This window comes from Perca fluviatilis, chromosome 11 (genome assembly GCF_010015445.1).
Source record: "Perca fluviatilis chromosome 11, GENO_Pfluv_1.0, whole genome shotgun sequence".
Taxonomy (NCBI): Eukaryota; Metazoa; Chordata; class Actinopteri; order Perciformes; family Percidae; genus Perca; species Perca fluviatilis.
In genome coordinates, this window is record NC_053122.1 from 36,135,845 (window position 1) to 36,424,202 (window position 288,358).

The following is a 288,358-nucleotide window of genomic DNA, read 5'->3' on the forward strand; positions in this document are numbered from 1 at the left end:
CTCATTTTCAATCTCACTGAAGTGAACATCTGACATCTTTTTTAATGCTTACATATGTATCCTCTTTATGCGACAGGTGGAAATGCTACACACAGTAATCATCTCAAAGCAGGATAGTGAGTTACACAAAGACATGTTTGTGCTCTCCAAAGTAAAGAGAATTTGCTGTGGACGGATTGTAAAAATAAAGGGTGATATTTGCATTTGAAGTGAAAGAAAAAGAAACCCATTTCAAACGATCATAATTGATTAATTCAAACACTGGCGCAGAGCTTTGGCTTTTGTTGGAATATCAACAAAAGCTCTACGCCAGTGTTGGAATTAATCATTCATTCTGTTCATTTCCCTTCCAACGAATATTAGAAAGCTGATCTTAATCTTTAAATTACTTTTTAAAGGGGAAATGTATGATACAGCACATTCATCAGAATTATTTCAGCACCAGCAGTAAATTGTGGCTATTTAAAATAGCTGCAGTGTCACTGTGCTGAGTTATTCTTCTATATTCACATATTTTCCTTCTAAATGAATATAATAACAGAGGAACTAAATCTTTAAAGTACCTTAATGTTGGGGATCCTGGCCCAGAGCATCAATAAGTGAAGGAGACTTTTTGCAACAGTAACTGACGCCAAGAGCTCCTTACCAAGCGTCAGTTGCCTATTTCAATCAGGAGAGACTTTGTTGCAAATATGCAAGGTTTATTTGTACATATGCATAATATGAAATGTACAGTCTTTGGAGATTAGACTCCATCGTTATAAAAATAATTTGAAAGGAGTAGAGAAGCCAAGGCATATCCCCCCGATGGAGTCTAGACACTGGTGGTGGTGGTGGTGAAGGAGCCCAAAGACCGGACCGAAGGAGCCGACCGAGCGGTCTGCTGGAGGAGGACCCAGGGTGCCGTGGGTGACGATGACTGGAGGAGGAAGGGGAGGAGGAGGGTTGCACGCTTGACTTGAAATGACAACTGACAGCAGCAGAGAGAAGAACAGAATTAAAGCAGGGATGCCATGCTGTGATTGGCTCGTGGAATTCATGGCCAATTCTGGTTGGTTTACGCCTATAAACAGCTGATCAGTTTTAGGAAGAGAGAGAGGTGGGTGAAGTTTAGAAGTCTTCCTGAAAGAATTTACGCTGAGCTTCATGTCTGGGAGTGAGACTGTTGGACGGTCCAATGGATTCCAAAGGTGACATACTTTCACAGCTGAAAACCACAACGTCCACAGGAACTTCCTGAATGGCTCTTCGTCCACTGTGCACGCATTTGCTTCCTAACTTTCTGCAACCGCTAAATAAAATATCTTGACCAAGACGCCATGCACCGCCCGTGTAATGACAACTAAACCATCTTTATGGTAATGGAGCAAACACCATCCATTATAGGCCATGCACTTGTGGCTAAAATCCCTGTAAGACATCCACGAGTGTGGACCTTGAGCTAAGAATGTTTTGTCAAAAACTACAAAACAAAAAGGCAGCAACGTGACATTACACACATGGCCATTCCATTCACTTGTGCGTTGAATATGTTGATCCTTATGATGTTTGGCATCATCGTTGACATCGAAGAATTGAAGGAAGCTCAGTTATCAGCTTTGCATCTTCGTCTCTGATCAAAACCAATATGAGGAGATTTAAACGAATTGAGCAGGGATCAGTGATCTGAGGCAGGTGAATAATCTGAATAATGTGTCATTACTGTTCTGAACAGGCTGACTGACTCTTCACAGATATCACTGTGATATTCTCTGCTGCTGGATACTTCACAGCTTTTCATATTTATTTCATCTGTGGCCTGCTGAATGTTAACAGTCATCAGAAATGCCATGTGCCCACACAAGTGACCGGCAGCAACAATAAAAAGTAAATTACACTCCTGTCGAGTGGTAAACCGAGTGCCAGTTTCTTGCAGAAACAAAATTGTTTGGTAATTTCAATTTTTTTTAAGATTTTCTTTCAAATAACAATTATTTTATTGAGCATTAAAACGTAAATGTGTTACCATATCGGTCAAATTTCTGCAGCAAACACGCTCTACCGTAGATGAGGCACATTTAGGTTGTATACAGTATTCTGGGGTTAAAATCCAGCAAATGAAATTAAAATCAGACTGTCTCTGAAAAACATTTTTATTTAGATCGAACAGGATTTTGTCTGTTATCAAACAACCAGCATCATGTTTCAAAGCTTCTTGATATATACTGTATATTTTTTTCTTTTTTTATGGCATGTCACTCAAACTCACTGACGTCACGTTATTCACCAATACTAAGTACCATTATATTATTATAGTTACACGGAGAACCACTCAGCTTAATTGCAAACCTTGCCAGAAAAGAATCCGAATCCACCATCAGCAAAATCGGACTGCTAAAATGTAATGTCAAACGTGATTTTAGGAGTACAGGTGGACATATGCAGGTCCAAATATATGCAGCTGTTTTGATACATGTATACTGATGGGTTGACAAAAAAAACTGGACCGAGGCTGAAAAATCACAACTAAAGATCTGTTTGCTGACTACTGAATGTTCCTCCTACTTTTTCCTATTAAGTGTCATGGTAAGATCTGGTTAAAGCTGCTGTGACGATCCAGGACTTAGCCAAAAAATTTGAACATCGACAACTTCTCAGTCCCTCCCCCATTTCCGCTAAAGCACAAAACGGACTCCTAAGCCCCTCCCCCCACAAGGGAGAATGAATGCGTGTGCATGAGCAGTGATTGACACGCAGTTAGACACCCCCCCATGGCCCTGATTGGTGCATCTGAACAGGGAGCTGTGGATTTTTGCAAATCGCACTCCAGGCTGTAGGTGGAGCCAGAGGAGCCGGATTTCTTTTTAAATGACCTGCTTCATGTAGTTCTACTGGAACATAGGGTCAGTTTCAGCAAATATGACAGAAAGTTAGTTTTATAAGTCTTACCTACTGCACGTTTAACTTTTGTACTCAATTTAACTTTGTACTCAACTTTATCACAAAATTGACATTGACATTTGACATGTTATTAAATTCCCGTCTGTGCAATGGAGTCCGGCAGAGAGACGGTTGTGTGTGTTTGATAAACAGCTGCTGTCGATCCTCTTTTTGCTTCTCATCCAGCGCTCTTTACATATGAGTGGATTTGCTTCATTTTCAAGTGTTAATGCCATTGCTGTTTTTTTATTAAATCCACCTCTGCTTGACAATGGTCTCGCATTGCCAGACCTTCCTCCACAGCGCTGCGGAGGAGGGTCTGGCTAGTCCACACAGCATTCTGGGATATGAGAAAAAAACGTGCTCTGGTTTATTGGCATTTCTTTAAACCAATCACAATCGTCTTGGGCGGTGCTAAGCACCGCGTGGAACCTCTGCAAAATAGCCTCGGGAAGGAACTTGTTTTGGTAGAACGTGTAAGTTCAAAAGTAGTTTTAGTCGTGCAACAGGAAACTCAGATTGGACAGATAGTCTAGCTAGCTGTCTGGATTTACCCTGCAGAGATCTGAGGAGCAGTTAACCATAGTCACAAATCCACCGGAGGTTAGAACGCCAACACAAGGAAAGAGGAAGGTGACGGACACCTGGCCGATAATGAGGGCCATCCGGCGGATCTTCCGCCTGCACCGGAACAATCCCCTAAATTAATTGTTGTCGATATAGACTATCTTGACAATGTCTCTCAGATAATGTCTCGGTCACATTCTGATCGTCTCTCTGCTTTCCATCGAGTCACAATCCACCTGTCAGACCGAAGCCGTTTAGCATTTCAAAAAACACGTCAACTGCCTCTGTGTGAAGTACACAAGGTGACAGACAGCCACAGTGTTACAGAGTATATGCTGCTGTCAGTGTTAAAAGCTTAACACTTCAGAGACATTTACAGAGCCGGGAGAGGAAGCTACCAGCAGGCGGCAAACAGCAGGGAGGATAAAACGTATAAGTAGGGGTAGAAAGAAAAAATGAAAAACTGAACTGGTTGTATGCGTTTGTCTAGAAATGATCAGAAGAGATGGTCACGTTTGTTGGATGGGATTGTTTCCTGCCAGTGCCACCTTGTTTAGAAAGAGGGAGAGAATACACTGAATGCCTGTGCCAGTCCACCACTACCCTGATCACGTCTCAGATATCTCAAACCTTCACTGCAACATTGACCCAGTCTTTCACATACAAAAGTTGGAATACATGAATCCAGAATTGTTTGAACCATGGGAAGGGAAGACTCTGGTGGTAGAGTTTCTGTGGGAGAAACAGCTTGACTTCTTTGTTTATTCCTTAAGATGTGTGATATCTTATGGATGGCATTTATTTTTCAGAAATAGCCTTTCAGTGTATTTACATTCTGTAATTACTTCCCATATAGTAGTTTCTATCGTTAGTGGTAGAGTAGGCCATTTTCACCCTATATTTAAATTTCCTCCCTACGCTTCCCTAAAGCGTTCGTTCTTTTCCCTACAACAACTTTGTTTGGCTGCGCTGTAAATGGATACTTCAGATGCACTGTTGAATTTCTGACAAAGTGCCTGCATGAGGTCATATTTCCTGCCACGCATTGGGGCCGCTAATTTATGAAACGCTTCTATTGGTTGTATTTGAGGGTAGGAATAAACGGGGACTGCCCATTTCTCCGACACTCCATTGTTCCAACCTCTCAATAACCCGAAAAATTCCCTTTGGTCCTACAGCCCACTAGTCCGACGTCCCTTTGTTTTGAAAAAAATAAACCCTCTGCTCCGACATCCCATTGTTCCGACCGTATAGGCTTTTGTGGATCACCTCCCATAATCTAAAATCTGAATCAATAATAACAAACAAAATTACTTTTCTCCAGTTTATTAACCCCTTTAAATGTTTATCTTTGAAAAACTGAAATAAAAATGTAGGCTAAGTCCATTTGAAAGGCAAGATTAATTCCTATGACTCTTGGACTGATAATTTTACTATTAGGGACAATTATTTATAATATTTTTTTTAGGATTTTTGCCTTGTTTAACATGTCGGGAATCCCGAAGTTCTCTGTTTGAAACAACCAAGAGGAGGCGTCTTCTCACTGATCAAGTTAGTTTCACATTGGTTATTTCAGGGATATGCCCCATTCCTGTTCATTATCATTGCAGGCTTATGGAAATATAAATACGTACATATCCAACCCCAAACTAACTTTAACCTGTTGGACTTCGGACTTAGCCTACATTTAAGGTTATATGTAGGTATATAACGTTGGACGTCGGACTAGTGGGCTGTAGGACCAAAAGGAATTTTTCGGGTTATTGAGAGGTCGGAACAATGGAACGTCGGAGAAATGACATGGCACCGGAATAAACAATCTAAATGTTCGTACAGTTTGGAGGACTTGTTGGCAGAGTTGGGTGAATCATTCTCCATAGGTTTGTCACTACAATTGCCTCCTTTCACATTATCACAATATTTTCACTTTGTCATTTGATACATTATTAGAAAAACACTGATTATATCCACTTTGAGGATTTAACTTTAAAGCTCAGTAGGTCCATGACTAAGCTCATACATTTGGAATCATTTTTTTTAATATGGTGAGAAAAAAATTCTTCCTCACTGAAGTTCATTTAAAAAAAAATATTTACTAGTTATTTACCCACCAAAGATCTTACACTGTGAGAGCTTAAACCTTCAAAGAGAGGGATTAAAAATTGAAAGGGGGGAGGGATGGTGCAATATCAATTGCTGGCGGTTGAAGGCATCATAAAATATTCCTGCACAATTAGTAGGTGACCTTGTAAAAAGTTGGCGAATCATCGCCACAATCATAATCACAACCAAAGGCATGATGACTTAAAGCTCCATTGTGTAATTGTTTGAGTTGATTCTCAGCAAAAACCCATTTGTTCTTTCACAAATATGTACTCATTCAAGTGTAATTACAACTAATCAAAGTCTTCTCCTAAGCGTAGAATCTGCCATTTCGAATCATTCAGAATACATACGAGCGAGTCCCTCGAATGGTGGCAGCCATGTAGCGCCTCCATCTTTAAAATACATTAGGCAAAGAAGGCCATACCTGGAAATTCAAGCTCTGCCTTTCGCACTTTTACACTCAGTGGCACCGTGATGAATGCCAGGGGGAGATTACTTGCGACTGCCGGCAGATTTGAAAGCCTGTTGAAGATGGAGGATCACACTTATTCTCGAGGACATGTAACGGAGTCGCCAAGGAAGCGAAAAAGAGAATTAAAATGACAACGCGACAAGCAAAGACCAAAGTTAATATTGGAGTGGCTTTTCCAAGATGGAAAGAGCTCATGAGGAGCAAGGATTTTGAAGGTCCCATGACATGGTGCTCTTTAGATGCTTTTATATAGACCTTAGTGGTCCCCTAATACTGTATCTGAAGTCTCTTTTATATAGACCTTAGTGGTCCCCTAATACTGTATCTGAAGTCTCTTTTATATAGACCTTAGTGGTCCCCTAATACTGTATCTGAAGTCTCTTTTATATAGGCCTTAGTGGTCCCCTAATACTGTATCTTTAGTCTCTTTTATATAGACCTTAGTGGTCCCCTAATACTGTATCTGAAGTCTCACAATGAGCTTTCCTGAGGATGTGCCACTTCTGTGTCTGTAGCAATTGACCCTTCGCTAAGCCCCGCCCTCCTTAGTTACTGTGGCTACGCCTGTCAAGCTTTCGGGCCTGGCACGTCTATTACTGTGATTACTGTATGTATGCACTGGTGTCAGACATTCCCAAGGAGATAATTAGTAATTTTTGGTGAAATATCTGAGAAAGCAAGACAAAAGGGACTGCAGTATGCGTTTGAGGGATATATCCACGACATAACATGCAACCGATTAGCGAATAATTTCATCAATATACACCTATCACCATTTCTAGCCACTGGGGGACCATAGGCAGGCTGGGGGAACTCATATTAATGTTAAAAAACCTCATAAAGTGACATTTTCATGCCATGGGACCTTTAAAAAGTATGCCAAAGTTGCCTGCTTTCTTCTCGACAGGTAATTCTGCCAATTTGTGTAAATTCGAAATTTTGTAGTTGCTTGGCTAACTATAGCATGGTTGTGCATAACGCTAGAACGACGTCTAGGATACTTTTCCTCGCGTCAATGATGAAAAAGGATTGTCTACCTTGTAACATAAATCTGTGCGCTGCGACGGATCACGGCCACCGTAGGAGTTAAAACGCGCTCGGAACGGGAGGGGCTAGAAAGTAAGATTCAGTTGGTTGTCATTTTCAATTCCACTGCTAGACGGGAGAAATTCTTACACAATGTAGCTTTAACTTCCAGCGCATAGAAAACATCCTGCCAATTTCAAGTGCTCTCAAGAACCCGTCTCTCTCTAAGGAAACCCCAACCACGAGAGGGCATAGCTTCACATTTTCACATTTCCTACCCACACACCATGAAAATACTTACACCTCCATGATTTTCAACATTTCAATATAACAAAGGGACGTTAGCCAGAGATTGTTACAAAGACATTAATTCAACATTTACATTTTTGAATACTTACACTTGAAACAAGGATATCAAACACCTCATAAGTCCAACGCTGTTGCCTGTTTGTATTAGTATATTCACAATTTACAGTAAAGCAACGGAAAGACAACACTGTGTGAACTGTTCATTTTTTTTGCCTCGACATGCTGTAGAGCCACTTCTGCCAGCAAAGTCTCTGAGTGCAGTGTGTAGTCCGGAGGCGTGGCAGGACTCCCCTGCCTGTTCATCAGCTCATCAGGCCTCCAAGTTAAATGAAATACTCTTTTGGGTTTTCGGTGGAGACGTTCTGGGAGTCAGTCTGGTTGTTGAAAGGGAAATCTGGACTGTCTTCCTGTTTGACTTCCTTCGCTTCCTGGTTTCGATACGTCTCTTTCCTCCGGTAGAGGAATCTGGCAGTTATCGCCAGGCCGGTCACGATCACAAAGATCACAACTGCTATGACACCTGCAAGGTAGAGGACATTTCAATATGTAGAAGGCCGAGATATCAGATAATTGTCTTTTTCAGTTTTCAATACGCATGAGTGATCCCTACACTACTGCAAATTCAGAACAAAATATCTATTTTTCTCCCATTGTAGTGACATTTAATTTCCTAATGGTTCAATTATCTTGCTAATCTAACTTTCAAGTACGTGAACACCATTTTAAATCTTTTGAATCTATCTGACTCTTCTGCTCTGCTGAGCACATTTGGGAATATGAGAGCAGGTTTCATTTAATTGGAATTTCAAAATACGTCTAAAATCAATTTAATACTACATTACATTATAAAGAGTCATTCCTACATAGGCTTAATTGGGTGAACTGCCCTTTGTGCACCGAGACAGTCAGGCCCATTTTAATGGACAGTTTTAAATGATTTTTCTCTGGGTCTCACCTGTTCTATCTACACGACTATAGATTTAACCTTTTCAGTCTTCTCTTTGAATCAATCTGTGCTGGCAGAGCAACAAAGTTTCAAATTAGTTTTCAATGGACTCGTACCTGGCACATCACTTTATTCTTTCTTGGAGCTCAACATCTGTCCACAACTTTGTTGGCTCTAGCAAAGGCGATGTGTAACCTTTAAACTTTATCTTTGTCCCTTTGTTGAAAAATGCACCAAATAAATCTAATGATTGTCAAAGGTTTACCAAAAATCAAAGATTCTGCTGTTGTACCAATAAAACAGGTTCCAGTTCCAGTGAAAAAGGGGTGAAAAGGTTCAGTACCTCCAATCAGAGCCGAGTCAGTCCTGATAGCATTGACTAAAGGTTGACCTGAACCAACTGAACCCGACTGATCTACAGCAGAGAAAGAAGACAGAGGGGTAGGGAAAAATATTAGAAACCGAAAATGAAAAACCAAAGGGCACCAACAAAACCAAAGAAATGTCAAAGAGCAAGAAAGAAATTGAAGGGACAAGAAAAGAAGTGCAATTAGAGCAAAAAGATGAGGGAATCATAGGAAATGAAAGGATGAATGGCAAAAAAAATAAACGGATCAGAAAGAGAGAAAGGGACAGAAGAAAAATCCAGAGACAAGATGAGAACATCATCATTCAGAGTATACGGGGAATACTAAATAATTTCTCCAAATGACTCTAACAAAGCATCACGAACTGGATGAGAACGAACCCAGAGGAAAGAAAATCCCACATTACTCTCGAAAAAAAACAAGCAGGATGCTGTGTTGGATTAATGAGCCCATTTATGAGCTGGAGAAGCCGCTTTCATGCAGGAAAGACAACAGGAGAGGCATGTTACTCTACAGTACATATATAGAAAGAGAGAGAGAGAAGAAGCCCCAAAACATATGCACAGAAAAAGGGTATATATATTGCTTTGACTAACTTCTAATGTTATGCTATTGGTTAAAATGTCATCAACGTCCTTATTGTATTAGAAAGTGCTGTAGTAGAGCCATTAACCACAGTGGCTATTGGTCTTAAGAAATACAGTATATACATTCTCGTTTTTACTAATTGTGGTCTCCAATGGCACCTATAAAAGCTGTAGGGTTAGCTGCAAACCAATCGCGTGGTCAGATGCACAGACTAACAGTGTGTTAGCAGAGGCAAATGCCATAGCGGTTCTGAACGAGTCGAGCAGTGTAGCTTGTCTTGCTACATAATAAAGGGCGTCAGGCCTGACAAATGAACCCCAAATACTTTTAATGAATCCCAATTTGGCAGACAACACTGCACCATTGTTGTCGCTGTCGGCTGCACTGACTCTCCCTTCCTCTTTAGTACTTGAAGGAAACAGCAGATGATATTCTACATTTTTGGTTGTCAACAAATCCCATGAAAAGACCAAATTTAGTCCGACTCTCGTGCCTGTCTGTGGCACTCAGTTCATTCATTCATACTAAAAACGTATATCTTTAAAACTGCTATCTATTTTTTTTTTTTTATCAAAGCAAATTAACGTCCTATAACAGCTGGGCACTGTGGTTTGAAAAATATATGTTACTCAAAATAATAAGCGTATTAAACATTTAGTGCGTATTTTTTGGCATCAGGACGGTGTACGTGGATTGAGTCAAAATAAACTACAGTGTATGTGTGTGTTCATGGTATGGATGCACCGAGTCCATGATTCGGGTTCGGATTCGGCCGAATATTGGGCTTTTTGACGGGATTCGGTTTCTGCCGTACCATCACATTTTTTTCCACCTAACCAAACGCTATGCTTGCACTATGCGGCGTAATGACGGCGCCGTTGTTGTTTGGCAGTACTTTCAGTCAGAAGAAGGCGATTCCAAGTCCAGCTACATGTTCAATCTGCAATGCCAATTTGTCTGGTGGTGGCGAGGACCCTAAACAACACACAACATCGCCGCTGTTAAAACATTTGCGTATGAAACCTCCGAAAGAATACGACGAGTTGTGCATGAAGGAATCTCCAGACAGCAGCCAAAATGCAGCAACTTCAGGTACGGCAAAGGAAGGAGAGTCACAGCTAACAACTGGTGTTAACCACACAGTGCCTCTGTCAGCCGTTCTCTCGGCAAATGAGCGGATTGACCGAACGGTCGGCCACTGCTCGTTAGCTAACCTTAGCTTTCTAATTTCACCCACCCAACATGCCTTCATTCACTGGTTAGCGAAAATTTGCCAAACTAAATTGTCACTCATCTGGCGATAGCGATGTGCTTTCCTACGATGTGAAAAGAGCATGTGAATTCAACATTAAGTTGACCAGTGGATTCGGTATTCGGCCGAACTCCAAAAATCTGGATTTGGTGCATCCCTAGTTCATGGTAATGAGGGCACATTTCACCCAGTGCAACACAGTGTTTTTAACTGTTTTTAGACAACTATGGAGCTTTATTGCACAGAGGAATAAGATATATCAGACTTTGGCTACATAAGCAATATTTAGTAGGATCAATTCGCTATTGATTTTGGTCTTTTCATGACATATGATGAAAAATGTAAGACAATTTGAAAATATCACCAGACTTGTCCTTTAGCTGTGTTTTTTATTTATATTATTTTATGTATTTTTTACATTTAGCCAGTCATCAAGTTTCTGAGCTTCTACATCCAGTACAGTTCTCTATCTCTAACTTTTTAAGGGAATGTGATTTGCCTTTATACATTTCATTTACCTTGTTTTGTGACTTCTAGGATAGACTAGAATGGGAAGTTTATACTCTATAAACCTAAATTAGTGTCCTAACCATTACATAATTAGTATAAAACTCCCCCTCTCCTACCTGACAGGTGGTGTGTGTTCTCTGCTGCGTAGGGATTGGCTGACGCCGAGGAGCCGCAGTTGGACTGGACTAAAGGTCCGGTGATGATGACAGGGCTGGTGTCCGGGTGGAGCAGAGCAGCTTTCAGAGGGCTGATGGAGTTAAAGTGGACCACCGAGAGACAACCGGTGAAACCGAGAGACGCCAACCTGGCCATGTCTGGCTCCAAATCATCAGACCCTGTGGATAGAAAGAGACGAGCGAGAGCTGAATATGTATCATTGTTGTAAACTGCACAAAAGAGCTACTGTTACAGAATCTACATTATAAAAATAGGATCCTCAACTTTTATCTCAGCATGCTACAGATATTAAACCATCGGTGATGTAACTGACTTTCAATCCTATTTATTCTCTCTGTCAAAAACAGTTTGGACCAAGACATACTCACTGCATTTCCACGGTACAAATGGTTCCCCACACACTGTACTGACATGCATTAGAAATACAGGCTCTTTTCCATTCAGACTGAGGGCATGACGAGGCACCATTACGTCATTTTTCAAGTCAGCTACAAGTTAACCCTCGTATTGTCTTCCTGTCGACCATGCACTTGTTCTCCGGTTTGGTTTGCCTGTTTATAAAGCATAAAGGAGCCTATAAATGATCACCCAATTCTGTTTTACATCTTTTTGGCCAACTGCATAAGTTATTACCACTAGTTTTACAATTCTTTATGGAATTGATGGTGAATAAATCTCATTTAAATGAAATTACGCCTAATTATTGAGTAAAATAAGCAGCAATTAGGTATTATCTTGACTAATAGTTAAGTTCAGAGAAACATATGTTTATGGATGATCCCAGACTTTCTCCCGGGTAGACCATAAAAGTAGTGATCATCAATTAGTGTATGGAACCATCCATGTTATTTTTAGGAAATTTGGTTGAAAAGAAAGCCATGTTTCTGACATAGAAACTTTGAAAACAACAGGAGGGTTTAATACATATGGGCCATTCATTAGAGCAAAAATACATGGTTGCTTTTAGAATAAAGCATATTTCTTCCTGGATACAGTTTTGGTTTTTCTTTTGGCCCGACTGTGTTGTGTGTCACATAAACAGAGGAGAATCCCCAACATGTAATATTACATAGCCAGTATATTGGTGCCATTATTATATGCACACTAATATTCCACTATCATTTCAAAAATGACAATTTCCAAATTTGATCCGGGTCATGTAAACAGCATATCCCAATTGGATATTCAGAATAAGGCCTTTTTCTGAATATAGCATTTTTGAAAAGGTCATTTGTGATATGCTGGTATTATAAGGGCTTCAGAAGGACTCTTTGGACATGTAACCTGTGCATTCCGAATCTGCTACTTAATCCGAGTTTTTTACCTCAGTTTGTGACAGTTTATGGCCTCTTGCCTGTTTATGGCTTACAATCAGCTCTGTGCGTTGCTATGGTTGTTGTAACAAAAACCAATCAGCCAACAGTTTGCAGGGATGCGGTAGAGATGCACGTCCAAAAGAAATGAAGGAGAAACACAGCTACTTGGATGTTAGCAGGTTTTTGGATATGCACAAATATCGCAACTCTGACGTTTTCAAGAAGGTGGTTGAAACAATGAAAGAGGGACGCTGTGTTTGCACGCTCCAACAAGTCCACCACCACTAGAAAACATGTTGGAAAGAATCCTATTTTGCACGGCTGCATGTAATCGGGAATATTAGTGGAATATTCACTTTCATTAACCATGTAAACAGCTTAGTCGGAATAGGAAAAGGAATCAAACAACGGAATATTATGTGCATGTAAATGCAAGTCAGTGACTTGAACTGATAAGGCACCTGTAAACATGCCATTCTTTCAATATGCTGAGTACATTACTTTTGTTTGTTTACTCCGCTGAGTGCAGCAGCAGCAGCACACAAAGTGGCGTCAAGTCAGGATCCATAATGCTCATCACCATCCGATCCGAAATACCAAGCACACAGACACTCACACCCTCATTTCAGCAGACAGTGATTCAGCTTCCAGTCTGCAGCTATCACTCCTTGAGACTGATGTGCGCTCTCCCCACTATCTGTTCATTTGATGGACTTCAATCTCTCCATCATTCACCTCCGCTCCTCCACAGCGGTATAAACAGCAGCTGTGAAAGGCGACATTTCCCGTCGTGAGCAGCTGCATCAGTGACGGAGAGGTGACTGTGTTTTTTTACCGGGACACATCTGCATGTTGATGAGAGCAGCAGGAAACATTCCTGCAGCCTCTACGCTTCTCTAAGCAGGAACCGCCCCCCCCTCCCCTCCTCACCCTCTCTGTGTTCCTTCTGGGTCCATTAGCTAGGCTGATGGATGACAAGGTTGGCAGGAAACGACAGAAAATCCACTTTCCTGATCCTGATCTGACTCTCGGCCTCCTCTGGTTTGACAGAGAGGAGGACCGGTCACATACTGACATGACGGGGTTAAAACACACTGAGCTGAGTTACAAGATATGGTGTGTGCGTGCATCACATAAAATGACATTTTTTTTAAATAATTTTATCATGGAATTTAGTTGCTTCAAACACCATGTTGAATTAAGTTTTGACAGAACCCCAAAACAATATGTTTTTAAATTAACCAATTGATGACAATTTTGCATGCAATATCTTTAATCATTCAATTTCATGCAAACATACAACAGTAATTACAATGTTCACGCACCGATACAGGAAAAACAAAAAGCCTCTGAAACATCAATTACAGCCTGAGCTGGTCAAAGTATCTTCTGAATGTTTTAAAAAGAAAATGAATGCTTGCTTGTGAGGGAGGTTCAAACTTAGAACAACGTAGTGACAATCTGCTGGAATGTTTCTGTCTAAAAATACATTATTTGTAGTGCCACATAACACCAAAACCCTAAAAGAAATACATGTTTTCTTAACCCTCCTGTTGTCTTCGGGTCAAATTTGACCCATTTTCAAAAAATGTCTATATCATAAATATGGGTTTCTTTCAACCAAATTGCCAAAAATTAACATGGATGGTTCCATTTAACGCTATTCTCAAGTAAAATGAAGGATCAGTACACTACTTTCATTGAATTTGGGGTGTTTTATTCAATTTTATAGCAAATTTCTGCTTTTTAAACTAAAAAATTAGTTTAGTGTCCACGAATTCCAAGAATAAGTGTAAAGTATTTTGTATGAGTTGGTAGTAGTGGGGAAAAAGCGTCAAATGTAAAAGTGACAAAAATGTCGAAAAAAGGGTCAAAAACGTAGAAACAAACGTTGAAAAAACACAATGTCAAAAAGCAAGAAAAACATTGAAAAAACAAATTTGGTGTTACTTGATAGTTTGATAAAAGTCTGATAAATCGCTGACTCATGTTTTACAACTAAATAGTGAGTGTGTTTGCTTTGAAATTGACAGCGTGTGGCTGGGTTAGCTCAGCTGGTAGAGCAGGCGCACATATATAGAGGTTTACTCCTCGACGCAGTGGCCGTGGGTTCGACTCTGACCTGCGGGCCTTTCATGTCTTCATCTGTCCTGTGGAAATAAAGGCCTAAAAATGCCCACAAAATAATCGACAGTTGTTGTGCAGGTGTTGTCTATCTCATAAGAGAGCTGTGTCTGCAGCCTCTCAGCCCCTAATGTTATATTAACAGCCTACATCTCAGTCCGTCTCTGATGGAGCCATGACGGAGCCATTTACTGTCTCACCCTGACTCTGTCACAGGTCCCTGTCCAGGACTACACAGCTAAATTGATAAAGCAGGGCACTAAAACAACCTGGGTTGGCCACACTTTGCAATAAAGCATCCGTTAAATGGACTTCCCTTCTGTAACGGGAGTGAGGAGGAGGCGGTATGTAAAGGCAGACGGACATTTGAGCAAACAGTCAGACTTAAATCTAATGTCTTAAATAACAAACATGATGCATCTCTTACAACCTAAACGTACCAGTGTTGTTAATTTCAAAATTGTCCAAATATAATAGATACCTCGGCAGAGGTTTAAAGAGTAACTAATCAGCAGGCAGGCAAACAGTGTGTCCTTGCCTTCTCTGGTTAAACACGTCAAGCTTGTTTTCACTTCTGACCACAGTCAGCATCACTGATGGATGTGGTCTAGAGGATGGATACCCGAACCGAGCCTGTCGGGACCCAACGATCAACGGTCAAACCCCGACGGGCTGGGCCGGGCCAGGTTCGGACAGATATTTATAAATGATGTTTGGGTTCGGGTCGGCTTCGGTCACATCAGCGCGATAAGGCATTGAACATTTAACATTTTTAAAAAGCTTATTACGTAGGTCTGCGCCTGTGTTAACGTGCGCTTGTTGCTGCTGTTGACATTTCCGAATGCCTTCCTACAGTTGCTTAATAAAAGCGGGCTTTCCACACAAACTAACGTACATGTGTCATTAGTATGAGAAAAAAATGAGATTTTAACTGTGTCGGGCTCGGGTCGGGCTCGGACAGAAATATCTTAATGCCTGTCGGGCTCGGGCAGGGTTCGGTTACTGCTCTGTCGGACGTGGGCCTGGCTCGGACAGAAAAATGCGGCGCGATCCGCACTCTAGTGTGGTCATGTGTGCTTAGCTGCAACTGTAACCACAGCCAACAGTGATGTCACAGAGTCCTGGACTACACCTGTACATCACTGCAGCAAGGGGAGAAGGTAATCAGTCTGTATGGGCTCAATGTTTATTTAGTAACCAGCTCTATTTCCACAGCGCTGTTGAGTAAGGTCTGGCTACACCACACGTACATTCTGGGATAGTAGAAAGAAACACTCTGGGTTGTTTGCATTTCTTTAAGCCAATCAGAATCGTCTTGGGCGGCGCTGAGCTCCGGACGCAGCCGATGCGTCTGCAGATTAGGCTGGATCGCACTTCCCTTAAATTGCATCCCTGTTTCCCCCACTCGCCTCCCTTCCTCGCCTCTTGGTCCATCCCACTGAAGACGAAGAAGCATTGGAGAGACGGAGGAAATCACGGGAGGAGAGAGGAAACGAGGAACTGTGTTTTCGTAGGGTTAAGACATCCTTTCCTCTGAAGCGTCACGTGACTTAGTCAACTGTATGGGCGGAGTTAAGGAACGGCTTTCAGCGGCTTCCAGGAAGGCTGCTCTTGTGTATCCTCGCTTATAGCTCCTCAGAAATCACGCAGCGATGCTCGCGCCTCAATCCTCGGGGGCAGGAATAAGAGCTTTGAGATGGCCTTCATGAAAGAGGGGCCAGAACAACCAGAGAAGTGAGGAGATATCAAATAAGGGAAGTGAGAATCAGCCGTAGTCTCGAGGAAGGAACTTGTTTTGGTGGAACATTTGGACCCCGCAAAAGAAAACGCCACATACAATATTAAATGAAGTTAACTGTTGACACAATACAGTAACGTGAGCTGTTTAAATTAGCTGATACATGGTTAAACCGTGTGTACTTTGTCCACAGCAATCCCACCTTTCGGTCCCTAAAGGTGCCAGTTAGAGAGGAAATGCCCTAAACATATTCTTTATAAATGTTTCCAATTATTTCCCGAAAGAACCGAGCAGGCCTGCCTTGTTGCACCGTCCAGATTTTCTTCAAACGTCTCCGTTTAAAGTGTAACACAAGAACTATGTGGCAAAATCCAACTTCACTATCTGCTGAAGTAGTTTTTTTTTGTTTACATCTTGACTAAGCACCTCTTAGCACGCCGCGTGATGAAGTGATTTAAAATGTCATGTTAGTACTAACAGGTATAGCTGCATTATTCCTGCAGCTTTTTATAAGAAAGCAAGTGCCGAGTGTAGGTGGAGGCCAAACATATCAGAGCTATTCAATTCAAATGAGTGTGAGTCAGAGTGCTCTTTAAAGAGGTCCTATGCAGTTTTGGCCATTTCTTCTCTGTTTTCTTGATTTTTGCTCGCATGTTTCTCTATAGAGCCCCACCTACAGCTTCAGAATAGATATTTGGGCAGCTCCTATGTTTACTTGTGTCTGACTCCTCTCTCGGTCAGTCTGCCGTTTCCTCTTTCTCTGTTCCTCCGACAATGCTTTCCTCGCTTTCTGCTTCTTTTTTTGCCGGCTCAGCCATGACGATAGTGTGAAAAACTCCATCGCTACCTTGTTGGCCGGTTCCTGAAGTAAAGGGGCGTATGTGTGCAGTGCCGTTTGTTTATTTATTTGATTAGGACAATGCACATTAATGAACATTTCTGTAAATGCGCCAGTGTTAGCCAGTCGGCTAATTTTCAACTGTAGTCCTAGTTGCCTAGCATGCACGTCTTTATGGGTGGGAAGAAACTGGGGCAACCGGAGGAAACCCACGCAAGCACGGGGAGAACATGCAAACTCCACACAGAAAGGCCTGAGACGACCTGGGTTCGAAGCCAGAACCTTCTTGCTGTGAGGTAGAAGGGCTAACCACCGTGCTCCCTGAAGCAATTCCTGACAATGAGGCCGCCGGCTCATCGGCCCAAAGTTGCGAGGGTGGTTTTTCCTCTCACAGGCGCTAGGGGGGGAGCAAGACGACCACCATTCAACTCGAAAAAAGTCATATAAACATTCCAATGACTCCAAAGCTGTTCAGTTAAGGTAAATTAAGCTAAAAACTTTAACTAGCAAGGCCTTGTCTCTACTTTTACTGCCTCCTCACTTACCGTGCACTCTGCCCAACACCAGCGACTTGATGGCGTTGAATTCTCCGTCAGATGTCAGGTTGAAGTCTTCTCTGGCGTTTTGGTCGATCTGAAACAAACAACAGACAGTATATCTCTTATTAACTGTGGGTTCAACTTTTTTGTTATTGCAACACCAGACTAACTAAAAGAAAGTTACTTTTTGATTTTTGTGCCATTATTTTCTCAGTGTAGAAGTCAAAACTTGTGGATATCTGAATTTGGAGGTTCATTTGTTTATAGTTGCATTTTTAGAACAGCTTTCCCTTTCTTTCATCTCACCAGCTCAGTGGGGGAAATGAGTGACAGAGTCCAGACTTTCAGGGAAAAACATTCAGTCATCCGTGGTGAAATTCTCCACTGGAGATTAATATAATGAGGGCTGCTCCACAGAGTCTGGCAATGTGGTCTTAGAGAGAAAAGCTAAAACAGAGCCAAACTTGTTTCAAACTCAACTTTAGCATTTAAAGGCCATTTGACACCAAAGCCAACAGAGATTCTTTTAAATATTTTACTTATAGAACCATTTTCATTTGTAAGTAGCAGTTTTAAATACGGATTACTTCAATGAGGTATCACTTGAATTCCTGGTTAAAATAAGAAGAGTTGGAGTCATACACTTAAACTTAAGAGTAAATGCGGGTTAGCTTCTAGTTGATGCAGATGACTGCAGACAGTATTTATCTGTTCTCTTTTCACTCAAGTTAAAACCAGACTAAGTGCCGTACATGTTCCTCCAAATCTAAACAGGACTAAGGGTCCTATTTTAACGATCTAAGCACTTGGCATGAAGCGCCTGGTGCAGGTGTGTTTAAGGGCGTGTCCAAATCCACTTTTGCTAGTTTGATGGCGGGAAAAACGGTCCGTTCGCCGGGTGCATGGTTCTAAAGGGTTGAACTTAGTGTCTTCATTAATCAGAGGTGTGTTTTGGGCGTAACATGCAATAAACCAATCAGAGATTATCTCCCATTCCCTTTAAAAGCCAGGCGCGTTTGGACCTTGGAGCATTGCTGTTATGATGGAGGATTTGCACCGTAATATTTGTATTTGTAATCTTCTGCATGTGTGTGTGCTGCTGTGAGTCCCTGTGTGTGTAACAAGCATAGTGTGCACGCGCTGTGCATAAGCCTAGGCGCATTTTACTAATGCTCTGTTAAAATAACAATGAAATGCTGCGTTATTGACTTTAGACCAGGTTTTTGTTGGTCAATGGCGCGATCGCTTCCCGCTGTCTCAAGATAGCAATACGCCAAGAATGCACCTGAACACACCTCCCTGTAAGATCAGCACGCCCATGGGTGCACAGATGGGTGCAGGTGCATTTGCTATTTAAACAATGTGGGCACTGGATGGGAAATTGACAATTGCGTCGGTAGACACTTGTGTCGGGCTTTGCGCTGCGCTGCGTGCGGGTGCAAGATAGGGCCCTAAGAGTCTGCAGTACGAACATGCCAGCAGCTCTGTGGGGCTGTACTTAAGCACAGTGATGACTTGAGCTAAAATGCTAACGTCAGGATGTTAACATGTTGATGTTAAGCAGCTATACTGTTTACCATGTTTACCATCTTAGTTCAGCATATCAGCATGCTGGTATTTGCTGATTAGCAAATATTACAAACAAAATGCAGCAAAACTACAGCTGAGGCTGATGGGAATGTCATTTTTGCAGGTAGTTGGTCATAAATCAACTTTTAGGACAAATAAAAATGGCTGGTTGCGAGTGGGTTGAATGCACATTTGTTAGAAACAAATACAGTGTTTCCCTTTTTAAACATAGATATCTACTATTTCAAAATAAAACCGGACACATACACATATAACTGGTCGCAAGTAAAATTGTTGCAGATAGCAACATGGCATCATGACTTTGCGCCAAATGGCGTGTTATCTCTGCGCATTTTGAGCTTTCCACGTGTATATCTACGCTGTATACAGCGGATGGAAGTCCTAGGTGAAATTCACACGTAATGTAGGTCAATGGCAGCCGAACGGTGTTGATAAACACGCTAAAAAGCGTTTATGCGTCTTGATAACACGCGAAAACGGCATACGAATCGGCGTGTCGTACATACGCCACTTTATAAGATCAGTCTGCAGATAGATAACATTGTGCTCATGAGTTAAAAAAAACCAACAAATCACACAAGGCTAGCGCCAGGTCAAGTTTTCTTCGATTTAAATTGATTTATTTCAGTTTATTTCACTTTCGACACGGTATAACCTGGAGTGTTGAACAGCTGTCCCAACAGAGTGGGACTAACTGGAGCGTGCTTTGAGATCAACAGGAAACCCTGGGAGGGAAAACAACGGGCACTGGCCTCTCTGAAAACGGAGGACACGGTGTATTGGGAGCCCCGAGGACATTTCGGCTTCACAGAGTCATTTTTCAGCAGGACATCTGCTCGGGGGACAGGATCTGATGCTGTTGTGAGAGCAGTGTGCAGACTGTAGGCTGCTGGCCATCAGGACACAGCACACTAAAGCGCCCGTGTAGGTTCACCTGATGTCCCTGGAGTATGTCGCTAACGATATAATGATTCAAGGGGATGGATACCGGCAAGATGAGATGCGGCTCATATTTCACTGGAGCCGAGCGAATCAGGAGGCTGCACCCATGCACGACCAGGTCACCTTGTATTTCCTCTCAGGGTGTTGATATTACGCAGACATCCAGCCAGGCTACGGGTTAGAGGAAGTTAACCTCGTATATCATCTGGGACTGTTGTTAACAAGATAAGAAGTTCAGTGGATCCAGATATGATAAAGACGCTTCATATTTCATCGGAAGCTCTTCTAATGTGTAGTTTGTCCCCGCTGCCCTGCCGTATCATGTCATCACTGGGGCTTTATTATCACTGATAGGAACAGCACAGCACTGTAGTTCCAGGATTCTAATATTTTAAAGCCATAGTGCGTAATTTCTGTCGTAATGAAAACAAAACTGTCAGCGCGTCCACATGATACAAGCCTTCCGTGACCACGCCAACCCAGTCTCACGTCAGTTCGTGATGGCATTACGAAATTAAATCTATTAGAATGTGATACTATCACGTTATTGTGAAGATTTACGTGTTGGGGTCACGTTTTTTAAACTAATGTATTTCAATGAGAAGCATCTTACGTGATCACAGCACGAATCTTTCTGCCAGTCAGGCTGCAGCAGAGAAGCTGGATACAGCTTTGCTATTATTGGTATTTTGGCCCCAATAACCGCTGTTTTAATCAACATTTATTCACCAGATCTTATCACGGTTTATATGTATTTCTTTTAATGTTATTATTTCGGTCTATTTCGGCCAGGGAAGCTGGATTGCTTTGTTGTTTATTGATATTTTTTAAACTATAACGCTACAATCTATCAACATTTATTAAGCTGTTATCATGGTATGCATTTCTTTATTTTAATAATATTATTTCGGTCTTATTACTGGTGAAATATTACAGTAAATAAGACAGAACAGTAGGCTACGATATGAGCCGAGCTGGCGCATTCAAAGCCGATGTCCCACGATGCAATGCGGGCATTCATTCACAGAATCAGACAGCGATCAGCGGGTCTTTAACGTCAGTATCGCTTCAATGTACGTAAGGGATCATGTAGAGCGTTGTTATAGCGAATACAACAACGGCAGGGTGATCAGGACCCCGACGCCAATCTTCTTCCAGCCGATTTATTGATAGCTCTCCTCCAGAGGGAACAGAACTGCGTCCATGGCAACGCTCTGCTATGCATGCTTTTTATGTTTCCCCAGGAGGAGAAGGCAGTAAATGGATGGAGACCATGTTCTTTACAGTGATGTAAATTTAATTGGCTGCAACAGCATTTTAGCACATGCCTTAAGGTACTGGTCATTGTAAAGTAAGTTAAAGTGTTTGCATGGAGATATACCAAATACACTGCTGAAAATACTGTAGGTAAACAGTTATGGCAAGTCAAAAGCCATAAGTTTTTTTTTAAATAATGCAGACAGTATTGCTCCTTGTCTTTTTCTGGTGCTTAAAGGTCCCATGACATGCTGCATTTTGGATGCTTTTATATAGGCCCCAGTGGTCTCCTAATACTGTATCTGAAGTCTCTTTCCCGAAATTCAACCTTGGTGCAGAATTACAGCCACTAGAGCCAGTCCCACAATGAGCTTTCCTTAGGATGTGCCATTTCTGTGTCTGTAGCTATTGAGGAGGAGAGAGGGGGGGCAAGGTGGAGGGTGGGGGTGTGGCCTTGACCAACTGCCACTTTGCTCGTTTGGAAGCCATGATGTCTCTCTCTTTCTCATGGGTGGGCCAAATTCTCTGGGCGGGCAAAGCAGAGAAAGGGGAGGTAACCTTGCTCCTTATGACATCATAAGGAGAAGATTCCAGATTGGTCCATCTGAGCTTTCATTTTCTCAAAGGCAGAGCAGGATACCCAGGGCTCGGTTTACACCTATCACCATTTCTAGCCACTGGGGGACCATAGGCAGGCTGGGGGAATGCATATTAATGTTAAAAAACCTCATAAAGTGAAATTTTTATGCTATGGGACCCTTACTAAAATATCACTCTAACATCTTTTATTTTGAATGTAGAAGGAGGAGTCTAACAGAACAAACCTTCAAACTGAAATTAAGCTCTGCTCAGTTCGAGACTGCCAAAAGTGATTAAAAAGCCCCATTGATCGCTAAAATGTAGATACACTATTCTTTTCGAAGTATTGTCAAACAAAACAGACGCTAGCTCGCCCCTCCCTCCTCCTCATCCCGTCCCCTCCCCCTCCCTTTCGCGCACTAATCCCAACCCCCACCCCCAAATCCTTCTTGTCGGTTGTTGGCCGGAACACTGTTTGTTATGTTTGGTGGTGCAGGTTGGCGCAGTTTGTTGTTGTTTCCATTTGTGGAGCCTGGGCTGTCTACAGTGTGTTCAGGGGACAGGCAGCTAGCAGATAGTGAGGAGATGTTTTTTACAGTGTGTTCAGGGAACAGGCAGCTAGCAGATAGTGATATGTTTGCTGTATGTGACAAAAAAATTTGTAGCCTAAAAAACGCGTGACATCGCTTAGAGCACCTTTAAGTAATATTTTGTCTCACAAAATACATTCTGGCAATCATTCTACCCTCTGTACCAACAGATACATGGTGTAAATAAGTACATGGTGTGTCTGTGTGTGCGTGTGTGCGCGCGCACGTGCGTGTGTGTGTGTGTGTGTGTGTGTGGTACCTGCACAGACACAGAGTCCGTCAGTCTCCTGATGGTAACAGTGTGCAGTTGTCCGTTGGCCAGGCTCTTCACTCTGCTCCTCAACACTTCAGCGTCCCGGCTGCTGTCCAGCTTGTATCTCACCTCCAGTTTATCTTCACACACACACACACACACACACACACACACACACACACACACACACACACACACACACACACACACACACACACAAAGTTTTTTCAAATTTAAACTTTGTCCCTTAATGAAAACATCCAGGTCTTCTTGTCTAATCTTTTCTAATCTTCTAATCTCTACGTGTCTTTTTCTTAAGTGTGTATTTTTCACTTCGATGATGAATCTGAATGATGAGTATCTGAGTCAATAAAGCTTTCCATATTAGGAGGATTAGAAGTTACTGTAATTCCCTACCAATAACGCAACTCCAAATCCAATTAATTTCTCTAATATTCGGAGGATTAAAAGCAGATTTAAAGAAAGCCCTGTGATGTCTTTGGGCTTTTAAGCTGAATAAGAAGTATAACAAATCATGCGTCGTACTTAAAATGCATGCATATTAAAATGTTTTACACTTTTCAAGTGTGGTAATTAATCCCATCATTGTGTTATTCTTTTTATTACAAAGTTGCATTTGCCAAGAAGGAATAACTGTTTGGTGTCATCGAGTTAGCTGTTGTGTCTGATAATAAATGTATGCATTCTTGAAAGCAGGCCTTAAGTGATTGACTTAAGTGACTGACAAGGAATTTCTGTGTTTGGGCAGAGAAGGTTTAACTGCAGCAGAGTGGGAAAAGAAAATAAGAATAAAATGAGCCGAGCAAGAGAAAGCTCTCAGGGATTTAATTGGACACTTCAGTTTAAGTGCATTTCACCGAAGACTCCACTGTCAGCATGAAAACCTTTAATGCCCTTGCTGTCCATCAGCTTTCTCTGAGTCATTAACACCAGAAAGAACCCATTTACATCTAATCTGGCAGCAAAGTGCCAATACTGTGACTCCTGGATGATGAAAATGTCATTTTAAATTCAAAGTGCCTCCTACTACTCCTAAAACTCACAACATAATTATTTTACACAAAAGTTAATAAAACAGAACACTGACCTGCCACCCATTAGCAGCCCACCAAACTTTTATTCCCTCCCCCCCCCAGCATCACTCATCAGGTCTCAGTGATGAGACCGGTTAACACATTTTTTTTCAGCCTGAGACAAAAAAACATAATAGCCGGCCCGGCTGGACAGATTAAAAGGCAGTAGAGGCTGACGGGGTGTGAATCCAGACAGAGGAAAGATCTGACACATCTTGATCTGGTAAAGCTGCAGAGCACAGCAGAGGAAGAGGAGGAGGAGGAGGAGAGAAGGTGGAAGAAGGACAGGAGGAGAGGTCGATATCAGGAGAAAATGATAGAAGTCTGAGGAGGAGGAGAGGTGAGATGAGATTCCCTCAGAGGATTTATTACTGTATTGTTTTATGGATCTATTAAATATATGTATGGTTTGTGATGATTGATGTTTGATCTGCTGCCACTTGCTCACACCCCCCCACCCCCTCTCCCCCAAGGGACCACAATGGAAATAAGCCTCAGGGCTTTATTGTGTTATCCTGACTTTGTTTTGTTTTTAATGTATGGTGCATAGTTGTATCGTATTTTATAATAAAATGGGCAAATAAAATCAATCAATCACTCATAGGGCTCTCTGAACTTTTCAGAACTCGTGGGTAACGTCAGAGAAGAGAAGTACTGCAGGCCATCCAACAACTAAACGTGGGTAAAAGTCCCGGTCCAGATGGTCTGCCCACCGGGCTCAGCGTAACTAACAGCGTAAATTTCCCTCTCTCTCTCTCTCTCTCTCTCTCTCTCTCTCTCTCTCCCAACCTAATCAGCTGCATTGTCATCAAGCTGAATGTGGGCGTTTACTTTTTCAGTTCAACCAACCAGATTTTGCCACAATCCCTGCGAGCTATCGCGTTGTTGCATCCAAACTTGAAATCTGTTCTACTCTTTGCTGCAGTCAGTTGTCATTTCAGGCCCCGTTCAGAAGCCCCGCTTCACATCACATCCATCCAGATCTTCAGGCTTCCTCACCAGTGTCTAGACCCCATCGGGGGGGAGGGGGGGGTATTCCTATATATCCACGGCGTCTATACCCCTTATAATTTAACCTTGCGTTGGACTCTACCATATCAACCTATAATGCACCATGTTCATTAAACTTACTTTCACTCTTAAATGAAGTCTCTCCTGATTGAAATATAGTGATGACATTTTAAACCTCCTTATCTTGGTGTGTAGTGAAGGTCTGAACAACGGTATGGGGGAATCTTTTTATCAGGGTGTCATGTGTTTATTGTATAAGAAAGGTGATGACAATGATATTGATAACTACAGACATCTGACCGTTATGAGTAGGCTTGTAACAATAATTAAATAATTGTCTAATCGCAATTTTTGACGTAAACGCCGTTTCTTTGTTTGATTATTGGCAAAGGTCCTAAGGGATATGACTGTTGATAGTAATTGTTGATTTTGTTTGGATATGCTAAATTGTAATCATATCAGTGATTATTGGTGCTTTGTTGTTGTTGTTGTAGTGGATACATGTTCTACTGTCAATTCAATGTTAAAGAGTTGTTTCTACATTAGCTGGGTCACATATATAGTGACATGCCCAAAAGATGCATCCTGGGATCCATTCAAAACTTGAATTTGTTTGAAAAGTAATACATGAATGAATCTTTTCAAAATGTGACTAAAAGAGACAATTCTATTCTAAATGACAATTATTTCTGAGACAAGTCATTGCACGGGAAAAATTTGGAAATGTTACAGCTCTAATTATGAATACTGATTATAAGATTCCAGACAAAGTAATTATGAATAGATTAAAAAAGTAATTACAAAAAGTTGAGGGAGGAAGATGAAGAGAGGCAGAAAGAAAATGTCTTGACAAGACTTTTCATTTTAGGTTTGAAAATGTGAGCGAAAACGTGGAGTAGGAATAAAAAAAAAAAGGTGTTAAGAGAAGACTGCAGGAGAGAAGGAGTCCAACAGATAGGGAAAAAAAGCTTATGAGAAGCTTCTCATAAATGATAGAGGGCATTCAACCTCAAGTCTGAAGGATCTGGAGGAGAGGGGGGAAAAAAGGATGTGAAAAAGGAATGAGAGAGGAAAGTGGATAGGAGGAGAGGTGTTTAAGAGGCTTATAAAAAGTGATACACCTGATCTTGTAGGAAAGGCAATTCAAGCTAGATAAGGCGATGTCAAAAGAAAATGAGACGCCCTACTTCAAGCTGCAGCCAAACAAACTCCTTCAAAATAAAAGCCTCCTCACCGTGCTTGTTGATGAGCAGGGCCAGGTACTCTCTGTAGTAGGAGCTGACGTAGAGCAGCAGAGCCGGACTCTGGTTGGTCCTGAAGCTCAGCGAGACGTTCTCTCCTCTCAGCATCATGTCGGAGTAGATGGAGGACGGCAGAGCGCTGCTGTTCCTGCTCAGCTCGTACGGCTCCTTGAAGGTGTAGCTGACGGACGTCTCCGACTTGAAGCTGGCCGACACCTCTGCGGGAAGAGAGACCGCCACAGAGATGTTACAGTACAGGCTTTTATCTGGCAATTAATAGAAATGGAAAGGAAAAAAGTGGATTTTGCAAGATGTATAAAAACACAGTGTTTGCCAGTGTGGCTACGTTGTTTTCAAAGAACACAACTCCAAGATATCCCAGGCAACAGCATTATAATGCTTTCATTATTGACTGCATTTTTGAAGAGAAATCCTGAACACTGCTGTTGCTGCAGCATCACCATTTATTAAAGAAAAGTAACGTTTCGGTGCCTCTGGTCCTTCGTCAAGAGTATTTCCAACCATGAACAAAACACAAGAATATTTCTGCAATGGATGTGAAAAACTTTTTTTGCAAAAATGTCACATGAGAGACACAAATGTCCCACACCTGGGGACACAGAATGGAAGGAGCAGAATGTATCATGGACTGTTGTTGTGTTCATGGTTGGAAATACTCTTGATAAAGGTCCAGAGGGATTTTATATTTGTTAGGGACCATGTACAATTTTTAACATATGTTGCCATTTGATGCATTGTACCAGAGTTAGCCTTAGGCTAATTTACATCTGCAGTCCCTAGTTCCAACAGTAAAAACTTGACAACATCAACAAAACAACAAGACAGATCACAAAACCTACATCAATATAATGCACAATGTGACACACACACACACACACACACACACACACACACACACACACACACACACACACACACACACACACACACACACACACACACCCCTGTAGGTCCATATGTGTTTGTGTTATGTTGTGAATTTGAAAATGAACTGCTAGCTCCTCTGTCAGCTCTAGCCACTGAACAGAAATAAGCTGAGAAATCAGACCAATCACAAAAGCTGGTCAGTCTGACATCATGCTGCCTGAGCTCATTACTATTCATGAGCTCGCCCAGTTTGGCTGGGTAAAGGATTCTGACAGCCAGGCTCTCATTGGCTAGCTGTTAGCCAATCAGAGTCAAGCAGCTTAGCTCGTTGAATATTAATGAGTACTGGCACAAATCGAGCTGAGTCTTCCTGCAGGCTTTCTATGCCACGCTAGAATGGCTTGAAACAAGGTAACCAAGGCATTGTTTCCACACAATGTTTTACAGAGTCCATGGTAGAACTTCAGACATTACCACAAAGTAATGAAATACGTGTGACAGGGCACCTTTAAAGAATGTTTTAGTTGAAATTTGAAGCTTCTGATGGAACTACAGGTATTTATGCTGTCTGGAATAGCATTCCATTGAGTGATAGCTTTAGCTGAAAATGCTCACTGTCCAGAGGTTGTATAACGGAAGGGTACAGTGCAGTTATGTATGGAGGCTGTTCTGGCAAACAAAATCATGTAAACAGGTGGGAGCCCAGCCATGTAGAATTTTGTACACTGTGCACAGATTTGAAAAAACTAAAAAAATTGTCAAAATTAAGGAAATTATGTTTCTCCAGAATCTTACAATAATGATGCCTGAATGGCTTGTTGTCAAATACTCTTATTCACAATGACTTAGGACCCTTTCACAGCCCAAACAAACACTACCAAAAACCAAATGGAACTTAACCACAGCTGCGTCCCACATGTATTCTTAACATGCTGTTTAGTAGCTAAAACAGTATGCAAGATTTTTTAGTATGTCCGTAACCTTAGTATAAAACCAACAGTACATGAATTGCATACTATTGCCAGTAAAATATTACAGTATGCAATACTGGACACTACGCCTGCATAAATATCCCACAATGCAATGCGGCAGTAACGTCCGTCCATCCATCCATCCATCCATCTTCGTCCGCTTATCCGGTGTCGGGTCGCGGGGGGAGCAGCTCCAGCAGGGGACCCCAAACTTCCCTTTCCCGAGCAACATTAACCAGCTCCGACTGGGGGATCCCGAGGCGTTCCCAGGCCAGGTTGGAGATATAATCCCTCCACCTAGTCCTGGGTCTTCCCCGAGGCCTCCTCCCAGCTGGACGTGCCTGGAACACCTCCCTAGGGAGGCGCCCAGGGGGCATCCTTACCAGATGCCCGAACCACCTCAACTGGCTCCTTTCGACGCAAAGGAGCAGCGGCTCTACTCCGAGCTCCTCACGGATGACTGAGCTTCTCACCCTATCTCTAAGGGAGATGCCAGCCACCCTCCTGAGGAAACCCATTTCGGCCGCTTGTACCCTGGATCTCGTTCTTTCGGTCATGACCCAGCCTTCATGACCATAGGTGAGGGTAGGAACGAAAACTGACCGGTAGATCGAGAGCTTTGCCTTCTGGCTCAGCTCTCTTTTCGTCACAACGGTGCGATAGATGGAATGTAATACCGCACCTCACCGATTCTCCGACCAATCTCCCGCTCCATTGTCCCCTCACTCGCGAACAAAACCCCAAGGTACTTGAACTCCTTCACTTGGGGTAAGGACTCATTTCCTACCTGGAGAAGGCATTCCATCGGTTTCCTGCTGAGAACCATGGCCTCTGATTTAGAGGTGCTGATCCTCATCCCAACCGCTTCACACTCGGCTGCGAACCGATCCAGTGAGTGCTGAAGGTCGCAGGCCGATGATGCCATCAGGACCACATCATCTGCAAAAAGCAGCGATGAGATCCCCAGCCCACCGAACTGCAACCCCTCCCCACCCCGACTACGCCTTGATATCCTGTCCATAAATATTACAAACAGGATTGGTGACAAAGCTGGCAGCCCTGGCGGAGGCCAACCCTCACCTGAAACGAGTCCGACTTACTGCCGGAACCCGGACACAGCTCTCACTTTGGTCGTATAGAGATTGGATGGCCCTGAGTAGAGACCCCCTCACCCCATACTCCCGCAGCACCTCCCACACGGTATCTCCCGGGGACCCGGTCATACACTTCTCCAAATCCACAAAACACATGTAGACCGGTTGGGCATACTCCCAGGCCCCCTCCAGGATCCTTGCGCGAGTGAAGAGCTGGTCCGTTGTTCCACGACCAGGACGGAATCCGCATTGTTCCTCCTCAACCTGAGGTTCGACTATCGGCCGAACCCTCCTTTCCAGCACCTTGGAGTAGATTTTACCAGGGAGGCTGAGAAGTGTGATACCCCTGTAATTGGCACACACCCTCTGGTCCCCCTTTTTAAAAAGGGGAACCACCACCCCAGTCTGCCACTCCTTTGGCACTGTTCCAGACTTCCACGCAATGTTGAAGAGACGTGTCAACCAGGACAGCCCCTCCACACCCAGAGCCTTGAGCATTTCTGGACGGATCTCATCAATCCCCCGGGGCTTTGCCACTGTGGAGTTGTTTGACTACATCAGTGACTTCCGCCTGGGAAATCGACGACAATCCCCGTCATCCTCCAGCTCTGCCTCTAACATAGAGGGCGTATTAGTCGGATTCAGGAGTTCCTCAAAATGCTCCTTCCACCGCCCTATTACCTCCTCAGTTGAGGTCAACAGTGTCCCATCCTTACTGTACACAGCTTGGATGGTTCCCCTTCCCCTCCTGAGGTGGCGAACAGTTTTCCAGAAGCACTTTGGTGCCGACCGAAAGTCCTTCTCCATGTCTTCTCCAAACTTCTCCCACACCCGCTGCTTTGCCTCTTTCACGGCAGAGGCTGCAGCCCTTCGGGCCCTTCGGTACCCTGCAACTGCCTCCGGAGTCCTCTGGGATAACATATCCCGGAAAGACTTCTTCTTCAGTCGGACGGCTTCCCTGACCACCGGTGTCCACCACGGTGTTCGTGGGTTACCACCCCTTGAGGCACCTAAGACCCTAAGACCACAGCTCCTCGCCGCAGCTTCAGCAATGGAAACTTTGAACATTGTCCACTCGGGTTCAATGCCCCCAGCCTCCACAGGGATGCACGAAAAGCTCCGCCGGAGGTGCGAGTTGAAAGTCCGTTGGACAGGGGCCTCCTCCAGACGTTCCCAATTTACCCGCACTACACGTTTGGGCTTACCAGGTCTGTCCAGAGTCTTCCCCCACCCCCTGACCCAACTCACCACCAGATGGTGATCGGTTGACAGCTCTGCCCCTCTCTTCACCCGAGTGTCCAAAACATATGGCCTCAGATCAGATGAAACGATTATAAAATCGATCATTGACCTTCGGCCTAGGGTGCTCTGGTACCAGGTACACTTATGAGCATCCCTATGTTCGAACATGGTGTTTGTTATAGACAATCCATGACTAGCACAGAAGTCCAACAACAAACAACCACTCTGGTTTAGATCAGGGAGGCCGTTCCTCCCAATACACGCTCTCCAGGTGTCTCCATCATTGCCCACGTTGCGTTGAAGTCCCCCAGCAGAACAATGGAGTCCCCACTGGCCCCATGCAGGACTCCACTCAAGGTCTCCAAGAAGGCCGAATACTCCAAACTCCTGTTTGGTGCATATGCACAAACAACAGTCAGAGTTTTCCCCCCCACAACTCGCAGGCGTAGGGAGGCGACCCTCTCGTCCACCGGGGTAAACTCCAACGTAGCGGCGCTCAGCCGGGGGCTTGTTAGTATCCCCACACCCGCCCGGCGCCGCACACCCTGAGCAACTCCGGAGAAGAAAAGAGTCCAACCCCTATCCAGGAGTACGGTTCCAGAACCGAGACTGTGCGTAGAGGTAAGCCCCACCAGATCTAACCGGTAGCGCTCCACCTCCCGCACCAGTTCCGGCTCCTTCCCCCACAGAGAGGTGACGTTCCACGTCCCCAGAGCCAGCGTCTGCTGCCCGGGTCTGGTCCGTCGAGGCCCCTGACCTTCACTGCCACCCATGTGGCAGCGCACCCGACCCCAGCGGTTCCTCCCACAGGTGGTGGGCCCATGGGCTGGAGAGATGGGCAGTAACGTCAACATTCATAATAAGCAACCGAGGAGCTCTATAAGGACAACAACGCTTTATTTTGCATTTTCTACATATTTTAACTACTGGTCTAGTTATTCACTTTTTTCAGCAATTGAAGTGTTTTCTGGCGAAACCGCTAGAGTGGAGGTCGGCAGTGGTTACCATGGTTACACGTCTTTAATGGCAAGGAGGCTCTCAGGAAGGGGCGTTGAAAATGATATTCTAGTGCGTCCTAAAAGATCCACGCTACTGCTTATTTACACAAGAGTATGTCGAACGATAGTATACATGTTGAGTATGTAGTGCAGAGAATGCGATTTCGGAAGCAAACCCAAGACCTTTCCAGGTGGTCGTGATTATCAGAGTTCATTTAAACCACACCAAAACGGTGAAGTATGAAAGCACAGAACATCAAGATAAGCAGAAAATCTTGCTCAAGGGTAACTGGACAGGGGGCTAAGCAGTGGATAAATGCAGCTGTTGGAGGGAAAAAACCTGTGAATCCCTGCTTACAGTCCAGATATTGCATACGTTGTATTAGTGCTCATAATATAGTGTTCAGCTCTTGTATCTCTACATTTTCAGAACAAGATCTGAAACCCAGCAAGATTTTGTTTTGTTTTTTGGGGAATTTTCTGCCTTTAATGGATAGGACAGCTAGATATACCAACTGAGCTAACCCGGCCATCTGAAACCCAGAAAGATTTAAAAGGCTGCTGTAATTCACAGCCCTAATGGCAGCAAAGTCTCATACCGCTGTTTATTACTTTAGTTTTATTGATAGATTTCCTGGAAGTGGAATCCATTTGACTTTTCATCCTGCATGAACACCACTTATTTCACTTTGCAGCATCTCTTTTGTTTTTCCTCCAGTAGAATAGTTGATCAATATTACCAGGAAGAGAATAACTGTTTCCCTGGTGAAGAACAATTCATAAATTTGCGGTAGCTTTTAACGTTTCAATATTATAATACAAAGTAAATTGCTCAGGGTTATTTTAGCTAATTAATTACAGAAAACAGTGTTTAGCGCCGTTTCCTGACAACTTTAAGCACAGCCATATCCATGCAGTATTTCACACAAATGCATCAAAGCAATAACCTGACTCCGTCAGATGGATTGCTTCGCATTTGCTCGGCATATCCATCTGAGAACTTTTGGGAAAGGGCGAAAATACTGGTTAGCTGATTGGATAAACCATCTGTCTATCACCACCTATGTTGGTGATAGGCGGGCCAAATCAACCAATCAGCTCAACGAAGCGTATGAAAATACAACCACAAGCCAGGCTACCCCTGCTGCTGCAGGCAAAGCATAGCTCGTTAGCTCAGCAAGCAAGCAACATGTCGGTAAAGGATATTTGCCGTTTGTGTAACAAGAATTTAGGAATAAAAGGCCCCATTTCAGGTTCCCGGTCCATATTCCAAAAGAAGGATCCAAGAGAAAAAAGCATTAGCGAGCGGCTAACAGAATTAGGGCTACCGCTGCCTGAAAATACTGCTGATTGGATAAACCATCTGTCTATCACCACCTATGTTGGTGATAGACGCTTCTTGTTGCGTCACACCTAAACCCGCCTCAAAACCAACGCTGATTGGTCGGTCGTTTGGCGAAAGGCTCAAAATTTTCTCTATCTCAAGATGCCAGACTGATCTGCGAGTGGAAAACTGGAACTTGCGAGATCAGGACGCTCTCACGAGGCTATCAAAGCAATTGAAACTTGCGCAAAATGAACCTAGGGGTTAATAACATGTGTACCGAGTCGACCGTTGTTTTCATGCTAATCGAATGTGACCAGTTTTAGCGCAAACGCTAGTCGTCGGGGCACGGGTAAAGTAAAAAGAAATCTCTATTTCTACACCACTAACAAGGCTCAAAATAGCACCACACTTCCACGGCCTACATGTAAACTGAAGCATTGAGAACTTTGTAAGTGTACAGACAGTTTATTAAAAAGATAGTTTAGAAAGACAGTACCGTTCACGTATACAGGCGGGCGCCATCTTGGGAAAACAGTCGACCGACGAACGACGTGTAACCAGTAACATAGCTCAAGCACAGCGTTCCCTGTGCCCCGACGATTAGCGTTGTAAGCTAATTAGCGGTTTGCGCTAAAACTGGTCACATTCGATTAGCATGAAAACCTATCCCAGAGAACGGTCGACTCGTTACACGTGTGTTATTAACCCCTAGGTTAATTTTGCGCCGGATTTGTCCTTTAAGTTTAGATCGTGGTTTGGATTAAAACATTCCCGGGGAACAAACACAAATTTCCTTGTTGAAAGTCTTTTGGTTTCCCCGGGAAGCAAACTCCGCCCCCCAGCTTGTAAGTGCTGTATTTTATGACCCACCGTTCCACCCCGACCCCCACCCTACACGGTCCATGGCGTTCGTATACAGCAGCAGTCAATGTGGTGCTGACAGAATATATATTTAAAAATATGTGGAATACATATACATTACAGTGCTTTGCCTTTTATGGCTATGTGCACGAATGGTTGATGAGAACAGCCTGTGTAGATGCAGATAAGTACAGATACCAGTATTTGTTTGGAAGAAGATAAAGGGAGTCTTAAAATCACTGAACTCACTTAAGTTCCTGAGCTCAACATAAAGTTCAATATGATGATGCAATATTAGTGCAATTTATTTAACATAAAACAAACGACAGAAATAGACTCCAACACAACATAAACAGTTTTTGCATGCAACCTTTGATATCACATGGTACCTTAGTCCTTCTCAAAGAGTGTTCAGTGCATTAAAAAGTTCACCGGAATGAAATATATTCTTAACCTTTAAACAGCTGCAGAAAACCCTTCACTTAAGTATCTTCCTCTTATCGTGTGTTTATCTTTAATTGCATTTCCATCCTCTGTGAGAGTACATTATGACAACGTATTCCTATTGGAGTCCTATAGAAATAACTATATGTATTAGTTGTCATCTTTTTGCAGGCACAGCCATTCAGGGCTCATATGCAGAGTGCATCTAAAGGAACGTCAGGCTGAAAAAACGGCCTTCGCCTTGGATGGTGAGATAAAAGGGGTCAGCTGCAGTACATGTTAAGCAAAGAGAAGGGGATGGAGGCATGCCATGACGCCGTGCAGCATGTTGTAAAGTGGTTAGATGGTCTCCTAAAGGGAGGTCAAGGCAGGGGGCGCCATTAATGTCGTGTGGGCTAAAGAGAAATATATGATAAAATAAACCCTTTTGAGAAATTATGGATGCAAACCATGACTAACAGCTTTACAGATGTTGGTTACACTTTACTTGAAGATATCTACATAAGAGTGACATGACACTGTCATGAACGTGTCATAAACATTATAAACAAGTCATGAATGTTCATGACATAACGCTTCTGTCATTGTCATTCGGTTTTTGTCATGACAAGTTAGGGTTAGGGTTCATGTGTCATGACAGTACCGTGTGTTCATGACAGTGTCATGTCACTCTTATGTAGAGTGTTACCCAAATGTTTTATAAGGAAGGAAATGCAACATTTGTAAGACCTCAAGGGCGCACTCGATGTATTTGTGTCACGCAACAATGAACGCAGAAATAACTTTTGTGTCTCTAGAAGAAAACTCAACAGAGCACTATATATCCTCCAGCGTGTATGGTCTCTTTTAACAGATGTGGCATGCTGCTCTGTGATAGGATCTGTGAAAAAAAGCCAAATAAGGTGATATTTTCATAAATGTTTTCCCTAAATAGAGCTCAACAGTTAGCGCCTTTTACTTTTTGAACAGCTCTTGTTCTGGAAATAATTTCCCCCGATTGATGTTTCATTAAATTATCAAAAGAGTTTTAAGCCTGGAACCAAGCTAACCAGCTACGAGATCAATCGTGACCATAAAACATTTGATTCGGCCCAAAAGAACATTTTGATAATGGCAAAAACGGCAAAGGTGCAAGATTGTGTAGAGAAACTTCAATGGTAGAAGCTCGCTCTAGCTGCTCGTGGGATCAACGGAGCGGTAAACATTTCCATGGTTTCAGCCTGCTTCGCCAATCAGAGATGTTGCTGTGGGTAGTATTCCTCTTTGACATTGTGAAAAAAACATGTTTTTCTTAACCCTTGTGTTGTCTTTGGGTCAAATTTGACCCGTTTTCAAAATCAGAAATATGAGTCCCTTTTTAAAGGTCCTGTGACATGCTGCTTTTTGGATGCTTTTATATAGGCCTTAGTGGTCCCCTAATACTGTATCTGAAGTCTCTTTTATATAGGCCTTAGTGGTCCCATAATACTGTATCTGAAGTCTCTTTTATATAGACCTTAGTGGTCCCCTAATACTGTATCTGAAGTCTCTTTTATATAGGCCTTAGTGGTCCCCTAATACTGTATCTGAAGTCTCTTTTATATAGGCCTTAGTGGTCCCATAATACTGTATCTGAAGTCTCTTTTATATAGACCTTAGTGGTCCCCTAATACTGTATCTGAAGTCTCTTTTATATAGGCCTTAGTGGTCCCATAATACTGTATCTAAAGTCTCTTTTATATAGACCTTAGTGGTCCCATAATACTGTATCTGAAGTCTCTTTTATATAGGCCTTAGTGGTCCCCTAATACTGTATCTGAAGGCTCTTTTATATAGGCCTTAGTGGTCCCCTAATAATGTGTATGAAGTATCTTTTATATAGACCTTAGTGGTCCCCTAATACTGTATCTGAAGTCTCTTTTATATAGACCTTAGTGGTCCCCTAATACTGTATCTGAAGTCTCTTTTATATAGGCCTTAGTGGTCCCATAATACTGTATCTGAAGTCTCTTTTATATAGACCTTAGTGGTCCCCTAATACTGTATCTGAAGTCTCTTTTATATAGGCCTTAGTGGTCCCCTAATACTGTATCTGAAGTCTCTTTTATATAGACCTTAGTGGTCCCCTAATACTGTATCTGAAGTCTCTTTTATATAGACCTTAGTGGTCCCCTAATACTGTATCTGAAGTCTCTTTTATATAGACCTTAGTGGTCCCCTAATACTGTATCTGAAGTCTCTTTTATATAGACCTTAGTGGTCCCCTAATACTGTATCTGAAGTCTCTTTTATATAGGCCTTAGTGGTCCCATAATACTGTATCTAAAGTCTCTTTTATATAGACCTTAGTGGTCCCCTAATACTGTATCTGAAGTCTCTTTTATATAGGCCTTAGTGGTCCCCTAATACTTTATCTGAAGTCTCTTTTATATAGGCCTTAGTGGTCCCCTAATACTGTATCTGAAGTCTCTTTTATATAGGCCATGTGTTCGTGGTGTCTATACATGGTAGTAAAAGAAACGTCAAAAAAAGTGCCAAAAACATTCAAATAAGCGCCAAAAGTGTAGAACAAAAGAGACAAAAACGTCAGAAAAAGTGTTGCTTTTCTGACAAGGGAGGACGACAAGTGCATGATCGAATGGAAGTCAACACAAGGGTTAAAACAAGGTTGATATCATACAGACTTGTGGCTTGAGCAGAAACTTTCGTTTCACAACTTTGTAGCTCCTGGTCAGTTAGGTTAGGACTAATAATCAAATTATTGTGATTTTTATTTTATTTAAATTATTGTGATTTTTATTTCTGGAACCACACTGTTGAGCTCTATAGATTTAATACTAGTACGAAAGTATGACTTCCCTGCACCTCTACAGTATGTGTGTGCGTGTACCTGTATGGCAGAAGACTCCGCTGTATGCTGACAGGCCGCAGTCACAGTGAAACCCGTTGGCCCTCTCCACACAGCGGCCCTGGTTCTGGCAGAGCGAGCCGTAGCTGCTGCAGTGACCCGGGCAGCCGGCTCGAACCCCGGGTGTGATCTTGGCCCTCTCCTCCAGGTCCAGGGTGACGCCGTTCAGCTGCAGGGAGCGAATACATCCCCGAAATCCCTTCTGCCTGGACGCTGTGCCTCCTGAAAACATACAAAACAGTTCATGACTTCTTTATTTCTTTTTTAAATGCTTTATTTTAAACTTCCTTCGTAGCTATAAAATCACAAGCGATCGGCATCACAGCATGTAGAAATCAAAGCTAGCCCTCCCAGAATAAAAGATCCCAGTGTCTGTCCTCCTTGTCCCAGCCCTTCTCTCTTTTCTCCGTGTGTTGACAAGTCTGTATTTTTTCTTTCTCTCTAGTTTTATATTTCTCCTCCTCCCGTCATGTACAGCAGATCCACATGTCTCCTCTGCTCCCCCACAAGCTCCAAACTGTCAACACTGTTCACATCAAATGACACAACGATGAAACGGCAATGAGGCAACAAGCTGTAGGTGGAAAACTGAACCGGGGACATAACTTTGAGCAGCTGTCTTTTCATCTGTTTGTACAGCATCGTTCTTAGAGTCTCGCTAAAGGACAAAACACGATGACATGTCACAAAACACCAAAAGATTTTCATGGTATTTTGTGAAATGTCATTGTGTTTTCTGAAATGCCGTTGTGGTTTCGAAAATGTTGTTGTGTTTTGCCCCTTCAGGGCCACCGTACATTCTAAGTCCTGACTGGCTAACTATATTGTAGGTGGTTGGCTGCTTTGCAGAAATACTGGGCGGGTGTGGAGCAGAAAGGCCGATTTTTTTTTTTACCCTTTCAACTACTTTTCCTCGCACCCTTTCATCATCTCCAGCACCTCACTTGCAATCTGTCAGATTCTTTTCGAATAGCTAAAAATCTGGGGAAAGTGTAACAATAAAAAAAAATTGCATACCTATGTGATGGCAGCAGCAAGAGTTCAAACCTGGCAACATGTCATTTCTGCAAAGATCATGGGTTGAATTTGTCCATACAGTTCAGACATGCCAGCACATTGCTCTCAGTGTTCACAGCTGACAACTTCCTATTGTGTAGCAGCAGCACAATGGGAAGAGTACTTTAATTAAGTCGGCTAAGAATAATTAGGTTGGACTCAAAAGTTAGCATTACAGAAAAGCTGCGTTGACACTTCTACACTAAAAATACTGACTAATGCTAATGTCAGCAGTGCCAGTGACTACAATCTTTGTAGTTGCGTCGTAATGAAACAACATTTTGACTGCATCACGCTAACTTATTTGATGAATTCAATAAAGAGTTCAATAAAGAGCAGGGAGATCAGAGACATTTTTATTGAACTGGATCGGTGATTCAGAAGTTTTGATTTACACCTATTTATACAACACTGTTAACAGGAAGTAAACATATAGGGATTTGAATAAAAGAATACAGAAATAGTTGTATCATCCAATATGAGTATATTATATATAAATATGTGTGTTATGTGGTACTTCCATGCTTTATTATTACAGATGTACACAAACTTTTAACAGCATCAGAAAATAACATGCATTGTTGTGTAATGTAGGTCTTTTGTTTGACTATTAAACTATTCAATTCAATTTTATTTATAGTATCAAATCATAACAACAGACACTTTACAGGCTTTAACTTCTGGATATTTGGCAGCGTTGCCACAACGGACCGAATGGCATCTTTCTCCGCCGCCATTATGGAGCTATAACTCAAACTAGCGCATGACCTCAACGTCATCGTTCTCAGACACTCCCTCTGTTCGCTGATTGGACCGGTAAAGATTTGGCCGGGAGAAAACCCGCGAATATACCGCAAAGCCAGACGGCGTACTGAAAGGAAAAAGAAAATTGAGCGGAAGTACGTAGCAGGCCAGCATGACGTAGCCGGGCGTAGCCGGGCATAGCAGGGCACTGCGGGGCGTAGCTGGACGTTGCAGGGCGTAGCAGGGCACTGCACGGCGTAGCAGGGCACTGCAGGGCATAGCAGGGTGTAGCAGGGCGCCTAGCAGGACCACTTGCAACTATGATTTAGGTGCCACCCTAATCCAGGGAAAACTGCTGGGCGAGAAAACATAAGGGGCCCTATTTTAACGATCTGAAACGCAAGTATGAAACGCAAAACGCAAGTAGCTTTGTGGGCGGATCTCGGCCGCTGTTGCTATTTTACCGGCGGGATAAATGACTCTTGCGCCCGACGCAAATCTAAAATGGGTTGGTCTGAAGTAGCTAGGTGTGGTTTGGGCGTAACGTGCAATAAACCAATCAGAGCGTCATCTCACATTCCCTTTAAGAGCAGGCGCTTGTTCCATGGCGGATTGCTATTATTACGACGGGCCAGTTACTTGCGCGCGCGCCGCGCCAGCGGGGCTGCCGATGCGAGATGCGGCAAAGTAATAAATGCCCGTCTTGATCGGGTGGCGATGTTGCTGCCGACACTTCGGGTGCATCTCCTCAAGTCTGGAGAGGATTGCTGCAGCCATGGAGCGTGGGCCTCCAAACGCACCACCTGCTCCTGCTGTGCCCCTTCCCCCTCCCCACTCCATCTCCGTCCACCCGGCTCACCAGGGAGCGCTGCGCATTACTCCCCGGACCAGATCCCGCCGGGTGTCCAATCCGCGGTAGTTCAACATCACGTCTCCTTAAGTCCTCTAATATTTCCTCATTTATGTCATCAACACATCCATGATTCATGGAAATGTGTAAAACACAACAAGCCACAAAGAATACTGCGACTTTTTGAGGACTGTAAGTGCCTCCTGATCTATCCAAACACATGAAGCGCATTTTCAGTAATGTTTTCCTTTGTAATTATGTATGTTTTTTTTAAAAATGGGAACTGCTGTAGATGAGAGAAGTGTATGCGCGTTGTGCACACGCTACATTATGGCCAAGCATGCGCCCTAAAATAGCATCTGAATAACGCGCTACTGACTTTAGACTAGCGCCACTGACTTTAGACCAGGTTTTTCCTGGTCAGTGGCGGAATTGTTTTCTGAAACTGCAGAATAGCACAAAGTAACGTTTGCGCCGGAACACGCCTCCTCTTTTCGCTGAACCGCCCCCAGGAGCGCAAATACATTCCCTAATTTACCGACGTGCGTCTGTGGAGGGAAAAGTCTGCTGTGCGTCGGGTGCAAAATAGGAATGATACATGCGTCAGTGTACAAAGGCAATTGCGCTGAGTGCAAGATAGGGCCCAAGGGCTCCGGGGAACTACAACAACAAAAACTACAACTCCACACTTCCCTACAACTTGTGAGTGACAGCAGTTTTACCATCTGGTTTACATCGATCAGACTGTAATTTAATTGTCTGAAAGTATTATTGGTGGGGAGTGAAAAGTAGACCCTTGCTGGCTACGTACAGGGTAATGCTTTGGCATAATGTGTAGCTGTGCAATGTTTCCACCTGCAAAAAGATATTGATATAAAACTTAAATGGGTTCCAAACTTTTGTAGGATGGGTTTAAAAAGCTGCGATATTAATCATGAACCCAAGGACACTTTACATACAGAAAACAAGCGAAAAGAAATGGAAATGTTAATGGATGTATACTGAGTGTAAATACACTGACTCTGCAGACAGCCATTGACAGTCAAACCTTCAAAGTCTGGAAACTTTGAACCGCTATACAAACTTAATATTTGTATCGTTTTTTTAGTATAAAAATACCATATACAGGGGTGCTCATAAGTTTATGAACCCATGCTAAAATTGACTAAAAAAGAGGAATACAAAAATCATCTTTTGGAAATTGATCTTCATGCCATAATTAAAAAAATGAAGAAAAATCCAAACTTTAAGGACACCAATTTTCTTTGTGAATGAATAATGTATCGTAAATAAATAAATGTTCTTCCTTAAAATACAGGGGGCATAAGTATACATACCCCTATGTTAAATTCCCATACAGGCAGGCAGACTTTTATTTTTAAAGACCAGTTATTTCATGGATCCAGGATACTATGCATCCTGATAAAGTTCCCTTGGCCTTTGGAATTAAAATACCCCCCCGACACACACACACACACACACACACACACACACACACACACACACACACACACACACACACACACACACACACACACACACACACACATCATCACATACCCTTCACCATACCTAGAGATTGGCATGGTTTTATTTCAGTTAGCCTGATAGCTGGTTTGATTTGCATTGAGAGATGATCTTATGGAAAGTACCCCATGCCAATCTCTAGGTATGGTGAAGGCTATGTTATGTAAAAATGTAAAAATAAAAATCTGCCTGCATCTATGGGAATTTAACATAGGGGTGTGTATACTTATGCCCCCTGTATTTTAAGGAAGAACATTTATTTATTTACGATACATTATTCATTCACAAAGAAAATTGGTGTCGTCAAAGGTTGGATTTTTTTGATTAAGGCATTAAGATCAATTTCCAAAAGATGATTTTTTTTATTCCTCTTTTTAGTCAACTTTAGCATGGGTTCATAAACTTATGAGCACCACTGTATGTTTAGTTGTACAGTTCTGCCTGCCTAGTGTAGCTTTCAAACATACTGTATATTCAGCAGCGAAAACATCATGGGAAGACAGCTTACAGGAACTACGTCTGGGAAGGTAGGATTTATTTCAGAAGTAAGATTTGTGGAGTAAAGATTAAAGCAAAGATCAAAGAGCCCGAAATGCAGATAAACTCAACATCTGACCAGATGACATTTTCAATATCAGCTCATATTTAACCTGGGCTCTAACAAGACGACTGCAGCCTCTTTACACGAGCTCACGCTGGGAGAGAACACTCTGTACATGCAGAATGAGAGCACATGAGAGTGAGGGGAATTAAATGGAAAATCAAAGCAAGCATCAAAGGCAAAGTGTGCGGCTCACAATACAAATAACCTCAACGGCCTAGAAAGCAACGTGTGAAAGGAGAGAATGAACTCTGGAGAAACTGGAGAGTTAGCAGATGTCGCTAATTTGCTTTTGTTTGGTGTATACAGATAAACATATTTAAACATTAATATGAAATAAAAAAAACAATAAATACAGAAACAAACTGTAGGAATCACCTATTTTAATTCCAGTGGTGGAAAGTAACTAAGTAAATTTACTCAAGTACTGTACTTAAAGGAATATGCCACCGTTTGTTGAAATAGGGTTATTCACAGTCTCCTCTATATTTATATAGGTGGGCAAACGCATTTTTGTCTCACTGCATGCATTGTCTTAGTCCGGCGCCGCCGCCGCTAGCTTAGTTTAGCGTAATGAATGGAATCCTTTGTTGCCGTATAGCATGTCGTGAGTAAAAGTGACCTAACAACAACAAAATCAAAACCTAATTACTTCTTGTGGCCTGCGCACTCACAATGAGTAAAAATAGCAATGCAGATTAAGACTAGACGATTTCCTAGGCAGATATTGATTTGGGACTATATTGGGTGGAAGTAGGCTACAGCCGAAGCACTGCTACTCGGGCACAGAGATATCGGCAGCCCCGCGGAGCTCCATGGCCGGCGCAAAGTCACAGTTTGTGGGTTAGTGGACTACCAAATGCCGCTGCCCTGACTAAGCTCTGCGGGGCTCCGCGGCAGGCAGCCTGCGGGGCTCTGTGGCCGGCGCAAAGTCACCGTTTCTGGGTTACTGGACGGGCAGCGGGGGGGCGTGCACGATCACGGAAGGCTTGTATCATGAGGACGCGCGAGCAGTGTTGTTGTCATAACTTAGAATTCCTCATGGGGGAAACAGAAACTATGCACTATGGCTTTAAGTAAGATTTGTAAAACAGAATTTTTAAGATATGATATTTTTAGGCTTTGTACTAGAACATGTTTACATGCTTTAATGTTCAAAAACACTTTATTTGTCTCATACTGTCTGTCTGAATATACCTGTATTCCCCCTCTGTCAGAAACGCTCTGTTTTTGCGCCTGTCTCTTTAAGCCCCCCTCCCAAAAAAGCCCAGTCTGCTCTGATTGGTCAGAGTGTTCGGGTCTTTAGCATCTGCGCTCTCAGCATCTCTGCACCATCATTGCAGCCGGGGAATCAGTGTAACGACACTGAAGCGACACTTTGTATATATATATATATAATATATTTTTTTTTTTCACTCTGTGGATTGAGCATTTTGATACTTTCACAGTATTTATATAGCACCTATAGGACCTTTTAAAAGTTATTTTTGATGCAGATTTGAACGTGTCTACTGGTTGGAGAGTGACTCATTAAAATAGTTTCTTTTATTTTTTATTATTCTGTTATTTCAAAGTTTGCCCTTGCTGATAAAATCACCTGACTCGCAGCTGACTGACAGAACAGACACAGATGTGGTTCTCAACACAAAGTCTAAGAAACAATTGTTTACCAAAAATACAAACAACTGTCTTTGTGCTGCATCGTTTGAATGAGCCTCCCATGTTTTTGTGCCTCCCCCCCCACACCTGCAAAAATCAAGGTCAGGAAAATAACCAGACAGAGTTGAAATCAACCATTGCCTCGAAAGCATTCATATTACAGCAGGTTTTCTTTTAATCTAAATGGGAATACTGTGTCTTATGACACCACTCGCAGGATGCAGAAAACCCATCTTAACACACCAGCCAACAGGGCAACAAAATACTGCTTATCTATCCAAAGCAGGCCATACAACAAGTTCTGTTAAATCCTGCTTGCAATGAAATTGCTGCGTGTGGATATTTTACACCCACAAATATCAGGCAATAAAGGAAGTGGAAAAGCAATCATATGGCTTATAAATCCATGCAAAGCAATAACTCGGGTTATTAATCGGAACAATGTAATTTACTGCCGTTTAAATCCGTACAAGGAATAATTAAGGCTCATTCATACAGTTTCATGAATTATGTAAGAGAACACTGTATCTTAATTTACAAAACCAAGCACTGCATGTGATAACATACAGTAGTTTGTTTATTCAAAATGCACAGAAGGATTAGAAATCCAAACAAAAATGAACATTCTTCCTTATGAATTTGTCGAAGGCAGGATTACGGCTCATGAATAACATGTACTTAATCAGTAATGTTGTGGTTTATGATTGCATACAAGCTGAGCTGATATGAATGCTTATTTTTATATATACAGCGCTCAGCATAAGTGAATACACCCATGCTAAAGTTGACTAAAAAGAGGAATACAAAAATCACCTTTTGTAAATTGATCTTAATGCCTTAATTAAAAAAAATGAGGACAAATCCAACCTTTAAGGACGCCAATTGTCTTTGTGAATGAATAATGTATCGTAAATAAATAAATGTTATTCTTTAAAATACAGGGGGCATAAGTATACACACCTCTATGGGGTACTTTCCATAAGATCATCTCTCAATACAAATCAAACCAGCTATTAGGCTAACTGAAATAAAACCATGCCAATCTGTAGGTATGGTGAAGGGTATGTGATGATGTGGGGGGTTTTAATTCCAAAGACCAAGGGATCCATGAAATAACTGGCCTTTAAAAATAAAAATCTGCCTGCCTCTATGGGAAATTAACATAGGGGTGTACTGACTTACGCCCCCTGTAGTTTAAGGAAGAACATTTATTTATTTACGATACATTATTCATTCACAAAGAAAATTGGTGTGCTTAAAGGTTGGATTTTTCCTCATTTTTCTTTAATTAAGGCTTTAAGATCAATTTCCAAAAGATGATTTTCTATTCCTCCTTTTAGTCAACTTTAGCATGGGTGTAATCACTTATGGTGCCCACTGTACTATATATATTGTATACTTTACATTATATGACATTACATCACATATTTGACATTTAAGGCATACAGTAGATGCTCTAAATAGCTTTCTTTTGGACATGTTTAACAGAAAATACATTACACTTGCTACTGTTTTTACACTCAATTTGAAGGCTGGAAATTCTTTATTCCTGCCCGTGGAATCAAGAACATCAAGTCCAATGTCTTAATACAAACATTCATTACCAAACCGTTCATTGCCAACACCAGCGCATTTTCATGCAAACACACATCTGTGAGACTTACTCCAGTGTACTGTACTGATAATTTCAGAGGTAAACACATGCAGGTTCAGGGTGATGGTGGTGACATCACACCGGATTATTCAACCAATCAATATTCACGTGGATTTCCCTGCTGCTGCCTTAAAAGTCCAATGTGTGGGAATTTCTCCCATCTAGCGTTGAGATCATATCTCGCAATCAACTCTCTCGCACCACGCAGTTCAAAGTAGGTATTACAGCTACGGTAGCCTTCACGCTTCAAAAAGCCGGTCGCTTGCTCTTTTCAATCTCCTTTTTCTTTTTCTGGGCGAAGAAGAAGAAGACTCCTGTTCCTGAAATTTTGGATTTTGAATATGTGTGGTCCTCCATGTTTCCTTCTTCAAATTTGCCGGGGCATGGAAGCTACGATACCCATTAGCAGCATTAGCAGCACCTGAGACTTTATCATGTGACAGCAAAAACGTGAAAGGCGGAGCAGTATGTCCTGTATGTCTCTTACCAGCTAACGTATTTCAAGATGGAGCATGAATATGGAGAGTCTACCCCAGTTCATGTGAACGCAAATGTAAAATTTCAAGCCAAAAGGAATACTTGGAATTGATGGTGGTGGTAAATATTCATGAGAAAGGACAAGTTGGTGAACGGGCAACACAGATTTTGATAATGGACAACTAAACACACTGGACCTTTAATCCAATCTCATCCCTGATTGATGGTTTGCTTCCCCTCCATGCTGTGTGTTTGTTTACTGATGTGAAATGACAAACAACATAATGTTTGCAGAATGATAACACCTTACAATAAGTGATGGATTTTCATTATTTTCCCCCTGTAGCTCTAAGGAGAGGTCACAGGGAGAACTCAAAGTGTGGTATTGAACAGATGTTGAGATCAACAGGGCTGCAGTATGGGTGGAGTTTGGTTCAGAGACTCTCGTCTCGCTGATGGTTGGTTCCATGACTGCCTAATGAACCACTTACACAGGTCCAGCTTCATTTACAGATTATTTAAAGACCCTCACTGCAAGAAATCACATCGCACACTACACTAGATGTTACTGCTCCCTGATGCATGCTTGATTTATTAAAAAATGGTTATTGTCCGTGGTCAGATCAGAAACCATTGACTCGGCACTTTCGCATTCAATAGTGCTGAGCAGCATTTAGCCAATAGCAGCTTAGCACTTTGAAACATAATATTTCTTTTCCTCTGCGAGCGAGTAGGACTCTGTAGGAGGTCAGAGCTGCTACGGTCTTAAGGTTTGTTGAATCTCAGTCTATGCAGAGTTAATTAGCCTGTTCTCATCAACCATTCGTTCAAAAAGCTACGAAAAGTTAAGCACTGTAATTCGTTAGCATTCCACTTTTTTTTTTTTTTTCTGTATTCACCACATTGACGGCCGCTGTATAAGAACGCGGCTGGCCGCGTAGGGAGGATGGGTGGGTGTTAACATACAGGACGTTCAAGCCGGAAAGCAGTGAAAACTATAGACTTTCAGTCAGGAAATGCGTGTTCCTTGGGAGTGTTTTAATCCAAACCAGGATCTTTTTCCTAATCTTAACTAGTAGTTTTGATGCCTAATCTTAACTGTCGTCGTGGGAAAACGCTCATATTTTGTGGACTAAATTTAACCGTGATGTCCGCCAAAACGACCGGCAGCTCGCCGTGCTCTGTACCCGGCTCACAGTCACCTGTTTTCGGGCAACTGAACCTCCAACTACTGCTGATACAACGGAGGTCTGTAGCCGGGGTCACGAGGCTCTGTAGCGGCTTAAACAACTAGCAAAGGCTGCTCGGCTTCATGGAGCATCAACCTTCATAGCCAGCCGGCGTCACATGACCACCCGGCGTCACATGACCACCCGGCGTCACGTGACCACCCAGTGTCACATGACCAGAGTCTGCAAAGCCAAATAACAGAGGCTGCACACATAATTAAACTGAATAAAACATTATTATTTTAGTTAATCTTTTGTCCAGGGACTGCAGATGGAAATTAGCCTGTATGGCTAAATCTGGCACATTTACATGTTGGACTCTGTACTCATGTTGATTAATGTGCGTTGTCCCTTTTAAATAAATAAATAAATCTAAATACTAACCAGAAATACTATAAATTTCAGAATTTTGATTAATGTCGTGGGTTGTATATTTTTTTGTGTGTTGTTTAACTCTGTAACGTGTCTTTCAGGATTGTGAACAGCACTGTATACTGTATGAAAATTAAATTTTAATTTAATTTTATCATTGTTATAAACCCCGTTAGCAGTCTTTACAGTTTTAATTATTATCAGTGGTAAATCTTAACCCGATTTTTGTCCTTTGATAAAAAACACAAATGATTGACTTCGTTCTAAGGTTTTTGCTCGTCTATTTTGCTGTTGTGCCTTTGGATACTGATAATTCCTTGCAATTCACATCTACTGTATGTGGTGATTGGGTGTTGATTACTTAGATCTCGAGCACTCAATTTGGTGTTTGGTGCTTTGAGCCCCCAACGTCGTCTTCCAGGCAACGCTGCCTGGAAGTCACTTAGGCAATGGTTAGGGTTAGGTGCCTTGAAATCGACGGTCGCAGCGCTGCCTTGAAGTCGAGGTGCCTTGAAATCGACAGTCGCTGCGCTGCCTTGAAGTCGGGGGCTTAAAACACCATTGAACACTCAATTTCTTGTGTGTTTTATTTGTTAAAGGTAGCACAATAATGTTTCTAAGAGTGAGTTCCCATTTAGTCAGTATCTCGTATACGCAGGTGACGTGTTACATAGTTCTGGTCTTTGTTTCCAAAAATCAAATAGACAGGGTACCTTGTATTGTTATGTCTGTCTCTGTAAAGTCTTCTGAGACGTCCCTGTATTATAAATAACGTTGACCGTGAATCTCTATACTCCCTGGCAAAGATGACAAAATGCAATGGCTTGCTGTGCGAATGACTTGTCATGTTTCACAGAGTACTGCCGGATGTGAACTTTTGACAAAAACTGTTTTTCTGCCTGCAGAGATTCCAAAAGTATTTGACTAAAAGTTCTGTTATCAAGCTGCAGACTTCAGGAGGAGCTGCAGAGACAGAAAGCGATGAAGTACTTACTGGCTTTGGAGAGCGAAACGCGAGAAACAAGAGAAACACGATAAGAGAATCCAGTATGTGTAGGAGCTTGCGCCTGAGAGATACGGAGAGACACAAAGAGACTCCAGTTCCAGAAGGCAAGAGAAAGGGCCTTGAAGCCTCCAACAGTGAAACTAATGAGGCCAAATTTCACACAGAAACTCACACACACACACACACACACACACACACACACACACACACACACACACACACACACACACACACACACACACATTTGTGCTACAATAATCTGTGTGATCATATATAAATATATATAAATAATCAGACTATGGAGAATAAGGCGAACGTCAGTCTCCTCACCTATGAACAGCTGGCTGTTGAGCTGGAGGTGGAGGTGTCCGTCAGCAGGAGCCTCCTGCGTGGCGACGGGAAGTTCATCCAATTGGAGCGACGCCTCCTTGACGTTCCGCTCGGCTCGCACTCGATGCCACCGGTTGTCGTTCAGCGGCACTTTGGACTCCATGCGAACCTCCAGCGGCCCGTTCCCCACATCGAAGGAGAAAAGCACCCGAGTGGAGGCTGACAGAGGGGAGGAGATGGGGGGGAAAAACAGGGAAGAACGAGGGATAACAAGGAGGGGGATTGACGTAGATAATGGAGATGAGAAAGGAAGGGGACATAGGGATGTATCAAAACATAATTAAAGTACTTGTGTGAGTGATATCTAAAGGCGTATTGGATTGTCATACCAACCAATTTCAACGCATATTGTTTGCCAAAAAAAGAAACGCTATAAAATCTGGTGAAGCAGATAGTCTAAGGATATTTTTAAATTCTTCTTCCACGACATCAAACTGTCACAACAAACCGCAGAACCAGACTTAATCAATGAGGTAAATTTAGGGCTGTCAATCAACCCAAATAATATTCTATACAAAGTTGTTTTTTTCTTGGATTAAGCAATGCCACATCTAAAAAGTAACGGCCGTATCTTTGTGGAATGTTAAACTTTACAAAAAGAAATGGAGATCCGATATCGATGAGTCCTGCTTTTGTTTTCGCCCGTCTCTTGAGACAAAGAAGAACACAGACACCCACGGAAGCATTTCACTTGCACAAACAGGACACGTCTGCAGCCTCTGAATTAGTGAGAATGACACACTACTGAAACCTCCCTTTGTGATTTAGGCTGAAGGAGGCAGGTGTATTTTATTTTTATTTTTTTACATAAAAAGCTGGCATGAATCTTTACTTTTAGTTGCATATTTTCACCGTTTTTAGAGTCCACAGACCTGCCAGTGCTAAAAATTAAAAATGAAGGCAGAGGCTTTAACAAGCAGCTAGGTTGGACTCAAGTGTATGGAGACCAAACAAGCAGACTGGGGGGAATGTAGGGCTCCCTGGAACGTAGTTTAATTACTCCTTCACAACAAAACAACAAACACAAAAAAAACAATAGAGCCTCTACCGAGACACACTGCGTACAGTTCTCAGGGGATAACAACAAACAAAAGACTACGGAGTCTGGCAAGAAGTTAGGTACTGATGAGGTGGAAGAACTAGACTGTGCCGTGCTTCTCTCCAGAATGCTAGACCGTTCTTTATTTCAGATCGCTAACCCTTGATGTGTGAAAGCAAAAATGACTCTCTTCTGGGCTTCCCGGCCTCAGCCAGTAACATAGTACACATTTCACTGATATTTTAAAAAGTGGATGATGATTTGAACTCAACTTCTCAGTGGAAAGTCATCCATGATATGTGTATTATAATGTAACTGTCGTGATGTACTGACCTCACACCTGCACAAAAAATACATTATACATGATAAAACATATATTAGGCTCATTTATTGTGACACATCGTTGCCATAAGTTACACTACCTAGCTGTACAGCACACAAAGTAGATATAGCGTTAGCATATAGCTTCAACACTACCGAGTTAAAATGCTTCTCAAACTTTAATGACCTGATACTAATGAAAGAGGCAATTGTGCACAACGAGGACTTAATCTATTTTCAAACACCTTATTCCTCCTTTATTGAGTTTTTTCAGACTTTTAATTTTGTGAAATTTTCGCTTATAACGGACTACTTTTTAGATGCATTTGTGCTTTATTTTGGAGTACTGAACTAAAAAAGTTCTGAATAATTCTTCCAGCACTGCCCTTATATTAGCCAAGTTTGCTCTCTGAGCCCCAGGATCAGGACCACGGCCAGTGCCTTGGCCCGGTTAGTGGTGCTGCTGCCCTGTTTCAGCACCACGGACAGCACCTCAGTGCTGCACTGTCTGGATTTACTTCCCTGCTGCTCAGCTGGCTCTGTTCTCTCAACACCATCCCCAGCAAAAGATTTAGGAGAGTGCAGGCGAAGCAAACCATCGTCCGTCATGTTGTGCTGGCGGAAGGTGAGGATGTATTACTATGGGAGTACAGAGTCAAACCAAACACTGTCCCGGCATCCCTCTGTAACTTTATTAAGAAATTGTTCTCAGCCACAGTGTTACAAAGCCATCTGAGGGAGCCGGCAAACCGAGCAGCAGTATTCCGAGCTGGAACAACCACGCTGACAACAATTTCCCCCGAGGAGAGAGGCTGCTGGTGCAGCAGTGTCCCTGTATTAGATTCTGTGTGTGTGTTATGGTTTTGGTGTCTTGTCTTATTTTGGTGGTCTGTTTTGTGCTCTGTTTCCTGTTTTATTTTGAAGTCTCTGGTTTTCTGTCTTGTCTTGTCCACTTTACTTCCTGTCTTGTGTTTCCCTCCTTTTGTTGATTGCTCTGCCCTGCCTAATGTGTTTCACCTGTTTCCCAGCCCTTGTGTCACCTGTCTTGTGTTATCTCTTTAGTCTGTGTATTTAGTCTTGGTGTTCCCCTTGTCCAGTGTCAGATCATTGTTTGTGTTTGTGTTTGTGTTCGTGAGTTTCATCATTAAATCCTCGTTTTCAACTTACTCCTGCCTGCCTGCCTGCCTGCTCTCTGCATTTTTGGGTCCGCCATTCCCTACTCCTCCCTGCTACAATCCTGAATCATAATTTTGAGACCCAGCAAAAAACCGCACCCTCCTCTCCTGGAGAAGCTCGCCATTCAGCGACAGTGGTTGGCAGAGAGGCCTTGGGTGAGTCACTTTGTTCCCCACCTGGAGGAAGTCAAGCTCGTGCTAGAGCGTTTTCTACAAGCCACCCCCAGTGACTCACCCACCACCAGCCTGCCTCCTCCCCAGTCGGCCAACACCGTAGCCGTCGGTGTGTGCTTTGTCAGCCCGCCTGCCACTTTGCCAGCTTCCCCAGAACTCTTGGGAGACTGCTCAGACGCTACCCGGTCAGCGTATGCCCCCAACCACAAGCAGTCCTATGACGGAACCCGCCTGGCCGTCTTCACGGGGACCCGTGGAGGCCGTGGACGGAGGAAGGGACATCGTGGCTCTCAGCGCCATGTCCCCAATCAGCCTCACAGTGGACCTGAGCCTGATCCGACCTGTGTGCCCTCAGCCACGCCGGCAGTCCAGTCGCCCGACCCCGCGCCTGCAGCCCGGTCGCCTGACGCCCAGTCGCCCGACGCCACGCCTGCAGCCACGCCTGCAGCCCAGTCGCTCGACGCCACTCCTGCAGCCCAGTTGCCGCTGCCGTGCAGCCCTCCTGACTCTGAGCTGACGTGCAGCTCTCCTGACTCTGGGCTGACGTGCAGCTCTCTTGACTCTGAGCTGACGTGCAGCTCTCCTGACTCTGAACTGACGTGCAGCTCCCCTGATCCTGAGCTGACGTGCAGCCCTCCTGTCCCTGGGCTGGCATGCAGCCCTCCTGCCTCTGGGCTGACGTACAGCCCCTTCCCAGCCTCTCGGCCTGCTAGCGGCCTCTCCCCTGTCTCCAGGTTAGCTAGCAGCCTCTCAGTACCCCGGCTAGCTAGCAACCTCCCTGGTTTCCCGCCAGCTAGCATCTCCCCTGACTCGCAGCTAGCTAGCATCTCCCCTGACTCGCAGCCAGCTAGCATCTCTGCTGACTCTTCGCCTGGCTCCAGCCCCGCTGACTCTTCGCCTGGCTCCAGCCCCGCTGACTCTTCGCCTGGCTCCAGCTCAGCTGACCCGTTGCTTGCCCGACCCTCGGAGGGTTTTAGCCTTCATTGGCCTGCCAAGTCTCCTGAGGGGTTCGGCCTTCACCGCCGGCCGCCAGAGGGGTTCGGCCTTCGCCGCCGGCCGCCTGAGGGGTATCGCCTTCGCCGCCGGCCGCCTGAGGGGTATCGCCTTCGCCGCCGGCCTCCTGAGGGGTATCGCCTTCGCCGCCGGCCTCCTGAGGGGTATCGCCTTCGCCGACGGCCTCCTGAGGGGTATCGCCTTCGCCGCCGGCCTCCAGAGGGATATCGCCTTCGCCGCCGGCCGCCAGAGGGGTATAGCATTCGACGGCGGCCGCCTGAGAGACTTCCCCGTCCTGTTCGTCCTCCTGAGGGGATTCGCCGTTGCAGACGGCCTCCTACGAACCCTCACCGTTCTGTTCGGCCGTCTGAGGGGTTCTGCCTCTCGCGCGCCCGTCCGCCTGAAGCATCCTGCCTTCGTCGCCTGGCGCCTGTGGGTTCTGCCTTTTCTGTGGCCCCGGTGCGCCCCAGTGCTCTGAGGCTTCCCGTGTTTCCCCGTGGACTCTCTGTTCCCTGTGCTCCTGGACTCCCTGTTCCCCGTGCCCCAGGACTCTCTTTTCCCTCTGGCCTCTCTCTGTTTCCCTTTCCCCGAGTGTCTCCGGTGCCTTCCCTGCGCCCTCTCCGGGTTGATTTAGTTTGACTTTTTGGGTCGTCCCTCCTCCGGGCCCCCTCCTCCCTCCCTGGTTTGTCTTTGCTCCTGCTCCTCTTGTTTTTTTGGACATCTGGGATCTGTCCCTTGGGGGGGGGTACTGTTATGGTTTTGGTGTCTTGTCTTATTTTGGTGGTCTGTTTTGTGCTCTGTTTCCTGTTTTATTTTGAAGTCTCTGGTTTTCTGTCTTGTCTTGTCCACTTTACTTCCTGTCTTGTGTTTCCCTCCTTTTGTTGATTGCTCTGCCCTGCCTAATGTGTTTCACCTGTTTCCCAGCCCTTGTGTCACCTGTCTTGTGTTATCTCTTTAGTCTGTGTATTTAGTCTTGGTGTTCCCCTTGTCCAGTGTCAGATCATTGTTTGTGTTTGTGTTTGTGTTCGTGAGTTTCATCATTAAATCCTCGTTTTCAACTTACTCCTGCCTGCCTGCCTGCCTGCTCTCTGCATTTTTGGGTCCGCCATTCCCTACTCCTCCCTGCTACACCTGACAGTGTGTCCCTTTCATCCAATTTCTAAAACAAATTCCTCTGAAATGCAATGCAAAACAAAAACCACAAACAGAACCAAACTAAGAAGGTAAAGTAAGGTGAAAAAGCTTCAAAAGGCAACTAGAAATGACTAGTAATAACTGATTCAAGGCACCTATACAAGCTGTTCTGATGGGCCACACCACTGCTGCCCATAAATGTGTAGCTCATACCATCCGCAATACTGCCGTAACCATATAACCACAAGGACACCTTGTTGGGTAATACAGCTATATTTCAAATGACAAAATTTATGGCAGGTTGTAAACAAACACCCCACACCCGGCCACATTTCCACGGCACCCATAAACTAAATAACACCCTGATGGTAATTACTGTCATAATGTAAATGAAACACTATGGGGCCCGTAAATGTGTGCATTAACACAAGAATCAATCAACAGGGATTAATGGAGGGTCGCTGCTGAAATGCCCCTGAGAGTTCATAAAACAAGTGTCAACATAAAACACACCCTGCAATGATTATGATGAGTTCCTTTTATATGGATTTCACCTTGGTTGCATTTTATTTAGTTGTGTTGCGAATGCAATGTTGTCCCATGTGATCCAGCCATACGTTATCCACAGAGGCGTATGCAATGCATTCAACTGTGTTCTGCGGGGGTATGGCGTTGTATACTGTACGTGCCTCATTCCTGAGCGAGTAACTGTACAGTATCTCACAAAAGTGAGTACACCCCTCACATTTTAGTAAATGTTTCATTATATCTTTTAATGGGACAACCCTGAAGAAATTACACTTTGCTACAATGTAAAGTATTAAGTGTATAGCTTGTATAACAATGATAAATGTGCTGTCCCCTCAAAATAACTCAACACACAGCCATTAATGTCTAAACTGCTGAAAACAAAAGTGAGTACACCCCTATGTTAAATTTCCATAGAGGCAGGCAGATGTTTATTTTTAAAGGCCAGTTATTTCATGGATCCAGGATACTATGCATCCTGATAAAGTTCCCTTGGTCTTTGGAATTAAAATAGCCCCCCCACATCATCACATATCCTTCACCATACCTAGAGATTGGCATGGTTTTATGTCGGTTAGCCTAATAGCTAGTTTGATTTGCATTGAGAGATGATTTTATGGAAAGTACCCCATGCCAGGATTGGTGACAAAGCGCAGCCCTGGCACCTATGGTCATGAAGGCTGGGTCATGACTGAAAGAACGAGATCCAGGGTACAAGCGGCCGAAATGGGTTTCCTCAAGAGGGTGGCTGGCGTCTCCCTTAGAGATAGGGTGAGAAGCTCAGTCATCCGTGAGGAGCTCGGAGTAGAGCCGCTGCTCTTTCGCGTCGAAAGGAGCCAGTTGAGGTGGTTCGGGCATCTGGTAAGGATGCCCCCTGGGCGCCTCCCTAGGGAGGTGTTCCAGGCACGTCCAGCTGGGAGGAGGCCTCGGGGAAGACCCAGGACTAGGTGGAGGGATTATATCTCCAACCTGGCCTGGGAACGCCTTGGGATCCCCCAGTCAGAGCTGGTTAATGTGACTCGGGAAAGGGAAGTTTGGGGTCCCCTGCTGGAGGTGCTCCCCCCGCGACCCGACACCGGATAATATAGTTATCTGTGCTCAAAACATACAGTTACTTGCTCAGGAATGAGGCATATATATATATAATGCCATACGGGAAGGAAACAACGGAAAACAACAAACAATGCAACCTAGAGCAGATCAAAATATTGGAAACACGCAAGCAGCACCAGAAGAAAACAAGCCCTACAAACTCCATACAAACCAGCCTGTCAATAACAAAAACTAGATTTAATCCAACCTCATAGAGTAAGGATATACGGATGGGTAAATATTACCAACCTCTACTGTAACAATTTTAATCCCAGCACTGGGAAACAAATCATAAGGATATGAGTGTATATGTGTTTTGTGAAGTATGAGTGTTCACAGTTCAATAAAAAAATCTATAAAAAAAAGCACCCAGTGAATCTAAAAATCAGATAAAGAGTGAAACAATTATATTCCGAAGTTTCCCTTTAGTGCATCTTCTAACTGCATCACTATTAGACTCATCATTAGAAATAAAAGAACATTCTTTTAGTTTTGCCATCACACTCTAAATCACACATAAACCATAAAGGGTTTCAAAGGAACACGCCGATTTATTGGGACTTTGTCTTATTCAGTGTATCCCCCAGAGTTAGATAAGTCCATACATACCCTTCTCATCTCCGTGTGTGTTGTAACTCTGTCTGATGCCCCCACCGCTAGCCTAGCTTAGCACAGATCCTGGAGGTAACCGGCTCCATCTAGCCTACTGCTTCCAATAAGTGACAAAATAACGCCAACATGTTCCTATTTACATGTTGTGATTTGTATAGTCACAGCGTGTACAAATAACAAGGTCACATGAGACACAGCCATCTTCTAACCGTATACATACTGGGAACTATATTCTCAGAAGGCGAAGCACTGCTACTTCTGCTACTTGGGCGGAGTGATTTGCCCGAAGCACCTGAGAAGCCACGTGGTGAGGAGCAGAGAGTAACGACTGGAGTTTGCTCAGAGTTGGAGTAATATCACTCCGCCCAAGTAGCAGTGCTTGGCCTTCTGAGAATATAGTTCCCAGTATGTATACGGTTAGAAGATGGCTGTGTGTCATGTGACCTCGTTATTTGTACACGCTGTGACATACAAATCACAACATGTAAATAAGGAATATGATAATTTATCATCTAATGAGCGGAGTAGGGCTAGATGAAGCGGTTACCCAGGATACTACGGAGATGAGAAGGGTATGTATGGACTTATCTAACTCTGGGGGATACAGTGAATGAGCTAAAGTCCCAATAAGTCGGTGTGTTCCTTTAAAGACACACACACAAATATCCCCTTTAACTGTGTTTTCTTTGGATTCAGTATCCCTCCTCCAGCTCCTACTCACAGCTCAATTCGATCCGGATGAAGTCTTTGATGCCCAGGTTTTCCAGGAACACGCCGGACGAGGCCGTGGTTTTGAACAGGAAGGAGATATCTGCGCTCAGCTCTCCGTGGAAGGTGGGGAAGTGGAGGTACGACGTCCCCTTGTCGAAAAACGCAGCGTTCCAGAAGTTCTCTGAGAAACAAAATGAAAACTTTCCTTAAATAGAAATCAAATCAGAAGCTAATTAGCTGAAAAAACAATGGTGTACAGTAATCTGACTATGTTTTGACTCGTGTCTGGAGCTTTAAGCAGGTAATTAAAAATGATAAGTACAAAACATTTGAAGAGAGAAAAAAACAGTTTTAATGATGTAATGTTGCCCAGTGACAGCTGTTATAAAAACATTAACAATGCCTAGGGTTTTATATTCTCTAGTTTTGATGTTATGCGGATTACACAAACAAGATAGAACTTGTTAACACGTTGGTGAGCTTTAAAAATGTCGGTAGGTGGACAGAGCCAGGCTCCTGCAGCTGTTTCCAGTCTTCATGCAATGCTAAGCTAACTGGCTGCTGGTTGCAGCTTCGTGTCAGACAGACACGAGAGTGGTATCAATCTTCTCATCTAACTCTCTACCAAAAAAAGCAATAAAAAGAGTATTTCCCAAAAGATGGGACTGTTGCTTTCAAAGCATCTCTGGGCCTGAAAAAAACTCTGTCTGTGTTGTATGAGGATTTGTTTTTCAAATAAAACCAGCATGTGTTTGTCTGTCAGTCATGCACTTGCATTTTTTTTTTTTCTTAAGATAAGATAATTTAAAAAGCCTTTATTTGTGACAGGACAGCTTATACATGAAAGGGGAGAGAGAGAGAGAGGGGGAATGACATGCAGCAAAGGGCTGCAGGTCGGAATTGAACCCGCGGACTGAGCCGCTGTATATGGACGTGTGCTCTACCAGGCGAGCTACCCAAGCGCTGCAGTCATGCAGTCTGACAGAATAAACATTTCCGTGAGAGGAAGGATCCTGTCGCCGTGTTGTAACTACCATCGGCAACTGGACTACTTTTTAGATGCATTTGTGCTTTATTTTGGAGTATCGCTGAACTAAAAAGGTTCTGAATAATTCTTCCAGCGCTGCCCTTATATTAGCCAAGTTTGCTCTCTGAGCCCCAGGATCAGCACCACGGCCAGTGCCTTGGCCCGGTTGGTGCTGCTGCCCTGTTTCAGCACCACAGCCAGCGTCTTGGCCCGGTTGGTGCTGCTGCCATGTTTCAGCACCACAGCCAGCGCCTTGGCCTGGTTGGTGCTGCTGCCCTGTTTCAGCACCACGGCTAGCACCTCAGTGCTGCACTGTCTGGATTTACTTCCCTTCTGCTCAGCTCGCTCTGTTCTCTCAACACCATCACCAGCAAAAGATTTAGGAGAGTGCAGGCGAAGCAAACCATCGTCCGTCAACTTGAGAACTGGGTTGGACTTACTGTCTCCATGACAACGGAGCGGGCCCACCCTGTATGCGGCATCTGACCCGGGCCTCTGGACGTCACCCAGCACCAGAGACCTGACAGGGAGGCTCTCCTTATGGGCGAGCAGGCCCGAGTCTTCAGCCCTGCAGGAAAAGAAAAGACAAAGGGGAAGAAGTAGTTTAACAAAAAGAAACAGGAGGAGGAGGAGAGGGGAAGAACAAAAGGAGATGAAGAGATAGGAGAAGATGGACAATTAACTTATATGTCTAAGACGAAAAAAATGTGGATGGGGAGAATCCACAAACACACTCTACTCACATAGCCAAAAAACATGATAATTTGCTCGCAAAGATGGGTGCTTGTTTTTAAAGTTACATCACTCTTGTGACAATGTTACACGCTGTAACTAGCTGATGTAAACGTTGCAGTGTGTAGGTGCAATCTCACGGGGACCTATTTATTCCAAAACCAAATTAAAGCCATCCTGACAGTCAACATCCATCGCTGGCAGTTTCTGGAACAGCTACTACTCAAAACAAGACACGTCCTGTCCATTTACACCCACACACAGCTTCACACACTTAAGATAATCCTGCTGTTAGCCTGGCTGCTGAGAGAAGTTTGGATAAAACTACATCCAGGATGGGAAGCGAGCAGGGTATACAGCACTTATATAGAGTGTGATGAAATATTGAAGAGCAGCACCTCCGGTCTGTAAAAATAGAGCTGGCATTGCACAAACAGTTTGTACTGGGAAATGAAAATTCAGGGAAAAGTACTGGCCCAAAGGCCAGAGGAAGATCTGACTCCAGTTATCTATGCACTCTCATGCAACGCACGTTGGTTAGTGAGACTAATGACACCAGAACTCAGGGATCAAAACTGAGACGATAGATTCAAGTCAAGAAAGTTTACTGAAGTCCAGCATTTAAGCTCACGAAACATAATCGTGAGCTCACAAAAATGACACTGAGGCTGTGTTTAGACGAAAATGATCTGAAGAGAAAGCGCGAAAGTGGCACTGCGTTCTAACTTTTTATTCCGCGTTTAGACGAGTGCTATGGGGGGGGGGGAATCCACCAAGCCCGCAAACCTGCGTAGAACCTTCCTTCTACTTGTCTTCCTCTCCTCTCCCTAGTAGCGCGATGCGAACAACAACAGCTGACAATTTAGTCTGGACAGACGAGGAGGTGGAGTTATTGCTCCAAACAATGCACACACACACACACACACACACACACACACACACACACACACACACACACACACACACACACACACACACACACACACACACACACACACACACACACACACACAGACATGCGGCACTGTCTAAATTGTTTCTACGATTGGAGGAGTGTATCAATGCTTCTGTCTCCAAAGCCAGACAATAAACTCATTACGTCTCTTTTTGAGTCTTCCTTTCCATAGTCAGTTAATGGGCCCCTACACACACACACACACACACACACACACACACACACACACACACACACACACAGCGTCACACGCACACACATGCGGCGCACACACATGCGGCGCACACACACGCGCGCGGCACACACACACGCTCGCACAGTGTGTTTTTTTGCCCTTTAGACGGGAACGCGACGTTGGAGCGTTTTTTAAGATTTCCACTCTGGAGGGTGGTTTCAAGTTTTTTGCGTTTTTAAGCCTCAAAAATGTTGTTTTCACCCGCGAGCGTTGTCTTGTAAACAGGGCCTCAGTTTCCCTGACCGCAGACAAAGTATACGGAGTTCAAGTCAGGAAAGTACACACACATACATTGACCCGAGAGCCCCCCCCTCCCGTTCCACTTCACCGTCTGGTACAGAAAAACACACACTCACATTCCTGGGCTATAAAGGTAATCAAAGCTTAAGCTAACTATCTGTGTGACCGACTCTATACATTATACAGGGAATACAACTTTAATACTGAGAATAACACATCTAGATTATAGAAGTATTTCTACATAAGGCAGAAAGTGAGGCTAAGGCAGGGACGCTTTTAACACGAGGAAAGGTAAAAATCTTTCCTCTACTCAAATTAGCTAAGTCCATTTGTTGTTTGCTGCACTGCCAAAGTTACAAGTCCATTTTCTAAAGGTTTCTGCAGGTAAACAGTCTTAACTCGTGTGAAAGATTACATTTTGGGCTTTTCCGCCTTCAATGACGACAGGACAGCTAGGTGAGAAAGTGGAGAGGGAGGGGGGAAGACATGCAGGAAACCGTCACAGGTCGGACCCGAACCCTGGACCTTTGCGCCGAGGCATAAACCCCTCAGCACATGCGCGCCTGCTCTACCACTAAGCCCACCCGGCCACCATCACGTACATTTTGCTGTGTATTCAGTAAAAGACGACCTCTGTTTACCATCAGGGTCATAATAATTTCAATAGAAAATTTCTTTCCTCACTTTTCTTTAAGTTAATCTCTCTTAATCAAAAATACTATCCTTTAACATGACTATATAATCCGTTTTAAAGTCTCTTATCTATCTTAGTTTTTTTATACAAAGACCTCAACAAGAGACAAAATATGTAATGATAGGCTAAATTTCACATTAAAGGTGCCCTGCCACACGTATTTCATTACTTTGTGGTGATGTCTGAAGTTCTACCATGGACTCTGTAACATTTTTTGTGGAAAAAATGCCTTGGTTACCTTGTTTCAAGCCATTCTAGCGTGGTATAGAAAGCCTGCAGGAAGACTCAGCTCGATTTCTGCCAGTTCTCATTAATATTCAACAAGCTAAGCTGTTTGAATCTGATTGGCTAACAGATAGCCAATGAGAGCCTGGCTGTCAGCATCCTTTACCCAGCCCAAGTGGGCGAGCTCATGAATAGTAATGAGCTCAGGCAACATGATGTCAGACTGACCAGCTGTTGTGATTGGTCTGATTTCTCTGCTTATTTCTGTTCAGTGGCTAGAGCTGACAGAGGAGCTAGCAGTTCATTTTCAAATTCACCACATAACACAAACACATATGGACCTACAGGTGTGTGTGTGTGTGTGTGTGTGTGTGTGTCAAGTAAAAACGGTTTTGTATGGCAGGGCACCTTTAAACTAAACTGATACTCTTGACAAGATTACTTTTGTCTAATTTGTAGAATTTTTAGTGCTGGAAAGCACAGCCTTTCCAGGCAATGGTCATCATGTTGTACCAGTTATTAAATAGAAATGCAAAGAAACAATACCACCACAGCATATACAGTATACAGATTACTGATTCAATTGTTCTCCATGTTGAAAATGATATACAACATTGTTCAACAGAACATTTTGTCTTACTACTACTTGCTTGTCTCCTGTTGTTTTTGTCATGGAACATGAAGCTTGAAGTAACAGGAAGCAAGTCACCCCGAAAAAGCCTTTATCTTGTGACTATGAATGTGGAGAAAGATGAAATATGCATAAAATATGACAAATATGTGTTAATTGATCATTTCAGTACCAGTCCATGCGGTCGGCGTCACAGTTGCAGTAGTGTTGTGGGTCCACGCAGTCGCCCTGCAGGCCGCAGACACACTGCTGGCTGCCTGGATGAGCTCCACCCCAATAAGTCTGCACCCGACCGGGACTGGGACCACCGAGCCACCAGCTGAACGGAGAGCCCTCTGAAACACACACACACACACACACACACACACACACACACACACACACACACACACACACACACACAGACACACAGCAACAACTGATACTTATGTCATGTATGAGAAAACAATTGGTTCACTTAGAGGCTTACTATTCTCAGTGGTGGAATGTAACTAAGTACATTTACTGTACTCAAGTACTTATGTACTCAAGCACAAATGTTGAGGTACTTGTACTTCACTTGAGTCTTTTCTTTTCATGCCACTTTCTACTTCTACTCCGCTACATTTCAGAGAGAAATATTGGACTTTTTACTCCACTACATTCATCTGTTACAGCTTTAGTTAATAGTTACTTTGATTCTAAAGTAAACTAGCCAACAATATAACGGCCTACAAGTCCAGCTGAGATGATGAGACCATTAAAAACACAGCTGGTTGGATCCTTTACTCTTTCTACAATGGGAGGAGAGTTCTGCATTGACTACTTTTACTTTTAATACTTTAAGTACATTTTCCTGATCATGCTTACAGACTTCTACTTAACCCTCTTGTTGTGCTTGGGTCAAAATATGACCCGTTTTCAAAATGTCTATATCAAAAATATGGGTTTATTTTTAACCAAATTACCCAAAAAGAACATGGATGGTTCCCTACAACGCGTCTTCGCTAGTACAATTAATGATTGAATTTTGAGTGTTTTATTCAATTTTATAGCATTTGAAAAAATAACTGACTAAACTTTAACATACACCAGTCACTGATTATATATCAACGTGCTCTCCTCTAATATTAGTCAAAATAATTCATAAATTCCGCTTTTTTAATTGAAAAATTTCAATTTCATAAACACAAGGCTTATTGACCACGTCAAACATTTAAAAAAGTTTAAAAAAAAGGGACAAAAACGTCACAAAAAGTGTTTTTCTATGTTGACCTGAGAGGACATGGCCGGCGAGAAGACAACACAAGGGTTAAGTAACATTTTCAATGCAGGACTTGTACTTGTAACAGAGTATTTTTTACAGTGTAGTATTAGTACTTTTACTGAAGTAAAAGATCTGAATGCTTCTTCCACCGCTGACTATTCTGTTCAATAGTGTTTGTACTCTTCTAAAACTCCAGGAAACAAAGAAACGTGTGCTGAGAGAAAATGGCTAACTGCTTTACTGTTTAAAAGCAAGGTGATAACCATATTTACTTCTTCCACACATTTCACCAAAAAAGATTTAATTTAGTGAATAAGCATTGGACCAGGTCTGCCTTGGTGACATGTAATACTTGGGTAACAGTGACATGACACTGTCATGAACACATGACACTGTCATGACACATGAACCCTAACCCTAACCCTTAACCCAAACCTAACCATAACTTGTGATGACAAAAACTGAATGACACTTACTAAAAGAAGCGTTATGTCATCAACATTTATGACTTGTTCATAATGTTTATGACACGTTTATGACAGTGTCATGTCACTCTTATGTAGATACTTTCAAGTGAAGTGTAACCTAGACTTCTATTTAAACACAGTAGCTTTTATGGGCATCATAGGATCTCATCCTGAAACATTACCGATACAATCTGAGCATTTGAAGATGATACACAGTGGGACTGTTGCTTTCTCTTCACTCCCGCTGGGAAAGCCGCAGAGTATCTTAAAGCGCCCATATTATGCTCATTTTCAGGTTCATAACTGTATTTTAAGGTCGTACCAGAATAGGTTTACAAAAAACACCATATTTTTGTTGTACTGCACAGCTCTCTCTCACTGCTGCAGATCCTCTTTTCACCTGGTTTCTGTTTTAGCTACAGAGTGAGACCTCTTTTCATCTTCTTCTTCACTACTATCTTTGATTGCACTCGCACATGCTCAGTAGCTCAGATGTAGAGCATGTCAGCTAGCTAACTCTAGAGACAGTAAAAGAGAGTCTGTTTCTCCAACTTTGGTCAGTTACAAGGCAGGATTAGCTGGGAGACTTCTAAATGAGGGCACACATGTAAGTAGTTCTTTTGTAGATTATGGTGAACTTGTGTGTGTTGTAGCAGTGCTTTGCTATTGAGAACGACGTAGAATGCTAGCGTTAGCATTAGCGTTAGCATTAGCGTTAGCATGCTAATGCTAACGCTACGAGCTAACGGTTGTGGTTAGCCAGCTCATTTCGGACTGTGACATCACAAATCCCAGAAAAAGTGTTTTTTTCATAATATGGGCACTTTAATATGATAAAACTGAAAGCTTTTTGAACAAAACATTGAGGCCATGAAATACAAAAAAATATCTGCTATTGTGTGTTGCTAGCATCATTGAGTGCGGGTTGTGAAAGGTCCATCCATACCTCATTCCAAAAAATCTGCGAAACCCCTACATTGCTTTTATTTTATTTATTTTACTGAAACCTTTTTCCACTAAATATGTCCATAAATACTGTCTGGACATTGTTGCCCTCAACATGTACTGCTTATTTCTTGTGATTGCAGACTGCAGTTTGCTAACTAATTAGCCTACACTTTATTGTAAGCTACTCTAAGGGCCCTATCTTGCACCCGGCACAGTGCTGCGTGAAGCAAGAGGCAAGTGTCTTTGCTAGTTTAAGACCGACGCAGTTGTCAATTTCCCGTCCAGCGCCCACGTCGTTTAAATAGCAAATGCACCTGCGCCCATCTGTGCACCCATGGGCGTGCTGGTCTTACGGGGAGGTGTGTTCAGGTGCATTCTTGGCATATTACTATCTTGAAGGAGCGGGAAGTGATCGTGCCATTGACCAACAAAAACCTGGTCTAAAGTCAATAACGCAGCATTTCATTGTTATTTTTAGAGCGCATTAGGGAAATGCGCGAGCACACTATGCCTGTTACACACACAGGGACGTGCAGCAGCACATAAACATGCAAAAGATTAAAAAATATTTAAGATTATTAAAAATATTAGAATACAATTAATTGGGAGACAGTTTGGGACAACATTTTCCCGCTGTTCCAAGAACCCAAATCACCAGCAGATCAACTTCAACATATACCATAGGACACGTGTCAAACTCATGGCCCGAGGGCCAAATCCGGCCCCTCGCACATTCTGATCCGGCCCACATATCAATTTAGGTTCACAATACATTTTGGCCCACCTGGCACAATTTGGCAAATTTGCCGACTTTGAGTCTCAGAAATTCCCACAGAAGCAGAAAGTTTGCATAGTCAGGCTGCGAAAGAGCTTGTTGTGAGTCAGCTGTGTGGTAGCCTACTTAGAAAAAGTAATCATTGTTTTGCTTGATTTGCTAAATTCTAGGATGGCTTTGGAACTTTTTTGCTCACTTTTTCAGAGCTTTATGTGGACCAAACTGTACGTGAGAAGACTTATGAGACATGCAATAATTGAGTCAAAGATATTTTACTTTTTCGATTAAATAAAAGCATGTCAATAAACTATACATGTCTGGCCCTTGATGTTTAATTCTCTTTTTCCAGTGTGGCCCTTAGTGAAATGGAGCTTGACACCCATGCCACAGGACATATTGGACTCCTCAGAAGAGATATGTCTCTAAAGCCATTCCTAATCCCTATTGCACATTCTGCCAACCTGAAGAAACTGGAACTTTCCAGCACATGGTCTGGGAGTGTGAACAGGTGCATGAGTTTTGGAAAAAAAACAACATCAATAATATCTGATGTGATTGGATGTCGAATTCCTACTGACCAGATTGTTTTGTTACTTAATGGTGCTCTAAGCGATGTTGGGTGACGCTACTTCTTGTGTCATGAATCCAGCATCCTGAGCCTGTTTTGCCTATGTTTTGTTTTGCTCTAACCTGAGGTTTGTTTTTCTGAGTTTCCCTGAACACATCCCGGCTGATTCACCAACTGCCTACACCTGCTGCTGTCTGCACACCTGGTCCTACTTACCATCCACTGCACCATTTAAGCTGGGACCAGACAATCATTCCCTGCTGGATCGTTAGCGTACACAGTATGTTGTTGCTCTCGTATCAAGCTCCTAGTTTTGCCAAGTTTTTTTGCTCCTTTTTGCCTGTCGCTAATCAGCTGCCTGTTCCTCTGCCTACAGTACCTCACCTGGATTGTCACTCTCACCTGCCTGGCTGTCGACTTCACTACAGTGCATTTGGATCAGCACAAAACCCTGCCACCTTCCAGCCCCACTCCCTGCCGACCAACTGGACCAAACCATTTCCACATTCTATTCCAAATAAATACTCACCTTGTCAAACTACTTACCTTGTCCTGGCCTGCGTTTGGGTTCCTGCACTGGACTAATCCTGACAGAACGATCCGGCCAAGATGAACCCAGCGGACCTGGACTCTGTACGGCATGCCATTTCCCAGCAAGGTCACATGATTGGACAACACAGTGTGGCACTACAGGAGGTAACGACTGCTATTCGAGATCTAACCACTAGTTTTACCTCGGTCCGGGCTCAGCTCAGTGCTCCTGCAGTTTCTTCACCACCTGTTTCTCTGCCCTCGCCTGCCATCTCAGAGGCTGTGTCGCTCCGAGAGCCCAAAGTTCCGACGCCGGATAAGTATGATGGGGATTTGGGAGGATGTCATTCCTTTCTCATGCAATGTGACTTGGTTTTTGACTTGCAGCCCTACTCCTATGCTTCTGATAAAGCTAAGATTGCCTTTGTAATCGAACTGCTCCGGAGATTGTCACGGATTGTCTGTAGAGGAGCGCCAGCATAGACGTGAGTCAGGAACCATTACATCTCCTCATGCCCACAGAAGCCGTTAAACTCCCAGGCTCGCTAAGAGTGGGAGGATTCTTAGTGAGCCAATCTCAGTTTTCCAACAGTTCTGTCAGACCTCCAGTTCATGTCAAACTCATGAACTCTAATCATTCTGTTGAGATTAATGCTTTGATAGATTCAGGGGCGGATGACAGCTTCATGGACGGAAATCTGGTGGAACAGCTGGGGCTCTCCAAGGAATGTCTCCCGGAGGCCATTGAAGCTACCACACTTAACGGCGACTTATTGGCACGGATAACTAAGAGAACCGGACCAGTTAACCTGCTGATTTCTGGAAATCATTCTGAGGTCATATCCTTTTTCATCCTGCACTCTCCTCGCGCTCCTCTGGTTTTGGGTTACCCCTGGCTCCAAGAACACAATCCCACTATTGATTGGGCCACTGGCAAGGTAACCAACTGGAGTATTAAGTGTCATGCAGACTGTCTGAAAACTGCCTGTGCCCCCTCTGCTTCTAACCAGGATCTGGACTCTCCACCCCCAGAGATGTCCATGGTACCCGATGTCTACCACGACCTTCAGGAGGTGTTCAGCAAACAGAAGTCCCTGTCTCTGCCCCCACACCGACCTTACGATTGTGCTATCAATCTCATACCTGGAGCAACCTACCCTAAGGGCCGCCTCTACAGTATATCTAAACCAGAACGTGAAGCCATGGAAAGCTACATCAAGGACATTCGTCCCTCCTCTTCACCCCTGGGAGCTGGGTTCTTCTTCGTAAGTAAGAAAGACGGCTCCCTGCGGCCTTGTATTGACTACCGTGGGCTTAATGACATTACTATTAAGAACAAGTACCCTCTGCCCTTGATGAACTCTGCTTTTGACTCCCTGCATGGCGCGACCATTTTTACTAAGCTGGACTTACGCAATGCTTACCACTTGGTCCGAATTAAAGAGGGTGACGAATGGCTGATGGGATTCAATACTCCTATGGGCCACTTTGAGTATCTGGTCATGCCGTTTGGACTCACTAATGCCCCGGCAGTTTTCCAGAGTATGGTTAACGATGTTCTGAGAGACGTGATCGGTCGTTTTGTGTTTGTGTACTTGGATGACATTCTTGTGTTTTCCGAAGATCTGCCTAACTGCGTCAAACAGTCTCAGCGGTTTGACGCGTTAAGCTGAAATGTATTTTCACGCACACCATCTTCTTGGTTACATCATCTCCGAGGTCAGTTGAAGATGGACCTTGAGAAGGTTGCGCGGTACTCGATTGGCCTCAGCCCGAGTCAGGTTGCAACTCCAGAGATTTCTGGGGTTTGCAAATTTCTACAGACGGTTCATCCACGATTACAGCCGGAGTGCGCCCGCTCCGACCAGCCCTGACTTCTAGTTCCAGATCTTTCTGTTGGAATCCAGCGGCTAACGAGGCTTTACTGACTCTGAAGAAGCGCTTCACTGATGCACCTATCCTTTCTCACCCAGATACTTCTCGTCAGTTCGTTGTGGAAGTGGATGCTTCTGATGTGGGAGTCGGTGCCATTCTCTCTCAGCGGAGCTCCAGTGACAATAAACTTCATCCTTGTGCCTTTTACTCTCGTCGCCTCTCTCCAGCTGAAGTAAACTATGATGTGGGGAACCGGGAATTGCTCGCTGTGAAACTCGTCTTGGAAGAGTGGCGCCACTGGCTTGAGGGGGCTGAACAGCCGTTTGTGGTTTGGACCGACCACAAAAACCTTGCATATGTGCAATCTGCCAGACGTCTGAACTCACGTCAAGCCAGGTGGGCCTTGTTTTTTGGACTCTTCAATTTTTCTCTCACCTTTTGACCAGGCTCACGGAATGGCAAGGCAGACTCTCTTTCCCGGATGTTTTCCAAGGCTGTTAAAGATGAGGCTACTCCGGAGACTATTCTGCCACAGAAGCTCATCGTGGGTTCTGTCCAGGGTTCTAAATTAACACCCGCCAACCCGCCAAATGCGGGTTAAAATTCATTTTGGCGGGTGTTAATAAAAACTTACTAGCCAATTTGGCCGGTGATGTATGAGGCATAACATGCATGACACATAAGGGTCTGTTATCGGTCATTTATCCCCCTGGCAGTACTTCCTACATTTCCCAAGAACACTGTGCCGTAATGCTACGTGATGACGTTTCATACGCCCATTGGCTGCGCGCAGTTTGCAGTGAAACCAGCGCGAGAAACCATGGAAACGAACGGAGTCAGGAGCAGGGAGTAGACTGAAAGAAGAGAGAGTTAGCTAGCTAGCTAGCTAGCTAGCTAGCTAGCTAGTAACTAAAGCATAAAGTTAAGATTAGCTCAACTAAATGCTGCGGTGGTTGGGACAGACTTCTGGGGGCGAGAAGAGGAACGAGGCAGGGGATGAGGATATCAATCGAGAAATGAAGAAAAGAGAATTTTATGCCAAATGGCTGACGGGTCGTGAATGGCTTGTGTTTGATCACGAAAATGTCGTCATGTTTTGTCAGGATTGCGCGATCTGCGACGAAAAAAACAAAAAACGAATCAATTTCGTCGTAGGAACTACTAATTTTAAAGTCGAGGCAGTAAAGGACCATGAGAGTTCCCGAAGTCATCAGGAGAGCCTAAGGATTAAAACTGCCAAGACAGGCCGTATGGAAGAGAGCCTTGCTGGGAGAAGCCTCGCTTTATTGAAGACGTCTGAGTTGGAGAAGATGCAGCTACTTTTTCGAAATGCCCACACCATCGGAAAAAAGGGCAGGCCTTTCACCGACTTTGCATGGATGTGTGAGTAAGTGAATTAATGTTACTATTTACATGTTTCAGAAACAGTGCATTTAATACGATTCAGAGTGCTTAGCTACATAGACACAGGTGAAACTTTACCTTTTGGGGGTTTCAAAAAAAAGAAAAAAAAATCTCACTGACATGTAGCTACTGTGTTGTAGGCGCTAACAGTGGCTTCATTTACACAACAATTAATTTCAGGGTGGACAGGAAGAAAGGCTTGAAGATAGGAGAGACATACACAAATGACTACCAGGCAAAAGAGTTCATACACTACATAGCAGAAGAAGAGAGAAGAAAGATGAGGGCAAGATTATCAGATGGCAAGTTCATCTCGGTCATGTCAGATGGATCTCTGGACAGTGCAGTGATGGAAGAAGAAATGGTCTACGTCAGGAGTGCCAGTGAGGGGAAGGTCAAAGTTGATTTTGTCGGGGTAAAAGCTGTCTCAAAGCCAGATGCTACAAATATAGCTGAAGCAGTGTGCAGTATAATGGAAAGTGGAGTCAGCACTGATTGGAAGAACAAGCTAGTGGCAATCACCACAGATGGAGCATCTGTAATGACAGGAGTAAACAATGGTGTAGTTACAAAACTGCGTGCAGACAGACCAAATGTGCTGGGGATCCACTGCATGGCCCATAAGCTAGAGCTTGCCTTTTCAGATGGAATAAGGAAAAATGTGATGGCCAGGAAAGTTGAGGACCTGTTGAGTGGACTCTACACCTTATATCATAAGAGTGGAGTGAACAGGGCCAGCTTAAAGCAACTTAACTAAGACTCCACATGAAGGCTTTGATGCCAACCAGAGTAGGTGGAACCCGGTGGCTACCACATCTCTTCAAAGCACTTGACCATTTTCTCAGGGGATATGCTGGCATTGTACGCCACTTGGAGAAGGTATGTTAATTTATAGCCTACTAAAACCAGCAGTGTAGATGGATTATTTAATGTTTGCTTTCTTTTTCTTTTAATCAGTTTTAAATGCTGTCTGATATAATGCAGTTGTTTTGTTTGTAGTCCCAGGAGGCCACGAACATCAATTTTGTTCTGAGGGCAAAAGCCAAGGGGTTCCTCAAAATAGGCAAGGATGGTGGAGTGCTCAGGTTTTGCTGCCTTCTCCATGACACCATCTTCCAACTGAGCAACCTCTCCAAGTCACTGCAGAGGTCAGTGTCAACCCTGGCTGAAGCTCAGAGCTGCCTTTCCTCTACTCAGGCTGTCATAGAAAAGTACAAGTCAAGGTATGTATCTTATACTGGATCCTATAATTTATGATTTGATTTTAGGTTGTGTTTGTGTGTTTTCACCTCAGTATAAATAAAAAGATGCCCATCCATCTATCTCTGCACAACTGTAGACCTGGGCCTAAGCTGAGAGCAGTGCTGTACACAGACTCCTATGAGGGAGTCCTCCTGAAGCTTACTGATGCCGACCAGCATGACAAGGCAAAGAATGAGCTGATCGATTCTCTTTGCCGGTGCATCACTGTTAGATTTAGTGATGTGAACAGTGGTGTCCTGCAGGCTATGCGGCTGACCAGCTTCCAGTGCTGGCCAGAGGCAGACACGAGTTCAGGTTAGCAATTCAAATGTAATGAACAAATCTTTATGCATTTTATGTTTTAAGATAACTGCTTAACTTTATATTAATTTTTTTCCCTTTTGTTCTCAGATTTTGGTGATGAAGAGGTTAACAAACTCATCAGTCACTTCCGACCTCTTTTACTGTCTGCTGGAGTGGATGTGGAGTTGATCCCTGATCAATGGACAATTCTCAAGACTGAACTGTACGCAGCAGGATTCAGCCAAGGTACTTGGACAACGTTTGAGAAAGAAAATCTCATACTCATGTACCTTATCAGTAGCATTTTTAAACAAGTGCTTGAAAAGTTCCCAAGCTCTATAGAAATGTCTAATATTGTGAGACAGTTTTGTTTATCAGGAATCAGAGTAAATGTCATTTGTTAAAGACACAATCCAAATTTGATGCCATCTTTTAATAACTAAAGTTGCATTTGAAAATGCATAATTGTTTGCAAGTGCATAATGCATATTGCCTGTCTCACCCTGCTACAGGAACCTTTGAGAAGACCTGGCCTACTGTGAACAGAATGCTGCGCCATCGGTGTCCTGATGTTCTTGATCTTTTTGATGCTCTCCTCACCATCCCTGCAACTACAGCTGACTGTGAAAGAGGGTTCAGTGTTATGAAGCAGGTAAAGAGTGACTGGCGCTCACGCCTAAAAGGTGAGACCCTCTCGGACCTCCTTAAAACCCAGTTGTGCCCACCTGACATCAAAGACTTTGATCCAACCAAAGCCATTGACATCTGGCATGCTGACAGTGTGCGTTCACGCAGTCCTGACTTTGTGCGCAAACATGGAACAAAAGGAACAGAGGGTGGCTCAGATTCGGATGGTACCACCTCTGAAGAAGAAGAGCTCTGAAGACGTGATTCAAATGATAAAAAAAAAAAAAAAAAAAAAAAAAAAAAAAAAAAAAAAAAAAAAAAAAAAAAAAAAAAAAAAAAAAAAAAAAAAAAAAAAAAAAAAAAAAAAAAAAAAAAAAAAAAAAAAAAAAAAAAAAAAAAAAAAAAAAAAAAAAAAAAAAAAAAAAAAAAAAAAAAAAAAAAAAAAAAAAAAAAAAAAAAAAAAAAAAAAAAAAAAAAAAAAAAAAAAAAATAAAAAAAAAAAAAAAAAAAAAAAAAAAAAAAAAAAAAAAATAAAGATAGATACTGTAGATAGAAAGATATAAAGATAGATAGATACTGTAGATAGAAAGATATAAAGATAGATAGATACTGTAGATAGATAAAGACATAAAGATAGATAGATATAAAGACAGATATAAATATAGATAGATATAAAGATATATACTGTAGATATATATAAAGATAGATAGATACTGTAGATAGAAAGATATAAAGATAGATAGATACTGTAGATAGAAAGATAGATACTGTAGATAGATATAAATATAGATAGATATAAAGATAGGTAGGTAGATACTATAGATAGATTGATCCCAAACTTGAAATGAAATGTTTGCACTTTCTGTGTATATTTTGTTTTTTTTGTTGTACTTTATATGTATTTTTCATGCCAAAAATTTTAATAAAATGATCAAATGCATTCAGTGGCACTCATAATTTCTCTTATTTTCACCGGAGAAAATTTGGCTAGTGGAAATTCTGATTGAAAATCACATTGGCTGGTGATCAAAAAAGTTAATTTAGAACTCTGGTTCTGTCACCTGGAGGATCGAGGAGGAGGTCATGACAGCCCTTCGACCTCAGCCTGGGCCTGGTAATGGTCCGCCAGGTCGTCTGTTTGTGCCCGACTCCGTTCGTTCTGCTGTGCTTCAGTGGGCCCACGCCAGCAAGATGTCTTGCCACCCCGGTGTGGCTAGGACTATGGCCTTGCTGCGCAAACGGTTTTGGTGGCCTGCCATGGGAGACCAGACTCGGAGTTTCGTTGCTGCATGCCCAGTGTGCGCTCAAAATAAGGGAACCAATCGACCCAGCTCTGGACTTCTGCATCCTCTGCCCATTCCTCGGCGACCATGGTCGCATCTGGCTCTGGATTTCGTGTCCGGGTTGCCCTTATCTGAGGGGAACACAGTTGTCCTGACGGTAGTGGACAGATTCAGCAAGTTCGCTCACTTTCTGCCCCTTCCCAAGCTTCCGTCCGCCACTGAGACCGCCAACATCCTGGTCAAGGAAGTGTTTAGGAAACACGGTCTACCTGGAGACCATTGTTTCTGATCGTGGCCCACAGTTCACATCTGGATTCCATCCCCAGTCTAATGGTAAAGCTGAAAGGGCCAACCAGAAGATGGAGTCCACGCTTCGCTGCCTCATCTCTTTTAATCCCTCCACCTGGTCCTCTCAGCTACCATGGGCTGAGTACGCCCATAACACTCTCCAAACCACTGCCACTGGGATGTCCCCCTTTCAGTGTCTGTACGGATATCAACTGCCTCTGTTTCCATCTCAGGAGAAGGATCTCTCAGTTCCCTCAGTCCAAGCTCACATCCGCCGTTGCCATCGGACCTGGCATCGTGCCAGGAGGAACCTTCTTCAGGCCTCAGACTGTTACCAGCGTCAAGCCAATCGTCACCGTGTCCCGGCTCCTGCCTACGCGGTTGGGGATAAGGTCTGGTTGGCCACCCGGAATCTGCCTCTGCGGACTGAATCCAAGGAACTGTCCCCTAAGTTCATTGGCCCGTTTGTGGTGGAATGGATCATAAACCCAGCTGTGGTCCGTCTGAAACTGCCAAAGACCCTCAGAGTCCATCCTGCCTTCCATGTTTCCTGCTTGAAGCCTGTTCTCCTCAGTCTCACACCGTTCGCCGGATCATAGACTCCAGGCGTCGTGGGCGGAGTTTCCAATACCTCGTGGACTGGGAGGGTTACGGTCCTGAGGAGAGGAGCTGGATACCTCGGCGCCAGATCCTTGATGCCGATCTGCTCCGGGACTTCTATAGGCTCCATCCTGGTGCTCCGGGCGGTCCGCCCGGTGGCGTCCGTCGGAGGGGGGGTACTGTCATGAATCCAGCTTCCTGAGCCTGTTTTGCCTATGTTTTGTTTTGCTCTAACCTGAGGTTCGTTTTTCTGAGTTTCCCTGAACATATCCCGGCTGATTCACCAACTGCCTACACCTGCTGCTGTCTGCACACCTGGTCCTACTTACCATCCACTGCACCATTTAAGCTGGGACCAGACAATCATTCCCTGCCGGATCGTTAGCGTACACAGTATGTTGTTGCTCTCGTATCAAGCTCCTAGTTTTGCCAAGTCTTTTGCTATTTTTGCTCCTTTTTGCCTGTCGCTAATCAGCTTCCTGTTCCTCTGTCTACAGTACCTCACCTGGATTGTCACTCTCACCTGCCTGGCTGTCGACTTCACTACAGTGCATTTGGATCAGCACAAAACCCTGCCACCTTCCAGCCCCACTCCCTGCCAACCAACTGGACCAAACCATTTCCACATTCTATTCCAAATAAATACTCACCTTGTCAAACTACTTACCTTGTCCTGGTCTGCGTTTGGGTTCCTGCATTGGACTAATCCTGACATCTTGTTGACATTCAAAGTATTTTTGAACAAAACGAAGACTAGCTCACTCCTCCCTCCTGCTCATCCCGTTCCCTCCTCCCCCGACCTCCCAAATCCTTCTTGTCCGTTATTGGCTGAACACTGGAACACAGTTTGTGTATGTTTACATGGTCCAGGTTGAACCACTTTGTTTTTGTTGGCGTGTGTGGACCCAGGGCTGTCTACAGAGAACGCGTTTTTTTTTACAGTGTGTTCAGGGGACCGGCAGCTCGTGGATAGTGAGGAGATGTTTGCTGTATGTGACGAAAGATGTTGTAGCCTAAAAATCACGTGACATCGCTTAGAGTACCTTTTAATGATGACTCTAAATTACACCTGCTTGAGAGACAGAGGAAGATTTGGCTAGCTGGCTCAACTGCAACCAAGAAAATGATAGCTCAACACTGGTTCCCCCCCCCGACTCGCTTTGTATAAACAGTGGTTGGTGTATTTTCTGGACATAGTTATGCTTGAGCTCTCTACAGCATGGATTAACAAAGCCAGGTCATCTACTATAGACCTATGGAGAAACACAGCAGCACAAATATCAGTCCTAATGACCTCAGCATCACAAGAAGTAGAGGAGAGTGACTAGATTGTCACTGTTTGTTTGTGTCTTTTGTTTTCCTCGAGATCGCAGAAGGTGGGGGGGTGGGAGAGGGTTTTTTTCTTGTTCAATTTGTGTTCATCTGTTATACGCACCACTTGACATTACCTGGCACGTATTGTGGAATTTCTTCTGTAAGTCTGTATGATAAATTGTGCTAAAAAGTAATGAAGAATTGATCCAAAAAAATAAAAAAAATTACAATGTGAAATAGTATTATGATATGATCTGCTTGCAGGCTTTCACTTCACGCACAATCGGATCAGTTTCTTCTCCTGAAAATCTCTCCTTCCTGCTCAGCAAATCCTCCATCATAATAGCAATGCGCCAAGGTCCAAACGCGCCTGGCTTTTAAAGGGAATGGGAGATGACACTCTGATTGGTTTATTGCATGTTACGCCCAAAACACACCTCTGATTAATGAAGACACTAAGTACAACCCTTTAGAACCATGCGCCGGGTGAACGGACCATGGATTCGTACATGCCTCCACCTGAGCCAGGCGCTTCACGCCGTGCGCTCAGATCGTTAAAATAGGACCCTAAGAGTATTAACTAAATGCAAAGAAAGTAAAACACCTCCCTTCCTTCCATCCATCCACTGCCCCTACTCTTTCCTCATCTACTGTTTGCCACAAACTGTTCCTGTCCTGTTTTTATGCCAACTGTCTCTGCTGCCTCACAGAAGATTGGCAGTGGATTAGAATGCATACGATAAACGTTGAATTTAATCAAAATTATAATCATGAAAAGTTTCCTGTCTACTCTGTCAAAGGCCGTTTTTGCCACAAGTCAACGTGGTTCTCTGCAGCATCCTGGCCCATTAATGACTTGATGGAGTTAAAGAGACAGCATCAGAAAACATTGGAAAAATTGGACCAACTTAATTGCACTCAGTCTTAAAGAAGGAGACATTTAAACAAATTGTACACAATGTATTAGTCTGGCTCACTGGTAGAAAGCAAGGAAATCCTTGGAACCTGATTAAGTTTGCAACAATCATTTTGTTTTGTTTGGGAGAGTGAGAAAGATGTGTGGAGCCGCAGGGAGTTACATGGTTTTTCTCCAGGGGTTTTGATTTTGTAGAAAATGTCTCATAACTCACTCTGATAAAATTAGATTCAGAGGCAAAACATCACAGCTTACGGTGCGGTCCAGCGGATACAATCAAGACGGAAAAGAAAAACACTAACATATTATTTAACTACCTTTTAAAGGTAATCATTAGTTTTGCCCTTTTTAGTCCGAGTTAAACCTTTTTCCCCCGCTGGAGGTAAATGAAGCAGAGTGGATCTGTCACCTCAGATGCAGAGCCAGCCTACGTCAACAGACTCCAAGTTGGAAAAGAAAAGCTTCTTTATTTTCTAGTTTGAATTAGAGCCCGACCGATATATCGGCGGGCCGATATTAGGCATTTTCCAAACTATCGGTATCAGCATTTATAATGGCCGATAAATTAATATTTAAAAAATAAAATAAAAATGGACGAAACCCCCTTCAACCATGTCCTGAGTGTTGGCATTGCGTAGTTTGTCCACCAGAGGGCACTCTACAGCGTCCCTGTTGATTTTTTTATTTTGTGTTATTTTTTTGTTCAAAGGACTTTAACTTTCATATCTTAAGTTTGTATTTTTAATCATTTTATTTATCAGAATTTAATATATTTTGATGTTCCTCTGTTTTGTTGGGACAATAAAACAAACAATTTTATTTTTAAACTGCATTATCATATTATTTTAGTGAGGACTCATAAATAACTACAAATAACTAATGTTAGGGAAATCTGTTTATGTTTTGTTACGCGTTTCTGGATTATTATTTTTTTTAATTATATATTGGCCAATATATTGGAATATCAGATTTTTAAATCACCAAATATTTGTATCAATATCGGCCTTATCAATCCTTTATCGGTCAGGCTCTAGTTTGAATCCCTGTGAGGAAAGTCTGAGCCAGGACGGTAGAAGAGCGAAACAGGAACCTCAGGCTGCATTCTAGTTTTTGCTTAGAAAAGGTTCCAAACTGTTCTTGTTCAATTGTGTTTGTCTGTTCTATATGTTCTATTTCTGTATCTCCTTTAGACTTCCCTTTGGACCATCCTTGAGCACGGGAAAGGAGATAATGCCACGAATACTTGCGGCAGCAACATTTAAGGCAACACACAATTGGTCCGTTTTCAAAAAACAAACAATATGCCTATGTTGCATACATTTTACAATTATTTTCAGACGATCCAACTACTTGGGATTTATGAGTGGACAGAACGGTTAGCGTGAGCAAATTAACTCAATGTGACGACCATTTCTTTTCACTTTTGTTACTGGTAGCTAGGGGTGCATGATATATCATGTCAACATCTCAATATTGTTATCGCGATATCAGGTTGCGTAGTATTATATCGAATGTGTCACGATAAGTATGCAATATTTAGTTTATTTTGTGGAGCGCTGCATCCCGTCTGTTGGCTGTGATTGAAACGCTATTATGATCCTGTTTCATTGGCCAGTTACCGTGCCACTTGCACATGTTAGTGCACGTCAGCGCACGGGTCCACTACGTGACAAACCCAATGGAGCGTACCACGTGACGTGTTCATATTTCGACAGAGTGACAGTGTAAGTGAAGAAATAGATAGAGACGCGGAACAAATCAGAGAAGCAAAAGAAAACTTGTGTCCTGTTCTCTTTATTTATATATATTTTATACTGTCCAACCAGTAAAACATGTCCTGTTCTGTAGACATGGTCCTTATTTATATATTTTATAATGTCCAACCACTAGAACATGTCCTATTCTGTAGACATGGTTCTTATTTCTTTGTTCATGTTGGACCAGTCCAATATGACCGTCAGTTGAAATAAACCTTGTGTTGTATTTGTTATGAGTGTTTTCCCATAACCTTTGTTATTTTACATGTTTAAAAATATCGAAATTATTTTTCACAATATTGCAATTGGATTCTCTGAGCACCATGGAAGTCCTCCTTCGCATCTTTCCTTCTCTTCGTTTCACTTTTCCTATGTTTTTTTTGTCTGACAACAATCTTTTAAATCGGTCTAGTATTAAAGTGCTCATATTATGTACATATTTTTGTGATGTTGAGCTCTGTTTTAGCTACTGAGTGAGACATCACACTTCTATTCCATCTTTGTTGGGAGTCACACATGTGCAATACCTAGGTAAGGACTACTAGCCAGTCAGAAGCAGAGTATGAGGGCGTGCCCTGACAGTACCTAGGTAAGGACTACTAGCCAGTCAGAAGCAGAGTATGAGGGCGTGCCCTGACAGTACCTAGGTAAGGACTACTAGCCAGTCAGAAGCAGAGTATGAGGGCGTGCCATGCTCAGTACCTAAGTAAGGACTACTAGCCAGTCAGAAGCAGAGTATGAGGGCGTGCCCTGACAGTACCTAAGTAAGGACTACTAGCCAGTCAGAAGCAGAGTATGAGGGCGTGCCATGCTAGCAGCTAGGCGAGCATTATAACGTGTGTTACAAAGTGACCACGTTTGTCTCTGAAGTAAAGGCTGGACTACAATAGAGCTGTTTGGAGCAGTTGGTGAACAGTGTTTTCTGTTGGAGATGGTAAGTCACTTTGGGGGGGGACTTTGGGCTTTTTCACTTTGTAAACCTATAACGTGCACAAAAAAGATATATAACACAATAAAGGAAAAGGAAAAAGCCAAAAAGCATAATATGAACACTTTAAGCAAGACCGATGCAGTCAGCAGTCAGCAAAACAAGCTGCAATGTAACGATAATGGGCAGTTGCACACCTTCACTTTGTGTCCACTCAAAGTGCCGTTTTTGCCAATGCCGTTTTCTATCGAGGTCAAGGAATAGTGCTTCGGAAAAGACATAGGATGCCATTTCTTCGACTTTTCGACTGCAGCCCTGGATAAACAAACAGGCTTTACCTGGAGTGTTGAGGAGGCGGGACTTCCTGCAGTGGTAGGACAGCTCCTGTTCGCAGTGCTCTGACTGGCTGATGGCGGCCAATAGCTGCTCCTCTTCAGTCGAGTAGTCAAACTGGACTGAATGCTGGTTTACACCTGGAGACGGCCGGACTCTAGTCAGCTCTGTGTTGTTGTGCTGGATCACCATCCACGTGTTCTCCTCTGTAGACAGACACACACACAAGGAAACACAGCAGTTACTATGATGCAAATTACACTAAATGGTCAGAAGTACTGTAGCTTCTGCTTGCAGCTTAAAGGTTCTTAAGATCAGGAGGGGAATAGAGTTACTTTTCTCCATTTTTAAATAAATTTTTTTGTCTTAAAGTGAAAAACTGCTGCACAGTGTCTCGCTTACTGCTGGTATACTTATCCATTCACGACATTTTGGTGTGCTCAACTTTCATCTGGTATGTGGTAAGCATCGCAAAAGTTCAATACTGTATATATGCATAAATTATGGCTAAATTAACCAATCAGAAAACCACAGAAAATTAGTGCAATTGTTTGAAACACCTTGGGCAAACACAAACGCACACACACACACACACACACACACACACACACACACACACACACACACACACACACACACACACACACACACACACACACACAAACACAGAGAAAAACATGTAAGGACAGAAAATAAAATCAACAATATTCTTTATCATCATGATAAATTATATCAACCCGCCAAGACATATACAGACAGGGAGATGAATGTGCGAGAGAGAGAGATTGAGGTAGAGAAGGGGGACAGAAAGGGGGAGAGCCTCTTGAAAAAACGGGGGGATGGAAGATAAAGTGGATCGGAGCGTGACGGGAGCATCATCATTCACAATTATGTAAATGTTAATCTTAAGAAACGTTGAGGGACGATGGGAGCGTGTGTGTGTGTGTGTCACCTGTCATGTTGCAGTAGACCAGCTGCGGTTTGATTGGTCCGCTGCCGTCCACGTCGATATAAAAATGTCCCGACGTGTTGCCGTTGTGCTTGTACGCCTCGCAGGACTGCTGGTACACAGCTGGGAGGAAAAATAATGAGATCAGCTCAACATGAATCACATCCACAACAACACAGGAGCTGTGAGGGGGGGGGGAGAACTACACACTGTGGAGGATCATGACTGCTGCCACAACTGCATCGCTGTCTCATCACCAGAGTCAAGACCATCTGAAGTTTTATTTTTCAGCAGCAGCGTGCCATAAAGTGAAGATGAATCCAACTGGATTTTCTCTGTCTCCATTAGTCTTCCTCTGTCCTCTCTCTGACACACACACACACACACACACACACACACACACACACACACACACACACACACACACACACACACACACACACACACCAGTGCGTTCTCTGCAATCAAAGAATCAAGCCCTTTAAGTCAAATCCATATCTAAAGGTTCCCACACTGTGCTCTCTGTTTATCTCTCTTCTCCTCCACAGCCAAACACCTTTTCTCCATCACATTCTCTCGGTGTGGTTTTTCGAAAAAAAAAAAAGGTTTTCACAGAAACATCAGCAATAAACATGAGACCAGAGGTGAACCGTGTGTGGAAACCTCTCTCCTCCTTTGTTTTCAGGATTTGGACTCGAGGGAATCGCCACAGAACCAGTTGATCTCACCAAAGCTCAACCTCACTGCTGCTTTCATTTGTCCAGTCAGTATTTGTCAGTTTAGTCACGGCTAAACTCTCACTCTAACCTCCATCATATCACTCACATACAAACAGGTTTTATAAAGCGGAATACTGGGGGCAGGCATCACGTTAAGCTCACAAAGGGGTTGTTTAATTTGAAAAACCCACCACTGTAATTACCTGTGATTGGCAGATTGAAATTCAAACTGTAAAACTGAGCCGCTTTGCCATTTGAAGCAACTTCAAAAGTCTCTTAAATTCCCCTGACATGAATGACTTGTACATAAAAGCAGCAACGCACAACTACGAGTGGTCTCCACGCTGCTCCATTCATTCATTTTACTTCCCTGTAGTGTTATCCTGGATGTCATATTTTTTTATTTTCATTTTAATTGCCTTTTTGGTGGAAATAGTAAAAGGAAATTAATTATCTGCCTTTCCTGCCCTATTTTGCTCAGATTTTGCCTCTCACTCGATTCTGCTTTCTATCTGTCACAGCTCTCTAACTCTTTCTCCAGCCACGTCTCCTAGAAATCACATTTTTAGTGCGCAAAGCTGCAACAGCAAATACATTTTGAAAGCAACGTAATGCTGACTGAATTGGGTTTTACATCAATAAGTCAGGAAACATTTGACTGACAACACATGGCATGTATCCACTCCTGCATTACAGTATCCACTTGTAGCAGCTAAAGCATGATACAGAACCCCATTCTCATCTTCATCAACATGCTTTTGTTGAGAGAAAATTAAAAACCTGGTGCACAGATTCAGGTGTGTAAGAAAATACTCAGCCCTTCTCCACATTTGGTTCCTGTTTGGACCAATTTGTTAGTCTGGCTATCACCAGACCAAGCTCAATCTTTTAAGACTGAACAGTAGTCTGGGGAGTCTGCTCTGTATTTTCTACTGCACGAGAGGCGTGATCAACGGGCGTAGTTCAAATGACTCTGTACGCTATTGGATAGTCCTTCAACCAATCAGATCAGACCAACGATCTGGGTGAAGTAGCAGGCATCAACGGGTTGCTGCGCTTCGGTGGCCGCCATGTTGAATGTAAACAAAAAACTGCTTGGTCGCTTCTATATCGTCATCATGTTAAACCCAGCAATAGCGCGTCAGGTGGATAAGCCAGTTTGTGATTGGTTCCCGCAAATTTGTGACGGAAGCAGGATAGATAAACGTACAGGTTTCCTGCCTGAGCTGCAGGGAGAAATCAAATCGCCAGCAGATCGGGCCGGGTTCACCCAGTCTACCAATTTTTTGTAAGTGTTAACATTTTTCTAAAGTGACCTAAAATAAGCAGGAAGGTTTCTAAACAGTCACATGACCAGAGAAGTGGTAAGTATTGAAGATGCAGTTGAAAGATGGAGACAGCTTAGAGCCCAAAAGGACTTTAAGAAGGATGCCAAATTTCCATTTATATAGCACAAATCCGCAACAGCAAAAAACATTTTGGTGGCAACACAATGCTGCCCGAACTATGTTTTATATCAATAAATCAGGAAACCTTTGCCTGACAATGTATTTCATGTATCCACTCCTGCATGACAGTATCCATTTGTAGCAGCTAAAGCATGATACATTCATGTTTCATGCTTCAGTTTTTTATTGTTGTGTTTAGCTTAAAGTTAGGAAACGATTGTGGCCTTAGTTAAATATGTAAAAAGTCAAAAATGAAGCAAAAGACACAACATGTTACTTCATTGACGTTTAGCCAGAACTAATTCTTCCTAACCAACCAAAGTTATTTTGGTGCAAAATCTAACTACATGCTGGCCTTCAGTGTCATAGACCTGTGCTTTGTACACACACTAGCCACACCAATCACCTCCCTATGACTTGGTGCGCTACAACGACTTACCGAACCACCAGGCACCAAAGATCCAGTTTCTCTCAAAACTTACTTGGCAAACCAAAATGTGTGGCACTTTTGTGCCATGATCGGATGTTGCGTCAAATCAACATTTAAGAGCTTTGTTATATTATTTGATATGTTTATGTTTAAGATTTGCCTAGTAATTCATTTTATTACATTACACACGGTGAATATTTCAGCAGAGGAGTGCTGGTTGTTTCTGGGACTCTGCAAGTACAATGGAGCTGACAAGGGTCATCTGCTGACCACTCTATAGCTGCTGGGTACTTAGGACAAACCGAAGCAGTGAGAACTTTGTGAGTGTACAGACAGTTTATTAAAAAGATAGTTTATAAAGACAGTACCGTTCACGTATACAGGCAGGCGCCATCTTGGGAAAACAGTCAAGACCAGTCGAACGACGAACACCGTGGAACGTGAGCTGAACCGTCCCTTGAAATCTCCCGCGGTCCGTGGTTTCCCAATGGGTCGATAGGAATTACGTTTGTGAAATGTAATTAACATGGAAATGCATGAATTATATCTGTTTATTAAAATATGTGGCACGGCTTTCGTCGTTCGACTGGTCGTGACTGTTTTCCCAAGATGGCGCCCACCTGTATACGTGAATGGTACTGTCTTTATAAACTATCTTTTTAATAAACTGTCTGTACACTTACAAAGTTCTCAATGCTTGTGTTTACATGTAGGGACCCTCATTATGCTACCGTGGAAGTGTGGTGATATTTTGAGCCTTGTTAGGGGTGTAGAAATAGCGATTTCTTTTTACTTTACCCGTGCCCCGGCGACTAGCGTTATAAGCTAATTAGCGGTTTGCGATAAAACTGGTCAGACTCAATTAGCATGAAAACATATCCCAGAGAACGGTCGACTCGGTACCCATGTGTTATTAACCCCTAGGTTCATTTTGCACCGGATTTGTCCTTTAAAGTCAACAGGTCACAATGCATAGAGAGGGGGAGGAACTGGTGGCTCATTGGTTGGCTGACAGCGCTCAAATGGTTGATTCTGGCCCTACTGTCCATTAGTTAGTGCATGTGCTGATGTGTGACTTACAGCTGTGGCAGGTGGCTCCGCTGTAGCCGCTCTCAGAGCAGTTACAGTGGAAGCCGGTCCAGGACTGACTGCAGCGGCCGCCATGTTCACAGCGACTGGGAGAACACCTGACAGAGAGACAGAGAGACAGAGAGAGAGAGAGAGAGAGAGAGAGAGCTTTATAATTAATATAAATCATCCTAATATTGTGTTAATGTTACTGTTACTGTTTATTGTGTTTTGTCCGAATATTTGGGCAAATTCTATGTTGAAGCTTTGGCAACATTGTTATTGAGACTTTCCTGCCACGCCTCTTTGAATTGAGTTTGAATTGAGACAGAGAGACAGAGAGACAGAGAGACAGAGATAGACAGAAAGACAGACAGAGAGATATAGAGAGACAGAGAGAGACAGAAAGACAGAGAGACAGAGAAACAGAGAGAGAGACATAAAGACAGAGACAGAGACAGAGAGACAGAAAGACAGAGAGAGACAGAAACAGAGAGAGACACACAGAGAGACAGAAAGACAGAGAGAGAGAGAGAGAGAGAGAGACACACACACACACACACACACACACACACACACACACACACACACAGAGACAGAGAGACAGAGAGAGACAGAAAGACAGAGAGAGACAGAGAAAGAGAATCCAAAAAAGGTCAATAAAATTATGGCAGCATTTAAATCAAGCCGATAAAAATTCCATTGCATACAAAGCTCTCCTGAGCACCCAGCAGTCTTCAGATGTCCACCCCCCCTGGACCAGCTGGCTCACAGGTACACGCAGCTAAACACAGTCAGTAGTAGACAGACAGGTAGAGAGAGAGAGACAGGTACACTGAGCCTCAGAGCCGCCATAGACACAATCCTTCAATCAAAAGATTTGAAACTAAATTAAAAGACGAGTATACAGAACAATGGCAGAATGAAAATAAGATCCAACACAAACTCCTCTGTTATCGATCCCTGAACAGCCAACTGGCCGAATATCTCAAAACTAAAAATCCAAAAGAAATACGAATGTTAACAAAATCCAGAGTCAGTGACCATGAGCTGGAAATCTAAAGAGGTCGACATTTAAAAGTGTGGAGACCAAGAGAGGAACAAGTCCGTACACACTGCCACCATTTCCTATGCACATGTCTCAAATATGAAGACTTAAGAACCAAATATTTCCAAAAATTTTAAAACATATACCAGGCTTCACTACCTACACAAAAGCTTCCTTTTTTATTAGGGGAAGATAAAAACACGGCATGGCTAGCAGCTAAATATGTCTTCTCCTGCCACAATACAAGGCAAAATAAATAGAGAATTATATATATTATCATTTTTATTTTCTATTCTTTTATTTATTTGTATTTATTTTTTATATTATTGTTTCAATGTACCCTTTGAGGGACATGCACAGAATTTTAGTATCTGCATTTATATCATAATTATAATATGTTTACTTGTATTATTATATCAGATGTATTTACCTTACCTTATTTTCCTTGTTGCTGTTTATATGTATGTTTGTTCTTATGCTTTGGCAACACAGATGTATTTTTTTGTCATGCCAATAAAGCAACATGAAATTGAAATTGAGACACAGAGAGACAGACAGATAGAGAGAGAGAGATAGATAGATAGAGAGAGAGAGAGATAGATAGATAGAGAGAGAGAGAGAGAGAGACAGAGAGAGAGAGAGAAGTATAATTAATATAAATCATCCTAATATTGTTCATATTACTGTTTATTGTGTTTTGTCTGAATATTTGGGCAAATTGTAGCTTTGGCAACATTGTTATTGAGACTTTCCTGCCACGCCCCTTTGAATTGAATTGAGAAGAAGTCGCCAAAATTAATCGCAAATTTGTTTTTGGTCCCCAACCATATCCTGACAGGCGCATGTGGGTGGAACTTAAAGGATTTATTTTTCTTGTCAAGACAAACAACTTATTGTCATGTATTCTCTTACTGTTTATATACTGAGACGGCAGATTTAAAAATTCAATTGCCTGTTTTTAGGAGCTTGAACATTGGGAAACAATTGTGCAGATTTAACTGCCAAAAAGAGGACAAAAGCAGTCTATGCCAAAAAAAAACAACCTTTCATCCATTATTGTCAAGAAAAGTACTTTTTTTTTAAAATGGCAGCTGAAGCATTTTGGATGTTTTTGCTGAGTCATTTATCTTGCTTTGAGGACACAAAACTGGCTGTTAGGATCAAACCGTTAACGTGATTAACTGACACATGTTTTCTCAACATCCTCACAAAAACTAAGTTTAAAGGGGTGATAGAATGCAAAACCGATTTTACCCTGTCATAGTTGAGTAACGACAGTTCGGTGGGTAAATAGGACATAAATAGAAGCTCAAAGTCCCACTGACACACCTTTACTATGAAAATCTCATATTTTGAAACCGCCGCTGAAAACGGGCGAATCCCAACAAAGCTGAGTTGCTTACGCAAGCGTCTCAAAATCCGGAACCTTAAGAGAACAGTCACACCCCAACATTTACATAGGCTACACAACTGACCTGAGATCAGGTAGTCTTCTGAATCTAGATCTCTGCTATTCCATTAAAAAATTCACTTCTGAAACTTTTTTATGCGAGAAATCAACCATATAAAGCTCAAATATGGGCCGCTTTACGAAAATGGATGGCTAATTGCAAATTTTCTCCGACTGTGTGTCGGAGTTTAGTGCCGGTGTTGGTGCTGCCTGGGTTGCTACATCGCCGCCCTGACCGCAGTGTCAGCGAGCTTGTTACGCCCGCAATCTTTTATCGCAGCCCGCAGGTTCCAGTAAATCTTATAATGGGTATGTGTGTTGAGTTATTTAAACAAACAATCGGGGAAATAAACGCCTCTTGTCCGCGAGTCTCATTGATAGAGCCGCGGTGAGATGGAGTCCATCAATGAGAGCTAGCTAGCCTCCTCCTAACTCTGACATTCACAAAAATACATTCAATTGAAATCCGAAAGTGTTAGCTAAGCTTTGTAAGACCTTGAGGAACCTGTAATATTCATGCCGTGACGAAATTCAAACTGTAAATATACTTTAGTTATGCAAAAGTGAGCAAGCTGTGATATTTCCCCATTGTAATGAAGGGGACATATAGCAAGCAGCTGCTCGTCCTACAAAGACGCCTTGCGTTCATAAAAATGCCTTAAAATCAAATCGGACACAACGGTTAGCTTTATAAGATAGTGGGGAATGATGTAATATAACTGGCGTGACGAAATTCAAACTGTAAATATAATTTAGTTATGGCGACAGTGTAGCTAGCTAGCTGCGGTTTTTCCCCATTGTAATGAATGGGACATATAGCAAGCAGCTGCTGGTCCTACAAAGACGCCTCGCATTCATAAAAATGCCTTAAAATCAAATCGGACACAACGGTTAGCTTTATAAGACATTGGGGAATGATGTTATAAGTGGCGTGACGAAATTCAAACTGTAAATATAATTTAGTTATGGCGAAAGTGTAGCTAGCTAGCTGCGGTATTTCCCCATTGTAATGAATGGGACATATTGCAAGCAGCTGCTGGTCCTACAAAGACGCCTCACATTCATAAAAATGCCTTAAAATCAAATCGGACACAACGGTTAGCTTTATAAGACATTTGGGAATGATGTTATAAGTGGCGTGACGAAATTCAAACTGTAAATATAATTTAGTTATGGCGACAGTGTAGCTAGCTAGCTGCGGTATTTCCCCATTGTAATGAATGGGACATATAGCAAGCAGCTGCTGGTCCTACAAAGACGCTCCCGCGTTCATAAAATGCCTTAAAATCAAATCGGACACAACGGTAGCTTTATAAGACATTGGGGAATGATGTTATATAAGTGCGTGACGAAATTCAAACTGTAAATATAATTTAGTTATGGCGACAGTGTAGCTAGCTAGCTGCGGTATTTCCCCATTGTAATGAATGGGACATATTGCAAGCAGCTGCTCGTCCTACAAAGACGCCTCACGTTCATAAAAATGCCTTAAAATCAAAGTGGCGTGACGAAATTCAAACCGTAAATATATTATAGTTATGCAGTTATGCAGCTGGCCGCGGAGCCCCGTAGTGCAGTATCCACAAAGGGTGACTTTGCCCTGGGTATGGAGCCCAGCAGGCTGCCGCTTTCTCCTCAGACTGTGTGGAGCTCCTAAAGTCCGACACGTCTTACCAAATTTGCAATTAGCCATCAAATTTTGTAAAACGGCCCATATTTCAGCTTTATATAGTTGATTTCTCGCTTAAAAAATTCTCAGAAGTGAATTTGGTAATGAAACATTGCAGTGTCTGGAATATGAGATTCTGTCGCTTCTCTAATGTATGTGTATTGGGGATTCGCTCAACCAATCAGCGCGCGTCTCTAATATGTGCGTATGGCAAGTCGCTCAACCAATCAGCGCGCAGCTCATCTAAATATTCATGACCATACCATATTTGGAAGAAAAGCTCTTGTTTCAAATAGGGCCAAAACACAGGGATGCATAAGGGCCAGTAAAATATCAACCAGGCCATTTTCAGCCCAACCAATGTTACATACCCCATTAGGAGACCATAAGGAACAGTGTGAAATACCCTATTTAATCATTCTATCACCCCTTTAAGTCTGTTACATAAAGCCTTTTAATAAATCAGTAGAAAGCATTTTAAGTAAAGATTTCTCAGAAGTGTTTTTTTTTTCATGGCCAAATGTGTGCAGGAGGGTCAGGAATAATGTAACTAGTGGAAAGAAGTGGAAACTATTTCATATGTAATATTTGGAGAAGGTCATGTTTTCCATTTAGGTTTTAAAAAAACTGTCTAAAACTTTTTTTTTTATGACAATTCAGCTGAGTCACATTAAAATTCTTTTCACTTCACCTCACAGCTTAATATCCCTCGATGTCATTCAGGGGAAAACTTTTCTTTCTGACAGACAACATTAATACATATCTTGGCGTTCTTGGAATTTCTAGTACACTCACCCATCCTGTATGAATCAACATCCTTTATCTTGCACAGCCAGAACTCCATTATCAAGCTCACATTTGGGGGAAATCTTATCAAAAGATCAAGATAACTCTGTAAGAGTGACTGTGATTCTCTCACGTTGGATACAACTTCTCCGGAGTACATCAGTCCACTGTTACGCTGCCTTTTTTAACACTATTGACTAGTCTACCTATGCATGACCACACACTTGGAGATCTGACACAGTTGGTTCTAAGGATGTCCCGATCATGATCACAGTATCGGGTCGGAGCCGATTTTGGCATGTTTTAACTGATCGGGGGTCGGCATTTACCCTGATAAGGCTACCTTATCCGATCACATCAGCTTGTCAGTCCCTCCAGAAAAACGTGATCATGCGATCGCATAATTCAATGCATAATTAGCCAAAGTCGGCATATTAATGCAGGGGCCGCATTTTTTCAAATACGCCGCACTTTCGCCGCATAAATTGCCGATTTCCACGCAAATTATGCGGGGCTTGCATGATTTCATAATCTCCGCATTTTTATTGCAAAAAAGTCCCATATATCTTAGCAGAAAGTAGAAAAATGTTGCATTTGCTCATTGAAATATATAAAATGGACCAACAGATCCTGTGTCTCTGTACGAGACCAGTGAAGGATATCAGAAGTCTCTTTCCCGGTGCTGGCTGAGCGTTACTGAGCAGCCTCCAACTGAGCTTGAAGACGTAGATGTGACGTGAGCAACCTGTCTGAAAGTGTGAAGTCTTCTGGTAGCTGTGCCGAGAGAAATCTCAATCATTCCCAATCTTCCAGAGACGGAGAGCGTAGGTATATGTAAGGAGATAACATAGGCACAGGCTAATTACTGATCACTAACATGCTAGTTAACATTAGTAATTAAACCTAAACAGATAACGTTGTAAAGTCGAAACTGCCTGTGAGCTTCTCCTGTACTATATGGTAATTCCTTTACTGTGTGACAGTAAGTCTCGTGGTTATGACCCAATCGTTAGCCTATTTTTATAAAAACGTCTGCTACGGAGCCATAACGTGAGGTACAAGGTAATGGAGCCTTTTATACATTGTCGTGTTTCTTTAGAAATAAACAACGGACAAATAGAGTCTTTAAACGCTTCAGATGTAAAGTTATTCGCTGTCAAAGTGACGTCAAAATGAATGGCAGTCAATGGGATGCTAACTGGAGGTGATCGTTTTGTAGCATCAAAACTGTTTTGGTGTAGAGAAAAACGACTTATTTGCTACACTAAGTTAAATGTATTAAGCTTAAGACATGTTTTGGTTACTTTGTTAACGGAGTTATTTTTGTAAACAATAAAACTGTGTGCAGCTCTATTATCTGAGCAACTACAAGCATCAGATCGGGACTCGGTATCGGCAGATATTCAATATTTAAAAAATCAGATCGGATCGGGTGGGGGGGTCAAAAAACCTGATCGGGTCATCCGAGTGGCACAGCCTGTTACATTACAGCCACTGTGCATGTTACAGTACAGCCACTGTGCCTGTTACATTACAGCCACTGTGCCTGTTACAGTACAGCCACTGTGCATGTTACATTACAGCCACTGAAAGTATGTAGTGTGTACATTACAGCCACTGGGCCTGTTACATAACAGCCACTGTGCATGTTACATTACAGCCACTGTGCATGTTACAGTACAGCCACTGTGCATGTTACATTACAGCCACTGGGCCTGTTACATAACAGCCACTGTGCATGTTACATTACAGCCACTGTGCATGTTACAGTACAGCCACTGTGCATGTTACATTACAGCCACTGTGCATGTTACAGTACAGCCACTGGGCCTGTTACATTACAGCCACTGGGCCTGTTACAGTACAGCCACTGTGCATGTTACATTACAGCCACTGTGCATGTTACAGTACAGCCACTGTGCATGTTACATTACAGCCACTGGGCCTGTTACATAACAGCCACTGTGCATGTTACATTACAGCCACTGTGCATGTTACAGTACAGCCACTGTGCATGTTACATTACAGCCACTGGGCCTGTTACATAACAGCCACTGTGCATGTTACATTACAGCCACTGTGCATGTTACAGTACAGCCACTGTGCATGTTACATTACAGCCACTGTGCATGTTACATTACAGCCACTGGGCCTGTTACATTACAGCCACTGGGCCTGTTACATAACAGCCACTGTGCATGTTACATTACAGCCACTGTGCATGTTACATTACAGCCACTGTGCATGTTACATTACAGCCACTGTGCATGTTACATTACAGCCACTGTGCATGTTACATTACAGCCACTGTGCATGTTACAGTACAGCCACTGTGCATGTTACATTACAGCCACTGGGCCTGTTACATTACAGCCACTGTGCCTGTTACATTACAGCCACTGTGCATGTTACAGTACAGCCACTGTGCATGTTACATTACAGCCACTGTGCCTGTTACAGTACAGCCACTGTGCATGTTACATTACAGCCACTGTGCATGTTACAGTACAGCCACTGTGCATGTTACATTACAGCCACTGGGCCTGTTACATAACAGCCACTGTGCATGTTACATTACAGCCACTGTGCATGTTACATTACAGCCACTGTGCATGTTACATTACAGCCACTGTGCATGTTACAGTACAGCCACTGGGCCTGTTACATTACAGCCACTGGGCCTGTTACATAACAGCCACTGTGCATGTTACATTACAGCCACTGTGCATGTTACAGTACAGCTACTGTGCATGTTACATTACAGCCACTGTGCATGTTACATTACAGCCACTGTGCATGTTACAGTACAGCCACTGTGCATGTTACATTACAGCCACTGTGCATGTTACATTACAGCCACTGTGCATGTTACATTACAGCCACTGGGCCTGTTACATTACAGCCACTGGGCCTGTTACATTACAGCCACTGTGCCTGTTACATTACAGCCACTGTGCATGTTGCAGTACAGCCATTGTGTACATTAAATTACAGCCACTGTGCACGTTACATTACAGCTACTCCGTCGTGTGCACTTTTGTTGACTCGTGTGCACCAGGAGCTTTCAATCTGTCTTCATATTGATCCTGTCTCTTTTGAACCCCCTTTTCCTTGATGCATCTAACTAAAATAACAGTACTTCTATCCACACGGATTGCTTTCATGGCCGACTCCTTAAAAAGTTTGATTCACAGACACACACACAGATAGAAAAACCACTTTACTCCAATCCAGTGTCATTATTTTTTACTTCTGCATTTTTTTGCAGGGCTGGTAGTTTGCATGATTCCGTTTGTATTGTTGACTTTGAATGTAAACGAATGTGACAGTGTTAGAGTATGTTTTTTCCCAAACCCTGACAGGAATATTAAACAGAAGATAGATGACTGTACAGAATCTGCAACCTCCCCTTTTTTTCAATAAAAGCTCTGACTCAGCAGCGTGTCAGCCTGCTACAGTGGGATTTTTACCTCCATTTATTTCCACAACGCTGTGATCTAAAGTGAGCTTTTAGCATTCACATTAAATTCACATTACATTGAACCTAAACTACCACTGTCTTTGTCTTTATGTTGTATTTTAGTGTCCAAGTAATGACATATATGTGTTAGAAACATGAACAGATATGATTCTTGGGCTTGGAGTTAATTTCTTCTACAGCCATGATGATGAACATCACAATGATGGTGACAGAGATGTAGAAGATGCATTTTTAGGATAAAAAGTAAACAGTATAAGGAAATGAGGGCGACTTGAAAAAGAAGAATAGAAGAAAAGAATAAAAGAAATAAAGATCCAAACCCAGCCACCCTTTCCTCCAATGCACACACAGATTTGAGGCAGGAGTGGTGGCAATTGTAACCAGGATGGCCGAGTGGTTAAGGCGTTGGACTTAAGATCCAATGGGCAAAAGCCCTCGTGGGTTCGAACCCCACTCCTGGTATTCTGATTTCCCCTCCTCTACATTCAAATACTCTTCTTTGTGTGGTATTCTTTCATTGCCAGCTCTATCACACACTGAACATACATTCTGGGACAGGAGAGAAAAACGCTCTGGGCTCTTTGTATTTCTTTAAACCCATCACAATCGTCTAAAAAAGTCTCAGGAAGGTACTTGTTTTGGTGGAACAGTTGCACCCAGCAAAAGAAAACGCTACGTACAATATTAAATGAAGTTACCTGCTGACACAATACAGTAACGTGAGCTATTTAAATTAGCTGATACATGGTTAAACCTCTTACCAGTGTATCTCCTTGTGTACTTCGTCCACAGCAATCCCACCAAACGGTCCCAAAATGTCCCAGTTAGAGAGGAAATGACCTAAACATATTCTTTTTAATCTTTAAAATCATTCCCCGAAAGAACCAAGCAGGCCTGCCTTTTTGCACCATCCAAATCTTCTTCAAAATTTGCCATTTTTTGTGTGTAGCTTGCTAGCTCAAAATGTATTGTTGTTTGCCAAATTGAAAAGATTTTCCAACCTGCAAAGAACCAGGATGGCCGAGTGGTTAAGGTGTTGGACTTAAGATCCAATGGGCAAAAGCCCTTGTGGGTTCAAATCCTGCTCCTGGTATTCTGATAAGAGTGCTTTACTTTCAAATGCTTGCATTTCTTCCAATCACAGTTGTGTTGGGGGGCATTGGTGGCTTAAAAGAACAAGGTTGTTAGTTCAATCCACAGATAAAATCTGGGTGGGGATAGCACTTAACCAGTGGCCAGCAGATCAGACTGTGGTTGTATGGTTCCAGGTGTGAATGTGAATGAGAATTTGTTCTCAATCGACTTGGATAAATAAACGTTAAATTAAAAAAGTTCCAGGCTCCCTACTGTATCTTGCTAGCATGAACTTTGTTGTTGTTTCCCGAAGCAAACTGATTTTGAGGGCTGCAGAGCGGAAAGGAGAGGGACATCTGGCAATTAGCCTGGAAATGTACTTCTGTTGATATTGATCGTATGGTAAGCTGCAATGAAGGCTATCTACTGCTCCTTGAGAACGTGTATTTGTATGGAGCTCTTTATAGAGCAGCAACTAGTGTGTCAGGTAACAACAGGGTCAGTTTGTGGCATTCAGAGTTCGTAGCTGACTCCACCAGGATGGCCGAGTGGTTAAGGCGTTGCACTCAAGATGCAATGGACAGTTGTCCTCGTGGGTTCAAGTCCCACTCCTGGTATTAGCGTTGTAAAAGTAACACTTTGTAAAAGTAACACTTTTACAACGTTTTTTAGACTAACAACAACAACAACAACAGAAACCTACCTTCATTTTTGAACAACCTGGTTCACCGATTCAGATGTGTTAGAAAATACCCTTCTCCACATTGGGATGCAGTTTCGACCATTTTGTTATTTAAAGGTCCCATGGCATGAACATTTCACTTTATGAGGTTTTTTAACATTAATATGCATTACCCCAGCCTGCCTATGGTCCCCCAGTGGCTAGAAATGGTGATAGGTGTAAACCGAGCCCTGGGTATCCTGCTCTGCCTTTGAGAAAATGAAAGCTCAGATGGACCAATCAGGAATCTCCTCCTTATGAGGTCATAAGGAGCAAGGTTACCTCCCCTTTCTCTGCTTTGCCCACCCAGAGAATTTGGCCCACCCATGAGAGAGAGAGAGAGACATCATGGCTTTCAAACCAGCAAATTGGCAGTTGGTCAAGGCCACACCCCCACCCTCCACCTTGTCCCCCCCCCCTCTCCTCCTCAATAGCTACAGACACAGAAATAACACATCCTAAGGAAAGCTCATTGTGGGACTGGCTCTAGTGGCTGTAATTCTGCACCAAGGCTGAATTTCGGGAAAGAGACTTCAGATATAGTATTAGGGGACCACTAATGTCTGTATAAAAGAGACTTCAGATACAGTATTAGGGGACCACTAAGGTCTGTATAAAAGAGATTTCAGATACAGTATTAGGGGACCACTAAGGCCTATATAAAAGAGACTTCAGATACAGTATTAGGGGACCACTAAGGAATATATAAAAGAGACTTCAGATACAGTATTAGGGGACCACTAAGGTCTATATAAAAGAGACTTCAGATACAGTATTAGGGGACCACTAAGGTCTATATAAAAGAGACTTCAGATACAGTATTAGGGGACCACTAAGGCCTATATAAAAGAGACTTAAGATACAGTATTAGGGGACCACTAAGGCCTATATAAAAGAGACTTAAGATACAGTATTAGGGGACCACTAAGGTCTATATAAAAGAGATTAAGATACAGTATAAGGAAAAAAAAAACCCTAAAAAAAAAAAAAAAAAAAAAAAAAGAAGGGACCCCTAAAATTTTTTTTAAAAAAAAAAAAAAAAAAAAAAAGGGGGCCCCCAAAATTTATTTAAAAAAAAAAAAAAAAAAAAGGAGCTTCCTTTTTAACTGTTTTTTGGGGGGGGTTTTTATATAAATTTTTTTTTTTTTTATTTTGTTGTGTTGTTGTTTTTTTTTTATGATGGTTTTTTTTTTTTGCTGCTGTTAATGGAGTGTTTGCTTTGTCTAATAACACCCTTTGCAACTGGCAACAATAATAACACACACACACACAAACATAGACACCTATAATATAGCCTGCTATAATAACCTACTTGGAAGTATGACCGCGCCGCTGCCGTTGAGTCCATTTTCCGCCTGACATTACCATGGGAACAATATATCCCACGGGCCCAAAATGCAATCAGCAGGATTACAGTGAAAGAAGGGTAATTCTTTTTCTCTCTTTCCTGGAAAACAGGATTGTTGGAGGTTTGTCCCAGGGAGCAGTGAGATGTGTGCGGGAACTGTAGTCTGCTGAATAATAATCAAATTCACGCAGAAACAGGGAGGCATTTCATTAAAACCACTCGAGCAGATTCTCCTTATCTGGCAAGGATATGTTAGTTTAATATTTGTGTGCATGTTGGTGTTTACATGCGGTATGTGTGTGTCTTTGTGTGTGTGAGTACTTGTGCGCTATGCCCTAGAGGAGGGTTTATAATTGTTGTAATTGTTTCATTAATTGTACTGCTATTTGGCGTGAACCCAAAACAGGAATAAGATTTGTTCTGTGCTCCCACATCTCTTTCATTTCATGAGGCTGAAATTATTGCTCTGATCCCACATTGTCATTGATGATATATACATGTATATCTTCATCATCTTATCATCAATGACTCACATTGAAAATATTTATCATAAGGCCCATGAGGTTCAATTCATTTCAAATTAACTTCAGATACGGATGTTGTACAAACATCAGTGCCAACATAAGTTGCATTAGATTGTATCTAAAACCCTAAAATTAATGTGTTTTTATTAACAGACAGCAAGTAGTATGTTACTTCGATTGGATCATCATTTTAGATCATCACCCATTCCACCCATCCAAACATTAAAGATCGTTGTCAATTTTCATCTTTTTTTGGGGGCTTTTCCACCTTTAATTTTTGACAGGACAGCTAAGTGAGAAAGGGGGAAGACATGCAGGAAATCGTCACAGGTCAGATTCAAGCCCTGGACCACTGCGTCGAGGCATAAAGCTCTCCATACATGTGCACCTGCTCTATCACTGAGCCAACCCGGCCACAGTGAATTTTCATCTTAAAAATGTCATTGATAAATCAATGTCTAAATTGTTTCTGAGGAGTGTAGCAATGCTTCTGTCTCCAAAGCCAGACAATAAACTCATTACCCTCTTTTTGAGTCTTTGTCTTTTTGTGTCTTCCTCTCCATAGTCAGTTAATGGGCTTTGCCATCCAACCCGCCTCCCCCCACCTCCCCCGAGCCCCTACACACACACACACACACACACACACACACACACACACACACACACACACACACACACACACACACACACACACCTTCCCATGTCTCTCTATGTGGAGATGACTCCATTAGAAATATCATTTATATAATGTACCTTGACATTTTTACCCACATATTACTATAATTTCATGTATTACTGATGGATGGGTCTAGATGTCAATCAAAGACACAAAAGAACTAAAAATGAAAAAGACAATTTCAAACCGAGCAGCTGACTGCCAGATATCTACACTGAAAAATAATTGTGAATTGTACAAGGGAGATAGTGTGTGTGTGTGTGTGTGTGTGTGTGTGTGTGTGTGTGTGTGTGTGTGTGTGTTTGTGCTGGCTTATGCATGTTTGTGTGTGTTAGTGGTTGCACAGACTGGCTGACTAGCTCTTGATGTTAACACACGCAGGAGCTATGTGCTAATGTGAACGTTACAGGCTGTCAATCACTGGAATACAGCACGGAGCCCAACGGAGGAAGTATGAGTTGCGCTACACTTAATGGCCATTTAAAGTGTGTGCACCCATAACTAGGCATAAACCCAATGCATTGGTTGCCAATGAGGCCGGACAATAAACTTTAGAACTTTTGATTGACTGACTGTCACGGAGATGCGCGGCGCAGCTTCGGACATAATTACCGGGACTGGTGTTCGTATAGTTACCAAAAAAGAAACCAAATAGTGTGAGTAGCAGTGTCGAATCCCAAACTGAAATACGGGTAATGTTAATTAAGCTCACTGCTCAAGCGCTTGCTGATAAATTGGACAGTTTGCAAAATGCTAGAAAGGCTAAAGCAAGTGTCTTACGAAAATCAATACAAGGGTTGATATTAAAGGGTGATAAAATCCAAGTATATAGAATGCAAAGCATTCCATTCTCCTGTGATTTTATAAGTAATGACTGAAAAGAATGACGCCATCAGTGTCTAGTCAACGTCGACTTGACTTTCATCACATCATGCAACCCCTAGTGTGTGTGTGTGTGTGTGTGTGTGTGTGTGTGTGTGTGTGTGTGTGTGTGTTTCCTTGATGGTGCAGTCTCTCTCTAACGTGGCTGCCTCACCTCACAATACGTATTGCTCTGCCAGCAAAGAAAAGGAAAGAAAATTGATGTTACAAAATAACAAAAAGTTGCTTCTCAAACGATTCTGCATAACAAAACGATCAAGGAGAGAAGAAATATTTCTGCTTCAGAACCAACACACTGTTTGACAGAACAATGCTGCTGTTGCTCTCTTCGTTCTTTTCGTCTGGACAGCGCTGTTTACATAATTCTGCTTTGATGCTGCAGTAGACAGAATTTCCCCCCCGGTTTTCTGTCTAAATGAGATTGTGAAACAGGTAAAGGGCAAAACAAGCTTTAAAAATGGTTGACTTCAGAAAACAAAATTACACTTGTTAAATAAAACAACGCAAAACAAGTTCTTATGTAATGGTATGATTCCGGTCATAGAAAATCATATATTTCTTCCTTTCTTACCATGTCATCATGTCTGATATACATGGATGTAATTCTACCATGTGCTAATCAAAGTTTCAAGAGACGAATGTTAGTTTGTGTCATGTTACCGTAATGCATACAGTACGCTCTGTTCAGACTCCTCTTACAACTGTTGTGTTTCAGTGCTCTTGATTGCTGTATTGGACATATGCTTTTTTTAGCTGTTCAAAGGCAGCAGTGTCAATGACTGAACTTATAATAGATAGTCCTGAATGACCAGTGACCAGTTTCACAGCACAATAGTACCACCCAATCACAGAACATTAGGGCCAGACTTGGCACAAAGCGGGTGGAAAAAATATTATGCCTGAGTGACGCAAAGCTGTAAATAGACTAAAGCTTTTTGATCATGAGTTGGTATATCAAACTTTTGCCAAATCCTGTTGGATTTGTGTGACAATCCGTCCAATGTCTTCATATCGTTATGTCATGAGGATGGCTGAGTTACTTTGTACAACTCGTATTCACCATGAGACTGGGAAGGAGGGGATACAACTCTCACCAGGATGGCCGAGTGGTTAAGGCATTAACCACACATTTTCATCTTCATATTGATCTTCTATCACCATTGACCACTCAAATCTGACGGCACCAGGATGGCCGAGTGGTTAAGGCGTTGCACTCAAGATGCAATGGACAATTGTCCTCGTGGGTTCAGGATTTCAAAGAACAATGGGCCTCATTCACCAATATCTTAAATATGTTCTTAAGAAGGTTCCTAAGAAAAGTCTACGTCGGATTCATGACGTGTTCTTAAACAGCAGAATTGTTCCCACCTGTGTTCTTAGGATTTTTCCCCAAAAATTCCCATATAAGGACATGACACTTCCGGTGCACCTCCTGGGAGACTGCGTTAGAGATGGTCAGAGCCGCGGTGGAGGAAGTACTGAATCTCAGTACTTAAATAAAAGACATATTTACTTAGTAAAAAGTAAAAGTAGAAGATGTCCACTACCACAAACAAGGCCTGGCTTTTATAAGAAGTTCCTATCCTAACCAGCATAAAACGGAAATATGTTGTTAGAGTATATATATCTACGGCAACCAAACTTCACTGGTGAGACAAACGTGTGATGGTCCGGAAGACGTTTTGGCAGGGGGAAAAACTGATCAGAAAATATAACGGAACATTGTAGAAATGTAGTGGAGTAGAAAGTATAGATAATTGCTGCAAAATGTAGCAAAGTAAAAGTCAAAAGCTGACTATGCACTATTGAGTCTACTTAAGTAAAGTACAGATAAGTGACAAATGTACTTAAGTACAGTTACAAAGAATTTGTACTTTGTTACATTCTACCACTGCATTTTGGCCCTATAAATAGCGATCAATCACCAAATAACGCAGGATTTAATCAGTTTAATTGCTGATGTAAATTGCAGTGTTAGTGTTTTTTTGCATAATATGATTTTTTTTTTCAACAAATGATCAGAAATACATTACAGTACAATACTATCATTGTAAACGACTGTAGAATTAAATAAAATAGAGTAATCAATCATTTGGAGCAAAGTGTCATCACTCAAATGTGCGTAAGAGTGCTTTTCAGTGTTCGTAGATTTTGTTCTTAGCTAAGAACAAATCCAAGTTAAGAAAACATGCCAGAATCTTTGTAAAAAGTGCGTAAGAAGGGTTTAAGAACACATTTCTTCGTAAGAACGGTTGGTGAATGAGGCCCAATGACTGAACTTGTAATAGATAGTCCTGAGTGACCAGTTACCAGTTTTGCATTGTGTACTTGGCCATTCACAGCACAATAGTACCACCCAATCATTATGATGAGCTCTTCAGAACGAGACTGGGAAGAAGGGTCTTCAACTCTCACCAGGATGGCCGAGTGGTTAAGGCGTTGGCCTTAAGATCCAATGGGTGGGTTCGAACCCCACTTCTGGTAGTAGGTCCACTACAAGATCTTCGTAGTGAAAGATACCTAGTCAGGGCCCGAGCGCAGACAGCGGCGAAGGCCCTATTTAAACTGAAGGAATTATTTTCTGCAAATGAATTGGCTTTTTGAGGGGCTTAACATATTCAAAAACTCACCAGATTTGGCGGTCGCATCAAGTCTGGTGAAAATGTACGTATTTTAAGGGTTTCGGGTAGAGTCCGGATCTCAACACGTCTGCTTCCTCTTTCTCTATCTCTCTTCTGCCCACTTACCACACACACACACACACACACACACTGAGCTCTCAGGAGCCGCAGCACCATTTTACAACAAATGCCTTATCGCGCTGATGTGACCGAGCCCGACCCGACCCCGACCATAAGTTCTAAATATCTGTCCGAACCCGGCCCGGCCCGTCGGGTACCATCGGGACCCGTCGGCCTCGGGTCGGGTATCCATGCCTTAGTTTCGGGAATAGCCGCACAAAAATGACTCGCTAGTGCCCCCTAGAAAGTTAAAAACATTGAGCCCCTGCAGTGCGTTTAACGTAGACGCACGAAACTTGGTACACATATGTAGCATGTCAAGATGTACAAAAAACTTCATTAGAGCCATACCCTAAACCCAACATGAAGTCCGCCATTTTGATTTCAAAGTTCGAAATTAGTGCGATTTTGGCCATTTCCACATGTCGTACTTTAACGAACTCCTCCTAGAGATTTCATCCGATCAACTTCAAACTCGGTCTTTGCCATCTTAAGAAGTTAAAGATGAAAAGTTGTTAAAAGAAAAACTTTTCGTCATAGGGCGTGGCCGTGGCGGGGCGGCCATTTTGTGCGTTTCGCCACTGAAACAGGAAGTGGGTGAAACTCGAGTGTACGTTGTCCAACTGGCTCGGAACTTTTCAGGATTCATAAGAGTCCAACCCTGAGGACAAATAAAGGCTGATATTTACTTAAAGTCATAGCGCCCCCTAGTGGCAACAGGAAGTAGGCCTAAAAGTCAAGGTGCTATACTTTAACGAACTCCTCCTAGAGATTTCATCTGATGGACTTCAAACGTGGTCTGTACCATCCCAACACCTTAACGATGAAAAGTTATTAAAGGAAAACTTTTCGTCAGATGGTGTGGGCGTGGCAGCCATTTTGAGTGTTTAGCGATGGATAAAGAAGTTGTTGTAACTTGAGTCGTATCTACCCGAAATTTCTCACGATGGACAAGGGTCCAGGCCTGAGGACACCTACAGGCCAAAACAGGAAGTGCACCTTATATGACAAACATCATCCAATTTACATGAAACTCATAATGTGTGGTCTACATGTGATACTGAGCCGCCCCCTATACTTTAACCATGCCCACTTACTCAGGCCACGCCCCCTTTCATAACATTTTTACCGTTTAAGGTAGAATCTTGTGTGAGGTATCATTGAACTCAGCAGAGACTTCCTTCTTCATTGGTGATGTTTGGCCCGCCCCCTATGTTCAAGTCACGCCCCCTTTCATACATGCTGACCCATCTAAGGTATGGTCTTGTATGAGGTATCATTGAACTCAGCAGAGACTTCCTTTTTAATTGGTGATGGTTTGACCTGCCCTCTATGCTTAGCCATGCCCCTTTTCACAGCTAATGAACCGTATGACGTAGAGTCTTGTGTGAGGTATCGTTGAACTCGGCGGGGAGTTCCCTTTTCATTGTTGACGATTTGCGGCGTCTGAGTGCCGCGCAAATGCATGGTCGCAAGGAGCGGCATCCGCCGGTAACCCTGATGCGCGCAGAGGCGAGAGGGCCGTCCATCGCTGCTCGCAGCTTTAATTGAGTTTTACATTCATATTCTGCTCCTTGTATGTTAGTCTCCCATTGACAGACTTTACATTCTAGGATAGGAGAGAAGAAACGTTCTGTTTTGTTTGCCAATCATCGTGGCAGCGCTAAACTCCATCAACAAGTGTGTAAGGTACCAGCAGGGTTGGTCTTTGGCATTCAGGGCAGCTATGGCAGAGTGCATAAGGTGTTGCACTCAAGCTGCAAAGGGCAGTTTATGGTTCAAATTCTACTCCTGGTATTGTGTTGCTTTTTAGCGAATTTTCAACGAATAATGTATGAAGTTCAAACAAAATGTGACTTAAGCTACGTTCACACTGCATGTTAATGCCTAATTCAGATTTTTTTTTTTGCCTGTTCACATGACCTTTTAAAATGTGGCCTATATCAGATTCCAGTGTGAACTGTTTGCGGTTTCGAACTGACCCACATGCGCAAAAGAACAATAACAATGACATCAGATGCAGCATGCTGTTGCACTAAAGTTAGACAGGTTATGGAGGAAGTAAGCATTTTCACTTTTTTTTCAAAATGTTTGTGTAACGGCAGCCATAACATTAATGAGCAGGTGCTGAGGAGGAGAAGAATGAAGAGAAAGAGAGACAAATTGGCTTTTTTGGCCTTTTGCAGGGTTTTGGCTGCAAATTCACTACAGAGGTCTGTGTGACCAGACGACTGATTTGCATGTCAGGACTGCTACGGGCCTCCACCAGAGTTTCCTCTGGCTTAGCCCTGCCCAGGCATGGGTCCTATCGCACGCGCTCACGCTCCACCTCCCCAATGGTGCGCCTGAGGAAGGCACCAGGATGGCCGAGTGGTTAAGGCGTTAGACTTAAGATCCAATGGGCAAAAGCCCTCGTGGGTTCGAACCCCACTCCTGGTAGTAGGTCCGCCACAAAATCTTCATAGTGAGAGATACCTAGTTGAGTTTTACATTCAAATTGTGCTCCTATCGCACGCGCTCACGCTCCACCTCCCCAACGGTGCGTCCGAGACTGGCCGGTGGTGCGCCTGACCCCGAGGGACCGGGATCCCACATTTGATTGTTCACACTACTTATGAAGAAGTCTGACCTGGTCACTTGACCCCCAAAAAATCGGATTTGGGCCACTTTTGCCTGCAGTCTGAACATAGCCTTAATACCCTGATGGAATCTTTATTCATATCATGCAGAGATAGACCTTACTGACATGTTGTGCATTGAATCTTCATACTGATCTTCTATTGCCATTGACAGCTCAAAGCTGAAGGCACCAGGATGGCCGAGTGTTTAAGGCGTTGCACTCAAGATGCAATGGACGTTTGTCCTCGTGGGTTCAAGTCCCACTCCTGGTATTCTAAGGTAACTTCTATATTGGGAATAGTTATAGAAGCAACAGCAGGTCTTAAACTTTCAAAATACCAATATCAGTTACTGTAACAACACTCTGTCTATGTGTATTGGCTACATGTTTCAAAGAACAGTGACTGAACTTATAATAGATAGTCCTCAGTTACCAGTTTTGGCCATTCACAGCACACTAGTACCACCCAATCATTATCATGAGCTCTTCACGACGAGACTGGGAAGAAGGGTCATCAGCTATCACCAGGATGGCCGAGTGGTTAAGGCGTTGGACTTAAGATCCAATGGGCAAAAGCCCTCGTGGGTTCAAACCCCACTCCTGGTAGCAGGTCCACTACAAGATCTTCATAGTGAGAGATTCCTTGTTGAATTTTACATTCAAATTGTGCTCCTATCGCACGCGCTCACGCTCCACCTCCCCAACGTTGCGTCCAAGACTGGCCGGTGGTGCTCCCGAAACCCGAGGGACCGGGATCCCACCTCAGCCGGCGTGCGCCATCCCTCACTTTCATTGTGCCACAGGGCGACCCTCTGACTCGTACGCGCGTAGACTCCTTGGTCGGGTGGGATGCTGACATCGCCGCAGACCCCTGATGCCTTTTATTTGATTTTCTACATAGCAATAGTTTATTTGATGACTTTCAATCAGGATTTAGAAAGAATCATAGCACAGAGACGGCACTGGTGAAAATTACTAACGACCTTTTAACTGCTGCAGACAAAGGTCTTGTCTCCATTCTTGTTTTACTAGATCTTAGTGCTGCATTTGACACTATTGACCATTCAATCCTGTTACAGAGATTGGAACACTTGGTTGGCATTAAAGGAATTGCTCTGAGTTGGTTTAGGTCCTATTTCTCTGATCGATCTCAATTTGTGAATGTTAATGATAAATCCTCCAAGTACGCTAAAGTTAGCCATGGGGTTCCTCAAGGCTCAGTGCTTGGACCAATTCTATTCTCCTTATATATGCTTCCTCTAGGCAATATTATTAGAAAACACTCAATTAACTTTCACTGTTATGCGGATGACACCCAATTATACTTGTCAATCAAACCAGACGAAACCAGTCAGCTAGCTAAATTTCAAGCGTGCATTAAGGATATAAAATCCTGGATGACCTATAATTTTCTGATGTTAAACCCTAACAAAACTGAAGTTATTGTGCTGGGCCCTAAACACCTCCGAACTTCATTATCTAAAGATATAGCTACTCTGGATGGTGTTGCCCTGGCCTCCAGCACCACTGTTAGAAATTTAGGAGTTATCTTTGATCAGGATATATCCTTTAATGCCAATCTAAAACAAACCTCAAGAACAGCCTTTTTTCATCTTCGTAACATTGCCAAAATTAGGAATATCCTGTCTCAAAACGACGCGGAAAAACTAGTCCATGCATTTGTTACTTCCAGGCTGGACTATTGTAATTCCCTACTGTCAGGTTGCTCAAATAAGTCTCTTAAGACTCTCCAGCTGATCCAGAATGCTGCAGCGTGTTCTCACAAGAACTAAGAAAAGAGATCATATTTCTCCTGTATTAGCTTCTCTGCATTGGCTTCCTGTTGAATCCAGGATTGAGTTTAAAGTCCTTCTCTTGACCTACAAAGCTCTAAATGGTCTAGCACCATCATATCTAGAAGAGCTCCTAATACCCTATTGTCCCACTAGAGCACTGCGCTCCCAGAATGCAGAGTTACTGGTGGTACCTAGAGTCTCTAAAAGTAGAATGGGAGCTAGAGCCTTCAGTTATCAGGCTCCTCTCCTATGGAACCAGCTCCGATCTGGGGGTCGGGGGCAGAAACTGTCACCTCATTCAAGAATGAACTTAAAACTCTCCTATTTGATAAAGCTTATAGTTAGGAGTGAGGAGTTGCAGTGTTCACCTAACTGGCCCAACTGCTTCTCTTCATAATTGTTAGATTAATAATACATAACAAAGTAGAGGGAGGCGGCCAGCCAAGCCAGATCCGGCAGGGGAGAGTTCTAAGCCCGAAAAAGCTACCTCTCCTTATGACCTGTCTCTCTTAGTTACCTGTTATAGTTACGCTGTTATAGTTCTAGACTGCCGGGGACTTCCTTCCTTTGACACACTGAGCTGCTCTTTTCTCTTCTCCTTCTATTACTGTTACTATTACTATTACTATTACTATTTGTGTGCAGCCCGTCCCAGAAATTACTAAGTTACTAAAGTTACTAATCCTAGCTTTTGGGGAGTTTACTCCCCGGAGTCCTTATGCTTTTTTCCCCCAGCGTATTTCCTTGGAGAACGTTGGCACCAAGATCCTGGTCGCAGCTGTCGCCGTGGTCCTGCTGCACTCCCTGCTGAACTCAGCGATGCCCTGCAATGTCATGCTGTGTCCTGCTGAACCCTGCAGCTTCCCGCTACATCCAGTCACTGTTCCATTATTAATGTGACTACTATCTCCACTGTTCATCACACCCCCCAACCGCTCGTCAGACACCGCCTACCAAGAGCCTGGGTCTGTCCGAGGTTTCTTCCCAAGAGGGAGTTTTTCCTCGCCACTGTCGCACTGCTTGCTCTTGAGGGAATTACTGGAACTGTTGGAATTGTTGGGGCTTTGTAAATTATAGAGTGTGGTCTAGACCTACTCTATCTGTAAAGTGTCTCGAGATAACTTATGTTATGATTTGATACTATAAATAAAATTGAATTGAATTGAAAATTGAATTTTACGTGAGCTGATCCCCGCAGAGAGAGAGGCCGCAGTGAGGGTTATTGAGGTAAAAGTTGCATCAAATCCGCCTTGGTTGTTCACACTGCGGCCGTATTGAAAAAAATCTAATCTGGGTCTGATTCAGTACTACATATGGAAGTGGCCTGAATCTGATTTGAAAAAATCTGATCTGGGCTACATTTGATTGTTCACACTACTTATGAAGAAGTCTGACCTGGTCACTTGACCCCCAAAAAATCGGATTTGGGCCACTTTTGCCTGCAGTCTGAACGTAGCCTTAATACCCTGATGGAATCTTTATTCATATCATGCAGAGATAGACCTTACTGACATGTTGTGCATTGAATCTTCATACTGATCTTCTATTGCCATTGACAGCTCAAATCTCAAGGCACCAGGATGGCCGAGTGTTTAAGGCGTTGCACTCAAGATGCATTGGACGTTTGTCCTCGTGGGTTCAAGTCCCACTCCTGGTATTCTAAGGTAACTTCTATATTGGGAATAGTTATAGAAGCAACAGCAGGTCTTAAACTTTCAAAATACCAATATCAGTTACTGTAACAACACTCTGTCTATGTGTATTGGCTACATGTTTCAAAGAACAGTGACTGAACTTATAATAGATAGTCCTCAGTTACCAGTTTTGGCCATTCACAGCACACTAGTACCACCCAATCATTATCATGAGCTCTTCACGACGAGAATGGGAAGAAGGGTCTTCAAATATCACCAGGATGGCCGAGTGGTTAAGGCGTTAGACTTAAGATCCAATGGGCAAAAGCCCTCGTGGGTTCGAACCCCACTCCTGGTAGTAGGTCCGCTACAAAATCTTCATAGTGAGAGATACCTAGTTGAGTTTTACATTCAAATTGTGCTCCTATCGCACGCGCTCACGCTCCACCTCCCCAACGGGGCGTCCGAGACTGGCCGGTGTGCCCCACGACTCCGGAGGACCGGATCCCACATTTGATTGTTCACACTACTTATGAAGAAGTCTGACCTGGTCACTTGACCCCCAAAAAATCGGATTTGGGCCACTTTTGCCTGCAGTCTGAACGTAGCCTTAATACCCTGATGGAATCTTTATTCATATCATGCAGAGATAGACCTTACTGACATGTTGTGCATTGAATCTTCATACTGATCTTCTATCACCATTGACAGCTCAAAGCTGAAGGCACCAGGATGGCCGAGTGGTTAAGGCGTTGCACTCAAGTTGCAATGGACGTTTGTCCTCGTGGGTTCAAGTCCCACTCCTGGTATTCTAAGGTAACTTCTATATTGGGAATAGTTATAGAAGCAACAGCAGGTCTTAAAGTTTCAAAATACCAATATCAGTTACTGTAACAACACTCTGTTTATGTGTATTGGCTACATGTTTCAAAGAACATTGACTGAACTTATAATAGATAGTCCTCAGTTACCAGTTTTGGCCATTCACAGCACACTAGTACCACCCAATCATTATCATGAGCTCTTCAAGACGAGACTGGGAAGAAGGGCCATTAACTATCACCAGGATGGCCGAGTGGTTAAGGCGTTGGACTTAAGATCCAATGGGCAAAAGCCTTCGTGGGTTCGAACCCCACTCCTGGTAGTAGGTCAACTACAAGATCTTCATAGTGACAGATACCTAGTTGAGTTTCACATTCAAAATTCTAGGATAGGAGAGAAAAAAACGCTCTGGTTTTTTTGCATTTCTTTAAACCAATAGCGCCAATCATCGTGGCTAAGCTCCATCAACAAGTGTGTAAGGTACCAGAGGGTTTGTTTATTTGTTTATTTAGGATCCTCATTAGCTATTCTTCCTGAGGTCCTTACAACTCACTTGTAACTGTGACAATGCAATAATACACACACATAACATCATAAACAAATTAAAAATAAAAAGTTTTAAAACGAAAACTAAACATACACTATAATTTCTTGACAACATACACACACATAAGACAAGGACAGACACATAGCTCCACCAGTGCAGTTATCGAACATTCCGTACTTTTAGGTTGAACAACTTTTTATTTATTTTTTTTTTTTTTTATAAACAGGTACATCCACATACTATTGTACTATAACATGGCTTTCATACTCTCTGGACACATCTCACAATTTCACAAACATACATATATTTTGTTAAACCTCAACCAATGTTTCTTTTTCTACTCAACTTATTTAAACAATAAATAGGTTTTAACTAAACTTTTAAATCTCCTTTTACTGCTTTCCTGTGTTATTTGTTCAGGTAACACATTCCATTCTTGCATTGCTCTATACATGACCTACGCTTAACAATATTAGTCTTTGCTTTTGGTAAAGTAAAGTTACCTCTTGTAGCATGTCTAGTCGCATAGTCATGTATATCTAAACTAAAAGGTAATTTATTATACAAAATAGATGGTTTCTTTGTAACAAGAATATTCCTAAAAAAAACACATAATGAATAAAATATCAAATGCTGGTGTAAAATCAAGCATAATAGCACCTACTAATTTCTTTTGTTCAATATCTCTCAGCCAGTCATCAGTCATATGAGTTAGAGCAGTAGCTGTTGAGTATCCCTTTCTATAAGCATGTTGACAATCAGTTGTTAAGTCATTCAAAGAAAAATATTCCATAATCTGCTCACATACTATACTCTCCATAATTTTACTCAACACAGGCAATAGACTTATCGGACGACTATTTGACCCAGAGAATGGTAACCTTACATTTTTAGGCAATGGAATTATTTTAGCAATTTTCCATTCCTGAGGGCATAGACATTCACTTAAACTTTGGTTTATAATATGACAGATAACAGGGGCAATTAAGTCTGCAACCAAGTTAAGAAGTTTACCATCAAGGCCGTCCACACCTGGTGGTTTATCTTTACAAGTTTTCAACATTTTTTCTACTTTATTAATATTTACTCCAACAAATTTAAAATTACAATCTTTGCCGCTCATGATTTTCTCTTTTATTAATGAATAAGAGATCTCATTGTCTATTTCTGTCATATTATTTCTTAAATCATTTATTTTATATATAAAATAATTATTAAGGTGGTTTGCGATCTCCACTGGTTTTGTGAGGAAATTTCCATGATTCTCCAAAAAAGATGGAGTTTGTTTAGTGCTCTTTCCCATTAAGCTGTTCAACGTATTCCATAATCTTTTACTATCATTTTTAATATCATTAATCCTGGCTTTATAATACATTTTCTTTTTCTTTCTATTTAAATTAGTTAAAAAGTTTCTTAGTTTATGGTAGATTTGCCAATCTGATTGATAACCAGATCTTATTGCTGTTAATTTTGCTAAATCGCGTTCCACCATATGTTCCTTTAACTCCTTATCTAACCATGGTGTACTGACGCTTCTGACCGTAAACTTCTTCACTGGAGCATGCTTTTCAACGATAGGCATAAAAATACCAACAACGTTTATCAATGCTTCCTCAGGATTTGTTTTCAGTAATACATCTGACCAACATTTACATAATTTCTAAATCTGTCCTGATCAAACCATTTATATGATCTCTTTTGTATTATTTTCGGTCCAGGCTTCGGCACTTTTGCTCTTCTAACAACTGCAACTTAATTATGATCACTACAGCCAGTAGGTATCGGGGGGCAGAAACTGTCACCTCATTCAAGAATGAACTTAAAACTCTCCTATTTGATAAAGTTTATAGTTAGGGAGTGAGGAGTTGCAGTGTTCACCTAACTGGCCCAACTGCTTCTCTTCATAATTGTTAGATTAATAATACATAACAAAGTAGAGGGAGGCAGGCCAGCCAAGCCAGATCCGGCAGGGGGAGAGTTCTAAGCCCGAAAACGCTACCTCTCCTTATGACCTGTCTCTCTTAGTTACCTGTTATAGTTACGCTGTTATAGTCCTAGACTGCCGGGGGACTTCCTTCCTTTGACACACTGAGCTGCTCTCTCCTCTCCCTTTCTATTACTGTTACTATTACTATTACTATTTGTGTGCATTCCGTCCCAGAAATGCTTGTTACTAATCCTAGCTTCTGGGGAGTTTACTCCCCGGAGTCCTTATGCTTTTTTTTCCCCCAGCGTATTTCCTTGGAGAACGTTGGCACCAAGACCCTGGTTGCAGCTGTTGCCGTGGTCCTGCTGCACTCCCTGCTGAGCTCAGCGATGCCCTGCAATGTCATGCTGCGTCCTGCTGAACCCTGCAGCTTCCCGCTACATCCAGTCACTGTTCCATTATTAATGTGACTACTAATCGCAATGTTCATCAACCCGCTCGTCAGACACCGCCTACCAAGAGCCTGGGTCTGTCCGAGGTTTCTTCCCAAGAGGGAGTTTTTCCTCGCCACTGTCGCACTGCTTGCTCTTGAGGGAATTACTGGAATTGTTGGAATTGTTGGGGCTTTGTAAATTATAGAGTGTGGTCTAGACCTACTCTATCTGTAAAGTGTCTCGAGATAACTTATGTTATGATTTGATACTATAAATAAAATTGAATTGAATTGAATTGAATTATAGATAATGCTTTTGAGCATAGCTCAACTGCATTAGTAAAAATGTAGTCTATATTCAGATCTCCCGTAAAATAGATTTCATAAATGCCCTCACACCCATGTTCTAACATTTCACATACTTTCTTTAGATATTCACTATTTTCACTTGGTGGTCTATAACAGCAAACCAATCAACATGGGCTTCAAATGTGGCAGTTGTATTTGTAGCGATAGTGCCTCCACCTCCATTGGCATTAAATCATTTCTAATTTTAATTGGTATGTGATCCTGAATAAAAAATGCAACTCCTCCACCAAATGCATTTCTATCCCTCCTTACAATACAATATCCCTGTATATTCAAAGAAGCATCATCAAATGTAGAATCCAAATGTGTTTCTGACACAGCTAAAATATGAAATTGATTAAACATTAATATTTCAGAAATTTCAGTTAATTTATTTCTGATGCTACAGATATTAATATGAGCTATCTTCAAACCTTTTCTTGGCATTTTAGAGTGCTTCATCATTGTTTCAAGCAGTAATTGTTATCTTCCTGTTTATCTTATACCAACTGCATCGGAGCTCTCCCTAACCCACACTTAAACATACACATAATTATAAAACACACACAAACAAACAACCACACATACACATCCCTAACTGTATATGTATCTAACACAAATAAACATACACTTGCATTGTCACCTAAAACGTCCATATCTGCCAGCTTTTTTTTGCCAGTTAGCCAAGCTCCACTTTTAAATTTCATATTATCCTTCACTCCCTGAAAAACTCTGAATAAACAAAATTTAATTATAAATTTTACATATTTACATTAGTACGTTTATTCAAGACAATATAGCCTACTCATCCAGTTTAACAGAAAAGAGATACATTTATTATTATTATTTTTTTATGTATTTATTTGTTTTTATTATTTGTTATTTTATTTTTTTTTTATTTTTTTATTTTTTTCCTGGGAGCATCCATTTAATCCTTAATTAAAAGCAGTTCTTAACTTTAACTGTTTAAACTAAAAATACACATATTCAGCATCATATTGCCAGTTTTGTGTGGTCTACCCCTAAAAATCAACAGCAATGACAATTATTTCATTATTTACATGTTTACATCTTTTTTATCGTGAACTTCTCCAATGTCCAAAATGCAGTCTCTCTTTTAATTGGCCTAGTCCTTCTCAGCATCTGCCATTTTCAGTAAGTTTTTTCAGCAGGCCAAAAGAAGAAAAAAACAAAACAAAATACAAAATAATTCACCTTTTCATTTCCTTCGTTATTGTCCACCTCGGACTTCTCAGGATTTAATCACTTTATTCAAGTATGTCTCTGCCGCCTCCCTGTCCTTAAAGTATTTTGTCTCGCTCTTAAAGGTAATGATAAGAGTGGCTGGATGAATGATCCCATGTTTTATCCCAGCTTCACGCAGTTTGGCTCTGACATCCTGGAACTGCGATCTTTTCTTCGGCATCTCAGCAGTTAGATCTGGAAAGATCCTCACCTTCATTCCTCTAAAGTTAATCACTCCCTCTTCTTTGGCGATTTTAATAATAGCTTCTTTGATCGCATATCTTTGCATTCTTACCATCATCGCCCTGGCTCCCTCTCTTGTCAGCGGCCCGACTCAGTGGGCAATTTCCACTTCAGGCTCAGCTGGGAGGTTTTTCCCTTTAAAACCCTCCTTAAAAAAGTTTGCCATGAAGTCGGTGGGATTACCTTTTTCAACATCCCGATCCAGTCCAAACACCCGCAGATTAAACTTTCGGCTGTGTGTTTCCAGTCGTTCAGCTCTTTCTCTCAGCTCTTTATTCTCTTTTAGAAGAAATTCATTTGATTTCTCCAGTGATGTAATCCGATCCTCCATGCCTGAGAGAGATCGCTCAACTTCCACAAGTTGCATTCTTTTAGGTCTTCTCTCATACCATCCAGTTGAGGCTGTAACTTTTCTATTGCAGCATTAATCTCCTCTCTTATTATTAAACGCATTTGCGTGAACAGCTCACGCTGCCTCTCATCTGCTGCTTCTGTAGCCATTATTGCGGCAGGTGAATCAGCTGTTTGTATGAGTAAGTCTTTTTCCTTTGTCTTCCTCCTTTTGATGCCATAAAACCACTTCTATAACTTTCGCTTTTATGTCCACCTTATGTCATACTATTCTATGTAGAATCAACTGAATGTATAGTATTTTTCACAAGTTTTGGATATCAGTGTTCCTCGTGCTCAGCCCTTGCAGCCGGACATGATGTCAGGTCAGGTGTTTATCATGAAAAATGTCTTTGGCATTCAGGGCAGCTATGGCCGAGTGCCTAAGGTGTTGCACTCAAGATGTAATGGGCAGTTTATGGTTCAATTCCCACTCCTGGTATTATTCTGTTGCTTTTTTGAATTACAAGTTTCAAAGAATAATGTATGAAGTTCAAATGGTAAGTTTGGGACAGCAAACAGTGGAAGATCTTCAGCCTGACATCAACAGACCAAATGTGTTTTAGTCTGGAACCTCTCAATTAATTTCTGATTTCCAAGGGGCATTATCAATGGCGTGGACCAAAATGCCTCTGCAATTGGAGCCCCTAGTGACCAGTTCTGCCGGATGTAGATGGCCAATGACATTAGTGCAAGACTTGGCGCAAAGCAGCAGCAGCAAAAAATAATGCCTGAGCTACTCAAAGATGTGAATAAACTACAGCGTATAGAGATGAATATTAGAGATGGTGTATTAAACCTTTGCCAAATCCTGTCTGACGTATGGCAAACACATTTTTCTTCGCAAGAAAAAGCTTAACTTGCTGTTGATTGTTCTTCTTTTAGAGAAAATATACAGTCCAGTTCCTTTAATACTGAAGCGATAGCCACTTCAGAAAGTTCTATCAGCTGTAGCCATCTTTTTTGTTTTCAAAAAATGCCTCAACGGCACTACTCTTTACGGTCGTTGTCTCAAACACGCCTCATATTAGATAAATAGTTGTGATTGGTCCTGCACATCCCAGGCTGCTGGAAATCTATCCAAAGTGGAGAGGGACCAGACACATCTGATAGATGTGTCTATATATAATAATATAATAGATTCTGAATTTGCAGATTTGTCTGGTTCCCAGGCAAGAAGATCTTTGTTTTCTCAGTCTTATGGCATTTAAAGAAGCTACTCATCTCAACAAATTCACAATGGACATCAATCTCCCACTCAAGATCCCACTCCTGGTAAAAGTTCTATATTGTGAAAAATTGTGACGTAAAAAACATTAGCAGAACATTCTCAAAGTTTTAAAAGACAATTGTTAGTTAATATTATTGCAATACATAAACTCTGCTTAAGTGTATTGCTTCATTACAAGTTTAATAATGTATGAAGTTCAAAAGGTTAGTTTGGGACGTTTCTATTGAGTTTGAAGTTATAAGAGTCAAAACAAGTGGCAAATTGTCCTTGTTGCTTTAAACCTCACTCCTCAAGCACAATCAGCAATGTATGTTAAGGGACTTAGAAAAATATTCTTGTAAGGACAGAAGAGGTCAACACTTTAAATATACATTTTCTCAGCTTATCATCCATAAAACAATTACCTTTGACCTTTCATGCTCTGCATTTAATCTAACTGATTGGCTTGAGGGTTTGGATGTAAATCAAGGCACCTCTGACAACAATTGTGTTATAATACTCACATTCTAGCCTTCTTGCTGTTGGAAACTAATGGTTATAGTCACCAAGGATGGCCGAGTTGTTAAGAGGTTGGCCTTAAGATCCAATGGACATTTGTCCTCGAGGGTTATTGGATTGATTACATCAGAGGTAGTAGCAAATCCAAATAAGGTGTCTCAGAAAATTTTCAACAAAAGGTGACTTAATGCCCTGATGGAATCTTTACTCAGATCATGCAAAGATAGACCTTACTGACATGTTACGCATTTAATCTTTATATTGATCTTCTATCACCATTGAGACCACAAAGCTGAAGGTACCAGGATGGCCGAGTGGTTAAGGCGTTGCACTCAAGATGCAATGGACAGTTGTCCATGTGGGTTCAAGTCCCACTCCTGGTATTTGCTTTTTGATTACAGTGAAAGGAAATACAGTATGTGCAACAACTTCAAAAAATGGACTAAATATCCATGCCCGGTCTGACCAGGAAGGAATTCATAAATGCATACTCAGAAAATGGATCATGCTGGAAGCTTTGTGGAATCATAACTACTTCTCAGTGTACACTTTGGCAGAGTAGAGTTTTATTAAATTGGATGGTGTAACAGTCAATATTGAAAGCTATTCCTCCATGTTGGACTATGAGTCTGCATTCCCTCAAAGGTTAGCACTATCAAGAAGGCTTGCAATAACTTAGTTACAAAGCTCTGGGGGCTGTGCAGAATATTAGGGGAAGGTTACATCAGATGAAACAGCAAAGCAATAGAAATGTGTCTTAACAAATGCCAATGAACATTTTTTTTGGAAAACTGACCTGTCGATGATTCCACACATGTCGATCTGCAGGTTGCTGTAGACTCCCAGCTGCTTTTGCTGCACCATGATCAGGTTCACGTTTTGGTTGTCCAGAGTTAGGAGACGCATGCAGCCCTGGAAGACATTGAAGGGGTTTCTGCACTCCTGCCTGTCGTCTTCATTGGGACAGCCTGAAAAGACGAGAGAGGAAACCAATCAAAAAACATAAACTAAAACATGTTTTCATAGACGAGCTGACACATTTTAACATTATTACTCATATATTAAGACACACATATATACCTTGATCATGACTTGTGACTGTAATTGTTAATTTAGTTGCCAGAGATAATACTGCATTATGGGTAGAGATTCACAATTGTCCTGGTGTTTCCTCTGTGTAAACACAACATCATTCAGACCTTACATCGGTCAACCTACATATGGCTGTTTGATGCTGGACAGGGTTTAATTGCTCAGAGAGATACAGCTGACCAGTTTGACTCTTACCACCAAAGAAGAGTTGACTTTCTATGGTGACAGGAAATGAGGGGCTGGCTTGTGCGTTGCCTCCTTCTTCTTTATCTACAGCAATGCTCATTCGACCTCGTCTGCAGTTCAGCTCCACCGCATGCCACTGACCGTCATTCAGGGCAGAACCTGGGAACCAAATAGTCATTAACACACACTACTGGATACCTCCCCCCCCCAGAGAAAAACCTTAGATATTGTTACATTACATTAAATGTCATTTAGCTGACGCTTTTATCCAAAACGACTTACAATTAAGTGCTTTCAACCCTGAAGGTTCAAACTCCAGACAACAATTAGTTAAGTGCAAGTACATTAGCTCTAAATAAGCAAAGCTACAAAGAGCCATATGAAAGTGCAGGTTCAAGATATATTATTATTATTAGTTTTTATGTTTATCCGAGGTGTAGTCTAGAGATGTGTTTTTAGCCTTCTGCGGAAGATGCATAGGCTTTCGGCCATCCTGATGTCAATACGGAGCTCATTCCACCATTTAGGAACCAGGACAGCAAACAGTCGGATTTCGTTGAGTGATTAGTTCTCCCTTGCTGTGAGAGGGCAACAAGCAGGTTCGCTGATGCAGAGCGCAGTGGGCGGGTTGGGGTATAGGGTTTGACCATATCCTGGATGTATGCTGTGGCTGATCCGTTCATGGCCCTGTATGTAAGTACTAGTGCCTTGAAGCGGATGCGGGCAGCAATTGGTAACCAGTGAAGAGAGCGGAGGAGCGGTGTAGTGTGAGAGAACTTGGGGAGGTTGAACACAAGTCGAGCTGCTGCATTCTGAATGAGCTGCAGGGGCCGGATGGCACATGCAGGCAGGCCAATCAGGAGGGAGTTGCAGTAGTCTTGACGTGAGACGACTAGAGCCTGAACCAGAACCTGAGCCACCTTCTGCGTTAGAAGGGGACGTATCCTTCTGATGTTATGCAGCATGTATATTCACGATCTGGTAGTTGCAGCAATGTTGGCAGTGAAGGAGAGTTGGTCATCAAGTGTCGCACCCAGGTTTCTAGCAGTCTAGGTGGGGGCTACCACAGAGTTTTCAACTGTTATAGTCAGGTCCTGGGAAGGAAAGCCTTTCCCTGGAAGGAAAAGGAGCTCAGTCTTGTCATCCAAGAAGAAATGTCAGTCAGACAGGCCGAGCTACGTGCTGCTACTTGAGTTTCAGACTCCGGAAAGAAGAGAATAAGTTGGGTGTCATAAGAAAAGCTGTGCGACTGAATGACAGATCCGAGTTGACCGGGCCAATGATCTGAACCTATTTTTCAATAGGTTTGATACTGCGGCCCATCCCCCACAAGTCTCTGCTGCTGGCTGCCCAACAAAAACTGCCACTTTACCTACTCCTCCTCCTTACAGGCCCTTTGTCTGCACCTCTCCACCTCAACTCACACCCTCCTACTCCACCCCTCCCCCCTGCTCTACACCATGTCCTCTACAACCTGAGGACCTCACCCCTCCCCCCACAGTCACCTCTACAGTGTCCTTCACGCCTGACCTGGTTAGAAGACAGCTGACTAGACTCCACTCCGGAAAAGCTGCTGGCTCTGACGGTGTATTTCCCAGGGTGCTTAAAGCCTGTGCCCTCCAGCTGACAGCATCATCTACCTGCTGAACAGAGTCTACACTCATCTGGACAAGCCTGCAAGCACTGTGAGAGTCATGTTCTTTGACTTCTCCAGTGCTTTCAACACCATCTGTCCAGCTCTACTGGGTGAGAAGATGACTGCGATGCAGGTGGAGGCCCCCATCGTGTCCTGGATTGTTGATTACCTGACGGGCAGACCACAGTACGTACGCCTAAAGAACTGTGTGTCTGACAGGGTGGTCAGGGGACTGTCCTCTCTCCCTTCCTCTTCACCCTCTTCACCTCGGACTTCAACTATTGCACTGAGTCCTGCCACCTTCAGAAGTTTTCTGATGACTCAGCAATAGTTGGCTGCATAGAAAAGGGTGATGAGAATGAATACAGGACTGTTGTGGGCAACTTTGTCACTTGGAGTGAGCTTAACCATCTGCAGCTCAATGTGACAAAAACAAAGGAGCTTGTAGTGGATCTGAGGAGGGCAAAATCATCTGGGACCCCTGTTTCCATACAGGGGGTCCCTGTGGACACGGTTGAGGAGTACAAGTACCTGGGGGTGTACTTAAACAATAAACTGGACTGGACTAGACACGCCGAGGCTGTCTACAAAAAGGGCCAAAGTCGACTCTTTTTCCTGAGGAGGCTGAGGTCCTTTAACATCTGCCGGACGATGCTGAGGATGTTCTATCAGTCTGTTGTGGCCAGTGCTATTTCTTCGCTGTCACGTGCTGGGGCAGTGGGATGAAGGTCGCAGACACCAACAGACTGAACAAACTGATTAGGAGGGCTGGTGATGTCGTGGGGGAGGAGCTGGACACACTGATGACCGTGGCTGAGAGAAGGATGCTGTCCAGGCTTCAGTCCATCTTGGATAATGTCTCCCACCCTCTCTACGACCCAGCAGAGGAGCACCTTCAGCAGAAGACTCCTCTCACCCAGATGCACCACAGAGCGCCACAGGAAATCGTTCCTGCCTGTGGTCATTAAACTTTATAACACCTCCCTCAGAGAGTCACACACCCTCTCTCTGTAAGCATCTCATCTCAAACATAGACAATAGACAATCACTTCTCCTTTTTATCGCACTATAATCATGTCAACAGACAATTCATTTTCTCTTTTTATTGCACTATTTGCACATTATCGCTGTACATTTCATATTTTATATATTATTACTGTATATTTGTTTTTATTATATATGTTTAAATTATTGATAATATATGTTGTTTTTATTTGTTGTTTGTATACCTGGAGTGGTAACGAAAATAATTTCCCCCTGGGATTATTAAAGTATTTCTGATTCTGATTCTGATTGATTCTGAGAGAGTATTGTTTGAGATTATACAGTCATAAATTTCTCAGACTAAAAACTCAGACAAACATATGTTCATGGCTGCACACAGAGCAGATGTTGGTGGTACAAGAGTTTTTTCCAAGGCTGAAGCAAAGCATGGATGGGCACTCATGTAGTAACGACCAAATTCGATCTCCTTTCACACCACAACCTGTCACATATGCACCAAATGCAAAGATTTTGGAAACAGCTCGAAAATCATGTGTTCCTCACACTAAAACAGTATTAAGAAGAATATTAGCAGTCAAGAATTGAAAAGTGATTTGAAAAAATGAGTAAAGATCGGTGGTAGACCTGGTACAAATGGATTGCAAAAACCATCAGACGCAGGAAAGTGCAGACCACACTGACTTACTGCTTTACTTCCTGCGTCCTCTGTGTGATTGATCTGCAAGAAGTACCAGCAATGCTGTGCCTGACTTGTGAATCTGTATGTTGTTAGGAGTTGAGGGAATAAATCAATATCTCATTATCTCCTCTATTTTTCTTACTGAAAATACTTTGCTCAAGAACACGCCCCAGTCATCTTACAGTGCCTCTAGCTGCACAGTGTTCTGCCACAGTGATGTGGATGTGTGGCCAGAGCTTCAGGTAATATGTATAATAGATTATCCGATAAACATTGGACTTTTGAACTAATTGTAATTGTTACAGAAAAGTGTTTACAGGGCTTATATGCCCTTGATGGTTAAAGCCTTAGCCCCAATCTATTAGCGAAATGGATATAATTGACCATTTGCTAAACCCCTCCTCTTGCATGGGGCTGGAGTTAGAGTGATAATTGGTATTCAAAGATATCTGAGCGTTGTATCTGTTTTTATCACTTTTCCAAAACCAAAACCACAAGATCAAAAGGTGGAGGAATGACATTTCTTTTTTAAATTATGGGCCTTTAATGACAGGACAGCTCAGACATGAAAGGGCAGAGAGAGGGGGAAGACATGCAGGAAAACTGTCACAGGTCAGACTCAAACCATTGACCTTCTGCAAGAATAAACCTCTATATATGTGCACCTGCTCTACCAACTGAGCTAACCAGCCACTGCTCGTCTACTTTAAACATTAGTCACAATCATTGCCCATTCATACCCAGCTAAGCTAAACTTACTACCTACAGCAGTAACTGAGTGCTTCTTCCAAAGCTAAGAAGGATTCTCATTAACCAACCAATATTACATTAGTTTGTGGGGTTAACGTTTGTTAAATAAAAGCCGTGTTCATGATTAGCACATTCAATGTTGGAAAAATCTGATGGCCATTTCATACTTTTTATTCACCTGATTTACGGTTTATTTTACAAGTTAGGTATTAGGTGGTCATGAAAGTACAGGGGCTAACTACACGTAACTAACTTGTCTCAATCACATATGGGTTGACACAATAATAGTTCTGCATTGCCAGACCTTCCTGGGTCCTGGCTAGTCCACACAGCATTCCTGGATGGCAGAAAAACGTGCTCTGGTTTATTGGCATTTCTTTAAAGCAATCACAATCCTCTTGGGCGGCGCTAAGCTCCGGAAGGAGCCACGGTGCCTCTGCAAAATAGTCTCAGGAAGGAACTTGTTTTGGTGGAACATTTGGATGTTCAAAAGTAGTTTTAGTCGTGCAACAGAAAACTCAGATTGGACAGATAGTCTAACTAGCTGTCTGGATTTACCCTGCAGAGATCTGAGGAGCAGTTAACCATAGTCCTCACAAATCCACCGGAGTTTAGAACGCCAACACAAAGAAAGAGGAAGATGACGGAAAAGAAGGACATATGGCGAAATTTCCGGCGGCACCTGAATAATCCCGTGGAAGGTCGTGGATCTAGACTAACACAGTAATGACTCAATATCCATGTAAGAGTAACTTAACTTAACTGTTAGTAGTTACAAATGAATCCTATAGGCAGTAAGACTGACCTGCAGTGAGCTCCAGCAGCGCCCTGCCAGCCTTATGGATCTGTAGCCGCAGTCTGGCCTCACTCAGGTACAGCCAGACCACGCCCCCTTCCTGAGGCAGCTCAAAGGTGAGCAGAAGCCCCGCCTTGTTCCACGTCCTGAACTGGAACCCAACGGACACGCCCCCGGACGAGGATGCTGCCGCCGCCGGCCCCGGCAACTGGAGGAAGCTCTGGGGGCCGGGGAACGTCACGGCGACGGAAAGCGACTCAGCACACGAAAAGGTCACATTGCCCTGAGAGAGAGAGAGGAGGCGGCACAGAAACATGATTACTGGAGATATAAAAACAACATCAAACATGAATATTAATCAGTTGCAGAGGGCGTGCCAATGTGTGACCTCTGTCCCAATGATCTCATCAGCAAGTCTCCTTAAGAGGACACCGGTATTACCATAATGATAACAGCAAGGCTCGGAATAAGATTAGGAAAGCAGACTGAAAATACCAAGGTCACCTAGCGTGGAGGTAGGAGAGATAAAGAATGAAAATGAAAGAGAGCATACAGTAAGCCCAGTACCTGCGATATCTTGACATCTCCGTTGCGGCCCATTGTTTAGAGTAGCGGCAATGACAGCAGGTCCGTTGCTAAGGCTACAGCAGTAATATATTACAGTCCCAGCTCTCTGCTGGGAATATCACCCCGCTATCTTTATAATGCTCCGGAAACACAGATGACATCTAAAAGCCCTTTGTGGAGCTGTTAAAGTGTTGTACAATAAGTAATGTTGGGAGGGGGGGGGGGGGCTGTGCTGCTGCACAACACAAATTAAAAAGTTAACTTGAAAATCCTCAAAACGCCTGAGGGCTACGGCACCGACGCACCAACCCTCCTTCGCCCCCACTCTGATGCTCTTTGTGTTAACGAGCCCTCACAGAGCCATATAAAGCACCATTTGCTGTCTGTGTTAAATGAGATCATACGTTTGTGGCGAGTACCTTAAGAGCCGCAGCACCGACATAAAACTGCCTCTATTAGATCGTTAGCCATGCATGTGAAACCTCTGAACCTCTTTACCAAGAATTCATGTTTTACTCGCTGCCTGGGCCTCTCCTGTAACGAGAGGGCATATATTACTCCGTGCCGGAACGCTTCACAGCCTCTGCCGGGATGAACTTCCACTCATCTTGAATATAGAAACATCTGAAGGTCCTATAATAGCCAAGACGCGAGGAGGCATTATTGAGAGTCTAATCAGCTGTTTACAGTCCTTTGTCCTGGCTTCCAAAAATGGGTTATGAGTCACAAAAAACAACACATTCTGACTCCTTGCACGCTTGGTCAGGGGCCTTTGGCGTTTGTTACTGACGCAAAAGATCTCCTTTAGCGTCTAGCCCTTTCGTGTCATTTTTAGATGCGCTCGGTCGGGACTCTTGGCGTCACTTTTAGACGAAGTGGGTTGGAACGTTTAACTGACATCACACAAGAACGGGACAGTAAGGTTTAGGAAAAGATCGTGGGTGTTGTTACAAAACGTATGTTTCGGTGACATGCGGAACAAAAACGGGTGACGAACCCCCGGTCTCTTAGTTAGTTAGTTAGTCCTGTTTTGTTTGACCCATCCACCAACCCCAATCCAACCTTGTTACGCAGATTTTCGGTCTTTCCATCTACTCGGTACTGTTGTCGCTCTTAGGTGATACTAGATCATCGTACTGGGCCCAGTGCGTTCCATGCTCATTCATATTTTTGCATCGGTATCTGACGCTGAGAGCCACTGATTTTACGAGTTGGGAATGAGAACGGGTTGAAAAAAAAAGTCTCAAAAACCACCCAGCAGAATATTTGATCCACAATAGGATGCAGTCTTTTGGTTTCAGAGGTACTCGTCCAACGATTGATGCTGTATGTGTGTCAGAAGAAACTGACCTACGTGCAGGTGGTTGTGTTGAGCTAAATTAACTTACCACCACAGTAACGTGGGGGTCTTGGTGTTTAGCTAATTCCATCAGGTTGAGTTCGTTGTACAGCAGGTTTTCAAGGCAGCCGTGGAAGTTCCTCTTGGAGACTTCTGGTTTCTGAGAGATCTGGACTGCCCCGACACGCAGCTGTATGACAGGAAGACACATACAGAGGGTTGCATGCACATTAAATAATAAAAATGCAATTTCTACCCTTCCTGTGGGTCCGAGTTCCAGCTTTCTGACTGCATAAAAAGTCTGGGTGTATTAGTGTTTATGTGTAATGGTTTTGCTGTGTTTGATCCCACCTGCTGGATGTCCCAGTGGCTGAACTCCGCGGGCATCTGAACCCTCTCGGTGTGTTTGTCCACAGTGAGGTTGAGGTGAAAGCTGCGCCGCTCCACCGCCACATGGTGCCAATGCTGATCATCTAACAGGCTGCCGAGGGAAGCCAGGAGCCGGCGTTCAGAGGTCGAAGTCCTACCTGGAAGAGAAGCGGTGGAGAGAGAAGTGAAGGAAGTATAAAAATGGGATTTACAGATCTTAGTATGAAGATAGTTTTCCATTACCTGACCTGGTTCAAAGAGAGGTAAACATTAGGCCAATACAATCTTCTTTATTGTGATGAATATTTTCATTTTCTCAGTTTCCCACAGAGGAGAGCACGCCGATGTAAGCCTCTCTCTCATCTCATTAGCAACTGCAGGGTATCTGCATACATGCACTGAGAACTGGAGCCAAATGTGTGATAGTGCCCAAATATGGAGAGCTGCAGCAGAAACATGGGGAGCCATCATTAATGATAGATGAGCACAATGCCGGTCCAAATTAGTGGATCCATTTCAGCATCCCCCAAAGTACTGGAGGAGAAACTAGTTTCTGCTGAGAGACGGAACTATAGAAAGAGCTGAATATACTGTAGGCCATTAAAAATGTATTAGCTATTCTTTAGGGAGAGACAATTTATACTTCAAAGAGAGAAACAGCGACAGTTTGGAAGATGATGGACAAATGTATTTGAGATATGTCAGCCCTTTTTGTGAGAGGGTTTATTTGTCTGCAAAATTGATAAAAAAAATAAATAAAGTCATCCAGGGAGAGAAAGTTAGGATGTAGACATATAACAGGGGAAGTCTGTCCTGTCAACACATTTATTGCGATGAGTTATTTGATTACAGTCTGAACGAGTGGAGAGAGAGACAGAGAGATCAATATGAGAGGAAGACTTCAACAGAAATCAGATGTTGGAGGTGGAGAAGAGAGGGAGAGGACCTTAGGATTGAGGGTTTCGTTGAATGGAGGATTTTTATTACTTGCTACATGACTGAAAAGAGAAAGCAGGAATTGGTATTGATATCAATATACAGAGCCCGCTCTTTTCATTTCTTCGTCGCTGTTTGTCTTTGTTTCCTTCTGTGGTTTATCTTTTCTTTAGCAGTATTGAGGTCATCAGGGAGAAAGGATTATTAAACATACATTTTTGACAGCAATAATTGCACATGTAGGTTTATGACAGGGCAGTCAGTAGTTATTTATTGGACCAATTGGGAAAAACCCTTGGGAAAGCAATACTGTCTTCTGCGTGCAGCCTACTGTCAGTGAGTCCTTGAGCGAGATTGTTGTATGAATTGTAATGCGGGGTCACCAGAAATCAATAGGTTACTTCCCGATTGGGAGCATTGAACGTGCACTGAAAATATTAACAAGCAACGGGTAAGAAGATATGAAAAATTCAGCGCGGTGGTAGCATGGAAGAAAGGTCACAGGGTCTCAAAAATAAAAATAAAAGTTCACCTTTGGTGGATGAATGTGTCATGTCATGAGGCAAATATTTTGGTCATATTAACTCTCTGCTGAAGTTGGAGCTCTACGAAAAAACCCAGGAAATCAGACTCCATGCTCAGCAAAATCAGACAAATAACGGATAAAGAAAAATGACGGCATCATTTATTATCATTGTATCACAGACCGGAAGTGTTTGCCTCATTCCAGCCTCTACCGAACACTCTCTGCTTTTTCCAATAAAAGTAACTCTGGGCCCTATTTTAACGATCTAAGGTGTGTTTAGGGCGTGTACGAATCCAATTTTGGTAGTTTAACAGCGGAAAAAAGGGTCCGTGCGCCGGGCGCATGGTTCAAAAGAGTTGTACTAAGTGTGTTCATTAATTCATAGGTGTGTTTTGGGCGTAACATGCAATAAACCAATCAGAGATCATCTCCCATTCCCTTTAAAAGCCAGGTGCGTTTGGACCTTGGAGCGTTGCTATTATGATGGAGGATTTGCTAAGCAGGAAGGAGAGATTTTCAGGAGAAGACACTGATCTGCTCGTGCGTAAAGTGAAAGCGTGCGAGCAGATCATATATGGCACGAGCACTATGCTACCAAAAGTCCACGAGGTGAAGCAGGCATGGGAGATGGCGTGAAATGCTGTGTTATTGACTTTAGACCAGGTTTTTGTTTGTCAATGGCGCGATCACTTTCTGCTGCCACAAGATAGCAATACGCCAATAATGCACCTGAACACACCTCCCTGTAAGACCAGCACGCCCATGGGCGCACAGATGGGCGCAGGTGCATTTGCTATTTAAACGCAAGGGGTAATGGATGGGAAATTGAAAACTGTGTCGGTCTTAAACTAGCAAAGACGATTGCTTCTGGCTTTGAGCTGCGCTGCGCCGGGTCCATGATTGGGTCGTCTGAATCATATCCTGTCTGCAGTTTTGTTACAGCTGTTCACTGTGGCTCTCCATCTGGTCTCGCAGGAAGACAGCAACGGTCCTTATCGGGAGCTGCTGTCACTGTAACCAGCTGCAAACATAATTTTCAGACTGTAAACACTCTTTGGGAAAGCCAATATTTCAGCACACTGATAGGTCAGTAAGACTGTGTCGGGTCTGCTCTTTCTAAGGTCTGTATCTCATGAGCAAGGTGGGGTGAGATGACTTGCCCGTTTGTCATTATTAAGCAAAAGCAAAATACAAAAGCCTTATCTTTTGTCAATCTGCATTTGTTGTATCCCAACATGCACTTGGCATTGGCAGATGACAACATCAAGGCTGATACAAACTTTGTTCAACATCTTTTATCATGTCAGTTTTTCATTTGTCTGTTGAGATTTTGATCGGGTGCTTGAATAATCAAAATGATGTCATGCACTGGAGCATGACCCATCAACCCTCAGCATGTTTTTTTTGCATTGGTTTTGCGTTTCAGATATTAATCCTTTTCAACCATGTTTATTCCAGCTGTCTGGACAACCAGCAGACTGAGTGGAGTAAAATGTCTGGTATTAGAAACTTTAGTATTATAGTTACTGAACTGGAATCCCTCAAATATTACCAAACAACAATCACCAACATGATTTCATTTTGATTTAATGTACGGAACATCTATCTATAAATTGCAGGAACGTCTTTCTGTCTGTGTGTGTGGGTGTTAAGCACATATCTCTTGAACCGTTAATGGATTGGATTTCAAACTTGACAGGTGTCTTGCTACGAGCACGAGTAAGTGCGGTGCCAAGATTGACGTTGTTTGGATTAGAAATGCAAAAGATATCGTTAAATATATAGGTAAAAGAAGCACACATTAGCTTTTGCCGCTCTAGCCGCTGGCCTCTCACACTGAGGACCAGAGACAGAGCAGCACAGCGGAGCTTTGGCGGCTAAAATGTGACATACACCTCAGACCCACAAAAATGTGCAAAGTTGCACTACTTTGGACTTTCTTTGACTTTGAATAAACAAACGACAATTCCTGAATTTAAGGACGTTTCAGAATCCCACACATGCAAGGCACAACCACACAACAAGTGCAGACAGAGCGTGATGCCACTTATAGGCAGGCTATTTATCTTATAAAGCGAGACGTATCTGTATATATATGTGTGTCTGTGTTTGGGGGGGAAGGTAACCTGCACATCAGCAGACGCCACATGCAGAACACTTTAGAACAGCGCGGGCGACTCTTTTCCTGCTATTGTATTGAATTGCTGTGAGCTGACAGAACATAACGTAGCTTAATCTTGGAGATTAATCCTTCAGAGCGCTGTGCAATGCGAGAAAATCTCAGAGTTGAACCGCGCAGATACATCAGTTCTCATCAGACTCACCCTGGGTCGGGTTAATTAAGTCGCCAAAATACCCCCGCAAATCCCCTACCTCACCATTAACCGTCAAGCCACTAAACCTGCATGGAAATGAACACCTCTGCTGGAATGTTAAATTCGTTAATGATCCGACACGAGACAACAACGTCTCTCTCTCTCTCTGCGCACACATACACACACACACACACGGTCTGGTTCTGGTGGTTGATGAACGGGCCAGGTGGGTAGTGCACTGCCATGAGTCCATGACGCTAATGTCTGATTACCAGTGTTGTGCCTGAACGCGTTCATTGAACGATAGTTCATGAGCTCGTTCATATTTTGGGCGAACGTGAACTGAACGTACTGTATTACTGCCTGATGAGCGTTACTGTGAACTCCTTCATTCTGCTGTCTGTGAACGGCACGCTCTCTCAGTTTAACTTCGTCCAATAGGGTGCCAGATTTCTATAGAGCCTTCCAGGCCAAAACCCAGCTAAAACACACCGTAAACAGGCCTTAATATGTAGCAGAAAAAACACCCAATCTGGCAACACCAGCCGCCAGTGTCTCACCGCCGTGTGCGTCATCAAAACAGAAAGCAGCGTGGAGGCGAAGAAGCAGCAAGGAGGGGTCGTATGATCATTTAAACCAGTTTTATGACGAGGTCGGTGAGGATGGAAAAATCTGACATTTCTGTGCAAACTTTGCCCGCCGGCTTTCAAAAAGAAAATCCGCATTTCAGTCCCATCCACAGCGAACCTGAAACGGCACGCTGGACTGATCGGATATGAAGATGAAATCTGACGCATAGTTTCAGTGTTAAAACTGATAAAATAATTGCTGTCCATGGGTCTATATGGGCTGTGGTAATAATTTTGAAAAATAATAGCTCGCGGCAACATATGGAAAAAAAAGAACTATGAACTATACTAACTCATTTTTGGAACTGTGAACTTAGTTCAAAATGTTGAAGTATGAACTATGAACTGAACTAGTTCATTTTAAAATGTGTGAACTGAACTTTGAACTACTTCATGTAGAAAGTGAACTTTGACAACACTGCTGATTACTGTCTGATATTTTGTGATTACATTCTGAATCTGCAGCGTTCTCTGTCAGGTAAATACAGTAGTACAACGTCTTCCTCTTATGTAGACGTAGCCTACACTGTAAGTCAGTAGTAGGGTATACAGGGGAGTTGCATATTAAGTGGTTAACTGGTCCTTCTGTAAGTAATTTTGGGGTACAATTGGGTTTTGATGAATTCTACAAGCAGCAATACCACAGGCCAAGCAATCGCCCATTCCAAACGGGCACCTCACTAGTGATGATAACGCCAACAGAAAAGAGACAAAATGACCCAGATGGTTTTACCGCAAAGCAATCTCACACTAAAGGAGATGTTGGAGAAATAGCAAAATGACAGTGACACAAATCAAAACTCCAAAGGAGAAGTGCAGCACAAAATGTGACGAAAATACAGCACTGGTTCCCAAAGTGGGTGCCTTGAAGACGAGCCAAAGGTGCCGCAAAATGTATCATTTCATTGTTCATTTTTATATGCAGTTATGCCGCAGCTGAGAACTCAAACGATGTTCTGTATGTTTGTACTTGTACTGTACACCTTAAATATAAACCAATTCTAATTTAGAAGGAAAATGAAAGAAACACATTTAACATATTAGCATATTTCATTGTATTTGTGGTTTATTTCAAATTAAAAACTGTATGTATCGTTAAATCTGCAGCACACCTGTTGGATTTTATTCTGAGTGCAGTGCAATGATTTGCAGGCTGGAACTCAATCTGACAGAATTGAATTTAAATTCACATACCAGTTTACATTACATGAAAAAAGAGGAAACTAGTAAACCAGCAATTTTCTAAATATAAGCGTTGTTTCCTCGGTTATCCAGGTCAGAGTGGCTGCTACTCAGTGTGGCCTTATAAAGTGAAGTGCATCTGCTCCGGGGGGTTCAGACCTGGAGGTGTGATAGTGTTAACAGAGCAGAGCGGACCATGCTGAGCCCAGGGTCAACGACACACAGATGACCTAATTTACACAATCGGTAACCTAAGCCTATATAGAGAGAGGAAAAAAAAAAAAATGGAGGCAGAGAGAAAGAACAAGGGGTCCATGAGAGAAAAAAAACAGAAGAAAGCTGAAAACAGGGTCAGATAGAAAAATAGAAGAATGGGAGATCTGTCTGCAAACAACAGTGATTAGAACAGAAAGGAGCAGCAAAGTGGGACAGAAAAAGAGGAAAAAAAAAAAAAAAAAAAAAAAAAAAAAAAAAAAAAAAATTCTATCCAGTCATCAAACGTTTTTAAACGCATCCTCTCACTGAGCTGTCTTTACAGTGACACGGACTCTAAGATGACACAGCCTTCCTTTAAGATGGATTAGCCTTTCTGTGAAGCGACAAGCTCTATAAGAATGACCCTGACTCGGTTTAAGGTGTCCTAGCCTTTAAAGTCACGGTGAACTGGCAGTTAGAGCGTCTTTAGCTTCGGTAACGGAAAATACCGAGCGTTGTTAGATCAGGACGAGGAGAACTGGGCAGTATGAGAATGAATAAATTAGACCTCAACCACAATCGAAAACTGTAAACCAAAAATGTGGACAACTAATATTGTTGTACAACTAATACTTCCCATTTCCCAATTACCCTGTCATCTATATTCCAGTGTGTCTCAATTCTTCAATTTGGATACTTCCGTGAGTGCACTTAGCCTACATGTGGTGCACTGTGCACACTTGTGCAGTGCGTGCATTACGACAGGGTAGTGTTGTCCCAAATTGCGCATGGTCGTCATGCCATCCATCCATCCATCCATCCATCTTTGTCCGCTTATCCGGTATCGGGTCGCGGGGGCAGCAGCTCCAGCAGGGGACCCCAAACTTCCCTTTCCCGAGCCACATTAACCAGCTCCGACTGGGGGATCCCGAGGCGTTCCCAGGCCAGGTCGGAGATATAATCCCTCCACCTAGTCCTGGGTCTTCCCCGAGGCCTCCTCCCGGCTGGACGTGCCTGGAACACCTCCCTAGGGAGGCGCCCAGGGGGCATCCTTACCAGATTGCCCAAACCACCTCAACTGGCCCCTTTCGACGCAAATGAGCAGCGGCTCTACTCCGAGTTCCTCACGGATGACTGAGCTTCTCACCCTATCTCTAAGGGAGACGCCAGCCACCCTCCTGAGGAAACCCGTTTTGGCCGCTTGTACCCTGGATCTCCTTCTTTCGGTCATGACCCAGCCTTCATGACCATAGGTGGGGGTAGGAACGAAGACTGACCGGTAGATCGATAGCATTCTGACAGGAAATTACTCTTCTTGTTCTTTAATTTAATGGTAAATTGCAGCCAGGTGGAGCATTGCTGCCACCTACTGTCCTCCCCCCGGCTTGTTTTCTCACTGACTGGCGTCAGTATAGTAATACGTATCGAAAAAAACAAAAGCGTCCGTGTTTCAGGCGTTTCAATAGTAGTAGTACTGCTACAGCTTATACCCAAATTCGTTGGTGGTCCCGTAGCTTTTGCTCTGTAGCAAAGTTGGCGACCGTTGAGGGAGAGTAGTGTCCAGAAATCCACACTCGACATTTTTGCCGCTTTTGCAGCACTGCACGTGGCCACCCTTCGTCAGTGTGAACGCACTACGTACTCAAACAAGCAAGTTTAAGTACAGAAGTGCGCGTTTGAGACACAGCACAGCTCTCTTTTCCCCGGTCAGTTGCCAGATTGTGTAGTTTGTATCCCCCCCCCCAAGCGTTCCAGCTGTTGTTCTGCCTGATCCACGGTTTGATGTTCTTCTGCCTTCCCCCTGTTTAGGTTTTGCCTGTTCTGACTGCCTACCTGCCCTTGGCTGTCAGTAAAGGGAACTTTTATCTGAACCTGTCTGTCTGTGAGTTGTGCTTTTGGGATCAAGCCTGCTGGTTTTCCTGAGCCGTTACACCTCTGAACCAAGATGTTGCTCTACTGCAAATCACATTTGCTGGCATACATTTTTACATGTATTTGGCATGTCACCAGAGATAACTATAGCCTGGTCCTACCAGACTCTCGTACGTTTAATTTCTCGTACAGAGAGTCTGGCCACTCTCCATTGACAAGTGTTAACTTCCTTGAAGGCGGCTACTCTTGTAAAGTTAAAAAATATTGGATCTGCCCAGAGCCTCTCTGGATCTGCCATAACCAATCGCTAACGTTTGGTCGTGACGTCGGCTTAGCATCGCTAGCGTTAGCCTTAGCCAACTCCTTCACCACTAACGGAGCGAGCTGGAAAATCAAACTTTCCCGAACCCCGTGGGGAGGATGGCCACAACATCATGGTCACCAACACAACTCAGCAAAGACTGTTCTTGCTCGAGCTTTAACTTCTGGATATTCAGCAGCGTTGCCACAACGGACCGAATGGCTTCGCTCGCATCTTTCTAGCGCCCGACCTCAACGTCATCGTTCTCAGCCACTCCCTCTGTTCGCTGATTGGACCGCCAAATATTTGGCCGGAGAAAACCCAAGACTACCCAGACGGAGTACTGAAGGAAAATGAAAATTGAGCAGAAGTACGTAGGAGGGCGGAGCCAGGCTAAGATAACTATGCACAAGGATTAGAAAATGTAATTTATCAACTAAACATTATTGCTTTTGCATCCTTATTGGCTCGCAGACGGGTGTTATTACATTAGAAATCTGCAAACCCACCTAAAGCATCGCATTGGCTTCAGGATCTGATGTTATACCTACATTTGGAAAAGATTAAATATTCAATTAGACGCTCTCATACATTTTCATATGTCTGGCAACCCTTATTATCCTATTTCTCTGCCATAAATGTACTTCCTGGGGAGTAGTGGGATTTACATTGGTACCATAACATTTTCTTTTACACACACCTCTCTATATGACAAAGTCGTGGTCCTTGTGCTCCAGGTGTTTTTCCAGGTATTTACATATGTAAATATGTAGGGCTTGTGTTTATTGTTGTATCATTGTTACACTTTTGATTGTGGTGTCCGACTGTTTTTTCTTAAAAAAAATTTTAATCTTATTTTATTTTAATATTGTATCATTATTATTATTACTATTATTATTATTTTCATCATATTTTGTACTATTACTATTAATGAATATCATGTAAGGCAGATTGTTCTGGGTTGGTTGGGGAAGTATTGAAAATGTAAAAAATACAATCACTGTACAAACAATAGCATTTGTCCTTGAAATAAAAATATATATATAAAAAAAAGAAAAGAAGAAAATGTAATTTATTTTGCATCGGGCCTTTAATGTGACAGTGTTGCTTTGTGAGCTATTTCTCCTTAATGTGTTTTGCCCTCTGTCTTTGAGACTTCGTCGTTTCATGAGAGTTAAAGAGAACCTCGTGACAAAAGGATGTATGAAAGATGGATGGAAGGAAGATAAGGGTGTATGGATGAGAGACTTTAGCAGATGGCAGAGAGGTAGACAGCGGGAAAGATGAAGAGAAAGACGAGGGGATGGTGGAAGGAGTGTTTTTAAAGAGAGGCAAATAGAAAGAAAGGTTGGAGGGAGTTGGAGAGAAACGTCTGGTTTAACCCCAATCTCACACACACACACACACACACACACACACACACACACACACACACACACACACACACACACACACCGACTGTAAGTCGTGCATCAAGTGTGGCAGAGTCCGGCCCTAACACATGCTGCAGTGAACGGAGACCATCCATCATGGCTGCAACTAGACAGAGATGTAGCGGCAGAGGGTGAGCCAAGATTTAAACCAATCAGGCGGCAGCTTGTGTGTCGTCCATCTCACCCAACCACAACCAATCTCAAGTTAGCTCAGAGGGGTTTATATTGCCCAGTACCTTATGCAGATGGTCTGTGCCAATAGGTCCACAAAGTGACTCACAAGAGACAAAATGTGATCTTGCTGCTACATTTATATTTCTACAGGAGATGTCAACAATATAACCTTCTTGTTTGTGCTATCCTTCTGCAGATAAACCTGGTGTCAATACAGACTGTTGTGTTATACTCTAATGTAGTAGATGCCAGTATCTGTGAATAGATCTCAGATTCTGTAGAAGTAGAATTCAGTAGAAATCAGCGTATCATGTGCTGTACCTTGTCTGAGCAGCAGCAGTAGCTTCCCTCTCTCCAACTCCAGACTGAGGCCCAGTCCTCCCTCTCCCTCTGCGTGCAGCAGTGTCCCAGAATTCCTCAGGGTTTTAAACTTCAGAGAGACGGCCTCTCCGGACGCCCGCCTCGGCCCTGGACTCAACCTGTACGCCAGACCGCTGCCGCCGTCCAGACTCACCACGTCAGAGGCTGGAAGACAATAAGGAGTCAGGACTTCATGGTCATATCTGTATTTGACATTGTGCTGTAAAAAAAAGCAGTGAAGCATTCAAACCAATACTAATTTGGGGTCCTTAAACAAAAATAAAGAAATGGAGACACCTGGATGAATTGTTAACAGATTAAAGTACCTTTGCTCCAGTTGGGGATTTGGGCAAGCTGTGTGTCATATGCATGTACTGTACGTTATGCAGAACTAATTAGTTCAAGAGTTTGTTTTTCCATAGATGCAAAAAGAGCTCTCGGCAGAATTAGGACAGAACTTGAGAGAGGCCCCTTTCTAACAAATCAAACCATATGTTGTGGGAGGGGATGAAGAGGAGTAAATCACTGAGGGTTCAATATGCGTGAGATGTGCTCATCCGGCATTTTTATAGGAAGACATTTTTAGTTTTGCATACAGTACAGTAGAGAGCAGTTTTTAGACTAATTTGCATGTTGTTGAAAATATATATCACTGAATGTAATAATTGTTGCGTTTGGAAGCAAATTGTGTTCTTTCCACACTCTGGCCCTCAGCACTTGGACCAAGTTACCATTGAAATGAGAACACATATTCCTGCTTACAAGACCACAAAAGGTGCACATGTGCAGGCACTAGTGTGCATTACGTCTCAGTAGAATATTAATTGACAGTGTATTGAAATTGTTGTCACCAGTTGGATGAAATGTGAAAAATACATAGCAATTAAATAATACGTGATAAGTGATGTGTTGACAGTGTGAATACTGTGAAACGAGAGAAACATAAGGTGCATTATGTTACATGACATGTACATTATAAAGTATTCAGCTACAGCACAACAATTACTTTACTTAAGCAACAATGTGAAATCCAATAAAAGTTCACACACACACACACACACACACACACACACACACACACACACACACACACACACACACACACACACACACATAATCATCATCATATTTTTGGATTAGTAGCCTTTATAGAAAAAAAAACAACCATGTTTTTCTTGGCAAAATGAGGAGTAATGAAGCTGTCCAGAATTTTGTGAAACAGCACTCAACATATTCACATGCCTGCTCCAGAGCAGGTTAGGTAAGCCTAGGTGTGATATAGACCGCCCTTACAGTAAGTGTGCCGGCAAATGTCCATTCTTATAAAAATGCCTGAAGAGTCTTGTCATGCCGGTTGAAATGAAAAGGCTTACTATAAGGACATCCGTAGGTCTCCAGCCGGAGTCCAATCCTCCCGCTGAGGTTCCAGTCCAGAGGAATGAGGCGGAGGAAGCGAGCGATCGCCGGCTGCTGCAGTTTGTACTGAACCACGCTGTCTGCATTACTGTTCCCTGGAAAAGACTGAAAACACAAAAAACATCAGGTTTGTTTATTTGTGATTTGTAAATTCACATTGAGCCCGGTAGTCAGGTTTCGATCCAAACATAACGCAAATTTGAAATGAGTTTCCAAAAACAAATCAGCATATGAAAATGTGAAATTACTGTGTGTTTCCATCTATTACTGTAATGTGAAGATTAGGAGCCTAAGGGCATCAAGATAAACAGCAAGCCGGTGCCAATAAACCATCGCACAGAGAGGTGACGTAATTAAAAGAGCTCCATTCAAACCTCAAATGGTGGAGAAACAATGTGGAAAACTTGATGGAAATATGACATTCAAGTTTGTTTCTTGTATGAAAATTATCTTTTCGGCCGGATTTCCCTCACCTTCCTCTTTCTTTGTGTTGGCGTTCTAAACTCCGGTGGATTTGTGAGGACTATGGTTAACTGCTCCTCAGATCTCTGCAGGGTAAATCCAGACAGCTAGCTAGACTATCTGTCCAAGTTTTCTGTTGCACGACTAAAACTACTTTTGAACGTACGCATGTTCCACCAAAACAAGCTCCTTCCCGAGGCTATTTGGCAGAGGCTTTGGAAGAAGAACTCAGTTACTGCTGTAGGTAGTAAGTTTAGCTTAGCTGGGCATGTATGGGCAATGATTGCGACTTATGTGGATGTACTGTATGTCTGGCAATGTGAGGGCATTGCCAGACATACATCCACATAACTAGCGGTACACCAACTTTTCCACCTTAACCAAGTCTTTTGAGACGTCTTTTGTGACATCTTTCCATTTTTTTCCCCCTCAAATTTCCAGCTCCCACTCCGTTATTTTAATTTTATTATTTTATCATTTATCATTTTATTCTCTTCAGATGATAGACTTAGCATTCTTCAGATACAAATTGTTAGAGCGACTCACTGATTAGTCAAATATACAAAAAATTATCTATTTTGATCATTGATTAATCGGGTCACTCATTTCAACCCAGTCTCACGGCAGTTCATGAAACGGTCACGTAATTTATAATCTATTGATTCGTGTACACGGACACGTTTATCTAGTTTTTTTTCGTGATGGTCAGCACGTTTTTTTTAACTAATGTATTTCAATGGGAAGCATCTTTCGTGATCACAGCACAATTCTTTCTGTCAGTTTTCGTGATCACAGCATGATTCTTTCTGTCAGCTGGCCATGAAGTAAACACGATTGGCGAAAATTCTGTGACGTGGGTGTGACGGTTGGCTTTAGTAAAAGAAGAACGGGACAGTAGGGTTTAGGAAATGTGACACGCGGGACACGATCCTGACATGATGTTAGCTAGCAGAGCTAATGTTAGCTCGCTAGCGTGCTGCAATCATGTCCGATGGCAGACAGAATTGCAAAATAAAAAGCAATCCAACAGCACATTATACAATGTAAACAAAGACACACGTTTTCTTGCTATTTGTTTTCTTGGCCTTTATAAAATGAGCAGTGGTGAAAGTTATTATAGTCCATGAATGAAGGTCATGTTATGATGGGAAGTGATATGACTATGCTCTTCTTCTCCGTTTTTGGTGAATTTCTGTAGCAGAAGCAGCGCCACCTATAAGCCTGGAATATGAAGTAGCGTGTTGAGTGTTTTACAAATGGATCTGTTTGGACGCACATTTTTTTGACACGGTTCCAGGGAAGACCGGTAAAAAAAAGATTGTTTTGGTACGTGTGGCCGTGGCCTTATTATCGTTCTGCAGAGTTTTGATTTGGAATTCCTCTGGGTGTCTCCCTAGCCTGGCTCAGCCCTCCTACGTACTTCCGCTCAATTACAATTTTCCTTCAGTACGCCGTCTGGGTTTGCGGTATATTCTTGGGTTTTCTCCAGCCAAATATTTGGCGGTCCAATCAGCAAACAGAGGGAGTGGCTGAGAACGATGACGTTGAGGTCATGATGTGCGCTAGTTTGAGTTGTAGTTCCGTAATAGCGGTGGAGAAAGATGCGAGCGAAGCCATTCTGCAACGCTGCCGAATAACCAGAAGTTAAAGCCCGAGCAAGACCAATCTTTGCTGAGTTGTGTTGGTGGCCATGATGTTTTTGGCCATTTACACATGAACTGGACCAGAGTCTTAGGACCAGGCTAGTGTACCAGGGTCTGGTAGGACCAGGCTAGTGTCTCCCATGCTGCAGTACCACTGTCAGCCTGAACTGTTACTGATACGCTGGCCACGTGCGCTGTTTTACCAAAACACAGATATCACCAAACCAATAAACCGTCGCTGTTGGACAGAAACTTTTAATCTCCATATTTTGTAATTTTTTCATAAATCAATGCCATTGGTCACGCTTTACGTCTCTGTGTGGGTTTTACAAATATTAAACCAGTGACGAGGCAATTTCGTTTGATTTCGTCTGAGGTAAATAGCTGAATAAAATGTTTTCAAATGGCTTTTTTTATTTTCTGAAAAACAACGGTTTAGGACTTCCAAGGTTTTCGCCCGACAGTGGCGATATACAATATATAATATACATATAGTATACGTAATTCATATTTTTGCGTTATGGGCGGGAGCTCTCGAGCCGGCATGGCCATATGGCGAGGTCTGCGCCCTTGTAGTTTTCATATATTCTTCTGCATTAAAAATTAACAATTGTTCTGCAAAATCTGGAACATAAAGTGTAAACTGATGGGCTGAATGCTTAATGCCTGATTAATCGCTCTTTCCATCGCTCCCATCAGGCTATCAGTCCTAATTACAGTCCTCCCGTGAAGTTGACATGCAGGTTAACTGGCTCTCCCACTGCTCAAAAAAAGCTTAGACACAAAATGAAGTTATTAACTCCCCGGTAATCATGAGAGAGGAGAGCCTTTATATGATGAAGAGAGATGTTGTGTTGTGTCACTTCATAATAGTCTTATAATAGTGTATGTTTTGTGTCTGGACCCCAAGTTTTAATTGCCAGGCATCTCATCCTTCACTCTAGGGGGCCAACGGATCCTTTTTTTAAAGTTTGTCCAATTTACAAGCATTATTTTATACAAAGAAACATGCAAAAGGGACATGTATCTTCCCCTCAAAGTAAAAAAAAGAAGAAGAGAGAAGTGGGGAAAAAGTTATTCAGGCCTCTACGCTGAAAGCAGAAGAAGAGTAGAAAATGTGTTGTGGTTGATTCAGCAGCTCTGCCTTCAACTTTCTCCTCTGACGGACTCGGTAAGCTCGGCCGACGAACGCACAGACGCCGGGAAACACTTTGAAATGTGACTGGCATCGTGCTCAGTTTAATGCAGAGCGTCAGATCAACGTGTTTTTAAGCCGTGAGAAGGCGTTCTCTGCTCTCCCTCGGAGACGATCCTCGGTGCTCAGATTAGCTGGATTCCCTCCATGTGAGGAAATTGCCTTCTAATCAAAAGCTTCTCTCTGCACCGCCGGAACACATGTGGCTTTCCGCTGGATAAATGTCCATGCTCACGGTGTGTAATACCCAGGGTGTGATTTGTGAAAAAAGCAGAGGGGGGGATGTTTGTTGATCATGCACAACAAAACAAGACATGCAAGAATGAAATCCCCCTTGCAAATACCATGGATATAGTGCCATTCGGCCAGGCATGCCAAATACTTACATGCCATTCAATATTCAATGGAAAATACAGCGCTTTCAAGCTGGAGAGCAGAGCTCACTCTGCTGCAAAAACTAAATACTTTCACCCAGGAAACTCTCGTTCGTTCCTCTGGAATGTCTTAATCCAAACCTAAACCTTTTTCCTAAAGTCGTTTTGATTCCTAAACTTAACTGTTTTTGCCACGTGATGCTCACTTTTTCTGGCTAAACTCCCTGAAAGGACCGTCATCTGGCGGTGCCTGTACCCGGCTCGCAGTCACCTATTGGCGGCTAAACAACCGCCACTGGTAGCCGGCGTCCCGGAGCTCTGTAGCGGCTCAATACAACCAGCAACTGCCGCTCGGATTTTATCGTTCTATGGTACTATAGACTGTTCAAGTAACAGCGCTTTACTCAGTTTAAAATACTTCTGTTTTAGGTATATAATGGTCTATTTGTGACATTTTGTCCCCACCGGGGATACAAATAATTCAGCACAGGCAGGGATATGTAGACCAGAAAAGGGGAAATATAATGCCCACTGGGAACATGCACGTGGACCGTCTCTCTGTGCTGACATGATTTATCACGGGGTTTTCTTTCTACACAAACACAACTACTTAGTATTCCTGTGTCTGCATACTATACCATGTAGCATCACCACAGACACAAATACAAGTCCAACTTGTGCGGTGGGAGAACGCTGAAGAAGTACCAGGAAGTGGGAGGTGATGCCTTGCTGCCTCCGCTGTCCGTCTCACTGATTCCTTCATGAATAATATTCCGGTGGCGTAGTGAAAATACCGTTACCGAGGTGGTAAAAGCACCAAATTTTGCATGGTGTTTCCTTAGGGTCTATAGTGTAATTTTGGCCTAGGAGCCCTCGGAAACAAACTTTGTAACATGTCATATTAGAAGTATATCATAATCAATGAAATATGCTTAAAAACAGTGATTTTCAAGTTCCCGCACAAGATAAAGAGTTCAAATTAATCCCAAAGTTAACATTTTATGTTTATTTATGTTTATGAACTTTTACATAACTAAAGCTTCTATACATGTCAAAGTATTAGCAATATGATCTTTATTGGCCCTGTAATTGATAATTATGAGTCGTTACAGTTGCATTTGCAAAGAGGGGAGCAGTCTAGACTTGCTTTGCCACATTTGCATCATGTGTCATCCAAACTGGTTCCCAAGACCGTGATTCCTTGGTCCATCTATAGTCCCTTGGAGAAGGAATCACTGCTTGGGACCAGAGTTCCAGCGTGGATATCACTGAACAAACTATTCTAAACCGTTCAGGAACCAGACAAAGTCAGGCCTCTGAAGAAGCAACCGGCGATAGAGGAAATCGATGACATTAAGAGGTCGCTTGACTTTCTCTCTGAAGAGATTACTGCTGTCAGGCTGCAGCAAAAAAGCCATTTTAGAGCTGGTTGCGGAAGTAAAGGCTCTCCGGCTTCAAAAAGAATACCTTGCTGTGAGAGTGTGCTGGTCGCCCAGATTTCAGTCTGATAAACTGCCCGTCTGACATATCTTGGGTGGGTGGCAGTTTCTCCATTGTCCTACTCCCAAGGCAGAAGAGTTCTTTCCTCTTCTGGACAATTGAGCTTGAAGGACTGGACTTGTCATACAAGATGACAGTCAGACTTTCAAGCTTTTGGAAGTGACATGAAGCAGCATCTCATTTTTGGAATGGATTTCTGGCAAGGGAAGCAAATACTTCAGTGGCTTCATCATAGGCTTGCCAGGCCTGCCAAACTGACTTCTTACCCTTCCCAGTGAAAGCAGAATCTGAATAGGATTGAACATCAACAGTGCTTGAGACTAGGGCTGGGCGATATGGAGAAAATCAGATATCACGATATTCCTGACCAAATACCTCGATATTGATATTGCGGCGATATTCTAGGGTTGATAATTGGTGCTTTAACAAAATATCTTCACACTTAAATTTTAGATAAATAATCATCAGTAATGTGGACATAATGTCTAAGTGGGGAAAAGGCAAATAATAGAACAGCTAGAACAGTCTGGTAAGTTCAGAAAAGTACATCACTTTACTGTAATGCTTCCTCTAAAACCAGGAAAAGACAACACTTATGCCATATTACGATATCCAAAATCTAAGACAATATCTAGTCTCATATCACAATATCGATATAATATCGATATATTGCCCAGCTCTACTTGAGACTTGTCCTTACCCAGACTTTTACATATGCTATTGATATGGTAAAATTGCCCATGCCAAAATCCAGCCAGATGTCAGTCAAAGGTTGAATCACAAGTAAATCATGGAATAACCTGCAAGAATCCCAATGACATCAGTGTCCACAGTATGCACATGGACAGCTTTTGCTCCTTGCTCCAGGGCATGCTGTATATGAACCACAATCCAGGTGTCTGCCTCTTCATGATTGCAACTGCTCATGGTGCTGCTGGAACCAAAGGAAGATACAGCTTGCCCTGATGTGATATACAGAGATTTTTCTGGGGGCCAGTTGAACTCTTCAGTCTTAGATTTCAGAAAGGCAAAAAGCTCTTTCTTATTCATTGGGTAGGAAATCCATCCAATTTCCTGGCAGCTTTGTTTGGCCAGACAATTTCCTGCGTACACCTTGACCTCTCGTTTGATGCGTGGACTCCTTCAAACTGTCTGAGATGTATGTATCCCATACAATATCCAACCTCTGTGTATCCTGTAGCTGCCTCCTGTCATAGTCAAGGTTATCAAGGGCACCAACTGTGAAGAGCCCTTTCTGGAGATAAGCTGGAACCACAATACCATCAACTTAAACGCGTTCACATGAGGCTTTAGCAAGCCAGTCTTCAATTTGAATAACTGTCATATGAAATGCTAATACCCATTTGGTTTAATTGCTGGACCAGTTGCTTGCTTCTGGAGTGGGTGTTGCCCTTTTCTTTGTGTTATAAAAAATGCCTTGTCCCATTGTGAGGCGAGCCTGAGACTCACATTTTGTCTTGATCTTTCAAGTTGGAGCCATTCATTATCATCGAGATAAGAGACTTTAGGTTTGAAGGAAGTGAGGTTTCTTGACATCTTTCTGGGAAGGAGCCAGTGATTTTGAAGCCTGTATGGTTGAATATGTCATTTCTAATAATCTTCACAGCTTTTGCCAGGATGAGAGCGTCTTCATCAAAATCTCTCTTCCTCAGAGCTTCCCTTAGCATATTTCTCATGCCCTCCTCAAAGACAAGAACTGTAATCCTTCCATCAAATTGTTCTTCATCTGGAAAGCATTGAAGCTAATTATTTTTCAATTAGGTTGTGTTGACTTGCTTCCTGACACCCAGTTCCTGAAGTCGATTTACATACAAAGAGTGGAGCTCAGATAGCATAAAGAGAAGAACTCCAGGATCAACACATTTTTCAATGTAGTCCTGAAATTCAATGAAGGCGCGAGTCTCATTCATTTTTTCATCTATGTTTTCTGGACATTGGTCACTCTTACTACGGTAGCAATTTCTCAGCTTTACAAGGCATGGTATATGGTATTTTGCTTCAATTGCAATTAAATCTCCTCCAATTATCCTTGTCATAAGCCTTGTGTCCTTAAAGGTCCCATGGCATGAAAATTTCACTTTATGAGGTTTTTTAACATTAATATGCGTTCCCCCAGCCTGCCTATGGTCCCCCAGTGGCTAGAAATGGTGATAGGTGTAAACCGAGCCCTGGGTATCCTGCTCTGCCTTTGAGAAAATGAAAGCTCAGATGGGCCAATCTGGAATCTTCTCCTTATGAGGTCATAATAATGTCTACAATAGGAAACCAAAATAACTGAAAGTACATATATCTATGTACTGTCACACACAAATAGGATTTAATGTGATGTGATGCAGCCTAACATAAAACTAATGACCAAACTATGAACTCAGTAGATAGCTATATGAATGACCTAGTTGAATTGAAAAATAAAAGAGAAAACCAAGATCTCTTAACATTTAAGCATTTTTGCTGCATTATTTCATAATTCTGCCTGTATTATACAGGGCTTTTTGAGTTTTTTTTATGTATAAGGTGTCTTGGCACTCTATTAATTAATATTATACACTTATAATTTGGAAGATCTACTGGCCAGAGCACAAATTCACAAAAGGAAGCTTATTCAGTGGTTTTAAAAGGCCATTACCCTTAAAAGTTTTACTTACTACAAAAAACTGATTTCTTTTAAGTGATTTGACACTAAATTTCAATATTTCAGCTAGGCTCCTAGGCTGAAATCATGGAGGTCCTAAAGAAGCTTCATGTAAAATGTTGTGCTTTTATCACCTCGGTAACGGTATTATTTAATATGTACACTACCCAACTGGACTATAAGCGCTCCACACAAAAGCTGACATTAATTAATAGTTTAAAGTTGCAGCACATCCTTCTAACATGATGTATGACTGCCACTCTGAACAATATTTTATTCATGACGTGTGGTTTAGGTAATTATCACACTGCTATATTTTCTTTTTATTTAACCCAAAGACTGCAGCAGATCACATTGTTATTAGCTCTTTAGCTACAGCAGCTGAATGAAAATGTCCCTGACTTAAATTTGACACTAAATTAGCACAAAATGACAAAATAAATCACTTACATTTCCATCATGTTGTGTGCATCACATCTGATTTAAAAAAAAAACGTATTGGCATTTGGCAGCCAGGAAGCTATCATAAATAACTGTGTCAGGCTTAAAGAAAAGATGTGACATTTTGTGTTATATATTTTGCTTTCTTGGTTAGAGTTAGATGAGAGGTTCGATACTGCTCTCATGTCTGTACGCTACTGCCAGCCGCTGGCTAACTTAGCTTAGCATAAAGACTGGAAACAGGGGCAAACAGCTAATCTGACTTTATCTAAAGGTAGAAAAAAGTCAGACTGCCAGCCCCTCTGAAGCTCACAAATTAACGTGTCATATGTTTAGTCTGTAGGAAAACCGAGAAATATTTCGGCACATACACATAAAACTGCAAAATTGTTTTCATAATACTGTATCTGAAGTCTCTTTTATATAGACCTTAGTGGTCCCTAATACTGTATCTGAAGTCTCTTTTATATAGATCTTAGTGGTCACCTAATACTGTATCTGAAGTCTCTTTTATATAGACCTTAGTGGTCCCTAATACTGTATCTGAAATCTCTTTTATATAGACCTTAGTGGTCCCCTAATACTGTATCTGAAGTCTCTTTTATATAGGCCTTAGTGGTCCCCTAATACTGTATCTGAAGTCTCTTTTATATAGACCTTAGTGGTCCCCTAATACTGTATCTGAAGTCTCTTTTATATAGACCTTAGTGGTCCCCTAATACTGTATCTGAAGTCTCTTTCCCGAAATTCAGCCTTGGTGCAGAATTCCAGCCACTAGAGCCAGTCCCACGATGAGCTTTCCTTAGGATGTGCCATTTCTGTGTCTGTAGCTATTGAGGAGGAGAGGGGGGGGGCAAGGTGGAGGGTGGGGGTGTGGCCTTGACCAACTGCCACTTTGCTCGTTTGAAAGCCATGATGTCTCTCGCTCTCTCATGGGTGGGCCAAATTCTCTGGGCAGGCAAAGCAGAGAAAGGGGAGGTAACCTTTCCCCTTATGACATCATAAAGGGAAGATTCCAGATCGGCCCATCTGAGCTTTCATTTTCTCAAAGGCAGAGCAGGATACCCAGGGCTCGGTTTACACCTATCACCATTTCTAGCCACTGGGGGACCATAGGCAGGCTGGGGGAACACATATTAATGTTAAAAAAACCTCATGAAGGGACATTTTCATGCCATGGGACCTTTAACACTACTATGACTTCATCTGTTCTCCTGCGTTTATTGTCACTCTGCACTCAATTCTGTATAAAAGGACAAATAATTAAAAGTGTTTGTGGAGAAGAAAACAGGTGAGATTGACCACATGCACGGATACAGTGGATTTGGCCCTCATTGATTTCAGTATGTGGCCGTGCTCCAGGCTGCACCGCTCGGCCTCAGCCGGGATAGTGACACTCGGCTGCCTCTCTCTGTCCCGCTCCGTGTCCATCAACAGCAGTGTAAGTGTTTTGGCAAAAGGTCGGCACAGTCAGCAGAGCTCTTTCATTGGTTCATCCATTATTCATAAGGAGTCACAGGCTCCTGATGTCTGTGATTATCTCCTCAGGACGGGCTGATCCCTGCAGACCATCACTGCTAAACACCACACCCACACGTAGCATGACTGTGGTAGTGCAGAACAATACCCTCCAATGAACATGTATTGCCTGTTATCTATTATCTATTTTACATCTATTACATGATACTTAGTCTCGCTTTGCCAGACCATCCACGCGCTGCGGTGCGGAAGGTCTGGCTAGTGCACACAGCATTCCTGGATGGGAGAAAAACGTGCTCTGGTTTATTGGCATTTCTTTAAACCAATCATAATCTTCTTGGGCTCCGCACGGAGCCGCTGTAAAATAGTCGTGCGAGAGAAAACTCCGATTGGACAGATAGTCTAGCTAGCTGTCTGGATTTACCCTGCAGAGATCTGAGGAGCAGTTAACCATAGTCCTCACAAATCCACCAGAGGTTAGAACGCCAACACAAAGAAAGTAAAAAGGAAAGAACATCGGCGAGAAGACATGCATCCGGCAGAATTTCCAGCGGCACCAGAGCAATCCCGGAAGTGGAACGCCAAGGATAAAGACTATATGATACTCTACCTACAGTACGGTACTGTTGCACTTGCGTAACAGTACTAAAGGTGGTTCTGTCTGACACTATTTAAAAATAAATAGACTTTTACTGTCCTGCAGTGGTGTAGTCTACTTGATACACAGGTGGATACACTAAGGAAGCTCCAGGATTTCCATATACCCACTTAAAAATGCCCAATGACGCAACAACATACTTTCCGTTATATTTTTGATATATTTTGAATTGTCATCTGTGTTTTTCTTCTTGGCATAGGCTAAATAAAAGGTATTTTCACCGTAAATTGGTGCATACAAGTGTGTCCAAAGTCTTTGAGGCTCAAAATAACCCTGGGGGAGGACACCCAGACCCCCTTCCCCCAAAGGCAGCTTCTGGCCCATATGTATAGGACAATATATTTATATACAGTACAGTATACCCACTACAATACATTAGACTACACCACTGCTGTCCTGTGATTGGCCCCATCTACAGTATATTGTGCTGTTAATCTATATTGTTTTTAAATAAATGTATACCTATAATGTCTGCCTGCCAGTGTGATAAGTTAAAAGACAATACATTCAACTTAGAAAAATAGTAAATTCATGGTCTGTAATAAGATTACAATTATACATTCATGATTTACATTGTTGGAAAAGATTTTATTTCCTTATTGTTTTACTGATGGAGATTGAATGTTAACATTTAGCAAAAGAGTTACAGCGAATTCACATATCCATATTTTGACATATATTTTCCAATGAGTTGCTTGTGAACTTTGTATTTGAGAGAGTTTTACCCAGCCAGAGCAAGACTTGCTGCTTGCCAGAAATGGTTAAGAATGTGAGAATAGGGAACTACTGTAAATTATTAAGGTATGTAGATAGAAAGATACTTTATTCATCCCGAGGGAAATTTTAGGCATCCAGTAGCTTAGACAACCATAACACAACAGACACACATGCACACATACATCTCACATACATACAAATCACTCACAGAAATGTAAAGAGTTAACAATTTGTAAAGTGATTACAAAGGTCTGGTATGGACTGACCATGTGATGCAATGACCATGATAAGGTGCTATATGGTAGAGTGTGTGCAGTGGTGGTAGTGCAAAAGAGAACAGTGCAGGGATTGAACAGTGCAATAGCTAATTATTAAATATTAACTATGACTATGAACATAATAGAATTGCTTGACAAACAAGAAAAGAAGTAATATACTTTAAGACAGGGGTGTCAAACTCATTTTCACTAAGGGCCACACTGGAAAATGAGAATCATATCAGGGGCCAGACATGTAGAGTTTACTGACATGCTTTTATTTATTTATCGGAAAAGTCAAATATCTTTGACTGTATTATTGCATGTCTCATATTGTCTTCTCACTTTCAGTTTGGTCCACATAAAGTCCCAAGAAAGTTCCTCAGCCATCATAGAAAAAAGCGCCCAAAAAGTCGGAAAAAGTGATAAAAACTTGGTGGGCCAAAATTTATTGTGAACCTTAATCGACATGCGGGCCGGATCAAAAATCTGCGAGGGGCTGGATTTGGCCTGCGGGCCTTCAGTTTGACACACGTGCTTTAAGAACAATATATAACAGGGAATAAGTTATAAGATGTAGATGTTATGACCACAGTCCAGGGTAATATAGCCTATAAGACAGCCAGGTGTACAGCAGACAAAGAGATATAATGGTGTTAGGGGCTGAGAGAGACAGGCCCATGCTGAAAAGTCCATTTCTCCCCTCCCCCTTTGTATGGTTTTGAAGAGTTGGATGGCCCTGGGGACAAAGGACCTCCTCAACTTGTCTGCTGAGCATGACAGAAGTCTGACATTTTCCCCATTAGAAATTGTTCACGTGTTCATTAGATACGTTCCTGATAAACGAGAGCGAGGAAACGACTCACCCCTATGCTGTCCTCCTGTCTGTACTGCTTCCAGTTGTGTCCCGTGTCGCTGAACATCAGCAGGTACGATGACAGCCAATCAGAGCTGCCGTAGCGGCCCTGCGTAGCGACAGCGGTGATGGTGGTCCGCTGGCCCAGGTCCACCTCCAGCCACTGGTACCTGTCTGAGGTGTGAGGAGACCAGCCTCCAGCGCCTGCAGGACCAGAGACATTCATATGTCACATTTCATTCAGTGAGCAGTACGTGCATGACCTTTAACCCTTGTTGTCTTCCCGTCGCTATAACATTTTGTAAAACATCCAAATTCAGTGGCCGGGTTGCCTCAGTGGGTAGAGCAGGAGGCCATATTTTTAGAGGTTTATGCCTTGACGCAGAGGTCCAGGGTTCGAATCCTACCTAGCTGTCCTGTCCTGTCAATTAAAGGCGAAAAAAAAAAACCAAAAAACATCCAAATTGTTTGAAAGTAGAGAACTGATTCCTTTAACTTGTGAAGAGCGTTGTATGGAACCATCCACCTTATTTTTTTTGACAATTTGGTTGAAAGAAACCCAAATATCTGATATAGAAACTGTAAAATTGGGTTAAATTAGACCCGAGGACAACTAGAGGGTTAAGTTTTACCTAACGACACATTTCGTTGTTACACAGCCGATATAAAGCAAATTTTTTTGGTGAAACACATACTACAGTTTAAAAGCCATTGCAGTGCTATAATTGAACACCGTGTTGTGTATTTCACTTGTGTGGGAAAAGAGTATTGGTTTCATTCCAAGACACTGCAGGAGTTTTGTTTTTTATGTAGAAAATTGAATTTCAACAATGTAATGCACTCAGATTGCTGCTATTACACAGAATGTTTCCATTTTGGACACGGTACGTGTAGAAATAACATGACTCCATATGTGTTCATACAAACTGTACATCTAAAGAAGACATCATCATCAGAATGAAAACATCTGCCAATTCTGAGCATTTTTCCAATTTAAAAACCTGCCGCCTCCACAGCTTTTAGACATTTGTGAAATTGTCTTTTTTTATAAGACAATGCCATGCTGTTTAGCAGGCTTTCTGGATGACAGACTCCACTCACTTTCTCAGCACACAAACCATTATACTGTACATGACCTGTAACCTGTAATCTTAACTGTCATTATAGAATAAAGGATTTCACACGGAAATCCCATGGAAGGAGAAAATCTGTATAAATAAGACAAAAATGTTACATCATAATAGTTTTATAACAGTTTAAAAAAACGGTAATTAAAAAGAACAATAATGCCTACTTTGCAGTTTAATAAGCTTGCATATAAGACGTCATAAAGCACACAAATGGCTTAGATAGGACCATGACAAAAGACTACACAGTCAATCTGACCCGCAATTTCCACCAACTGCGGAACGGCTGGTCCGGATTTGCTGCGGAACGGTTGCGGCCATGAAGTCAGGAGGACCCGCGAGAGCTGGCGAATTCACGTATGATTGTGCGATATAACAGGATGTAGTTTTTATAAACAGAACCACAAAACCGACAACAGTTTGTTTCCATCCAGAGGCGTAGAGGGGAAACTCCTGTGCTGACCTGCTGAAATATGATCCACCATGAGCACATTTTATTTTGAAAATTAAGCGGAAATTTAGCGGATCCGCAGCCGTTCCGCAGTTGGTGGAAATTGCGGGTGACTCTGTGAGGCTGTACTGAGACTGTACTGCTAACATCCTTATAAGGACAATGCTCATACGCTGATGTGTAGTAGGTATAAGGTTTATCATGTTCACCATCTTATGTTAGAGTGGTTAGCATGCTAACTTGAACTAATTAGCGCTAAACACAAAGTACAGCTGAGGCTAAAGTCATTAGTTTTGCCGCTAATTGGTCATTAACCAAAGTACAGGACAAAGAAAATGTTTGACCTGATGGTGGCGCTAGAGGAAAAGTCAAAGGGTAACAGGCCTCCTAGTCTATATATCGACGATCATGTCCGGTACTGTTCCTCCGGATGTCCCTCAGTTTCCTTCCTCTTTCTTTGTGTTGCCGTTCTAAACTCCGGTGGATTTATGAGGACTATGGTTAAAGGTGCAGTAGGTAAGACTTATAAAACCAACTGTCTTTCATATTTGGTGAAACTGACCCTATGTTCCAGTAGAACTACATGAAGCAGGTCACTTAAAAATAAATCCAGCTCCTCTGGTACCACCTACAGCCTGTAGTGCGATTTGCAAAAATCCACCGCACCCTGTTCAGATGCACCAATCAGGGCGGGGGTCTAACTGTGTGTCAATCACAGGTGGGAGGGACTGAGAAGTTGTTGATGTTCACATTTTTTTGGCTAAGTCCTAGATCTTCGCAATCCTACCTACGGCACCTTTAACTGCTCCTCAGATCTCTGCAGGGTACATCCTGACAGCTAGCGTGAATGCCTGTACAAAATGTCATGGCAATCCATCCAATAGTTGGCGAGATACTTCATTCTGGAAAAAAAAAGTGTTAGGCCAAGAAGCATGTGGCGTTTTTTGATGTTAGGAAACATTTTGTACTCTCAAATGTCCTGACATGAGATCTTACACTTGCATCTCCTTCAACCTCATCGCTGAGATGTTTTACCGGATTTAGATCCTGACAAACACGTTTACTCCACACATTTTCAACTACATCATCGATAAGAGGTTGCGTTACCATGCATTGATTTTGCGGTAAAAATACCAGACCATTAGCGTCCTTTCCCAAATATAGCACAACTAAGACGCTGCTGATCGATCTATTGATAAGTTGTACAGTTTGCTTGCAAGTCTGGATCTTTGGCTGTATAGAACATCATCAATAGGAGATCGTGGTGCCAAGCATTGATTAGTTTTACAGTAGCCCTGCAGGTCTGCCTCCTTTCCCATATTAGGTATCACTAATAAAGAGCGGTGTTGCAGCATATTGATCGGTTGTATTCTAGGTTAATTGTTTTAAAAAAAAAAAGGGTTTCAAGTAAGAAGCGCTGATATATGTTTTTGAAAAGTGCAGTTTTTTTCAATACGCTTGAAGCATTTCTAATTTAAGGTAAAGTACTGCCTAGTTGCATATCATGCTAGAAACAATGTGTCTTATCCTAATACACTTTCAATAAAGGCTGTGGTCTTATTGATTGGCTGTACACAAGCTCATTGCCATGCAATTTGTCTGTGTTTTCAGACACAGAGACAACTGTTTCAAGAGAAAGAAGACAGAATGTGTGTGTGTGCACATGCGTGTGCGTGTACGTGTGCGTGTACGCGCATTGAAAATGTGCTTTGTCAGGCCAAAGCCACGCCTCAGAGCTCAAACGCCAGATGGACAATTCTGAAGGAGGCTGCTGACCAGTGACCCACCGAGCGATGACACACACACACACACACACACAAATAAAGCACTGCATACGCAGCAATAACACAGGGAAAGAGCAAGAGGAGAGATTGCACACATTAAAGGAATGAGCAGACAGTGTAAATGTCACTTGTCCTCGTGTCACAATGCTGTTGTCTGCTTTTTGTTGCAGCAGCATGAAGCTAACATTTTGAAACAAAGAAACACACATTTATCCTAAGCCTCCAGGGAACAGTACTGAGCTGTTCCATTTTGGTAAAGTAGCTGAGGGCAATGTGATGCCCGTAGGACTAGAAAGCCTTTCTGCCCCACAAATCCATCACAAAGGAACCGTCTGTAAGACATTTCTGTGTTGTGTGTGTGCGGTCCAGCAGTCGGCCAAATGGCTTATGTCATGTGGGACAAACCAAACAGCAGGGGCCACCAAGAGGTGTTTTTAGAGTATACACTGGCCATATATTATCTGATGAATTTAGTTTGTACCTTCAAGCTTTATTACTTTATTAATTTATTACATGTAAAAATGCCAAAACATGCACATTTGTACATACATTTTAAACAAGACATATAGTGCAAGTAAAAGAATGTCAGTGTGTATGTTCATGTTTTGTATGCTGCACAAAACTGCCTGTTAACCACACCCTCAAGTTTACCATACTTAAGCGTGATTTATGCTTCTGCGTTAAATCTACGCCGCGGCTACGTACGTAGTTACGTGGAGGCACGGACCCTACGCCTGACGTGCCTGATGTGCACCTCTCAAAAAATTTAACTACATATTGCAGAGACGCACGCCTGGCTTGGTAGCATTTCCTGGTTCTCCTTCTCCATAAACAACATGAAATCAAGGAGAGGGTTAACTTTTCCTGCTACACACACCGTGGTCAGAAAGAACAGGGGAGACACTTTGTTTACTCTCACTATGATTCTAGAGTCGCTACTCACTCTGAAGATAATCACTGTCTCTCTTACCCGCTCTACCACACACACACACACACACACATAGACACACAGGTTTGTGGCACTATCTTCATGGGGACCCGTAATTGACATAATGCATTCCCTAGCCCCTTACCCTAACCATAACCATCACAACTAAATGCCTAACCTTAACCCTTACCCTAACCTTAACCATCACAACTAAATGCCTAACCTTAACCCTTACCCTCACCCTAACCATAACCTAATTCTATCCCTAATCCTAAAACCAAGTCTTAACCCTCAAACAGCCTTTTAAAGTTGTGGGGTGCAGCACTTTGGCCCCACAAAGCTGTCGGGACCTCACAAGTATACTGGAGTCCCGGGTTTTGGACCCCACGAATATGGTTAAACAAGAACACACACACACACACACACACACAACACAAATGCCGGTCCTGCTATTCTGTTAAAGAGATCGACACATACACCAACGCACAAGTATAAACTTTAGGCCACTCACGTAGGCTACGACAAAAGCTCTGCGTGGAGCCTTAGCAGAACCATAAATCAAACTTCAGTCCACAAAGAATTTTGAACTCCCTTATGTGGGGTTGCCACTCACTCCCAACCTGAAAGGGGCAATCTGCCATCTTCCAGCGAGTACAACAGGGTCTTGGGCTTGGAGGTGCCGATACTCATACCAACTGATTCATGTTCAGGAGCAAAACAACCTGAACAACGTGAGTCCGATAGAAGCCAACAAAATAACAAATTGCTGCATATTGATGTCATCAAACTGGACTCTGAACTCAATGTGCTTGACTTAAAGTTGAGAATTTAATTAATTTCAAGCACAAGCACGTCTAAAAAAGGCCCCAAAGGGCTAGACGCTAAAGGAGACTTTTTGCATCAATAACAAACACCAAAAGGCACCTGCACAAGCGTCACTTTTTGACAAGATTAGAGTGAGAATGTGTTGGTTATCCGCACAGGGATTGCAGATTTGGGCAGATAATGAAATGTCCTTCATTCCAACTTATGGACTGTTACAGATGTAACATGAAGTTGCAAAACCAATGGTTCAGGTCTACAACATTTGCTTCGGTTTTTCCCTTCCCTCCAATATAGACAAAATGACAAGCAAATACTGCGCTATGGATACAAATCCAGAGAGACAGGTTTACATTTCAGGGTAAGATATTTGGTCCACTACATCTTACTGTAGGTACTGGAATCTACAGTAGTGGTAGAAAAAGGTCAGCTCTGTTGCGAAAGCACCTGTGGTAAATGTTGTTGAGATCAATATTTAGTTTGGTATTTTGATAATGGTTTAATCCTTAGCTTGTAGTTTATGTGTTGAAGTTGTACTAGTTTCTGCCCACTTTTGAGTGTGGCCAGTGGGATTGTCTCTGTATTCCCTGGCTCTGAATAATGTGTGCTGGCAGGCAGAGGAGAAAAGCTCAGCAGTGTAAAAGAATCGGTGCTGGCCTGGCGGCCGTTGGAGCCTGATCTTTAAAGAGCTAAATGGCAAAGCTAATAAGCACTTGACTAACAGACGTGTCCAGTGACAGGAGAACAGAAAAAGAACAGACACTCTGACCTTTACTCACGCAGATTAAACTGGGGAAGAAAAGCGAATGAGAAAGTGAAGTGATGGCTGACGGTCTGAACTCTTTCTGTCACGGCTCTCACTTTAAATCAAAGAGACGTCCCTGCTTTCTTTCTGTCCCGAGTGTCTGCCAAGGCTCTCACCAGCCACACGGTGTTACAGTTAATGGCGGTCAGGAGCGTGACATCGCTGCTCTGCCAGCCAATAAGAACGACAGACTCTTCTACGTGATTGGCTTTCCCCTAATCAGGGAGCAGTGAGACAGTTGCCAGTGGCAACATGAAGCTAATTATCTATCATTTCTCGCCTATGAAGTGAAACAGAATGTGAACATAGTCACACAGGCTACTGTTGTGTTGGATTTTACCAACAATAACGTCACTTGTGACAGAGCTGGCTGTGGCTCAGGTGCTTGAGCGGTCGCCTACCAATCGGAAGGTTGGTGGTTCGATCACTGGCCCTGCAGTCCCATGTGGAAATGTCCTTGGGCAATGCACTGAACCCCCCAATTGGTCCCGATGCCGTGTTAGAATGTGTGTGAATGTTTATCTGATGAGCAGGTGGCACCTTGTACGGCAGCCTCGGCCAGTGTATGAATGTGTGTTAATGGTGAATAGTTCCTGTGCTATGTTAACACGCTTTGGGTAGTCGTTAGGACTATATAAATGCAGTCCATTTACATTAGGGGGTGGCAGTAGCGCAGTCAGTAGGGAGTCGGGTTGCTGGTTCAAGTCCCCATATGGTGGTGGACTGGTAACTGGAGAGGTGCCAGTTCACCTCCTGGGCACTGCCAAGGTGCTCTTGAGCAAGGCACCGAACCCCCAACTGCTCGGGGCGTCTTTCCATGGGCAGCCCCCCTCACTCTGACCTCTCTCCATTAGTGCCTGTATAGGTACTGAGCATGTGTGTGTAATTCAGAGCGGTGTGTAATGTGTATAATAATAACAACAGAGTGAAAACATTGTAATTTCCCTTGCGGGATTAATAAAGTATAAATTATTATTAGGGCCCGAGCACAAAAGTGCAAGGCCCCAACGGTGCCTTGCCCCAACGGTGCCTTGCACTGAAAGTGCGAAGGAACCTATTGTTTTTTGTCAGATTATTATTTTTCCGAGTCCTTCGTCGCATTTTTGAGGGGGTTAGCATGCACGAAAACTCACAAAGATTTGCACACGTCACAACTGGTGAAAATTGCAAAGTTCTGTAGGGATTGGGCTCGGGTGTTGCCAGGGGGCTCCATTGCGCCCCCTAACGTGCGTCTTAATTATATAATAACATTTAGGCTTGAGAGTGGTATGGTTGCTCTATAGCGCCCCCTAATTGGTTTTAGCCCTTGGGAACATTTTTGACGGCCTCAATATACACGAAAACTCACAAAAATTGGCGCCCACATAAACACCTGGGAGCTTTGTGAGACTGTACAGCGATTTGGCTCATACCTGTAAGCGGGCTCCATAGCGCCCCCTAATGCGTGGAAGGCCTTAACTTGGACATAGTTGCTCCAATCTTCACCAGATTTAATACATATATTGCTCTTATCACTGCGGACATATTTCTCATTTACATTCATTAGCTCCACCCAACCGGAAGGCGGCCATTTTTAATTATGCAACTTGTCCTAGGCCGTGTTTTCAATCTTCTTGAATCTTTGCAGGTAGTATCTGTTGACCGTCATGACGAAAAGTTATCCAGAGAATTTTGATAGTTGAAAAAATGCGCATGTTATAGCAACTTCCTGTTTAAACAGGAAGTTGCATTATCTTGGCAACAATTATTCCGATTGGCCCGAAACTTGTCAAGGTCGTTTCTCATGGCCGAATTTGCATCTCTGCCAAACTTGGTGGCAATCGGCCATTAGATGGCACTGTTTTAATTTTGTTTAATTAATCCGCAAAATATTGATATATGGAAAACCTACTCTGTCTAACTACTCCTGAGGCGCGAGTCCGATCGGCACAAAAACTTGCATACAGACTCGGAGGACCCTCGTGACATAGAGTTATCAAAAGAATTGTGATAGCTACAACAATGTGCATGTTATGGAGAACTGACTTCCTGTAGGTGGGTGTGGAAACAGGAATGGCTGTATCTTGCCAATGGCTATTCCGATGGACACAAAACTTAAAACTGTTGTTCCTCATGTGCCAATGAGGCTGTCTGCCAAATATGGCGTCAATTGGCCTTTAGATGGCGTGGTTTTAATTTCTGTAATTAATTAGCAAATTCGCTTTGAGCAAAACCTCCTTTTTTAACTCCTCCAAGAGCGTGAGTCTCATCTGCACAAAAATGTGCACGTAGACTCGGAGGACCCTCATGACAAAAACATATCAAAAGGATTTTGATAGCTAACACAATGCGCAAGTTACAGAGGACCAACTTCCTGTAGGGGGCTGTCGAAACAGGAAGTTGCGTATCTTACCAAGACTTATTCCGATTGCCACCAAGCATGACAAAGTTGTTCCGCATAGGGGCTTGACCATCCATGCCAAATTTAGAGTGAATCAGCCATTAGATGGCGCTGTTAGAATTTTTGTTATTAATTATTCACATTGCGATATATGGGAAACCTACTTTGTCTAACTCCTCCTGGGCCGTGAGTCCAATCTGCACGAAAACTTGGATACAGACTCGATGGACTCTCGTAACTAAAAGTTATCAAAAGAATTTTGATAGCTAACACAATGCGCAAGTTATGGAGGAACAACTTCCTGTAGGTGGGTGTCGAAACAGGAACGGTTCTATCTTAGCAAAAGTTATTCTGATTTACATGAAACTTAAAATGTGTGGTCTACATGTGATGTTGCATTTGCCAGTACCCCCCGGGGCAAGAAGCGAGGTCCCGTCATCGCTGCTTGCAGCTTTAATTAATATTATTATTACTGTATGACGCTGTGCTAAACTAGCAAATGGAAACTCCCTCTCTATCACTGAATGAAAGAATGTAGACATGATTACTTTCGGGGTGTATAGTTAAAGCATGAAAAATTAAAATTAAAATGTCTGAAAATATACATTAATATGAATCCAAGCCAAGTTAGATTGACCTATGTGTGAAAAAAAAACCCATTTCATTTAAACATTGAAGATAAGCTAACTAAGGTAGCCACTATGATAGCCATACAGTTAAACTTAGGGATTCACTGTGCCTTCCACATGCATGTTTAACATTGAAACGTCAATACTATATTCAAATACATTCATTTTCATCCATCCAGCCCAGCTAGATATGTAGTAGGGGGTCCCTACTCAGTCTCGCTTTTAGCTTATGGGTCACTGGCCTAAAAAACTTTAAAGTTACACTGTGTAGGAATTTCTCCTATCTAGCGGTGAAATTGCATTTTGCATTCAAACAAATAGCGCTCTCTAGCGCCTCGCTTTTTCAAATGCGTGTTGCGACTACGGTAGCTGTTACGTACCAAGAAGCTGTGACAACATGTCTTCCAATTTTCACTTTTTTGGCAACGAGGATTCCTTCTCTTGTGGCTCGCCATAAGTACGATCCTCCGTTATGAACTAAAGTGCAGTTGCAGGCTTTCAAATTTGCCGGGGGGCAGTGACGAGCGCCTCTCAATGATCTCCTTCTCCGTTTCTCTGAAGGAAAACACGTTGTGGATTAGCTAGACAGGTCGGCTAGTGCTCTATGTCCCTCTCAGTGATTTGAGTTTTTCAAAATGGCGGAACGACATGGAAGCCTCCTTTGACTTGCCCGTCCAATGTAAATACAGATAAGAAATTCTTCGCTTACAAGGATAAGTCAGATCATTGGCAGAGGTCATTTTACACCAATGAGGACATATTTTTGGTTGAAGACATTGATTTTAGCTAATAAAATACTTACAACACTACACAGTGTACCTTTAAAGACCCCTGCAATAGGGTATACTTTAAATTTTTTCTTGGAAGGGGAAGGGTCAATTCTGTTTCCAGAAACCAAAAACTAAGCGTAACCTAACTTGAAATGGATTTACTGCTCTCTCCCTGATCCACTTCACATGTAAGGGCTCTGACACCCGAAACCATCTCAATTGCTTTAGCAGCACCGGTAGAACACCCCCTCTATAGACTCGAGCCGCTCTGACAGCACTTCACTATAAGGAACAGATGGATGGATAAAGCGAAGAAAGGAGTCATTAATAATGCACCGATATTCCACCTGACAGGTACAGAAGGCAGACTGGAACACACGAAGCGAGAGACACGAGTGGAATCAAGAGTCAAGCGGAATGGAAAAGGCAAGAGGAAGAGGTGAACCGTTACAGGGGGAGACAGGGAGGAAAGTGAACAGGAAGACAGGTAGCTAAAAAAGGAATAGAAGAGAGAGGCTGTTTTTTTCTATACTGTAGGCCTGGAGTGAGACATCATCATTTGCATGAGAATACAAAAGCCTGGATGGTAATTTCAGCAGGCTGATAACACAGTGTCGGACAGAAAGAGAGCAGTGATGGGCCCCGTTGCAGCAGGGACGCTGGGAAACGTCCGATGTCTCCCGAAGACAAAGGACAACACATTTCCACTCGAGTTTCAACTGTAACAATTGGAACTTTGCAATTAAGTGCACACTGAGCACACGCATGTAAATCAATTACTTGATTAGCTGGCAATCCACACACGCAACCAGAGCAGGTTCCAATTAAAGTTTAATTGCACTTTTTAAATCTAATTCAGTTACAAAGTGATTACTGGGGCAAAATAATTGCTTTTAAATTCTGTTCCAGCATAATTGTCATTGCTGCCCGACCAAAAAAAAAAAAAAAAAAAACTACGACTGCTATTAACATTTGGCAGGAAGAAAGAGCTGACTAAATTAGTTCTTACGGATGAAAATGTGACTGCGGAGGAACAGAACCCTGTCCAAACCGAAGAACAAAAGACAATTTGAAAGATGAGAATTTAAAGGAGAAGAAGGATAAGGGAAAATAGAAAGAAATAGAGATTTAAAAAAAATACTGATAGAGGAATTAAAGCTATAAAATGAACAAAATGGGAAATCAAAACAGAGCTATAGGGAGCCCAAAATAGGGAGAAATTAATTCTGCAGGTCCTTGGTGAGAGAGACATTCATCTGCAATCAGCTGCCTGCCAGAGCTTTTCACACAATTCTGGGCCCAGATGTAACAATGCTGTTTAGTGTCCCACCTTTCCAGCGAAACTGCGACGTTTAAAACGAGGCTATGGGCGTATCTGCACGCATGCTTTAAGCTGCCCGACACAAACCCATGTATCACTGCTGAGCTGTGTGTGATAAAACAATGTGGCAAAAAAAAGAACCTCAAATAGGGAATTTGTGGATTTTTCAGCTGAAGATTTTGTCTTTTCAGCACGTCATAATCTATTAAGCTCACAATGCTGTCTCAATAAAGACTCTATCAACTGGCTGCACTCGCACAAAGGCCGGTGGCACACAAAGGAAACAACAACACTGATCATGTTGAGCAAGATTAAGGAACAGTGAGTTAACATCTATCAAGAAGAAACAAGTCTTCATGTGCATGATTGCAGGCCGGCGCTGGTGATCTCCATATGTATATATTTGGTGTCCTTAAGCAGGGGCGTAGCACTACATTCTGGGCCCTGTATGTATATCTATGGCCCACATCCACAGCTATTCATTCTAGCATCTTTTTGGGCCTTCCTCACATTAGGTCCCTGGGTACTCAGTCCCCTTTCCACCCCCAGTCCGACACCCCTGTCCTAAAGTTTGAGGGAGGTAAATTAGGACAATAAGTTCAAAGTGATTTTTCCACTGCAAACAATCAGTGTTGTCTTTTTTTGGAGTCGCTAATGTCTTATTTTGTGTGTAAGTGTCTGAAAGTCAAAGGGCAACAGGCGGTGCTTTAGGTCAACCAATCAAGATCAAGCAGATGCCTTCCTGACTTAGTGCTGTTGGGGATTTACCTCCTCTGTGTCCCCTCTTTTGGGACAATGTGTGTGACTCCAATAAAATACCTATATATCCCCGCGATGAAATCAAATACATTCGTTTAAAGGTCCCATGACATGGTGCTCTTTGGATGCTTTTATATAGACCTTAGTGGTCCCTTAATACTGTATCTGGAGTCTCTTTTATATAGGCCTTAGTGGTCCCCTAATACTGTAACTGGAGTCTCTTTTATATAGACCTTAGTGGTCCCCTAATACTGTATCTGAAGTCTCTTTTATATAGACCTTAGTGGTCCCCTAATACTGTATCTGGAGTCTCTTTTATATAGGCCTTAGTGGTCCCCTAATACTGTAACTGGAGTCTCTTTTATATAGACCTTAGTGGTCCCTTAATACTGTATCTGAAGTCTCTTTTATATAGGCCTTAGTGGTCCCCTAATACTGTATCTGGAGTCTCTTTTATATAGACCTTAGTGGTCCCCTAATACTGTATCTGAAGTCTCTTTTATATAGACCTTAGTGGTCCCCTAATACTGTATCTGGAGTCTCTTTTATATAGACCTTAGTGGTCCCCTAATACTGTATCTGGAGTCTCTTTTATATAGACCTTAGTGGTCCCCTAATACTGTATCTGAAGTCTCTTTTATATAGGCCTTAGTGGTCCCCTAATACTGTATCTGAAGTCTCTTTCCCGAAATTCAGCCTTGGTGCAGAATTACAGCCACTAGAGCCAGTCCCACAATGAGCTTTCCTTAGGATGTGCCATTTCTGTGTTTGTAGCTATTGAGGAGGAGAGGGGGGGGGAAAGGTGGAGGGTGGGGCTGTGGCCTTGACCAACTGCCACTTTGCTCATTTGAAAGCCATGATGTCTCTCTCTCTCATGGGTGGGCTAAATTCTCTGGACGGGCAAAGCAGAGAAAGGGGAGGTAACCCTGTTCCTTATGACCTCATAACTAAGTTTCCCTAGCAACAGACAAAAAGCCGGAGCCGGTCCACGTATCTCTAGACTGTCAGACCTTGTGAGCCCCGTTCTATCCTTTCCCTAAACTCTTATACTTTCCTTCTTGGGCCCCCTCTTCTTCTCCCGCACTGGGACTGTTATCTTCGCACAACACACGCCAGGGTGGGGGCCACTGTATTATGTCTCGTCCTCATTTGTTCTCACGCGAAGCGGTACATTCTGTTCCTGTTTCATTTGTTATTATTACAAAATGTGCTTTGCTCATGACCTTTAACTACTCTATTAGTTATCAGGGGCGGCTGTGGCTAAGTCGTAGAGAGGTCACCTGCCAATCGGAAGGTTGGTGGTGTGATCCCTGGCCCTGCAGTTCCATGCCGAAGTGTCCTTGGGCAAGACACTGAACCCCGAGTTGCCCCCGATGCTGCGCCATCGTAAGTGTGTGTGATTGTTTATCTGATGAGCAGGTGGCACCTTGTACGGCAGCCTCGGCCACAGTGTATGAATGTGTGTGAATGGTGAATGGTTCCTGTACTATGTTAAAATGCATTGAGTAGTCGTTAAGACTAGAAAAGCGCTATATAAAAAAACAGTCCATTTACATCTATAGTTATGGCTTGAGCAAAACCTTCTGTGCAATAAGCATACACCAAAACACACTTGGTCTCTTATGGAAACCTTTTACATTCTTATTATATTTGTCTGCAAATAGTAAGAACATTATTCTACAGTGCAGTTAGAATAATTCAACCTGTGATCATCACAAATCAAGTGTTCTCTACAATCAAGTCTTTTTCGACTTCTCTTTCCTGTGCTGCTGCAACCTGAATCACTGTGTTCTTGTTTCAACATCCAGACTCTTATTTTTGAAAAAAGAAACTCTTAAAACTAAAGAAGTTGAACTATTGTGCAGTGGCATTTTAAGTGTTTTGATCTTGTTTTTTGCATTGTCTTTGGTTGGGGCCAGGACTCCTACTGTAAGTGCACACTTCCATTGCTGTTGGTGTTCCCAACGTGAGCGTGTTACGTTACACTGACAGTGCACATGCATCACTGCCAGCTGCCATAGCCTTCAACACACAATATGTTACTCTACTGTACAGTTAATATACAATATGCAGGGCCATACAGAATCTACAGACCCAGAATTCTGCAGATTTTTCCAGGAATCATCTCCATCACTGTCACAAGCAGAACAGTCCGCTTAATTTCCGCCGATTATTGGATTTTTGTATTGTATTTGGATTACCGCTGAAAACTGTATAATAAAAAAATCTGCACATTCCATCTGGGCCTGATGATATGACAAGACAAGACCATAATTTGTTTTAATCATTGACACTTTTTATCTATTAGCACCGGCTGCACCGTCCTGCTGATTCATATCACACCGGTGAAATACACTTTGGTGCTGCAGATAAAAAGTTTAGTCAAATAATATAATTCGAGGTATTATGCATTGTCTTGGTTTTATAATGTGTCTGAGGAGAAAAAAACTGAAACTGTAAAAATCTAAATCAGTCACAAACAGATCCATTCCCTGGTTGCACACAAACTATCGATAGTGAAGTCAATGATTAAAAGTTAATTACAGTCCATTGTTATGAAAGAAAATCTATGATGATCCCATGGATAAAATGCCTGTGTTTATCTTGTAGGTGGCATTGCAAGGCTCTGATAAACTGTTCATTTAGTGAGCAAATGAACTGAGAGCAAAGCTGCTCCTCTGAGAGCGACTGGGGGAGGCAGAGAGTTAGCGTCAGCAGCAAGAGATGGAAATGAGACGGAGACGTTCATTTTATTCATCGATTTCCTCAGCAAACTGCTCGGGAACCGTGTGGGCTTTGCGGTGTTAATACAGCTGGGGAGGAAATGGCCCCAATCTAGCAACAATATGTGAAAGCTGCAGTGATGGCTGAACATGTGTTATGATGCAATCAGCAGTAGCTTGGTCAGTCATTACACTCCCACTTCTAATCCCTGCATTTTCTCATATTGACATGATTATTAATGAGAGGAAGCCTGGTCTTGCATAAGGCATGAAATGAGACGATAAATAAATGAAAAATGAGCTGAGAGATGCTAAAATGTTCAGTTACACTTTACTTGAAGGTATCTACATAAGAGTGACATGACACTGTCATGAACATGTCATCAACATTATAAACAAGTCAAACGTTTATGACATAACGCTTCTTTTAGTAAGTGTCATTCGGTTTTTGTCATGAGAAGTTATGGTTAGGGTTAGAGTTAGAGTTAGAGTTAGAGTTAAGGTTCATGTGTCATGACAGTGTCATGTGTTCATGACAGTGTCATGTCACTCTTATGTAGATATCTTCAAGTAAAGTGTTACCAAATGTTCCATACCACAACTCATGGGCGATATTAGACCCTTTTTCTATATTTCATCTTAGCCCCCTAAAAATTATAATAATAAAAACTTTTTTTTGTTTTTTAAATCAATTTTAGAGCTTAAGTGAGAGGTTGTGAACTTGTCTAAGTGACAGAGGACAAACAATTACCATTAACAGAGGTGTGTGAAAGTTATCACAATGAGTCCCCTTGCTTCGTCCAACGACTGGGCAGTTGAAATGGGGACTCAAAGGCAAGAGTGCGGGCCAGCGCATGTATTCCTGCATTTCCCGTATCACGTACTCATTAGGGGCTTTGCCCCCCTAAAGGTCTGATCCTAGAATCGCCCCTGCCACAACTACACAGCTGGCTGATAATTCTCTGCGGGTAGGTCGCTACATTACATGTGAATAATAATAAAAGTACAGATTGGTGCAGCTTTAAGCATCATAACACACTGAAAATATGTCCAGTTAAAGCAAATAAATGTAGTGACATATTTGTACAGTTTTATACACTCCCCTAAAGGATTATTAGGAACACCATACTAATACCGTGTTTGACCCTATCCTATCAATATGGGCCAACATTTCTAAAGAATGCTTCCAGCACCTTGTTGAAGCAATGACACAAAGAATTAAGGCAGTTCTGAAGGAGAAAGGGATCCCCCCACACCATTACACCCCCACCACCACCACCACCACCACCACCAGCCTGCCCAATGGTAACAAGGCATGATGGATCCATGTTCTCATTCTGTTTACGCCAAATTCTGACTCTACCATCTCAATGTCTCAACAGAAAGAGAGACTCATCAGACCAAGTAACATTTTTTCCAGTCTTCAACTGTCCAATTTTGGTGAGCTTGTGCAAATTGTAGCCTCATTTTCCTATTTTAGTGGAGATGAGCGGTACCCGGGGGGGTGTTCTGCTGGTGTAGCCCATCCACCTCAAGGTTGTGTGTGTTTTGGCTTCACAAATGCTTTGCTGCATACCTCGGTTGTAACGAGTGGTTATTTGAGTCAAAGTTGATCTTCTATCGGCTTGAATCAGTCGGTCCATTATCCTCTGACCTCTAGCATCAACAAGGCATTTTCGCCCCCCAGGACTGCAGCATACTGGATGTTTTTCCTTTTTCAAACCATTCTTTGTAAACCCTAGAAATTTTTGTGTGTGAAAATCCCAGTAACTGAGCAGATTGGGAAATACTCAGACCAGCCTGTCTGGCACCAACAACCATGTCACGCTCAAAGTTGCTTAGATCACCTTTCTTTCATTCAGTTTGGAGTTCAGGAGATTGTCTAGACCTGGACCACACCCCTAAATGCATTGAAGCAGCTGCCACGTGATTGGTTGATTAGATAATTGCATTAACAAGAAATTTAACAGGTGTTTCTAATAATCCTTTAGGTGAGTGTAGTAACTCTAGTATAACTCTGGATCCCTCACTCACATCAGTAAGTCATGACAGGAAGAGCGGTGCTTTTAAAGGGAATGGCAGAAGTCCAAAAGGTTGACCAATTGTTGCTAACAATGGATTCCCCCTAATCCCCCCCTCACCCTGTGTGCACCATGTACCTCCAACCACAAACTCTCTCAAAAAAAGACAAAAAGTCTCCGTAAACTGCACTTCCCCCCCTCAGCGCTTGATTCACAAAGCAGTCAAAAGGCAGTGATGACACTACATCACCATGTTTAGATCAGCAAACCGAGGTCGCCCAATTTGGGGCCCGCGGGCTAAGTTTGGCCCACCATGGCTTTTGCCATGCTCATGGCCTATTTTCCTCTTATTTTGAACGTGCTGTAAAATCCCAACTGTAATGACTACAAAACGTACATTTTGTGCAGCTAACAAGTACATAATCCGAGTGTAACAACGATGTAAAGCACAGTGCTATTAAACATGCGTACATTTTATGTATAAAGAATTACTGGAATTGTTGGGTCTTTGTAATTTATAGAGTGTGGTCTAGACCTCCTCTACCTGTAAAGTGTCTTAAGATAACCCTTGTTATGATTTGATACTATAAATAAAATTGAATTGAATTACAAGAATGATGGTGTTCTTCAAAATCAACATTTATTTTTGGCCCGTGGCCTTCCATCCAGATCGATTTTGGCACTTTGTATGAAAGAATTTGGGCACCTCTGGTCTCGACCATCAAACAAACTGAGGCCTGAGCAGTGTTCTGCAGGCGCCGCATCCTTTAGTTTCCCAGGTGGTGAAAATCATTCAGCTCCAGATTAAACCCATCTCGCCCTCCCAGCTGATTCTGGGCTTTAATGTGAAGCCCGTTCCCCGCAGAAAGCTCCATCTTCGTTTTATCAAAGCCTCACATCCGCATCCAGCACAGGACTCCCTGCTGGGTTTTATGTTGGGCAAAAAAAAAAGGTATTAACCTGCAAAAACTGGCATAAACCTTCAACACAAACAGCATCTATGGAGAATAAAGATGGATGAAGCAGCTATTGCTTTTTCTTTCTTCATTCTGTATTGATTCTGATCCTCTGCCTCCATTTACACTAGTCGCTGCCTGTTCTGTGAGTCCCGAAGAAACTTTCCTGTTTGTTAGGTTTGGTGCTTTGCGTCCTGAGCTTAAACAAAATCTCTCCTGCACTGAGCTCCACTGCTGCAGAGTAGCTCCTCAGTAACACAGGAGTGCTTTTCTCCACCTTTAAAGCTTCACATCCCAACTGTTATGGCATTTTTCCATCACATGGTACCTGCTCGACTCGCCTCGACTCTACACGCCTCTTTTGGTTTTCCATTATGAAAAAAAGGTCCCTGGTACCTGCTAACAGGTACTTTTATTTGGTACCAACTCCGTCGAGGTTCCAAGCGAGCTGAGGCGATACCAAAAGGTGACGTGAAAACCTGCAGACTACTGATTGGTCGGAGAGAATCGTCACTTCGCTTCTTTTGAAACAAGAGTAGCCGTAGCCTACGCAAGTGGCCTGATGTGTATACTTGTGCGCTGGTGTGTGCGTCGAGCCAGCATGTGTGTGTGTGTGTGTGTGTGTGTGGGGAGTGTGTGGTGAAGCGAGGGAGAAGTGAGAGAGTGACGGTGATTAGCTTCGGACCGAGTAGTGACTCTAGAGTCATAGTGAGAGAAACAAAGTGTCTCCCCTGTTCTTTCTGACCAAGGTGGAGTCCTGGCCCCTTTCCTTAAAGGGATACGCCACCGTTTGTTGAAATAGGGCTCATCACGGTCTCCCCTAGCTGTAGATAGGTGGGCCAACGCATTTTTTGTGCTTGCATTGTTTTAGTCCGGTGCAAAACCGGCAGCGCCGCCGCTAGTTAACTTAGCGTAGTGAATGGAATCCTATGTTGCCGGTTAGCATGTTGTGAGTAAAAGTGAGCCGACAAAAGACAAAAAAACAACCTAATTACTTGCACTGAGACAAAAAATGCGTTGGCCCGCCTATCTACAGCCAAGGTAGACCGTGATAAGCCCTATTTCAACAAAAACGGTGGCATATTATTTTAATTTTATGTTTTTTAGGGAGAAGGAGAACCAGGAAATGAGTCGGGGGAAATGCAACGCTGCCAAGCCACGACCAGCCATGCTCGCCTCAGGCATGAGGCGGTACTAAATCTGCAATGGAAAATGGAGGACCGGGCACCTCGAGTCAAGTCGAGCCGAGCCGAGTAGAGTCCATGTAATGGCGGACAGAAAGAACCTGCAGAGGGTCATAAAGACAGCACAACATATCAGTGGCAGTCGCCTACCCTTGCTGGAAGACATCACCAGCATACGGTGTCTCAGGAGAGCTAGGGCAATCACTGCCCACCCCTCACACCCAGGACAGCACCTGTTCATCCTCCTGCCCTCTGGCAGAAGGTACAGGTGCCTCATGAGCAGGACTAACAGACTCAAAAACTGTTTCTTTCCCTGGGCCATCAGGTCCCTAAATTCATAAAGAGTGTATGCGCTATGATGCGTAAATGTTGTATATATAGCTTGCTTCTCTCCTTTTATTGTTTTTATTTATATTTATTATGCACTGGCCGAAGAAGCACTGCAATTTCATTGTATACCCGATGTGCAATGACAAAGATTCTTATCTTATCTATCTTATCCCACACAGACAGAATCATCCAAGAGGTAGTTTAGATCATCTGGAAAAAACATTATTTTCATGCAAAAGTCTCTGAAGCAGTAGCAAGAAGTCCTGGCCATTTTCCATTTCCGGAGCGGAAGTTCGATTCCCGGGGAAAACCAAAGACTTTTCCTAAACTTAACTGGTCGTTTTGGTGCCAAAACTCAACTATAACGCTCACTTTTTCTTGCCTAAACTTAATCATAATTTTCGCCGAAATGACCGGCAGCTCGTGGTGCTCTGTACCCGGTCTCCTAGTTTTCGTATAATATCATACATTTTAGTGTGCATAACTTTGCGTACGATATCATACGAACCTGTTCATGAGAATAAGTTGCTGTTTACACACACACACACACACACACACACACACACACACACACACACACACACACACACACACACACACACACACACACACACACGTGTCATGTCTGTCTCTTCACTGTCAGCTATTTAATAAAGCAATATGCATTGAATAATGGATTGGATGCGATAAAACAAATACCATACTTTTGGTGACATTGATAATGGCCACTTCAGGCCCCTTTATGTATATTTGTTATTTAGATATAACAAATATACAGTATGTCACCTTATATTGACAGGCATATTGCAAATGACACTGGCCAATATTAGCAACCATAAACCTTAGCCATATTTTCAACAGAATTCAGTCTTCTAATGCAAGGTAGACTATGTCAGCTGTCTCATATTCAGCCAAATCATGCAGTGAATTCCAGCCAAATCCAGTGTTTAGTTCCCACTCATCGCACCCCGTCTGGTCAATAAGTCATTCAGTCACTCTCAGCTGCAGAAACTCTTCCTCACCGTCTCTCCTGTTGAGTTTGGCGAAGCCCGGCGCGTGACTGCTGGACAGCTGGGACGAGCTCCTGAAGGACGATGGCGGCAGGTTGGACACCAGTGCGCTGTCACACACCTCTGTCAACCAATCACAAAGCAGAAAAAAAGCATACACGGTTAGGGCTTCAAACTTTTCTAATGCATACAATGTTTTGAAAATCCGATCTTTTAGAAACTCTGTGGCTGAAAGTTGAAGCGAAGTGACGGAGAAAGTGTTTTCGTCCAAGCAAACAAGATGGAAAGGAAGAAACCCTGGATTGGCTGCTAATCGATACATTTCCTATAATATGTGCTGCGTTTTAAGGCTAACCCGCAATTTCCACCAACAACGGCTGCGTGTCAGCTGTGTGCTCCACCGTCCTTCAATACCCACCAGGTCCGGATTTGTTGCGGAACGGCTGCGGCCATGACCGACGGCTGAATTCACGAGGACCCACGAGATCTCGCGAATTCACGTACGATCGCGCGATATAACAGGATGTAGTTTCTATAAACAGAACCACAAAACCAACAACAGTTTGACTTCAGGCCTGTCCCCCCCCCATTATGATGTTTTCAAGGTGTAGTGCAGGGAAATATGATCCACTGTGAACATGGTGTATTTTATTTTGAAAATTAACCGGATGTTTTATTTTGTTTCTGTGCTCGACTTCCTGTCCTGCACAATCCTCCCTGTGCTGAATTTCTGCGGAGCTCTCCGGCATCCGGCAAAAATAAAAACTCTGCGTATCTGCTCCGGAGGGCTGCGGACCGCCAGAGCTGGAATGGAGTCGGAATGCAGCCGTTCTACAGTCAGTGGAAATACACACACTGACTTTAATGGAAACCTATTGACTCCGCCCCCGTTCTTGGAGTTGTCCAGTTCCAGCCATGGGTAATTGTGCTTATGTATATTGATCCATTTAACCTGTACTGTAATTGATTTGCCAGGAAGTAGTGATAGAAGTTTGGTGCCTCAAGCCCACCATGTGATTTTTTATTTTGTAGTGTTGAGAGTGATATTCTCGTTTTTTTGTTTTTCCAATAAAATTGTGTTGTTAATGAATTGAGAGTTTTGAACCATTTGTCTGTAGGAGTGATGGGGATCATAGAAAAAAGGTAGTTCATCTGGGGTAAGGTTTTCATTTTGACTACAGCTATTCTTCCAATGAGTGTGAGTGGGTGTTTAGACCAGCGTTGTCACATGGCACTGTAACGAAACTGTGGCTCTGACCTTTGCTCTCTTTATCATTGGCTCCTTACAGTGTTGCTGCATAATGAATCAAATATTATATTGCAGCTGATCTTGTTGAGACAGATGTGGATGTGGATGTGGTTGTGAATCACATAAAAATTTCCATAACATGATTATTAAATTGCCCGGAGAATTGCCAAGCTGCAGGTTTAAAGTGAGAACAGGTCTCTGACATTACGCTGCAGTCTCTCAGTAGTTCACAGCAGCAGGATGACATAGGAAAGTCTCCTCTCTTAGCATGAGGATAAACATTTGTATGGGTCATATTCATAAAAGTAGATGGAAAGATCTTCTCCAGAGTGAAAAGCACAGCTGAGTGGTTCAGATCAACAGTAGTAACAGGCTGAGGACATCCCATTATCAGACTGTAGATTATTACTCTCCGTCTCTTAGCCCACAGCTTTCAACTTGGCCATCATGCTTTTCAGCTTTTACCTACTGTCATTTTACAAGATAATGTAATTAACAAAGATAAAGATGCCTTTGGATCGAAATCTTTTTACAGCTTCATCGTCGTTCCTGTTGAATCTGTGGATACGAGACCGTGAGTGTCCGAGTGAACCATTGAGAAGCAGGTTCCATGTTCCCCAGGTGGAAACAGGGCTGTCAGCTGTAATAGCACCATATCAGATGAATGACCAGGGTAATAAAGTGGATGAATGAATGGTGTAATCACGTGTTGTGGAGATGAATGGCGTCCTGACTGACTGGCTCATTACAGGCTGGATCCTGATGGGGACCGATCACTGTTGTCAGGAGAAACCCCCACGTTTCACACTTTAATGCTTTATGGATGATCGGCTGCAATAAAAACATCAAATATTTTAACGAATGTGCAATAAAGATCCTTTTCATTGGCTTCTCTCTTGCATACAAACCCATAAACATAGTGTACAAGTACTAAATTGTACCAATTCAAAAGTGTTATGATCGGAGTTTGTTGTTGTTGTCGAAGAGAACAGAATTTGCGAACGGCAACACACACAGAGAGCGGGAGTGACACGCGCTGGATTGCAGGCAATTATCCTGGAAATGTACTTCCATCGATCCAGACTATGGGGAGGGTGATGCAGTTTTAACTTTGCTATTTTTAGCCCTCTTCCCCACCCCCAATAGTGTGCGTACAGTCTCTTATTCCCTTTACATAAAAATACATTTAAATAAAACGAATTAAGGCAAGAATATATTGTAAAAGGATGCACTGCAGCTGTACACAACTATATCATGTCATTTGGAGAAACAGTAGAAAGTAGAAAATAGAAACCATGCAGTTGAATTGCACACACACACACACACACACACACACACACACACACACACACACACACACACACACACACACACACACACACACACACACATATGGGTTTGTACACACACAGGTTTGTGGCACTATTTTTGTGGGGACCCATCATTGACATAATGCATTCCCTAGCCCCTTACCCTAACCTTAACCATCACAACTAAATGCCTAACCTTAACCCTTACACTCACCCTAACCATAACCTAATTCTATCCCTAATCCTACAACCAAGTCTTAACCCTCAAACAGCCCTTTAAACTTGTGGGGTCCAGCATTTTGGCCCCCACAAAGCTGTCGGGACCCCAAAAGCATACTGGACTCCCGGTTTTAGGACCCCACGAATATAGTTAAACAAGTCCACAAAAAACACACACACACACACACACACACACACACACACATTTTCATGAACATCATTATCTCAATAAATATTCACAGCTCTCCTCTCGAGCTCCAAACTGTAAGCTAAAGCCAAACTAACGCCGCCTCCATCTGAAGCCTCTCTGTTAATGGCTGTTGTTCTCCAGCGCTGAGCTAAGAGCCAATTACTCTGATTCACGCCGCGGTCCGATCCCGGCCCACAACTCCGACAACAAGGCTCTAGCTTCAATTACTCTGTCAACATTAGGGTACTTCATCTCAACAGCACACCGTCTTCTATCTGCCTCTCCATATCCACCACAGCCTGATGATGTCACTTTTTAAAAAGAGCAATAACACTCCATTTGGAGAGACATATATATCTTATATATCCTGAGTATCCTCAAGATGATCTGTAACACGCAAGTTGACGACTGAGAGACTGTTAGAGCTCCCTCGGTAGCATAGCTACTGCAAGTACTTCTGACAAAAATAAGACGGTACACTCCCCAAAAAACCCCTTACAGGTCAAAGATTTGATTGTGTGGAACCAGCTGCCTTTAGATGTCAGATGTGCTCCCTCCACTTCTGTATTTAAATCTAGGCTCAAGACACATTTGAACTCTCTGGCCTTTTTAACACACTAAGCGCTCATTCTGTTATGTCTATAATTCTTCATTTCTAAACTGCTGCTGGTTGTTGTTGGGATTCTTTTTTGTATGCATGTTTTGTTTCTACTTTCTATATCTACATAATTAATACGATTGCTAGAGGGCTTTGTCCCTTTTTTGGGGACACACAACGTTTGCTGTTCTTCTTTTTTGGAGGAAAGTTAAGTTGTTGTTTTTTTGCAATGATTTTTAATGGTTTTCACAGGCTTTATCTGAGGGAAAAAAAAGAATGAAAACAAACCCAAAAGGATCTGCCTGCATATTGGAAGAGAGAACCCAACAGCACCTGAAGCCATTTGAGCACACTCCATGCTGGGACTTTTTAACAATGACATCGGTACCAAGATTTGGTCGGTTGATTTTTGTTGTAATTTTCCACCCCCTTTCTTGAATCCCTTTGTGTGTGTGTGTGTGTGTGTGTGTGTTTTTTTTTTTAAAGACTAGTTGGTAGTCATTACACAACTATAATTTAAACATAAATCATATTAAATGAAATTCTCAACCCTATTAATTATATTACGTCCCAGGGGCACTAGTGATGGTAATGCTTTATTGATGTTAATGTGCTCTTCTACGTTTCATACATGCATGTGGAGAGTTTTAAAATCTATCAATATTAAGTCCGGCTTATCCAAAACATTAGAACTGAGTAGTTTCCCTTTGAGGATGAAATGATCTGGTATTGACTGAGTCGCAAGTCTTAACACATTCTCACTCCCATCGCGTAAAATACAGACGCTTGATCAGGTGCCTTTGGCGTTGTTATTGATGCTAAAAGTCTCCTTTAGCGTCAGATCTAAACACGCTTTATCTAAACGCGCTGGTTCGAGACTATTGGCGTCACTTTTGAGGCAGTTAGGTTAAGGAAAAGGTCGTGACACGGTACGTTTACGTGACAAGCAGGATAAGAACAGGACAGTTGGGTTTAGGAAACATGACGTGTAGGGAATTATGTAAAAATAAGGCCCTAAGGCCTGTCAAATCTGACTCCAATTTATTAATTCCTGCGCCTTCATTCATAGGACTTAAGTTTACCAGAACACAAGGATCAATCTCAGACGAAGAATTCAGTTATGCAAGTTTACTGAAGTCCAGCATTTAAGTTATACACACTATTCTTGGGGTGAGTGACAGAGATTTTTGAAACTCATGTGACTAATAAAATACTTTGTGATTGGTCGAAATAAGCCTACACGTACAGTACGTTTACGTCTATGGTTTTGGTCGACATTTTTAAACACCGTGCTAGCAATCCGTCATGGCTGACTCAAGTGAAGGAAGTGATATTGATGAAGTTATGGAGGATGATGACACAGGACCAGATTTAAATGATATCCCAGGTGATTTAGATGTACCAGCCGATGGCGTAGTTAGAGAGCAGTGGATCCTAGCTACAATTCGAGAGGGAGAGGAGGATATGCGCGATTTTGTTGGCTTCCAAGAAGAATAGAAGACCGACAACTTTCACTCACGTGAGAAGATCCTGTATAATCGCGAACCAGGCGTCAAGATAGAGCTTCCAGATGTTGTTACACCAATACAGGTATTCTCCCATGTTTTCACGGAAGAGTTGTGGATGCGACTTGTAACAGAAACAAATCTGTACGCAAGAGGGTACCGGTCACAGTTATAGAAATGAAGACGGTCGTAGGACTGTGTCTTGCCATGGGCATCCTTGACCTGCCATCACGTAGCGATTTCTGGAGTCAGGAAAAGTGGCTTTTTCGAGCGACCATCCCCCAAGCCATTTCAAGGGACAGATTTGCCATCATCTGGAGGTAGGCTAATAATAATAACAATACCAATAATAATTAATTATACTGATTGTGGAGATAGCAACTAGCTTTTTGTAATGATGATGTCACATGATATGATTACAACGATGATGACAATGGTGTGAGTGTGAGTGTGTGTGTGTTTGTGTGTGTGTGTGAGAGTGTGTGTAATGATTTGATGCTGATACTAAATGACCATAAATAAATGTCTAAAGATGATGGTTGATAATAATTGATGATTATGGATAACAACAATACAAAATAAATATGATGCAATGGACATTGCTAAATATGATGGATGATGATAATTATGATGTCTGATGATTGATAATAATACATAAAACATACATAAATCCAAATGAAAATGGTAGATCATGATGGATGACAGTAATAATCATGATGTCTGATGATTACTGATAAAGTGTAATTATAAAAACACATGACAATGAAAGCTCCTGATAATAACAACAATGTTATTCACTGTCCAACTTGCTATGTGCATTTTCAGGTTATCTCCACTTGCAAGACAACAACAGCAATGATGTGAACCGCTGTGACAAGCTCTGGGAAGCCAGGTGGCACCTCGATTACCTGAAAGATCCATTCCAGGAACTGTACGAAGTGGTGGCTTTGTGAGCGTGGATGAAAGTATGGTGAAATTCAAGGGGAGACTCGCTTTCCGGCAATATCTTCCTCTCAAACCCACCAAGTAGGGCATCAAGGTGTGGGTCATGGCTGAGAGCTCCACCGGGCATGTATCAAACTTCCAGGTCTAAACTGTAAGACCTGATTTAATATAGATCGCAAAAATAAGGTAAAATCCTCTTAATAAGAAATGTTTTTTCCCTATTTTCGAGCAGCATCTTTATAACTTTATGTATGATGTGCTTATGTTAACTGCCGTTTTATTTAATGCACAAATCCTCCCTCCGTCATGCCTTGAATCCTTTATCAAGAAACTTTAGTAGCGATTTGTTGTGATGGATCTGGCTAGACCATACATCGGGTCCCATCTCTCCATTTTTATGGATAACTTTTATTCCAGGGTGCCGCTTTGTGAAGATCTGAAGGCTCATGGTCTGTATGCGTGCGGCACCGTTCGAACAAACAGAAAGGGTATCCCCCCCAAAACCGTCTGCCATGGATAAGCATCAGTACCAAGTGTCTCAGAAGGATGACCTGACCTTCTGTTCTTGGCAGGATGCAAAGGTCGTTTTGGGACTGTCAAATTACCATGAGCCTATGGCAAAAGGGACTGTCAGGAGAAGACAGGGAGACATCCAGACACAGGTCACAGTGCCAGCGTGCCTTTCTGACTATCAGAAGCACATGAAGGGGGTCGATCTACTGGATCAGATGGTGAGCTACTATCAGTTTCAGCATCGGTCCAAGAAATGGTGGCGGAGGATCTTTTTCTTTTTTCCTGTTGGTCAGCTGCTACAATTCTTACATTGCTGCAAGGAGTGCTGAAGCCTACAAGGGTGGCTACAAAGAGTGGGAGGAGGACCTTAACATGAATTTCAAAATCCCGCACCAAAATGATTTATTATTTTTATTCAGGAATTCAACTGTCTGTCATGCAGGGAGTAGGCTCAACCAGCATGTCGGGACGTGGCGCAACATGGAGTCATCCTCCGGCTTAAAGAAGGAAGAGACCAAAGTGTTGGCCTGTACAGTTGTGCTGTTAGTTATATGTAGTTTGCTGCTAACATGCAGCCTGATGTCTGACTCCACCCCCCACCCCCCTGTGTGAAATACCAAACTACATACATTGCAAAACGCTTTGTTTGCATCACGTAAAACTGCTGTAATCCAGGGGTATTACCCTACATGCAGAGACGTTTTTGGCTTTTTAGCTACGTGTTCATCGGGTCCCGGGACACCAGCCTGAGCCTCCATTTCAACAATGAATGAATGAATGAATAATAGCAACGCGTGTTATCAAAATTGGCGCCTATCCACCTACATACTGTTTCAGCCAATGAGCAGCCGACGGGAGCTGGCTGCAGGACGACTCAATCAGCCTGAACAGTTTTTAATGTTCTATCAGACTATAACTACTCGAGAATCTGCTATTGAGACTTTGCTCTAATTTTCGATTAGGGCAGGATTCAGGACTGTCCCTGGGGGCGATAGAGCAGGTGAATTACAGTAGTCTTAAGAGGTGAAATGAGAGGGAGAGTGCTGTAATCCCTGAGGAGATAATGTATGGCGAGGGCACAGCCTCGCTGAGGTAGAGAGAGCCGAGCCGTTTAAAAACGCTGCGCTGCTTTTTCCAGGGCTGGGCTTTGGCATTTCACATCCCTGACATCATGACCAGTGGAGCACAAACACAGGCGGCTCAGAGGAAAATGGAGCTAAATGTGGAATACCTGCTGGACTCTGCAGCCGCCGAACCTCCACACTGACCCTGGCTGTGTAGGACAGAGAGCCTTCCTGCATGTTAAACCACTTCATCTTCCGCACAAACTCCAAAATAAAGTTGTGTATTTTTTTTTTAAGAGGAAACTGGAGTGCTCAGAAGTTCAGACACGTCATGAAAGTGCTCCTTGAAAGGAAGACACAAAAGTTCAAAAAGACAGGTCACAAGACACTCTTCTTGCAAAAAGGTAAAAAGCCAGTATTTGGATGGCTATTTCATATTGAAAAGGTTAGTACGTTAAAAAGCTGGGTTACAACCCAGGTGTAGCGGCACAAACAGCCTTATTCAGGGTGTGAACTGAAAAGTTTTTTTAAGTTTGGTTTTCTTTCTGTCAGCCTCAACATCTAATCGAGGGTGTTTTCTCCTGGCCTTTACATTCTAGGCATCCAGGTTAATAGAAGAAAAGGGTTGGCATTTCTGAATAAGCCGCATTCCTTGAAACCAACAGTACAAGTTCAAGATGTCATAATACACTTACAGCAGAAAACACGAGACACGAGAAAGCTAGTAAAATGAAAGCTGTTTTGCTTCAATATAAGAGCACTTCAGACGCAGTCACAGGTGGAAATCGGAGGAGAAGAGGTGATGGAGGACACGGAGGAATGTGGGGTATTTGTTGATAAGATGACTTCTCAGCTTACAACAAAAACAGGACGTGATCCTGGTGTCTTAAATCTGCTGGGGTAGAAAACAACAGTGTTAGCTGATCTAATACTCAGCCGAAATGCGATGCTGTACACAAATAAAAGAAGTGTAATGCAGAACATCACAGACAAGAGCAGGACGCCATTCAGCGATGGAAGAATGGAGGCCCAGTGTGTAACGTGTTTAGTTGTTCATTCTCTAAATCTGTGTTGCCCATTCACCAACTTGTCCTTTTTCATGAATATTTACCACCACCATCAATTCCAAGTATTCCTTTTGGCTTGAAATTTTACATTTGCATGAACTGGGGTAGACTCTCAATATTCATGCTCCATCTTGAAATACGTTAGCCTGTAAGGGACATACAGGACATACTGCTCCGCCTTTCACGTTTTCTCTGTCACATGACAAACTCTCAGGAGCTGCTAATGCTGCTAATGGGTATCGTAGAAACATGGAGGACCACACGTATTCAAAATCCAAATTTCAGGAACAGGAGTCTTCTTCTTCTTTGCCCAGAAAAAGAAAAAGGCGATTGAAAAGAGCAAGAGAGCGGCTTTTTGAAGCGTGAAGGCTACCGTAGCTGTAATACCTACATACCTTTGAACTGCGTGGTGCGAGAGATATGATTGCGATATATAATCTCAACGCTAGATGGGAGAAATTCCCACACATTGGAGCTTTAAGTAAAAGTACAAATACCACACTGTAAAAATACTCTGTGACGAGTAAAAGTCCTGCATTGAACATGTTACTTAAGTAAAAGTATGTAAGTATCAAATGAACTTAAAGTACTGAAAGTAAAAGTACTCAAAGCAGAACTCTCCTCCCATTGTAGAAAAAGTAAAGGATCCAACCAGTTGTGTGTTTAATGGTCTCATCATCTCAGCTGGACTTGTAGGCCGTTATATTGTCAGCTAGTTTACTTTAGAATCAAACATCAGATTTTATAAACTACATGTGTATTTGGTGTGCAGAAATCTTAATTTGTAAAGTAATTAGTAACTAAAGCTGTAACAGATGAATGTAGTGGAGTAAAAAGTACAATAGTTCTCTCTGAGATTTAGCGGAGTAGAAGTAGAAAGTGGCATGAAAAGAAAACACTTAAAGTAAAGTACAAATACCTCAACATTTGGACTTAAGTGCAGTACTGGAGTGAATGGTACTCATTTACATTCCACCAATGAAACCATTTTCATTTGAGGGATGGGAAGTGTCTTTTCATCTCAATAAAATATCATCCCATCAAATTAATTGTTAATGGTTTCTGCTGCTTGAGGAGGATTTAGAGGGAGTCGCGTCCATCCATCCACAGTGTCACTTTTATCACTCGGGGCTGAATAAACTGTGGAATCAAAAGGCATTAAAAAGTCTCAAAAGATAAAAAAAAAAAACAACCTCCGGAGTGCTGAGGCCTTGGCACTGTCAAGCACAATTAATCACCACGGACATGATAGGCTGACCGATGCTTGGCTCGTTCACCTGCGTTCTCCCCTTCTTTACTGTTTCGCTGAATAACAAAGCTTCTGCCCACAGAGTCCAGGACGGAGCCGGAAGACCCTGAATACCGATGAGCTCCATCCATCAGCTCGACAAACGGCAGCGAACAGAAGGGTGCTGCCCTTCAGAGCTCTATAAGCCCAGAGTTCAGTGCTCTCAGTGTGAGCCCCGTCTGTTAAGGAAAAACTCCGGAGCAGCACAACTCATTCCGTACGTGAAGAAGGTTCGGGAGACTTTGATTAATTACACGGGAGCATTTAATGGAATCTCAATTGAGGAGGAAATTTAGCAGGCAGTACAGTTTAACCACGGTGCGTTATTGTGCCGTGCCGTCCCAACTCTCTGAAGTTCCTGTATTTAAACTCATGCTGGAGGCATTGCGTTTAGCTGAACCTTCAACGTAAACAAAGATATTGCAGGCGCCGTAAACACAGATGCTGAAGCCTAGCTCAGTTAGCCTGGCTGACACCAGACCCACTCTCAGTTCTAACTGAGAGTGGGTCTGGGGAAGGTTCATTCACAGCCCATTTCCAAAGCGGCGTCACCAACGACGGACGCCGCTTAAATGCCTCTGGGCACAATCGGATAGTCCTTCAACCAATCAGACCAAAGATCCGGGTGACGTAGCAGCGACAGAGGCACCAACGGGTTGCTGCGCTTCGGTGGCCGCCATGTTGAATGTAAACAAAAAGCTGCTCGCCGTCGTCATCATGTAAAGCCCGCCTCAACGGTTGTGATTGGTGCCTTGATTTGGAAAAATTGGAAAGGGGCTTGAATGGGCTCTTGGCCAGACTGACTTGCAGAGCAAATCTGAAATTTGCCGGAAGTTCGTCAGGGTTTTCCCCAGGTTATAGTTCAGCCTAACTCTCTCTCTCTCTGGGAAGTATGCAAACGTGTGGCAGGCCCACCAACCTCCAATAAGTAGACAGTCCTGGAACTACATTCTCTTAGGCACAAAGTTGAAGTACTCCTCTGCCTGGAAAGGTTATGAGGTTATGTGGGACACTGACCTGAATGAGATCAGGCGTACCACTGTCTCAACTTACATTCAAATTCCAACACAAAGCCCACTTGTTCAGCCATTCAGAGCATGTAGCAGTCAGCTGGATAATGAGGCTCCAGCGCTGGCTGTTTGTGCTCCAGAGCACTAACAATCATCCTCGAGCACAAAACGTCAATGTTCATCTTGCTAATCCGCACAACCTCTACCTCCAGTTTGACCCGAAGAGCAAGGAAGTGGCGAAGAGGTATAACAAAAATAGTGCTGTGTATTTATAACTGTCAAGGCGGCATGTCAAAGCTGTCGCAGGGATTTCCTTCGCCCAATGCGATTCCCTTGAAATTAATTAATTTCACCGCAACATTTTTGCAGTTTTAATTGCTGGCAAGCTCTAAAAAAGTGTTCTGTTTGGTTCCCACTTGCCGCAAATGCAAAGTTCAAATGTCCCCAATCCAACTTCAATCATCTCAAACAGGAGCGTTCATCTAATTTTTCAACATATGCAAATTTGAAAAACATTTGATTGACACACAGCGCCTACACCCGCAGTAAGTTAATGAGAGCCGGTGCCCTCACTGCGGCGGTTAGTAGACTGAAACGAAATGAGAAAAACTCAAATAATTACCTCATTAAAGAAGCTGTGACAACATGCATCAGCTGTAAAGATGAACAGCGAGCCAAAAAATAACAGCTAATGTTTCTATTTATTCAATTCGCGCATAATGTTCGATTATTATTCTGGCCGTGATAGATAGAACAAGCTGATTAACACTGCTGAATTATTCAACAGGAGCCAGTATCTGTTCTCAAGCTGCCTGTGGTCCGACTTGTTAATTGATTAATTGAAATGCAGAGCAGCGCGCTGCGCTAACTAATACCCTGAAGGTAAAGACATGGCAGGAGCTCTCTTCTCCTAGTTTAATTAGCGCTGCTTTGACACATAATTAATAGCACAGGATGAGAGAATCTGATCAGGCTTCACAGCAGCATATGGCACACCTACCACCTACAGCCACACTGCAACTGCAAACACCTGACCAAAGGGTTTCGTGCAGGTCTTTTAGATTGTGCATGTATGCTGAAAAGCCTTGGACACGTATAGACTTTGATTGTAGTTGCTATCCAAACCCCAGAGGTGGAACCCCACGAGGAAGCATTTTCCTCACCAGAAACAGACATCTATCAATTTGAGTATAGTACGAAAGGCAAAGAAATTAAACTGAGAAATTACACAAAATGTGTTTAAAACGAGCGCATGAACTTAAACATATAATAGTTTAATTCAGTTTCACACAAGGCACTCCTCCTCCTTTTGTTTCTCAGTTGTTGTGTCGTTTTGTCCATATTAACTATCACCCAATTCTGTGTTACATCTTCTAAGCCAACTTAATTCCAACATATTACCACTAGTTTTAAACTTATTTTTGGATTTAAAGGTCCTATGACATGCTGCTTTTTGGATGCTTGTATATAGGCCTTAGTGGTCCCCTAATACTGTATCTGAAGTCTCTTTTATATGGACCTTAGTGGTCCCCTAATACTGTATCTGAAGTCTCTTTTATATAGACCTTAGTGGTCCCCTAATACTGTATCTGAAGTCTCTTTTATATAGACCTTAGTGGTCCCCTAATACTGTATCTGAAGTCTCTTTTATATAGACCTTAGTGGTCCCCTAATACTGTATCTGAAGTCTCTTTTATATAGACCTTAGTGGTCCCCTAATACTGTATCTGAAGTCTCTTTCCTGAAATTCAGCCTTGGTGCAGAATTACAGCCACTAGAGCCAGTCCCACAATGAGCTTTCCTTAGGATGTGCCATTTCTCTGGGTGGGCAAAGCAGAGAAAGGGGAGGTAACCTTTCTCCTTATGACCTCATAAGGAGAAGATTCCAGATCGGCCCATCTGAGCTTTCATTTTCTCAAAGGCAGAGCAGGATACCCAGGGCTTGGTTTACACCTATCACCATTTCTAGCCACTGGGGGACCATAGGCAGGCTGGGGGAACTCATATTAATGTTAAAAAACCTCATAAAGTGACATTTTCATGCCATGGGACCTTTAATGGCCAATAAACCCAATTCATTTTCAATTATACCTAATATTTGAGTTAAAAAACCCAGAAATTATGAATTAGTTTGACTAATAGTTAAGATCAGAGAAACGTATGTCGATCACAGCCTGTTTTGTGTATGGAACCATCTGTTTTTTGATTGATTTTTGATTGATATAGAAACATTGAAATATTTGGCCCGAGGACAACATGAGGGTTAAAATCAGGGTTTGAATTACGTGGGAGCTGAGCTCCCACAGAGAGAGGATGAGCTCCCATGAAAGCAGTAAAATCTTACACCTATGGGGGGGGGTCTCTAAAAATCATCAGCACCATTATTGAAATCACAAATAAAGCACTTTTTCCCTTCAATATATCGAGACATATTTATGTTAATAAACAGCCTAAAAGAAACATGTTTTCCAAAAGCATGCATTAGGCCTATGTTACTGGTAGGCGCATATCGTGATTGCAGCATGGTTGTGTATGTACTTCACCACCAAGCCACTAGGGGGGCACAGGAGCACACTATCATTTTTAGAGCTCGTTAACCCTTTTAGAAGAAGAACTGGTCAAAATTTGTTTCATTGCTTGATTTTCAAAATAAAAAGAAATCGTGTAAAGTTCAGAACCAGCAACCATGCCACCAAAAATAAAAAGAGTGCTACTAAAAATTAGTAGCCTAATTGTAAATAAGTAAGACATTTCAGCTATCAAGTTAAATATCAATTTCATTTCATATTTAAACCCCAATTAATTTCATATTTGAATATTCATTTAATTTAAATATAGGCCTAAGGGGAAAAAAGATTGCTCTAGTCTAGGGGAAGATGTTCTAAAATTTGGTTTGTATGATCCTGCCCTGTTCTTGACAGTATGTGTGTGTTAAGTGGAATTAATCTCCTTTCTGACTTTTCACATTATTTCACCATGCATGGGCGTGTTTGTGGTCATCTGTTGCTGCTTGTTGTAAAGTGAAAGTGAAATTAAATACCAAAGGATGCCACTTAGAAGAGCCCATTCTTTGCCATGAGGACAACACAGTCATATCATCAGTAGCAACAGGGTGATATAAGGTGTGGTTTGTTATTATTGTCATTTCTCTACTCCTGTATTAATAAATGTTCAACTCAAATGAATGAAGTGCAGTCTTAGGCTATTTATTTATTTTATTTATTATTATTATTTATTTTTTTAAAGAGACTCCTAGTGATGGTCAAATGTAGCTTCGCGAACCAGTGTCTTTACTTTCTGAGCTCACTGCTAACACAACCAATGTAGAAATAGCCAAACCTCTCACTGACGGTCTTTTTTACTTATGGAGGTCATATAGAGGCATCAGTATTAAATTGAGACGGTGTGATAACCAGTAAAAAACTCCTTATAATAACTTTAAGCTGGAGCAACACATTCTCTCTCCCATCACGTAAAATATGGACGAATGGGACAGTTGGGTTTAGGAAAAGAAGAACGGGACAGTTGGGTTTAGGTAAAGAAGAACGGGACAGTTGGGTTTAGGTAAAGAAGAACAGGACAGTTGGGTTTAGGAAAAGAAGAATGGGACAGTTGGGTTTAGGTAAAGAAGAACCGGACAGTTGGGTTTAGGAAAAGAAGAACGGGACAGTTGGGTTTAGGAAAAGAAGAACGAGACAGTTGAGTTTAGGTAAAGAAGAACTGGACAGTTGGGTTTAGGAAAAGAAGAATGGGACAGTTGGGTTTAGGAAAAGAAGAACGAGACAGTTGAGTTTAGGTAAAGAAGAACTGGACAGTTGGGTTTAGGGAAAGAAGAACAGGGCAGTTGGGTTTAGGTAAAGAAGAACGGGACAGTTGGGTTTAGGAAAAGAAGAATGGGACAGTTGGGTTTAGGAAAAGAAGAACGAGACAGTTGAGTTTAGGTAAAGAAGAACTGGACAGTTGGGTTTAGGGAAAGAAGAACAGGGCAGTTGGGTTTAGGAAAAGAAGAACGGGACAGTTGGGTTTAGGAAAAGAAGAACGAGACAGTTGAGTTTAGGTAAAGAAGAACTGGACAGTTGGGTTTAGGGAAAGAAGAACAGGGCAGTTGGGTTTAGGTAAAGAAGAACGGGACAGTTGGGTTTAGGTAAAGAAGAACCGGACAGTTGGGTTTAGGAAAAGAAGAACGGGACAGTTGGGTTTAGGAAAAGAAGAACGAGACAGTTGAGTTTAGGTAAAGAAGAACCGGACAGTTGGGTTTAGGGAAAGAAGAACAGGGCAGTTGGGTTTAGGAAAAGAAGAACCGGACAGTTGGGTTTAGGAAAAGAAGAACGAGACAGTTGAGTTTAGGTAAAGAAGAACTGGACAGTTGGGTTTAGGGAAAGAAGAACAGGGCAGTTGGGTTTAGGTAAAGAAGAACGGGACAGTTGGGTTTAGGTAAAGAAGAACGGGACAGTTGGGTTTAGGAAAAGAAGAATGGGACAGTTGGGTTTAGGTAAAGAAGAACCGGACAGTTGGGTTTAGGAAAAGAAGAACGGGACAGTTGGGTTTAGGAAAAGAAGAACGAGACAGTTGAGTTTAGGTAAAGAAGAACTGGACAGTTGGGTTTAGGAAAAGAAGAACAGGGCAGTTGGGTTTAGGTAAAGAAGAACGGGACAGTTGGGTTTAGGTAAAGAAGAACGGGACAGTTGGGTTTAGGAAAAGAAGAACAAGACAGTTGGGTTTAGGAAACGTGACACGTTGGACCCGATCCCCGGTCTCCTGGGTGAAAGTCCTGTGTTGTTTGACCCATCCACCCCCCCAACCAACCTCCCTATGAGAATTTTCGGGCTTTCATACTACTCTCTACCGTAGTCTCTCTTAATGCTACGTCATTTTCAAGCCCCGTGGAGCTGCTGCTCTCCCCGGTGCGTTCTACACACACTCTGAAGGGCGCTTTTTTCGTCGTATCTGACGCTGGCATCCACTGCCCAAATATCCGTATTTTACGAGTTCGGAGTGAGAACGGGTTGGCTGGAGTTTAAGGGACGTTGGCAGGTGGATATTGTTACCTTTGGACGGAGGCAGGCTAGCTGTTTTATTTTGTATTTCGCAAAAAAATAAGTCAAACCATTTTAACGTATAACAGTGGCCAGTTGCGTTTTTTTATCCAGAAAAAATGAAGTAAGTAGAAACCCGGCAAGCTTTTCTCCTCAGTGTCGAAAGATCTGTCAACAAACAGACAGCAAACAAACAGCTTCCTAATGCATACATACACCACTCTGCATCAATCTAGCGCGTGCCTTTGAAAGGATGAAACAATCCTCCTCCTCCTCAGTGAGGCTCATCATGCTGAGCAGCCATGTAGGAGGCTGTGTGGGAGACACACATCAACCAAATGGAGTCATCAAAAGCAGCATTTAAAATCTCTTCATCTTGAAAGCTGCCAGGTTTAACTCGCATCAACACAGACGAGAGAGTTGGAGCAAGCTGCTGACAAACAGGACTTCCACCGGGGTTGAGCTCAAACGCTGCTGAAGCCAAAAACATTCAATTATGCAGATTTAGAGGGAAGGCTGCGGACTACATCACTTGTAGTAATGGCTCCAGAGGGAGATATGTATCATAAAATATCTACTAATCCACCAGCTGCAGTACGCAAGTGATTTGAATATATTTGCCTCTTAATTAAAAAGATCAACACATTTCCATAGAAAAATTAGGTAATGTTTTTCTGTCATTCAGGCAAAAAGCACACACATATTCACATCATGCAGGCAGCTTAGCAAATTTCATTTATTTCAGGAGTGAGACATTAAATCAAATGGGACACTTGGGACTCAAAATGGAGAAGAAAAAACCTAGCACTGCTTCAGCTGGAGGAAGTTATAACGTAGAAAATACTGATGCCAGAACAGGATATTGTCGGGACTTAAATAAATGGCGGACCCAAAATGCAGAGACGACGGGGCAGTGTTGAGTTCAAAGATTTAATAAATAAAAAGGGTTACTACAAAAAGAGTCCTGAAGTAAGTAGGCAAAAATTGTTCACACACACACACACACAAAATTTAATTACTTGTGGTTTTATTCTATGATGTTATTTAAATTATTTATGGTTATTTATTGTGTGGCACTTTTTACCTTTTAAAGCACTTTTAAACACATAACTTATTACTAATTTTTAACATTATGTGTATATATATTTTAAACTCAAGGGCAAGTAATTCAGACAGTATTTATCACCTTTTAAATCCCCATCCTGGGCACTGCGTTTTTAACCCAAACCTAACCCATTCTGCGTAATGTTAAAAAATAAAAGTAAACTGCAAGGGCGCGATGGGTGGTATTAGAGACTAGGAACAAACGACCTATATTGACCAGCAGTGCTGTGTGTGTGTGTGTGTGTGTGTGTGTGTGTGTGTGTGTGTGTGTGTGTGTGTGTGTGTGTGTGTGTGCCAATCATAAACAGTGAAAGAAATCATTCAACGGAGACCAATGAAGTCAATTAGAAGCACTTTCCCGGTGCTGGCTGAGCGTTACTGAGCAGCCTCCAACTGAGCTTGAAGACGTAGATGTGACGTGAGCAACCTGTCTGAAAGTGTGAAGTCTTCTGGTAGCTGTGCCGAGAGAAATCTGTTAGTTCGTGGATAAATGTTACTTCATATGAATTCACTTGCCACATACCGAAGTATTTCCAATTCATCAAAAAGTTTTTGAAATATTTTGTTCCGATGCTTTCATGGACTCTCTATGGGCTTCTCCCTTGACTGTATGCCTCCACGTCCCCCTGATTGCCTGTGAGCTTCTCCTGTACTATACGGTAATTTCTTTACTGTGCGACAGAAAATCGCGTGGTTATGACACAATTGTTAGCCTATTTTTACAAAAACGTCTGCTACCGGGCCATAATGTGAGATGCAAGGTAATGGAGCCATTTATAAATTGTCGTGTTTCTTTAGAAATAAACAATGGACAAATAGAGTCTTTAAACGCTTCAGATGTAAAGTTATTCGCTGTCAAAGTGACGCCAAAATGAATGGCAGTCAATGGGATGCTAACGGAAGGTGATGGCTTGTTAGCCTCAGAATCTCTCCGTAGGAGGTACGCTTTCCGGATGCTCGCTTACCCCCTTGGTGCCAGCACAGGGGGTGGGTCCCGAACCTCTGATTGGGGGAGGTGATAGAGGGAGTGTATTATCCAGTTCAGGGCCATGTTCAGCCCCGACAAAACCTAGCAACACGTTTATTTAAACTGAAACGGGGGTGCGTCGAACACCCTGTTGTGTGTTTGTTACCCCGAGTTTACAGACACATCTCTGCCGATTGGGAATCACCTGTGACACACCCACCAACTGATATAACCCCCAAAGCCTGTTGCACAGCGTTTCACACCGTTCCGAGGAAACATGTCGTTCAATCCGGAAACAGCAGCAAAACAGTGCACACCGTTTTGAGATTGAACGTGCCCCAGGTGCTGGACCTCAGATGGGAAGACTCTTTAGTTCAAGTGTGACCCACTCCCCTTTCCCCTGAATTATTTATTAAAAGACACTTTATGTTTAAAGTTAACTGTCTCTGAGTTTCCCTCTTGCCTCTAAGTCCCCTGGGTTGCCACTGTGCAGCCTCTTTACACCTTCACTAAACCACAACAGGAGCTGCAGTCCCAGCATCTACTTAGTGCTACTTTACAGCCGTCCTCCCTCAGGAGAAATTAGAAGATAAGTGCTCCTTAAAAAAAACTTCTCTGCAGATAATTTGTTGTTCTCCATCTTCTCCTGCCTGTCAAACAGCCAGAGCTCAGCTTCTCCTGAGGCTGGAAACACAAAGGCTACTGCACTAAGAGAAGAGTTTCTGTCCTTTCCAGAAGTTGAGGCAGCACTTTTACACTTCACGGGACAGTGTAATTGGGGGGTAGCTGGGGTAAAAGTCCTGACAGACCCTAATTAGGGCAGAAATATAAGATATGGTGGTGAACATCTCTTGTCATAGCTTGTTGGCCACATCCTTCTGAATGCATTGTCCAGATGCATGGATAGTAAAACTCTTTTGATTTGAAAATCCTAAATCGCCCAGACTGAAGACATAAGAGGCCCTTCAGAACACAGCCTTTACACCACATAACCCATTAAAGTGACAAACCATGTACTTCACATCAGAGAGACTTCCTACTTCCTGTCAGAACGATGCTGGTGCTGGTTATGGAGCAGAGGAGTGTAGGTGGCATCGCTCCAGAGTAGAGCAGTATGACGCACATTTGTCGTCCGCCTTGAATGTAATCTTTTGGAAGAGCTTCAAGCGTCTTATCTCCGTGTTGAGAACGCACTTTACAGAAATTCAAGAAATTTTGTGTCATTATGGACATATCGAATTACTTTAACATATGCTATGTTATATTTGATATGGTATTATGCAATTGGGCATTGTGCAATACAGAAGTTATTGACCACAGCATGAGTTAACAGGAAACGTGCAATCATTATCAAAATTAAGGATGTGTTGTGGGTTCTCTTCTGTGATTGTGAGGAAATGTAGGGGGATATGGTGTGAGGTTTATTAGATGTTCATTGAAGCATTGGATGAGATAATGTAAGATTATGTTTCTATGTAGGTTAACTGTATGTTTATTGTGTGTTTATGCGCGATGTGTCGCCATTTCGTTTCTCTCGAATGCCCAAGATGAATTTCTCCTATAGGAGACAATAAAGGCTTATCTTATCTTATCTTTACTATTGACCCATGTCATAATGTGATGGACTGGATGGTAGCCATCCACAGATACAGTTAAGCTAATGGATTCACTGGGCCTTCCACATGTATGTTTGACATTAAAACATGATGATATATGATTATGTAAATAGTAGCTTAGTATTGTAGAGCACCATAAAAAGGTACGTGTAAAGGCTTTAGGCCACCCTACACGTTATTTTAGGCCCAGTTTATTATGCAACTCAATTCTATACATTAATGGCGTTTTTCCATTACATGGTACCTGCTCGACTCGCCTCGACTCTACTCGCCTTGTTTGTTTTTCCGTTATAAAAAAAAAGGCCCTGGTACTATCTAACAGGTACATTTTTTAGTATCACCTCCATCGAGGTTCCAAGCGAGCTGAGGCGATACCAGAAGGTGACGTGAAAACCTGCAGACTACTGATTGGTCGGAGAGAATCGTCACTAATCACTGCGTCATCATTGCTAGCGACAGACTGGGGTGTCCTGCACAAACCCGCCATTTTTAAGTAGTTTAGCCAGCAATGTTTTTTTTGCTGCCTTCATCTTCTTTTGAAACAAAATTTGTCTTCTTTCTGTGGCAACAGCCACATGCCGAGAGTCAAAGACAACACACCTTCCAAGTTCTGTGAGTGTGTCGCGTTGAATCACGGCAGTTTCCCGTGGCGTTGCTATGACGACCAGCCACGCTCTCCTCACGCATGAGGCGGTACTAAATCTGCAATGGAAAAAGGGAGGACGGGACACCGCGGCCGAGTCGAGCCGAGCTTGTACTAGCAGTGGGTAAGCGCCATAAATGTAGTAGGGGGTAGAGCAGGGCAATATATCGATATTATATCGATATTGTGATATGAGACTAGATATCGTCTTAGATTTTGGATATATCGTAATATCGTAATATGGCATTAGTGGTGTCTTTTCCTGGTTTTAAAGGCTGCATTACAGTAAAGTGATGTCATTTTCCGAACTTACCAGAATGTTGTAACTGTTCTATTATTTGCTTTACCCACTTAGTCATTATATGCACATTATATTACTGATGATTATTTATCAAAAATTGTGAAAGCAACACTACAATATCGTTGCGGTATCGATATTGAGGTATTTGGTCAAAAATATCGTGATATTTGATTTTCTCCATATCGCCCAGCCCTAGTAGGGGGTCCTTGCTTGTGTCAGAGAATGTCTAATAAAGGGAGAACTTCCACTCTCGGGAAAACTTCCGGCTTCTGAACTGGTTGCAGTTCCACTCCACTCTTACATTCTGACCTACATCAGACTAAATAGTACAGGGACTTCTTCGGACAATCTTCGGTCTCAGGATCTTTTCTTGCTGTCCCTTCCAAAGGTCAGAACTGAACTGGGGAAAAAACGGTGTTTAAGTTTGCTGCTCTCTCTACCTGGACCAAGTTACAGGAAACCTTGAGACTTAATGAGCTGCTCTCATTGGTCAATTTGAAGAGGATGCTAAATGACCCGGAGACGGACACATCTGGCTGTAGATGATTTGCCCGATGTATTTTGGATTGTGGTTGACTTTGGGAATTATTTGCTTATTTTAGTTGGTTTATGTTATTAATGTCTTGTGGACTTTGTGTTTGAGTGTATGTGCGACTGTTCTGCTGCATGTCTTTGACAGGACACTCTTGAAAAAGATTTATAATCTCAATGAGTTTTTGTTTTTTTCGTGGTGAAATGAAGGTAAAAAAATAACTTGCCAACCCTAACACTTATGTCGTCAATAAAGGTCCTATTTTCATTCACAAGGCTGACATTTCTCACCAGAGATGTTTCCGGCCCAATTTAATAAAAAAAAACACAAATGGAAAGCTACTGACGATTGATTGACTCTTTTATTTGAATCTAATTAAGGAAGTAAATGTTTATATGATTAATAAATGAGTTAAATAATGGCATGCACAGAACATTTCTTATGCTACTTGCATACCATGGGAGGTAAATGGCCTCGTCGTCACTGCCAATAAAGTTGGACAAATATCCTTCATAAATCCACTGTAGCCTTTACTTTAATAATCTGATTCGATGTTTTATTGACTGAGAGCGGAGTGTGAGGACCGCAGAGGAAATACCAGTTTGAAAGAGGCTGTTTCTTCTCATTTCAAATATCAGTAGAATCACTTTTTTATGCGCCAGGCATTAATATTAATACCAGTGCAATCTTGCAAAAACCCACAACTTGCAGGGCTCTGCAAAACTGAGAGCTGAACATGAAACACACACACACACACACACACACACACACACACACACACACACACACACACACACACACCAAAAAGCCAGCAGAGGATGAAATTGTAGAGGCAGTTAAGAATGTCACTGCAGGGAAACAGACAGGAGAAAACTGCTAAATTCTCTGAGCAAAACTATCTCTTCATCCCTCTATCTTCTTTTTTCACACACTTTTTTCATCCCTTCACCCCTTCTTCTCGCCCTTCTAACCTCAGGTTTATACTTTTCCAGCCTTCCCCATCCTCCCCATCTCCTTTTACTGTCCTAATTCCTCTTTCCTTCTCTCCCTTTCCTCCCTTTCCTTTGTACCGGCTATCCTCCTCTGCCTCCTGCTTCGTCTTATGAGGTCAAATCATCCCGAAGATGAGAGGCGGTGCATCCAGAAAGCAGATGGTGGCACACACACCACACACACACACACGCATGCACGCACACACACACGCACATACACACAGACACAAACACACAGACACACACATGCACACACAAACACAAACAAACACACACACACACAAACGCACACACACGCACACACACACACACACACACAAACACACACACACACACACATATACACACACACACACACACACACACACACAGCAAACTCATTGAGGGATAAAATGGAAAAGGCAGTAGAAAATGTCACTGCAGTTGTGAGAAACACAGAGGGAATACTACTACCAGACAGCCTGCAGACTCTGACCCCTAAACTCTAACCTCTCATTCTTTATTTTGCTCTTCCTCCTCCTCCTCTTCTTTCCTTCCCTTATCCACCTTCAATTCTCCTCACCCTCATTTCCCTCCTGCAGCCCACCCTTTTCCTCTGTTTCACCTCAACGTGCTTAGCTCTGAATTAACTCTGTCTTGTTGTGTTGAAATTCAGCCTTACCTTTCCTTCTTTAATGGCCACTGACTCAGCTCTGTCCTCCTCTCTAATACAAACTGACTGGCCCTGCTTCTTCTCATCAGCAGTCGCTGCAGAGCAGCAGTCTGCAGAGCTGTGGCCACGCAATACTGACTTCATGAAAACTACACAGCAGTGGCAGCATGCAGCTGTGATCAGCGTCTATTTCGGTGCGTAACGAGGACACATTAGAGCCTGGACTGTGAGCTATGGAGTCATGTAGATGCGCTGATGCTGAAGACAGAGATTAGCCAACTAGCCCTGCAAAGTTTTAGAATAAATGCAGAGTTTCGGAGTAACATTGCACGGCCACTTTTCAGACGTTCAAGGTGAAACTTATTATTCTAATGTGCGGAGGACATATGAAAATGTGACATTAAAATTCCTTCAGCGGTGTGTGTCTCCAGAGCTCTGCGCCGCCACCTGTCTCTCTCTCTGGAGCCTGTCGCTCATCAGTTTTAGTAGGTTCAAGTGAGAGTTAAAGATTTAGTCCGTATTAATGAATATCCGTTGCGCGATCACGGAAGGCTTGTGTCATGTGGACCGACAGTTTAGTTGTCATTACGTAGAATTCCTCATGGGGGCGACAGAACCTACGTGCTATAGCTTTAAGGCAATGCTAACTAACTTCTTTACAGTAGGGATAAGGGAAGGGATACCCAAACCGAGCCCGATGGTACCCGGCAGGCTTGATGCCCCATGTGCACTGATGCGCTCATCTGTTGACATTTCCGAATGCCCTACAGTTGATTCATAAAAGTGGGCTTTTACACAAACAAACGTACATGTGTCATTAGTATGAGAAAAAAAATGAAATTTTAACTGTGTCGGGCTCGGATATAAATATCTTAATGCCTGTCGGGCTCAGGCCGGGCTCGGACAGAAAAATGCAGCCCAATCCGCACTCTATTGTGGAAGCTTTTGTTATACGAGCTCGTTTGCAGCCTTAGATCCCCGGGCGGGGCCCTTTTAACTGTTCCAAAGTCGAGGTTTAAAACCGGAGGTGATTGTGCCTTCTCTCAGGGCACCTCGGCTGAATCCAGGCTGTTCTAGATTTCTAGGCTATCCCTCAACATCTGAGTAACCAAGTATCACGAATTTGAAGCGACAACAAGTCCTCTGAGTTGATGACAATCACGTGATGAATGCCTTGGTTTTTTGGGGGGGACAGACTCCTTCTGTTGACGGCCTTGAACAAATACAGTCCAGCAGCTCCCCGATATCAAACGGATGGACTGCGGTCCTCCATCAGCTCCTCGTTTAACTACCTGTTGCCGTGCTTCATAAATCCAGATCCATGACTGGTGGCTCCACATCCGCTCTGTAACCTTGACTTCATCAGATCCCATTCATGGCTCCACTTTGCCTGCACACATTTCCATAAATGACACTAAAGAAGAAATATGAAAGGGGATTTATCCTCAGCCACTTTCCTTGTTCCTCACCCTGGCTCTGGCTGATGCTGCCCTCTCATGAATCATAAAGGACCGGTGAAGTCGTACTGGGATCATACTTTATATTCACAGGTTTATGTTCTTTTCTGCGCAAACAACCGGCTCACTGGAAAGCAATAAATTCATGTGACACAGGGCAATGCCACACCTGAGACTGAGCTGCTGAGTTTTGCGCCCTCCTCAGCGTTTTCTTCGCCAGATTAACGGTGGAACAGATGAGGGATAATTCATGAGCTCAGAGATTTAATCAAGCAGTCCTAATATTCCCCCGGAGCCGCCTCAGTTTAAATAACCAACTCTCGTAGAAGAGCCCTAATAGCCTTCGTTGAGTGAGTGCTAACACCCCTGAATCTGCCACTCAGCTTCCAGCATCTCAATTACTCCCCTCATCTTCAAATATCTTAATAACCCAGCCATGCTGTCTTCAATTTGATGTCATTGGTGGACACACTATTGACAAGATCAAAGTTAAATATTCATGATCACCCGCCTGTCATGTCCGTCTGTTTGTGGCGGGATCAAGGGACAATTGAAGGACAGGGACAGCAACAACAAAACAAAAATTAGAACCTGTCTGAATACATTATTTTCTATGATCATATTATTTATTTGGGATTGTTTTTATTCATTTATTATTATTATTTTTATTTGTATTGTAATCAGGGCATCATTGGAAAAGAGAGCTTGGTCTCGATGGCCCTCCCTGACTAAAAAGGAACTAGTGAACTGCCATCATCTCAACAGCCAGGACTGAGGGTTCAATGCATTAGTAACGCACGAAAATAAACAAAGAAATCTTTTTTAATACATTTTTTTTATAGTGTCCAGTATGTTCAATTCAATTCAATTCAATTCAATTCAATTCAATTCAATTCAATTTTATTTATAGTATCAAATCATAACATAAGTTATCTCGAGACACTTTACAGATAGAGTAGGTCTAGACCACACTCTATAATTTACAAAGCCCCAACAATTCCAACAATTCCAGTAATTCCCTCAAGAGCAAGCAGTGCGACAGTGGCGAGGAAAAACTCCCTCTTGGGAAGAAACCTCGGCCAGACCCAGGCTCTTGGTAGGCGGTGTCTGACGAGCCGGTTGGGGGTGTGATGAACAGTGGCGATAGTAGTCACATTAATAATGGAACAGTGACTGGATGTAGCGGGAAGCTGCAGGGTTCAGCAGGACGCAGCATGACATTGCAGGGCATCGCTGAGCGCAGCAGGGAATGCAGCAGGACCACGGGACAGCTGCAACCAGGGTCTTGGTGCCAACGTTCTCCAAGGAAATACGCTTGGGGAAAAAAGCATAAGGACTCGGGGAGTAAACTCCCCAGAAGCTAGGATTAGTAAACAAGCAATTCTTGGGACGGGCTGCACACAAATAGTAATAGTAATAGTAACAGTAATAGAAACAGTAATAGAAAGGGAGAGGAGAGCAGCTCAGTGTGTCAAAGGAAGGAAGTCCCCCGGCAGTCTAGGACTATAACAGCGTAACTATAACAGGTAACTAAGAGAGACAGGTCATAAGGAGAGGTAGCTTTTTCGGGCTTAGAACTCTCCCCCTGCCGGATCTGGCTTGGCTGGCCTGCCTCCCTCTACTTTGTTATGTATTATTAATCTAACAATTATGAAGAGAAGCAGTTGGGCCAGTTAGGTGAACACTGCAACTCCTCACTCCCTAACTATAAGCTTTATCAAATAGGAGAGTTTTAAGTTCATTCTTGAATGAGGTGACAGTTTCTGCCCCCCGAACCCAGATCGGAGCTGGTTCCATAGGAGAGGAGCCTGATAACTGAAGGCTCTAGCTCCCATTCTACTTTTAGAGACTCTAGGTACCACCAGTAACTCTGCATTCTGGGGAGCGCAGTGTTCTAGTGGGACAATAGGGTATTAGGAGCTCTTCTAGATATGATGGTGCTAGACCATTTAGAGCTTTGTAGGTCAAGAGAAGGACTTTAAACTCAATCCTGGATTCAACAGGAAGCCAATGCAGAGAAGCTAATACAGGAGAAATATGATCTCTTTTCTTAGTTCTTGTGAGAACACGCGCTGCAGCATTCTGGATCAGCTGGAGAGTCTTAAGAGACTTATTTGAGCAACCTGACAGTAGGGAATTACAATAGTCCAGCCTGGAAGTAACAAATGCATGGACTAGTTTTTCAGCGTCGTTTTGAGACAGGATATTCCTAATTTTGGCAATGTTACGAAGATGAAAAAAGGCTGTTCTTGAGGTTTGTTTTAGATTGGCATTAAAGGATATATCCTGATCAAAGATAACTCCTAAATTTCTAACAGTGGTGCTGGAGGCCAGGGCAACACCATCCAGAGTAGCTATATCCCTAGATAATGAAGTTCGGAGGTGTTTAGGGCCCAGCACAATAACTTCAGTTTTGTTAGGGTTTAACATCAGAAAATTATAGGTCATCCAGGATTTTATATCCTTAATGCACTCTTGAAATTTTGCTAGCTGACTGGTTTCGTCTGGTTTGATTGACAAGTATAATTGGGTGTCATCCGCATAACAGTGAAAGTTAATTGAGTGTTTTCTAATAATATTGCCTAGAGGAAGCATATATAAGGAGAATAGAATTGGTCCAAGCACTGAGCCTTGAGGAACCCCATGGCTAACTTTAGCGTACTTGGAGGATTTATCATTAACATTCACAAATTGAGATCGATCAGAGAAATAGGACCTAAACCAACTCAGAGCAATTCCTTTAATGCCAACCAAGTGTTCCAATCTCTGTAACAGGATTGAATGGTCAATTGTGTCAAATGCAGCACTAAGATCTAGTAAAACAAGAATGGAGACAAGACCTTTGTCTGCAGCAGTTAAAAGGTCGTTAGTAATTTTCACCAGTGCCGTCTCTGTGCTATGATTCTTTCTAAATCCTGATTGAAAGTCATCAAATAAACTGTTGCTATGTAGAAAATCGCATAACTGATTAGCAACCACCTTCTCAAGGATCTTGGATAGAAAAGGAAGGTTAGATATAGGTCTATAGTTTGCTAAGACCTCAGGATCCAGGGTGGGTTTTTTCAGAAGAGGTTTTATCACAGCTACTTTAAATGACTGTGGTACATAACCTGTTAATAGAGACATATTGATCATATCTAGTAATGAGGTGTTAACCACAGGTAATGCTTCTTTGAGTAGTCTCGTTGGGATGGGGTCCAAGAGACAGGTAGATGGCTTAGCTGAGGATATCTTTAACATTAATTGTTGAAGATCTATAGGATAAAAGCAGTCTAAGTATATGTCGAGACTAGTCTTTATTTCTAACGACTCTGCGTTTAAAGGTGAACCGTTAGAAGTTGAGTGTAAAATGTGATGAATTTTATCTCTAATTGTTGTAATTTTATCATTGAAGAAGCTCATGTACTGGGTCATTCTGAACCGTTTGAACCTACCAGTGCTCATGAATCCCCGAATTTCCCCACGAGATGGACCGCATTACGGCCCACGGCAGGTTCATGGTGCATTTGTGTGCTCCTCGGATGGTCGATCTTCTGACTTGGTGCTTTCATGAGCTTATGATGACTGGTAAACGCATTAGAGAGACGGTTTGTCGGGGCAGGCAGCAGCTGTGTTGGAGAAGCTGACGTGCATGTAGCTAACGGACGCCATGTTTTGCAAAAAGTATCAAAACTTGAAAGATACATTTATACAAATCAACTCGAAGGAACCGATTCTGTGAAAAGTCACACACGCACTCATACACACACACACACAGAATAGTAGCAGTATTATCTGTCATTTCGATCAGGAGAGACTTCTGAATCAGTGAATATTTTTATTGACATGTGCATAAAATGATGAGAAATGTGAATAGTCTTTGGTGATTAGACCCCATCATGACTACATGTATGTTATAGGGATGATGAAGCCATAAGTGGAATACGACCCCCATCTGGAGTCTAGACACTGATGGTGATTTCATATGAGTTCAACCCAGACACTGGATATGATGAACCGAAGGTGAACGGAGGGGGGCGGGGGGGCAACGATTCCACCTCAAATGACATGTGACAGGAGCAAAGAGAACAGATTTACAGTTTGACCGCAACAACATGATTGGCTGAAGGAGCTTGTGCCAGAATCTGGTTGGTTTAACGAAAAGAGTGAATGCCCATAATCAGCTGATTACAGTAAGAAGGAACACGAGTGAGAGAGAGAGAGAGAGAGAGAGGGAGAGAGAGAGAGAGAATTGTGAATGAATGAAGCATAAAGATAGTCTTCCTGATTTAACTTATGCTGAGCTTCATTAAGCCAGGATTAAAAGTCATTAATGTTGTTGATATAATCTTCCATTAGGCTATGATTATAACACACACTCCAGTGGTTATAGATCAGATAAACACCTCCAGGAAGACTGATGAGACTGAGATGGGAAGAGAAGGAAGGACATACCTGAAGATGACGGCTTTGAAAGTGAGTGCAGCCATCTACAGTATATCTATCTTTCATGTGGGGATGATGAGTAACATGATTAATGACTTTCTAGACCAAAAAAAAATAACCCATGTTGTTTCTGCCGCTGCAGAGCCTGCCAGAGAAGATAGCATTATATGAATAAATGTTGAGCGCTTCACAGCTGGTCCATGTATTGATTGTAATGTAGTCTCGCTTTGCCAGATCCTCCTCCACAGCGCTGCAGAGGAAGGTCTGGCTAGTCCACACAGCAACAGTTCCGTGATGGGAGAAAAACGAGCTCTGGTTTATTGGCATTTCTTTAAACCAATCACAATCGTCTTGGGCGGGGCTAAGCACCGGACGGAGCCACGGTGCCTCTGCTAAATAGTCTCGGGAAGGAACTTGTTCTGGTGGAACGTGTGCACGTTCAAAGGTTGTTTTAGTCGTGCAACAGAGTTTAGAACGGCAACACAAAGGAAGAGGAAGGTGACGACGGACATCCGGCGTAAAATGAGGGACATCTGGCGGAATTGGCGGCGGCACCGGGAAACAATCCCAGAAATGAAACGTCGTCGATGTAGACCAATCGTAACGTGACCCCCGTTTTGCGCTCAATTTGCCCAGAACATGAGCTGAAGATGAAGTCAACTTTAGGCGAATGAGGAGTCATTTGATGTACCAACTGAGAAACCTTGCTGTCGATTGTATGCCTTCTGAAGGATCCTTCTTTTGTGGCTTGTAAAAATCCACATCTTAAATAAATATAACTGCAGAGCTTTTGGAATAAATCAGTCCGATTGCTTCCCTCATGAATGTAAACTGCCCGATTGTTTCCGCACAGCTGCTGAATTACTGTGAAGGAACACAAACACAAAGAAGTTTAACCTCTCCGGACGTATTTCAGCTCCTTCATTTCACTTGGATAAACAGCGTGAGTCAGACCTTGCCCCCGGGCACTGGCAGAGCACTGAAACAAATGACGTGTGGAGAGAAGTCAGGGACAATTATTAAGGGTATGATGAACAGTGGGTGGGCTCTCTGAGGGATTTCAACGGCTGAAGGACAACATATTGCTTTCAGAGAGCCGTCGCTTCTGTTTTTCTTTTGGTCGTGGCTTTCAAACGACTCTCTTTCATTAATCCTGCTGTTGTCTGTCGATACTAACGCAATATGGTGGACTGTATCATGTTTTCTGTCCATCGCTCATTCCCTCCATCTGTCCATCCCTCTCTTTTGGTCGGATCCCTCTATAGTAATTTGCTTTGGAAATATTACAGCATGTATCGGTCATGATGTCTCTTCATTTGTCATCCATCCCTCACCTCTATACTATTGATCCAGCCTTAATTCCTAAAGTAATAATATAGACGTGTATTTGTTTCTGACACCTTTATTTCTAAATGGCACATCATTTTCTTTTGTTATAATTGCGTTGCTTTGCACATCTTTTTATTACTGTAATCCATATTTCTTTTTTATCGTAACATTCATCCACTGAATCTGCCATTGATAAAGTTTCAGTACTAATTTATTTTATTCCCTTAGTTTTTTTCTCTTTCCAAAGAGCCAGGCTCATCTTCTTTGCTGTGTCAATCTTGCAGTACATAAACACTGGGGAGCCGTCATTAAATCTTCTGCTTTTTGACCGCTACTGCACTTCGGCGAGCATTTTAGACTGGGAATGCTTGAATTTACAGCTCCCGCCCGAGGAAGTACTGTGGGGTGAGGAAGAGTCATCTCCTCGGCAGAGCAGCATTACTGTCTAACAGCAGGTCAGACGTGTCTCTTTACTCCAGGCAGCTACATCTTCATATTAATGGGCTGGCATCAATGTTAACCTCACGTTTGCTTAAAACACCCAGGGCCAATCCAATTAATTAAACCAACAGTGGGAAGAGTAGCACACACAGAGACCAGTTTGGCTTGTAGCAGGTTCAACACGGTGGTCTGCTGCTTGATATTTACACACTAAGGGCCCTATCTTCCCCCTGGCGCAGCACGAAGCCCGATGCAAGTGTCTTTGCTAGTTTAAGACCGACGCAGTTGTCGATTTCCCGTCCAGCGCCCGCGTCGTTTAAATAGCAAATGCACCTGCCCCCATCTGTGGCCCATGGGCGTGCTGGTCTTACAGGGAGGTGTGTTCAGGTGCATTCTGGGCGTTCTGCTATCTTGAGGCAGCGGGAAGTGATCGCACCATTGACCAACAAAAACCTGGTCTAACGTCAATAGCGCAGCATTTCATTATTATTTTAACAGAGCATTTGCCTAGGCTTATGCACAGCGTGTGCACACTATGCTTGTTACACACACAGGGAAGCGCAGCAGCACACACACATGCAAAAAATTACAAATAAAAACATTACTGTGTAAAACCTCCATCATAATAGCAATGCTCCAAGGTCCAAACGCGCCTGGCTTTTAAAGGGAATGGGAGATGATCTCTGATTGGTTGATTGCATGTTACGCCCAAAACACACCTATGAATTAATGAACACCCTAAGTATAACAATTTTGAACCATGCGCACGGCACAGGACCCTTTCTTCTGCTGTCAAACTAGCAAAAGTGGATTTGGACACGCCCTAAACGCACCTGCGCCATGCCTTTCACGCCGTGCGCCTCACGCCGTAGCTTAGATGGTTAAAATAGGGCCCTTACAGTTTTTGGCTTGAGACTTCAAAATTATTTTTGAACCTAACAAACTTTAGGTGTGGAGCTTGAAAGGTGTTGGCGTTTAAAAGGCAGGAAAGGCCAAACTAAACCCAGTTTGAGTGGCATTATGGGAAATGTAGGATCCAGTTTGGAGCAAGAAACATATTAGGGACTAAAAGTTTGGATATCTTTGCCTCTGCTGCTTTGATTTTGGATTCTTTTTTTTAAATCTGTCTCTTGAGCCTCCCTTAATTTTATTGAAGTGCAATACTAAATTGTTGGAGTACCTTCTTAAAAAGGCAACATGCATCTTTTTGCCAACAAAAAATATTTTTCTTCTCATTTGTAGGCCTGTGTGTCTAACTGTCCCTGTTTGCCAAAAGTATGCTTTTATCATGGTAATGGGGTGTTTTATGGTTTATTAAAACATTGCCCAGTGTAGTTACAGCAATAACAACTACATTTACAACAACATTTTTTTTAAACATATTGCATGACAGCTATAAAACATAGTAGAGTACATATCATGAAAAGTCTCCCATACAAATACATAATATGGAGTTAGTTCAGATTCGTTCTCTGGGGACTGCCAGGGAACATCCTGAATACTAGGAAATAACTAAGGGAAGTAGCTGAATAACTTCTTTACAGAATAACTGCTGGAATGGATGGGGCATCACACAATAAATACGATCTAATTCTTTAATTACAGCCAGCTTATACTCAGATCCACTTCTGAATAATACAGGCCTTTGTGTTTATTATTATATAAGTGCACAGCAGCCATGGGGAAGCCAAGCCCTGTCGATCAATAATACAATGACCTGTATATTTGTTGATCAGTTTGTCCCACCCCAAGCTGACATTAAACTTTGCATATACGTGCCCTCATGTATAGTCACACGGTACAGGTAACAATTAACAACACAAGTGTAGAATTACATAACCAACTTTAATTGAAGTCTTGAATGCACTGAATTTGTACTTTGAGTAAAAGTTACATATACCAAAAGCACGAACGAGAGTAAGAACCAGGAGGATTTCTGAAGGCAGCGAGAGAACCACAGCATGACAATACGGCGAAGCTAATTAAATGATCCACTAATTAAAGAAGGAGTGCATTCTGGGCACTGTTGTACCTACTCAGATTATGCTTGGAGAAACAGCGAAATAAAGCAGAACAAAATAACTTGCGAGAGATCGAAAATTTCTGAGGGCACAATTAGAGCCACAGCAGGATACCCATAAAGACTCCAGTCTCTCTTCATCTGCACCAATAATGCGGCAGGCTTTAATGTTATTGATGTCAATGTTATTCCTGGAAGGTCAGCAAAAAAAAAAAGTGCTGTTTTTTCAGCTTTAAGTTTTCAGCAGTGGCCCGCATTCACATTTTCTAGCCATGCTGGCTGTATTGATGTCGATTAGTGGTGGTCGGATGGATCCAAATATCGATAATATGGATACCAACGTTGGTTGATAGAGGCGACCTGGCTGTCTGTGTCCCAGCGCAGAGCGGGCACACTTTGCCCCTCCTCCCCCCTCTTGTGATTTGATGTTGTAACGTCACCAGTGATGGGAGTAACGCGTTACTTTTGTGATTACAGTAATGTATTCCTTTTTGCTGTAACGCAGTAATATAACGCATTACTAACACAATTTCGGTAATATCATGCCCGTTACAATCTCAGTAACGCGAGTTACAACGCATTTAACCTGACATTTAGTGGCGTTTTTTTTTTTTTTTTTAAGAATACACCAACACCGCCAAACATTTCAGCACAGAGAAAAAAAGTGTTATTTCCTGTTGCTGTATTCGATGGTTGAGATGAGTGCAGAGACAGATACATTTGCGACATGGACATTAATTTCAGGAGTTTTTTATGCTGCGTTGAAGCGAGCTGTCCCGTCACCGTTCCCGTGGTCAGAGCCAGAACCAGAGACGGTAGGCTAGGGACATCTGGGTCCTGTCAGTGCCGACAGCAATGTCCCCCAGCAACAGACAGATAACAACATGTCGGGAATGAATGTTTAGTCTTACTACACGTAATATCTACTATCACTTTTTATTGAGTATTTTCATTTTCTCCTACTTATTAGGCTACTTCTAGTCCACCACAATTCAGAGTCAAGTAGGCTATTGTACGTTTTACTTAACTACTTATTTTTATAGCTTTAGTTACTTTGCAGCGTCAGATTAATAATACAAAATAATATGAATAAATTATGATGTATTAAAGTGGATGAAGATGAGACTTTGTTGATCCCGTGGTGAAATTCAAAAAGCTAGCTGACAAGTCAAACTTCCGTAGTGTTTTAAGTAACTTAAAAGTAACACAAAAGTAGCGTAAAGCATTACAATTAAAAGTCATCTCAAATGACAGTAACTAGTAATCAATAATGTATTACAATTTTGGATGTAACTTGCCCAACACTGACCGTCACGTGACTCAGCGGCGCCAGGCAAACAAGCAAGCAAGCAGCCAGCCCCCGGCAGCGGCCAGCAGCACACACACACACACACACACACACACACACACACACACACACAACAAGCAGGGCAGACACGGAGCAGAAGAATGGCAGAGAGGAAGAGGAGCGCTGGGTGGAAGCAACGGGAAGCTGTATTATTTGTAAAAAGGCTGTAAGAAACAGCGGTAACACAACAAATTTATACAAGCAAATGAAAATTCTGTCCTGGATTTTAACTTATTAATAATCCAAGGGAAAAAATCACAAAAACACTTAAAGGTCATGCAAATTCCTTCAGATTGAGTAATTTGATGATGAACCCACCTAAATTATTAAAATGTTATTAATAAATGTTATTATAAAAATGTCTTTGTTCCAACTTCCAAGTGGTCTATAGCCGACGTTAGTCATGAATAAATAAGATAAAATTTTTTATAAATGACTCATTCTTGACAAAAGGCAAAAGAGCTGTGTGTGTGTGCGCGCATTTGAATAATTTAATGGCTGTAAACGAGGGCTTTTAAAAAGCTGTCGATCAAAATGTACTTTGTAGGGCTCGGATCTTGTCACAAACTTTTAAGGCCCGATTACACCACTAATGTCGATGTCTGTTTTTGACAGCGGGTCCACCAATTTGGTCCAGACTGAAATATCCCTGCTAGATGGGTTTGCCATGAGAACAAGATGACTCCTCCTGACTTTGATGATCACCTGACTTTTCCTCTAACGCCACCATGAGGTTTACAATCGCACATTCAACTATTGAATGGATTTCCATGACATTGACTACGTATTCATGTCTCCCTCAGGATGAATTGTAATAATTTTGGTGATCCCAGACTTATCTCCACAGTGCTGTGGATTAAGGTCTGGCTCCACCACACATACATTCTGGGATAGGAGAAAAAAAAACTGCTGTGGGTTGTTTGCATTTCTTTAAACCAATCACAATCATCTTGGGCGGCGCAAAGCTCTGGACGCAGCGATGGTGGCTCTGCTAAATAGTCTCAGGAAGGAACTTAATTTGGTGGAAGATTTGCATCCCGCAAAAGATTAAATGAAATTTACTAGTCCCAAAACATCCCAGTTAGAGAATTGATGCCGTAAACATATTCTTTGTAAATCTTTACAATTATTCCCCGAAAGAACCAAGCAGGCCTGCCTTTTTGCAACGTCCAAATTTTCTTCAAAATATTTTCAGCGTGGAGCTTGCTAGTTCGAAGTTTGATTTTGTTTCCCGAAGAGAACAGAGTTAGGCAAAACACGTCCTGGATATGAACTGTGGTTGATGCAGATTAGTGATCCCCTGACTTTTCATCTATCACCAGCGTCTGGACAATATTTTAATGTGTCCTGTACTTTTGTTTTTTTTTTTCCACTAACAATCATTCTTTTTTTTTTAATATTTATTTTTTTTTTTTTTAAACAACAATTTCTGAATTTCTCTCTCCAAAGAGTCATGCAAAAGCACCACTTTAATTCTTGTGTTTACCAGAGATGTGCTCGTACGTTTCTTGGAAATAAGTCATTCAGCATGAAAAAAGCATAAAACATGACTAATCGACTAAAGAAATCTAAGTTGACTAAGACCAAAACGACCGATTAGTCTACTAATCGACTATGAGGGAGCAGCCCTAGAAAGTACAGAACCCCTAGCATGGCTTTAGACTCTCAGTTTTGGTCCAACAGAAAGACAATTTTAAATTGCCGACATCTTAGAAACTTCAGTATTCCTTTTCAGAGCGGTCAGACTCTGAGTGGTAATTTATTGTTTTCAGTAAAAGCTCGAGTGCATGAGCATACAAACACGTTCAGGCTGACATACTTGTTTGTGGACCAGACCTATGATGACAGCCGCATGCTTTTTTCAGAGCACAACATGCCCCGAGGCTGCATTGGATTTTGGTCCACTTTTCTGCCACTCTGACTGGAAAAATTGGTTTCTCTCTTTCTTTACAATGAATTTCTCCCTGTAGGATTTTTTAACATGAGTGGAAAATTGTTGCAGAAGCCCTTTTTTCTGACACACTGTTTTGATTTTTAGTATTGATGCTTAAAAATGCCAAGGAGTTGTCTACTCTCATTTGACTTCCTGGACTCGTTCTTTGCAAGTTTCCCCACTTATCTGTAAAGCACAACAACAAACAAACCAAAATGGAACTAAAAATGCAATGTACGTTGCCAAGTTTGCTTTAAAGCTGCACTGATCATTATGTCTTTATCTTAATAATCAGGCTGTTGTCATGAACCATTCGTGCATATTGCTACGAAAAGTAATGCACTGGAATTAACGTATTCCACGTAATTATGACTGTATGCAGCACAATGACTGCTGATGTATTGGAGTGCAAAGTGCCGTGTAGGGAGGAGTTTGGATGGGTAATAAAACACAGGGCTTTCAAGTGGGCGAGCAAAGTTCATGCCCCAGAGGAAGTTAAAGGTGCAGTAGGTAAGACTTATAAAACTAACTTTCTGTCATATTTGCTGAAACTGACCCTATGTTCCAGTAGAACTACATGAAGCAGGTCATTTAAAAAATAAATCTCTCCCTTGTGGGGAGGGGTGGGGAGGGGGGGGTGGGGGGCTTAGGAGACCTTTTTGGGCTTTAGCGGAAAGGGGGGAGGAACTGAGAAGTTGTCGATGTTCAAATTCAAGTCCTGGATCTTCGCAATCCTACCTATAACAGCTTTAAGGGGAAAACACCAGACTTTCACCCAGGAAACGGTACTACTTAAGAGGACCGTAGTTTTAAAGTCAGGGTTGGTAACTATTTCCTATATACACTTTTTTATATATATTTCTTTAAATGGTCTTCACACTTTAGCAGCAATAATCAAACGTATGGTCAAAAAATATCTGTCATCTGTAGCTTCTGGAATCCTGTAAAACCATGCCTCTTGGGGGGAAAAAAAACTCAATGAAATGCCTCCTTTCCCCGCTGCCTCTACCTAGTGATGGTCAAATGAAGCTTCGCGAACCAGTGTCTTTACTTTCTGAGCTCACTAGATGGCGCTCTCTGTTCAAAGAAAAAGGTTAAATGAATGGCATTTCAATGGGTTTTCAAACCCTTTGTTGAACAGAGAGCGCCATCTAGTGAGCTCAGAAAGTAAAGACACTGGTTCGCGAAGCTTCATTTGACCATCACTACCTCTACCCCTCCTGTGTATACTTTTATTTTCAAACGGATTTCAAACAGGACACAAACACCGGTCTCCTAGGTTAAAGTACGTTTAACTGACATGTGGCACAAGAACGGGACAGTTAGGTTTAGGAAAAGATGGTGGGTGGGGTTGTAAAATGTACAATTCACTGACACGCGGGACAAAAACCCCGGTCTCCTGGGTAAGAGTCCTGTGTTGTTTGACCCATCCACCACCCCAACCAACCTCCCTACGTGGCATTTCGGTCTTTCATACTACTCGCGGGAGCGTGCTTAGGTTCCCACAGCCCTCTGTTCACACATTTCTAAGATTTTTTTCAAAATTAGGCCCTATGTTCCCACAGCCCTCTGTTCACACATTTCTAAGATTTTTTTCCAAAATTAGGCCCTATGTTCCCACATTTCCATTTTCATAAATTTGTATCCTATGGGGATTTTATCCCCCTAACCCTAAAGCCTAACCCTAAAAAAGGTTGTGGGAACATTGGGCCTAATTTTAAAAAAAAACTTAGAATTGTGGGAACATAGGGCTGTGGGAACATAGGGCCTAATTTTATGAAAAATCTTAGAAATGTGGGAACATTGGGCCTAATTTTAAAAAAAATCTTAGAAATGTGGGAACATAGGGCTGTGGGAACATAGGGCCTAATTTTATGAAAAATCTTAGAAATGTGGGAACATAGGGCCTAATTTTAAGAAAAATCTTAGAAATGTGGGAACATAGGGCTGTGGGAACATAGGGCCTAATTTTAAGAAAAATCTTAGAAATGTGGGAACATAGGGCTGTGGGAACATAGGGCCTAATTTTATGAAAAATCTTAGAAATGTGGGAACATAGGGCCTAATTTTAAGAAAAATCTTAGAAATGTGGGAACATAGGGCTGTGGGAACATAGGGCCTAATTTTAAGAAAAATCTTAGAAATGTGGGAACATAGGGCTGTGGGAACATAGGGCCTAATTTTAAGAAAAATCTTAGAAATGTGGGAACATAGGGCTGTGGGAACATAGGGCCTACTTTTAAGAAAAATCATAGAAATGTGGGAACATAGGGCTGTGGGAACATAGCGTCTAATTTTAAGAAAAATCTTAGAAATGTGGGAACATAGGGCTGTGGGAACATAGGACCTAATTTTAAGAAAAATCATACAAATGTGGGAACATAGGGCTGTGGGAACATAGGGCCTAATTTTAAGAAAAATCTTAGAAATGTGGGAACATAGGGCCTAATTTTAAGAAGAATCATAGAAATGTGGGAACATAGGGCTGTGGGAACATAGGGCCTAATTTTAAGAAAAATCATAGAAATGTGGGAACATAGGGCTGTGGGAACATAGGGCCTAATTTTAAGAAAAATCTTAGAAATGTGGGAACATAGGGCTGTGGGAACATAGGGCCTAATTTTAAGAAAAATCTTAGAAATGTGGGAAAGAAGATGTGGGGAAGAAACATAGGGCTGTGGGACCACTGGGCTGTGGGAACATAGGGCTGATCCCCTACTCGCTAACGCTGTCACTCTTAATACTACATCATCTTACAGCGCTGCGGCCGAGCTGCTGCTCTGCCCGGTGCGTTCCATACAGACACTGAAGGGGGATTTTTGTGTCGCTATCTGACGCTGAGAGCCAGTGACCAAGTGTCAGCATTTGACGAGTTGGGAGTAAGAACGGGTTGGGAGAGACAATGGCTCCTGTCTATCGCTCCTTTTAGTTACATATAGTCTGTGCAAACACTGGGCTGACCTGGCTTCATTCCACTTCCTTCATGCAAGAAGCTATTTCAAAACACACAGCGACTCTATCATGCTGTGAACATCAGAAGGCGATTAAACGCACAGTGACTTTAATGTCCTGCAGGGCAGCTTTGTTTCACACACTGACTTCGTCAAATCTCATCACATTAAAAACCCCAGCGCTTCACTCCTCCGGCTAACAAGTCATCGAAGCGCCATCTGTGGCTGTTAAAATATGTATTTCTACTTTGTTGTCGTTTAGTACCACCTCCGTAATGAACAGTGAGCTGTCTGCAGGGGTGGGGAAAGAGATGTGAAGCTCGGTCTGAAACCTGCGGCTGGGATCCCTCCCCTCCACCTGCAGTCTTAACATATCATGCTGCTGTGGTTTATGGTCTGTGCACGATGAGTGTGCCGCTGGGTCAGGCCGGGCGACATAAACACATAGACAGAGACAATATGTAAGTGTTTATTGTGTTTAGTCAAATTCTAAGCTTTGGCAACGTTGTTATTGAAACTTTCATGCCAATAAAGCCCCTTTGAATTGGAAACATGTAATTGAATTGACAAAGGAGGTGGTGGGGGGGCAGAGACAGAGAGAAGTACAATGGAAAAACAGAAACCAAAGATGAAAAACGAGAGAAAAAGTTGCAATTAAAGCTGGACCGACAGAAAACTGAGCTAATCAGCCTTTTTTTTTATTAAATATCCAATACTGATCAGTCAGTGTTATCCACCTCTGATATGACAAATGCAGTTTCTCTATGACTACAACAGCATGAGTAACAAACTGTAAAGCATGCAGATAAAACACTGAATATATATGGTGGGTAAACCTGCTTTAAAAGGTCCCATGGCATGGGGCTTTATGAGATTTTTTAACATTAATATGAGTTCCCCCAGCCTGCCTATGGTCCCCCAGTGGCTAGAAATGGTGATAGGTGTAAACCGAGTCCTTTGTATCCTGCTCTGCCTTTGAGAAAATGAAAGCTCAGATGGACCAATCAGGAATCTCCTCCTTATGAGGTCATAAGGAGCAAGGTTACCTCCCCTTTCTCTGCTTTGCCCGCCCAGAGAATTTGGCCCACCCATGAGAGAGAGAGAGACATCATGGCTTTCAAACGAGCAAAGTGGCAGTTGGTCAAGGCCCCCCCCCCCCCCAAGCTCATTGTGGGACTGGCTCTAGTGGCTGTAATTCTGCACCATGGCCGAATTTCGGGAAAGAGACTTCAGCTACAGTATTAGGGGACCACTAAGGTCTATATAAAAGAGACTTCAGATACAGTATTAGGGGACCACTAAGGTCTATATAAAAGAGACTTCAGATACAGTATTAGGGGACCACTAAGGTCTATATAAAAGAGACTTCAGATACAGTATTAGGGGACCACTAAGGTCTATATAAAAGAGACTTCAGATACAGTATTAGGGGACCACTAAGGTCTATATAAAAGAGACTTCAGATACAGTATTAGGGGACCACTGAGGTCTATATAAAAGAGACTTCAGATACAGTATTAGGGGACAACTAAGGTCTATATAAAAGAGACTTCAGATACAGTATTAGGGGACCACTAAGGTCTATATAAAAGAGACTTCAGATACAGTATTAGGGGACCACTAAGGTCTATATAAAAGCATCCAAAGAGCACCATGCCATGGGACCTCTAAAGAGCGACCTGACCCTGAATAAATGTCATCAGTCTGAGCCTCAGTGGAGCGTTTTAGTGTTCCATTGTAGTCTAAATACTGTTTCAAAGGCTTTTACACTACTAAAGGCTCTGACACACCAACCCGACGGCCGACCGTCGGCAGAAAAGGCAGTGGGACTGATCAGTCTCCCTGAGTTGGTCAGAAAAGTGCCACGGAACACACCGAAGAGACGCCGACTTGAGTGTACGTTCTGCGCGTGCGAGAGACGTAATACGTCTCCATAACAGCAGGCGGCGCTAATCTCTATTGTCGCCGGAAAAAATTCAAACCGGCAGCTGATTAGACGAACGCGTCACGTGGGTCTGGCTTCTCCCCGACCATAATGGCGGCACGTTCGGAACACGATTTCGTATTTTATGAAAATAGTTCCCCCGAAACGTGTTTCTGAAAAGATTTTAAGCGAGAAATAGGGCGTGCAGTTGCTGAATCTGTCTTCTTTACAGATCGAAAAAAGTCAGTTAAAAATACTTTCGGCAGATTTTGAGAGCCGTTCGTCAGGCTCATCCCGCTCGTCATTGCCGGTAATTGGTCATTGAGTCCGACCGCCCACTGGCCGATTCAACAAGTCAAATCGGCCCAAATTAAAGCCGACGGCTCCTCCGACTGACGATGGCACGGAACACACCGAACGGACTCGAGGCACCGACCTCGCCAAACTGTCCGTCGGCCGATAATTGGGTTGGTGTGTCAGGGCCTTAAGGGGAAACTTTAGCATGGGTTTGGGTATTTAAATCCACTTATGAGTGAAGTCCAACTCGTAACAGTTGCACATAAGGAGGCGATGACAGAAACCTCACATCACCTGAAGCAGAGAGAAACAGAGCAGGAGGAGAGAGAGTGCATGTACCGGGACAGAGGAATGAGGATGTGTAGCCAAGAAACAGGAGGGAGGGAAGGTAAAGAGGAAGAATTAGGGAGGAAAAAGCCAGCGACACAGCAGCAGCTCTCTGATCCAGCAGGAGGGCAGAAAGGCAGGTGGAGGTGAGTCAGAAAGAGACAGCAAGCACGGGGGGAGACAGATAGAAAGAGAAGAAGGGAAAGGCAGGAGGCAACGAGGAGAGAGCTATGTGTTGACAGGAGAAAGGACGAGGAGAACACAGAAAAAGAAGAGGACGGGGGGGAGGGGGGAGGACGGAGTCGGCAGCAATATCTGAGTCAGAAACAGCGGCAAAGAAGGGATGCCACCGAAGGAGAGAAACAGCAGGAGGAAAGAAGAGGCGCAAAGCTGTAGATGTTTCTTGTCAGGGAGGAAGAACAGAGAAAGGAAGGACGAAGAACTACAGATCCGTTCTAAACTGCATACTCCTCCGCACATCACCTCTTTCCTCATCTGCCCGACTGCGGGGGATGCGATCCGCCTTGTGTCTTACGGCCGACTGCCTTCCCGTTAAACTGCAGCAGACCTCGACGGTCGCCGCTCACGGGGCTTCACGCGGCACTTTCCCGACGATGTGTGAGCGTAAGGGGCAGTCTGTCACAGAGAGGTCTAGACGGATGGGTGCTGAGCAGATGAAAGGGTAGGTGGACGTTGGTCTCATGGCAGAGGGTCTCTGGCATGTCACTAACTCGTCAAAAGAGGGGAACAAAAGAGGGGAATAATAGCGTGAAGGGACGGGGAGCGTGTACAGCCATCTGCTTCAGTCGCATACGAGCGTGTCTCGTTACACACTGAGATCCATCTCCATCTCTATTCCCCGATCGACCGGATTCTCTCCATCTCTTGATTGGATGTCTTCTCTCTCTCTCTCTAGGTTTGTCTTAGCCTTAGTTTAGTCTATTCACACGTCAACGTCGTATCGTCAAAACACAGTTTCAGAAGGTGCGATGTTCATATGTACTCTTATATACTGCGTCCACCCATGCTCTGCTGTGCCACGCTACATCCCGTGACGCCCTGTTGTGCCCTGCTATGACATGAACTACGACTACCACTGTAGTCACTGTTCCATTATCTTTAATGTGACTATTATGTGCCACTGTTCATCACACCCCCAACCGGCCCGTCAGACACCGCCTACCAAGAGTCTGGGTCTGCCGAGGTTTCTTCCTAAAAGGGAGTTTCTCCTCGCCACTGTCGCAATAGCCACTGCTAATGCTTGCTCTTGAGGGAATTACTGGAATTGTTGGGGCTTTGGAAATTATAGAGTGTGGTCTAGACCTACTCTATCTGTAAAGTGTCTTGAGATAACTATTGTTATGATTGGATACTATGAATAAAATTGAACTGAATTGAATATACATGTTATATACATATTCTACACATATTCATGTACACATCACGAAAGACACTGAGATTTTTTGTTGAAAGAAAACATCAGTAGAAAACTGCACTTTATATGTAACGGTCATTCTTTTTGTTAGTTGTTGCCTATCAATTCTTTTCAATGAAGGAATGTTGGAAATGATTTCCTTTTTATTTGTTCTAATTGAGCAGAATGCTGAAGCAGCGAGACTGAGTACACTTTAATATGTATAGCAAGTCATAGTGTTATCGTGTTATTTATGAAAGTTTTGGCATATTGCATATTTTCCTCCTGTCGTGCAGCCCTACAGTGAATGTACAGATACTAATAAACTCAATTCACAGTCAACACAACTCAGACAAATCCCACAAAATACAGACCCCCTGCCTCCTCGGGCAGTGGAATAGACATGGCAGTACACTGGTATGGGATAGCTTAACACGGGCAAGAGAAAAGACATCACAGAGGTCAGACAGTCACACCAGCAACCTCCCGGTCCCACACTAACCTCTCTAACGGTAACCTGCATAGGCTACAGCCTCTTTCTCTCTCTCACACTTACACACACACACACACACACACACACACACACACACACACACACACACACACACACACACACACACACACACATACGCACACACACACACACACACACACACACACACACACACACACACACACACACACACACACACACACACGCCTATCACACTCTGGCTGCTCTCTGGAGTGTGTGAGCACAAGCATGGCTCAGTCCCAGGATGCTGCTCATCATGCTGCGCTGAGCGCCAAATGAACCGGAAAACAAAGCGATGGTGTTGTTTTACGCACGCGGTGTGATGAACGTGGCTTTCTGACACGTTTGGGTGACAATTAGCCCAAATGTTTATTTCTGGCTCTGAGATAGTAAGCGGCTTTGAGCTTTGTGCCCAAAAACAACAGCATCCCTCGATTACGCAAAGCTCCCCACCAGGGAATGGGATCATTTAACCCTGGGAACACATGAACAGCTGATTTGCAACAGAGTGAGAAAGGGGGGCCATCTGGATACCAAAATCCTTTGAGGAGCCCGGGGAGCTATATATGCCAATGTCCACTGTCAAAACTGATTTACATCTCATCAATAAATAAAAAAGTGAAATCATCAGCATTCACGTCTAACCGCCTAAACTTTCTCCTTTACAACCCAGCGCTGATGCGTAACCGATACGCGCACAATCCCGCAGCCTTAACAAATACACATCCCCGTACTTTAACCAAACTAACATAACATGACAGACAGGTATGACAGACGAATAAAGCCCCATTTAAAGGCGCCCCTCCGGGTCTGCGCTGCCCGGACTCGCTCCGTCTCCTCCGGGGAAAGTAAAAAAAAAAGCGCACAGCCAGCTCACCTTCTCCGGTTGTCCCGTACGAGCTGGAGAGAAGCAGGGCGACCTGAGCGATAATCCCAGCCAATCTTTTAGTCCCGAGATCCATGATGAGGAGGCGGCGAAAGGCTGCACAGAAGCCCGGCGGCTGCTGGAGGAGAGAGGCGACCGAGCTCTCCGCTCCAGCTCCAAGAGAGATCTCCTCGAGCCCGACGGAATGAAGACAGGAGAGCAGAGAGGGGGGGGAGAGAGAGGAGGGGGAGAGAGAGAGAGACACAGAGAGAGAGAGAGACAGAGAGAGAGGTCAGTGAAGTCTGCTGTCTGGTGTTTTCTCAGCTATTCTGCAGCTCTGTGGTTGGAGCCAAACCAGAATGCGCGTATAGGATCCCTCTCTCTTTCTCACTCACTCACACACTCACACACACACACACACACACACACACACACACACACACACACACACACACACACACACACACACACACACACACACACACACACACACACACACTCACACACACACACACACAAATAAATCTTTCTTTACTCTACACAGGAGCCATTCTGCATAATAATGAGTACCTTTGATACTTTCTCCTTCAAGTGAATGGGAAAGTGCTTCCAAACTTTTGACTGGTACTGTACATTTTTACTTATGTGACATTTTGATTTCAAGACTTTTACTTATGGTATTTCTGTTTTTACTTAAAGGGGCTGTATGCCACATATGAGAACATTAGCAGCAAAAGAATATTTGCTTTGTAAACATATATGGGAATAATGGTAGCCTGGCATCGCGAGACTAATTCGCAAATTATTTCTAGAAATTATTCTGTTCAGTTCATTTTCCATTTCCAAGGGACATTATCCGCGTTGCAGACCAACATGCCTCTGGATGTAATCAAATAGACCTACAACCAATCAGAGTAACGGAACATGGCCTACAACCAATCAGAGTAACGGAACGTGACCTACAACCAATCAGAGCAACAAAACGACGTAGCTCGGAACGACACATGCAAGTTGGGGAGGTGTTTGGTTTAGTTTTGAAGCAGGAAAAATGGTCACAAACTTTCTCAGATTACAGCCCAACAGTACACTGAAACGTACTGTATTTCTGAAAACACTTGAGTCAAAATCAGAACCCCCCCTAGTTTGACAGTTTGATCTGAGTTACATAAGCCTGCTGCGCTGCCCTGGACGGAGAATGCTTCCACCACTGCCTAGTTGTATTTCTGAGTTGGAGGTATCGGGAATTTCTGGCAGCTATTATATCTCCCATACGGTCAAATAAACTACAGAAATGCCACCATTGCTGGCAGATAGGCCTGCATCTAATTAAAATCCTATATAAACAATGATACAGTTTATTAAGCAATTCAAAATGCTAAATGTATTTAAAATAAGGGTTCATTAACTAAACTGTTAAAGAACCGAACAGGTAAAACAACAACAACAAACTAATTTTGTGTGACTACAAGGCTGCAGTGGGGTAACTCTTGGAATAATTTGTGAACGCTACAAAGTTGCAATAAACTAAGGTTTTCATGTTCTTCCCATTCTGCCACACCACGTGTGCCATATGTCCATCTGGCTGATGTCGAGATATTTCACTAGATAACTGAAAACTGACTTGCTGGCACAAGATGACAAGTCAAGTAGGTCATTAGGATTCATCCTCTGTGGACCACAAATGCCTTTGATGGCAAGCCACCCAATAGTCGTTGAGGTATTTCAGTCTGGACCAAAGTTGTGCACCGACCGACATTACCATCCTTATAGACCCACTAGTGTGGCATAACAAAGAAATGATGGGGTGCAAAAAAAATGTCATTAAAGTAGATAACTGTACAGTATAAGGAAGCAATGCATTCAATAAGAATATTTTTTTATTTGTCTTTAACGTCACCCTGAAGATGATGACTCAAAGTACGGGTGCAAAGAGAAGAGCTACATGTGTTATGCTATGTACAGGGCTGCAGATTTTTGGGGCATTTTGGCCCTCATTAGATGGGACAGCTGAAAACAGGAAAGCAGGGAGAGAGAGCGAGGGGGAATGACATGCAGCACCGCTGTGTTTAGGACTGAGCCTTATTATAGACCTTTACAGTGAAATTACATTGCTAGGCAACAGCTTGGCCCCTTGCTAACTTCCTGTCATACGACGTAATTCACATACACCGCAACAGGAAATCAACTTGGGTCGATTTAGAATGTTAATGTATACTTCTGTGAAAAGGTGGGGTGCACGCCAGGTGAGGCCCCAAGAATGTTGACTTTTGATTAAAACGTTTCCTAATTTTGAGAATAAACAGATCATATGAGTATATAAGTCCATCAAAATCATATACCACCCTCGTAGGGGCAAAATTGATGAAAACAATTGGGGTATTAGTGAAGAGTTGTGCGACAATTGTGATGGTCAAAGGTAAAATGTAAAAGGAACCATATCCAGCACAGACTTTTCCTCAGAACAGGAGAGATAAAAGGTAGATGAGGGCAGAGCAGATATGAGTGACAGCAACATCGTTATGAAGTAGTCCTCGTTATGTTTCAGAACAGATAGCAGAGGGAGTACACGTCTACACTGCCCCCAGGGGTTTCAAAAATCGTGCACTGTAGAGTTTGTGAGCTGTAAGCAGAAATAACTGCCTGTCTGGCTGACAAAGGCATGTACAGTAGAGTGAAAGACGACAAACAGGAATAGAAATAAGTAGGAGGTCGATCGCACAGACTCTACAGTAAATAACAAGAACCCAGAATAGATATGAGACGACGTACGCGATCCTATCCAGGTCACGAGAGAGTCGGGCTGTCTCATCGTATATGATGGGAAATAAAATGACAGGAAATCCAAATAAAATAGACCAGATGGGTAAGTATGAATTTTCACTGGCACGCATCTTTGCAGTTAGACTGTGTTTATGAGGATAGGCAGTGAATCATTGCGGAGGACTGTGGGAATTCAAGCATCAAGTCATTTCAGGTTTAGCAGCGAGGAGGAGGTGTCAAGTCAACTTTATCAACCTGTTATTCTCTCCCTCCGTCGCTCCTTGGTTGACTTCTGCTCTGCAGGAATAATCTACCTGTTTCTTCACAGATTAAGAACATGCAGGATGAATTGCCTGTCCATCTTCACTGAGGACAGAGATGAGTTGAATCGGGGCCCGACATCTGACCCAAGGCTTAGTCGTAAGATAAAAATGAGGCAAAACTGATCGGTAACACTTCATGATAATGGTACATGAATTATCATGAATTCACGCATGACCTTGTGCATGAATAAGCATGAATTAATTCACGTAGTACATCATGAACGATTAGTAATCATATCCTATGAATCAATGTTAAAGATGGACCAGGTCAGCACTACAAACATGATGAAGTAATGACAGTAATAAACAGTACACTAAAATGTATTTCTGAAAACACATGAGTTATGTAAGCCTGGTGTGAAGAAGTAATGTTTAGCTCATCATGATTACAACACTACAATTCAGTTTTTTACCAATGAAGAAGACATGAACATCAATAAATCGTGAAATCAGAAATCATGATGATTGAAATGCCTTAATTGGTGCAATTAATGAACACATTGTTCCTGCATTAAAGGTGCACTATGAGTTCCTGTATGAGTTCCTGCATGGTTTCAGCGCAATTTAATTTTTGTCTCAAATCATAGGCATCTCTCCTTGATCCGCTAGCTGCCTGCCCCCTGAACAGACCGTGAAAAAGCCCGGTCTCGGGAGACAACACAGGGGTCATAAACGTCAGACAAACACTAGGGGCACCGGCTGTGCACCAAAATACAACAATCCACGTTCAGCCAATCACCAACAAGATGGTTCGGTGAGGGGGTGGGGGTTAGTGCGTCTTTTTCACTGAAATTAAAGGAATACGCCACAGTTTGTTGAAATAGGGCTTATTACAGTCTACCCTGGCTGTAGATAGGTGGGCCAACGCATTTTTTGTCTCAGTGCAAATAATTAGGTTGTTTTTTTGTATTTTGTTGGCTCACTTTTAGGATTCCATTCACTACGCTAAGCTAAAACAATGCATGCACAAAAAATGCGTTGGCCCACCTATCTACAACTAGGGGAGACCGTGATAATCCCTATTTCAACAAACGGTGGAGTATCCCTTTAAGGCTGCTGCTCTAAAAGCACCCCCTCCCCCAACCATCTCATAGTGCAGCTTTAAGTGTATGCTAACTGGTACTAGGAATGACTTCTATAGACCTTTTTATACGGAGGCCATTTTGACTTATCACAGTATGAAAAAGCACAGGTAGTAAATTAATGATGGCTGAGTTCCATTAAGTTGCTTCAATTTCATTGTGCATTTGGGATTGCTGTCATAGTTGCATGAGATACTCTTAATCCTTGTACATTATTGATAGTTCATCAAGTACTACATGAATGAATTCATGCTTTTTCGTGCATGAAGTCATGTGTGAATTCATGCTAACTCATGTCCCATTATTATAAAGTGTTACCAACCAATCTTGCTGGCTTGGGGAAATATTAACTTGACATACTTAAAGGACAATTCTGGCGCAAAATGAACCTAGGGGTTAATAACATATGTGTACCGAGTCTAATGTTCTCTGGGATATGTTTTCATGCTAATCAAATGCATCTCTAGCTTTAAACAAGCTACCGCAAACCGGTGGTTAGCTGCTAACACTAGCTTTCGGGGCACATGGTAAAGCACTATTTTTATACCACTAACAAGGCTCAAAATAGCACCACACTTCCACAGTAGCATAAAGAGGGTCCCTACATGTAAACCGAAGCATTGAGAACTTTGTAAGTGTACAGACAGTTAATTAAAAACATAGATTATAAAGACAGTAGCGTTCATGTTTACATGCAGGCGCGATCTTGGAAAACAATCATGAGCAGTCGAATCACGAACGCTATATATGTCACTGGTTGCATTGTGTTCCTCGTTCGACTGCTCATGTCCTTTGACATTTTTCATGCTGATACCATGGGCATAGGTAATACTAACTTTGATGGGCTGACAGGTGTTTATCAAAACCGTATAACCTCAAATACAGTGATTGATTGATTGAAAGTGTTTACTTCGAATATGTAAAGAACAGAAACAGCAGACAAGAAATAATAATTGAAACAAAACAAATCAAAATGAATAGATAACAAGATAATGAAGAAATTAATAATAATAATAATAATAATAATAATAATAATAATAATAATAGTCTAATAATTATTACAGCAAAGGAAATTGTTAAACACTTCTCAATTTGTTTACATATTTGAAAATGGACGGATGTTCTAAATTACTGTAAGTGTTGTGGTTGTGTATATTTCTGTTGGGGTTGTTTAGATTTCTGTTGCCTGTTTGTATATTTCTGTTGCTGTTTCCTGTATTTCCCTTTTAATTGTTTATGGTTCTGTAGCGTGGTTTTTGTTTTCCTGTCGATTGGGAATGTTTCTGTGAGGATTGTGTAGGTTTCTGTTTCCTGTTTTATTTTGGTAGTCTGGTTTTCTGTCTTAAATTGTTTAGTTGTACTTCCTGTGTTTTCCCGCCTGTCTGATTGTTCTGCCCCGCCCTGATGTGTTTCATCTGCTGTATCACCTGTCCCTTGTCTGCTCGTTACCTCTTGTATTTAGCCTCCGTGTTCCCTTGTCTTGTGTCAGATCATTTTGTTCCTGTTGTGTCTCCCCGTGTCAGTTCAAGTCAAGTTCTGTGCTTCTTGGATTTCCTTTTGTCTCGAGTTCCTGGTTTTTGTACTTTTTTGGATTCCCTGTTCTTTATTACTTGACTCTGGGATTAGTTTTTGCCTGCTCCTCTCAGGGACTCCCTTTGTTGATAAGTATTTTGTTTTTTTGGTTAAATAAATCCTCAAACTTTCTCCTTCCTGCCTACCTGCCTGCTCTCTGCGTTTGGGTCCTCTAAGTCCCTGATCCGTGACAGTATCTTTATTTAAAAGAAAGTTTGCCTGTATAGTTTCCATATAAACCGAGGAAAGTGGCTGTGGTTAGCGCAAATTGGTTTGACTCCAAAAGTCAGAAGTTTTTACGGTGGAAAAAGAAGTATCAAAACTTCCAAAGTAACTTCTCAAACCGCTCCTGCAGCACAATAAACAGTTCAATAAACAGTCCCGCTTTCACCAAAATGTGGCTGTAAATGCTTCCAGCAGAGCAGCGCAGCTTAAAAAAGAGCCAGTAGCATTTCACCCTGCAGGAAGTGAGTTGATGTTTAATACTTAAAATATGGATTTGGGGTAATCTTGCACTTTGAATTGCAGGTAACTATAGCAGCAATTCCTATGCCCCATACTTAAATTAAGAACAAACTAACTTTGGAAAGTGGTAACATGTCAGGGTTTTGGGTTTGAGTTCGGTTGGTTTTGAGGTTCTGTTTTTGTTTCCTGTTTTTGTTGTGTATTTGTTCTGTTTTCTGTTGTAGCCCGTGTTTCCTCCTTTGTCTTGTCTAGCTGTAGTTCCTGTCTTGTTTTCCCGTGTGTCTGTATGTTCTGTTTCCTGTTTTATTTTGACGGTCTGGTTTTCTTGTCTTGTCTGGTTTACTTCCTGTCTTTGGTTTTCCCTCCTTTGTGATTGCCCTAATGTGTTTCACCTGTTTCCCAGCCTAGTGTCACCTGTTGCTTGTTTTCTCATTACCCTGTGTATTTGCCTTGCGTTCATGGACATCGGAAAAACGTTTGTCCGAGTGAAACGTCACCATTCACGTAACGTCCTGTGGGACTCAGAGGTGGGAAACTCGGGCTGGATTTTGATAACAGAGTTCCCCGGTTGGTGACGCGTTGTTGACAACTGACGTATGATGGAGGCGACTTTGGTTCAATGAACATATTTTAATGACCATAAACTGTCTATTGTGGACAAATGCCTCTGCCAAGAAACATACACAGACATAATATGTTTCAAATTATTCATAAATAGGCCTATGTATAAAAAAAAAAACACATTATCCTATATATATCCTATATTATATATGTCTCTTCCCGTTCGTTGTCCTCCAGATAACACAAACAAACACCTGGCGGTGTGCTGTTTGGATGCTCGTATAAGAAAACAGCAGCAAATCTTCTGTTATTGTGGCCTCCATGTTTTCACACACCTGATGCTCTCGGCTACGGCCAACCGTTGGTGGCAGTCATGCAAAAAGTTGTTATGACAAACGCCAATATAACAGAAGAAGAAGAACATGCATCCCGACCATGTGAACACTGCCAGTCGGAAAAACAACGTAACCAGGGGGGCGGTGCCTGTTATTCCGAGGTGGCATGAACGCAGCATTAGTCTCTGTTCTGTCTTTGTCTCTTGTCGGATTGTTGTTTGCTGTTCGGTGTTTCTTGTTTGTCCTGGTTTTGCCTGTTCCTGCCTGTTCCTGTTTTTGGATTCTGCTTGTACCTGTTTTGGATTTGCCTTCTGTTCTCGGTACATCTTTTGTTTGGTATGGCTTTCTTATTTTTGTTTATTAAATCCTCCAAGCTCACACTGCCTGTCGTCTCTGCATTTGGGTCCTACATCCTCTGGCACCCTGACACAACAATTCAAACATGCGCTTTCTTTCCTTTGGTAAGTGGCAATTATTCATGGAATACGCATGAGAATGCACTCTCCGCGTTCGCACGATAGAAACACCACTGTGCCTTGCATCATGGGTTCCATCCAATCTGGTATTGTCTTACACGGGGACACCGTGTATTCCATTTTTGCTGACATAACTCAAAAAGAGATGTATATGCAATTCAGAATAACTGTGAGGTGTAGTTTGCATTAACAGGAATACCAGTGGCAGGAAAACTAACGGCATGCAATCCTAACCCTAACTCGTCAAACCATTTATCGTGTGGCTCACACAGCAGGGCCATGAAAGCCTGAACACAACGGCTCTCTGTCACCTCAGATGCACACCCCTGTCTGTGGACAAGGGGGTAACTGTGAACCCACATGGGAGAGGAGCTCTTGGTATCATTCAGCAGGGTTTGTTTGCTAAAAGAAAAAGCCCTGAAAACGGAGAGGAGAGGGGGAGACATGCAGAGAGAGAGAGAGAGTCAGCAGGGGAATCTGATAATGAAAACCTACTGAGAGCATATACAGCAGGGGAATCATGTGATAAAAACACCTGTTGAGAGCAAACACAGCGGGGGAATCAGATAACAGTGGGGCCAGAGTCTGTGAGAAACAAGGGATCACACACACACACTCCACATGAGCGTCACACACCTTGGTGGCCTGCAGACACACCACACACTGAGAAAGCAGCTGGCTGTTTAATGTTCTAATCAGACGGGTGAGAGACTTTAAAACTATTGTGAACCTGAGATGCGTAACAGGCTTTTTTAACAATCTCGATGAAGATTTCTCTGTCAGCTGTGTTGCGTGATGCTCGAAGCATTCCCCCGTTTCTCCCAAATACCCTCCGGTAAGCCAAATTCTTCATGGTGGAGTAACAACAGTGACTTTTTGTTATGTGGCTTTTGTAAACACTTTCATTGTTGGAAACGTCGTCACACAATCTTCAGCTTTACCTCCTATGAAAAAGCAGAATGAATGCTATTTCTGTTTTGTTACAGGAAGATTACTAGTTGCTGCGTCTCAACGGTTTGATCAAATCTCTTGGCGTGAGCGAAAACTGAGCCACAGTAGGAATGTGGGGAAAGCAATTTCTTTCAATTCAAAGAGAAATGTGGTTTACCTCGTAGCTGACTGATCTGTGCCTTTCGCAGATATGTGTACTGTTAACAGAAGGAGTTTTGTCACCATTATGCCTTGGGATATGATGGCTTTATTACCCAAACAATTTTTTTGGAATTTGTCACTGCGATATTTCTCTCAACAGGACAACTTTGCCTTGCTCATCCAAGAGTGAGGCCACGGTTCTCTGTAAGAAAAAGGTGCATTAGTGACTTGTGACTATTCACAAGGCGTGAGTTTGACTGTTGATCAACGACGCCAGACATCAGACGTCTGGTTCAGAAGGTACCGGTTAAGGTCACGAGCTTCGAGTGGTGACAGAAAAGATAAGATCTCGGATACAACCAGTGGAAATACGTTTGGTTCACAGAGTGTCTGGGCTCATCCCTATGGAGAGGAGCTCAGATATCCAGAAGGAGTAAAAGGTTGTTGTTGCTGTCAAGGTAGTTCAAGCGTCTGATCAGCATGTCTCCCTGCAATCCTGTATTCTATGAATTGTGGTCAGAAACTATCTATATACTTTATATATTGCCTGTCTAGATGGAGCCTTTTCTACATGGAGTGAAAGGGGTGTCCAATGTATTGGTGACTTAAACGTGGGAGGCGTCTTTGCTTCATTCACACAACTACAGAGGAAGTATGATCTGGGGAATAATAACTTCTTCCGTTACCTACAAGTTAGGGACTACGTTTGGAAATACTAAAGAGAATTTGAGACTGAGGGCCCTATCTTGCACTCAGCGCAATTGCCTTTGTACAACGATGCATGTATCATTCCTATTTTGTACCCGACGCACAGCGGACTTTTCCCTCCACAGACGCACGTCGGTAAATTAGGGAATGAATTTGCACTCCCGGGGGCGGTTCAGCGAAAAGAGGAGCCGTGTTCCGGCACAAACGTTCCCTGGTGCTATTTTGCAGTTTCAGAAAACGATTCCGCCACTGACCAGGAAAAAACCTGGTCTAAAGTCAGTGGTGCGTTATTCAGATGCTATTTTAGGGGCGCATGCTTGGCCATAGTGTAGCGTGTGCACAACGCGCATCCACTTTGCTTCTCTCATCTACATGGATACAGCAGTTCCCATTTTTGCAAACCATACATAATTACAAAGAAAAATATTACTGAAAATGCGCTTCAGGTGTTCAGGAGATCAGGAGGCACTTTACAGTACAGTCCTCAAAAACTCCCAGCATTCTTTGTGGCTTGTTGTGTTTTACACATTTCCATGAATCATGGATGTGTTGATGACATAAATGAGGAAATATTAGAGGACTTAAGGAGACGTGATGTTGAACTACGCTGGGATTGAACACTCCGGCGGAATCTGGTCCGGGAGTGGCAATGCGCGATGCGCCCCTGTTGGAGCGGGTGGACGGAGATGGAGAGGGGGGGGGAGGAGGAAGGGGCACAGCAGGTGCAGGTGGTGCGTTTGGAGGCCCACGCTCCATGGCTGCAGCAATCCTCTCCAGACTTGAGGAGATGCGGCTGAGGAGATCGCCACCCGGACAAGACGGGCATTTATTACTTTGCCGCATCCCGGACAGCTCCCACTGGCGTACGCCAGGAAAATCCGCCGTCATAATAGCAATCCGCCATGGAACAAGCGCGCCTGCTCTTAAAGGGAATGTGAGATGACGCTCTGATTGGTTTATTGCACGTTACGCCCAAACCACACCTAGCTACTTCAGACCAACCCATTTTAGATTTGGGTCGGGCGCAAGAGTCATTTATCCCGCCGGTATCATAGCAACAGTGCCCAAGATCCGCCCACAAAGCTACTTGAGTTTCACATTTGATACTTGCGTTTCAGATCGTTAAAATAGGGCCCTGAATCACAATCTAAAATAGATGACTGTCTGAAACTGTCTCCTAACGAAAGTAAATTGATGTCCCGCATCTATAATAATCTCTTATTAATAAGCTCCCCATTGACTGAAAATTATAAATGTAAGTGGGAAGAGGAACTTGGTATATCCATTCCAGATGATTTATGGAAAGAGTCTTGAAAACATACATAATTGTTCAGATAACGCAAGACACTGTCTTGTCCAATTTAAAATTATACATAGGCTTCATTACTCAAAGGAGAAACTACATAACATATACCCAGAGGTGTCACCTAGGTGTGATAAGTGCCACTCTTCCATAGCAACACTTCTCCATAGTTTTGCTCTATGCCCAAGGGTCCAATTATTCTGGATCGATATATGTAACATTATGTCTGAGGTCATACATACTTCAATCAAACCTGAGCCTCTGTTCATCATTCTTGGAATATCGGAGACCTTCAGGAAACTGAGCATTTTCTCTCTTATTGTTTCATAATAGCAAAGAGATTAATCCTCATCTTATGGAAGAGCACAACCGTACCTACCTCTAAGATGTGGTTGGAGGATTTAATTAACACACTTCATTTGGAAAGGATAAGGCATACGCTGAAAGACAGGCTCAAATTATTCAATAAAACATGGAAACCCTTCATATCATACCTCAAAACTACAAATCCAGTACATCAGTCCGCATCCTAGCACACGATATATGACAATTGTTATGGTTTTAGAGTGAAGGTCTCTGCGAGGGGGGGTGGAGATACATGGAGAGGGGTTAATCGGGCGGATAGGGGGACGGGATAGTGTGGTGGATCGTGGTCAGCCTGGTGGTGCTCTTCCAATTATTTTTGTATTGTTGTTACTTGTCTTGTTTTAAGGTTGTACCACTTTAAGTTTACTGTTTATTTGGTTTTTGAATTAGCTATAAAAAAAGATTCTCAGAATGTATAAGTGGAATGTATGTTAAATCATATGCTAATAAAAAGACGTTTGATAATACTCTCTCTCTCTCTCTCTCTATACATACACATATATATATAGCTGGTTTGATCACTTTGTTGCCAGTGGTTTAGACATTAATGGCTGTGTGTTGAGTTATTTTGAGGGGACAGCACATTTACACTGTTATACAAGCTGTACGCTTAATACTTTACATTGTAGCAAAGTGTAATTTCTTCAGGGTTGTCCCATTAAAAGATATAATGAAATATTTAATAAAATGTGAGGGTTGTACTCACTTTTGTGAGATTCTGTATATGTATAATGTATTAGGGCTGAATGATATGGGGAAAAATCTAATTGCGATTTTTCTGCTCGATATTGCGATTACAATTCGATTTGCGATTTCTTTATTTTTAGCTACATATTGCACTTTCTACCATCATGTTAAATAAAATAATAAAAGATTCTTTAACCTATCTGTGATATGTAACATTATTCCAGCATGTATTTTATGAAAAAAACAGTAAATATAATAACAAGAGGAATAAATAATGTTAAAATTAATGTTAAACCAAAAATTTACTAAATATTGCACATTCGCTGTCTTCACGATTAGCTTATCGCATTCTTTTAAATCGCAATTTCGATTTGAAAATTATTAATCATCTGTCTTGATATATGTATTACCTAGTAGCAAATTTGTATTGGCTGATAAAGGACCCACAGTGTATTCTAACTGGTACTAGGAATGACTTCTATAGACCTTTTATACGGAGGACATTTGACTTATCACAGTATAAAAAAACACGTAGTAAATTAATGATGGCTGAATTCCATTAAGTTGCTTCAATTTCACTGTGCATTTTGGATTGCTGTCACACTGTCATGGCTTAAGGCCAGGGCAATCCATCCAATAGTTGTTGAGACACTCAAAAACACAAATGTCAACCTCATGGTGGCTGGAGGAGAAGTCAGGGTAATCAGGATACACGGTAGTCTGGCTATCACCAGACCAAGCTCAATATTTTAAGAGTGAACATTAGTCTGGGGAGTCTGCTCTGTATTTTCTACTGCACAAGAGGCGTAATCCACGGGCGTAGTTCAAATGACTCTGTTACTCCACTACATTCATCTGTTACAGCTTTAGTTACTAACAAAGAACACATGTAGTTTATAAAATCTGATGTTTTATTCTAAATTAAACTAGCCGACAACATAACGGCCTACAAGTCCAGCTGAGATGATGAGACCATTAAACATACAACTGGTTGGATTTCCAGTTTCTAAAATGGAAGGATCTTTCTGCATTGACTATTTTTACTTTTAAAGGTCCCATTGCATGAAAATGTTACTTTATGAGGTTTTTTAACATTAATATGAGTTCCCCCAGCCTGCCTATGGTCCCCCAGTGGCTAGAAATGGCGATAGGTGTAAACCGAGCCCTGGGTATCCTGCTCTGCCTTTGAGAAAATGAAAGCTCAGATGGGCCGATCTGGAATCTTCTCCTTATGAGGTCATAAGGAGCAAGGTTACCTCCCCTTTCTCTGCTTTGCCCGCCCAGAGAATTTGGCCCACCCATGAGAAACGGACATCATGGCTTTCAAATGAGCAAAGTGGCAGTTGGTCAAGGATCTTAATACTTCTTCCACCACTGTCATATATGTAATATATGATTGAAAACCATCATCTTTTTCTAGAGAATAGTCCAAGTGTCTAAGCTTACTGGCTCGCTGATATCCTACCCTATCTCTGGATTTAGTTCTCACGCCTGACAAATCACGCTGCAGTTCTCCTAGAAGAGGAAACTCATTTGACTTTTCAGGTGTTTCTGTTAATTAGTCCCCCCAGAGTCTAAACGACTTCACTCTCACTTCGTCAAATGAACCACACTAAATGAGAAAAGGACTGAGCATTTATTCAGCAATTGACTCCTAATGGCTAAATCAACATGTTGAATGGACTTTTTGACAAGAATTAGGGACAGCAGCGGGGTGCAGGCTGGAGAGGCGGGGGTTTTTGCACGACTCCCACTCTAAGTGAGAGCATCATCCTGGTAGTTAGAGCGTCTGCTTTCAGTCTGCTCACTGAGTTTTCACACCCTGAACAGCTGGATATATTCATGAACAAACAGTGTAAATATTAGAGAAAACATTGACCCAGGATTTGTTAGTAATTCTGTTTGATTCAGTGATAAGAAGCAGGAGCTTTTCGTTTGAGTCAGTTTACTGTGGCGTCCTCTACGATCTGATTTACGCTATTAATCATAACTGCCATCATGTTCACGTATGATAATGAACATAGGAGCTTTCTTTAAAGGAAGCACAGCATGGAGGAGGAAAGCAGGCTTATTTTCCCCAGCAAATCATTGTCCTTTTCTGCATGTACAGTTTCTCGATTGAGCTAATAATAAAAGCAGAATACGTTTACTGGAAGCATTAAAACCATCCATCAGTGTGTATTGTAGGTGGGGGGGGGGTGTCAAAGCCACAGTGAGCTCTCAGTAAACAGTCAGATAATACAGTAAACTGAAGCATTAAAGGCACAAAGTGTCTATTTTCTTGCCCCCGCTCGTATTTCTGTTGAACACCAGATGGAGCGGGCTGGTGATGGATGCACTCTGACTCTGCTTTATATTCACAGCAGCTGCAGGCTGTTGGAGGCCTGCTGCCCGGCCGGCCGGCCAGTTGGCTCAAACAGAAAAGACACTCAGAGTTTTTTTGAGAGCGGAGCAGAGATCAAGCTGCTGGGAGCCAGAGAAGATGCAGAGAAATCAACGAGTTTCAGAGAGAAATCAACTCTTCTGTGCACTGATGCATTGCATTTAGGAAGTGGGGGTTGCCCCTCTCTCCACTCTACATTAAGGTCAATGTGGAGGAAATGGAGGTCCTGTTGTAAAGTAGTCGCACTGTAGGGGAGGAGGTGTGAAGAAAGATTTTCTGTTATGTTTGAGGGTGTTCCGTCACTCCGGCCTGGCAGGAACTGACTTCCCACCAGGGTGCCAATACAGAGGGCTGACATGCTGAACTGCTTTTTACGTAAGTAACTCTCTGTTTAGTCTCGCATTACAAGACCTTCATCCACAGCGGTGCAGAGGAGGGTCTGGCTAGTCCACACAGCATTCCTGGATGGGAGAAAAAACGTGCTCTGGTTTATTGGCATTTCTTTAAACTAATCCCAATCGTCACGGGTGGCGGTAGCAACGTTGCCTCAGCAAAAAAGCCTCGGGAAGCAACACGTGTACTTTCAAAGGCTAGCTGTCTGGATTTAACCTGCAAAGATCTGAGGAACAGTTAACCATAGTCCTCATGAGTCCACCGGAGTTTAAAATTCAACACAACAAAAGTGGAAGGTGACGGCCATCCGGCCGAAAATGAGGGGCATCCGGCGGAATTCCCGGCGGCACCGGAACAATCCCGGAAGTGGAATGTCGTAAATATACGCTACTCTCTGTTTCGCTGGCCTCCTAACTGTTTCTGCCCTCACTATGTGTGTAGGTGTACAGCTATGCAGCAGGCTAAACACAAATCCGATACAGGTTAAAGACAGCTGTTGGATGGATGGATGGATGGATGGATGGATGGATGGATAGCTACAAAAATGTATTCACAAACCTCTAATTGTCATGCCAGAAAGAAACAAATATCATAGATAGAGTCTACATATACTGTAAGTATAATTTACAATCTTTGTGTGCTGGTTAGCTTGGTAAGCTGGTAACTAATGCTCTGAACATGATTACTTGACACATGTTCATCTGTTGTATCACACACTTTTATGTTCTTGCTGAAATTTTAACAGTCAGGGAAGACCTCTAAACGTACATTGGCATGCCAAAAGAGATTACACAACTCCTTAAATGCAGCAGGTACAAAGTAAATCTAACTCCAGGCTGCCAAACATACAAGCGGCTACGTGTTACAGCTCCCAGGAAGACAATGAACAGTAAGTGGCTGACAGACAGCAGAGGGATAGATAATGACATATATCTCACTATTTGAGGCACGCATTGCCAGACCTTCCTCCACATCACTGCGGAGGAATGTCTGGTTAGTCCGCACAACATTCCGGGATGGAAAAAAAAGTGCTCTGGTTTATTGGCTAAGCGCTGGACGGAGCCACAGTGCCTCTGCAAAATAGCCTCTGAAAGGGACTTGTGTACGTTCAAAGGTTGTTTTAGTTGTGCAACAGAAAACTCAGATTGGACAGATAGTCTAGCTAGCTGTCTGGATTTACCCTGCAGAGATCTGAGGAGCAGTTAACCATAGTCCTCACAAATCTACCCAAGTTTAGAATGCCAACATAAAGAAAGAGGAAGGTGACCGACATCCCGCAGAAATGAGAGAGGCAGCTGAACAATCTCGGAAATGAAACATGTGCAAGCACAAACAGATTTCAAGTGCCCCTGCACTTAAATGTTTGCATGTAAAGCAAGTAAAGGTGAAGGTATTCTCCTTCATCAATACCACATTGTACCACAATCAACCATATAAATTAGTAGTGAAACTATGTATTCACTTAAATTATTGTCTGTCAATTAGCAAAACATCAATAACCGCATTTAGGCTCGCACACTAGGACGCTCTGGGTAGTTTGCATGTCTTTAAACCAATCACAATCGTCTTGGGCGGTGCTAAGCTGTATATGAACTTCTGTTGATCCAGGCCACCATATGAAAAACATCACATGATAAAGTATTCATAAAAAATTTCCATCGTCTCAGCTATTTTTTAAAAACATGCAGCTGCATACAATTTCATTATCACGTTCATGCATTAAACATTGTTTTGCCCTTGGTGTGAACAACCGTGTTTTCTGACTCTTCAAACTCTCTTGTTTCAATTTTATTCAGAGATAATTGATGTATTAATGTAGCGGATTTGATTTGGGCAGAGCAGCACAGAGTGTTCCCCACTGAGCTCCAGTGTCCCAGCGGCATGGTTTTGGCTGCCAAACACACACTGATAAAATCGCAATCTCTTTTAAATAATACAAAGAAACATTTCTGATTTTTCTCCAGAATTGTATTTCCAGAGGGCATTTCTTTATCTTCTCGCTAATGTCAGTATAGTCTTCTTCAGAGAACAAGGTCTCCCTCAGCCCTCCCAGTGGTGTCTACAGAGGAGGAGGTTCAGGTTTCCGATTGGGGGGCCTGGTAAGCAGCTATTGGACCTTGCTGCTAGGCTCTAAACTTGATCAAATTCTCAGCAAGTTCACAGGTTCAGAGCTTGAACTTATTAGTTGGGGTCTCCCATATGGTAGGAACGTCACCATGATTCAATGAAGCCGGTTGGCGACAGAAGCACGGCCTGATTAACACCCAGATTTCAAATGACTGCTTCAGGACAATCTGTGATTTGCAGCGCTGCTCAGCTTCAGAGCTCTTGAGTTTTTTAGGTACTTGCAGAGGCAATCATGATTGGGGTGCGAAATGAGCCTGATAATACCAAAGAATCACAACAAAAGCCCTATTCGCACGGGATAAGTATTACCTGGGGACCTCTTGTAGTTTATAAATTACCCCCACATGTCTGTATTTCGTCTGGCGCATTCACACGGGATAACTGAAGTCTGTATTTTACTCAAATTTACAGACATTATCCCCCGGATATGATGTCAAAACTTTTCATTTATAATTGACAACGCAGCCAGTTAGACCCCAAATCACAGAGATGCCGATTCGCACGGGACTAATATTATCACAGGACCTCCGTTTTCGGCGAAATATGGTAGGTCATTTGCGGGGGAATTATTACTTTACAAATTACAGACATGACCGATTCGCACGGGATTAAGATCACAGACAACCTCCGCGATTATTACAAATGACTGGAGGTCACCAGGTAATACTTATCCCGTGCGAATAGGGCTTAAGGGTGTTTTCACACCGACAGCCTTTAGTTCGGTTGAATCGAATTAGAGCTTGTTTGCCCCGCTGGTGCGGTTCGTTTGGGCAGGTGAGAACGCGGCAATCGAACTCTGGTGCGCACCAAAAGTGGACCAAACAAGCGTACAGAGACCTGCTTGAAGAGGTGGTCTTGATACGCTTTCAATCGAACTCTGGAGCGGTTCGTTTGTGGTGAGAACGTGATCTGTACTTGAACCGCACTAATTTTACATACCCCTCCAGTCTGAGCTGATGTCTCCTGTAGTCAGGTGTGTTTAGCAATCTGCAATGCAGCAGAGCAGCAAACTGTAGCAACTTGCAGTGTTCCTATCACAGAAATAGACTGCGGTCAAGCGAAGTCTCGGTGACCAGAGCAGACGTAATAACGTCTCTCGCGAAACAATGTCTGATAATTTTATTGAAATGAGCTGGTTTGACCACTAGACCAGAACACAGGACCTTCTTCCTGTATTTACTTTCTTGCTCCCGCCCCCAGACATATCCGACCAGGCTGGACGTTCTTGCCTGATTTGTAATGACGCAATTTGGTACGCTTGGATTTTTCCAGGTGTGTATCCAAATTAAACCAAACCAACGAGGGTAAATCGCTCCAAGTTTACTACCTCACCAACTGATTTGGACCAAAGCAAACAAACTACAGGTGTGAAAACGCCCTAAAATTCATGTGTTTCTATAGCCTGGTCCATGGGGCAGACCACTGATTCTTAATACTGCATCCAACCAATAGGAAATACATAAAGGACAACAATAAGAGCAGCCAGACAACAAGATTTCAAATGTAGGCGGAATTTATATTAAATAGATTATGTCCAAAGCTCCTAAAAGAAATACTAAAGCCTAAATTATTAAGACATGGACTGTTTTCTTGTGTTACAGATGAAATACATAACATCACGTTTCATTGCTGTTCATTTCTTCAGTGTTTGCAAAATTTGCTGTTTTGGGGACCCACATTATTTGCTTCTATACCTACAGTTAATGCTGCAAATTCAAAACACATATACAGCTAATCTTGAACCCTTTTTATTTATATCAGATTTGATCACTACCAAGGCCTGCAGTGTGAACTTTTAAAATAGTTGTTAAAGAATCTTGATGATTTTTCTGGTAATGTCATTCCCTGATTTAGGACTTAAAAAGTTAAAATACTGTCTCTCATAAACTCCAGTGGGGCTTATTTTTAGGTTGTGTTACAAAGCATGCATACGAAACAATATTGAATGACCGAATTTTGTGCATCACTTAAAGCGCCCATATTATACTCATTTTCAGGTTCATAATTGTATTTTAAGGTTGTACCAGAATAGGTTTACATGGTTTAATTTTCAAAAAACACCATATTTTTGTTGTACTGCACAGCTCTCTCTCACTGCTGTAGATCCTCTTTTCACCTGGTTTCTGTTTTAGCTACAGAGTGAGACCTCTTTTCTTCTTCTTCTTCTGTACTATCTTTGATTGCACTCGCACATGCTCAGTAGCTCAGATGTAGATCATGTCAGCTAGCTAGCTCCATAGAAGTAAAAGACAGGCTGTTTCTCCAACTTCAGTCAGTTACAAGGCAGGATTAGCTGGGAGACTTCTAAATGAGGGTGCACATGTAAGTAGTTCTTTTGTAGATTATGGTGAACTTGTGTGTGTTGTAGCAGTGCTTTGCTATTGAGAACGAGGTACCATGCTAGTGTTAGCATTAGCGTTAGCATGCTAATGCTAACGCTACGAGCTAACGGTTGCGGTTAGCCAGCTCATTTCGGATTGTGACGTCACAGTCCGAGCCGATTTTGAACAGCTCACCAGGAGACTGAAGGCAGGACACATTCAGAAACCGTATCTCACTCAAAACAGCATGGATGGATTTTTTTCAAAGTTTGTATGTGTGTGGAAGCACCAGAGACACAAAATAACACCCCAAATACCAGAAAAAGTGTTTTTTTCATAATATGGGCACTTTAAACTTCATGCTCTTCTTCTAGGTTTACACTCTGTACAAAAATAAGAAACCCCCTTAATGTTTATGTCCTACTTTTTTCCAACATGTCTAACTCTGATGATCTTATGAGAGACATATGTTTATCAAACTGAAAATATTGATTCATGAAGTTCCACTTTTGCAGCTTTTCTTTCTAATATATTGGTTGGTGTGCTTGTATCCTATATTCTGATTTGCCTTTCAGGTTTCTGCCAGAGCAACAGCATTTCCTCACAACAGCCCAAAAATGTATTTCTTCCCAATCCCAACAAGATTTTTCTCCAAATGGTTCTACTGGATTTATAGGTTTTGTACACAATATTTCAAACAACAAAGAGGCTCTCCAATAAAAACATGATGAAAAGCCATTCTCTCCGACTCAGTGCTGATAGAAAACCTGGAGTGAAGCTTCCTGCTCCAGACTTTGCCTTAAAATGTCAGATGACTGCCGAGCCCTGAAATGTAGTAGATTTACTTTGCAGAGTAAATAGCAGAGCAAAGATGCCATCAATCCTGCAGTGATGCTGACATATCATATTACTCCTTTATGTTTACTCACCAACAGGATTATGTTCACTGCATTCTTACTAAATTTTTTTATTTGTCGCTCCCTTAGATTTTATTTGGGATAATCTCACTTTTTGAAACCCGAGAGCCACCCAACATTTACGGTAAAGCTATGTGATTCAGTGCAGTCTATTATTGGATTTGCTGCCCATGTTCCAGTCTATCCCCTGTATGCCCCCCATAAGTAATTGTGTGTAATCACTATTTCTAGCCATGCAGGAGCGGCTTTATAGAGACAGCAAGGTTGATGCGATGGTCTGTCAGTCCACCACTTTGGCTCAGACTGAAATATCTCAACAACTATTTGACAGATTTCCATGACATTTTTATACAGACATTCTCCAGAGGATGAATCCTACTGAATATAGTGATCCCCCTAGTCTTGCATAGCCCCACCTATCTCAACACTTTGTTTTAGTGCTAGAGTGCTGTAGAAAGGCCTGGCTCATATTTCCACACCAAAGGGGAAAAAAACGATCTGGGATGATATATTTCTTTAAACCAATCACAATCGTCTTGAAGCCCAGGATGCAGCGATGGTGCCCTTGGATAGTAGTGTAGGGATGGAAGCTGTTTTGGTGGAACATTTGCACAATGGGAGGCATTAAAATGGCTAAATCCCTGCAAAAGAAAAAGAAAATGCCACATAAACCATTAACAGGCTTATGTATGTATGTATGTATATGTTTACAACCATTCACCAAAAGAACCAAGCCGGCGCTTCATTGCATGATCCAAATCTTCATCAAAACTTGCCATTTTCAGCGTGTAGCTCACAGGATTTTGAAAACGAAAACAATAGCGGAAGAGGAGGAGAATTCGTCTGAAATAGGCGGATTATTCATTATTCATTATCAAAATCTGTGTTGCCCGTTCACAAACTTCCTTTTTCCTTTTTCATGAATATTTACCACCACCGTCAATTCCGAGTATTCATACTGGCTTGAAATTTTACATTTGCGTTTGCATGAACTGGGGTAGACGCTCCATATTCATGCTCCATCTTGAAATACGTTAGCCGGTAAGGGACATACAGGACATACTGCTCCACCTTTCACGTTTTCGCTGTCACATGATAAACTCACAGGAGCTGCTGATGCTGCTAATGGGTATCGTAGCTTCCTGGCCCCGGCAAGTTTGAAGAAGAAAACATGGAGGACCACACGTATTCAAAATCCAAAATTTCAGGAACAGGAGTCTTCTCCTTTTTGAAGCGTGAAGGCTACCATAGGTGTAATACCTACTTTGAACTGCGTGGTGCGAGAGAGTTGATTGCGAGATATGATCTCAACGCTAAATGGGAGAAATGCTTACACATTGGACCTTTAAGTTTAATGATCCCTTAAACTTTCCAACAGTTTTATTCATCATGCTAACATGCTAAATTAAGATGGTGAACATGGTAAACATTATACCTGCTAAACATCTTCCTAGAAATAAAAATCATAAATAAGTCCCAGTTCTGTGTGACTGAGTTATCCTATCTACCTTCCCTCATTTTGCAGCAACTGCTCCTGTCTGAATATAAAGATAAATGGCATTTTTTTACACAACACACCTGGTTCAATAATGGTTAACAACATCCTGAAGGTGTTTTTTAATCTTGGATTTACGAAAACCAGGCCAGACAAGAAAGGAGATCCAAATGGCATTAAAAGTGAGCTCAGTATAACTTTTCCTCTGTTTTATCCTTGAAACACGGATTGTAGACAACTACAGGCAGCAGCTTCACTAATCCTATTTATTTCTCTGTCAGGGGAACTCAGCTTTTTTTTGTTTTGGAACAAAAAGCTGATCAGACTGGCAGCAGCATCCTGGACGCTTCACACAGTCCAGTTGTTGGGCGTCTCTGCCAGGAATGAACACGCTTAGAGTACGCCTTTCACCATACTTCTCATAAAAGAAACATGTCACAATGTAGCCCTCAACATCAAAATGTCAAAGCAGAAACAACAAGAAAGATAAAGATAATTCTCTTTGATCAACATGACATTTAACAGATTAATTTGGGAAAGTGTTCATCTATATAACAAAGGATGTTATTGCTAACCCATCTGAATGCAATAATTAGCAGAAGAAAGTACTTTTCTACTGCTTTACTTTTTTCGTTTTTCTACAAAAATCTCACTGTGATTATGTGAAATTCCCTTTTTATCTGACATAGCCACGTGTCAAATGTATCAGTGTTTTTCCGAAGTCAAGCCGAGTGGAAAATTAAGAAAAGTATGATTTAATCAAAGCGTTCAGGGGTGTGAGATATCAACAATAAAAATATAGGAGTTGTATTGCAATGGCACTGTTTGTAATTACATTACTAATCCACAAAATGTACACAAAGATACTGATATTGAACTTTGACTGAAGCAAAGTCCAATCCATCAGACCTTTTCATCATCTGCCCTGCCTACAGCTCTTTTTAGTACATATGCCACACTGGGTGCCACTCATCCCAGCTAAGAACAGGAAATGAAAGGGATATTTCACCGTTGGAAAGACAAATATATCTTTAAATTGGGTCACTTATGTAGTAGAAATGTGAAAACATTTTAGAAATTGGTGCCTTCTAGGCCGAGATAAGCCAGAAAATGTGTTTTTGGCTCATATGGATGAAAGACACCAAAATCCAGAATGCACTTGCTTTGCTGCTTTAGAGTCCACTCCAAAGCCACGCCTACCGTTTACAGACAGACAGACAGTGAGACAGTCAACTCAACTCAAGCGTGTTTTATTGTCATTTCAACCATATACACGAAACAACGTTTCACCGTGGCTCAAGTGGTTACTCATTTAAAATATATAAAAACGACATTATATAAAAACGACATATGAAACAGGCTACATTTAGCTAGTGCACACATACAATAGGCTCCGTAAAGTTCAGCTAATGCATACTAGCATTAGCGCTTGGTGGGCTGTAAACATTGAGTATAAACACAGTGTAATGGTCGGCATTTAACAGTCACAAACTCCACCAGCAGTTAGCAGATAGTTGGATACAAGCACCCCATTTCTGCACAAGTCCGTGTCCATGTTATCACAGCCCACCTCCATTAGTCTTACCCGGCAGGCCTGGTGGCTGGATAGTCCGGTACACTGTTGTTCAGCCATGTTTCCACAACAACAAAAACACAGCAGTCTCGAAACTCGCGTTGGGAGTTTCGTTGAAGTTGGATGTAGTCCAGTTTGTTGTTTAATGAGCGGACACTTGCAAGCAGGATTGATGGAACAGGTGGCCGGCTAGCGTTAGCTTTCCACCTAGCTCGCCTCGAACTCCTGCACAACGCTGTCGAGGTCCCTTTCCCCGGCTATTTTCATCAGGCGACACCGCAGGCTGCGGTGCTTGTTTCCGTAGCAGGCGAAGCTCACGTAGTGTGTCGAGTATTCTGTCTGTAATAAAGTTTCCTGCATATTCTCGGATCTGTACCAATGTATCCAGGTGGTACACATGTGCAGTAGTTTGAATGCATATCATTGTTTTAAAAGTTTTCAGCTGAGAAGCCAGTTTAGCGTAGCTTCAAGATGGCTGACCCTCTTTTTGCTTTGGCAATTTTCGTGTGTAAAGACGATAGTCCAACCCCCCATGAGCGGGTTGAAAACATGCGGAAGTAGCTCCTGGGCAAAAATGCCTCCAATGACAGAAAACGAAGATTTTTGCATCATCAGAGGCTTTCCAGACCCACAATACAGAGATCTCTCGTCTCAGGGGACATGAGGGAGGGAAGCACGGTCATTCAAAAATACTACCGGGTTTCTACCAATGCTAAATCGGTGAAGTATCCCTTTAACTACAGTTGGCTCTCCATAATCTGACATTAGAAGATTGGGTTACACTTTACTTGAAGATATAGACTACACAAGAGTGACACAGGGACGGACTGACAATCTGTGCATTCTGGAAAGTCCAGAAAGGCCGTCCAACCGACGGCCGTCGGCACAAAAAAGTCTATTAAAGCGATATTAACAGCCAACAGCAGGGGGCGCAAATACAATCATTTAGGCCTATATGCTACGTGTAAAAATAAAAACGAAGAAGAAGAGTCGGCCTACATCATTAGACGTGAGTATATTAGAAATTCTTTGACTAGAAATTCTTTGACGTAAGTTAATTTCACATCAGCAATACTGGTAAATCCCAGGAGCAGGAAACATTTTAGGCTGCCTTTATCCCTATCTTAGCGAATTGCATAGTCAGCTCAACATGAGTGTGCATCATGATTATGAAAATGATCGTGCCATTTAGTGCTGTCAAACTTAATGTATTTAATAATGATATTAATAATGATTAATAATGGTATTAAATTAAACAGAAAACATCAGGTATGCATACCACTCTAAACATGCTAACAAACAGGAAAGGGGGCTAAATAATTCATCAAATGTTACCAAAAGTTTAACCAAAAAATCCTAGCTTGCACTTTCTGTCTGTCTTCCATCAGAGTGCAGTTTTTCCTTGTCTTTCATATTTACGTTTACTATTGTGGAACTGGCAAAGACCCGGGTCCTGTTTCACAAAACCAAGATAAGGGATTAAGCCGGGATTTCCCAGTTATCCTGGATGAATTTAGCCTTGATTCGGTTTCACGAAAGCAGAGGCACATAAATCACCATGGAGATTTATTCTGTACAGCTAGCCTGCTCCCGACCAGGCTAACAGTCAGGATTTATTTAATCCTGGAGCCTTTTCTGATCACCCAGCAGTGGTTTTACCCTATTGTTATTATCAGCCTGGATATAAATACAACAGGTGCATATTGCTGTTTCTTTAAGTACTGTTATTATGACCATTATTTTTTTATTTATAATTATTCATGTGACATGTCATTGTTACTGTTATATTGCTGTATGAAGACTGCTGTTCATATTGTTGTTAGAAGTTTGATGAATATATTATGGCAGTTGTTGAGATAATTAGAAAAGGCTGATAACATTTCAAATGTGTTTTAAATGAAGTCTGTTACTAAGGGCAATACATACAATGCTTTACATTTCTATAGTTGACCAATGCCCTTGAATTATTTTAGTTGATTAATTTTGTTTTAAATTCTTTAACAATAAGGATCATGTTTGTTCCTCTTCCATGTGCATTGTATTTGGCATTCTTAGCACACAATTTATGTTGTCCAGTAAACTGGGACTATAATTTGGGAGGATTGTACAATTTTAAGAACATATCCTAATTGTACAATCCTCCCAAATGATAGTCTTAGTTCACTGCACCAGTAACTATCTAGTGATGTAGGCTACTGTACATTCATGTAACAACAGGGAGAGGACACCTCAATGGTTTTTGACCTTATATATTGCTGGGGGGAAATAACTGATGAATATCACTCTGTTCCATTCATGTTTACAGTGTGCATGGAATTTATCACTTAATTATCTTTATAGTTTCTAGATTTTAGAGTCCAATTTCGTCAGTGTCTTTATCTTCTATGTCCATGCATATGGGGGAGTAAGCATATAATATGTAGAGAAGGAAAGTCTATGTAGAGAAGGACAGACTGAATGATAGTCTAAAAATATACATTTATGAACTACTGCTCTTAACTGAAAGCATTCAATGAGTCACAATCATTTGCAAAAACGAACAGTTGTACACTTTGCATTAAAAGCGAGCAGTGGAAGTTAATATGACTTAGGAAATTTATATTGTAGCCCGTGAGAGAGAGGGAGAGGAACAGAGTGAAAGAGATATTTACGCTTCATATTCTAGGCTTGTAGAAAATTGATTTTCATGGTAAATTTCCTGAGTAACATTATCTTCTGCTCACTTTTAAGGCAAAGAGTACAACTATTAATGTGTGCAAATGATTAGTAGCCTAATCCTTGAATGGAATGATTATGACGGCTTCAATTCAGAGCCGTGGTCAGTTAATGTATATATTTAGGCTACAATTACGCATTCAGTCGGTCCGTGATCGTCTGCCTCGCTTTCTCTCGCTATTTCATTACAGCGGCCGTGTTTCTTTTCTTTTTATACAAATACAGTGTTTTCACATTATCATACTTCCACAAGAAGCTGCTGCTCACTCTGTATAAAGTATTAATGCTTATTCTCCATTTTTTCATCAGTAAATCTGTGATCGACCTCGCGGTCTTTTGAGGAAAGCCGTGGACGCACATCTATCTGAATGACTTCAGCCTGCCTCGACCTAGTCTCTCCTCCTCAGCCTGGCTTGGCCTTCGTGAAACGCACCAAGCCAGGATGCACAGATTAGACTAGGTCAAGCCTCGCTTTATCAGTTATCCTGGATTTATATATTCTGCTTTTGTGAAACAGGCCCCGGGTGGTTGTTTATGAAAGCTTCACAGACAAAATTGATAGGGCCTAGTCATTTTCATCATTTCACAGCCTTAATATGAATCAAAAGTGTAATATGACATTGAGAAACTATTAAATAGGTTATTCAATGCTAATTCTTTAACACAAAGCAAAACATGTTATATACATATATATTTGAATAGGTATAGTATATAGTTACTAACACTCTCAGTGTAGTTTTGGTATAGGCCTACAATATATCTAATCCCCATGTTCAGGTACCGCAAGTAGCCTACTTTATCTCTGAAAGTGTTGTCAGTAATACTCTGTACTGTTTTATAATTACAAGTTTGTGTAATTTGGGATTTCTGTAGCCAGTGACATTTCATTATTTGTATTTTATTTTCAATACAGATGTAATGGCATTGTACATTTTTAGTTTTTATTTGAAGGCTGAGGCTTCATTAATAAACACAACCCCAATTCTCATCATTGGTTTTGATGTTACTTGCTGTGAATACCTTGTCTGATAGGCTACAGTATTGTGGCATATCAGGACATCCTGGCTAGTGTCTGTCGCGCACGGCTACGGGCGAATGGCCAGATGATGGGCCTTTTTGGGAGAAAGTCCAGGGCTGTTTCTTAGCCCCAGTCCGTCCCTGGAGTGACATGACACTGTCATGAACTTGTCATAAACATTATAAACAAGTCATAAATGTTCATGACATAACGCTTCTTTTAGTAAGTGTCATTCGGTTTTTGTCATGTCATTCTTATGTAGATGCCCTCAAGTAAAGTGGTACCGAAGATTAGAAAAATGTTGGATGGTCTGATTAGCCTCAGTTTCTGCTGTTGGTAGGGTCAGAATTTGGCGTAAACAACATGAAAGCATGGATCCATCCTGGCTTGTATCAAACAGTTCAGCCTGGTGGTGGGGGATTTTTTTCCTGGCACACTTTGGGCCCCTTACTACCAACTGAACAGCCTAGCTGAGTATTGTTGCTGACCATGTCCATCCCTTTATAAACACAGTGCACCCATCTTCTAATAGCCTCTTCCAGCAGGATGACGAGCCATGTTGCAAAGCTCAAGTCCTCTGATACTGGTTTCTTGAAAATGACAATGTGTTCACTGTACTCAAGTGGCCTCCACAGTCACCAGATCTCAAACTATTAGAGCCCCTTTGGGATGTGTTGGAACTGGAGATTCACATCTTGGATGTTAGGCCGACCAATCTGCAGCAACTGCGTGATGCTGTCATGTCAACATGGACCAAAATCTCTGAGAAATATTTGCAGCACCTTGTTGAATCTATGCCAAGGTAAAAGGTGGTCCAACCTGATTCCAGCAAGCTGTACCTAATAATGTGACCAGTGAGTGTATATTGTTATATTTACAGTACTTAAAGACATGTCAGTAGACTCCCCTGCCACACAGGAAGTACTGTACGTTTTATTTTTGGTGTAGAATGAGAGCAGTTTTTAGATCAGTCTCAACAAGGAATAACTGTTGTGGTATAATTGGTAGCGATGCTGTAATGCTATGTGGAGAGGAATCCGCTGACACTGTTTCTTGATTATAAAGGTTTATTCACATTCGAGAAATCAGCATCAAATTACAAGCCCTGCAGAGCTCGGAGAGGACAGCTTCTCAGATTCTCTAAAGTCACTCTAAAGTTCTTTGTGTGTGTGCCACATGTGTATTTTCCATGATTTGGGGTGGGATCGATAACTGACCAATGGCTTCATGCCAACTGTCTCTGTCCTGGAGGGCCCCATTGATAACACTTTTTCCAGATGTGTCTTCTGAAAGTAGGCTAAAGTTCATCTGGGTTTCTTTGTTACCCAAAGCTTAAATACAAATCATATAGAATATGCAGATACAATAAGATGGCCATATACCTCATATTTCCCCCCTTCGAGACTAATTAAGTCTCGAAAAAAAAAAAGAGTAAGATTATTACAAAATAACACAAGTTTTCATAGAGTGTGAACAATATCAGGAAATGTAAACAAACATTTTATGGAGTGTGAGAGTGAAAAACCTGTCTGGCAGCTTCTTTCCAAATATCCATCAATCAATCTAGACAGGAAAATTCTCTCACGGACCCTCTGCCCCAGGCGACCACCTCGGCACTCCAGATCAATTAGAAATCTTTTTATCAATTCATGTAATGTCTTGGTGTAATCGAATACATATGACAGCCTCAGGAATCAAAATAAAATCAGAATAATGTCCAAATTCAGACTGGTCGACCCATCGGATCTGGGAAAGGACCTCGCCTTACCTAAACCCCACTGTCCCTGCACGTCGAAAAACATTAAAAAAACATCTGAGGTATCCACATGTATCCCACAACAAAACATTATTCTTCGAACTGTTTAATACAAAAGAATGACAAAAAGTAAATAATATTCATGCAAATATATGTATATATGTCAGAAAAAACATAAGAATGTATCCACTGCAACTCCTTCGCAGTGTTGAACTTTCAGTGTAGTGTTGATGGAATCTGAACATCTCCTTGTTCAGAGTTATCCAGTCCATTTTATTGTCCATATTCAAGTATTTGAGTCTCCCTTTGCACATCCCCCATATACTCTGGAAGAAAAGAAAACACAACAAGTATCTTTGCAAAAGAACATAGTAAAATAGAAAAATGAATATGAAAGAACAACAAAAATAATATGAACATGATAATATAAACATGAATCACATTCCATTTCCCCCCATTGATTAATAATAAAACATTAAACAGCATTCAAAGAAATGTCAAGATGACGGCAGAATCAAATATTTAGAAGGGATATCTTTCCATCAATACCCCATCTTGTGTCACTTCTTCATCTCCGTCTAAATCAGTCACATTTAGCAAAGGCATCTGAGTACTATCTCCAGGCATCACAACACCAACCCATCTCAATATCATAGCCTTTGCAAAAGTCAATAACAAAGTACAAAAACAAAACGTCACACATAGCGCTACAAGTGCTGCTACTAAAATTTGAACCACTACTGCTCCTACTGGTCCCAATTGGTCCTGCAACCAAGCATTTGCAGACCATCCAGCTCCTTCCGATGGACCAAACGCATCTCTTATACTCTTCAGTGCATCTATAACACTAGTGATATTATCAGAGCTATCAGGAATCAAAGTATAACAGTCATCCCCTGTCAAATTCAAAGCCACACATAAGCCACCTTGTTTGGCTAAAATGTAATCCAGAGCCATATCATGTTTCAACAACGTTAGTCTGTGGCTTCTTTGAGTATTTGACAAGTAATTAAATCCTCGTATCGTCTCATTTGCAAAGCCCTGCAAAGTATAGGTAATATTGTCAATATGATCTGCCAAAAATGTTACTCCATACCATGGAAAAAGTCCAATTCCCCACTTCTCTCCTAGACTTATCCTCCAATGATAGGACTCAAGATTATGAAATTGTGCCATATCTCTCTTCATCCTACTTCCGGAACTATGTTCAGATTGAGCTGTATCAGGTGCTTCCCCTTTCTGGATGGTATAAACCTCATATGGAAGCTTCAATGTCGCCATGTAACAACATCCTGTCCACCCATAGGGTAAAAATATGTAGGCTTTATCATCACAAATCCACCAAATATCTTGAAAATTCCCTATAGTCACGTTGCCAGGCAAAAGCTGATCTCTCACCATCAAAGTCTTAACCTTTTTACTAGACGGAACATAAAAAGTCACTTTATATGTCTCATTACTAGCTTTATGTCCATGCTTACCCAAAGTCATCATATAATCATCACAGTCTGATATTCCCATAAACATCCCAGGTCCATCATACGTTTTATTTGAACAAAAACATCCCTTAGCTCTCGCGGGTGTCACCTCCATTGCTTCAGGAGCCGCTGTTAACTTATTTTCTTTCCGATCTAGCAAATTCACATAGGCTAATCCATTTAACCAAGAACAATCACGTTTAGGCTTAAACAACTGTGATGACAAAGACATCACTACATCTACTGCTGATCGTTGCTGATACAACAACCATGACAAAGCATAAGATTGACACATTGTGGATAAAGGTTGTGCCACTGCCTCCAAAATTGAATCCCATGTACCTGGTGCTGGAATTTTCAACAAACATGGACCAGTCAATCTCCTAACTGATCTCACAGAATGAGTTAACTGCTGGAACCATAAATTCCTTCCCATTTATCTGTAATTTGCAAAGCAGAAGAATCAAAACCATATGCCTTTCATGTAGCTTCTCTCTTCTGCATCGAACGGTATTGATCAGTCATATCCTGTACTGTTCCCTCAAAATTAAAGAACTCATTTTGTTCCTCCGGGATGGTATCCTGCACTGTTTCAGATGAATCTACATTATTCTCTTCTTCTATTTGATCTTTTATTTCAAAAATGTCCTTGCTGTTATTTGCACTGAATTCCAACTGTAATATAGGCTTCTGAGTTACATCCACTACATCTTTTAATTTCCGAATCGGTGTCGACATCATAGTTACAAAAGATGTTTTCGCTGTTGAAACATGCACGTTTTTCAAAGTTGTTACTAAGATATTTGATTTAGTTGGTGTATTGTCACTCTTACTTATTATCGTGGGCAATGTGACAGATGTCCTCTGTGTATTATTACCTCTTGGAATGATTACTGTAGTATACGGTTCCTGAACTCCTTTGGTGACTGTAGAAACTTCAACAGGCTTTAAATCTTTCATCATAAGTGTCACCTTGCGGGTCACATGACCTGCTACCCAATAATTCTGAAACGGAACAAATTTAAACTCTGGATCTAAATAAGTGCACATGTATTCCCCTTGGTCTTCCCAGGTAGCATTTCTCAAAACAAGTTACATTTGGCTGAAGTGTAGATACCATTGTTGTTGATTCTTTTGTTTCTCCAACAGCTTGAAACTCCATGCTCTTATTTCCACCTATCACCACCAGAGTCACTATGTTAACTCTGCATCCTGACTCTAGTCCCTCACTTTCAAACTGCGGATTGTAAAAAGTACATCTATAATTACCTTGATCCTCATGCTGGGAGTTGTACACATAAAGACTGCAATCACCTTCAATCTTCAGTCTTCTCTTATCATTCAATAATGCATACTTTCTCGGTGTTAATGCTCCTAACAGATCTAAGACCCTTCCATGGCTATCTTCCCACTGCACTCTAAATTTCCCTTCACCACTATTTTCTCTCGTACACTGACATGGGAGCCGAGTTGACTTCCCTAAAAGCACTTCAATCCTAGTTATCATACCGTTTTGGTCTGACCCTTTTTCGAACTGGTCTTGTACTGCTTTGTCTAGCTGAATCACCGGTTTCTCCTGTAGCAGAGTTGCAGTCCTTGGCAATCTCTGCGGTTTCACATTCTCCTGAAATGGGCCCCATTGATAACACTTTTTCCAGATGTGTCTTCTGAAAGGAGGCTAAAGTTCATCTGGGTTTCTTTGTTACCCAAAGCTTAAATACAAATCATATAGAATATGCAGATACAATAAGATGGCCATATACCTCACTGTATACAAAGAAGTGCAATGGACAAAATCCCAGCTAGAACTGATGTATACATGGCTCAAAGGCAGATTTCATTAGATGTTTTACAGTATGGTTTAACAATATCCTCCCTGCTAATCCATTGATCAGAATTGGACAGCAACTGGAACACAAATACAGCATTTAATACTGTATTTTCATAGCCTGGGAAAACCCGAACTTCCGGCAAATTTGAGATTTGCTGTGCAAGTCAGTCTGGCCAAGAGCCCATTCAAGCCATATTCCAATTTTTCCAAATCAAGGCACCAATCACAACCGTCGAGCTTTACACAATGGCGATAGCGCAGCGACGGCGATCAGCTTTTTGTTTACATTCAACATGGCGGCCACCGAAGCGCAGCAACCCGTTGATGCCGCTGTTGCTGCTACGTCACCCGGATCTTTGGTCTGATTGGTTGAAGGACCATCCAATTGCGCCCAGAGGCATTTGAGCGGCGTCCGTTGGTGATGCCCCTTTGGAAATGGGCTGTGAATGAACCAGGCTAGTATTTTCACATACAATAATTTAAATATGGAAGCTCAGGAGGCTCTGTGTTATTATGACAAAAGATTTTTAACATGTGATTATGAAGAGAGTAGCAACTCTATTGATCGGGATCGAATAGGCTAGTATACGATGTGCAGATTTAACACAATGTTTTTATAGGTACATACGTACTCAAACGATCAATATCCGAAAATATCCCTCAGAATTTAAACATGTTTTAAAGCAATTTAACAAAATCATTAAATAAGTACTAGTTCTCTGGACTTGTACATGGATTCCAGCTGAGCTTCCCTATGATTATCCATTAATGACCTAATTTGGGGAAAAGAGGGAAATAGGCTTTCATTAAACCTGAAAATAGCAGTTCAATTTACCTGCTTGATTAAAAATGTTGTTGAAAGGAAATTCATCAGATCCAAAATCATCCGTTATTGGAGAGCAGCAGCTCAACCGGGGAGGAAATGAATCATGCAGATCATAATCACCACTGTGACTCCAACCTTCAGTCCACACACAGAACGTAACGAGTGATTAATATTACATTTAATATAGATTTAATTGGATTTATTTTCTGTTGTATAGTGATTTCTTTGAATGCAGATTGATTTGCTTGTTCCATTAACTGCTGCCAATGTGCAGTTCTTCCTCGCTATCAATGCAACTATGCTGTTAGCCCAGAGAAAAAGAAGAGCTTTATCCAAAATAGTTCAATTATCCAAAATATTGGCAGTCGAACATAATATGCAGACTGGCAGCAAGGATGGATGGAAGGATGGATGGATGGTCAGCCAGCAGAGTCAGAGGAAGATTAAATTATTCTGGAGAAATTCACTTCCTGACAAGATCTTATCATTAGTTTGACATACAGTGGAGGATTGCAAATAAAATACTGTGTTTAGATGAACTGGCAAACAGAGAGGCAGCCACCTACACAAAACCAGACACACACACACACACACACTCAGAGTCAAACTTGTGTAGTGGCCAGCTGGATATCAGCCAGTCATGTATGGGCCTGGGGATTCATTAATTTAGTGTTATTGTAGATTCATTTTTACATTTGAAGGCACTAATGTGTTCTAGAGTTGTCCCTTTCAACAACTACTGCACATTTATGCATTTATGCAAGTTAAAAAAAAAGAAACTGTGAGCACTTTAAAGGAGTTGAGGTAGTAGTTAAATGGACCCAAAGCCCATCTACTACATACTATTAACTTTGAATGATGTAGCCATTAGGGCTATGCAAGGTTGTAGTCGAGTCACCAACTGTCAAGTCTGAGTCAAGTCTCAAGTCCCCAGTGTTTGAGTCCGAGTCACCAAAGAAGAGTCAAGTCTGAGTCGAGTCACGAGTCCAGAGAATAGCAGAGTACTCCATCACCGCCTATTACACATAAAAATAGTCAGAAACTTCATCCCACTTCCGAGTACTTCATCAATGTTCGAGTCCGATTTCATAAATCCTTGACTCCGAGTTCAAGTCCAAGTCGAGTCACGAGTCCAGAGAATAGCGACTCGAGTCGGAGTCCAGCACTTGGGTACTCCATCACTTGGGGGCTGGTTCAGCTCTGTGACCTCTCACTGACAAACATGATAGATGATAGATGTATGTAGGAAGTGTACAGTACCAGTCAGAAGTTTAGACACGCTTTCTCATTCACTTGAATGGGCAAGCTTGTCCAAACTTTTGACTGGTACTGTATGTGTATGTGGGTTGCTTGTTTCAGTGACGTAAAATATCAACTGTAGTAGACTATCATTTAAAGAATGAGGTGGTAGTTTGCTTCAATGAGATGAACGTTTCGGTGTCTGTTGGTTCAGCGGTGATGGACAGAGAAAGGTAGAACCTCCACAGACGAGTACTTTGAGGCAAAATATAATTTTACAACCAGGTATAGGCCTACTTTCTTTCCTTTTTCTTTTTTGAAGACTATATCTGTTGAATTCATCAGTCTTTCCAAGGAAATTGTCTGAATAAAGCACGACATGTCTGCGCTTGTAGAAGTGTATCTGATTGAAATCAAACAGCCTCAGAAATGGAAATGTTCTTTCTTTCTAAAAGTTGTGCTTCAGTTCTTTATACACTTTACTCCGATTAGATTTATTCACAAAATGTCCCACAGGAGAAAACATATACATGAAAATAGGGTGAATTACCTGAACCGATGAAGCTGTGTTTGGTTTATCTCACCTGACACTCTAACAACCTCCGAAAGTGGAAACGTCTCTTTTTAAGATAAGAGACATCAGAGCTCCCAAAGCTTTGTCAAATATAAAGGATATACAATAACTGATATATCTCAGATCAGGCAGAGAGACGTGGTGACAGAGTGTCTGGTAAATACCTTTTGGTTGAAATGTCATGTTGATCCAGAAGCTTATCTCTATATTATTCCTTTCATTTCTCCCGCTATAAAAGGAAATAGCATCCCGAATAGAGTTTTAACTGACACAAACTCAAAATGTGTGTCTGCGAACGAAACAGAAAGTCCCACAGCATCATCCTCATTCTGTCGCTGACACTTATTTAGGTATACCACAACAATTTTATTTTCTCACAGAATATGTCTCTATGGACCAATCTATATCTCTTTGAATAAATCTTGTTGTTTAGCTTTTTCTTTTAAAGTGACAACAGGATCAAACAAACATCTTGTTTATCGAAAGACATTCAGAAATCTACAGAAGGTACACACACAACACAGAGAAAAGAAGATGTTTGAATAATTAATAACAGAATTTCACATGTGGGCATTTGGAGTCAATAGAGAGGTGTGTAATGACTGTTGAATCGATGAGTACTGCTGGCAAATGAAACAGAGGAGGCAGGTTTGATCAGAAGCAAGGAACGGTAAACGGAAATGTATACACTGCAGAACATTAATGTTTAGTTACTCTGGTTTGTGATTAATGAAGGTGTCAGGTGGCATTTTTACGTGCAGATTTATGCCGAGGGATGTAGCCTGGAGTCAGTAGGACTGAAATCATTTCTTTTAAACAGGAATCTACAATACAAAGGCTAAATGAAAACCTGACGAATCGGTATTCAATCACAACACCTGACACCTAAATGTCTGTTTTAAGTTGATGGGCAGTTACATATGTATTTTCTGCCTGTCCTCACCCAGGAAACGACCACTTGGGCCGATAATTACATGTCTTGTTTACGCGGCGACCTGTCGTGGCTGTAGTAATTATCACGAGAGCAAACGGGGAAGTGATGTGACAAAGTAAGAGGCCCAAAATGTGTAAGAAGGCTAGTTTGCATCAATTAAAATGCATGTGGAGGGCAGACAAAATGTATTTGCACTTGTCTTGGGTGTGTTTGCTCTGCAGTGGATTTGAAGTTTGGTAAAACCTCATCACACTGGACCTACTGAGGGGCAGTCGCACTCAGCGTTTTTATGAACTGTTTTATGTACTACTAGATTAATGTGGCAAAGTTAATGTCAAAACTAATACTGCTTGGTTTGCTGTGGTGCAGTTTACAAAGCCTGTTGAATGACATGATGAAGCTGTGGAGTTATATGAGTGCTAGAATTGTCACAAATGCTTGGAAGGGAATGTGTATGATTCCTGCTTGCATGCCACACTTTGCTCAACATCACTGCTCTGTGCTCACAAAGCATTGCCAACATGCATACCATTTTAATATCACACAGTTACAGACATTCTTATGGGAGGGAGCAAGTTTAAGTTGAATAGCTTATAGAACTGTGTTTATGTGCTAAAATTGCAAATTGTCATGACATTTGGTATGAGGTTATGTTATTATTGGGCTGGGTATCACTGTTTTACTGACTGATGAACTCACTATTCTTATAGCTGTGGGGCACTGAGCATGACATCAGCCCAGAGCTTCGCCGCAGGACTGCATGAACGCCTGACTGATTTTGGAGGCCTGTACCCAGCCGGGGATCCCTGAGGGAGTGTTGTGAAGCGTGATATTAGACCCTGAGCTTCACAACAGGAGGCTTCAGGGTCTTAACAACCTGTGAGCATCTCTAGTCCGTCAGCTGTGACTGACAGCTGCTCTCATCTGGAACAAAACTCACTAAAAGAGAGAAAGTGGCTCAACAGCGTGAAATGTCGAGGAGAGGGTCAGCAGACTAAACCTGCTATTAGGAAAGAGAGCCTGTCTGCAGATTACTGGATGCTCTGAGAACACTGATGGATCTGGACCAGACCAAGACGTCAACCTGCTTATAGGACCTAGAACTGACCACAGTTCAGTGGACAACATGGTGACACTATTAAACGTTTAGGTTGACTGCACAGTCACACCACAGAGTGGCAAAGAAGTAAGACGTTTATTAGGTCTGGCATCACAGAATAAGTGTCGCTGGAAGCTTTGTGGTGTAGTAATAAAGGCTACCGTTAGTTCTGACTATTTGTTTGTGGAAAAATGGATACGAAGAGGAAAGCTCCCTTGGCATTGCTTCTTATTCAACAGAGCAAAAAAACTGATAGAGCCTATATAGCTTCCTTAATTTGGAACTCTCCTGGTCTGTCTTGATTTATGCTTCTGTGTTGAATCTACGCCATAGGTATGCATCCGCACGTAGATTCGGACCCTACGCCGTAGCCTGACTTGCATCCTCCCAAGAAATGTAACTTCACGTTGATGGGTCTGCTTGGTCGTGGTAGCGTTGCAGTTCCTCCTACTCATTTCCTCCTACTCATTTCTGGGTTCTCCTTCTCTGTGAACAACAAAAAAATCAAGAAGAGGGTTAACTTTTCCTGCTACAGTTTACCGACCAGGATCAGAAAGCACAGGGGAGACTTTGTTTCTTGCTCCAAAGCTAATCACTGTCACTCGCTCTACTACACACACACACACACACACACACACACACACACACACACACAGCCTACGTACAACCAATTTGCCTTTAGTCTGGTTCAACGGATTGAACATTGCTTTGAACATTCCTATCCTAGTTGTAGCCAGACCATACCCCAGCACTAAGGCAATGCAAGACTACTCTTCACTCAACAGCAGCTGTGGGAATTAAGCAAGAAAATAATAATTTTCTGCTTATCTAGCGTACTAAATGTTAAGAATTTGCACCTTGTTCATTTGATGGAAAAAAAGGTTGATATGTGTTCCATTCCTCTTCATTTGAAGGCACTAAAGTTTAGGCAGTTCCACGTATGACGTTTTTGCAGTTTCAGTGTGCCCTTGTTTGTATATCTGCATAGTGAAATACTACAAGCTATGATACTATCAGGTTTTACAAAATGGCAGACAAGAACCCAATAGCACGACAGTGAGACAGTCAGAGTTGTAAGGAAAGTTCAGTTTACTCAACAAGATTCAAGGCAGGGTCAAAACCGGGAGATCAGTAACACAGTCCAAAGTCCAAAAACAAACAGGCAAGGAAGTTCAGAACAGGCAAAAACAGATTAAGAAATGCTGGAGAGCCTGGCAGTAACACACAATACAGTCTGGCAAGGAAATGTACTGGTAATATACTGAGGGATTGATTAGCTGATGAGGAGCAGGTGAGCGTGGGGGTGGGGCAGGCCAGGTGAATGGGATCAGCAGGTAATGCATAGCAGGAGGGAGTGGCAGAGTCTGAAATCACATGAGAGTTAGTAAATAAGAAAATAAGAAAAAAATAATAAGAAACAGACAATGGAAAATTAAAGCCTGGCTGAAGTTGTGACAGAACCCCCACCCCTTCTAGGGACGGCCCCCGACGTCCCACAAGGCTGGTAAGAATGTTCCCTATGGAAGGCCGAGACGAGGTCAGGGTCCAGGATGTAGCGAGCCGGAACCCATGAACACTCTTCAGGACCGTAACCCTCCCAATTAACTAGGTACTGAAAACCCCTTCCCTATCGTCGCGACTTGATCAGAACTTGGTCTTGGTCTGGAACTGGTCTGGAACTGGCTCTCCTTGAGGGGTTTGACCTTGGAGATGTGAAAAGTGGGATGAATCCTCATGGAGTGAGGAAGGCAGAGACAAACTGCTGCAGGGTTAATGACGTTACTGATGGAGAACGGACCCACAAACAATGGGGCCAACTTCCTAGATTCCACCCGGAGTGGAAGGTCATTTGTGGACAGCCAAACCTTTTGACCAGGAGTGTAGCAGGTTGCAGTGGTCCGGCGCCGGTTGGCACTCTTCTGGTAACGGTTGGATGAACACAGGAGTGCAGAACGGGCCTGCAACCAGGTGCGCCGACCACACTGGATGTACACCTGAACAGATGGGACACTGACTTCTCGCTCCTGCTCTGGGAACAGTGGCGGTTGATATCCTCGAGAGCACTGGAAAGGAGAAAGCCCCGTTGCCGAACTTGGGAGTGTATTGTGTAGTGGGGATATCCAACCCAAAGCTGCTTGGACCAAGAGGGCGGGTTCTGGGACTCCATTTCCTGATTCATGTGTTCAGTCTGTCCATTGGATTGAGGGTGGAAACCAGAGGATAGGCTGACTGTGGCCCCCAACAGCTGGCAAAACTCAGAAAACGAGAAGTGAACTGTGGTTCCCGGTCTGAAACGATGTCAAAGGGAAGGCCATGCAGATGAAAAACATGATGCAACATAAGTTCAGCTGTTTCTTTAGCAGAGGGTAGTTTGGGCAATGGAACAAACAGAGCAAAACAAACAAAGCAGATTTTGAAAATCTATTCACAATGGCAAGAATGGTGGTGTTACCATCTGAGGGAGGCAGTCCGGTGACAAAGTCCAGTAATATGTGGGACCATGGACAACGAGGAATGGGCAGTGACTCAAGGTGGCAGAAAGGGGCATGGTGATCTGTCTTGTGCTGAGAGAAACATTGCTTAAGCAGAGCCATGGTGCACCTAACACCCGGGTGACAGGCTAGGTGTGAAGAATGTCCAAACTGGAGAACCTGAGAGTGGAGATTAACAGGCGCAAACAGACAATTATCAGGGCAAGCACTGGGAGCCAAATGGTCGGCCTGAGACCGTTTTACATGTCCCATGTCACAACACCAATGATACTAGGGAGGATACTCTCAGGTTGTGGTCTGACTGGAACTGATGGGACAGGGCATCTGGTTTGACAATCCTTGAACCTGGGCAATAAGAGTCAAAACGGTAAAGTCAAAACTGTTAAAGAATAACGCCCAGCTTGCCTGATGGGAATTAAACTGCTTGGCTGACCGGATGTTGACACCAGAAACGGATGCTTCGCCCCCTCCAACCAGTGCCTCCACTCCTCAAGAGCCATCTTGACAGCCAGCAACTCCCGGTTTCCAACATCATAATTCCTTTCTGCTGGGGACAACTTTTGGGAGAAGAAAGCACATGGTCCCCTGCTGACCGCTGAGACAGGACTGCCTCCCCCCCCCTTCCACATCTCCCACAATAAATTGGCATTCTGGATCTGGAAGAATGAGAATAAGAGCAGAAGAAAACCGGGACTTTAACTCCCTAAACACCCTGTCAGCAGCAGTGGACCATAGAAAGCCAATGTTCTGGGAGGTGAGGGCTGTCAGGGGAGCTGCCACAGAACTATAGTTGCGGGTAAACCTACGACAGAAATTGGCAAACCCCAGGAACTGTTGAAGCTTCTTTGAGAGGTGGAAACTGGCCAATCCACCACCTTTGACCTTGGCTGGATCCATTTGAATATGTCCGACTGAAATGATGGAGCCCAAGAATGACACCTCAGTGGCATGGAACTGAGACTTCTTCGCCTTCACGAACAGCTGATTGTCCAGGAGTCTCTGGTGTGCACATGTTCCTATTCAGACTTAGAGAAAATGAGTACATCATCAAGATATACAAATACAAAGACATTGAGAAAATCCCAGAGTACATCATTTACTAAGGCTTGTAATACTTCAGGAGCATTAGTGAGTCCGAAAGGAATAACCAGGTACTCGTAGTGGCCTCTGGGGGTATTGAAGGCAGTTTTCTACTCATCCACCTCCCGAATCCGAACAAGATGATAGGCATTCCTGTGATCCAGTTTGGTAAACACAGAAGCCCCTTGTAACAGTTCAAATGCAGAAGAGATAAGTGGGAGGGGGTACCTGTTCTTAACCTGTTCATTTAAACCACAGAAATCGATGCAGGGCCGGAGGGTCTTGTCCTTCTTATCCACAAAGAAAAGACGGGCGGATGATGCCTGCTGCCAGTGAGTTTTTAAAGCGCCCATATTATACTCATTTTCAGGTTCATAATTGTATTTTAAGGTTGTACCAGAATAGGTTTACATGGTTTAATTTTCAAAAAACACCATATTTTTGTTGTACTGCACAGCTCTCTCTCACTACTGCAGATCCTCTTTTCACCTGGTTTCTGTTTTAGCTACAGAGTGAGACCTCTTTTCTTCTTCTTCTTCTGTACTATCTTTGATTGCACTCGCACATGCTCAGTAGTTCAGATGTAGATCATGTCAGCTAGCTAGCTCCATAGAAGTAAAAGACAGGCTGTTTCTCCAACTTCAGTCAGTTACAAGGCAGGATTAGCTGGGAGACTTCTAAATGAGGGCGCACATGTAAGTAGTTCTTTTGTAGATTATGGTGAACTTGTGTGTGTTGTAGCAGTGCTTTGCTATTGAGAACGAGGTACCATGCTAGTGTTAGCATTAGCGTTAGCATGCTAATGCTAACGCTACGAGCTAACGGTTGCGGTTAGCCAGCTCATTTCGGATTGTGACATCACAGTCCGAGCCGATTTTGAACAGCTCACCAGGAGACTGAAGGCAGGACACATTCAGAAACTGTATCTCACTCAAAACAGCATGGATGGATTTTTTTCAAAGTTTGTTTTGTGTGTGGAAGCACCAGAGACACAAAAGAACACCCCAAATCCCAGAAAAAGTGTTTTTTTCATAATATGGGCACTTTAATGTATTCATCCATGGCCTTGGTTTCAGGAGCCGACAGAGAGAAGAGTCTCCCCCTTGGCGGTGATGAGCCTGGGAGGAGGTTAATGGTGCAATCATGCAGGCGGTGTGGGGGAAGCGAAGTGGCCCGTGCTTTGTTAAACTCCTCCTTTAAGTCAAGGTACTTGGATGGGACACTTGAGAGATCTGGGAACTCATTAGAACACAAGGTGTTGAAAGCAGGTCACATTATTAGATAAAAGAGATTGTTGAGAATGTAAAAAATAAACGTTTAAATGGATTTTGGTCCAGATGCATTTGCAGAAGATTAAAGGTTGAAGTGTTAACTGGAATACTGTATTAAAGAGCTAGGTTGAAATTGCAGAGTGCTTATTTCAACCCAAATCCCCCTACTTCCTTTTCCCACATTGTGTGAATTAATTTCTTCTTGAAAGAAAAATGTCTGATAAATAAAACGTGGGGTTAGAGCGTGCTGAAGTCTGACTGCTCTGAGGGTTTTGTATCACATATTGGTTGGAGCCATTTTATAAAATACTGCAGTACTGCTGTTCTGGTTTCAGGCACCAACCTATAAAAAGGAAATTGCCCAAATTTGCACAATTATTCATTTCTAATAACCTGCTTCACACTACTTGGTAATAACACCATTTCCTGCTCTTCACTAACTCTTAATGCAGTCAGCGCTGCCTCAGGCTACACTCTCCATTTAGATCCAGTTTGTCCTTCACATTCTTTCTCTCTCTCATTGTGCCAATGCTGTCCTTTTCCTGTCCGTCTCTCTCCGTCTGTCTCTCATCACCTTGTTCTCTCTTTTCTTTATCTCACTCCTCTTCTGTCTTTCTTGCTGTCGACCATTTTTCTCTGCAGGGCTTCTTCCTGTCACAGCTGAGATTTCTTTTCCCTCAACCAATCTCCTGCTGACAGCAGCGGGGCTGATCTGAGCAAACTATCTCTACTCCCATGTAAACTTCGATTACTGACCACCAAGAGACTGAGAGACAGGCAGACAGAGAAAGAGAGAGAGAGAGAGAGAGAGACAGAAAGCGAGAAAGGTAAGATGCTACTGGCAGTTGTTGCATTCACCAACAAAACAAACCTTGTGAAAGCTTTGACCTCAATTCCACAACAGGTGAGGACATTTCCTTGCAGCGGTCTGCTTCCATTAACAAAAACTCTGGGCATCAATTGTTTCCAACAGCAGCACGGTGCAGGAGAAGATCAGCTGCTGCAGCACACGTGGTGGCAGCAAGTGCGGCTACAGGAAAAAGCTGATATGATCAGTTCAAATCACAGCTGAACTAATAACTTATATTCCTGAAATACAAAAGAACCGTCACAACGCATAATAATATATTTGGAGTTGTGTTTGAGTCCAATGTTCTCTCACTTTCTAGCTCTGGTTTGGTCTCCACCAACTCCTTTTTCAACGCATTGTCATGAACGATTTGTATGGTTTGTACGAAAGTTCATGCACACCAATTCGTATTAGATTCCTACAAAATTAGGCGTCCGCCGGCCAATCACATGACAGCGATGACAGCTCCCAGAGTTGAGTTTAGCCGATAAAAGGTGGCTGTGAGCTGGGTACAGGGCACCGCGAGGTGACAGCCGCTTCAGAGGGCATTACGGTTAAGTTTAGTCGACTAAAAGTGAGCGTTATGAAGCGACAACAGTTAAGTTTAGGCACAGAACCGATTTGTTAAATTTGGAAAAAAAGATTGTGGTTTTGGATTAAAGCTTTAGTGCGTAACTTTTTGATATTAATGAACGTCCGTTACATTCAAGCCATTGCCAAATGAGTTGCTACAAAGGTAATTAAGACTATGAGCTCCACACAACTCTCTCTGGATTTCCAAGTATGACTATGTTCAGAAGATTGTGTCGTTGGCGACTCCATCACGCAGAAACTTGAGTGAAGATATTGACCTTTTCTGAAGAGTCCATCGTGATTTTTTTTCCTCCTGGGTTACTAGTAACTGTATGGGGGAGGGGTGGGAGCTGTGCGCGATCACGGAAGGCTTGTATCATGTGGACGCGCCAACAGTTTTTTTGTCATTATTTAGAATTCCTCATGGGGGAGCGACAGAAACTACGCACTATAGCTTTAAAACACTCCCGAAGAATGAACACCTGTTTCCTGCATAAAAGTTGATTGTTCTCCCCTGGAAGCAAACTCCACTCCCCGGCTTCAAAGCTCTGCGATAACCATCCACCCCGACCTCCTCCCTACAAGGACCACAGCATCAGTAAAATTTGGTGTATGTAGCAGTAAATACATACGAATTACAGTGCTTTACTTTTTGTAGCTATATGTACGAATGGTCATGAGAACAGTGTGAGGAAATAATTAAAATGAAAATGCTAAAGTGTCTTAATATGATAATGACATTACTAAGAAGTTACATGTTTTTAGGAAACGCGGGTAGAGGTAAGGACAAGCATAACTGTGCTCATGTCAAATGTGTGGGTATTGACAGGTTACATCAGTATGGGACAGTGGAAAAGTACAAAATACCTAGAGACAGGATGAGAGACATAGGTTGTGAAACAACTGTAATGAGTGTGGTCATGTGAGAAGTCATGTAAGAGTCTCATGACTTATGATCCTCCCTATGGGAGCGACTGAAGAACCATTGGACCAGGAGAGCGCAAAGAGGCGTGGACACACCTGAGTGCTTCCAGGGGGCCAAAAGTACCTGGCCCCAGCCAACCAACGGGAGAAGACTATGGCCGAGTAGAATAGTATATTAACTGTCTGATTTAGGGAATTGGGGCCATTCTACGGAGCCCCAGGGTGAAGTAGGGTGGTCCACATCGATGTGTGTGTCATGTGATCTTTTCGTTTTATTGCTTGTATACTTGTATACAAGTTGCTTTTATTATTCCACATATAATAAACCACATTAAATGATAGAAATGTTTGTCTTCTGTCCTAACTGACCAATTGGACCCCGTCAACAGCCTGCCTTTTTTGATGTTCTGTAGCAGCAGATAAAAAGCCCGTCCTTAATTTCCGCTGACATTCAAGGTTCCGCTTCTTATTTCCCGTCACGTTTTACATCCTACTGTATGTGTCATCCATCATTATGGATGTCACATTAAACTCAATAAGATTGAGTGAAGCCTTGGATGACGAAACCTTGCACAGCAGTTTCCTTGAAGAACTTGATGCTCTTGAAATGACGACACCTGTGCGTAAAACTGTCAGACATTTTTTTTACCTCATGTCAGAGTCCCGTCAAAGGTCAGACTCGATCTACACCGACACTAATGCTCCGACTGACACAAAATAAGTTAAGCACCTAATTTCCCATCAGCACTTTGCTGGGAAAGGTCAAGCAATCAGCCGACAATTCAGCATTTTTATCTGTGAGCTGAAACATTGCTCAGAGCTCAGGACTGTGTAAGCGCTCGCCATCAAAATGTCACCAATCATCTGTTGATTCAGTGTCGTAATGTTCCACCTGCACAGCTTTGTTACAACTGTGACTTTCTCTCCAAGCTGAAAATTAGGAACAACTGAGTCCCTGGCCAGTTGAGGTGGTTCAGACATCTGACCAGGAAGCCTGCTTGGTGCCTCCCGTTTTCCAGGCACGTCCAAATGGTAAGAGGCCCCGGGGTAAACCCAGAACATGCTGAAGAGCTTATATATCTTGTCTGGCCATGGAATGCCTCGAGGTTCCCCAGGAAGAGCTGGAAAACGTTGCTGCCTCAGATAAGCAGAGAAAAATGGATGGACGGACGGACTGATAGATGGATGGATGGATAGATGAGTCACTCTGCTGTAATGAGCCTCTTCTCAGTAACTGAAGCTTGTTTCGTCCACTGGCTGTTTGAATGGTTGTCTACAGGAGCCGAACTGCTGCGTGTGGAGAATTAATGGAGATGCTAATGACTCTACTGAATCAGAGTGGAGCTGTTTGTGCTTCAGTGGCTGCAGGTTCAAAGGGTTAATGGATTATTGCTCCTTTAGTGCCAGGAAGGCAAATAATGTGGTAATAGGTAATCAGAGGAGCGGAGAGGAGAGGAGCAAGAGGAGGTGTGGAATTGTCTTCTTATCTAATCGTATATTTTGCCTCTATGTTATCCCTCTTACATATACATTACCTATACATTTTAATTCTCCTCCAAGGTGTCAGAGAGCCACCGTGATTCAGCAGGTCAGTTATTCATAGTTACACTCATTTATGTTCTGCCAAGACTAATTAGATGCTTAATATTCCCTTTTTGTCACTGTGGAATTAACGAATGCCCTGACCCGACTAAAGAGAAGAAAAAATCTCACATTACATCATCAGTTTCTTTATGTAATGAATAAATATGAAAATGAAAACTGACACCGTTATGGTGACTTTCAGCAGTACAGAATCTTAACTGTGATTAAATGAATGCTGTTTACAGTAATTAAAAATCAATTGAGATTAATAAACTATGCCCTCTTGTAAACCCAGGGATTCTTGAGAACAAGCATTAACAGACATTAAAGGATCTGTTCACCCGAATTAAAGCAAAGCATACCATCTTAACCCTAGTTTTGGTCTCTGAGATTTCTTATATCTTTCTATAAACAATGTCCATGTTTTTCTGGACAATTCACAGTCAACCGTAAACAGTTTTGACTGGAACTACTTTCTGACAAAGAAATAGACCTAAAGAAACTCCCATGATGTCTCAGTTGAAGATAAGCTTACTATAGGTAACTATGGTAGCCAGTAAGCTTAAACCTACATTCTGTAATTTTTTTAATTGATTCTTATGAAAAAAAAACTTTGATTTTTCATAAATATGTGCTCATTTATGTGTAATTACTTCCACCAACTAATCAAAGTATTCTCGTAAGCGTAGAATCTGACATTCAGAATCATTCAGAATACGTACGAGTGACTCCCTTGAATGACGGCAGCCATGTAGCGCCTCCATCTTTAAAATACATTAGCCAAAAAGAGGGACATACCTCCGCCGTAGGATGAAGGCCAAGAAAGTAATATTTAGTTGGTTGTCATATACAATTTCACCGCCAGATGGGAGAAATTCTTACACAATGTAGCTTCAAGAAGTCACTGTGCCTTCAGGATGGATGTTTAACATCAAAACAAGATGCATACATAACCATTTCTTTTTCCATTCTGCCCAGTTTAATATGCAACTTAATTGTATACAATATATGCGTTAGGGGGTCCCTACGTGGTCTCTCTTTCAGCTAAGGGGTCCCTGGCCTTAAAGAAGTTGAAGACCCCTGGTCTGAAGGAAGTTACTGGTTACAGAGCCAGGCTAGCTGGTTCCCCCGTTTCCAGTCTTTATACCAAAATAACCTAACCGATATCCATCTTGCAAGAATGATAATTTACCAAAATGTAGAACTACGCTTTTTAAGCTTTAAAGCTGAAACATTAGATAACGAGAAAAAAAAAGGAAAATAAGAAAAAGAAATTAACAATGGGATCAAGTTTTGGTTTTCTTCACATACAGTTACATGTGATTGGCTCTGGACTTTGAGCCAATGGCATCTCTCTTCTAGAAGACTTACGCTACACAGTGAAGACTTGGATCACAGAGATGATTAGCCTACAGCTTTGTCTTAACCAGTCAATGGCAGTCTGGAATGGAACAGAGCAGAGGATTGTGGGCCGTTAGTGTCAAACCATTCTTCCCATCAGCAGAGCTGGACTGGGCCCAGTCCCATCCCTCTCAGCTCTGTGTAATTATCACCCATTTTTCACAGTCTGAGCGTGTCGTCTGGAACAGAATGAGGAAAGCTAAAAATACGGAGATCACAGCCAACCAAAGCCTCGTACCTGAAGGAATTATCAACGCCTCGCCTCCCATCAATGTCCTCTCTGAGCCCCCGCTAACACACAACAATGATGTCATTTGTTGAGGCTTCGCCTCCTCACATCTTCAGGCTGGTTAATTTACTTCCTTTGAGAGGTGAATTCCTGCTGTAAATCCTAAATATCAGCCAGTGTGTCGCAGGTTTATAGAGGCTGTATGGCAAAAAGCCCAGACCTGCTATTGATGTGTACAGCTTTTATCGATGCAGCTAATAAGAGCTTCATGATTTTTGTGTGCGTTTGTGGTTTTAATGCCTAATCTCATGGGAATCCTCTCCTCTGATGTCAGAGGCCAGGTCATCCCATCCTGATTACTGACCTTTGATGAAACAAAGGAGAAATTTGGCCTTTCAAACGTCCTCTTTAGCCTTGACCTTCCTAAAATATGCAAATCCAAAACACACAAAGACATCCTTGTAAAACCAAATCCAATCCGTTCGTTCAGCTCCATCCAAAGGCTGATATGTGACAAAAGGAACTAAATCGCTTCTGAGGTAAGTGAAGGAAAGCATGTTAATTGCCGGGGCTGCTTTGGTACTGAAAGTTGAAAGACATGTTAAAAAATAAAAAATAAACTTGTGGCGTTGATTCATTTCCACTGCAAATTAAGAAGGCAGGGTCTTATTTTTATTTTTTGACCTTTTTACTATTTGTTTTGAAGACCATTAAAAGATCACTGAAAGATAAGATGAAAATCAGCTGAAATGATTTGTCAGCTCTGACCGTTGAAATGGATCGTGGTTTCCCATGTCTGAGCTGCCCTTGGCTCGGACAAGCCTCATTAGGCCCTGCAGCGAAGACGCAGCCGAAGGCCCCCGCTGACTCGCCTCACAAAGGCCTCACAGACAGGCTAATGGCCCCGCTTGGCTAATTGCACCTCAGAACTTCTTCTCCAGAGATTGAAAATCACAAGTTCCTCATGTCAAGCATTTACCTGCACTTGCTATAGAAGCAAAATGAAAATGATACACAGTGGAGTGGAGATCAGGTCAGGCGTGAAATAAATGAATAGATAAACTTCTATTTCATGCTAAATATGCAGCTCAGAAGATCTTAACATGAAGATAAAAGTTAGAATTGTTAGCTACAACCAAAAGCATAAAATGAAAAACAATTACTGATAAAAACAATACAACTGTTTGTATGAATCTATTAAATACAAACACATAGTCTAAAGCATACTCTTTATTGATACCAAACAATTATTAGTGTAATAAATGACTCACTTTAATAGTTCCTTTTTTTTTTTTTTTTTTATTGACCAATGGATCCTTGTAGAGATAATAATAATTGAATCAACATGTTGAGCACATGGGCTCCTGGTTAGCTCACGTGGTAGAGCGCATACCCATATACAGAGCCTTAGTCCTTGCCGCGGCAGCCAGGGGTTTGGTTCCAGCCTGCGGCCCTTTGCAGCATGTCATTCCCCCTCTCTCTCCACTTTAACCTGTCCGATCAAATAAAAGGCCTGTAAATGTAAAAAATGTTTTAGCACATAATGAAACGTTAAATTGTTTTAGCTGACGCTTTTATGCAAAGCAACTTACAGTAAGTGCATTCAGCCACGTGGGTACGACCCAAAAAGAAGAATGATGTAAGTAAATTAAATTCATCAAATATGCTGATCTACTTCCAGCACTACATTGAGAGACAATGAGAGAAAGAAGATGCTGTGCTTTGAGCCAAGGTGCAGTGTGAACAGATAAGTTTTCAGTCCAAAGATGTGTAGAATTTCTGCTGTCCCGGTGTCAATGGGGAGCTGGTTCCACCATTGTGGAGCCAGGACAGCAAACAGTCGAGGGGGGTGTTGAGCGGTAGCCGGGTACCCGTCTTAATGATAATAATAATTTATTAATAATCCCCCAAGGGAAATTACAATTTCTTCACTCTGTTGTTAGAACACACATTACACACAGGCCTGGAATACACACACATGCTCAGGTCCTATACATGCACAAATGGAGAGATGTCAGAGTGAGTGGGCTGCAATTGCTGGACAGGCGCCCAGAGCAGTTGGGGGGGGTTGGTGCCTTGCTCAAGAGCACCTTGGCAGTGCCCAGGAGGTGAACTGGCATCTCTCCATCTACCAGTCCAACCACCGTACTTTTGTTCATATGTAGACTTGAGCTGCGACCCTCCGGTTCCCAACCCAACTCCCTACGGACAGAGCACCTGCCCCCCCCGCCTTATTGAGGCAGTGAGCGAGCTGATTGGCAGTAGCAGAGCATAACAGACGGGCCGGGGGGTTTGGTTTGACCCTGTCCTGGATGTATTTACTTTTTGAGTGTCATCCGCATCAGGTTAACATATGTGTATCGGAACCATTAAGATTGGTCTTGGCTAGGCCCACCTGATTTTCTCTGTGCTCCACACTGTGATTTCTACCTACGCTACTGACTGAACCATCTCCATTCGGCACTAAGTCCACCTGCTGGTGAAAGCTATTAGACGAGTTTGGAACAAGTCCTCCAAACCATACAGCAGTATCGGTCATTTGTCCTCCCCTCTAATGCAGCTCAGCGCAAATTCTTTCAGGAAGACTTCTAATAACCGCTCTCTTCCTAAAACTATTCAGCTGTTTTGAGGCGTTCACTTTTCAGTAAACCAACCAGAATTGGCCACGAAGTTCATGATCCAATCACAGCATGACATCCTGCTTTAAATGTCTTTTCTCTGTTGCTGTCAGCTGTCTTTTCAGGCAAACGTGCAACCTTCCTCCTCCCCTTTCACCTCAGGTCATCGTCAACCGCGGCACCCTGAGTCCCCTTCCGGTAGACAGCTCCTTCGTTTTGTCTTCGGGTTCCGTCTCCGGGAGACGGAGATCAGGGGGCTATGTCTCGGCTTCTATACTCCTTTAAAAATTATTTAAATCTCTAATCTCCAAAGACTTGTACTTTTCATACTATGCATATGTACAATACATCTTTGCATATCTGCAACGAAGTCTCTCCTGAATGAAATACCACCCGCGTAAATTAGCACCCCTAGAGGTGGCAGGAAATACCAACCATTCCATCCTTGTGGTGCCGCCTACCAATAAAACGTAAACAAGGGTCGTAATTGCTGCTTGTAAAAACAAATTATGCACTTTTTCGGGGAGGACAGTCTCGTTTGAAAGCTAAAAAAGAAGAAGCAAGTAGTCCTTAAGTAGGGACTATTTTGTAAAACATTCCAACAGGATTTAAAACTAGTTTTTCAAATCATCACCGCTGGCAACAGCTGTTAGAGGCGTCGACACTTCCTGTGCTTATTGGTTACACTGAGTCCTGTGGGCTCAGACTGATCCGACTGTAAATATGTTCAGTGCAGACGCACGGAGATAGGTGACAGCAGACATGAATTCCACAGAATTGTATAAACAGCAAACACATCCAGCTGATGGACACACACACACGGATGCATTGCTCTGAGCTGACAGCAATGTGTGCGATTATGCAACGGTGTGGATGCCGAGCATCCAAAAGTCAAAGAAGGAAATGTGGCAAATTCATTTAAGAAAGTACAGTGCATACGGAAAGTATTCACAGCGCTTCACTTTTTACATGTTACATCCAGTTTCGCCCATTCATCTTTACAGAACGTCTCGAGCTCCCTCAGGTTGGATGGGGAGCGTTGGTGCACAGCCATTTTCAGATCCCTCCAGAGATGTTCAATGGGATTCAAGTCTGGGATCTGGCTGGGCCACTCTAGGACGTTTACAGAGCTGTCCTGAAGCCACTCCTTCGATATCTTGGCTGTGTGCTTAGGGTCGTTGTCCTGTTGAAAGATGAACCGTCGCCCCAGTCTGAGGTCAAGAGCGCTCTGAAGCAGGTTTTCTTCCAAGATGTCTCTGTACATTGCTGCATTCATCTTTCCCTCAATCCTGACTAGTCTCCCAGTTCCTGCCGCTGAAAACCATCCCCACAGCATGATGCTGCCACCACCATGCTTCACTTTAGGGATGATATTGGCCAGGTGATGAGCGGTGCCTGGTGTCCTCCAAACATAACGCTTGGCATTCACGCCAAATAGTTCAATCTTTGTCTCATCAGACCAGAGATTTTTGTTTCTCATGGTCTGAGAGTCTTTCAGGTGCCTTTTGGCAAACTCCAGGTGGGCTGCCATGTGCCTTTTACTAAGGAGTGGCTTCTGTCTGACCACTCTACCATACAGGCCTGATTGGTGGAGTGCTGCAGCGATGGTCGTCCTTCTGGAAGTTCTCCTCTCTCCACAGAGGAACCCTGGAGCTCTGTCAGAGTGACCATCGGGTTATTGGTCACCTCCCTAACTAAAGCCCTTCTCCCCCGATCACTCAGTTTAGAGGGACGGCCAGCTCTAGGAAGAGTCCTGGTAGTTCCAAACTTCTTCCATTTACGGATGATGGAGGTCACTGTGCTCATTGGGACCTGTAAAGCAGCAGAAATTGTTCTGTACCCTTCCCCAGATCTGTGCATCGAGACAATCCTGTCTCAGAGGTCTACAGACAATTCCTTTGACTTCATGCTTGTTTTGTGGTCTGACGTGAACTGTTAACTGTGGGCCCTTATATAGACAGGTGTGGGCCTTTCCAAATCATGTCCAATCAACTGAATTTACCACAGTTGGACTCAAATTAAGCTGTAGAAACATCTCAAGGATGATCAGAGGAAACAGAATGCACCTGAGCTCAATTTTGACCTTGATCACAAAGGCTGTGAATACTTATGTACAAGTGATTTCTTTGTTTTTTTATTTTTAATAAATTTGCACAAATCTCAAACAAACTTTTTTTAAGGTGTCGTTATGGGGTATTATGTGTAGAATTTTGAGGAAAAAAATTAATTTAATCCATTTTGGAATAAGGCTATAACATAAAAAAATGTTGAAAAAGTGAAGCGCTGTGAATACTTTCCGTATGCACTGTACATACGTTTAAATGACAAACAAAACGGATTTGACACACACTAATTAAGATGTTGTGAACACATCATGCTGGTGTATGCTTGAACGTATTAAGGGACATTAGACCAGGATTCAACAGACGTTGAGACGGATAACTGCTTCTGTCTCTCTAATTAGGCTGCTGAAGAGTTTGCAGCAACACTAACGAGACAGGCAACTTCTTATGTGGGAGGAATTCAAATAAAAAATAAATAAATCAAAGACGAGCAGAATGTGCAACAGAAGCAACCCGAAATCATGAATTCTTCATCTCAATCTTGACCTTTATCCACCACCTCCAGCCCACCCAGCATTCTCTGTCTGTCTGCTGTCTGTCTGGAGGAAGGAAAGATCAAACCAGAAGCAAGTTTTCCACGTGCCAGTCCAAGGTAAAGCATAGGAAAGCATGACCAGAGCAAAGAGCAGAGAATTACTTTGAAGCCCAGTTGGATTTGAAGACGGCTTTCTTGTCTATCTGTCTCCTCTGCTGCCTTTAAAATGTGTGTTGAAATGAGCGTTATAGGCTAGTCGTTCAGGATGTGCTTTCTGTACCTACAGAACATTTCATAATAGGCTGTGCACATTATGTCAAAGCTCTAATTTTGACAATATGCCTCTTGTAAAAACAGCCTACAGCTCACACAGCAATGGTCATTTGCTCAAATACTTAGAATGAGCTATATGTTTACATCCTCCAGTCCCGACGAGCCACAGAGTCTACGCAAATATTCGCAAAAAATTTTCATGACTTAATGAACACTGGAAGTCGTTCATTTTAATGGAAGCTGAAGAAGAGAGGAATGCCATCTTGTAGTCATCACATCTTTTTGCCAATGGATGATGTAAGCTTACATACTGACTGTCTGATTTCACCAGGAATGGTCCAGTACTACCCTGTAACATATTTAGTAAAGTAAGATAAGATAAGCAGCCCGGTCTCATGGCAGTTCGTGATATGGTCACGTTATTGAATCTATTAAGTCGTGGACCGGACACGTAAATGTCGTACACAAAATAAACGTCAAAACCGTGACCTGTACACAAATTAATAAATCAAAATAACGTGACTATTTCATGACCTGACGTGAGACCGGGTTGAAGATAAGATGTTGTTTATTATCCAGATTCATGAATGATTTTTTTGTTTGTGTCAAGGTGCATGCGTTAAAGCTATACTGTAGTGTGCAACTATTTTATATTAATGACAGCCGTTACATTCAAGCCGTTGCCAAATGAGTTGCTGCAAAGCTAATTGAGCCTATCAGTACCACACAACTCTCTCTGGATTTCTCAGTATGACTATGTTTACACAATGGTGTCGTCCTGCGATTTTCACGCGTTCACCCAAGGCTTAGTCTATATCGACTACGTTTCATTTCTGGGATTGCTCCGGTGCTGGCGGAAATTCCGCCGGACATCCATCATTTTACACCGGATGTCCGTTACCTTCCTCTTTCTTTGTGATGACGTTCTAACCTCCGGTGGATTTCTGAGGACTACGGTTAACTGCTCCTCAGATCTCTGCAGGGTAAATCCAGACAGCTAGCTAGACTATCTGTCCAATCTGAGTTTTCTGTTGCACGACTAAAACAACCTTTGAATGTACACACGTTCAACCAAAACAAGTTCCTTCCCGAGGCTATTTTGCAGAGGCACCGTTGCTCTGTCCGGCGCCTAGTGCCGCCCAAGACTATTGTGATTGGTTTATAGAAATGCCAATAAACCAGAGCACATTTTTATCCCATCCTGGAATGCTGTGTGGACCAGTCAGACCCTCCTCCACAGCACTGTGAAGGAAAGTCTGGCAACGTGAGGCTACCGAAGGCTTGTGTCATGTGGATGCTCCGATGGCCTTGTTGTCATTACTTAGAAACTCGAAAAGGTGGAAGACAGAGACTACGCACTATAGCTCTAACTCCTCCTGATGAGGTTACTAGGGCTACAACCACCTCAGAGAGACAACACAAAGACCTCTAAGACTGCTTTAAGGTACAGTCATGTGTTTCATCCGAAATAGAATGAGATACAGGAAATGGTGGAAGGTAATAAGAGAAGGAGAGACAAAGATATGAGACTAGAAAAGTGATGTTTAGAACAATAAGCCCACTTAGGTGTAACGTATTCCCACATGGGAAGAACGAAGGAGACAGAGAGGAGACACAAGGAAGGGAAGAAAGCTTGTTTTTGTGCGACACATCAGCCTTCCAGGTGTCTGCGGCGAAATAAAAGAGCAGGTTTCATCAGCTGCCAGGAAGTCAATGAACTGAGACTGTGTGTTCAGCTGCTGAATGGAGCTCCTCAGGGAGATAATACATGCTAATGTACCCCTCTCTCTCTCTCTCTCTCGTGTTTATCAAGGTCCAATCTCAGTCCTCTAATCCTTTGATGAGGAGCTGATGAACCCAGGAGCAGCGCCGTCACTGTATCGCTGTGAAAACACCTGAGACCTGTCTACTTACAGCAATAAACTCTTTTAAAGGAGCACGCCAACTTATTGGGACTTTGTCTTATTCAGCGTATCCCCCAGAGTTAGATAAGTCCATACATACCCTTCTCATCTCCGTGCGTGTCCTAACTCTGTCTGATGCACCCACCGCTAGCCTAGCTTAGCCCAGATCCTGGAGGTAACCGGCTCCATCTAGCCTAGCTTAGCACAGATCCTAGAGGTAACCAGCTCCATCTAGCCTACTGCTCCCAATAAGTGACATAGTAACGCCAACATTCTCCTATTTACATGTTGTGATTTGTATAGTCACAGCGTGTACAAATAACAAGGTCACATGACACACAGCCATCTTCTAACCGCATACATACTGGGAACTATATTCTCTGAAGGCCAAGCACTGCTACATGGGCAGAGTGATTAGCGCAACACCTGAAAAGCACTGTTGTTACTCTCTGCTCCTCACCACGGGGCTGCTCAAGTGCTGCAAGCAAATCACTGCGTCCAAGTAGTAGACGTAGCAGTGCTTCGCCTTCTGAGAATATAGTTCCCAGTATGTATACGGTTAGAAGATGGCTGTGTGTCATGTGACCTTGTTATGTGTACACGCTGTGACTATACGAATCACAACATGTAAATAGGAACACGTTAGCATTATTTTGTCACTTATTTGGAGCAGTAGGCTGGATGGAGCCGGTTACCTCCAGGATCTGTGCTAAGCTAGGCTAGCGGTGGGTGCGTCAGACAGAGTTAGGATACGCACGGAGATGAGAAGGGTATGTATGGACTTATCTAACTGACATCAACTCAGGGTCAAATAAGGCAGTGAAATGTTCAACTGTACTCTGACTAATGATACGACTGGAAGGCACATGTTTATGGGGCACCAGATCCATAAAACAAGACAAATTCTAAATTCTATTCAATTCAATTCAATTGATTTTATAGTATCAAATCATAACAACAGTTATCTCAAGACACTTTACAGATAGAGTAGGTCTAGACCACACTCTATAATTTACAAAGACCCAACAATTCCAGTAATTCCCCCAAGAGCAAGCATTTATTGTGACAGTGGTGAGTAAAAACTTCCTTTTAGGAAGAAACCTGGGACAGACCCAGGCTCTTGGTAGGTGGTGTCTGACGGTGCCGGTTGGGGGTGTGATTAACAGTGGCAATAATTGTCACAATAAAGATAATGGAGCTATGACTAGAAATAGTTATATTAGTTCATGGCGTAGTAGGGCACTACAAAGCATTACAGGGTGTAGCGGGGCATAGCAGGGCGTAGCAGGGTATAGCAGGGCACTGCAGGGCATAGCAGGGCGTAACAGGATGTAGCAGGGTATAGCAGGGCACTGCAGGGCACAGCAGGGCGTAGCAGGGCACTGCAGGGCATAGCAGGACATAGCAGACACACAGAACACACTTATGATCGCTGACAAGAACATCATCCATTATCGCAAACGTTATTACATGGACATTAAAAGGGTAACGGTACAATGTGTCCTGTCCATGTACACTGTCCACTGTGAGTCGTCAGAACGTTTCCTGGCAAAGAAGATATATAGATGTATTATTATAAAGTGGTTTGTACAAACACTCCGTGGAGGTATTTTAGGACTGATGCTGTATTTGTATATGCATTTTGCGTGACAAGTTAAATAAAAACAGATAACATTTAAAAATAAAGATGTTGGGTTGGCATTGTTTCCACTTTGTCCTGATGATGTCCATCAGATAATGTACTTTAATGTAAAAGACTTCTATTTTAAATGCTGCAGATGCACTCATGCATTTGGTTCTCCACCCAACACAGACATTAAATAGTTAACTCCCACATTAAGAGCCCTAATTGGACCATTTATGTCCATTTCCTTACTAATAGGATGTGGTGACAAAGCCCTAACAGTATAAAGAGGAGCATTTTGTCACAGCTGCACTGCTAACAGCCTGGTTAATGTATTCTTTCTTTGAAAGCGTACTTTTATCATATCATAATGACTGGGTCATGAAAATGTTTTACTGAAGCGTTTTGTAAGAGAAAGAGAGAGGTGGATGCGCTCAGAGCAGACAGCTGTCAGCGATCCTGTACAGAGATATGTATAGACCTTTTCCACGGCAGACATGTTGACATGTCATAGTAGGAAAAGCACAGGTGAATTCAAAACCATTACTGATGGCTGCATTCCTCTTAGGAGAGGTCCTGGTATTAAACCATTACTGATGGCTGCATTCCACTTAGGAGAGGTCCTGGTATTGTGCATGCTGACTCACTGAAATATCTTACTGGGACACTTGATGGAATTGAGCCATCGTTAAGTTTATCAATTTCGGCTGTGCTTTTCCTACTATGACAAGTCAACATGTCTGCTGTGAAAAAGGTCTATAACATCTCTGTGTTCCCAGATATGATCATAAATGGGATAAGCCTTAAAAACGAAGTATTCATGTCAAACGATTCCAGCGATTTTCCAGCGTCCAACAACCAGCTTATCTACGGATCGAGTCATAAAAATGAACTGTGATTAATAGTGAATAGGTTGTTGGTGAAGTAACGTATAATACATGAGAAAATGATTGCTGTGACCAGAGCAGAGAGCAGAACAGAGCTGCTGTCAGCTGCTGCTCCTTTGCGCATTTACACATTGTTCTCATTAGATGCGTTGCGTGACTCACAGAACAAAAAAATGTATGCAAAGTGCGTAGAGCAGGGGTGTCAAACTCAGTTTCCCTAAGGGCCAGACTGGAAAATGAGAATCACACCAAGGGCCAGACATGTAGAGATTACTGACGTGTTTATTTAAGAGAAAAAGTCAAATATTTTGACTGTATTATGGCATGTCTCATATAGTGTAGTCTGCTCACTTTGGGCCTCATAAAGCTAAAAAAAAGTTTGGCAAAAAACGTTCTTTAACCAACGACAAATACGTTGCGAAAAGCACAAATTTTTTGGAAAAAGGCCGAAAAAAATCGTCAAAATTGTCTGAAAAAGTGACACAAATATCAGAAAGTGACAAAAACAGCGTAAAAAGCAGCAAAAACTTCCGAAAAAGTGGCAACACACTGAGTAAAGCGCCAAAAACGTTAAAACAAAGTGCCTAAAGCATTGAAAAAAAGCGCATAAACCGCCGTAAAAGGCGTCAAAAATGTCAAAAAATGTCAAAAAAAATAAAATAAAAGCACCTAAAACTTAGGACAAAGCAACAAAAATTCCTAAATTGAAATGTGGGCCAGATCAAAACCTGCAAGGGGCTGGATTTGGCCCGCGGGCCTTGAGTTTGACACGTGTGGCATAGAGGATTACGCACTGTGCCCCATTCAACCTGGCCCAATGGTGTGTCACTAATCTATACAGCCTCTTTTTTCTTTCTTCATGTTCAAAAGTGAATGTATGTGTTATTTGTTTCTGTATTTATTGATTCCGTATTTCATATGAATGTTTAATATGTTTATGTATGCACCAACAACCAAGGCAAATTTCTTGTAAGTGCTACTTACCTTGCAATAAATCCTTTTCTGATTCTGATCCTGAAGATTTTATACATTCATTACTACAATAAAGCTTATGACTATGTTTTCTTTTAGCTTCTTTTTCGGCACTTCAATCAAAGATGGCACTGAAACTTGCTGAAAGGGAGTGAGAGGGAGTTAGTTGTTGCAGTGCTGACAGATGTTTCCAGCTTGAGCTCGAGTGTCACTGAAATCAGTCCCTCCAGGATTTCCCCAACCTATTTTGAGATTGTTGCGGCCCAAAATGCCTGATTTTGCGGGACCTTTTGCAAAAAAATTCCATAAAAGTTGCAATTTTTTTTGCTATACTTCTTGTCGGCATATGAAAAATAAAAAGGAAATTTGTTTCGGGAGAATGAAACTACTCTGGGCTGAGATTTCCTAGTAACCTTACCAAAAAGGCTCAGGATGCTGCAAATGTTGGTATAATATGAAAATGGCTAGTGGATTTAACACAAAATAATGTGTGTGTGTGTGTGTGAGTGTGAGTGTGTGTGTGTGTGTGTGTGTGTGTGTGTGTGTGTGTGTGTGTGTGTGTGTGTGTGTGTGTGAGAGTGTGTGTCCAAAAAAAGGCATTTTTCATGGCAGACATTTTGACTTGTACTTCCTGAAAAAACACAGATGTATCCCATAACATGAATGATGGCTCCATTCAATTGAAGTGTCCCCGTAGGCCATGTGTCAAACTTTTAACAAATTTAGATCTGGCCCGTATATAAATTTGGGTTCACAAATTTTGGCCCACCTAGTTGCCATCCATCTTCGTCCGCTTATCCGGTGTCGGTTCGCGGGGGGAGCAGCTCCAGCAGGGGACCCCAAACTTCCCTTTCCCAAGCAACATTAACCAGCTCCGACTGGGGGATCCCAAGGCGTTCCCAGGCCAGGTTGGAGATATAATCCCTCCACCTAGTCCTGGGTCTTCCCCGAGGCCTCCTCCCAGCTGGACGTGCCTGGAACACCTCCCTAGGGAGGCGCCCAGGGGGCATCCTTACCAGATGCCCGAACCACCTCAACTGGCTCCTTTCGACGCAAAGGAGCAGCGGCTCTACTCCGAGCTCCTCACAGATGACTGAGCTTCTCACCCTATCTCTAAGGGAGACGCCAGCCACCCTCCTGAGGAAACCCATTTCGGCCGCTTGTACCCTGGATCTCGTTCTTTCGGTCATGACCCAGCCTTCATGACCATAGGTGAGGTAGGAACGAAAACGACCGGTCGTCCGAGAGCTTTGCCTTCTGGCTCAGCTCTCTTTTCGTCACAACGGTGCGATAGATGGAATGTAATACCGCACCCGCTGCGCCGATTCTCCGACCAATCTCCCGCTCTATTGTCCCCTCACTCGCGAACAAAACCCCAAGGTACTTGAACTCCTTCACTTGGGGCAAGGACTCATTCCCTACCTGGAGAAGGCATTCCATCGGTTTCCTGCTGAGAACCATGGCCTCCGATTTAGAGGTGCTGATCCTCATCCTAACCGCTTCACACTCGGCTGCGAACCGATCCAGTGAGTGCTGAAGGTCACAGGCCGATGATGCCATCAGGACCACATCATCTGCAAAGAGCAGCGATGAGATCCTCAGCCCACCGAACTGCAACCCCTCCCCACCCCGACTACGCCTCGATATCCTGTCCATAAATATTACAAACAGGATTGATGACAAAGCGCAGCCCTGGCGGAGGCCAACCCTCACCTGAAACGAGTCCGACTTACTGCCGAGAACCCGGACACAGCTCTCACTTTGGTCGTACAGAGATTGGATGGCCCTGAGTAGAGACCCCCTCACCCCATACTCCCGCAGCACCTCCCACAGTATCTCCCGGGGGACCCGGTCATACGCCTTCTCCAAATCCACAAAACACATGTAGACCGGTTGGGCATACTCCCAGGCTCCCTCCAGGATCCTTGCGAGAGTGAAGATCTGGTCCATTGTTCCACGACCAGGACGGAATCGGCATTGTTCCTCCTCAACCCGAGGTTCGACTATCGGCCGAACCCTCCTTTTCAGCACCTTGGAGTAGACTTTACCAGGGAGGTTGAGAAGTGTGATACCCCTGTAATTGGCACACACCCTCTGGTCCCCCTTTTTAAAAAGGGGAACCACCACCCCAGTCTGCCATTCCTTTGGCACTGTTCCAGACTTCCACGCAATGTTGAAGAGGCGTGTCAACCAGGACAGCAGCCTCCACACCCAGAGCCTTGAGCATTTCTGGACGGATCTCATCAATCCCCGGGGCTTTGCCACTGTGGAGTTGTTTGACTACATCAGTGACTTCCGCCTGGGAAATCGACGACAATCCCCCATCATCCTCCAGCTCTGCCTCTAACATAGAGGGTGTATTAGTCGGATTCAGGAGTTCCTCAAAGTGCTCCTTCCACCGCCCTATTACCTCCTCAGTTGAGGTCAACAGTGTCCCATCCTTACCGTACACAGCTTGGATGGTTCCCCGCTTCCCCCTCCTGAGGTGGCGAACAGTTTTCCAGAAGCACTTTGGTGCCGACCGAAAGTCCTTCTCCATGTCTTCTCCAAACTTCTCCCACACCCGCTGCTTTGCCTCTTTCACGGCAGAGGCTGCAGCCCTTCGGGCCCTTCGGTACCCTGCAACTGCCTCCGGAGTCCTCTGGGATAACATATCCCGGAAAGATTCCTTCTTCAGTCGGACGGCTTCCCTGACCACCGGTGTCCACCACGGTGTTCGTGGGTTACCGCCCCTTGAGGCACCTAAGACCCTAAGACCACAGCTCCTCGCCGCAGCTTCAGCAATGGAAACTTTGAACATTGTCCACTCGGGTTCAATGCCCCCAGCCTCCACAGGGATGCACGAAAAGCTCCGCCGGAGGTGCGAGTTGAAAGTCTGTTGGACAGGGGCCTCCTCCAGACATTCCCAATTTACCCGCACTACACGTTTGGGCTTACCAGGTCTGTCCAGAGTCTTCCCCCACCCCTGACCCAACTCACCACCAGATGGTGATCGGTTGACAGCTCTGCCCCTCTCTTCACCCGAGTGTCCAAAACATACGGCCTCAGATCAGATGAAACGATTATAAAATCGATCATTGACCTTCAGCCTAGGGTGCTCTGGTACCAGGTACACTTATGAGCATCCCTATGTTCGAACATGGTGTTCGTTATAGACAATCCATGACTAGCACAGAAGTCCAACAACAACAACCACTCTGGTTTAGATCAGGGAGGCCATTCCTCCCAATCACTCCTCTCCAGGTGTATCCATCATTGCCCACGTGTGCATTGAAGTCCCCCAGCAGAACAATGGAGTCCCCCACTGGCGCCCCATGCAGGACTCCACTCAAGGTCTCCAAGAAGGCCGAATACTCCGAACTCCTGTTTGGTGCATATGCACAAACAACAGTCAGAGTTTTCCCCCCCACAACCCGCAGGCGTAGGGAGGCGACCCTCTCGTCCACCGGGGTAAACTCCAACGTAGCGGCGCTCAGCCGGGGGCTTGTTAGTATCCCCACACCCGCCCGGCGCCTCACACCCTGGGCAACTCCGGAGAAGAAAAGAGTCCAACCCCTATCCAGGAGTACGGTTCCAGAACCGAGACTGTGCGTAGAGGTAAGCCCCACCAGATCATACCGGTAGCGCTCCACCTCCCGCACCAGTTCCGGCTCCTTCCCCCACAGAGAGGTGACGTTCCACGTCCCCAGAGCCAGCGTCTGCTGCCCGGGTCTGGTCCGTCGAGGCCCCTGACCTTCACCGCCACCCATGTGGCAGCGCACCCGACCCCAGCGGTTCCTCCCACAGGTGGTGGGCCCATGGGCTGGAGAGATGGGAGCCACGTAGCTTGTTCGGGCCACCTAGTTGCGCCAAACCAAAAACACAGGAAAGGGTTTTTTAAACTGCAATTACCTGACATTCAAAGCACAATATGGCAGATTTGCCGACTCTGAGATTCCATTCCAGTTCTGCCTGATATACTGTATGAAGCTCATTTTTTCGACATATTAGAATATACATACATTTCAAAATATAATAGATAATGTGACTTTTCATAGTACTACAGATTACTATAGATTTTACACATTTTGAGTTACCAAATGCACATGAATATAAGTAAAATAGATGGTGTATGTAATAAATAAAAGATATACAGCCTAGTATTTCCACAGTGTCCTATCATTACTTGTCGATGTGCATTAACAGTAAAAATGGAAATATTTGAGCAAAATTAACATCTTGTAAGTTTGTTTAAATGCTTTGTTTTGTGCAATTATTTAATAAGACTGAAACTTTAAGCACAATACACTGTCATTAATGATGATATGGTTACATTATTGAATCTATTGAGTCGTGGACAGGATGTCATTTTTTTCGTCTGGCAATTACAAATTTTAAAGCAATGTATTTCAATGGGAAGCATATTTCGTGATCACAGAACGATGACGGTAGCGAGTAGTATTGATAAGGTGAAAGTCCGCGCAGGGAGGTTGGTCAGGGGGGATGGATCAAACAACACGGGACTTTCACTTTTCAGTTGCAGTTCCTTTCCTCGTTATTCTCTTCCTAACCACAACCGTCCCGTTGTTGTAGGCATATACACTCACCTTAAAGATTATTAGGAACACCTGTAAGATTTCTTGTTAATGCAATTATCTAATCAACCAATCACACGGCAGCTGCTTCAATGCATTTAGGGGTGTGGTCCAGGTCTAGACAATCTCCTGAACTCCAAACTGAATGTCAGAATGGGAAAGAAAGGTGATCTAAGCAACTTTGAGTGTGGCATGGTTGTTGGTGCCAGACGGGCTGGTCTGAGTATTTCACAATCTGCTCGGTTACTGGGATTCTCACGCACAACCTATTCTAGGGTTTACAAAGAATGGTCTGAAAAAGGAAAAACATCCAGGGTGTTTCAGTCCTGGGGGGCGAAAATGCCTTGTTGATGCTAAAGCTCAGAGGAGAATGGGCCGACTGATTCCAGCTGATAGAAGATCAACTTTGACTCAAATAACCACTCGTTACAACCGAGGTATGCAGCAAAGCATTTGTGAAGCCACAACACGCACAATTTTGAGGCGGATGGGCTACACCAGCAGAACACCCCCCCAGGGTACTCATCTCCACTAAAAATTGAAAAAATTAGGCTACCATTTGCACAAGCTCACCAAAATTGGACAGTTGAAGACTGGAAAAATGTTGCCTGGACTGATGAGTCTCGATTTCTGTTGAGACATTCAGATGGTGGAGTAAGAATTTGGCGTAAACAGAATGAGAACATGGATCCATCATGCCTTTTTACCAGTGGCGGATCTAGAAAATTTTACATGGGGGGGCAAAGGGGTAGCAAGAGATCTTGGTAGGGTGGCAGGGGAAGACGGTACATGGAAACCCTCATACATAAACTGATATGCCCTACTACGCCCCGCAACGCCCTGCTATGCCCTAAACTGCTACGCCCTAAACTGCTACAACTATTATTTCTATTCATAGTTCCATTATCTTTTTTGTTACTATAATTACCATTATTATGAATCATAATTCTCTATATCTGTATCCATCTGTATGTAACCAGCGACCACCAAGACCCTGGATATGTCTGATGTTTCTGTTGCACCAAATGCTTGCTCTTGGGAGAATTGTTGGGTCATTGTAACTTAAAGAGTGTGGTCTAGACCTACTCTATCTGTAAAGTGTCTTGAGAAGAGTGAACTGTTGTTGTATATGTAAATATTTACATATCTAACCCTATAACATATACAACAGAATGGAAATAGCCAAAAACTGAAAACACATCATGTCACAGGACATGTTATGTTACTGTACTGCAATTTATATGTAAGGAGAATATAAACCAACCATATGGTCCAGGGGGTTACTGCAGCCTCCTCTTCCTCTCTGTCATCTTCATCCTCCTGATCACCTCTGCCTCTGTCCTCTCTCTCTGAACCTGCAGCCTCCTCTTCATCCCTCACTGTCAATTCTTCCTTTCCCTCTTCTCTTTCACTCATTTCTGCATCTCCTTCTGTGGTCTTCTCCTGCTCTGACCTGCCTGGTCTCTCCAGTTTACTGTCTTCCCCTTCTTCATTTCCCTCCTCCTCTTCCTCCTGTGCACTACTCAGGATTTTCTTGGCTGGCAATATCCCCACTTTTAGGCTTCAGCTAATATCTCCAGCTACTCTGGCCTGCAAAAGTCAAGATGTGAAAAGCTCTTGTTATTATTGTATTACATTACACTGTATGGCCCTGTAGCTAATAAGTAGCCTAAAAAACATAACATCAGACGAGATTTATTACATGCACACATCAGTTATGTTTAGACTAGCCTTCTTAATCCCGTTGTATTTGTTGTTTTCCCAGTTTGACAGTAAAGTATGTTGCCTGGTTTAATTTGTGCAGCCGTATTGCCGTGATATGTGAGAGGAAGTGGATTTTATAGTAGCCTACTCCTTAACTAATCATATACAAATGATCGGTCTCAGCAAGCACTGTGTAGTGTGTTGTAACGTAACGCCACCGAAACGGCGACCCTCTGTAAACGTTATGAATTCAAACATGCCAGTTTGTAATATTCTGTATTATGCTGTTCTTGTCTTTACTGAAATCAAACTAATCAAACAGCAGAATGCGCTTACAACCCACGAGGGAGCAATTTGACTTTTGGCTAACAGACGCGCTGTTGTTGATACTGACTCGCCTTTAGCAGACATTATAATTATTACAAATTTAACTTTAGATGAAACGTGTATTTTAACTTCACCTGGGAAACAGACTTCACTTTGAGAGGCTCGGGGAGGGGGGGCAGCTCAGTCGCTCCAGTCTTTGCCGGGATGCAGGGCCCCCACACAGCAGACTCGCTGTGTGCGAGACTGAATGTGCGCGGCCGCTCTGCACGTTTGATGCAGGGACGTAGTACGTATTTGAGGGGCAGGGGGCTAAGATTACATCTACAATTATTATTTATTATGAATTAATATAAATTAATTGTTTGTTTCAATGTTTTAAGAAGCCTGTGCACATAGTGGCAGTTTGTTTTTACAAGCAAAGTTTTTTGAATGCCAAAGTTAGGGGGGCAGCTGGGGGGGCAAGGCCCTACAGTGGGGGGGCAGCTGCCCCCCCTTGCCCCCCTGTAGATCCGCCCCTGCTTTTTACCACTGGGCAGGCTGGTTGAGGTGGTGTAATGGTGTGGGGGATGTTTTCTTGGCACACTTTAGGCCCCTTAGTACCAGCTGGGCATCGTTTAAATGCCACAGCCTACCTGAGCATTGTTTCTGACCATGTCCATCCCTTTATGACCACCATGGACCCATCCTCTGATGGCTACTTCCAGCAGGATAATGCACCATGTCACAAAGCTCACATCATTTCAAATTGGTTTCTTGAACATGACAATGAGTTCACTGTACTAAAATGGCCCCCACAATCACCAGATCTCAAACCAATAGAACATCTTTGGGATGTAGTGGAACGGGAGCTTCGTGCCCTGGATGTGCATCCCACAAATCTCCATCAACTTCAAGATGCTCTCCTCTCAATATGGGCCAACATTTCTAAAGAATGCTTCCAGCACCTTGTTGAATAAATGCCATGAAGAATTAAGGCAGTTCTCAAGGCGAAAAGGGGTCAAACACGGTATTAGTTGGGTGTTCCTAATAATCTTTAAGGTGAGTGTATATTCTTCACTTCTATGTGAAATCTCTAAACTCGCAGACTGACAGAAAATGAGAAAAGCAGCCTGCATGGTCAGTGATGAAACTTCACTTATCGCGTACATGTCATTTAAGACCCCAGTTTCTAAGCATTTCAATTTACATGGTACAGTTTAAAATAATAAGAAATACATACAATTAAATATATAGGCTATAGTAAAATGTGCAGCTGTTACTTAGATGTGTACATAAGTAAAGCAAAATCTAAAATACAGCAGCGTAAATCAATAATAAAGAATAACAAGTCATCTCCAAAGAGTTAGATGTCAGAAGGAAAGTGGGAAAAAATTCCAATGAAATCATAAAAGAAAGAAAAACAGTAAATTGACATAAATGTTACAGTTGAGTGCCGTAGCGTCGTGTATCCCACTGCCATCACAGGGAGCCTGTTGATGTTGTTGTTGGTGGTTATCAGAAATGGGAACCCTGTCATGTTTGATTCAGCGTACACTGGAAAATAATTTCACAAAATTTCCCCCACGGAGAAGACTGAGCACCAGAGCTCAGAGCTCAGCACTGAGACTGTATGGTATGTTCAGAGCAGCAGGGCAGAGCGCGCGCACACACACACACACACACACACACACGCAAACACACGCAAACACACACACACACACACACAGACACGCACACACACAAACACACAAACACACACACACGCTAGCACGCATGCACGCGCACAGACACACACGCAAAACACACACACACACAGACACACACACACACACGCCCCCCACAAACATACACACACACACAAACACACATACACACACGCATATCCCCCCACACACATACACATACACACACGCACACCCACACACACAAACACACACAAACACACACATGCAGACATGCACGCACGCACACACAGACACGCACACCCACGCACAAACACACACACGCAAAAACACACAGAGACACGCATACCCCCCCCACTTACACACACACACATACACACAGACACACACAGACACACACACACACACACACATACACACACACACACACACACACACACACATGGGATCAATAGATTTGATGCATGCTTCATTAATGATTTGATAACTGTCGAGGCGTTAAACAGAGCGCGGGGGAAAGTGAGAGTCTCAGATGAGTGAAAGCAGAGCTGAACTGGCTGCTAATATGATGTGAAGGCTCCCCACCTGCTGCAACACATGCTGCTTCTCTCTCTCTCTCTCTCTCTCTCTCTCTCTCTCTCTCTCTCTCTCTCTCTCTCCCCCTCTCTCTCTCTCTCTCTCTCTCTCTCTCTTTATTTGTACAGCCATTGAACACCGTTCCAGTATTACAGGGCTTCTTAACACCCAACCATTGAGACAGCAAGGAGAAAACTAAACTCCGAGAAAACCTTGATGTTGTGCCCTCAGAATGAACTGCCAGAAACACGTCCATCTTCATTTTGCAACTTTTAATAGAAGAAATCGCCACGGTTCAACACAAGCACGTTTCTGTCCCTTTGTACACACAGCGCTCTTCTGATTCTCTTAAAGGGATAGTGACCCCCCCCTCCTAAAGGCATTAAACTATTTCATGTTTTTAACCTTGTCACACAGAAACTATGAATCACTGTAACAAAGGTACATATATAATGAAATTGACAAAAAAACAGAATAGTTTCAGTGCGCTACAATAAACTGGAGGAAACCAGAGCAAGGAGTTGGGGTTGGGGGGGGGGGGTTGGGGGGGAAGAGGAGGAATGCAGTTGTGGTTTTGCTGCTTCCCTCAGACCGCTTCACCCTAGTCTCGCATTACCAGCTCTATCTCCACAGCTCTGTGGAGTAAGGTCTGGCTCCCCCACACATTTGCATTTCTTTAAACCAATCACAATCATCTTGGGCGGAGCTAAGCTCTGGACGCAGCGAATATTAAATGAACTTAACTGTTGACACAATACAGTAACGTGAGCTGTTTAAATTAGCTGATACATGGTTAAACCTCATTGGCTCTTACCAGTGTATCTCCGTGTGTACTTCGTCCACAACAATCCCACCAATTGGTCCCAAAACGTCCCAGTTAGAGAGGAAATGCCCTAAACATGTTCTTTGTAAATCTTTACCATCATTCCCAGAAAAAAACAAGCAGGCCTGCCTTGTTGCACCATCCAAATCTTCTTCAGAGTTTGGCAGGGCGAGGGACATCCGGTGACGCAGATGTTCGGACGGCTATCCGGTAAATGTCGTCGATCCGGAGTAGCTTCACCCAGACTCCTAACCCAATATGACCAAGACTGTAATGGTAAATGCTATAAAAATGAAGTAATAATATCTAGTATTACCAATAACACATGATTGCCATGGCTGTTTATGCAAAGCACAATGTGTCCAAGCTTTGGTTGCAGCAGAATGGATTTATTTAATGGGAATATAAATTTAGGCAATTGGTGCTTCCAGGAGGGCAACGTGAAAAAAGTGCACTTCAACATCTGTTTCCACCACGGTCTATTATGGTTGATTAAATCAGTGAAGCAGGTAACAGTGAGTTAGTTAGTCAGTGAGGCTGCTGACGCTTTAGTGTGACTCTGCTGGCATTAACAACCCGGCTGCAGCTGTGTTCTGGTCTTTGAGCTGCAGGCAAAGTCAGCCACTGAAGAAACAGGACAATTACACCCATAATGAACACTGCAGAGAGGAGAGATTAAAATTTTAAGTGAGCCAGGTGTGCTGCTGAATGAGAGACAGAGTCAAATGTGCCAACCAGGTTTATGAAGTTAAAGGGGACCTATTATCTACTGTTTTCAGATTCATACTAGGACATGCTTAAATGCTTAAATGTTCAAAAAACACATTTTTCTCATGCTGCCCGTGGCTACTGCTCCTGTATTCACCCTCTGTCTGAGACGCTCTGCTGGAACACCTGTCTCTTTGAACCCCCCCCTCCTTAAAAAAGCCCAGGCTGCTCTGATTGGTCAGCACGTTTCCGTGTCTCTGAGTCTCTGGAATCGCCGCCGTTGTTTCACTCCGTTTGAGCCTGAGGCTGAGTATATAGCAGGACTTTGTACAGTCACAAATCTACAATAAAGGCTTCTAAACCAAATACTACCCAACCGGACATGTTTCAGCAGTAATGTGACCCGAATTGGGATATTAACATTAGCAGCCAAGATTACAGCATTCCCTGGCGTTAGCATGCAGTTACTTGTAGTTAGTAGTGGATTGTAATGGAATAAAGCAGCACTTTCTACTGTCAAGAATCACAGATAAAAGCTTCTAAACCAAATACTGCCCAACCGCATATGTTTCTGCAGTAATGTGACCTCAAATTGGGGAACAATAGCAGCAGAAAGATTACAGCTTTCCCTGAGTTAGCATGTAGCTAGTCCTATGTTAACACAGCAGTAGCCTAAAAAAATAGCCTGCCTGGACCAATCATAGAAATCCGAGTAGAAAAAAAATGTTGAAAGCATAGCATTGGGAAATCTGAGGTTATTCCTTACGGGGATTTCTCTGAACTAGGTTTAGCTCATTAGGTCATTTGAAGCTCTGGCCATGTTTAACATTAAAATATGACTTTGGAACATTATAGATATGACAGAAAATACGGAAAAGCATAATAAGGTATCTTTAAAAAATCCGTTTTAGATGTGACTTCACCAAAAACGTCCATATTGAGTGCCGTTAAGAGCAGTTGGCTGCTTTCTAATCAAAAGTTCAGTTTTCGAGCTTAACTGTACGTACACACCGGCGGTGTGTACGTACAGTTAAGCTTGTGTGACACCGCCGCCGACTTGAGCTGCAAAGAAGCTCTGGCCGCCCTGTCAAGGACGCTTGTCAAAATGTACGGGGAAGCTGTTTGACACTTTGGCCGCTCTGACGTGGCAGCGTTCTTCGATCATGTTCAACACACGATTGAAGACAAAGCACAAGCAGCCGCTGCACGGCCAGTACACTGACACTAGAAACCTTTTATAAATGACATATATAAGGACAGAATTTGTATCGTTTGTTGGTCGCAGCGGTGTCTGTTAGCAGTTAGCTCGCTTGTTAGCCGCTGAACCGCAGCAGAATGCAGGCAGAGCGAGCAGTCGCCAGCTGTTGATCTGTGCAGGACTTCACCGTGAGCGGACTGTTTAGAGACCATGTGACCGGCAGGTAACGTTAACTGGTCCCTATACGCAAACAACGTCATATCATAAATGATAGGGGAACCCAGCAACGGCGATTATGAGCTTTTCCTCCATTTTCACGGAACTAATGTTTTGGTAGGAACGAAAGTTTACATCGTATGTTTCTCTGGGATCAGCCAGCGCGAAGGACGTCTATATTCCGATTGGTTGCTGGCGGTTGCCGCTGCTTGCCACTGAACCGCGTCATAGCTCATTACCATAAAGTTGACCAAAGTTCAACTTTCTGATTGACGCTCTGGTCGCTCTGGCCACTCAAAACGCGACGCCAACAGATTTGCCGCTCCTAACTGTACGTACAGTTAGAGTTTTAGGTTTTAAAAAGGCTTAAAATCATGTCGCTGCAGACAGAAAAAGTGTTTTTATGGACCAGCAGAGCGTTGTGTTGAGTGCAGCCTTTCTCTCTCTGATGACCTTATTTTCTCTAAACTATAATTCAGAGGTCTTCGGTTAAGCAGCCTTTTGATTTAAATGATGTTATTAATCAGCCGCCAGAGGAGAGGAACCACTAATGACCTTTATAATGAGAGGGCTGGAGTCAACCCGCTGCTTCTTCTCTGCTCTGAGCCTCCTGCGCTGCACCCTTCCTTCCTCAGCTTCTGCCATTTCTAAATTGACTACGTTTACATGGACATAATATTTCGTTTTTTGCCCTTATTCCGGAAAAGACGATATTCCAACAACAAAAGGGAATATTCCACCAATATTCCCGTTTACATGTAGCCCTGCAAAATACGTTTTTTTTTTCAAAGTTTACCAGCGGTGCCGGACTTGTTTGACCCAGCGAACACAGCGTCCCTCTTTCATTCTTTCAACCAGCTTCTTGAAAAGGTTAGCGTAGCGATGCAATATCCAAAAACCTGTTGATATCCAAGTCTTTGATAATGTTTAAAAGTAGCGGTGTTTCTCCTTCTTATCTGGCCTGCAAACTGTCAGCTGGTTGGTTTGTGTACAGAAACCATAGCAACACACAGAGCTGACCGTAAACTTGCGGTAAAAACCCAGATTGACGCAGATTCCGAATGCGCTGTATACATGTCCAAAGAAAGCCTCTAAAACCTGAATAATACCAGAATATCCCACATGTCTTATCGGAAAATGCTATATTCGGAAAAAGGTCTTATTTGGAATATTCAACCGGAATATGCTGTTTACATGACTTGCATCAAATTCAGAATATTGTCATATAATATTGGACGCTGTGTTCGCACAGTCCAACAAGTCGGCCACCGCTGGTAAACTTTGAAAAAATCCTGTTTTGTACAGCTACATGTAAACGGGAATATTAGTGGAATATTCACTTTCATCAGCCATGTAAACAGCTTAGTTGGAATATCGTCTTTTTCGGAATAAGGGCAAAAAATTGAATTTTATGTGCATGGAAACTTAGTCACTATTAAAATGGTCCGTAGAAATATGGTCTAACATACTGTGATATTATGAAGGAGTTTTCTGTAACGATTACTCACAGGTGTTTTTCCGTATTTAGATTTTTTTGTATTAACAGAAATGTCCGTTAACCCTTGTGTTGTCTTCCCGTCGTCGACTGTGCAAAACTTTATTTTATTTTTATTTTCATTTTTGTTGATTTTTTCCTGCATTTTTTAAAGCTTTTTCCGACATTTTTGTCACTTTTTTAAACGTTCTTTTGTCATTTTATTTTTTCAAATGCTATAAAATTGAATGAAACACTCAAATTGAATGAAAGTAGTGAACTGATCATATATTTTACTTGTGCTTACCGCTGTATGGAACCCTCCACGTTATTTTCCTTGACCATTTGTTTGAAAGCCAAATTTCTGATTTAGAAACTTTTAAAAAAGGGGTCAAATTTGACCCGAGGACAACCGGAGGGACACAGGATATACTGTAAATGTACTGTACATCATTTTCCATGTTTGGATTAACAGTAATGTTAGTAAAATTAACAGATAAGGTACTGGTAATTTTCTGCCAGGACATTATGTATTTTTCTACGGATTGTGGTTGCAGGTACATGGCCTGATCATTCTCTCTGTTACTCTGCTGGGGGCTTTAAAGTGCTCATATTATGCTCATTTTCAGGTTCATAATTGAATTTAGAGGTTGTACCAGAATAGGTTTATGTGGTTTCATTTTTTTTTAATAGGTTTAAATTTGGTTTAAAACCAGCAACTTCAGGGAAAGCAGCGCTCAGCATCCAACCTGATAATGAGACGTGGTGATGAAACCTCTTATGGTTGGTGACATTTTAACGATGCCATTCCCACTTTAACAAAGTGTCTCTGCATTTAGGAGCTATCCCTGTGAGTCAACAGTCTCTAACACCGGCTTCTTTTTCTACTGCTTAGAATGAAAACGTTGTGCTGTTCCCTACCGTAAAAGATTCAGAGAAAATGGCGGACCCAAAATGCAGAGACAGCCGAGCAGTGGTGAGCTTGAGGATTTAATAAAATAAAAATCAATACAACAAAAAGAGTCCTGAAGACAGCAGGGAAGAATAGTTCCAATACGTTGAGGAAGCGAAAAGATCAGGAATTACAAAAACAGGAACACCGAGACAAAGGGGGTAGACTTACACACAATCACAATACAACACAATGACCTGACAACAGACAAAGACCACACAAAGACTAAATACACAAGGTAACGAGGGTGAAACAAGGGACAGGTGACACGAGGCCTCAGGAACAGGTGAAACACATCAGGGCGGGGCAGACCATCACAAAGGCAGGAAAACACAAGGCAGGAAGTTAAACAAGACATGACACGGGAGAAAACGGACTACAAAATAAAACAGGAAACTGAAGCATAAAACATACACAACCATGACACCCACTACCCTCCGAGCTTTGTTGACAGATGTTTTAAAATGATTTTATGAACTCCATTAGAATAACCCAATCCCCGAACAGCCACGTCAGACATACCTCACAATTAGAGCTGTAACAATCCAAAATGTTGCTGTACAATGAATTTTTTTTTTATTTATTACATTTTTAAACAAATTAAAGTTGTGAATGAATCCTGGGATACATATTGTGTTTATAGGCAAGGCAAGGCAAGGCAGCTTTATTTGTATAGCACATTTCAGCAACAGGGCAATTCAAAGTGCTTTACATAAAACATTAAAGAGCAGTTAGAAAACAATTTTAAACAATTTTAAAACATTAATAAACAAATTAAAACAAGAATAAAATTGATAGTGCAGTATAAGAATAAAAGTTACAGTGCAGTATAAGAAATTAAAGTTAATAAAATAGATTATTTAAAGAAAAGCAACATCAAAAAGATAGGTCTTTAGCTTAGATTATACTGTATATCACTGTCATGTGACCCAGATAATGTAATAACCTAGCCTATGAAGTAATCAACGCCTCTTTATTATCATACATTTTTCTAACTCTACCCCCCCCTCCTTGTCATTTTTGTTGCTATGAACATGTATAGGTCAAGTGCCAACACCTAGCATAGCTGTAGCTCAACAGTCTGACCAATTATCACTTATATAACTACAATTTGGCCCATCTAAACAAAATCAACAATTACCAACAGTCATTCCCCTTAGGACCTTGGCTAATGTTAGCAATTAATTGCGGTTAAACAAAGAAGCCGCAATTACAGAAAGGAATTGACAATTAGTAATACTTGTTACAGGCCTACTGAAAATGCTCAATAATAATGTAATTTTAGCCATGCATGAAAAGACTATCGGCAAGTGTTCTTTTAAGCTGTTGTTTGAACAGGAGAACAATCGTGTCTCTACTGGAATCACAGGATTCTATTGCTTTTCACTGGAGGTACCCATCTGATTTATCAGCTACACACGTACAGTAAACATGGGGCTTGTACTGCTGTGCAAACCAGGAGAAACACTGTGGGGAATCAGTTTTCTTTAACATCACAACATGACTTCAGGCAAAATCCAGCGTCAAATAAACGAGATCTGAGCCTCTGACCCTTGTGTGTACTCAATTCGGGTTGCTCATGGAGTGAGTACTGATGAGGAATTTGCATTGACAGTACGTTGCCTTCGGTAGATTGCTGTGTGCTGTTTATCTGCCAACCTCTCTGTTTGTGTGGATGCCGGATGAAAAAGACTTGCAGCCTCCATGGGACACTGCGGTTTACGGAAAAATCGAGGAAAACAATGGCTGGAGGCCAAATATTTAAATAGAGGCACGTCTAAGGCTCATAACACACGCGCATGGAGTGTACAGAGTATGTGGTTGCTTTTTTTTCCAGCTTTGGAGTAAGAATTCAGACCAGAAGGGATGAAAGATGAAAGAGAAGGTTAGATATAGATTAAATACAAATGATGACACCACTGACGGGGTTGACACACCTCTGTTGGCGTCCTCTGCCACCGAGTAACACGGCAATCTGCCACCGTGAAAGAACGACAACACAAAAAGAGGAAGAGTAGAAGAAGAGGTCATGCTGCTCCTCTGGCCACACCGAGCAGGCCAATGACTGAGGTTCGCCATCGAATCGCGACGAAGTGGCTCAGAGCGACCCACCCCAAAATATCTCTGAGCAGGAAAACAGTAGACGAGATGGAATCCTCACAGCGGTCACTGTGAGAGAAATTGAAATTAGATTTGAGGTATTTGTAGGTTGAAAAGCTCCCGGCACATGATAGCATCTCTCTGTCAGGTGCCATGTTAGTATCAGCAAACATCCAGCAGGCAGTCAGAGAAAGAAGAGATATGAGAAGGCTGTCACAGAGACCAGACACACAGCAGACAGCACTGTCCCTCTTTTCGGACGGATGACCGTCCCCTTCCTCTTTCTTCTAACCTCCGGTGGATTTGTGAGGACTATGGTTACCTGCTCCTCAGATCTCTGCAGGGTAAATCCAGACAGTGTTAGGTTTGAATCATGAACAGAACCCAAATGCAGATTTGGGTTCTGTCCTGTCCAGGTTTCCAGGGTGGAAAACCAGTCAATTCTGGGAAGAGAGAGACAGTAGGCCAGCTAGTGGCGGGGTCCAATGGTGATGGTTCCGGTTCGGTGTATGGCAGGAGTGGAGCGGTAGCAGGAGTCAGTTTCCAATGGCAGTGTGGCAGTATAGTCTAATATTTTTTTTTTCTCCCATTATTAGAAAGTGGATAGATTTTTTATGCTCCACATATCTGGAACAAACTACCAGAAAACTGCAGGTCCGCCCCAACTCTCAGCTCTTTTAAATCATGGCTGAAGGCCTTTTTTTTTTGATGATGCTTTTTGTTAATTTTTTTTATACTGAACAGTGAATTTTATTCTTGTATTTCATCTCGTATTCAATTTTAATACGGAACTGTAAGTTTTATTTTTGGATTTTTATTCTCGTATTAATTGTTATACTGAACTATGATTTTTATTTATGTATCTTATATGGTATTAAATTTGTATTCGTTAATATTTTTATTCTTATTTTTAATCCCTATTTTGCTCTTTGTTTGTGTGTTTGATGTTTTGTGTAAAGCACTTTGAGTTGCCTTGTGCTGAAATGTGCTAGATAAATTAAATTAAATTGCCTAGATATGAAAGGGGGAGAGAGATGGGAGATGACACACAGCAAAGGGCAGCAGGGCAGATTTGAACCCTGCGCCGCTGCAGGACTCAGCCGACATGGGGCGAACTCTCCTACTGGGTGAGCTAGAGGACGCCCCAGTATAGTCTGAGATCTGACGCAGAGTGAAGGAATGACCGGGTATATGAAGCACACATCGATTGTGGTAGATGAGAGGCAGCTGGAACCCTGACTCCCACACCCCAGACTCCACCCCTGCAATTAGGACAGACAGAGGGAGGGAGGGGGAGAGGAGAGAACAGAGAAGCTACCTAGGGGCAGCGGGCCTAACAGACAGCTAGCTAGACTATCTGTCCAATCAGAGTTTTCTGTTGCACGACTAAAACAACTTTTGAACATACACATCTTCCACCAAAACAAGTTCCTTTCAGAGGCTATTTTGCAGCGGCACCGCGGCTCCTTCTGGCGCCTAGCGCCGCCCAAGACGATTGTGATTGGTTTGATTAAATACCAATAAACCAGAGCACGTATTTTTGTCCCACCCAGGAATGCTGTGTGGACTAGCTAGACCGTGTATGTTGTGTTAACTCACTCCACCTGTTTTAAAGAGGCTTTCTGCCTGGCCGTCCTGCGACTCTCGGGCCCACACTATTCGCAGCATACGACCACAACGTGGGTGGGTGCAAGTCTGCTTTTCGAGAAAGATGGCCGCGTCCTCAACAATGTTGACAAAAAACAGAGAGAAAAGGCGGCAGAACTTTGTGCAGTTCTAGTATGAACGGAAAATGAGAAGAAGAAAGGGAGAGAAGATTGCCTTTATGACATCGAGCCATAACAAACTAGAATAAGTTACCTCTAAATATCTGGTTGATTAAAGATACATCATCTTTCAAAAAGTATACGCAGAGGCATCTCCGTCGGAGGCATGCATGAAAGATGAAAGATTGAATACTGGAAAGTAACTGTATAAGTCTTCTTAAACTGTTAAAAAAATATTCCTATTGTGTTTTATAATAGTTTTTTCTATAAAAATGTTTGTTCTGTGCGAACAGGTCTTAGATTGTGGGTTATTTATAATGTGATACTGTGTTACTGTGTGTGACTGTTAGTTTGTACTCTGGTTTAAGGGAAATGTACGTGTGTGTATGTTTGAGGGTGTACACATGCATGTGTATGTATGCGGGCGTGGATAAGTATCGCATATTGATGTGATTTTACAGATATTCTTGTAATGGAATGTCTGTGATGTAATGGGTATGTATTGGATGGGGACCTTTTAATAAACAAAATTTGTAATGACAACCAACTGAATATTACTTTCTAGCCCTTCCTCGTACGGTGGCCGAACCCAAAATGATCTCTTAGTATCTCCATCGTTCACACGCAGCTGTTCTAGCCACTCCAATACTAACTTTGGTCTTGTTGCTTTGCCTGTGGCATTGTCGGTTTAATTCTCTTTTTTGCTTCCCTGGCGAGCAATCTCCCCCTGGCATTCGTCATGGTGCCAGTAGGTGTAAGACAGCGAAAGGTTTGTCCCTCTTTGGCTAATGTATTTTAAAGATGGAGGTGCTACATGGCTGCCGTCATATATATTCTGAATGATTCTGAATGTCAGATTCTACGCTTACGAGAATACTTTGATGAGTTGGTGGAAGTAATTACACATGAATGAGCACATATTTGTGAAAGAACAACTTTTTTTTTGCTGAGAATCAACTCAAAAAATGACACAATGTAGGTTTAAGAACTGATGTTCATGCATTTGTCGAAGGGGGACTAGTTCTCCCCGCCAAACTTTGCCTCGAGTAAAGAAAAAGTCTCTGACTAGAGTTTCAGCACTGTGCGTTTTTTAAACCCACAAGGTTGACTCTTTTTGTAAGTGCTTTTAAGATAACAGCAGTAGTAGACACAGTTTTACACATTTTTTAATTATAAGTTAATGATGCCCTGTGATAAACAGCAATATGCCTCTGGCTTCCTTCAGGCAGACAGCAGGTCTGGGAAAATGTTAGCGTCCTCCTTCTGTTCTCCAGAGCTGCAGGCTCGCTTTCATTTTGTTGTAGCTCATAAAGGATTTGCAGCTTTGGACTGCAACTAAAGTTCCCAAAATGTGTTGAATACTTATTAAAGTGAGCTTTTGCTCCGAATATTTCTCTTATTACCCAGAGTTACAGAGACACGGAGCCTATACGACAGCTACGCGTCTCTCTGGAGACTGGAAATCGAGTTTGAACAGCTTTTTTTTTTTTTTATCAGAGCTCACCGCTCATGTCGTTTGTTCAGACACTGGAACTGGAATTTCGCCAAAGACGCCCGTCTACCTCGACAAGCTCCAGTCAAGTCTTACTCCCACCGGACACAAACATCTCCTGCTGCCGCTGTTGTTGTGATGAAATCCCCTTGGACTAAGCTGTGTTTGGAAGACTTTGAAACAAAAGCCGGCTGACGCTTGTGAGGATTCCTGTTTTTTATCTGCGTTCAGCTGCAGCGGTCCTCACAAAGCCAGATATCCACAGTTGTAACTCTTAAAAGTGTAAAGCTTTTTTTAATTTACTTATTTTTGACATGGTATATTTGGTATGTATGTGTCTATGTTATGTATATGTTTATGTATTAGTTTATATATGTGATAAGTGTGTGTGTGTGTGTGTGTGTGTGTGTGTGTGTGTGCGTATGTGTGTGTGTGTGTGTGTGTGTGCGTGTGTGTGTACTATATGTGCTTCATTAGCTGCTGATGCGTCTCCCTCATGACATCATTATCTGCTTAAGCAGTAATCTGAGGCAGGTGTGCCGGCAGCAGCCAACAGCGGTGGGTTCAGAGCTCTGTCGCTGTCCGTGGTGCTGAAAGCATGATGAAGTCATGTGATGTCTACTTATTGCTTTCATCCTCCTTGACTCCCGGTACCCCAGGAGTGAGCGTCAGTGATCAACGTTCAGTTAGGAGTGTTAATTAGGTCTGTTCTTCTCTGTTTCCAAACACAGTGCATCGGTGTTTCTATTGCATATCTCCGGGTGCTAATTGACTCAAACCTCTCCTTTAACCTTTGTGTTGTCCTCGGGTCAAACATGACCCATTTTTTACGTTTTTTATATCAGAAATATGGGTTTCTTACAACCAAATTGCCCCAAAATAACTTGAATGTATGGGTGTATGTTGTTTGGAAACCATACCGTAAAATGAATGATTACTTCCATTGAATGTTGGGTGTTTTATTCAATTTTATAGCATTGGAAAAAAATGGTTAAATGGTTTCAAAACAGTATCCTGACTACACTTAGTCATAAACCAGTCTGTGATTCACTCAACATCCTCTGATCTTAACTATTAGGCAAAATAATTCATAATTCTCAGTTTTTCAAACTAAAAAAGTAGGTATAATGTCATTTAAATTAGGTTTATTGACCATGAATAAAAAAACTAACTATTAACTATAAAAAGCACTAAAAGCATTAAAAAACACGTCTGAAAAAGCATTAATGGTCGACAGGTAGACAACACAAGGGTTAAGTCATGTGAAAAAGACCTGTGAAACAATCAAGTTAAATATTACACATTTTGTTTATTTGCCTGGGCAGCTCACCTTGTAGAGCGTGCGCCCATATACAGAGGCTCAGTCCTTGACGCAGCGGCTCAGGGTTCGAGTCCAACCTGCGTCCATTTGCCTCTCTCTCCCCCTTTCCTGTCTACAGCTGTCCTGTCTATCAAAGGCTAAAATGCCCCCCTGGCTGGTCCCAAGCCAACCATAGCACACTGAAACCACCTGAATCACAACCCAAACAAGCCATAAACATTCTAAATAGAAAACCAAAGCTCTTCCATCGCTGCTCAATTTAAAATAGATGCTGGGAAGACCTAATAAAATATGTAAACCTGTGCTCTGTGCTGTATATGAAGTCACTCACAACCTAGCTCCACCGCCATTTATTGCCTACATCAACAGAAGAACAGATACTGATTGAGTCGCAAGGGGATCCTCTATACCAGGGGTCTTCAACGTTTTTTAGGCCAA

General features: G+C 42.6%; 1 protein-coding gene, 1 long non-coding RNA gene and 12 other non-coding genes across 14 annotated transcripts; 13 read left to right on the forward strand and 1 right to left on the reverse strand.

Annotated features, from left to right (window-relative positions):
- Window positions 1-7,442: 7,442 nt before the first annotated feature.
- Window positions 7,443-209,682, reverse strand: LOC120568723 (contactin-associated protein-like 4). Its single transcript, XM_039816408.1, has 24 exons — window positions 209,352-209,682; window positions 165,306-165,416; window positions 145,304-145,497; window positions 133,016-133,163; window positions 131,604-131,807; window positions 121,702-121,877; window positions 121,400-121,540; window positions 119,454-119,727; window positions 114,588-114,737; window positions 114,097-114,268; window positions 83,179-83,285; window positions 79,505-79,624; window positions 78,558-78,758; window positions 61,320-61,482; window positions 57,876-58,003; window positions 56,419-56,589; window positions 48,570-48,788; window positions 37,047-37,286; window positions 26,346-26,570; window positions 23,013-23,146; window positions 17,802-17,889; window positions 11,180-11,398; window positions 8,689-8,760; window positions 7,443-7,919 (listed from the first exon to the last, which is right to left on the reverse strand). The coding sequence occupies exons 1-24, from the start codon at window positions 209,434-209,436 to the stop codon at window positions 7,723-7,725; spliced, it is 3,939 nt and encodes a 1,312-aa protein (XP_039672342.1). The 5' UTR covers window positions 209,437-209,682; the 3' UTR covers window positions 7,443-7,722.
- LOC120568724 lies at window positions 68,707-70,397 on the forward strand. The gene is made up of 3 exons (XR_005640756.1): window positions 68,707-68,944; window positions 69,961-70,184; window positions 70,301-70,397. It is a non-coding gene; the product is annotated as an uncharacterized LOC120568724 (long non-coding RNA).
- Window positions 91,980-92,062, forward strand: trnal-uaa. The gene has a single exon. It is a non-coding gene; the product is annotated as a tRNA-Leu (tRNA).
- Window positions 92,611-92,693, forward strand: trnal-uaa. Its single transcript has one exon. It is a non-coding gene; the product is annotated as a tRNA-Leu (tRNA).
- trnal-caa lies at window positions 93,209-93,291 on the forward strand. The gene has a single exon. It is a non-coding gene; the product is annotated as a tRNA-Leu (tRNA).
- Window positions 99,239-99,309, forward strand: trnal-uaa. Its single transcript has one exon. It is a non-coding gene; the product is annotated as a tRNA-Leu (tRNA).
- On the forward strand, window positions 101,923-102,005 carry trnal-uaa. The gene has a single exon. It is a non-coding gene; the product is annotated as a tRNA-Leu (tRNA).
- Window positions 102,375-102,457, forward strand: trnal-caa. The gene has a single exon. It is a non-coding gene; the product is annotated as a tRNA-Leu (tRNA).
- On the forward strand, window positions 102,710-102,792 carry trnal-uaa. Its single transcript has one exon. It is a non-coding gene; the product is annotated as a tRNA-Leu (tRNA).
- Window positions 105,557-105,639, forward strand: trnal-caa. The gene has a single exon. It is a non-coding gene; the product is annotated as a tRNA-Leu (tRNA).
- trnal-uaa lies at window positions 105,892-105,974 on the forward strand. The gene has a single exon. It is a non-coding gene; the product is annotated as a tRNA-Leu (tRNA).
- On the forward strand, window positions 106,343-106,425 carry trnal-caa. The gene has a single exon. It is a non-coding gene; the product is annotated as a tRNA-Leu (tRNA).
- trnal-uaa lies at window positions 106,678-106,760 on the forward strand. The gene has a single exon. It is a non-coding gene; the product is annotated as a tRNA-Leu (tRNA).
- Window positions 113,601-113,683, forward strand: trnal-caa. Its single transcript has one exon. It is a non-coding gene; the product is annotated as a tRNA-Leu (tRNA).
- Window positions 209,683-288,358: the final 78,676 nt, after the last annotated feature.

What these genes read in the sequence shown, in the direction of transcription:
- LOC120568723 (XM_039816408.1), bottom strand. Translation starts at nt 209,436, where the DNA reads ATGGATCTCGGGACTAAAAGATTGGCTGGGATTATCGCTCAGGTCGCC. An exon ending in GCCACTGGGACATCCAGCAG is followed by an intron (nt 121,541 to 121,701) that starts GTGGGATCAAAC and finishes CCTGTCATACAG; the next exon opens with CTGCGTGTCGGGGCAGTCCA. An exon ending in GAACACACACCACCTGTCAG is followed by an intron (nt 8,761 to 11,179) that starts GTAGGAGAGGGG and finishes TCTCTGCTGTAG; the next exon opens with ATCAGTCGGGTTCAGTTGGT.